The 288358-nt window shown below is 38.8% G+C and overlaps 1 long non-coding RNA gene across 1 annotated transcript; it reads left to right on the forward strand.

Annotated features, from left to right (window-relative positions):
• The first annotated feature begins 16835 nt into the window (after positions 1–16835).
• Positions 16836–227460, forward strand: LOC308055436. Its single transcript, XR_013924527.1, has 5 exons — positions 16836–58680; positions 62021–64572; positions 76766–76857; positions 160293–200406; positions 217143–227460. It is a non-coding gene; the product is annotated as an uncharacterized lncRNA (long non-coding RNA).
• The last annotated feature ends 60898 nt before the right edge of the window (positions 227461–288358 follow it).

Consider the following 288358-nt stretch of genomic DNA (forward strand, 5'->3'; position numbering starts at 1 on the left):
GGAGATAAGGAATTAGGCACTTTGATTCTAGTGATCTTACTGCCTCAGTACAAACTTACGCAGATGGGAACAAACGTTCTTGGTAATTTTACATTTGACGAAGAAGTTCAGACATGAAGAACTTGTTAGAAGTCGGAGTCTTAAAGCCTTCTTAAACTGATGGTCACCATTGTGGCTTTGTTAAAAGGAAGTTTTGTGATATTGGAATTTGTCTAACAACAGCTGTCACACATGGCATAATTAAAGTTTGTGAATACTGGATATCTGATTATATGTCATGTCTTGAATATTTATCATGATTTTCTTATCTGGACCAAATATTCTGTGCTGATGTTTTTTCTTTTTTTCTTCTTTTTTTTTTTTTTTTTTAAGAGCCTTCTGGAAATTTCCAATGGCTAACACACAGTCTTAGGAAAGACTAGAACAAGGATGAGGCAAATAATAATGCACATTGCTTTCCATTTTAAATAATTTGCTAGAGTTAAGAAAGCTGATAAATTAGTTAGCACTTCTGATTATTGTTGACTATATTATCTGTCATCAGGGTTATTGCTGGAGTTGCAGCTGAAAATTGCTGATTATAGCTTCTCTTTGCTTTCGTAAAATAGGTTTTGCTACAGACATTTTTTCCTTTCTTTTTTTCCTGTCTGTTCTTTGGTTTTAATCAGTGGTTATGATATAAAGATTTAATTTGGGGTATAAAGTAATCACATTCCTTGAGTTTTCCAAAACCTGCTTTTACCAGTGCTAAGGTCATCAATTAGGTAGGAGAGGTGTACTTTTGTTTTATGGGAAAAAAAAAATGATGCCTGCAGTCTTCTCCAATGTTTTTTGGTGTCTGGAGGCAATTCCAAAAGTGAACTAACTACAAAGAAGATTCTTGAGGAAGTAATTATTAACTTTTTCAGTCTTCACATCTGATCAATATTAAATCTGGTTGGCTAAAGGTTTTACCAATTAAGGGGTCTTTTGCATATTTTTTTTCCCCCATATTCACCAAAATCCGAGATACCTGAAATCTCACGAGGAAATTTGTTCTCAAGACAGCAGCCTCTGGGAACCAAGAGATTTAGGAAGTTTGAAGTGTTTGGATGTTTGTGTGGATAACAACAATAATGAGAATTACACCCGGCTAAATGCTGGATGTGAAGTTAAACATCATGTCTGATGCTTAAGATTATTTACAGGTAAAGATATATAGGATACATTGGCTCATGCAAGTCATCTACTAAGATATCTGACCTTGGGTGGCATGCCTTTGCTTTGACTGCTGTCTGTGCCAAAGCCAGATGGACTGGGCTGTACGGCTTTGTCTACAGCACTGCGCCTTAGCCGCTGCCCATGTGCTGGGAGAAATCTGTGTTTCATGTTTTGGATCAGCTTGACTGCAGCGTGAAAGATGCCTCCAGAAGAGGAGTGCTAATAAAAAATGTGAATAATAGTGTCAAGAATACAAGCAAACCTAGAAAAATGGCATCCTAGAAGACACAGAGAAACGTGCAGAAAACCCTTTCCATCAGCACTGAGTCAAATGTTCTTTTGAAGCCTTTTGAATTGGGCAATGGTTAAGTTATGTATTTTCAGTTACTGATTAGTGAACAAAAGCAATGTAACTATAACTTACGGTCTTCTTGGTAGTAATGGTGTCACAGGTGTCATGATAGGGGGTTGGAGGGGTCAGAGTGTGTTGGAAAAGATCAGAGCTTGTCAATAAAAGCTTATTAACATAGCAGAAGTCTAGCTTAGGTTATATTTTTACGCAACAGAATCGTTGCTTCAGAGTGTGTGTCCTAGGAGCCTCCTGCAAATAATTCAGCCCTAATTCTTCCACACAGCACTCCCTCAGATTGCTATCCTTGGCCTGATTATAGAGAGGAAGAAATCACATTTGCATCTAAAGTGTGTCATAATCTCATTTTTTTCACCTCTCATATTCTTTTCATAAACATCCTTTTGTGCCATTGGTCATCAATAAGAAACCCCGTCTTTCTATTTTTTAATTTCTGTGCATATCCCAGCTTGTGTTCTCATTTTTTTTCTTATTCAGAAGCAGTCTCTGCTTACTGTACATCTGTTGCAAAACAAAAGATGACGAAGTAGTTTATACATCAGTTTGATTTATAGATAAAGACTTAAGCGATAACATGGTAAGGCAGACAATACCTGAAAAAAACTGTGACAGATGAGATGCATTAAATGAGAGTGGCTATAAGCAGCTCAGATGACATGTCTGTGTACCAACGTTGCATGAATTTCAGCAAAGAGGCTGCTATAATAAGATGTGTGAAAGCTGGTGATTTGAACAATTATTTTTTTTTTTTCCCCTCCAGCTGAGGAGACATTTGCCAGGAGTCTATGAAGTAAATTCTCTGTAGCAAATCATAAGAATTTGATTCTTTTCATGTCTGTATGATACAAACAGAAATATGACAAGATGCCACCCCCTGCACATCCTTAAGAAGAGAGTCTTTATGTGGTGCTCCGTGTTAGTTTGGTGAGAGGCCCCGTTTGTTTGTTCTCTGCTTCCACTTCTCTCTGCTGTTGTGAAGCTGCTGATCAAGGGAGGCACCCCTACCTCTTCCCATCACAGCTGAAGATGTGATGCCTTTTCTTAATAAGGATTGGGGGAGACTCACGTGGGTCAGCATCTTCCTACACCTCTGTGAAATGTTGCCCCTGGACATCAGATGAGCAGCGAGTCTTAACTGACGGGGTTAGAAAGGAGGTTAGTGAGAGCTGTTGTACAAGTCAGGTATTGGAAGGCTGCTGTCACATTCTGCCAAAGCCTTCTCTTGTCCAGTCTGTTTTCCTCAGCCTTTCCTGACAGGGCAAGTGCTTCAACCCCTGGAGCCATCTTGCTGGTCTTCTACTGAACACGTTCCAGTTGTGTGTAAGTTCATCATCTTCTGGAAACCTGGTGAAGGTCTCCACAACATGGAGTGTTCTCCTGTGTGCAATTAGGTGGGCTGACTGCACAAATCTGAGCTCAGTTACCATCTGAGTAAACCCATACCAGTTCTTCACAGTTAATTTTCGCAATTGTATCGTTGGCATGACTGCAGATTGGACCCCACATTGGTGTGTATTTTGGGAAGAAGCAAGTGGTCCATATTCAGCAAAAGCTTTGCAGGGACTGGCTGGGTACTGATTTTCCTGCACTTCTGTTAAACAAATACTACTTTCCCTTTGCGGATGAAGAAACTGGAGGCAGGTAATTAACAGGTTAGTAGTCAGCTGCAGAGGCAGTGTGAATCAGAGCTGGAGCAAGAGCTTGGCTGTTCAGTAACCCTGCTCCTATGATCATACTTACAAACTCCTCTCTCTTAAAAGTTAGTTTGTTACACAATCACAGGGATCTTAATTGCTGAAGCCTAACTACACAGCAGATTTTCATGTCTAAAGAAAGCAGTGAGGTGCCTTGTATCTTAATTCAGTTACTTTGATGTTTTGGCCTCACTTTATTGCGAGCAAATCATGAAGGCATGTAATTTCCTAGCCATTTGCTCAGTGTATTGAGGACAACCCCGGTTCTCATGGTGGCAGGCAGCTCCGTGCTTGCATTTGAAGTGTCCCAAAAACCGGCTTTTCTTTTTACTGCATCATCCATGGATAGTGTGGTAGATACTCCCTGGCTGTGCCTATCAGGAGGCATACTTGCATGTTGAGGAGCACAGACTGTAACCACTGGGATACCTGCTGTCTCCTGCTGGAGCATGGCTGGAGCACTCATTCAGGAGGATGTGAGAGGGTGGCTAAAAGCCTCGATCACCCAGTCTTGGAGCACGGATTTGAACCCAGGTCTCCCAACCATAAGAAAACCCTAGCTCCAAAAAGACAAGGCATTTTCAGAAGGGCTTTTCTTAACTTCTTAGCTCTTTCACTGTGTACGGTATCTAAGAAGGCAGATCTCCAACATCTGGAAAAATGGATGGAAAAAATAGCCTAGGGAATCATGGGTAATTCAGGCACTGATGAGCGTGTTGGTGCCTTATTCTGCCAAGCTGACTCTGCAATATATAGCACAGGTCCAGCAAGAATTTTTAGCTTCATCTGAAGGGAAGACAGCCTCAGCAAAAACTGAGATATTGTTTTCCCTCATCTCTGAAATAATCATGAAGTGCTAGAAATGCAGTGGTACTGATGGCAAGTCTTGTACTGGAGTTTGAAGGGGGAATATTTGAAGTGACTAGAATATTTGATTTTTTAAGGGAAGAGTAAACATGAAAATTCTTTTTGTATTCTACAAGTTTTGGCAGAGGGAGGGAACTTAATTGCATCTCCTGTACTCTATTCTGCGGTAGTTTTCCCTTAATGACATTTCGTCATCTTTGGTGTTTCTGAGAATTACCACAAAAAGAAACTTCTATTTTTTGAAAATATCTTTTTATTATCTGTTATTGCATACAGAATGCTATTTAAAAGTAGTTAGAAAATATGACTATGGAATATATTAAGAAAAGAGACAGGAAAAGTAAAAAAGTGTCATTCAGCATTTTAAAGGAGATGATATACTATTCTTTTTTCCTTCTCTCTCACTCTGTGAATCACACTAATAATCTTAAAAAGAATGAAGAACTGTCTTCTAATTTTGCTATGGATCCTTTTGAATAGGTTTTCAGGTTTTGGTTGGTTGGGTTTTTTAGTTAGTTGTCACTGCTTCTGCAGCACACTTGCAAGTATTGTTTCTCATATTTAAGTGTTCAGGACTGCTGGCTCTCAAATTAACAGTAATTCACACACAAACATGTGCGGAAGCCACCCCCAACAACAACCACCAGCAAAACCAGAAGATTTGGGCAGATCACAACAGTTATGTCCAGTGTCACAAAACGTAAAATAACTGGCTTAAAGATATTTTTTTTAAGCTTTGTCTCCCCTCTGCAGACTTCCATGGCTGTCCTCTGACGACAGGGATCAGAGGATAACTCAGGCTGGAAAGGATCTTCGGAGATGTCCAGTCTCGCTTCTTGCTCAAAGCAGGGTCAGCTGTGGGGTCAGGCCAGATTGCTCAGATTTATCCTCTTGGGTTTTGAAAACCTGCAATGTTGAGGATGGTGCAACCTGCCTGACCAACATGTGCCAATGCTTGAATGTCAGCATGAAGAAAATGTTTTCCTTTCTAACCAGTCCAAACCTCCCTATGCTCAGTTTAAATTCTGTTACCCAATGTGACACACCTTTGTGTGAAAGGAATCATAGTGTTGATGGCAGAGGGGCTGGGAATTAATTAACTTACTGTTAATTAAGTTCTTTATTTTCCTTCCTGTCCTTTCCTGTGCAACACTTTCTTCATATATAAAATAGGAGTAATGAACCCACCTGTATTAATAAATAAATAAAATACAGATCAACAGCAGCAAAAGCACCAGCTTTAGCCTGAGGTTGATTCTCTGCTTATAGCTGCAGTGAATGAATTGTGATTATTTAGTGAGATGATTCTGCAACCCTAGGGAAAGGAAGAAAGAGGAGGACAGGAAAGTGTGAAACGTGTAGTGCTCTCTTGCTTTATTTGCAAAACAAAGTCAATGGAGTACTAATTAGTGTTGAGGGTTATTGCATATTGCATGTCAGAGATACCTTCACTGTACTTTGCATATACTTTCAGTAATTAAAACCTGCAAAGGAAGATATTGCTTAAATTTCCCTTCTCTTGCAGAACGATGATGATGAACCTTAGCAGCCATCATGCAAAGTAGTATAAAGCAATGACAGCCTCATCTTAAGGGAACACTGTGGATTGTCAATGTGTTTCTTGTTAAGCAAGCCATTAGAGTTATATGTTTCAAGAATGAGGAATTTAAGAGTACGATAATTTGCTGGCAGCCCAGTGTAATTGTAAAGCATAGGCAGGGCTAGAATGAAACAGTAAAGTAAGGAAATGAAGAAAAAAAAAATAAATGTTCCTTTCAGTTGGTTTTGGAGAAAATTATGTGAATTATTTTTATATTTCTTTGTTTCAGGTCTGCATGGATTTAAAATCTCAGTATCAGAAGGTATTTTTACAGCCCAGTGCTGCTTCTCTTTCTCTAATGATTTGAAAATGACCTAATGTAAGGGAAGAAGATGGGACTAATATCGGCATAACTGACCTGTCATACTACAGCAGATCTACTTATTTGCATTTGTATATTACAAATGTGTGTTTAATAGAATACTGTGAGGTAATTATTATGAACTTCCCTGTGTTACTGACAGCTATGAAACATGCTTATGACTCTTTAATTTCCTATGTTGTGACTTGTCCTAGTGAAATCAGCACACCTAATCCTAGCAGGCAGAAGTGGGCACATGCACTGACCTTTAAAAATCGGGTTTTGCCAGGGAAAAGTGCAGCATGGCTGGTTCCAGAGTTGAGAACTCTGGAGTCTCCTACTGGGTCTTTGTGCTGAACCTCACCCTCCTAATATAGACAATATAGATAGTTGAACATTTTTATTTTTTTCTTCTTTGTGTTCCCTTCCCTGCCCCCTCCCTGCCCAGCTGTCCCTATTTCTGTCAGCACAAGCTGCTGGAGCTGTCTCCACCTGCTCCCAGAGCTGGTTGGCTGTGGAGTCAGGCAACCTTGAAAGGCAACTCCTAGGGAAGGAGAAGAGAATGGATGCTTGAGGATAAGCCAGGAAATATCACTTGAAAAAAAGGGATAAATGTATATGCACAGTTAGTTTTTGGTTCAGCTGAAGAAACGTTTTTGGGGTTTTTTTGTTTGTTTGTTTCCAAAATGTGAAACCTTTTGTGGGAAGGAAATGGACTTTTCTGGATTAGCTGTTGCTTACCCCAAATTAAAAATTGATAAGTGTGACTCATATCCACTTCTGCAAAGTCTTTGGTGCATCTTGGAGACATTAAAACGTTGACCAGCAAGTTTTGCTGTAGAAAAAGCATAGCCATAGATTGTGTAGGATATGGAATGATTAATTTGAGAGACAATGAGGTCCATAGAGAGGGGAGAGATGTACACCACAGCACTGAGCTCTGTCTGAAGTGCACTGTGCCTATCCTGTCTCATCTTAGTAAGTTACTCAAGTTCTCTGTGCCTCACTTAAGCTTGACTATAAAATGGAAATAGTAGTCACTTGATGTCCCTGTTCACACAGGACATGTGTGCAATAATGCTTATTATACTACACAAAGTTTCACCAGTAGTTAGAATTTGGCATTTAACCAAAGCAGGGATAAAATCAAAACCCCAAAGTCTCTTCCTATGTGTGCTCACCTCATAGAAGGCGTTTCAGTGAAGAGCAAAAGACTCGAAGGATGCCTAGGGCTTGTGATCTGTCAACCAATATGAAAAGTCTGTTAGTTCAGAAGGATTTGGAGGGACCTGGTGGCTCTTTGTGAAGTTGCCTTTCCTTATGGAAGTCACCTTTACTGTTTTCTTTAGTTATGTACTTAGCATGTGCACAGGAAAACAAATATTCTTGACCAGCTAGAGTTAATTTTGTGTAACTTTTACGTGGACTTAAATCCCTGCTAGTCTCCAAGACCTTTGGTTAGAAAAATGTAGTGCTCCCTGTCTCAATCCTTTCAATTGTAAACAAATGGGATACAATTTACTTAGCTCAATTTTCACACCAAAAGGGATGAAAAAAGGGGATAGGGACTTCAGCTGTCATAATCTTTTCTGCAATATGATAAAGAATTCAGAAAGAGTTATAGTATCAGAAGAACATCTCAAGTCATGGTAATTAATATATGATTAAGAGAAATCAGATTAATTTTCCACCGGAATCTGTGTATTTCTTCAAATGATAAAAAAAGTGTAAAGAAATGTAACCACACTTATATCTGACAGTCTCCAATCACTAAAACTCTGTCAAACTTCCAGTTTGAGTTAACATATGTAAATTGTAGTCCAAGGTGGTATTTGTGAGTTGAATGCTTGGGAATTTACTGGGCAAGAGAAGCACATTGGACCTTATAACAAGAGGATCCTATTGCACTTCAGATCAAAAAGATTTAGAGACATAGGCATTGTTATTAGATGAAAATAAAAATAAATGGACAATTGAGCTTGTGGACAAATTGTTTCTACAACACTCATCACTGAACAGATGAGGTCCACTATAGACAGATAGGAGCAGCCTCACATTCACAAGCCCTGATCCTCATGGGGTAGTTCAGCCCCCCCAATATCTTTTGGAGGAACAACACAGCAGGGCATAAGCAATCCAGGGGGTTCCTGGAATGTGTTGACAGTAACTTCCTTCTCCATGTGCTAGAGGAGCCAATGAGGAGAGGTGCTACGCTGGACCATGTTCTCACCACCAAGGAGGGGCTGATGGGGAATGTGAAGCTCAAGGTCAGCCTTGGCTGCAGTGACCATGAAATGGTGAAGTTCAAGATCGTTAGCGCAGTGAGGAGGGCGCACAGCAAGCTTGCTATGCTGGAGTGCAGGAGAGCGGACTTCAGCCTCTTCAGGGATCTGCTTGGTAGAGTAGTGTGGGATAAAGCCCTGGAGGGAAGAGGGGCCTGAGAAAGCTGGTTGATATTCAAGGATCACCTCCTCCAAGCTCAGAGGCAATGTGTACCCACACAGAGAAAGTCAAGAAAAAATGCCGGCAGGCTTGTATGGATGAACATGGAACTCCTGGAGAAACTCCAACACATAAAGGAAGCCTACAGAGGGTGGAATCAAAGACAGGTAGCCTGGAGGGAATACAAAGAAATTGTCTGAGCAGCCAGGGATCAGGTGAGGAAAGATGAAGTCCTGCTAGAATTAAAGCTGGCCAGGGGTGTCAAGGGCAAGAAGGAAAGCTTTTCTAGGTACATTAGTGATAAACGGAAGACTAGGGAAAATGAGGGCCCTCTCTGGAAGGAAACAGGAGACCTGGTTACCTGGGACATGGAGAAGGCTGAGGTACTCGACAACTTTTTTGCCTTGGTTTTAACTGGCAAGTGCTCCAGCCACACCACCCCAGTCGCAGAAGGCAAAGGGAGGGACTAGGAAAAGGAAAGACCACCCACTGTAGGAGAAGTTCAGGCCTGAGACCATCTAAAGAAGCTGAGGGTGCACAAGTCCATGGGACCCAATGAGATGCATCAGTGGGTCCTGAGGGAACTGGTGGATGAAGTTGCTAAGCCCCAATCCATCGTATTTGGCAAGTCGTGGCAGTCAGGTGAAGTTCCCACTGACTGGAAAAGGGGAAACATTCCCTCCCATTTTTTACAAAGGGAAAATGGAAGACCTAGGGAACTACAGGGCAGTCAGTCTCACCTCAGTGCCCGGCAAGATCATGGAGTAGATCCTCCTGGAGACTATGTTGAGGCACATGGAAAATACAGAGGTGACGGGTGACAGCTAACGTGGCTTCACTAAGGGCAAATTATGCCTGACAAGTTGGTGGTGGATAACAGAAGAGTAACTGACATCATCTACCTGGACTTGTGTAAACCATTTGACACTGTCTCACATGACATCCTTATTTCTAACCCCGAGAGACATGGATTTGATGGATGGACTGTTTGGTGGATAAGGAATTGGCTGGGTGTTTGCACTCAGAGAGTTGCAGTTGACAGATCAATGTCCACGTGGAGATCAATGATGAGTGGCATTCCTCAGGGGTTGGTATTGGCACCTGGTGCTGTTTAACATTTTGGTCGGCAACATGGACACTGTGATTGAGTGTACCCTCAGCAATTCTGCCAATGACAACAAAGTGCGTGGTGTGGATGACACGCTGGAGAGAAAGGATGCCATCCAGAGGGACCTTGACAGGCTTGAGAGGTGAGAACCTTGTGAAATTACACAAAGGCAAGTGCAAGGTGTTGCACGAGGGTCAGGGAAATCTCAAGCACCAATAAAGGCTGGCTAGAAAATGGTCTGAGAGCAGCCCTGAGAAGAACTTGGGGGTGCTGGTTGATGAGAAGCTCAACATGACCTGGCAATGTGCACCTGCAGCCCAGAAAACCAATATAATCCTGTGCCACATCAAAAAAAGCGTGGTCAGCAGGTCAAAGGAGGTGATTCTTTCCCTCTACTCTGCTCTTGTGAGACCCCGCCTGGCGCACTGCCTTCAGCTCTAGGGCCCCCAACATGAGAAGGGCATGGACCTGTTGGAACAAGTCCAGAGGAGGGCCACAAAGGTGGTGGGAGGGCTGGAGCACCTCTCCTATGAAGACAGGCTGAGAGAGCTGGGGTTGTTCAGCCTGGAGAAAAGAAGGCTCTGGGGAGGCACTATTGCAGCCTTCCGGTACCTAAAGGGGGCTTACAAGAAAGCTGGAGAGGGACTCTTTACAAGGTCCTGTAGTGCCAGGGCAAGGAGAGATGGCTTTCACCTGAAAGAGGGTAGATTTAGATTAGATATTAGGAAGAAATTCTTCACTGTGGGAGTGATGAGACACTGGAACAGGTGGCTCAGAGAAGTTGTGGATACCCCATCCCTGGAAATGTTCAAGGTCAGGTTGGATGGGGCTTTGAGCAACTGTTGGCAGGTGGTTGGAACTTGATCTTTAAGGTCCCTTCCAACCCAAACCATTCTATGATTCTCTAAAGAAGAACATGTCTTTTGCTCCCAACAAGTTACTGCACTTTATGTTGTATTTCATTGCATCACAACTGTTATAATGACCAGCTGTGCCAAAAAATTAAAGGTATATGACTTGTAGCTATGGTACCTATCGCAGATGGGACAGGAGGATGGAGGAGTTTGTCTCGAGCTTGAATGGCAGTGTTTTCATACAAGCCAAATATTTGACATTTCAGAATTTGTTTGCCAATTACTTCCTTTTTTTTCCAACTGACTCATGGTTAAGAAACAGAGTCAGTAAACAGGTAGCCTTGTTTACAATAGAGACAAGTTTTTGCACATTGCTAGTATTTCTGCATTTAAAGTAATGTATTTATTGCTAATGCTAAAATGCTTCCATAGAAAAAAACAGTGCTGCTTTATAGCTGCCTGTTCATTTAAAGCATGGTCTAATGCGATAGGTAGGATAAAGCTATGTCCTTGGTTGTTGAGCTTTAGGATGCTTCTTTTTCTCTTAGTTTTTCCCTGTGGAACATTGAGTCTACTGTCATAGTGGTTTTGGGGGGCTCTACAGACAATAGTAATGTACACATGTGAAAAATGTAAATTATAATTTCCTAGCTCTAATTTTTCATTGATATCTTTGTTTCAGGCTGCAGTGTGCAAGATGCAATTGCATCTTTTTGCCTATTTAAGTTAACTCAACCTTGTGGCACTTTGCTGGCTTTGACTGGATCTGACAGAAGCATCCAGCAGGGCAGCTTACTTCTGATGCCAAAATCTCATCAGTGAAGAGATAAGACAGAGTACAGAAGGATGAGTTAGAATGCTTCAGTCTGTTTCTCTGTCTGCATGACACTGGATAAAGTTTCTTAAAGGATAAAATCTCTTCAGATATTAGATCTACAGTAAAGAGGAAAAAATAAGAGTCAGATATCTTTAAGAGAGTAGAAATACTGACCCAGACTTATTTCAGATTCCTGTGCTGGGAGCAGAAGACCTATATGATGAGGAGACAAAAGTGTAGTTATGAAGGTGATGACAAAGTTTGGTCAATTCATGGCAATTTTTGCATAGAGAAGATGTTAGAAAATCAACCTGGCAAACAGATATAGGGCAGAAGAAAAAAAAATTTGCAAATGAGGTAATGGGAAAAGGCAAACGTGGAGAACACAGGGAGAGACATCCATGGAATAAATACTTTTCTAGATCAGCTTTTCTTCACTTCTCTGAGAGTGGAGATTGGTTATCATCCTTGTTCTTTTGCTTCCTTGTGTAGCTGAGGACATGCTGAGCATGGGTCTTTAGGTACCTTCAAAATCAATAACTGTTCATGGTAAACAATTTCCTTATTTGTTCTCTAGTTAATATGTAGTGCCAAGACATTTTCCTTTGTGAAAGCATATTCTGGATGCATCATTGTGTGGTTATTTTTTAAAAGAGTTTAGTTTTTAGTGGGATTCATACCTGTAAGTTTATCTCACTTGGAAGTCTCTTAAGAGGAAGATGCTTGACTGCTTTATAGGCGCATTTTTTGGCACTGTTTAGCCTTTATTGCCCGTTCTTCTAAGATGTACTTTTCTGTTTCCTTCTTTACATAATTTGAAACCTTTTAAAGCTTTTGACCACTTCTCAAATGCAGGGTTGGGACTGTCCAGTTTCATCTCAGTAATATAATATTTAATACTTGGAAGTGAAAATTATATGAATATAATATCTGTGACATAGAAACTGCAAATCTGATTCTAAAGCTGTAACAGTGTTATTAATGGGCTATATTATGATGTATTTGCTCTTAAATCCAGGGCATGAAGTAGGTAAGATATTCTTCTCCCATTCCTTATTACTCTTCAACAAACTAGTCATTCACTCTGTTTCAGCTTAGCCCAGAGATTAAAAAGGCGTGATGCAGTCCCTGTTTGGCTTGTTCATTAGCTATGAACAAATTAGTTGTTCATAACAAACATAAATATTAATTGTTTCCTCTTTTATGTAACGATATAGATATGGATTACGGTAACAGGGTTTATGTTTAATAAAATTTAAGGAGAGAATAGCATTAACCAAAAATATACTGAAAATGTAGTGTTAGGTCTATTTTATCATAAAAGCTTGATAACAGTGGGCTGATGGAGCATCTCTGCCATTTATTCAAGGTTGTCTGTGGAAATAGATCAGTTCTGAAGAACAAGAAGTAAATTGTACTGGAAAGTAATGACATAGTTTATTTTTCTGTGATACTTATTACAAAGAAAACATTTATTTTGAAATGATAAATGGTAAAATTAACTTTTCATCAGAAAAGGGAAAGCTGAGTTCTATTTACATTTTTGGTAATGGAAAGCCAATTGCTTTTTGTTGAAAGCAAAAAAGTCTAAAAAATGTTTAAATGTTGCCTCTCTCTTTTTTTCTAATGAGCAACATGAGAAAGCAAACCAGAGCTTTACTAAGTACATTTGGTTTATCAATCTCATGAAAAAAGAAGTGTTCCAGAAGAAAATTAGCAAGCAGTTCAAATAAGAACTTTGGGTAACAACGTGTGAAGAGATTGAAAGAAATGGGAAGCCCTAAGAACAGGCTGTTCCTGAATCTCCACTGGAAACTTACGCAAACTTTTTGTAGTTGATATTATACTTGTGGTTTCTACTGGGATTTGATTAGGAATTGTTAATAATGCAATAACATGTTGCTTTTCCTTAAAATTCCCATCCAGTTTTGCAGATCTAAGGAGTGGTAATTTGTTTGCAGGAAACTAGTTCTTGGTGAGACCACTGATGGGGGTATGGGAGGAAAAGATGAGAACCCAAATATTTTGGAGCACTTTGTCCAATAAATAGTACCTTTGCTTCCACCAATTATCGACTTGCCTGAGGAATCTGGCATGTCTGTAAGGCAAGGCACAGGGCCAAGTTCCCGTGCCACTAATGAGGGGTTTAACTTAAAGTATACCCTGAATTATTGAAGGTAATATGAATTTCTACTAGCAAAGGTAGGAACTTGTTTCAAAAATTATCTGATTCTTACAGGACTTTCAGTTCTTGCTTCCTTCTGTATATTCTTCTTGGTTAATATGGTTTCACTGAGAAAGAAAATGAGTTTGTTTATAATTTTAGTGTTTTCCATGGAGGATTTCTGCAGTATTGTATACAGCACATAATACAGTCTATGAAAAAAGAATCAAATTACAGTAGTTCTTGCTTCCTAGGCACTGTTAGATGTAACAGATAAATGAATAATATGGCAGAGCAGACTCTTGCTAGTCTGTACTCAGGGGAGAAACTGCAGATTTGATTAGTGATACTTGAAGACTGCCCACCTATGGATAGTGTTGTGGCGGGTGGGATCAGGGAATTTTTCAACTCAGAAGCTTTTTCTGATGCAAAATGACCTTTCTCATTACTGGGCAGAAATCTTTCTCTGTCTGCTCCCGGATTGCTCACCTGGAAGCCTGTTAGTGCTTTCAGACTAATTATGAAAGTCCCTGCCTGCTACCCAACACAGGCAAAAATTTGCCCTGTTGATGGTTATCACCATTACACCACCCCGCCCCACCACCCCACCACCCCCTTCCCCCAAAGGAGAAAACACCCTCCTTCCCAAAGCCATACCAGTGGCTGGATGAGGGTGAAGGAGGGTTGTGAACTATTACATTTCCTACGGAGGAGGAAGGCAATCACCCTGGAAATGTGGTAGCACAGCTGGGAAGCTGCTGCATGACCAATACCAATGTTTGGAGCAGGTCTGCAGAAACTTAGTTTGTCTCTGTTTGTCTCTGTAGGTTGCATCTCTTGTTCTTCTGTATCAGTGTGTGGTAACCACCTGAGTAATGCAACATCACTGAGACAAAAACAGTAATCTTACCTGATGATAGTGCCTGCAGCCATCAAACCTTGTATTTGTGCCTCAAGAACTAAGCACAGTTGTGCTTAATCACTGTTAATTAGAATTACAGTGAGGGTTCCTCATCTGTGATAGTAGTATTTGACTACATTATGTTCAACTGGGAGGTGAAATATTGAGCATTGTTATGAAGTTTGATTTTAACGTGCTTTCCAAACTGTCAGCCTTTGGAAAGGTGATAGGTGGAAAAAAAATGATAGGTGTTGGTAAGGGATTACTGAAGTTATCTATAAAAAGAATGAAACTATGATTTCATATCAAACCACTGCCAAAAACATCACTATCCTATTCACCCATCCAGTGAAATTGAAATTTGTCATTTTAGAAACAGGAAACATGTATCTTCCATCCTGTGGAAAAAAAAAAAAAAAAGATCCTGCCAGCAGCTAGACCAGCTGTATAATGCTAATTTTGGGTTTTGTTAACGATTATGAAGTGTAACAAAGGCAACAAAGAGGAAATAGCTTTTTCAGTTATAAAAAGATGCTTTTTTTTGTACTGTTTACTTATATACCAATATACCTACAGCTATGATATGTTTTGCAAAATTTCCATGGTTTGCAAGAAACAAAGAAGAATGAATAGCATGCTTGGATAAAAGATGTACCCAGGAAAGGATTTAGTTTTTACCAGCAGTAGCATTTGAAGAGCTTTCTCCATTGAACAAAAATCACGGTTTAGTTAAACTAAGGTTAGGTAGTTGGGATGCTGTGGTCTCTGTCTGTTGCTATGAGTTGTTTCCCCATACTGTCTTACCCATTACACTCTGTGTGGGTCTCTTGTCTTGCAGTTGCATTGTAAGCTGCTTGGGGCAAGTGCTGTGATTTCTGTGTGTCTGTAGTGTGTCTGTAGTATAGCTTGCAGGGGGTGCTGGTCCCGTGTTCTCACAGTCTTTTGGTTATATTCTATAATATAAATAGTGTTATCGCTGTTGATTTATGACAGTTGTAAAGCAACAGTTTTTGTGTAACATGGTTCCCTCCTACCTGTAGTTAAAAACTAGGCTAAAATGACTTTTAATTAAACTTAAAAGATGTTTCCATGTTAGGCTGCTAGTCAGTAATAGTTTTACAGTATACTGTATATATCTACAAAAGATTATATGATCCTAAATTGTATACATCACAAACCAGCACATTTCAAATTATTAATGCGAGTTGCACCCGATAACATTGCAGCAGTAAGTACAGGGAAAATTTGGTGAACTTTGGGGAAAGAGTGGTAAGAGATCTTATGATTTATCTCAGGCAAGGCCAACAAGGTCCTTTTGATTTTAAGAGAAATATTCATTAGGATAAAATAGCAGAAACAAGTTCTAGATTATATTAATCTTTCAAGAACTCTTTTTTATTTCTTTGTTAATAAAAGTAGGGAATTTCCATTTATTTTTTTTTTTTAGTAGCAGAATGTCTTGAAAGAGACACACCTGTGAAATGGCACAGAACACAGAAGCTGTGGGGAGACTGGATCACATAGTCTGTATTGTTTTGGTTTTTTGGGGGTTGTGGTGTGTAGTGTAGTTGTTTTTTTGGGTTTTTTTCTTTCTTTTTTTTTTTTTTTGTAAGTTGTAGGGGGTTCTGATTCTGCTATTAGTCCAGCCAAAATGAATCCCCATACTGAAAGTCATATTTTTCTTAGAAATTGTCATGTCCCAGAGTATTACTTAGTACAGTAAAACCACCCCATATGGAAGATGAGACTATTAAGAGTCTGATCTTTTTGTTTCTTGGCATCTGTTTACATTTTTCTGTATTTCTCAGGTATAAACGCATCTGTGTAATCAGCCATGCACAGTGTAATTTCTTAATGTATACAAAAAGTAAAACGTTCCCAGTCCTAATGTTTTTGAGAGAGAGATGATAACATGAGTTGGGCGTACATTGAATTTACAGCTGCAAAATAAGGAAGAAAATGTACTTTATTCCAGAGTTTTGTGGGCAAGGGTAAAAGTTGAGTAGAAATCTTATATAATTGAACCATAATATTTTATTGCTCTAAGAATTTCTACTCTTTAATCCAGCCTTGGGTGCCATTTTTTGAAATAAAGGCTTTTACAGTCAAATTTGTGGTTCATGCACATCAATCTGGCTTATTCATTTGAAAAGCAATCCTTTAAAATAACCATGTAATTAGACTTTCACAACTCTGGGTGCTAGTGTTTATCAGCAAATGGCATTGACTTCAATAGGCCATCAGTTCAAATAATTATTTTTAAAGGAAATTAAGTGTTTAAGCTCTCTAAAAGGATTTTTGTTTTCTTTAGAAGTTATGCTCCAGCTTGTTAGAGTTATCCTAAGTGAAAAGCAAACCAATCTGATCACAAGAATTAGATTAACTCAAATTTGTGCAGCTGGTCTGGAGTACCCCTCTATTGCTACAATGGTCCAGTGACCTGGCTACATCTTAACCTTCCTTGGGGCACCGGGACCCCCACCCCAGACACCCGGACCCCCCCACCGGGAATTTTGCAAGATGTGTATTTTTAAGAAGTTGTCTGTCCTGGATATTCAGTAGAAATATGGGAAGCCCACCGCAACTATGAATACTTTGGAAAGTGAGTAGGTTATTGCCTAAGTGAATGTGTACCCCAAGCCCTGTCTTATGCACCCAGCTGAACCAGACAGCCTGGGTTTGGGTTACCATTAAGCTCAGCAGATGTTTCTACATAATTAGGAGGTGGTTGAAGGGAGTGGTATGTTTATAGCTGTGTGAGAGTTGGGTTGACTCTCTAGTGGAGAGAAAACTTGCAGGGGTCTGTTTGTAAACTAGTGGTTTTACATTGGCCAAAAGACTGATACATTGCCCAGCTGCCAGGCACCATCACTGTATTTGACAAGGATGATCACATACAGAAAATGCAAAGGCACAGCTGTGCTGGGGGTGGCAATGAGAGCTGAGCTGAGCAATGACAGTGTTTTCTAACCTAGGTGGTGTTTGTTCAGAGCAGCAGCCTGACAAGGAAAGGCTGAGCTCAATTATGAGCATTTCAGTAGACAACTTGCTCTGCCCTTCCTGCTTTGTCTTCTCTCCTGAGAGGTTAAACATGTAGGCACTTTGTACTTGAATTCATTCCTCCTCTTGGCACTTTGGTGTTTTCTGCCACAGCCTCTGGGGGCTCCTTGAGATTTCCTGGTTGCTCTTACCAGAGCTCTGCATGTGGACTGACACTTGGCTGCCCTAAATGCTGTTCTGAAGCCTGTCCCACAACGGATGGCAAAGCTAGCAAGCACTGAACTTTTTGGAGTAGCAGACTACATAGATTATTCTGCACAGATACATCTAAAAGTATTATTTTGAAATTGAAGTGAAATATTTTTGAAGTTATCAACCATTTATTGACTGTAGATAGCTTAAATAGCCAAGTAGAATTTTTTTTAATATAAAAAATTAATACAAATGAACCCTTTAAGCCAAGAATATAATGCATGTCAACCCATGCTTATGAACTCATTTAGTTTTCACGAATAGCAATTTTAGAGTGAAAAAAACTCATTCATGAAAGATCTCCTACTAGTTGTAGAACCAGGAGCTAGAAGGGAGGCAAACACTTCTTTAATGTTTTAAGAAAGAGCTAAGAATTACAGAAACTTGGAGCATAAGCCTCAGACCTCAGTTGTATAGGTAGTGTAGAAATTAATTTTTAAACTGGCCATCAGTCATTTAGATGACTATGAAGACCGAGCCAGCATATTTGCATGAAGGCCAAATTTTTTTTGGAAAAATTTGAATAGGAAAAGACTTACAAAAATTGTAGACATAGTGTAGAGGACATACAGATAGTTCTCATCTGTGTGAGATGCAGGGCCATGTTCTGCACTGGATTACTCTAAAAGCATGTATGAAAGTTGTATTCCTGAAGGATCAAAATCTCACTGGGTGATTGAAATCACAGCTCAGTGCTGAAAGATTAGGATTGTGTCTGGAAAAGGTAGTATCAAAGGCTTGGAATCTAATGCTGCTCACATTCATGCTATGCACAAATATCTTGGAGAAAGACTGGTATGCTGAATTTTGACACAGAATGTGCTTTCAATCCTACTCTGTTATAACAAGGAAGTATGCCTTCAGGAAAGTTATCTGTGAATTCTACTGGGTTTTTTAGATGAAACTGCAGAAGGAATCCATTGGGTTTTGATGTACAGCTCTGAGGTCAGCTAGCAAGCCGACATTAAGAATGAGAAAGTCCTAAAAGGACAGTGTAAAAGCTGTTGGGGTGCCGGGAGAAGATGGGTTGCCTGCTGCAGACTGAATTCTGTCACCTGGGGAAGTACTGCAGACCAAAAAGTGGTCCAAGGAGAAAGTGGCCAAGTAACGTCATGGAATGAAACAATGGGTACCTGATGAGCCCGTATGCGCTGAAGAATGGTCTGATGGATAAAACCCGGCATGTGATTGTCCCTGTGGATCAAGGGAAGGAGATCCTGATTGTTGTGCTACTTAAGAGACTTGCTGGAAGTCATGTCCTGGTTTGAGCTAAAGCTCAAAGCCAACAGAAATACGTATCCTCTTTCACAAAGGCCAGCATTTCTCCATCTTTCCATTTTGATTTCTGTTTGCTACTCCTCAGATTTGAGGCAACAGAAGTAATATGCCAAACAGCTAATTTCTCTCTTTGAATTCTGTGCCTTTTAGGTTTCTGAGACTCAGACTTTACTTCCCCTAATTTGGGTAATTTAAGCTGAACTTCCAGGCTGCAATATCTTTGCTTGTGTAAGAGTGGGGATCCCCTCTTTCTTCAATGGGAAAAACAAATACTTTGATTGCGTTGCAAATACAACAATGAATAAGGCAGGCGTAACTTACCATCATCTGAGCTCTTCCAAATTTCATATAGCCATTTCATTAGAAACAGCCAGATGATACTATTGATTGTTTGTGTTGCTCTTCCTTATCAGCTGGTAAACCCCAAACTGTCTTGTAGTAGACAAGAAAGTACTCTTGCTTTCTGATGTTAGCTGTCATTGGTTATCCACTTACCTTATCTTTCTGGAGTTTCCCTATTTGCAACTTTTATTTTCTTCTGATATGTTTTCCACAAAACTGTTTCTCTAACATGCTCCACATTTCTCTTGCTGTGTCTAGTGCCTGTCATAAATGTGAACATGAATACTCAGGCTCTTAATGATGGCTTTGAGCTGTAACTACTTAATAATAAAAAAAAAAACCTTTATGTGCTATTAGTGCTTTTATAGTGTGGTGCTGGGAATGGCATAGATTAGATGAGAACATTTTCCACTGAAGTTATATTCCCAGAACAGGTGTCTTGTAACAGCCAGTCATGTCCTGTGACTCTTCATGACTTTGTTCCAGCCTAAGGGCTTGATATTCACATAACAAAAGCAAGATGGGCTTTTTTTTAAGTTTTAGCTACAGTATTAGTAGAAATAGGTAAGACTTCCATTATATTTTTGTTTTGTTTGGGTTTTTTTTTGTTTTTGTTTGTTTTGTTTTTTAATGGACATATGATGTAGAAAATTTTAGGATGAGTTATTTATTCAAAGGCTGGCATGTTAAACATAGGTTTCTATTCTATATCTTAGCCGGCAGGAAGCTACTGTCTTTTTTCTGCAAATTTGCAGTGTGAGATGTAGTTAACGTTGCCTTGTAAAGATCCGCTTCTGCAGTGGTTTATGAAACTATGATTCAAGCTTTTATATCTCTGGATTAATTTCTTATTGTCTTCCACAGAGGAGGAAAAATCCCTTCTTTTTATAGCTCATTCATTTTTACATTTCCTTCTGTGTCATACCCCTCTCTATTAACACAAAGAATCCTTTTATTTTATATGCCTGTAAAAAGCAGCAGGCTTCTCTTTTAATCAGTGTTGTCTAGGTTCATTGCTGGAAGGCCTAGGTCATTAGTAATAAAGGTCATTACTTGGTGTTTCTAACACACAGAGACTTTCTGATGATTCCTCCCTCCCTCATTTAATCTCCCAGTGACTAGAAACAGGCCTGACTTCGTGTTATTAAAGTTATTTTATTTTCTTAAAGGATAAACTGGTGAACTCCTGGAAACAAAAGCTCTATAATTGTGGTGGTGTGTGCACAATAGATGCAAGGGTATGACAGAGCACACAAGACCTGAAAGCTGAGGCATGGGGGAAGAGAAGCAAACGCCTGCTATCAGATTCACCGCAGGTTCCTCCAAGGGGCTGAATCAAATGCTGAAGGAAAATCCCACGGAGCCCCAAGGCTGCCGTGTCATGCCTGCCCTCATTACCTTACATCTTAGCCTCCTCTGATTCCTAGCAAACTAATTGAAAAGACACTTTGTAGTAAAAAGCTGTGTTTGAATCACTTTGAAAACCAAGCTTCTCTGGTATTTTTCCCAGCAAATGTTTTTCTCGGATCTTTGAGCTTATTAAACAAAGCGATCTTCTGAAGCTTCTTGGAGCACAGGCATAACTCTGCTGTCCCTGAATAAGGGCAAAAATAGCAAATTCTAAATGCAGTGTTTTGTCCAGGTTTTTAATCAGCCTGGCTTTTGAATGTTAACTCATCTCTCGTGCTTTCCTTCCCCTTCTTATTTCAGCTTTTATCATCATTCCTTCTGTCTCCACAATTAAACAAATGACATGTATTTAGTGGGGGATTTGGTTTGGTTTTTAGTTGCTTGCTTATAAAAGAAAAAAAACAACTTAGGTGCTTTGTTTGTACAGAGATAGGAATTTTAGAAAACAAAATTCTGTCATTAAGGAGCTTTCAGATGCCCTCTCCAGAGGGAAAAAAGGTATTTATAGTAGATCTGGATGAAACTCTGTTTTTCCAATTTTCATTCAGTAAGAGCAAGATGAGAGAAGAGAATGCAAATCTAAATCTGCTTTTATCCTCATTCCCCTCTTCTTCTATTTTGCAGTGCATGGAGAAGTGTGTGTCCATAGTTCATTGGTGCATTACAGATTCTCTTCTGAAGTGTATGCCATCTGAGGTTTTCCTGAGAGTTATTAAAATACTTTTAAGGAGGGATTTTTGGGAAGTGGCAAGTTAAATGTGTTAAATCCTTGAGCCAAGGATCAGATTTGAAGGGCACAGGGTGACCCACGGCAAGCACTAATAACTCCTAAAGTCTACATTCATTAAACTTTTGGACAAATTTTAAATTTATTTGGCCACCTGTGTCACTGCTGGGTGTTCTTCAGCTCTTCAAATGACTTCCTTGCCTGAAAGGAACACAGTTAAAGAGGAGCTTTACATAAGCTGATCCCATTCCTTTCTATTTCAGCCACCACCTTCCCCCATGATGGACCGTGCCTGCCAGCCTGTAGAACTTCTCTACTTTTGGGCCATCAAGGCAGACCCCACCCTGCAACTCAACATCTGCTTTTATAATCTAGTTGTTTCAGAAAAATTGTAACTGAAAAATGCTCATTGGAAAAAATAACAAAAGGAATTGTCAGATAGACACATGAAAGGAAGATAAACATCAACTCTAATGACTACCAAGAAAATAAATGTTTTGTCAATTTAAAGCCCACTTGCTGCTCCCATAGCTAGCTTTTAAAGTATTGCTTCATAAATTGAATTCTTTTTCTAAAGATCAATGATAAATCATAAACAGTTACACTTTGAAGAAAGCTTTCTTTCTTTATTAAGAAACATAGTGGCATTCACAACTGCTCCGTTATTGCTTAGTGTGTTCAGAGGCTCGCCTTTAATAAGACCTGGTAGTGATGTTTTCCACGTGTATACTTAGGGACCTTGAAAGAGCTTATAAATGGACAGCCTTGCAGTGCTGCGCTGAGGTAGTTTGGTGTCCTCATTGTGCAGATGGGTCAGCTGTGGCGGAGAGATAATAAATGACATTCTTTGTTTTGTATGATAGTTCTGTTTGCCAATTTACAGGTCTCTGCTCATCCCAGATTTCATTATTTCTTTTAATGTTTAACATGGACCTATTGGAACTAGTCCAGAGGAGGGTCACAAAGGTGGTGGGAGGGCTGGAGCACCTCTTCTATGAGGGCAGGCTGAGAGAGTTGGGGTGGTTCAGCCTGGGGAAGGGAAGGCTCCAGGGAGACCTTATTGCAGCCTTCCCTAAAGGGGGCTTCAAGGAAGCTGGAGGGGGACTTTTTACAAGGGCCTGTAGTGACAGGGCAATGGTGTATGGTTTTAAACTGAAAGGCAGTAGATTTAGTTTACATATTAGGAAGAAATTGTTTACTGTGGGAGTGATGAGACACTGGAACAGGTGGCCCAGAGCAGCTGTGGATGCTCCATCCCTGGAAGTGTTCAGGGCCAGGCTGGATGGGGCTTTAAGCAACCTGGTCTAGTGGAAGGTGTCCCTGCCCGTGGCAAGGGGGCTGGAGCTAGATGATCCTAAAAGATTTTGTGATTCTATGCCAGTTTATAGAAAGAGAAGTTAAGTGCTCAGTGGAATGTAAGTCTTGGAAAACTCTGTTGGTCCAGCAGAAAACACAATGTTATTTGGAAATGATCTGATCCACATAATGTGTGACTATTCTGCACTGACTTGAGGCTAGATGAACAAAGCAAAGCAAATTAAGTTAAGTGCTTCTTATGAGGATCATTTTTTTTGCATGCCTGAACTTGATATGGGAGATTAGCCATTCTCACTGGGAATTGCAGAGGATATGAATTTTAAGAGGCAGTTTTCAGAAGACTCTTCAAAACAAAGCAAGTAGTCAGTTTCTTTCTCCCAAAATGCAGAGGTGTTCATTCACCACAATGTTACTCTGTCCTGTGGTATGCAATTTCATTGAATAGAAGCACATAATGTAGAATAGCCCTGTGGTATTAATTTTTTAAAATATAATCATTTGTAGAATTTCTATAATTTGAATGATTTCTTATTGGCTTATGTTACCACTTCCTTTTCTGTGCAATTAGATTTTGTCTTGTTTTATGGAATGCTTTATTTGCTTTATATACTTGGGTTTGTTAATATGTAATAAATCTAAAATAAAGTGTAAAATTATGTGGATATTAAAGCCAGAATACTTTATTATAATCATCTGCATACATCCAACTTCCACCAAGCCAGGAAAGTGAATAGAATATCAATACTGAAGACAAGAACCCAACACTTATTTGTAAAGATATTTTAGCAGACTAATCCCAATTTTATTTTAAAATTATTAATTAATGCATATTTACTCCAGGAATAACAGAATAATAAAAAATCCTATGTATATTGAAAACAGAGGTATTTGTAATTATACATGGGTTTAATAATTCAGTAGGTGCATTTTTTCAAAAAAATAATACTTGAAACTGGCTTTAACAATCCCATGAAAATCTGTATCTGTTAGAAAAAATAAATCACTTAAGCAAGTGTGAGCTGCTGCCTTAAGTGAATCTGTAGGTTTAATAAAGTGAAGCTCAGAGGAGGAAGCTGAAAAGGATAGAATTATGTGGATTATGAGAGAAAGTTTCCTTTGACAGGAGCAGTACACAGGGGCCAACAAGAAGCCCACAAGCCTGGGTGCTGGGTTCTGTAAAGCTGGAGTAAACTGTATGATGGGGAAAAATCCTGCACCAGCAGGATGATCTAACTCTAATGTATTTTTTTCTACACTGCATGACGCTCACAGAAAGGTAATTAACTCAAAACCAACAGGGAACTTGTAGTAAGCAGTACCTAGAAAGATCAGTATTTAGAGTAATGCAGGAAGTGTTTGCTGTGGGTGTAAAATTGGCTGCTCAGGCAAAGCTTTTTAACAAGCATTAATGCCTGTTAAATCATATAATCGTTTACCTCTGGTGGCTTAGGTCAAACTATCCTTCCACAAAAACCTAAAAGCTGATTGATGCACCTTAGACTGCAGCACTGGTGAGAAGGGGGTGAGGGCGTGTTGCTTTTCAGAAAGCCATGGGATTTTTTGCCTTTGAAATGCACTGGCTGATGTTGCAGCGTCTCATTAAAGCTGGCTGCTGCAGGAGAGTTCTCTGCATTTACTTACAGGCTTGCAGGGTTTCTTCTGATAGGGCTTCTGATTTTTCTGGCTGAAAAGGACAACAAATGTAACAAATGTGTCCAAATCACTCTTAACACGGGCTAACCCGGTGAGTTGAAAGAGCTCACTAAGGCGCCACTGTTGCATTCGTTTTCATGAGGCTGGTTAGATGCAATCAAAGTTTTCTGTGTTGCAGGCAAGACAGAGATTCTTGACCTACAACATATTTGAAGATCTAACCCTGCACCTTTTTCCTGGCTGATAACTGCTTGTTGGATGCCTATCAGATCAGAAAAATGTGCTACTGTACACTGGTGTGGACGATTATCCATAACCTTAGTATTACCTTGCAGCTTAGCAGATGCTCTGATGCAGGCTCTCAGATCATTTGAGGCGTCTAATTCCCACTGAAATAAAAAAGACCTTTTATCCAAGTTCCTCAGCAGAGCTGATTCCTTGTGAAAACCATTGGTAGTAAGCGACAGTCTTGTAGTATACAACCCTTCAGGACCGATCATGTCCTTAAAACATGTTTTTCACTGGAGCTTGCATTTATCCAAACTTAGAAACTACCAGTACTACTGCCAGCTGCTGAGCAGGGTTAAAATGAACATCAGGACTTATAATTGAAATAACTGTGTAATCCAATTGGATTTTGGGGCAGGCTTTACGTCCTGATCCAGACCTCCCAGTTCTCATGGGTAGGCTTTGATTCACGTCTGTTACCAGGGGAGGAACAAATGCAAATTGTGAAATGTTTTTCTCCTGCTTGCTCTGCTTTCCACCTGCACTTCAAGTCTTGGCCTTATTATGTCATTGATCTACCATATGAGTGCTCTACCATTAACAAGCACTGGGTCTCTTCAGAGCTAATGAGCAGGGAGGACTTAGAAAGAGAAGTGAAGCAATGAAGATCATGTTAATGAAATCCATCTCCAGAGCTGTTAGAGGGTTCAACCAGAATGTGAATAAATTTGGGCTCAAGAGTCTGGAGTGCTATAAAGCTATAAAAATGTAATACTTCTATTTTCTTTGGGAGGTACTATTACACTCTTAATTGCTCTGTCTGAATACACAGTTTGGGAAACATTGCTCTGTTCTGATGGCAATAGGGAATAGCCTATATAATTTCTTGCAAACCATTATTGTGAGTGGCTTGTTTTGCTTTTTACCTTCTAAACCATGTGTTCTTTTGCTAGATTTTCAGCAAATGTTGGGAAATACTAGATTTCACTCCCTCTCTAACATGTAGGTGAATATTTTTTTCGTTTTCTTTCAAAATTTATCCAAATTGAAACAGGGAAGAATATGGGGTCATGAAATCAACCTAAGATGTGGCTTGAATTCTAATTCAGGTTAATAAAAAGAGGAAAAGAAGCAACACATTTTACAGATAAGGATTTATTTATATTAATAAGTTTTAGTTATTAAAATAAATAGCATTTATATTTAGAAATATAAAATGTTTTATTCAAATATATTAAATTAAATTCATATTAAAATAATTAATATCTGCAAGTTGTGCCATTTGAATATGTAGATAACTATGATATCCAGCAGAATACATCATCTGTTGAAATACCTTGATAAAACACTAGTGTCTGCCAACTGAGGTTGGATGGCGTGATTAAAGCTAGCATTTAAATGGGAAAACTCTGAATGTTTGCAAATGAAACAAACTTAATATAAGCCCCAGATTATGCAAATTTAATTCCCTTATCCCTGGACTATTTCTGTTTTGTTATTATAAAAGCCAGATAACAGATACCATTTGTAAAAGGTCTGTGAAGAAAAGACCACAACTTTTAAGTCCACTTTTGATCCCCTCTGAGTCTGTTGGAACTGTGGGGAGAATAGAGGGGAGCAAGATTGTTGGCATATTGGTGGGGACATCTCATGGGCTCGTGTCACTCACAGCAGGTGTCAGCTGAGCAGGATCTGGTGGGTCACACCAGACTTGAGCGCTCACAGGAATATCTGAGCTGAATGGATCAAATTGTCACTGTTGTACCTATTAATATTGCCCGCCTCAGTACTCTGGTAAATAATTGGATGTAGATCTGAGTTGAGAATACATCAGCTAACAAGCAGGATCTTCACACAGGTAAGTCACCCTCAACAGACTTTTTGAAAACATTTGACTTAAGCAACGTAGGATTATCTAATTTATTGAAGCTTGTTGTTTGTATCTTGATGTATGAAGCCATGATGAACTCAGTAGTACTCTAGAATTCTATACAGAAGCTGGTAGTATTCTAACAGCTTTCTCTTAGGATCAGGGCTATCTGGCCAGTTAGGACTGAAAATACTAGTGATCTAAATTTACTGAGAGCTTCAGAATGTTGGTGCTCCAGTAAAATGAAACTCTCTCTCCCACATGCTGCCTGTCAATTGAAAACAAACAAACAAATAAATAAATAAAACATTTGCTGGCAGGAGGTGGAAGCCAGCTTTGTGTTAGATATATAATGTGAAAAATAGAAACACATGTTTCTTGAAAATTCAACAAGTAGCAGATGCATTCATTCCCAGTAGGTTTTGTAGCTGTTTTTCATCTCTCTCCTGGTTTTTTCTGCTTACAGGACTTAGGACTCTGCATAGCAAAATTTTCCTGGGAAATCTGAGACTATACTGTGCTTGCTATCTCAGTAGCCACCAACCCAAGGTTTGTACTCCGATCAGGTGAAATATATACTTTCTTTTGGTCCATTTGTTATTTTCAAGTTCTCCCTCCTACACTATTTAAGGTTTGCTTTCAATACACCTAACTAAAAGGGCAGTAGTATAGGGTTTAACAACAGAATTTTCCTAAAGGATTTTGGAGCAGGTGCAGAAAAGCAACTTACACAGTTATCAGGTTCAGGGATTTTATTTTAAATTAATGAAAAATGTAACTTAAAGTAAGAATTTATCCACTTTGAATTTCTGCAGGAATCATAAATTACATTACTTGTATCAAGACTACGATAAGAATCTGGTATTAATGTTCATCCCTGGTTCCAGTAGTGGAAGAGTTTGTTATGGTACAAACCATACCATAATAAATGGTACGTTCAGATTTTCTGAAATGGGCCCTGGACTTGGTAAAATTCAAATACCTATGTCAGAATGACATCAATTAGAAATGCAGGCATGAGCCATACTGTTTGTCTGGTTTTTGTTTTTGGCAGAGAGGGGGAAGCAGAGACAAGAAAGGAGCTGTTTGTTAGTTTATTCAATCAAGCAGTTTGAGTGGTTTCAGGAAAGTTTTGAATGGCAGCCAGCACTTTGCAAATTATTATTATTCCAACATGAGTTACTTCTGAAGTGAATGCTATCATGCTTCTATTGTACAATATGTACAGTGTTTTATTTCACATCACAACAGCACACTACTTGAGAATGTAATCTTTTGGGAGCTGTTATTGCTTTGAGAGTAAAGCTGCATATGGTTACAACTTTAACTTTATACCATAAGTGTTTGTGTGCCTGTGTGCAGGCAAAATGGCTTTCTACATTAAGATGACAGATTTGACCCTCTGTGTTTATGCCATAAACAAGTCTGATACAGAAAACAGCTTTTGTCTAGTCGAACCCAAGACAGCTTCTGCGTAGTTTAACTTATGGTAAGAGTATTTTTGCATATTCTATAAGAAGGATTACTTTTTATTTTGATGATATAGAAAAAAAGGACAGTGGAACACAAAGCCATTGTAGGATGTTGAGACAGTCCAAGACAGGTTTCTTGAATGCAACCAGCTTGGCTTTGGGTACCTGTAGAAGTAGATGGCACCTCCCAGGGTTCACATGTCAGTCCTCTTAAGCCCATGTTGTCATGAAGACTGTGAGTGCCATGAAGGAGAGAGCTGGAAATGGTAAGAGGCTTGAAAGCAGTAGAGGGAAAGAAAGGAAACTAAAATTTAAAAATAATAAAAACCTCCAAACCCTGTAAAGTGTTATTTTGAGTATATACTGGTTTTACATGATGTCTAGTAGGGACTTGTGGAAAATTTCCACTGCATGGAAAATGTGTAGCAAAACTGTGGTATTCAGTGAATCCAATGGTAGGCAAAGCAAAGTAGTAGATATACAAGAGCCCTGCTCCTAAACAATATAGTAACTTGCATTAGTCATATACCTAGATGAATAGGGAAGAAATAGAGATGATATGAGGAGCTGAAGGAAAAAAGTAGAGTTTCAGTGCCAGTATGAAATCTACCTTGTGTTAAATGCTTGTAAAGGATATAAAACGCAGGACAGTTGGCAGCTGAATAATGTAACAGAGCAGGAAGCACTGAGGTAGCACACATTTCAGAGTCATTAATATGACTGAGATATGCTTAAAGTACCTTTTATAACACTTGTCTGCTTTTTTTTTCTTGACAAAACATTTTTCCTTTTGAAGAGCTGGAATTGTTCATGAAAAAGTTTCATTCTCTCAAGAATACAACCTTACAAGTACACAAAATCTTGTTTCTAGGAGTTCTTTCCCTCTCCTATTTGAATATCAAACTGAAAGGGAGTAGGAAAAAAAATTAAAGAAAAATACAAAAGCCACAGAAATGTTTTGTTTATTCAAAATCCTCCAGGGGAAAAGATGAGTGAAATAGTTTGGTTTAGTTAAAAAGTTTTGGTTTAGTTTCAAATTTGTACTGTTTTTTTTCAGTTCTTTGAGTAATTCTTTTCATCTTGTCTAGGGAAAAAAACCCACACCTTATCTCATGGCAAATTTTTCTTTTCTCTTACTGGATGTAGAATGTCTGTCACAAAACATATAGTAGTGTTCTTGGAGGAAAAAACAGAAGTAAGGAACAATTATATCATTGATTACACATGTAGGCAGTAACAAAATCTCTGAAGTTAGGAAAGCCAAGAGGTATGCAGATGCATATATGTGTGTGTGTATATATATATTTGCATTTATGTTAATAAGGAATATATTTCAGATGTTAAGCATTAGGCTGTATTTCTGCTTTGAATTATGTTTTCCAGCTGCTTAAAGGAATCATAACTAACTTACACAGTGGTAGTGCACAGGAGCACGAGTCATGGACCGCCATCAGACTATGCTGGGTGAAGTATAGGTAGGAAAAAAAAAGATGAATCAAGCACTCTGAGACATTCTTTTAAAATTATTTTTAGATTTTTTAAATTATTATTTAGGTTTTCTTACAGAGTAGGAAATGTAATGTGGTAATTTCTGGGACCAGTTCACAGGAAGCAAAGCCACATGGGCAGATTGCTGTGTCTTTGTAGCTTTTGACTGAACTGACACCTCTACACAGGTGTAAGCAATTGCAGGATCTAGCTTTTGCAGTTTGAACTAAAAATACCTAGCCTGAGTGATACAGAGGTTATTGTTGATCTACTTATGAATGAGTATTTAGAGGTGCTTACATTAGAAAGGGAGGATTGTTTTGTAGGACAGTAAAACTGAAAGGTTTCTCAATGGAGATAGACTAGCACTCTGAATTTAGATTAGGATGCAAATCTATTTTTAAATATTCTGAGCTGTAAGACTGCAGTTAGAGGCTGTAACCCTAAGAATATGGCAATGCTGAAATGACAGGAGGGGTTGAAGTGACCACACAGTCTCTAAATAGAAAATGTGTGCTCTTATTTTTCAGTACCCTTAGCGCTCCACTTTCTCTAAACATCACCAGCTTTCTCCCAATGCAAATACTAATTCGAGTTGAAAAGCAAGAGGGTCAACAGACAACCTCACTGTTTTTCTCAATAAGAAAACAGAAAGGTGCAGTAGCAGCAGTCACTGAAAAAGTGGCAGGAAAGCTTTGGCAGTGCTGGCTGATCTGTAAACTCTTCAGAGAGACTAGTAAAACTGGAATAAGAAGATGTGAAAAAAGTTTAAATATTTTTAATGACAACAGCTTTTCCCAAGTGAGAATGTAGCACAAAGACAGCCTCTGCTTCCAGATCGTAAGGAAATGAGGGATGAGGGTTTACAGCTGCACAGAGGCAGCCAACTGGCTATTACAGGGCTTGCCCTTATGGAGACAGTGACTCAATATGACCTGTGGGAGAACAAGTTTCTCCATCTGGCTTGTCCACCTGGAACTATGTGGCAGCTCAGAGGGAATAGCAGTTGCTGTTGCTGCAACTGTGCTGGCACCCAAAGTCTTTGGCTTGTCACTGCTACCAATGCTCACGTTGCTCCTGTGTAGGGCTGACAAAGTTCTAATTTGTCATTCAAGTTAATATTTTTACTAGTAGTGCTGAATAAATACAGTCACCTTTAAATGACTTATATGCCACTAGATATCTGTAAAAGTCGGTTTTCCATTATCTGCCTGGGCTCTTTAGGGTCCCTGATATACTCAAACCTGACATTACTTTGTTTGAACATCTGGCTTGAAATGGGGTCTCCTCCAGAAGCTATTTGACAGGGGTGGGCTCAGTTTGCAGAGGTGTCCTCATTTCACCTGTGGAGGGTACTTCTCTGTACCCACAAGTTTATAGCAGACCTATCACCCCCATTTCATCATCTGTTTCCTCTAATCTTCAGAAGATTTCCAGTCCTCCTCCCCTACTATTTCTTGAAAGGCTAAAGAAAGAGAAGTGTTGTGATGTTTGGTAATAAAGCATGTTAGATGCTTCTCTTTATTCCTTTCAGAAGGAGTTCAAGGACTGACAGTTGCAAAGACTGATAGGTACAGTATAAACACAGATGACAGGCAAGGAGAAGCATCAGTTACAAAGGGCTGTGGGGTTTTCATAACATTTGTCACTAGAAGTAAGAAACTTCATGTTATTTATTAGCTTCCCTCCTCCATTTTTTTCTCCTCCTTCTAAGGGAAAAAACCCCTGTGATCTGATCATTTTAAGAAGCTGTTGCTTTTGGAAAGGATGTTAAGAACTCGCGTGGGCTGCATTCCTCGTAGCAAGGGAGCTGTGTGTGTGAGGTGAAATTTGACCCTAAAATAAGGAGTTATTTCCTTCGGTTTAAAAAATATTTTTTCCAGTAGAAGTCAACAGATTCAAACTGAAATAAATTAGTTACCTCTGGCAGTCTTGCAGTTCACCTTGGATGCATATGTGCACTCAGTTTTGCTTAGTCTTCTCTCCTTCCCTCCCTCCCTCCACTCCAACATTCCTTTGTTGCTGACTTCAGGCCTTACGGTTCACCAGGCTTGTTCCCTTTCAAGGACACTGCAACACAATAAAGACATCAGGCAAAGTTTCTATAGGGTATACATTTTTATCTGGCTTCACAGGAAGAGCACAACTCATAAGAAGTGCATGGAAGTAATTGTTAAGTTCAGAGAAAGCTGATGTGACTAATTTACGGGGCCTGAAATGTTTGAATGTCGGAGGGGAAATGATCAAACAAACAGGATTTTCTGCCAGCAGCACATTGCTTTGCCAGCTCTGGTACCCAGGTGCAGGTGCCTGTTTCCAAGCTCGTGACTATTAGAGGCTGAATTACCAGAGTGGTGAGAGATATAATCTGCAGACAGCAGAGTTAAAGCTGCAACACTGACAAAACTATCCTGCTAGCCAATGCAGGAAACTGCCCGGGCATTTTCATAAGAAGGTAGCTGGAAAAGGTTTCCGTTTAATAGGAGGATTGAAAGAACTAATCAATACTTAGAAAGGATGAAACAGTAAGGGAACGTTACTAAAATCAAGAAAAAAATCATGTTCCCCCAGGTATGTTCTAGTTCTGCAGAAGAGATATTGTCCATAACATTTTTTTCTCAGGAATAGAGGCAGTATACAAAGTACACTAAAGAGCCTGTGTATGTGTGTGTGATGGGTTGACCTTGGCTGGATGCCAGGTGGCTACCAAAGCTGCTCTATCACTCCCCTTCTCAACTGCATAGTTGAGAGAAATTATAACAAAAAACCTGTGGTTCAAGCTAGGGACCCAAGGGAGATCATTCAGCAATTACCATCATGGCCAAAACAGACTTGACTTGGGGAAATTAATTTATTTTATTAATTTATTAATAAGATAATGAAAACTAAAACCAAAACTTAAAAACACCTTCCCCCCAACCTTCCATTTTTTCCCAGGCTTAAATTCATTCCCGATCTCTCTACCATGCCCCACCCCCCTCCCCATCCACCTCTCCCCACCCCATCAGCACAGGGGAATGGGGAACAGGAGATGTGGTCAGTTCATCACATGTTGTCTCTGCTGCCCCTTCCTCCTCAGGGGGAGAGTCCTCACACCCTGCCCCTGCTCCACCATGGGGTCCCTCCCATGAAAGACAGCTCTCTGTGAATTTCTCCAATGTGAATCCTTCCCACAGGCTACAGTTCTTTATGAACTGCTCCAGCATGGGTCCCTCTCACAGGGTCACAAGTCCTGCCAGGAGCCTGCTCCAGCATGGGTTTCCCATGGGGTCACAGCCACCTTCGTGCATCCACCTGCTCCAGCATGGAGTCCTCCATGGGCTGCAGGTGGATATCTGCTCCACCGTTAACCTCCATGGGCTGCAGGGGCACAGCCTGCCTCACCGTGGTCTTCACCATGGGCTGCAGGTGAGTCTACTCCAGCACCTGGAGCACTGCCTGCCCCTCCTTGCTCACTGACCTGGGTGTCTGCAGGGCTGTTGCTCTTACATGCCTTCACTCCTCTCTTGTGCTGCAATCTGTTGCAGAGGGCTTTTTCCCCCCTTCTTAAATATGTTATCCCAGAGGTGCTGCCGCTGATGGGCTCAGCCTTGGCCAGTGGTGGGTCCATCTTGGAGCTGTCTGGTGTTGGCTCCATTGGACATGGGGGAAACTTCTAGCAGCTTCTCACAGAAGCCACAGCTGTAGGCCCTTGCCCCGCTACCAAAGCTTTGCCACAGAAACCTGCTACGGTGGGAGAAACCTCACAAAGAGGCTTTTGTTTTAATTAATTTTCATTCCTCTATTTAATCATTTTTATTTGATTTAAGACTCCCAAATGACGATCCTTGAGGGAAAAAAGGGCATTACCATGCTCGTGTTTTCTGGCTTGCCTATAACTTTCAGCTTTCAAATTTTGTGTCTTCTTGCTAAGAAAATATAAATCAAATTGCCTTTAGCAATTAAGTTTCTCATTATTGACATCATTGACTTCATATTTTGATGGTGAAGCTCCTGATGGAGGAAGATGTGGATGGCACTGGATTCTGTGGCAGAAGGGAAGAGTGCAGGAGATTACTCCCCAGCTCACTTGATTTTTACCTGATGATTTACAAGGTATGTAAATGAGGAGACAACCACAGAAGGTACATTTAATGACATCTTAATGCATCATGGAATTTACGACAGGGCATGAATAGCTTGTGCACTCAACTGTTGGAAGCAGATGCTGCTATAATTCTACTTAATACTTAGAAGTAAGGTAAAGCATATTGTTTTTTGAACAAATGTTTATGAAACATTAATAAGAATAATAACATGCACTATTCAATGCTGAACATATAATGTGAAATCCTTTCTTATAAATATTTATGACAGCGACATTTTGATTCACTTGTATAAATTGATTTCAAGTAGCAGTTCTGAGATTCTCCATTGTTTTTTCCCATCTTAGTCATACTGGTATCCTAAAAAGAAAGGTAGAGTGGAAAGGAGTCAGTCATATAAATATCTAATATAAAAGCTGATATCAGTTAGGGAAAGACTTAAACTGCTTGTGTAGTAGAATAGGTTATTTAACAGTTTGAAACCAAGACCTTTTACTTGTAATACAAGTTTGTTATTGTTATGAGAGGAATTGGAGAGCTTCATTAAATCTGATGGCATTTACATATAAATTCTAGATTGTTTTGTGATGGTCCAGTTTTCTACAGGTAATTGAAATGTTTGAATTAGTCATTGGCTGTTATCAGTTCTGGGTTTTTCAGGAGGTGCAGTATATTTGCAACGAAATCCATCATGCCCTTTTCTGTAAAAATTTGATCTACTGATTTCAAAAATTATAGTCTTTATCTTTTCTCTAGAATGACAAGGTTTTCAATCATGTTATTTTAATTAGCTTAACAGCCTTTCAATCCACACCTCTGACATTTTTGACAACAATGCTTAGCAGCCAACAAAATGTTATGGACGCTTTTCCAGTGTAAATAGGAGATTAAAGCTGTGCAAACCTTTTTTTATTATTATTGTTTTTTACACCATCACCCCCACCCCCAGCTTGAAGTTTTTTTAATTGCTAAATATTTCTTATTATCTAGGGTCTAGTGTTTCATAATACTTTGAAAGGGACAGAAAATATTAAGGTTTTGATAGAAATTGTAGCCACATCTTTATTTTATACAAAGAATTTGCTTTTGGAAAATTTTTACACTGAATCTTAAACTCCTTCAGGAACATCAGAAGTGGTTCAGTGAAGTTGGATGTAGCAGAAAGTATGCTATTTATGAGCTTCAAATAAACGACAACAAAAAAATGAGGTTTGAACGAGCATGTTAGTACAGAGCCTTTGTCACACATCTCCAGAGATCCTTTAAATACTTGGGCAAGGTGAAACGCCTAGTGGAGCTTGTCGCACAGAGATCTGCCAGGATCCATTCTAAACATTGTAAATCTCGATGATTTTAACTGTTTGAAAATTGGTCTTTTCTCTCCTTGGAGAAGTCTGAGCTTCTGGTGAAAAATCAGAACCCTCATTTTTTTATATTAATCTTTAGTAGTTTCATTTGAGATCGCTGTCATGATACCTTAGAAGGTTTTTATTTTAGTGTCTCATGCCTCCATCTACCAATATTGTTGATGCCGCCCCCAGCCAATGTACTTGTTCCAGAAGGCATCACGGTCTTTCCTTAAAGCACCTAACACCTACTGAAGGCTGAATGTATGGGATAATTTATCTCTAACTGCTTGCTGTGAAAAGCTCCAGTGACATGTCTGAATCAAAATATTTGTATTTCCCAGATATCATTTTGATGGAAAAATGTGGAAGCCAGACAAATTTAGTTGAACTGACAATTTCCTATCAAGCCATTTGTTTTTGTGGTAAAGCACATGTGTGCTGCTGCTGGTAATGTCCCTGCTAAGCTCCTGGTTGGAAAGGGGGAGGCTCAGATTAAATTTCTGGTGGTAGTAAGTAATAATTTTGTGTGCAGAATTAGCTCAGGAAGGAAAGGAAGCCTGGGTTGTCTTCCTGTTGGGGTAGAGGTGGAGCTACTAACATACAGAATTTTCCTTGTCTACTTAGTTTAGTGGAAATACCACTAAAATTGAGAGTCCTAAATCAGCGCTGTGATATGTAAGTTGTCTGCCTGTAAATGTAGGTTTACTAGGGAACCTATACGGTGTTGGCAAAACTGAATACTGGCTTAATGATACTATATAAAGAAATTGTAGTTCAGAAAGGACTGCCTTTTGCACTTCTAATTCAATAGTGTTTCTGAAAGAGAATGAAATTTCTAACTCTAGTGTGTTGCAGAATTTCCAAGAAAATAAAATCAGGCACATTTCAAATGCACAGGAGGGAAAATCTATTAAAAAAAGCAGTGGAGTCATGTTCTATACACTTGTTCAACAAGTGTTTAAATGGCAGTTTCTTTACTGTTTCCTGTGGTTTAATATTATGTGTTTGCCACTAACAGTGTGAAAGTGCCCTAGACACAAATAAATCTGTTAGTAACCAAAAAACCCAACAAAACCCCAAACAAACAAAAATAATATTTAACACTCACAGGGGATTTGAGAGGTTAGGGAAATTGATCTAATATATTTTCCTGCATTGATTGTAAAGGTCTCATTCTCTAATTTCATTAAGCTCAGCTCTGATATGAGGTGCTTTTGAATCAGTCTCTCTCTGACAAAATCTGACTGAATTTTTCCTTTATTCTTTTTACTACACACACACCCTTTTCTTTATTCTTCTCTTCTTCCTGTTTCTCTTATTTTCTTCTGGTGGGGGTTAGGGAGAGGGACATGACGATGTGGTTAGTTAGTGTACTGTAGCCATAATAATGTGAGAGCTCGATTAAATTTAATTAAACAGGTTTAATGACCAAAATGTTAATGCTGTACCAGTTTATTATTAAGTTCAAACCTTAATGTGATTATTTTTACTAATTAATTCAAGGCTGCTACAAGCCTTCAGTATGCTTGAACGTGCAGTCGATGGGGCAAATTATCTTGATTATAGAACTGCCCTGAAAATGAAAAGTATCCACCAATATTTGTAGACCTTGTACTGGGTTTCAAGAGTGTACTTGTAACCAGGATCTGACTTATTCCATTAAGAGTTTGAATGATTCAGTGAGAAGGAGAAAAGCATTATATAAGTCCTTGCTGCATGACACGCACTTTATGGTGTGTGTGTGTGTGTGTGTGTGTGTGGGCGTAGCAAGAGAAATTCAATTACTTGGTGATGTAGTCAGTTTACCATTCTACAGAGTCCAAAACAAAGAACTCAAATTTATAAGAAAGGAATAATAAAGCCCAAAGCAACATTCACTCTCAAATAATTATTGTTCTCATTAACTGTTATTGACTTCTGCAAATGGTATTAACCTGCTGATATGGTAATGCTGTGAAAATATTCCATTAGGCGGATATACCTGCTAAGGAAATTAACATATTCTTGCTTCTATATAGACTGTTATAATTTCTGTTTCTTTTCTATTAAATTCTTAAAAAAAAAAAAAAAAAAAAAGGAGTAGGTGCAATGAAATATTTATTAATTATTTAAAATAAAACCAATTTGTAATGAATTATTTTAAAAGGTCCACACTTTTTTTCTAGCATTGTGGGTGCTTTATTTCTATTTTACTTGCCTGGTTAAAGTAAAAGATAGGCTGTCTTTTTTCTTGTTTTCGGAGATATTTGGAAATTAGAGCTCTGTATTTGCTGAGAGACTCCCTGGAGGCACAGAGGTAACAAGTGAGAGAGGTGTTCAGGGTGCCCTGTCACACTCCTCGATACATTTTCACGTGGGGTGTCCAAGGACCAAAGAAGGGTAGCACTGTGTCAGAAGCTAAGGCCAGGGGAGGTACTGCAGCATTTGCAGTCCTGGAGGATAGAGCACCCTATAAACAGAAACACAGACAGAGAGCTCCCGCATCTCTGATAGCTCACAGTGGGGTCTGGTTCTGCTTGCCCAGCTTCTGTATGGTTCTGTTTCATTAGTGCCAGGATTTAAGCGGAGCATGTTTCACCCCGCACTTCTGACAGTGTTCTTTCTGTGCTAGTACCATGACTTTTCTTTTACCATTATACATGTTAACTTTTTTTTTTATTATAAGTGCAACACATATAAGCAACAGAGCCTAGTAGTGTGGAGTTAAACATGTTCTGTTTTAAAATCAGATCACCAAATATGCCTTTGAAATACTCCTAGAAGCCAGAAAATATATACTTTAGTGTTACCAAGACATCCATCTCCACCCCCAGCCATTCAAGGTCTTGAATGAACTACAGATTTCCTCTTGTCTGCCACGTGGAGTTGAGTATAATCTGATGTGTTAGCTCAAAATTGGGTTAGAAATCTTTCTAGAACAGGCTGGAAGCTTTTTATATATCTGAAGCTTTTCTGTTTCTGATTAGATAAAGAAAGCTAACGCAGCAACAGCCCCTGAGGTAAAATAATACAGCTTTGACTTCCAAAGCTATGCTTTAAACTGCAGCATTTAGATTCAAAAGATTCTGGGTTTATGGTGTTTCTGTAGTCCTAACCCAAACCAGAAAGTTGTGCATTTACTCATATCCCTACAATGACAGAATACTTGAGAAAGGAAAATTTTTCAGCCCATATCATACCTGCACTAAAAAATTCTGATCCAAGTAGATCTTGTTTTGGGCAAGATTTCAGTCGGTTATTTCTCAGATTACATTTTACTATTTTACATCATAAATGGGCTGAAGAAGATGTGTGTCCCCATTCCTGACATATTTTCTTGGGCTTGCAGGATCTGTCAGAAAGTACTTTTTGCTACTAATTTTTCTGGCAGGTAGACTTAAACTGTTATCAGCCTTGGGTAACAGAACTTTGGATCATCTTGGTCTCTTGGTTGAAATGACGTCTCTTCCTGCCCCCCCCCCCCCCCCCCCCGCCCCCCCGCCCCAATATCGGTATGTCAGAATACTTTTATTGAGAGCACTACCTTATTTGTAAATAACCCAGCAAATGTGATTTGGCATTCTGCTGGTTTCCTCTCTCTTCACTGCTTTCTGTAACCAACAGACAAAATGAATCAACTAGTAACTTCTATGCATTTTTTTTTCTAAATTCTCTGAAGATTTATGCATACCTTGAGTAGAATTTGCCAACATTCTTTAAAGTTTCTGTTAACTAGTATAATATTAAAGCAAGGTACATCTTGTACTGTGAGGTTAGAGAATACTTTCAGAAAGAAAGAAAGAGAGGAATAGGTGCTTTTTCTGTTGTATTTTTATTTGCAGCACCAAAGTGAGTGCCAACACATCCTCTTTCAGTTATTCCAAGTCAGATCCAAATGCTCGGGACAATGCTCTTCCAAGGGCTATGAATTTTAGTGCAAATGTGAATTATAGGTAATGGACTTGGCTCCAAAGGAGCTTTAAAAATCTCTCTTATGAAACAAAGCTGGTGCTGATCTGTCTTTGACTGTAACTTCAATAGCAGACCACAGACTACTGGCTTCAGTCAAACAGTGATTTTATATCTGGGAAAGCAAAAGCATATTGTCAGCTTGAGGCAAGAGGTTTTAGCTGTTCACTTGCCATTAGGAGGAGATATATAGCTAGACCAAAAGCACCTCCAGTTTGAATGTACTTTTGAAAATAATCTCAGAATATTGAAAATGTGTCACTTTTTTTCAGATGCCTTTCTCTGATCAGTTGATATTTCCATTTGTAATGTCACACATGGAAGCAGGATGTTGGCTGTGCCATTTGTAAAGAAACAGCTAGATTACAAATGTTCAGCTTTTATCTTTCTTTAGATAAATGCTCAGAATATAAAAAAGTATTTGGCAGATAAAAGTAAGAGCCAGTGCATGAAATTTTAAACCAAATGGGACCTACGAGATCATCTGGTGTGATTATCTGCATGATACAGTACAGAAAAACTCATGGAGTAATTTGGATTTTTGAAACAGTTTTGCAATAAAGACAGTAAGTGGTCTTAGAATCAACGTGGATTTGACTGCATCTAGTTAAATGGACATACTATATGGTAAAGTTCATAAAGCTTAAGAGCAAAAGGGACCCCTGATGCAGTGTGGGTCAGTTTGAGTTCTTTTAGGTAGCCAGTTACTTTTTCATGCAGCTACCTCGAGTGTTTCTAAAATATATTGGGGTTTTTAGTAAAGATTGTCTTCCATAAAGGTTTCAGATCTTGATCTGAATTTTTCATTTTGTCATCACTTTCTCTGGTAAGTTGTTTCAGTGGTTGATCGTCACTCATTAAAAGGCTGTGCATAATTTCCAGTACTGGGATGCAGGTAGGAATAGGAATGACTCAGATGGTTGGTTTGAAGCTGCTCCCTTCTATTCAATGCAATCCAGGGTTTGTTAGGCCAAAGAAGAACAATCTATTGGAAAACCATGGTCTGTAACAATTGAAGCTTGGGACAAAAGGACTTTTATTCCTGTTCTGAGTGATTATTTTGTCCCATACTGTGTGATCATATATAGCAGCTGTAGACGAGGGACGGGAATCAAGCAGTCTCCAGATTAAGGTTTAGTTTAGGCTGTATAGTCCTATTCAGTCTTGCTCTCGTTGTCTTAAAACTTGATTTTATTCTCTCTCTATATATGTATAAATATATATATATAAATATAATAGATACACACACACACATGTATATGTTTTTAATAACAAATTGAGAAATTTCAGGAAAAGGAGGTAACTGCATCCTGTCCAGCCTCATGGGGAATGAGAAATATTCATTGGGGAAGCCACAATTCCTCTGGCATCTGAGAAGTTTTAATGTCAAAACCAATGATGCCTAGGGATTGTACAGGCTTAGATGATCAGCGACAGGGGAATTTGAGAAGTAGTTTTGGAATTAGGGTGCCACAGTGAGAATTAGGTTGGATTTAGGCAACCACCTCCATAATGTAACTGTAGGCTCTTTCTGCTAAAAGTTATATAGTTATGGGTAGGGAATTTAAGTGCAAAAATCGTGTGATTCTTAGCAATAAGAGAGAGGAAAGGATAAGGCATGTGCTTCAAGGCACACCTATGAGCTGAGAGGCTTTGAAAGAGCTCTGAGGCCTATTTAAAATTATCTACTATCACAGTTTATATCTGCAGACTGGATTATCACATGCATATATGTAGTGAGATGTTATGTGCCTTTGTGTGTAGTTGCACAAATGGTGCTGGATGCATGAGCAGGTTCAGATGCAATTCCAAGCCAGTACCAGGAAATTGTTTTTCCTGAAACTTGACCCCCCCATATTTCAATTTTAATGCAGTGAGGACCTAATTCAGACTTATATCTGTCAATGGGATGATTCTCATTGGCTTAAATGGGCTTTTAATGAGACACCCAAATGCCTGGGGAAAAAGTGCTTTAATTTGGTAAAGAAATTCAGCATCAAGGACTCACTTAACCACAGGAATTTTATCTGCACTCAGACTCATTACGTTGTTCTGTCATTAATAATCACAGTGCAAAGTAATTGAATTTGTGATGTTATTACACGGGTCTTTGTCTAATCCGAAATGTGAGTGCAAGACTTTTTCTTTTGGTTTGATTTGGCTCCCATTGCAAGGCAGAATGAGCAGTTTTATTGTGCTATTTGTCAGTGATGCATTGGTATTACTTAACAGGTGAACTGCACCATACTGAAAATGAATGTGGGGAGGAGCAAGGGCACATCTCCAATTACATGCCTTATTATGTAAATTACAGGTGGTAGGTGGTGAGAGCCCTGCAAAATGGATGGGCTGGTTAAAATCCTGCCAGTACTTCTTTGTAATGTGTACCAAGAATAATCATGAGTAAAACTGGAAGCTCTGTTTCCAGGTGTGCTTATGATACTTGCTTTCTCTTAAATGAAAGAAACAAATCTGATTGAAAATATCTGAATGTAAAGAATTACCTCCTATCTTCAGTCTGGTGGAGAGGGGAAGGAAATATATTGTTTTCTTGGTGCTCCCCCTCCTTCTCATTAGCAAACTGGAAAGTTTTAGTTCATGTTGTATAAACAATCTGAATCAATTTCACACTAAGCAGGCTTTACAGATCCAAGCAATATTCTAAAACGGTGTATATTAAATACCTATCTATATGTGTGTGTGCATGCATGTATTCATTATTGGATCACTGAGCTTTTAAAAAGAATAATCCTTCAAAACATTCTGAAGATGTTCTGAAGAGATTATGCAAGATTTTATATAAGTAGAAAAACAGTCTTTTTAAGAGTCATCTATGTTGTCTTTTTTACTACTATTTCTTCTACAACTACAATATTTGCTTTTATTTACTTAAAAGCTGACTTACTGGATAGCTTCATGTGATGTGCATCTCACTGTTTTGTTGGCCTTGAGAGGGCTTGGCATCCCAGAGGTCTTATTTCAACGTGTTTCAGTTAAGCACTTGTAATATGAGACACACAGACCACAAAATAATAGATAGCAGCAGTGAGTAGCTGCCCTCTCATTTCAAAAACTAATGAAAGCTCTGGGAAAGAAGAGACCAAAAATTTCTAAAAATGAAACAATGTTAACACAGGGTTTGTGAAACTAGCAGCTTATTCTAGCAGCTTGCATGCATAAACCCCTTGAGTTTTATGATTTGTATTTATATTTTTCCAGATGAGTAATTAAATTTTTGAGGTTTTATGTGTAAAGTTAACAAAATCATCAGAGAATCTTTGAAGGCCTTTCAAGCTACCATTACTATGCTGAGTAAGCTTGTGCCACAGTAAACGGCCACTGCTGATGACCTGTGGATGTCCAGCAGGTACAAAGAGCAGACTGAATTCATACTGGAAGCAGACCCGAGGAAGCGTCAGCATCTACACGTGAAAGACACTTCCTTCACACTCCTCAAAGTGTAACTCAAAATTTTCATTAGAAAGACACTTCACCATCAAGCCTGGAGTAACATTCTAACGAAGCAGTAAACCCATGCAGCCATTAGTTAGAGAGCTAAATTCTGCTGCTGTTTTAGTTTTACCAGTGTAAATTGAAATAACTTCTGGAGAAAACACATGAATATTCTTGATTTACAATGAATGAAGTATATAATGGAGGCAAATGGTCATACATAATGGTAAAAGCAATTTAGATATTTCATTGCTGATTAATCCACACATGTAGGAAGATGAGCATTATAGCTTGCAGATTGTTCTCTGGCTTCATTCAGATAGCCGAGCAGTCAATAGAGTTATCTAATTTGGATTTTGCACAAATTAAGAGACAACACCAAACAATTTGTTCAGTTGGAGCAGAGAACACTGGAAGCAAATGTTGGTCTTTTTCTAGTTTTCTGGGTTTCCATTATATTGCTATGTGACTCACTGTAAATTAAAAGAAACATTGCTGAAAATATTTGGTGACTTCTTACTTCAGAATCTTCTACAAAAGTGAAATTGGGTGCCAGAGAAATATGTGGGCAATGGTATTTTCATCATGAAATTATTTTTATTTGAGGAACGTCTGTGAAGAAACTTTTATGCGTTTCTGTACAGAATTGAATCATTTTGACTGAAAAAATTGTAACTGTAAATATGAAGTGGTAGAATATGTCATGAGTTTTCTTTCAAGCAATCATGACTCAGTCCACAAACTAATAACAATATTGTGAACTTTTGTAAAACTTTGTTTCTCAGGTTCTTAGTCAGGGAAATGTATACAGTGAAAATGGATTTCTATAGGTCTCAGTGCCAGAACAGGAGGGAGCTGTCTGGATCATGCCTTGAGAATGATGGAAGCTGACTCAGTTCAGCTGAATTTTATAATAGAAGTGTAGTGGGTTTGCATAGCAATGTTTTGGTAGGGGGGGGACTACAGGGGTGACTTTTGTGAAAAGATGCCAGAAGCTTCCCCCATGTCCAACAGAGCCAATGCCAACAAGCTCCAAGGTGGATCCACCACTGGCTAAGGCTGAGCCCATCAGCGACGGTGGTAGTGCCCCTGCAATAGCATATTTAAGAATGAAAAAAAAAAAAAAAACCCAAACCAAAAAAACAACCCCACAAAAACCCTGTGCCAGAAGGAGAGAGGAGTGAGGATTTGTGAGAGCAACATCTCTGCAGACACCCAGGTCAGGGAGCAAGGAGGGGCAGGCAGTGCTCCAGGCACCAGAGCAGAGATCTCCTGGCGGCCTGTGGTGAAGACCACGGTGAGGCAGGCTGTGCCCCTGCAGCCCATGGAGGTTAACGGTGGAGCAGATATCCACCTCTAGCCCATGAAGGACCCTTGCCAGGCAGGTGGATGCCTGAAGGAGGCTGTGACCTGTGGGCAGCTCGCACTGGAGCAGGTTTGCTGTCAGGACTTGTGACCCCATGGGGGACCCACCCTGGAGCAGTCTGTTCCTGAAGGATTGCACCCCGTGGGAGGGACCCACGCTGGAGCAGTGTGTGAAGAACTGTAGCCTGTGGGAAGGACTCACATTGGAGAAGTTTGTGGAGAACTGCCTCGTGTAAGAGGGACCCCACACTGGAGCAGGGAAACGTGTGAGGAGAAAGGAGTGGCAGAAACAACGTGTGATGAACTGACTGTAAGCCCCATTCCCTGTCCCCCTGTGCCACTCAGCGGGAGGACATAGAGAAATACGGAGTTTTAAGTCACTGGAAGAAAGGGTGGTCTTCCCTGGGTGGAAGGTGTTTTTTTTCTGATTTGAATGACAATAAATTAAACCAACTTCCCCAAGTTAAGTCTGTTTTGCCCATGATGGTAATTGCTGAGTGTTCTCTCCCTGTCCTTACCTTGACCCGTGAGCCTTTCATTATATTTCATCTCCCCTGTCTGGCTGAGGAGGGGAGTGATAGAGCGGCTTTGGTGGGCACCTGGCATCCAGCCAGGGTCAAACCACTACAAGAAAAACCTAACCAGAGTAGAAAAGCTGGCATCTAGCTGGGAAGCCAGAGTTGAAATTTTATATGGGGAAAGGATAGTTCAAATCAATGCTCTTTGTGCTTGCAGGTCATGTTGCAAGTTCTTAATCACTGGCTGACTTGCTGCCTTTTGACAGTCTGTCATGAGGGATTCTTAAAGGCCAGGTTGAAATAACTCTATAGTATGTCAATGACTTCTGTTTTATGACAAAGTAAGCTAATATTTATTTAAAAAAAAAAAAACAAAAAAACAAAAAAAACAGAAAACAAAAACACACACACAAAAAAAAACCAAAAAACCAAAACCAAACAAACAAAACCCTCCAAAACAAAACAACAACCAAAACCCAAAGAGAAAGAATTCTGTAATAGCTGAGATACTCTTGTATGTAATAACTCGGAGGGAGTGAAATTCAGCTCTTACTGAAAGCAACGGTGGCATTAATCTAAAATCTTATTGATCAATTTAATTCTCCAGAAAACTTGATAAGTTTTCATATTCTAACTTGAAAATACACAGCGTAGCCATACCAGTTACAAATGGTGAAGAAAGAAAATTCAGGAGTCCTTCCCCCCAAGAGGCACATCCTAATTCGAGATCTTGGTGTGCAGCTATTAGTAAACTTCATCCTCATATTTGGATGAAAAAATGTATGTGTTAACCTTGGTTCAGAATTTCAAGAAATGAATGCTGAGAAGAAAAGAGGAAAGAAACTGTTGGTCTGCAAATAGCGGGTAGTGATGGCATATTGTGGAGGTGATAATATTCTTAGCAGACAGTACTTACCTTCGGTTTTCTCAATAAGCTCTGATACATTTGTATTACCAGGTAAATCCTGCCTAGGCTTGCAGCTGCTTAAAAAAAAAATTCCCTTTTTCAGTAATCGCCTACCAGCTGGGATGGAATTTGATCCTTTTCTTATATCTGTAGACCTCACTTTCTCCTTGCTTTTTAAGAACCCGGTTGCAGTGCTTGTGAGTTTGTGTAGATAAAGTGAGTTATTTTGTCAAATGAGTATGAATAAAGGAAGCTTCATGAACTCCACTGTCCTGTCTCCTGATATGTATCTGCTTAATGGGCATCTGCGCCTCGAACAGAGACTCACCTCCTTTGCCCTCTTTGCAGGAACGTTCCCTGTTGGTACTACCTCTGCAAGGTGAGGGAGCTAAGAGCACCTGGGATGCTTGAGCAGAGCTGTAGCTGTTTTGAATTGCACCTTTTTGATTAAGATAACTTCCCAAGCATCTTTAAAGGATGTGACAAAGTAACCTGAGGAAACGGTGGTACTTACAGCAGCAAATTTCTGCTTTTGATAATAGAGAATGCAAATACTACTTTCTATTTGGTTTTACAGATATTTCCTCTTTTTTTGAGAGAGATATCCTACTTTAATGTATGATAAAGGACAGAAACAGTTTTTTGGGCTTAAAGCACAGCCCATGGTGTTCCTCCTCCTGCTTCTCAGGCCATGCACAAACACAGAGGAGGGTGGCAGAAACGGCTTTCCCCTGCGGTCAGCCGTGCGCAGGGTGTCCTGTAGGCAGGGGAGCGCCTGTGCCTCCCTGTGAAAGCAATGGCAACAGCATTTGCACTGTGGCTCTGTAAAATTAGGAAGGGTAAGAGTTAGAGCTGCAGCACCAATATAAGGAATTGTAGGGTAGGTAAGTTAACCTTCTACAGAGAGAAAGAAATCATTAACATTAAAAAAGGAGGTATATACTTCAGCTGTATTGGAGGTAAATTTTGAAGATGTCCTACAAATAACTGAGTGAAGGTTAAGTTTGAACAGTAGAGACATCTGAAACAAGCAGGAGAATTTTAGATGCTTAAAAACAATGAGAAGGAAAAAAGCTGGTCCAGCCATTGTGAGACTGTGTTGCTTTATTAATGCCGAGACTTTATATTGCCTACTCCAAGTATGATGTGCCAAATTGAAACGATTGTGTAAGTACAGCCAGCTGCTGTGCTGGCCTGCAGTTTGTTGGATGACTCTGCTTGAGTTTCATTAGCTTATACTAAGGAGGAAAAAGGGAGGGATTTGTATGATATGTATGCTAGTGTGTCTTAGTGTGCAAAGATTAACCCACTCGGCATGGACATGATGATACAGTGGAACAGTTGTTTTCTGCTATAGTAAGTGGTTTTAGAAGTGCACAGATGGATTTATCTAAGGAAAATGAATCTCATTATGTTTTCTTTGATTTGGTTCAGACGGGTATGAGATTGAGACTTTGATGATAAACTCTTAATTTTAGTTTTTGGTCTCTGTTCAAATATAAGGTCTTTTTTTTAATTATTATTATTATTCCCTAAGTTTTCCAGAAAAAATATCTGTATCTGTTAGAAAAGCCCTTTGAAAAGGGTAACCGCTTTGCTAAGAATTGTCCAACCTTTTCCACAGTGCTGCAGCAAACACACAATGAGAGATTGTGTGTTTTGTTTCAAAAGTGCATCATTCACTGTGAAGGAAGATAAACAACCAAAACTTGCAGAGAAAATACGTCATTATTGCTCATTCACAGCACCCAGGGCAGCAGTGAGAGCCAAGGGATTTCTGCTAAAGCCAGTAAAGAAACCATTTGCCAAGTGATGTTGGCTCATTTTGTGTTCAGGCCGCTGAGCACAGGTGCCTCTGGAAAGGTGCACAGTGTCCTTTATTTGACCCTCTTTGATGTCAGAGAAAGCTGCTTGGTTTTCCTCTATCTTTGAACTGCTGCTTGGAGTGAAAAATCTAAAAATAAAAAATTAAAAATAAAAAAAAAAAGAAAGAAAAAAAGAACAAAAAAGGAAGTTAATTAAAAAATTAAAAAAAAAACAAACACACCACAAAGAAAATCTGAATGGAACCTGATTTCATTTCTTCAGGCTTTTGGTTTATTTTGAGATCCTAAAAAGCCTCCTTCCTTTCAGGATGAATCCACACAGTATTATTATCTTCCTGTTGGTAGTGTAGGAGGAAGTGTCCTTTTTACTAGGACAATCTGTTCTTGCTGGAAAGGAAGATTATAAACAGAACTTTATATGAATGACTATGAATGACTGAAGAGGGAAAAAGAGAAAGTAAAATGGCAGTTTTCTTATGATTTTGTTTGGGGGTTTTTTTTGGTGGGGTTTTTTTTGTGTTTGTTTTTTTTTTTTTTTTCCCTTGAAACAGTTTACTTACCTCAGCTTTAAAGGAGTGCAGCATTTTGATGGCCAGAAGCCTATCCACAATTTTTCCTCTGAATTCTAGCTTCAAATGAATTTTCCCTGCCCTATGTCCCTGCTTCCAATGAAACAAAATAAATCTCAAGCTGAAAATTTTTACTATGTGCAGCTACTAGAGCTCCTGTCTGATTTCATGGATTTTGGACAAAATGACAAAAAAAAAAAAAAAAAAAAAAAGACATAAAGTAGAAATACTGGTATATACCAGAATGCTCCGTCAGGCACTTTCAGTAAAGCTTTGCTGCTTTGTGCCCCAGGATCTGTAATTCCTAATTGGAGTCATAGATTTGTTGTATAGTCAGAACTTGTAAATGCTGAATATTTTATAAATAACATTTTCAATAAAGTATAAACAGACTGGAAAAAATAGGCTGCAGCCTAAATAAATGCTCATTTACTTTAGACAGAAGTTGAAGTTAAGGATACATGGTCAAAAAAAGCTAGGCTTGGATTACACAATTTTTCTTCCAAAATAAAAAACTAAGTACAAAAGACCATTGTTCTTCCTATCTATTGGGTGAGATTACATGAAAGTTTTATTGTAATTTGTTCCCTTTAGTACCCTTTAGTATGTTATATTAGTTAAAACTGCACTGTTACTAGCATTACTTTGTTCATTTCTTTTGCTTTAAGTTATTTATGAAAGTAACCCATTTATGAAGTCTCATTTTTTGCTTAGAAACAGATGTTAGGTAATGATAAATCAAATTCTACACATCCCTGCATGAAAACCGTTGCGGTTATTTTAGCTTTGCACTGTACAGGTGCTTTGTCATTGAAATATGGACGATATCTCAGCTAGATTTTATTGTCACATTTTTTTGCTTTGTGTGGGTCTTGGGACAAATGTCACTGGTTTAAATTTAAATGTAAATTATTAAAGCAACGTAGCACTAATTAAGAAGTCTGTTCTTTCTCCTGACTGTACAATTGACTTTCCCAGTGATACCTGGAGAATCGTTTAGTCTCTGTATGCTTTAGTTTCTTCTTTGCTGGTTTCTGACTGCTGCTTATGTGTGTGACAAAAAGTGTGAGAGGGAAGCTCTGAACCAAAGGACTCTGCTGACATTCAATAGAAACAGAGAAGAGAGATTGTAGTTCTGATTTCTGAATATTGTAAAGATTTAGTTTTCATTCCAATATGGAACCAAAACAACATCAGAAATTCAGAAACTGTTTTAAAAAGAAGTGTGTGTGGGAAGCTATTGTTGCCCAGACAATTCTGAAATGGTATTACACATAGTCAGTAAAAGATTTTATGCAAGGGTATCTAAAAGCAAAATACTACAATACTTGAATGGAAAGCCCCATACAGATGCTTGTCAGAAAACAGGAAGCATTTCCATTACCTCTGTTGCTGCTGTATCTTGCCTTACCCAGTCAGCCTTTGGAAGCAGCCACACCTTTGAGAAGTGTACTGAAAATGTAAGATTGGCATTCCAGGTGAATATTTTCTCAGATTTTTCAGAGGGCAGCCTTCCATAATAGGGATCATTAGCAGAGATCCTCTTCCTGTCACACTTTGATTTCTAATCCCATGTAATTCAGGGTTGGTTTATAAGCTGAAACATGAAGGCATACAAGATAGCTTGCATAATTGTGAATGGTCTTCATGCTAGTCAAACAAGAAATGAATTCTCTCTTGAATAAATATGCACTTCTCTTACCAACTGGTTTCAATTTTGTAAGTATTTTTAAAAGAAAATTAAGCCACTTCTTGCAGGAAATTGAATGCTAAATTTGAAATCTCGTTTTCAATTTTATTTGAATGTAATTTCAATTCAGACTACTGTGATCTGACTAATAACATTTCCTGAGTTTTTTTGTTTTGTATTTCTTCATGGAGTCTTGCTCAGGAAATACACACATGTGCCATTTACCATATTTTGTATGTGCAAATAAATTTCTGGATGACTGTATACAGAAATGGACATTTTCTCACATTATAAATATCTGGTAAATAATAAAATTACGTGGTGTCCATGTGAGTGGACTGTAGATATCAGCACTCAGCTTAAACTGTTCCTGCCTACATCAGCCTAGCACAAGGGCTAGGGCAGTAGGACACGCTGGTGTTGCATCTGTCTTGACCTGTCCCTCTGCACAAGAACAAGTTTCAGTTTGTTTGTTCTTATGCTTGGATCTGATCTGTTGGAACACTTGACCACTGATGAATGAGTTGGGGGTGGTGTCTGGAGGGGTTGTAGTTCTCTGCAGTAACATTCTTCCTTAGTCTTGCTCACCAGAAACACAAATTGCCCCAGGATGTTCGTTAGATTTTATATAAAGTGGTAGATCATAAGGTTGTTTGATTTTGGGGTGTTTTATACATGTTTTTTTTTATGTCATTAAAAGGCGAGGAGTAAGGTTATTCAGAACCAGAGAAGTAGTGGTTCTGCCGGGTGGACTACTGGTTCAGTAGCACAAAGTGCAGGTGCCCCAGTGTTTCCTGGGAGTGAATTCAGTACAGTTAGATTTTACTATCAATTTGCGGACTTAAACAGCTATACTGTTTTTACTGCTTTGAGCAAAAATTTTCTTTTGGCCTCACACTAACAGTTTTCATCATGGTGGTGGGATATGTAGGATATTGCTGTCAGCAGGGAGCATGTATTCAGTTAGCTTTCAGCTGGAATTCTCCACATCTAAAGATTCATTAATGCTTATCCCCCTTGGATATCGTTCTCCAGCAGTTTAACACTACCCAGAATGGCTTTCATCCCCTGTGCCATGCTTCCTGGGATTGCCGCTCGCTGCTTCAGTTCTTTTATTGGCTCTTTGCAGCATGCCCCAGTTCTGGTTGCATGGGTTTCCATCTCACTGACCGTCCTTAATAGCTGCTCATATTTGTCACCCAGTCCAGCTGCAGTGAACATCAGATGGGTTTTCACACCTTTTTCCAACAAGGTGGTGGTTGTTGAGACTGTGGGCTAAGGGATCTGCTGGAGCACACTGCTTCTGGTTACTGGAGTTGGCCACTCCACAGGCCAGCTACTGAGGGTGCACCCCTTGGTGTGTAGGGAAAAAGCTCCTGCTACCATTTTATTTTGACATTTTTTGAGCCTCTAGTGTTCTTTTCACTCATCAGCAAGTTTGCTTTGTGTTGCCTTTCTGCTATTAACACAGCAGCAATAGCCACTTGGGGACCCACTGGAGTGCAACCACTTCTGCTGGAAATCCCCCGCATTTCCCTCTAAATTACCATCATCCTGCTGAGATGTACTTGCTGCCATTAGACTTTTATACAAAGACTGGTACAAAATCAGATTTTTTAATATCACCCTATGGAATTATTCTGGAGGAAACCCAGTGTTTGTGAGACTAATTACTGACTGGTGAGACACCTTTTAAGCAGGTATGCTGCAGTGGTCCTAGTTCTCAGCTTTTTGGTGTTAATGTGAAATTGCAACAACTTTATTCAAATTAATAGAGTGCTTCTGGATTTCCAAAATGTCATTGGGACCAAGTTATTCTTCACTTGATTCAGCACTATTATTCATAAGTATTTATTTTATATAGGAGATCAAGGTCAGTCCTTCATATCCTTATAAAAATTCTGAGGAATTTATTGACAGGTCTAAACTGCCCTTCAGTTAGGCTCTGATGAAAGGCAAAAGAGTCCACCTCAGACTGGTTCTTCAGTATGTGTTCAAAATTTTGGATTTTTTTTTCCTTTAGGCTATGATCTTGCAGTTGGTGGGATTCTGCCCCTGCATGTTAGTAACTCTGTCATTTCTCTTGGTATAAAAAGAGGTAAACACCAAACCAATGCCATCTAGTTTATTTTAACAAAAAATGTAATTATAAAAATGAAAATATTAACATGTAACCAAGACAACACTTCTCATGCTGTACAGCTCAAGGGTTGTTTATTACATTATTCTTAAATGATTATTTTGCTTTACAGTGCCTGACAGAAATGAATTTTGTTCTTGGAAATTACCAAAGTTGCTCAAGAGTATGCTTCTGTTTTGAAAAAAGAGATTATGGAATATCATTCTTTTTGGTCTTGATTATCAGTAACTCAGTAGAAGAGGGTGAGGAAAAATATAAAATAATTCATCTTAACTTTCACCAGGCTGTATTTGGATCTTGCCAAATGTCATGGTTTAACCCCAGCTGGCAGCTAAGCACCAGGCAGCCTCTTGCTCACTGCCCCCCCCCCCCCCCCCCCCCCCACACACACACACAGTGAGATGGGTGAAAGGTGAAAGTTAGAAAACTTGTAGATTGAGATAAAGACAGTCTAATGGTCAAAGCAAAAACTGTGCACAGGAGCAAAGCAAAACCACTCCCCATGGGCAGGCAGGTGTTCAGCCATCTCCCGGAAGGCAGGGCTCCATCACGCATAATGGTGACTTGGAAAGACAAATGCCATCACTCAGAACATCCCCCCCTTCCTCCTTCCCTCAGTTTTATATGCTGAAGCATGATGACATGTGGTATGGAATATCCCTTTGGTCACTTGGGGTCAGCTGTCCTGGTTGTGTCCCATCTCAACTTCTGCACCTCCAGCCTTCTCACTGGTGGGGTGGGGTGAGAAACAGAAAAGGCCTTGACCCTGTGTAAGCCCAGCTGAGCAATAAGTAAACCAATCCTGTGTTATCAACACTGTTTTCAGCACAAATCCAAAACATGGGCCTGTAGTAGCTACTGTGAAGAATATTAAGTCTATCGCAGCCAAAACCAATATACCAAGTTAGACGTGAATATTTGTCAATATCTTTTGGTATTTGCTCTGGATCCAACAAAAGGAGACTTTTTTTGACCTCTTTTTATGACACTTAATTCTGGCATACTCTCTCTTCTCTTTTGGGACCTCACATTCCCAATATGCGGAGTTTTGCTCCCTGACAGCTGCCTTCCTTCACCCATGAGTGCTCCCTTGAATGCTCCTGTGTCACTACCATGCCCCAGTTTGGTTAAGAGGGGGCACCTCCCTGCCACCTCCTCTGTGGTGAGGTCTGTCAGGAGGGCAAATGGGAGAGAGATCCACCAAACCCCCAAATACAAGTTACCTATTTGAAATAGACATAAACATGGAAATGGCAGCGTTGGTATGTTCATATACAGTGCGCAGCCATTAATAATAAGAAAACATGCAAATTATTATCTGCCTCAATTTCAATATCTGGATTTAAAATGCTGTGCTTTAAGAGAATTTGTTTGATCAAGAGATGGTACTACAAAATAAGAGCACATTTCAGCATTGTCAATGCAGCTAATGTACCTTTTGTATACTTCAGGAATGAAACCGTCAAGTATGATGCTAGAAGTGTGTTACACCACTTCTCTCTTGTGTGTGTTATAGCTTGGTGCTTTAAAATCAACATGAATAATTATCTGTACAAAAAGGCTTCTTAAAACACTTGGAATGGTGTGGATATGCTTTTTATCTGCAAAGGTTTGGTGTCTTCTTTTAAAAGACTGTGTGTATTTTAATGACCAGAAGATATGCTATTTGTGAATGTGAATATGTGAATTCTAGATTGAGAGGAAAGGTATGGAAATTATTTACGAGAGGAAAGAAAAGATTGTTTACTTTCACCTGGTAGCATTGCTATTTTACAGCCAGTTTCTAATAGCATATTCAGGTAAAATTTTCCCAGAATTTTGACTGTTGAAGTTGGAGAAAACAGATATCCCAGGTTTGTTCAAATATTACATTTTTGTTGCTTTTGGGAGCTATGCTATTTAGGTTATGGAGCTAGATGTATTTGTTTCTAAATCCAGGTTTTCATCCCAGTTTTTCAGAAGTATTTGAAATACCTTATTATTAGAAGTATATAAAAGCTGAAAAAAATATTTGCAACCAATCATCAGGGACAGTTTTATATGTTAACTGTTAGGATTCCAGGGTACTAGAATTTGAGGGGGTGGGGGAGTGTGGGGGATGGAATTTCACCTAGTTTTGCAAATAAATTTTGCAGAAAGCCAAAATTTAGGAAAGGCAAAGTGCATAATTTTGGCCATTTTAGAATGAAATGGCTAAGATGTTTCAAAATCACTTTTTGACTACCAAACTGTAACTTCAATAGTGTTAAGAACCCAAATATGAAGCTTAATACTTGGGTTTAGACTGAACAAACTATTTAATTAAAATCCATATCAAACATGTGTTTCATCTTAAAAAAGCCAAATTCTATCCTTTGTAATTATGGCCATTTGTTCAACAGTTCTTTTTAGAACTTTTTATTCCTATTTGCCAATATTCACAGCTATTTGTTTGCATTCTTATTCTTTTAAAGAATAACATTTTGAGCAAATGATAGAAGCAGGCAGGTGACATCCACCAGATGAATAGACCACTGTTTAATTCTCAGTCCTAGGAAGTCTTTAAAACTTAAATAAATAAATAAATAAATAAATGCGTATGTCACCGTTATGATTAAAATGACAACCAAGACCCTTTGTTAAATCAATCGTATCGTCTGGAGAACTTAAGGAATCACTAAGAACACACCCTAGGACATAATCTGGTCAGTGATGGGGAAAGGGATAAGTCATGTATGCTGTGAAGCCTGCACAATTCAGTTTGCAGCCTGGCATTGCTGTTATTTGTCTCCTAATAAATCTAGAAGGAGGTAATAACGTCCAGTGCTATAGCTGCACATAAGTAAATTGCAATTGTTTTAGTTTTTATGATTTATCTATCAGAAATTACTGCAGGAAAGTTTGCATGGTCTCTAATTCATAAGTGAACTATTAAGTAAAGAGTTGGGCACGCAACAGATGATCACAGTAGTGGAGAAGCAGTAGCTTACCACCTCTAATGCTGAACAAGCTGTTAGCAATGCTAGTCTGAGTGTGTGTCTCTGTGGGGTTTGGAAGTTGTGGAACATGCACATTTATGGTGGTAGCACCCTCTGTCACAGCTTCCTTGCAGGTGATAGATGCCAAATACTTCCAGCTGCTAAAATGGGGACAGGTCATCTGGCTTTTTGTGACTTTCACTTTTTCAATAATAATTATGTAAACTATTCCCAGACTGAAATATAAAATAAACAATCCTACCGTTTGTTTACTTGGTGTAAAAGATGTTTGCTGGTGCACTGCATTTAAGAATGGTAAGATCTTGCTAGCACTGCTCCTGGTAAAACTGTCATTTGTTTCAGTAAGTGGAATTAAGGCTGCTGAAATATATTCTTTGGTAAAGTATTTGGTTTTAGTATTAGCATCCCTTCACTTAAACGGCAGAAGTCTTATATAAATATCACAACATATTAAAAAAAAAAAAAAAGAAAAAAAAGAAAAAAAAAGGATGATGTAGCTTCAATTTCTAGATTATTGCAATAAAACTGAGTGATAGAAGCAACTCCTTTTCCTCCAGGAGTATAAAAAAGGAGTGAACAGAGTAGGTTTGTTCAAGGAGTAAGGTTAAAACTCTTAGGAATGGATTCTCAGATCGGTATCCTAAAGGGAATGAAGGCATTTCTCTTCCTTAAGGCAGGTACCAACACTCTGGAGAGGTGAGATTTCTTGAGCACCTGCAGGGTTAGTATTTCCTAGTAACTAGATCAAGGTAACTGCCTGCCTTCTGTGCACATAGTTTAGATGATCTTGCATGCACTGTAATAAATTATTAACTCTTGAAATCAGAGTGGTTTTTTTCAGTCTTGAGCTTCTTTACTGTGCCACCTCCCTGGAAACTTCCCAAATCCCTCACTGGAACCAGTCCATATGCAAAGAAAATATACTTCTCTCCCCATGGTCTGTACAATGCATGCATATTTTTTCTCTCTCTTGCAAGCTCTCACACAAATTAAACTGTAATTATGAATCTGTATCAGGTATCAAATCAAAATGCTAGCTACTAAACCACAGATTACAGCAGTAATCCCCCCTGCCTGACAATCCCTAGTCCTTTGCGAACAATTGGGCCATTTATTACTCTACTAGTCTAAACAATTGTATCATAATAGCTGAAGTGAAACATTGCCACATAAATCAAGGTGCTTGCTTTTTCTAGTGTCTTCAAGGCATTCAGCTCAAGGTGATGTAAAAAAATTCTAGCTGGACTACAGAAATATGAAAAATGTAAGAGAACTTGCTGTGTGCTCTGTGAGGTGCTGGTCATAAATTAGACCCTACGGTGTTATGTCGTACAAACTAGTCGGTAACATTGCAAGCAGTTATTTCCCAGGAAGCTGGGACAAATAGGTTTATTATTATTTTTTCATGCACACCTGTTTTGTTTTGTTTTTTGGTATGTAATTTCATCCTTTTTCTTAAAAATTGTTTTTTCCTTCCCACCCCTCCCACCACTATGTTTTCCTTCTGAAATTCTCGGGATAAATCCAGAGGAGTTGTGGTAAGGAGAGACTGTGTGAAAATTACTGATGCTTAGATGCGGTTGAACTGAAGAAACAGAGGGTTGCTGGACCAGGATCTGATCTTCATTAGGATGACAGGAAAAAAAAAAAAAAAACCGGCTGATTTTAGTGGAGCTATTCCGTGTTTCTACGGATATATAGAGGAAGCAGAATAAAGCCCAGTCACGGACCTAGGATTTTCATTCCTATCATACTACTTGCTGTATTTCCAAATTTTCCTCTAGATAAATATACAACAACTGGTGGAGTTAAAGGGTGCTAGAGATATTAAATAGCTTCATTTGGAAGAAGTTGGATTTAGGATCTACTTAAGGACTGATGAGCTGAATATATTTCACTGATGGAGAAAAAAAAACCTCAAAAAAAGCTTAGAGCAGCAGGAGCCAGTAACAACTGAGTGGGGGAAGGAATGTGTAAAACCCTTTTACCCTTCATTTTTTCACTTTGTTACTGTTTTGCCAAGCCAGGGAAATTCCTAGTCCTTTGTTTCTGGGAAACATTTATACCAGTGCAAACATTGCTGCTGAGTCTGTGAAGGCAGGTTTAAAGCTTTGTACAACAATGCTGCCCTGAACTTGAGCTCTGTGCAAATGAATGGAGGAGAGAAAAACACTGCAAAAGGCAGACTTGCACATAAATGCAACAGCCTTTTCTAGACGCTTACTCAGTTAGTACTTCTCTGGCAATAGCCAGCCCCTCCAACAGCCCCAGCAAAGACTCATCCACTGCTCCAAATCTGCCTGTAAGTACATATTGTGCATTCCCTCTTTTTCCCATCCTAGCCTTAGCTATTTTGTGTATCAAAGACTAGGCAAGTCAGGAGCCACAGTGCTTCGAATTAGGTTTTAATCTGCTGCTGCTGACTCTCAGCTCTGTCATATTGCTTTTATTCACAGTGTCTTTCCCAAACAATAACATAAAGTACTCCTTGGAGAGTAGGTTCAAGAAGTAACTAACACTCAGGTTCATTAGGAAGTGTGTTTGTGAGCAAGCTTCAGGTTTTTCCATAACCCTTGACTAATTGTTTTTGTTTTATTTTTTGCAAATGCATCCTGTGGATAAAATTTGTGACTTAATTTGAAATTGCATTGCATTCTGTCATTACCTGTCTTGTTCCCCCACTTTACTAGTTTCCATGTTTCTGATAGATTTATGGGAAAAAAAGGCTTTTGCAATGAGGATTTCACTCATCTCTGTTTATTCTTTGCTAATACAAAAAATACAAACATAATAACCACTCTCTTCTCCTATGTCTGGTTTATTTAATGGATTTTATCATGGATATAAGTTCATAATTTAATTCCCTACATGTATTTCCAGCATGTAATTAATGTCAGCCTGGGAAATATTCCTTTAGTAGTTTCCATGATGGAAAAGTTGATATATTTATCACAGCATTCCAGTTCTACAGAAATTAACAATTCTTTCTTTTTTACTTTTTGCTACTGAAATCACAGAAACATACTTAATTTAAAACAAAACAAACAAACAAAAAAAAAGGTGAGAAAAATACAGAGAGCTAGACAGGACTCTGTGAGGAAGAGCAGGGCTCCATAATGAACTAGGCCACTTAGAATAGGCTTTTTCGAGAGGTTTGTGAATAAGTGTTCAAATAAGAGCCTTGAATTGACCTTATTTTCCTGTTGGTTACTGTGCTTTCCAGATTAAAAGCTGTTTTCTTTTATTGAAATCGAAAAGTGCCAAACATTGAACTTGCTTTGTAAGGCATTCATCAAGAGAGAAAATATTTCAGTGCAATGACATGACCTGACATTTTAAAGCAGATAACAAATGACACCTTGTCAATGCCACCAATTTATTATTCCCTCTCTTGTACCTCTGTGTCGCAGTGGGATACTACATTCTTTTTAATCATGGGCCTGTGTTAAACAAATTTTTACTAGAAAAGAATATAAAACACCCCTAGTTGTTTCCCACTCACTGACCTCCCAGCCATCCCACTGTAACATATAAAGACAAAGGCTGCATTAAATTTTTCATTATTTTATCCAATTTCTGATCCAATTATGTGAGGCTCTTCCATCACTAACATGAATGTATATGCTATAACGTCAACTGCTGCACATTAATCAGGCCTTTTTTTTTGTTCAGTGGACACTGGTGCTAAATCATCTCACTGAAAAAAAGTGGGACAAGAAAGAGATGTAAATGAGTAAGGAGGAAACTCTTTTTTGTGCAGTTACAGCAGGAAATCACTGGAGTGGGTGGCTTTCCAATCAAGCCCACAGAGACCTGGAAATGAACCAAGTTGTTCTGCACCTTTCATTTTCACCTAATTAACAAAAAAGAGACGCTTCTTCCCATGGCTTCACTGTTCACTACTTCTCATAAGCCTGCATCAGCCACTTGAACTGTGGTTAGGATGCTGGTCTTGTTTAATTCTTGTAATGAATACACCAGTAAAGCTGAAAATGTTTGGTGTTATTAAGGTTGATTTCTGGAAATGTGATAGAAGAAAGGCTTCTACTGGGAGGCATGGCTCTCTCATTGGAGTCTGGAGTGTTATCTTGGATACTGTGCAATTTTAGGAGCGAGTGAGAGTTAGGCTTTCAGGTGAGAAATACACAATAGCTTCTAAGTTTAATATTTAATTTATTTCATTGAACAGGGAGAACAAGATCCTCCATGTGATTTCTGCCTCTTAAGGGTCTTGGTCTCCAATTCAGGTCAGAGTTTAAGGTTATACTTATAATTAGCACTGGTAGGCATAAGCAGCTTAGAAGCTAGAGCACTGGGGGATTTTCCTGGGTCTTCAGAGTCAAGACTAGGGGTGACTTATATGGAGGAAACCAAAAAGTTCAAGAGAACAAAGCCATATTGGGTTGTGCAGACCCTTGAATTTGCAGCAAAGCCTGGTATTAGAAGAGGTGAACCTATTTTCTCAGGTTTTGGTATGGTTGCCTGGATATCTGGAAGGTCAGTTTTAGCTTGAACAACCCCATAGTTTCAGGAATATAAATGTTTCCTGGATTTCACATGACTTGAAAAGAGTGGCTGTTTACAGGGACATTGGCTTGTCTTTCTTCTTTGATACTCCATAGATTGAAATTAACCTTAATTTTAGAGTTACATTTGTGGTGATTAGGAATTCTTCTGAGTGCAGCATCTTCTCAAAAATCTTTTAACACAAACTGTTATACCCAACTTCAGGACTAGTTAGTTTTCTTGTGGTTGCACTTTTGTTTGTTTAGTTTTATTTTTGATTTTGTTTTCTTTTTTTTTTCCCCTGATATTAATTTAGCATTAAGTCTGTGATAGGAAGGAATAGTTTGCATCGCGTAATGTATGTATCTCATAATTGTTGGATGCATATTTGAAACCTTTTCCACAATAATTGGAAAAAAATATGTGGGTATGACATTCAGCACAAAATAAGTGGGGGGACTTGACTTGTTTTTCAGGCTTTGAAGTACTTGTGTTTATATTCTTTACTTTTTGAAATACCCAAGGAAATCTCTAGTCAAAGAGTTGTTAGAGCAAATAGACACTGAAACCAATACTAGATTTTTAAGAAAAAAGAGCATTTGGACTTTCAAGTTTAAATAGCAGAGTTTTATTCTTTTATGGATCAAACACCTTCCATGGTTAAAAGTATCATGGCTTTTAATACACAGTTTATGATTTCTGTTATTTCTTCTGCATAATGCAAACATCTTAACTATCACAGTAAATACAGGCATCTTAAATTTATGGTGTATTTGATTTCATTCAGCTGTGTCAGACAACAGCTCTGTATTATACTGCAGCATAAATAAGTATATATACAATATGGTAGTTAATACTTAGACTACAAATTATAGATGTACATTTAAACTAAAATAAAATCCAAAATCCAGCACTGGGAATGAAAGGCAGTGTTATGATTTTTTTTTTCTTTCCATTTCCTTAAGGTGAAATCGAGGGTTATTACTTCCAGGGTGGCTTTTACCTCAGGGATAACATGGCCCATTTTCACCAGAATTTCAGAGGCTTTCGTACAGCTTTTCTTTGTTATCTTCTCTTGATGGTGACATGCAGTGGCAGCGTATCACAACAGAGGTAACCTGCAAACCTCCTGCAAACTGTTGCAACACCTAAGTTACAATATGTAAAAGCCTCTTACAGCATGTAAGAGGCTGCCAGGACATAGCTTTTAAGAAGTGGTCAGAGTTATTGCAGTGTTCTCATGCTGTCAGGTACTCGTGCCAAAGCCCTCAGTGGGCTATCCACAGGCTCGCGGAGACAGAATGGGACAGACTGGGCTGAGTGCAAGATGAAACTTGAAGCCCAGTTTCCTGCTTTCTTAACGCTGGTGCTGTGAAATAGGACAAATACAGCCTGATCACCTTCAAGTTAACATGTTGGTGTAGCAACAACCAGGAGAGAGGTTTCAAGGATGGAGTGCAGCATCAGTTAAATGTCACCATGGGTGACTGGCTGGTTTAGGCTGCTTAAAGAGAATTAATATTTAACAATTGAATTACCTGTGTCACTCATCTCTTCAACTTTGTTGGTTTAGAAGAAATACTAGTGGATGATGGCAGTGTGGTGTATGTAGTGGGAGGCATACTGAGTGAAAGGGTTAAAAGACTCTATGTTGCAAAAATAACATAAAGATAGATATAAAAAAAAAAAAAAAGAGTTGTCTTATAAAGAAAATCTCGTTTCTCTAACTTTGCCGTCCTTAGTGTATTAGGGAGTAATATCTATGATACAGATGTAATATGGTATATGAGTTTCCATATTTGGCTAAACCTTCTACTCAAGTAAAGCTCCCTAGCGCAGCTAAGTCTGGTCAGCTGAGGATAAGAATGAGCGACTGAAATAAATAACTTTTTCTTCTTTCCAAGTAACAGCTTTTTGGCAGTCTTGGTAAGAGCACAGCCAGAAATGTGTGCAGTTTGGGACTTCTCATCACAAAACTGAAGTTAACAGGTTAGATGAGATTCAGGAGAGGACAGCTAAAATGCAGATAAACCAACATGCAGTTATGTCTGGAATAACAGACAGATGTGGCTACAGACCACTATGGTGGGGGTAAAAGAAGAGTGCTGGGTCGTATATAATTTTTTATATACTTTGTCAAAGAGAGAGCTTTGTTGTCTTCAGGAGGCTTTGACTCAAGCATTATTTAATCAACAGTAGGTAAAGAGTAGGTAAAGGTATACCTCTGTAATATAAATACTTTACTAAAAAGCACAAGGAGGACTTGCTTAATAATGATGGCAGAATAAGGAGTAGAAGCTTCAAGAACAATAAAGGGAAGGAGAAAGATTTTTTTTTTTATTATTTTTTTTTTAGTAATTGGTAAAACTGAACAGCAATTCAAAATAGAAATTGCTACAAACAGAAGAACATTTCCTAAAGACAGTGACCTTCAGGCATGATACCATGACCTGACTGGCACTGGTGTCAATCCAGGAACATTCTGCTGAAGCCTGGAGTTACTCTGACTGGTAATGGGAAGCAAAATCTGCCCTCAGGAGATTTATTCTGCAGAGTAGGCAGGATAGTAAAATCAACTGCAGAGTGAGAACTCAGCATTTTTTGTTATGGGAAACTTCTAAAACAGCCAAGGTAAAATCCCGTTGATCTTAGCGCTAAGTAGAAATCATGGTGGAATACAAAAGTGTGAACTCACTTCAAGGCCGTGGTTTTCATGTCCTTTCAAACCTCACCTTTTTTTTGTGAACTGTGCATATATTCAGTTTAACAATTCTACTTTGTGCTCTTTGTCTTCACATTTAGTCCTTATCAGCTTCCAACAACACTACTTCACATGTAGCTCTATCAAGTTTCCCAAAGCATTGTCTCTGGAAATCTTTGCAGACCTACAGCTTCCAATTTGTCTGCATTCATGTTTTGGTATCCTATTAAAACAAAATCTAGTTTCTGCCACAGCAGCATAACCCTCAATAAAAGCAGTCAAAACTTCCAGATGATAGGCTGAAATCAGCGATTACAACAGAAAAAAGTGAAGTTATTTATATGATTAATAGCACCATATTAAATGTGATAACCTAGAAAGAGAAATGAGAAGACTGGATAATCTGAGTACTGCAAGTGGCCCATCACAACCTTGAAGTTCAGACAGGGTACATTCAGGACCCTGTTTTCTCCTGTAGATACTGGATTTGGTTGTTGGTTGGGGTTTTTTTGTCAACTTTGGTGGCATTTATACCGGTATAAAATTGTGTAAGGGAAAACTTCAGTGTCTGGTTTCTGGGGATTAAAGGGAAAATATTACAGTGGTCTCCTGTGCCATTTCTGAATGCAGGTCTACCATGTACGCTGCTCCAGATATCTGCAACTGAGCTCACACGCATGCAACTTGGGAGGGTAGGAGGTCACCCTTGCCGCAAAGCCTCTTATTGAGGGGATCTTGTTAATCCATACAGCCTGGTTCAAACTAATTAGGATGGATATGGACACTGTAACGAGAAAAATAGGCCACCTGTCCTTGAGAAATCCCCAGGGACACGGGAGTGGAGAGATAGCTGCACAATTGCTGACTCCAAGGAAGGATCTGCAACAAACTGCAGAGTGTCACTTCCAGCACCTTCTGGCATACCTGATGAAAAGCAATGGCTTTCAACTTTTAAAGGTGAACTACAAGAGCAAAGCAAAAGTTAAACCTAATTAAGCACCAGTTTCTTTGCTGAGGTCTTCCTCTGAGAAGACAGTGTGGGACAGTGTGAGAAGGACATGATAAGCCACTTTTTTGTGGTTTGGTTTGGTTTGGTTTGGTTTGGGGTTTTTTTTGTATGCCCATGGACCCTTCTCAGGCTGTGTTTACTCTGCAAACACGTCATCATTCAACTATGTAAATACCATTTTGTTTTTCCTGTGAACTGCTATCTTGATTATTATTTTTTTAAATACATATACTTTTTATTTTCTTCACTTAGGAAGAGGAAAGGTGTCACAGCAGTTTATCTAACCAGTTCTTGCTCTGAATTCTTCTAAGCAAGGCAGAGTTTGACCCAAGATTTTAAAAAAGAAAGGGTAATTTAATGAAACATGCATAATTCTCTGAGGGGAGGGTTGTTTTCTATAGTTCTTATTAGCCAGTTCTTGATGATGTGATCCCAGAAAGAAAACTAAAAAATTCCTAATACCCCAAAGCCACACCCTTTCTCCCTAATATAAAAAAAATATAATGAAGAAAATGCTTGCACTCTGTAGATTGCTCTAAGCACAGGTATGCAGAGCAAAAGACACATTTTTTTTGTTTGTATAGGGTTTTTTTCAGGAATCACAGAATGGTTGAGGCTAGAAGGGACCTCTGGGAGTCATCTGGTCCCACAATTCTGCTCAAGCAGGGCCACCTAGACCTGGTTGCCCGGGACCATGTCCAGGCAGCTTTTGAATATCTCCAAAGATTGAGACTCCACAGCCTCCAAACATCCTGTGTTTCAGTTTGTGCCTATTGCCCCGGTCCTGTCAGTTCACGAGGATGCAGTAGTCTACAGTGAACCAAGTAGATGGAAGCTCATTTATGTGTTTTGTTCTAGTGACAAACCGAAGTGTGTAGCATGAGACCATCCCTGGCAATGTCTTTTGGTCCATTTCAGGGAAAGACAGATGTGAGTCTGGCAATCCACGCTGAAACATCCTCAGCACTGTCAGCCACTTAAGGATGCAGAGTTTGCCTATCATTCCAAAGATGTGAAATATTACCTTCATTTTTCTTCCAGAATTTAGCCTTCAAACCCACAAATCTCAGCAGGAAGTACCACACCAACCTTCAAAATTGGGCAGTGGGTAGGACTTGTTACTTTCAGTTCCCTTTTAAATTACTGAGCTGCTTTTCCTTAATTTTTTCTCCAGCTACTTGACTTCACAGCTCAGCATTAGCAGTTTCCCTTTTTCTATTTCTAAAAATTTTTTCTTCCCCCGCCCCCTCCCCCCCCCCTTTTTTTTTTCTCTTTTATTTGTTTCTTCTCACTTGAGTGGCAGAAGACAGTAGACATGTCACACTGATACAGCACTGACAGCCCTGGCGGTGTCTTGGCCTTGTTACAGAGAGCTGCCACCAGTTTCTGGCACTAGCCATGGTGATGTTTAGGACAGATGTCCTCTGGCTGTCAGGAAGACATGACATGGACAGCCTTGGCCTGAGGCTGGGAGAGTCTTGTGCAGGGAGGCAAGGGCTGCTCATGGTGATGGAGGGTGTCTGCTGGTCCTTGTTTCTCCTAGTTTTGACAGCCACAGCTCTAGACAGGGATGTGACCAGATCACGGCATGCTCCTGTCCTCACCCTCCTCCAACACTCAGCCAGAGAGTGTTGCAGCTTTGTACAAGGACATTGACCTAAGGATAAGAGAACACACATAACCCCAGTCTGTACCATGTCATAGTCCTACGGGCAGCTGGAATGTCCCCACAGCTGTGAACAAAGGAAGCTCCACATCACCCACCTTCTCTTTAGCCTGTCATCACCTCCTAAAACAAACAAACAAAACATCTCAACTGGAAATAGAAGCGTGTATAACAAATTAAATCAACATTTTTAAGTTTTTCACCTTTATGCAAAGAGCAGTCTAGCTTGCCAAGACTGTACAGTAATATATTGAATATTCTAGGTGGTTCAGCACTTTACTGAAGGGCCTTTTGCTGTGTTGCCAATGAGTCACATAAATTCACTGGTCACCTTTGGAAATCTTGGTTGAAGCCTGAAGAACTTTTAAAAATGGTTATAATTCAGAATTTATTTTCTTCTTTTATAGTTTTGTCCTTCCTTACTTCAGCATTTCCCTTCAGAAGGACTCCAAAGATCATGATCAAAGCTGCGTGGGGGATCATGCTGATCACCACTGCAGGTTACAGGTATAAATTTCTTCTGAACCTACATCACCTCCATGCTTTGGGGATCTCCACTGCTCTAATCTCAGTATCCTTGGTGAAAAAAAAAAAGTTGCTCTCCTGACCCATGGCTGATACAGTTTTCACAGCTCCTTTGAACTCACTGCCACTATATCAGTCTGTGATGTTCGGGACATAAAGATTTGTGAGGGAGTTATTCAGTGATACTCTCAAAAGTTGTCTTTTAGTCAGCAAGCAGAATCTGTAGAATCTAATTATCAGGGGAACACAGATGATTTTATCAATGCTGTAGTGCCCTGTAGTAGCAGTCAATGAAACCAGTGTACTACAGATCACCACAAACCAAAAGAACTGAAGAAGGCCAGTTTTGCAGAAATAATGCTTTTCATGTGCAAAGCAGCACATGTTGCCTAACAAAAGTTCAGAAAGAGACAAGGAGAGGAAGAATATTGGATGTACAAATTCTGAATCTAGATGAGAATGTAGAAAATGTGACTTGATATGAGAATTTTCTTCAAAATCTTACAAGTAATTCTTCTGTGTTTTACATAAGCAAATTCTTAAATATTATGCAAAATGCCACTGCTCTTCACAAATAAAGTGTTGATGAAAAGCAAACGCAGCAGTGTGATTTGAAGTCTAAAGTGCCAACAGATGTTGCTTTTGAATGAACTTCCATTGCTTAACCACTGGGTCTAGTTATTGCCATCTAAAGAGGAAGATGAAGCAACTTTGCATGCTGTGGATGCTGGCTGTCAATTTGCAGCATGCAAATTAAATTGTAGCTAATCCTTAAAAGGCAGTGCCTCTAAACACAATGGGTGGGTGGCTCAATTGTCAAATGCAATGTGGCTGCAAGTTGCCTTTGGAAGCACCTTCCCCCCTCGCCCCCCAACCCGCCGCCCCCCCCCCCCCCCCCCCCCCCAACTGGGAGACTATGCCAGTTCCCCATGTTAAAACCAGAAAACATAAGTGGGATAGATACCTTAACCCAGCTCGCTGTTGTACTGTGATTTCCTGATTGAAATGCCCCAGAACCACATTTCTTGCACCATACTTGTTTCCTTGTTATCAAGCAGGGCCCTGCACTTGCAAAGCTCTCATACATGCCTGCAGCTGTGCAGGGCAGTTTGGCAGTGGGACAAGCTGTAATTCAGAGAGTGGAGAAGTGCATGGTGAGAAGATGTAGTGGCTTGGGTGCTGCTGAAATGCCAAAAATCTTTGCTTAGAATAATTGCTTCCTGAAGATTATTGCAGGACTATCTAAAACTCTAAATTATGGTAAAATGTGGGAGCTCTCCAAGGTGGCTTTAAGCTGACTTTGCCCTTATTTTACTGCCCTTCTGCTGTGTCAGCAGATCTTGGATGCAACCAGTCATTTGACCTAAAGTACTTATTTGTAATTAGGTGTCAAAAATAAGGTGACAACAGCAGTCTAATTCCAGTGGCTCTGTCTACCTGAAATGCAAATCTCTCTTCATTGAGTAATTAAGCTATGAAATTTAGAGTGCTCAAAGCCTTTGATGTTTTGAAGTAATTAGCAATATGGAGAAAGATACTGCTTTCTGCAAGTGCCAACAGCTGATTTGTAATAAACCTAATGCATTTGGTTTTCTGTTATTAAATAAGTTGTATTATTCATTATTTACCAGTATTTTGCCAGCTGCCAGCATTTGTAAAAATGTTTGTATAGCCCAAATGCACTGCAAAGATGAGCGCAAACTGTTCAAGTCATTAATTACCATTTACGTGACTGTAGCACGTAGGAATTGATCCTCATCATATAACAGAGCCCTATCATGCAAGAAGCTGCACAAACCAAAACAAAATTGTTCAAAACTTGATAGCAGGCAATACTGAATAATGAACAAAACAAATATTCAGCAAATAATTTTAAACATCAAATCCTCTGTTGTTTGTATTTTTATGGCATCATGGTAAAATGTGATGAAGACATGCATACCCTCAGCAACTGTTAGGTAGTTTGCAAGCTGGTGCTTTCCTGGGCTGGTGCACAATACACTTGGAGGAAAAAGGCTGGTTTCTCTCCCCGGACACCAAAGTGGCAGACAGGGTCTGCTGGGTACTGGGCACAGAGAAAGGTAGCAAAGGTGTTGGGACAGGACAGGGAGCATGTCCAAGTTTTGCGGGGAGTCACGGTGGGTAGCAAACAAGGTACAGGACAGGATTAACCCAGCTGCAGGACTGAATTCCTTGTTGGGAGTTTTACATTTAAATGCTTCACCTTAGAAAATGGCAATTCACCTCTGGCAAGGTAAACATCTGTGAGCAGTCACAAGCATTGGGAAATATTTAGCACTCTTTCTTTCTCTGACTTACTAAAATGCAAACTTCTACCCCTACAAATCTGATGTATATTCCATCATTGGTCTTTGAAAGATATTTCTTCCTACCAGCTGGCCTGGTATGCTTAATACTCATACTTTTCATGTGGGGGTATGGGAACTGCTGGTTTAACCTCAGACTTGCCACGCTTTCTTCTGGAGAGCTTCTACAGGCTTATCTGGAAAGCTAACTGGCCTGAGAGCATACAGCTCTTACTTTCATTTTCCTCCATTTAAAGTCTTTATTGCTTGTGGAAGTGGGTATCATTTATCTGATTGGTTATGCCTTTTTATTATTATTATTATTATTTTATAAACAGTTTCTAATGATCACAGGCCATCAGCAGTCTGCAGGCTAACAAGGGAGCAATACCGAGTTCAGCTGTTCAGCTCCTGCAAGGGTAGCCTGTTAGTCATCCCAGCCAGGTCTTTATCTCACTGGTTCTCAAATCCTTCAAAAATGGACCTTCCACATCTTCCTTTGCGGGGTGTATCTGGTATTTAGCTACCATTTTACGACATGAACTGGGGCTAGTAGGCTTGTGTAACACACGGACAATAAACTTTTGACTGAAGAATAAACAAGCTATTGTAAAATATTTAGCAAGTTTACTGAGGACTAAAAAGACTTATTATTTTATTGGTACTAAAATTATAAACCAATTTTCAAAGAGGTTTAAAAGTATTCTGAGCCGTTTACCGGGTGTTTTGTAAATGAGTTAATTTGGATGCTGATCCTGCTATATAACAATGAAATGAGCATGCTTAGATAGGGGCTGGGGCCAGGGAAAAATGTTTCTGATCAATCACAGCAAAGCTTAAACTTGTTTATGAAAAATATGAATTAAGGCTATTCATAAATGCTGGGTATGGATCAGCTTTGAGTCACTTTTAAAACAACTTATGTGCTTTATTATTTTTTCACTTTTTTGCATTATTATCAAAACAAAATCAGATAATGCAAGTTTTGCAATGTTTCACTAATGGGAATGGTATTTTAATTAGCAGTCTCGTGAACTGATTCTGGGAATAGCATCTGCCCACTTAGTGTAGATAGGCAGGGGTGAGGGATAAGGGAATATTTTTTTATACCACAGGTCTTTTGAGGATTTACATATGGTCCTGCCTATGAGTGTAAAGGACTACTGCTGGTGGTGTCTGTGTGCTTAAGTGAAGCAGGTGCACAAATCCTTCAGCATCTATAGATCTAATGGATCAAAATATTCTTTCACTATTAGAGTATTGCAGTCCTGAAATATCTGTAGAATACCCTGATATATTTTTTACTTCATCTATCATTTGCATACAACACCACTTAGAGATACAAATGGTGTCCATACTGCACTGTTACAGTAACAGTTACCTTACGTGATTGCTAGCAACATGAATGGGAACAGAATAACAGGCTTGGAGGTGCTTCACAGGATGACAGGCAATGAGAAAAGTTGGGAGGAAGGTTTCTAAATGATAACTAAATCACAATTTCTTAACTCCCTCCCTTTCACTGCAGTACCCCAGCATCAAGCTCTTCACAGGTTTTAGAGGTTTTTTAAATATTATAATAACACATTCATAGAAAGGCAAAGGTATCGCACACCTGAAACAGTGCTTCTGATTATACCTGCAGGTGCAATATTAGTGCATAAAGATGGCTATTTGCATATCTAGCTCCAGAGATACAGATGCAAATCAACTCAGTGTATTTGCACACATTTCCTAATCTTCCTTATTTAGCTCATGGACCAGCCTTGGTAAACATTGTGACATCTACAGTACTTAGTTCTCTGATGCTTTTCTTCCAAGCTGAATGTCTGGCTCCCTGGTAAATGAGCTGGGAGCACACTGTGAGTCTTAGAGAATCAAACCAGTTTGAGAATGATAGATTCTGGAGGTAAATAATGACCTTTCATATTATATTTTGCTGCCACTCAGGTGAGATTTAGTTACTTTTGCAACAAACAAACTGAGATTTTTCTGTCAAAACCCAGTGCTTTTATCTATGCTGTGGGCAATGCTCTCATATGTAGTCTAAGTTTATTTTCAGAGATGTAAATCTATCAGTTAGATGGGTGATGTGTTAAAAGATACAGGTGGCCTGTGAATCCTCTAAGTAAGGAGGAGGCACTTGAGAGGTTTTAAACTCCTGAATGATAAAGAAGAGGTATAAATAGTGGCTTGTAACAGTATTAAAAAGCTTTACCAACATAGAAAGAGGGGCAATATTTACTGCAAGTAATAAATATTTGTAATTGTTAAGTGGTGCTTTTCAAATGATATTTCATGTCTAGTTTTATTTTGAGTTATTTTTTAAAACTTCAGTTCCTCATGAAAACAAGTTGTATAGCTTATGGTATTACCCCAGCAAGATGATTTCCATAAATAAAGCAAGAGGCAATAGAAGGGAACGTATATAAAGATTAATGCATCAGACTTTTAAGCTTACAGTGACTAACAATAATTTCAGAGACTTAAGTTATTGGGAAGGAAATCTCTCATATGGAAACAGGCAACAAATCCAAAACTACCTGAGCAGCATGGGCAATTTACTTTCCTTCCACTTAAAGAATTGTATTTTTATAGCCATTTTCCCTGAGCTTATTGATTTTGTATGCAATTTTCTCCAAAGACAGAAAGCAACTAGATTTAGCACACAAATGGATGTAGATGGTCATTAATGTTTGTGCTGTTTGTCAGCCTAACGCAGCCGATGAGAACTTCTGTGGGCTTCCCTGCACAGGATGGGAAGGGGAGTATTTCCTTCCTGCAAAACTGCATGGGGAGGGGACCATGCAGCTGTGGAGTGGAGTAAAGATACCAGAAAGATGATGGCAGATCTGGTCCTTCTGATTTGGTCAAGATTAGAGATTCATGTATAGAGTCAGGCAGTTAATATTTCCTTCTTTAAAAAGAGAAAAGTCACAATCAGATGCAACTGGAAAACTATACCTTACCTTCTATTATTTCAAATTAATTTCCATTGAACTAAGTATGGAAAAAAAATAGGTGTAGAAAATGTCAGAGAATGTAAGGTCACTTTACCAATTAAAGGTAGTTAACTTTGCACTAAGTCCTAGATGCTGGAAAAAAAACCCTCAAAACTAAAAAACCCCACAACATAGGCTGGATCTCAGTTAACATCTGTAGCATGTAGGAACCACATAACATCAGTTTCTTTTAGAAGTTGCAGTTTCATTTCCTAATACAGTGAAAATAACAACACTGTTCATTAGGGATCAGTTTAGATTCACTTTAGATAAAAATACATGGAGAATAGGGGCCTAGATTATTAATATATTATTATATCATTCTTAAATAAATAATGTAGAGATCACAGAATAATGAATAATAGTATCAGAAAAACAAAATCAGAAAATTCATAAAGAACATTGTTAAAAAAGCAAGAAAAGCATTAATTCAGATCTGGGGCAAAAATTTAGCTCAATTTTTATTTAATTCTAGCTTATAACTCTGTTACAGAGGACCAAAACAACCTGTATAACAAGATTCAAATGTCTGGAAGGTACTGTCAGTTAGTGAACTGATGCTGTTTTGCAATGTAGCATGATGCAGTTGTATCATCTAAGGTGCATGTTATCAGTAGAGCGGATCTAGAAAAGGGTTTGCTACAAACTCATTAGGTATTATGCAAATCATACATTACCGAGAATCTCTTACTGTACCTAGAATAACAGAGATGTCAATGTTGTAGCTCTACAGATTGGAAAATGCTAATTTTATTTAATGACATCCAGCGCCAGTGAATGAGCCACTAATGATCACTCTCTTTTGTTTTCCATTTAAGAAACATATTCGGTACAGTTGGTAATCATCAAAACAAGCCAGAATCAAAACTGACATCTCAAGCTTCCAATTATGAACAAGCTGCACACATTTTAGAACAACAGTCTGAAAATACTGGAGACCAGGTGCAACCTTTCACCCTTCAGATCTACCTACTTTAAATTCTTGATATCTGCTGCCTTGTCATTTCCTCTGTCACTGCATGGTGATCCCTTTCAATGGGTAATAATCCATTGTATTGTATCTCACGGGCTGAAGAAGCATAGTAGATTGGATAGGTACGGTTCCCACATGACATACCTTATTAACTTCAAACAAAACCAACAGGGTAAACCGATGATCAGAAACCCTTACAAGCATGCATGGTTAGAAATAAATCATGAAAAAAAAAAAAAAAAAAAGGAAATTCAGCTATTCACAATGAATTTCAACACTGTAAAATACACAAATTCAGAACTGATGGGAAAGGTGCCTTGACATTCTCAGGAACCTGGCTTCTCAGTTTTTACTCTCCTTGTTTCAGCCAGAGCTGCTTTGCATACTGTGTTATTTTTGGAACAAGGGTTTGTTTTTTTCTAAGGACTTCAGGAAGCCTTTATCCATGGCTCACAATTTGTACAGCCTCTGTTTACAGTTTATAGGTGAAAGAATTGCCAATTTGAAGCACAGAACTTTTGCTCATATTCAGTTACAACAAATGCACTTTGTACAGAGCTTAATGACTAACATCATTGACTACCACATAGCATCACAGAGCGTTGTCCTGCAGGCAGCTGGGTACCCACTCTGAGGCATCGAGTCCTTGAGCAAGCTGCGTAATTGAGCCTCTAATGAGGCATGCCTTTTGCATGCTTTTTCAAAGTAAACCCCTGTTTGTCTGCAAAGCGTAAGGAAGGCAGGCAGGAGCCAGACATGGTGTAATTAGAGAACAATTCTGAAACATGTGTCTCATGTTGTGGGGAGTGACGCTGCAAGACTTTTCATTTCAGAAAGTACAGCATCCTGTGCTCTGACTTTTAGAGGGCACCAGTGCAAAGAGGAGAGTGTGGGCAGCTCCTGCTGCTTGAACACCCTCTAGGAGCCCTAAGGCCTTTCTGGTTTATTCAAGGGTCTGTGCAGCCAGCTTTGCCTTCTTGTGCCCCTTCCACATGCTCAGGAACCCACAGATCCTGAAATGATGAAAAGCTTTGTACGTGGAAGGTGACTTTTTGGCCTTGTACATGCACATAATTGCCAAAGCAGGACAGGTGAGCAGCACTATGGGACAGTGTGTGCCAGCAGAAGTCACAGCAATGAGGGAATGCAACACCTCTGAGGTCAGACACAGGAAAGTTTTACTTTGCAGAGGAGTCTGGTAGAGAAAAGCATCCTTCTGGCATAAATGACAGAGGTGATTCCTGTTATGGCCTGGTACGCTTGACAGAAAATGCATTATCTAGCAAGACAACCCTATATAGTGCATCCTGCAGACACTAAGGGTCCCATGGAAATTCATTCCTAGATTTGAAACTTTGTAGTATAGGAACATAAAAGTGAGTTTGAAAGAAGGACTTTTGTCCTCACCTGAATGTGGCACATGAAAAGGGAGAGTGTATTTAATTTGTGCTCACATCCAGTACTACTGTTCCAATATTTTGTATTTATGTATATTCAGCTTTCTTCTAATAAAGGAAACTAAATGCATATTGACTCTTTGAAATGCATACTGTCCTGATATGAAGGCTCTTGTCACTATGCTAAAAGATGTTTGAAATACCTCCCCTATGATATCTATCAGAATAATAAATTCTGAGCTTTCGATACCCATAATCCTTTTCTAAAAGATATCAGAGCGCTTTTGCAATTTTTCTGTGATAAAGCTCATCAATCATACCAGTCTCAACTGTATAATCTCTCATTATTACATTGTGAATTTATTTCCTGTAGCTCCATTGCTTCTTAGTGTTTTGCACGTGCACTTTCTGTTCCTGGAAGATTTATGCACCGTGGTCTTGGCCTTCTCAGTAGTTTAACAGGTATTTAAGTGAAATTATTCTAAGTAAACATCCAAAGTCATTGTGTACCATTTATCGACTGGGAGTCAGATAAGGCAGCACTTCAGAGGGTTGTAAATTGTGTTTAAGCTTGCAATAAACTAACAAATCACATCATACATATGAGTGGTTCACCTATGTGAATATCAGACAAGTGTCCTCACCAGACAGGAGAAGAACATGCCTGTCCTATGTGTTACAGTTCAAGGGATGTGTTTAATGAAAACAAAAAATAGGATTCCCCAGAAGCCATTTTTCTTTTGGGAAATAAGACAAATTTCAATTCAGTTTACAGTTTTATTTCTTGGGAGGTGAAAGGGAGGTACAACCTAGTTTTGCTGTAATCTCTAACCAAAAACCCAGCCAGAACTGCTCTCCCAACTGTTTAACTACCTTAAGTTTTATTGAGAAACTTAGCAAACTTAGTGCATTCGGAGCTGCTGGTAGCATCAGCTAGATTCCTAGGCTCTGACTTAAGCCTTGTTCTTTCCTGGATACAGTACACATGTGCGGTGGGTTAACTTTGGCCAGCAGCCGGCCACTCAGCCAGCTGCCCTGTGACTCCCCCTTCTCAGTACAGCAGTGTAAGTTCATGATAACTCCTACTTGCTGCTCCTTCCCCCTCACACTGTTCCCCTGCTCTGGTGTGGATCCTCCATGGACAGCAGTCCTTCAACATAAACCTGCTCCAGCATGGGATTTTTTTTCAGGGAATACCCCCTTGCTCCGGTGCTGGTTCTCCTTGGGCAGCAGTGTGGGTATATGCTCCAGCCTGGACTCTACAAGGGCTACAGGGGAATCTCTGAAGCAGAGACTTTTTTGGTTTTGGCAGCTGCACTTCTAAACAGCTTTCACAGGAGCTGTGTGGGTGGGGTCACTGTACCTATGCAGGGGTCAGCGTGGCAGAGCAGCAAGAGCTCGGATGCAGAAAGAACAAATGTATTTCAAGGTTATCAGAGCCAGGTGTATCATTAAAGCACTGTCTTCCCTTAGGCAGGAATAGGATATTTTCAGCATTTTATACCTGCCACAGAAGAGGCTGATGTTTCTCTGCCTCCAGCCATTCTTTGCAGTTACTTATTGCGGTTAATTTTGTTAACATTGCTGAGCTCTGTGTTCAGATCAGCTTGTGGGGTGATGTTGAACACCGTACCATTAAGTCCTGCCCTAAAGCCCACTGCAAACATAACCAGCCTGTCTAAAAACACGTTCAGTTAGGATGCGCAAACCCAGTGCACTGGTCAGGAGGCTGCTTTTGGCATTAATGTCTGCTTTTTTTCCTCTTCCTTTTTTGTGTCCTCTTAAATCACTTTACCCCAAAGCACTGCTCTGTCCTCAGTGATGCCACCTTTAATTACAAACTACCATTGATGTATTTTTTCAGCTCTGTAATTCAGATGATTAAGCAGCATACTCTTAAACTCATGTTTCCCTGCCTTACAAGGCAGTGTATTTTACACTTGGTTGTAGAGGAATGCAGGCAGTGGGTTGATTGATGTGGATGATGTGCAGCTGTAGCTCCTTCCTGCTAAGTGGTTAAATAGCCCTGAGGAGCGTGGGAGAGGTGGTTGGAGGAAGGAGGAGTGGTGTGGTCTGGCCTTGCCTCTGGAGGAAGGAGAAAAAGCACAGACATTAGCATCTGACCAACAAGGTAAAGCCTTGATGTAGCTTGCTAGTTTTGTTTGTGCTGTGACAACTGGGGCCCTGTGTGAAGCAAACTGGTTTGGACTCCAACTACAACACTTGGTCACAGACCAAGGGCCAAATACAGAAACCCTCTGTCTGAAGCCATATGTATTCATTTGTGGACAGTTTGTAAGGTTAAATTGCACATCAATATTTGCTTATTCTGCCATGTAATTAATGTACTGCAAGAAGATTTAGAATCATAATTTGTATAGGTTTTTCAAGAGCTGGTTAATATGTTTACTTTTGAAAGTACTTGTCTATTAGGTGGACTGTACATGGGATAAATCACCCAAACAGTGATCAAAAAGAAAGCATATTTGACCATCGTATCCTTTAATTAAGAACAAATGTTTCTATAGAATTGCTGGACTACGGCAGATGAAAAGAGCAATTCCTACTTTAACAGCTCACAAAAGTGCAATCACTGCAGCGAAAGATCGGGGTATCGTGTAGGTAATGTGCCTTGTCAGTAGCTGTGGTACGCTGTGCAATGGAAGTGGTTTCAAGAGGTTCTCCATCTTGTTATGCTACTGCTAATGCGTTGAAGTGATCCTTTCTCCAAAGTGATGAAAAGGCACCTAAAGCTAGCATGCTGCTGGGAAACACTTTATGATTGTCGAAGACACTACATACGGTGGGACATGTACCAAGACTTTACTAGATTTACATGCAAGAGTCAGTGAGGATAAACACTCCCTGATGAAAATAACTTGAATGTGTCTGCCTTGTAGATCAGAATATCAGTAATTTTTGAGAAATGATAATTTGTTCCCTGGTGCTGTAGTGACAGTCCCAAAGGAAGAGCTGGTCAATGCCCATTGTGCCTTGTACTTGCTTGCTTTTGTGCTTTTTTTTTTTTCTTTTTCCCCCAAAAGCTGTAAACCTGTAATGTCCTATTCCACAGAATCCAACTTGAGATAGTGCCCCTTATAGTAGGTCACTATCTCATTAATCAGTGAAAGCAGAAACAACATGTCAAGCTCATAAAAAATTATGGATCTGACTTGCTAACTATTGAGCTCTCTTGACAAATAAGATACAGTTGTTTCTCAAGGCCTTTGAGGAAAAAGCCACTGAATGTAATTAAGGATCTGGTATGGCTGCCTTTATACTGTATGTAAAACAGTGCTGGCTGCACAAAGAAGACTTTATCTGTATTATCAACGCAACTTATGTTAACAATTGTTACTGTACGCAGAGTGGCTCTTGAAAGGCTTCTCCTTTCAAAGTGTTGAGGTTGTTCAGGACTTCAGAGGGAAATAGGAAACAGAAGACTAATTTGATTTAAAAATTCCTTTATTTAGAAATAAGGACATAGAATAAACCTTAATACAGTCAAGAAACAAGTATGCAAAGATGGAATAACTGAGCTGAAGCATATAGTGTATGCATTGTTTTAGGTCCCCGGCCTCCTTTCTCATTTGTTTTTGACCACTACATACTGTATGTATCTTCATGGCTTTCTAAGACCCTTTCTGTCACACCCATTTTTATGCTAGTTTATTTTTATGCTTCAACATAACACATTGACTTTACCCTAATTGTACTGATTCATAAGTGGGTAAGTCCCCAAAACTATTCCAAAGGCTGTGAGGTTAAAAATATTGAAGTAAAATGAGTGAAGCTTTTTTACCAACTTTAGGCCAGCTATAAAAATAACCAAAGTTCTTCAGCCAGCATTAGAGGTGGTAGAGGGAGATGGGAGTTTTCATACAAAATTTGGCTGCTATAGATCTCCTAATTGTATGGGTCGGTCTTCTTTTTTTCCCAACACATTATGTCATTCAAGTCTGCACAGCTATCAGCTAATGTCATAGTTGTAGATAATATTGGCTGCCATGATAATTCAATTTATATTGTGTGTTCGATTTCACAATTTTTGTCCCATTTTCTTTGTTTCCTTACAGCAGGTAAGGGAAAATTCAGTGTTTGAATCTGAATTTTCCTATCATATTCTCAATTGTTCATAATCTTTTGAAGGTGTTTTGTAACTGTAAGTCAACTAGGAAATGGTCAAGCTATATAACTTTTGAACCTATTTCTGTGAGGACAGCATTTCACCTACTTTCTTATGTGATCTGGAGTAGGTTGTGAAACTTACTTGGTATTTCTGTTTATGTCTAGGTCTACATAATATCTCAGCCACTGTAGAGGGCTTTTCCTTCCCTAAGTCATACTGAGTTGGCAAAGAAAAAGGACTATACATTTAGATGTTATTTGATTTAAAGGATAAATCTCAATTATTTTAATTCTTCCTGCCCTAATAAATGATAATAAACCTTCCAGTACTAAATCATGGCAACCTGACATTCCTGTTCTCTCACCTAGGTCCTATGTGATATCTCCAATAGTTAGAAATACGGTGCCCCACTTTGGACAACTGAAGAATTGGCATTATCTTTTACCCAAGTAAATCACAGGTAATAAGTAATAATATTTTTCTGCATCCTTTTTACTTTATCCTCTATTTCTGCAGCATGCCCTGAAGGCTTTTCTGTGAGAATGAGGAACTATGCATGGCTCTTGCTTCTTCTGTTCAAATGAGTCCTTGGTAATTACCAGATCAGTTTTGCTGGCATAGAGAGAGATGTCAGCAATGGATCAGGTACAGTACAAGGACATTGGGCAAGTAAGACTTCAGTTTAGATGGGACAAATAGGACCATTTATTGATGTAATGAATGGGCAGTGGTCTGCAAAATAGAGCCTTAAGGTGGCATTCACAAATAGTTTGCTTCATTTTTTACCCATTCGTTGTACTTCACCTTTTCACTTCTCTCTCAAAAATGAATGCATTCAGTGCCCAGATTTACACCTTTGAAAAGTATGGATAGTTCTGCATAGTATTTGGCACTTTCTTATGTACAGACCTGAAACAGTAGGGCTCTATAAATAATAACGTATGCTGCTACCTCAGCATGTCAGTTCATTTAATGAGACACATGTGACAGTTTCACATGCTTTACAGAGTGTGTCTAGAAGGAATGTCTTGTCAGCACAGCAAAAATATCTGCATCTTCCAGCAATGTGAGTCTGCTCCAGCCTGGCACTATTTCAAAGCCTGGAACCCAGGAAACGACTGTGTTTCTAAACAAGACACACCTGAAACAATCACCTCCTTTGAGGTTCTGTCGAGCCATGTTGTGCTGTCACACCAAGCTGCTGACAAAACTTGTTACATCAGATAATGTCTGATGTGACTGAAAATAACCCCTTAAATGACATATGCTAACAGGACTCAATTACATGTCTGTCTTTCCCTCCCCCCCCCCCCCCCCCCCCCCCCAAGAGAATGTGCTGTCTTTAAAAATGCTGTGTGCTCACTTGTTTATCCTTCATTTTTCTGTAAAACACTGACTCAGAGTAGTCACACATTCTCAGGGATGCTGGACTTCTATTTTTATTTATCCTTTCATTCTGAGCATCTAGTTTTGGTGTGGGTTTTTTTATTATTATTTTTATTTGTTTTGGTTTTTGGTTGTGGATTTTTTGATGGTTTTTTTTTTTCCCTCCTATTTAAACCTTTTAAGAGCAGTATCAAAGATCCATGGCTGAAAGATGACAAACCTTCTGAGAATGTGCTGGAAGGGTATTGCAGGGTATTGGCAGTGTGAGGCTGACAGAGTACCTCTCCAGGATGCCTTGTGAGTGGCCCATGGGGCTGGTGCTCATATTCTGTGGGGTTTTTTTAAATTTGAGGAAGAACCATGACAGGCATCTAATTTCACTCTTCACACAACATGGGCCAAAGCACCTTCAATATTTACATATCCAAACGTTTGAACTACCTTTTTTTTTCATTACAGATATTTGTACAAATTAAAGAGCTACAAGTAATGGGGTAACCCATCTATACAATCTCTTCCTATGTACCTCCCATGTTCATGTAAAACTGTTGTGCATTTCATACCCAGCTTAATTTCCCCATTGCCAATATCATGCATAAAAAAGGTGTGGGCATCTTTTCATTCCTCTTCTGATACTTAAGACTTCAGTGTTCATAGTTTAAATGTGTTTTGTGTGTAGTCACTGAGGGACAAAAATTTTTGGGTTTGGGGCTTTTATTTTGGTTTTATTAGTGGAAACAGAGATGCTAGGAATGAAATAATTACAGCAGTTGGAGGCTTTATCCATAGATTGTGAGACTTGCATTAAGGGTGAAAGAAATCACATCAATTAAAAATCACTGAAACTTATGTAGCTTCTGTTCCCATCCATTGGCAACATCTTGCAGTGTCTTCTTTTATTAGCTTGAAGAAACATCTGGTGTCCTATTTAGTTGTGTTATCTTTTTTAACCTATAAGTATTTGTGAACCCAGATGGATCATTTTGTAATCTTCTCATGGATAAACTAAACCAAGGATCTCTGTTTTCTAAACTTGTCACTTGACTGATGTTAAGCAATAGCTGCATTCAGAATCACCACAAAGCTCTTACATGTGTGCAATTGCCCCAGTGGTCCCAGAAAGCATGAGAACTAATGCATTACCCTCAGACTGCACAGGCACAGCAAGTCTAACGCATCCTGGTGGCCCTCACCTGGCTCAGGTCACTTAGGTCTAGTAACTTGGAAACACCTTGTACAGGTAGATTTTAGAGAAACTTCACATGATCTGGCAGGATAAAGTACAGTCCAACAAGTATCCCACTTTGCAATTAGTCTGTTACAGTGTTAACCACAAGCAGACTTGCTCCTGTCTTTCTGAGCAAGCCATCGCTGCAAAGCAAGTATACTACTAATGAAATTCAGCACAGTACATTCAGTTGTTTCATTAGTCTTTCATGTAATTCATCACTTTCATGTAGTCTATTAGGTTCAGTTGAGCTAATCGTACCAGGTGTCTCTCCTAACGTGCTATTTTAAAGTTTTCTTCTTATTGCGTAGGATTCTAGTATAAGTGTAAAAGCAGTCTTTCAGTGTGGGTTATAATTTCACTGCACTTCAAAATTCTGTTGTGACAGTGGGTAAATCATGTAATCATTTTGTGCCTCAGGTCTCCCTCTGTAGGATGGTAATACTTTTGCTGCTATGGGATGGGAGAAACTATTGTGAGAATAAACCTAAGCACTTGGAATGTAATGGGGTTTTGCAATTACAGATGCTAGGAAAGATCTTACTAATAAGTGGAGAATCCTTGCTGGAGATACAGAAGTTCTGAGGCCTGAATCCACATTTTAACAGGACAACACAAACCAGCTTTTAAAAGTAGCTTGGTTTTTTTTTTTTCTTTGTGTTGTGCAGAACTCCATACACAGTAAGGAATAAAATGGATCGATCATAGCGATACTGTGCACTTTGTAACTCCTTAGTCACTGACCTTGTATGAAGTTGTTTAAGAGGGCAAGCTCAGCCCTAGTTTCCTCAGCCTGTGTTAAAACTTTGAATAATGCACAGCTTTGTTGAAAGTTTCAGTGAATTTAAGGTTTCCTTACAATTTCTTTTCACGAGTTTAATCAGTGGGTCAAACCACAAGATGGAGTTTTTGCGTTTGTCAGTGAGGCTTGTGCTTTGGTTGGATGCCAGCATTGTCAGATTCATTTAATGCTGTGTTATAAGAAGGATATTAACGTTCACACTCCTATTTCCAGGTTAGCAATGGCAGACTTTAAGAGAAATTGCAGTAAAATATACTGTGGTAGGAAAAATTAAATAAAAAAAATCTGGTTCAGGATTTAGCCAGGATGGAATGCACCACATTTGCTGGGAAATGATATATGAGGTGGAGCTGAAATGTCCCAAATTTATTTTATTACTCCTTGGAACTGCCTTTGCTTAAAGTTCCTAATTTGTGCATAAATGTGTTGTTTCAGAGAGAAAGTGAGAAGGAGGGAAATGATGTGACAGGTTAATTATATTTAAGAGAATACAGAGGAGATCAAAGCCAAAAGAGATAAAAGCTGCAACTACTGTATAGGCTGGAAATTTCTTCTTAATCATAAACACCCTTAAGTACAGTGCTTCAGAGAAAGCCGCCCTGAATTCAGGACAGAGTCACAGCTGAGATGGAAATCCTCTATTACAGTGTTTTATGACCTGCATTGGCTGCTGCTGGCGAGCCCCATACTTATGCAGGCACCAAAATGTCTGGGAGCATTCACAAGAAAACAGTAAACCAAACAGTGCTGCCTAGGTCAGCGGCTCTAAAATACCCCCCCATGGGCTGTATTGCTGTGAACTGTTTGCAGAGATGGCAGTTGACTGTGGGCCAAGAAAAATCAATCTTGTATCAACAGATGTAATCAGAACCCCTATGGTGGTAATGACTGTCACAGTTTCCATTAGCTGGGAATGCTTTAGCTTTGGGAGGAATGGCTTCCCCCCCACACCCACTACTGTTTTTTTATTGGTGCTGTATTACCAAACCAAAGTTATGAAACTGCTGCATCTCCTTTCTGAAAGCCAATAGTTAATAAAGGGAGTGTAAGCCAAAGCAAGATGCTGCCAATATTTTAAGCAAAGGTCCATCTCCACAGTTTTTGCTTCTGTTGGTTTGCTCTAAATCCACTAAACCTACTCTCTGCTTTCCTCAAAGTATTGCTTCTGTTTTTCCCTCTACAAGAAAAGCCAAAACCAGGAGCTCCACACTGCTCCCTGGGAAGCTACTCACCCCTCTGTACTCCCAGTCTCTGCACCTTGATCCTCTACATCCAGCGCTCCTCCATCTCAAGTTTCTTGTCTTCTTGAAGTGCATGGTAGAATGTCTGTTGCCTCTGCTACCAAGACCTATGGTAAAAAGAAAAAAGGCATTAGGTTGCCTTGGGCTTGGGGACATTTGGCTGAATGGAAAGCGTAAGATTTTTTTTCTTGGACAGGTAGAAGTCAGGTACTCAGTGTGATCCTTTTGCTTTTTTAGGGGGTGGTATCTGTTGGTGCATATTAGTAAGTAAAGCTACTGTGAGAACAAGGCGGTACTCAATGTTGCTGAAGGACTGTTGGAAGTAACTCATCTCTGAGCTTCTCTCCAGACTCTTTCTTTTCTCCTTTGCCATTTTTCAGACACAGGGTAGTTCAGCTGGTTTAGCCACTTCTCTGCACATTTGAAATGCCCAGTCAAAAGGATGAAATGGAAATGCTTATAAATCTTAGTTCAGTCCCAAACCTGTAGAAAACTTCACGTGAGCAAGCAAGGATGCATGTATTTTTGTTTTTCCTGCTGATGTTTTTACACACGTTAATTATCAATATGCATACCTGGTAAGTGCTATCATATCCATACCATTCATGCATTCACTTGAAATCTCTGCACCAAAACTGATTTTTCACGCAGCAGGTCATGCTCAACAGGAGTAATGGTTTTGCTGCAGAAGCTATTCTTCATATTCTTTATGGGCACTGGGGGTTTGTAACTGGCCATTCAAAAAGTCCTGGATGCTTCTATGAGTTATTTGCATGTGTGGATGTGAGAAGAGGGTTTCAGGGCCACACAGAGCGCACTGGTGTGCGCAGGTACAGCAGCTCACATAAACTGCCACCTCAAGGCTACTGCATGTAGGTTTATTGATCTGTTATTACAGATTAGACCAGCTCATCTGAGGCATAATGAAACTGTGTCACATTGAAGGATAAGCTTGCAAACACGTTTGTTTTGTGCCAGTGGAGTCTGCATCAGAATCCACCACCTGCCTGCTCAGGTAGAAGTAAACTGAGTTCATCACAAACTGGCCAGGCAAAACCCTGGGCAGACTAGATGACCATAGTTGTTCTGATCTTGCACTCTTTACATAGGAGAGGGTGATTTAACGTGTATACATTTGGGTCAAGGTTTGCCCAACTGTCCCCAAAATTCAGTGCTTGTCCAGAACATTCTATGCTGCTTCTCAAAGGCATTTTTTTGCTATTCATGTTTATACCCAGGGGAACTATCTAATAATTTAAGCATTAGATAACTGGGCAGGAAAAAAAGAGATCAATCTTTGTGATATTTTTAGTAGTACTTATTTACTGCAGTCATCCTTGAGATAGGCTGTTAAATGGCATATCAATACCACTGGTTGTGAAGAATGTGAAGGTGCATGAAAATGAAAGCTCTAGGAGTTTTATGAAGTAGAACTGATAGGGATCACTTCCAGTATCAGACAAGAATATTTTTTACATGATATTGGCAAACATTGAACAGAACTTCAGAAGCCTGTGGTACTTTTAATGTAGCTTTTCTAGATGCTATTAGATATAAAGCTGTGTGTGTACGGTATATATTGCAAAATATATACTGCAACAGTATCATGGATAAAAACTGTGTGTGTGAATGAACATATTATATCAAACCCCTTTGTTTCCACAAGGAGACTGCCCACATTTTTATAGGAGGATTTTTTTTTATTACTGCATCTAATCAACTGATAAAACCATAGCCTTTTGAATACTGTAAGGCATACTTCATACATACTGAGTGTATATATATATATATATATATACACCTAGTTCATATTGGGTAACATCTGCCGGTCCAACTTTACATAGCAATGTTACTAAAGTCATTAAACACAGCTTACAACTTCAAACCAACAATTTAGCATCTCTGAAGCCCACACAATTTTTCTTAAAGCTGTGTAAAAAACCCCACATTTTCACAATCCCTTTGGGGTTAACCTCCTGTAATCAATACAAGCTTTTCCCCTGCCTCTCCATTCGCTGACAGCATCAAGAAGGCTAAGACTTTGGCTTTGTGTCAAATTTAGGAAATGCTTATCCTTTTTTTCAGAAGGTGTCAGAGGAGGTAAAATGATATTTCCAAGTTCTTTCCAATGCCAAAAATTCCCTTTCTCAAGTACCTTACTAGCCATAGGGTGGAAGATAAGAGAAAGCCTGGAGTGTGGGTCTTCAGAGCAAGTGCCAGTAGAAGTCTCCATAGGACTGCCTGGGCTCGGCATTTGTCATTCCCAAGTGCACCAAGGCATACAGTCCAGTATTAAATCTAAAGCTCTTAAACCTCCTTAAGACTGCCCAGCTGTTTTGCAGGCACAGTCTCAAAGACTTAAAAGTCATGGTATACAATGGGGATTTTATAGCAAAAACAAGATCCAAGCCAAGCCTTCAGTGGCTTGAATGCATGGATATGCTACAGGAGATTTCCAAGAAGCAACACACACTGCAGAAATTTCTCTGGAATACAAGTAGATAGGAATTAAATCCTTGCAACATTGTACACTTTCACACTTCTATTATAAGGATCCATTCATCATATTCTCTAAAAATAAAGGCATCACACAGATTAATTATTTCCTCATAAAGGCAAGGACTTCTGAAATAAGGTATTACTGCCACAATCCATCTACTGACAGTTGAAAATTTCTAGTAAATCTTTTTCCTCTGCTGTATCATTGCAATCTACACAATGTGGCCCTACTCCTAAATGTTTTCAGTCCATACTCTGAAAGAGCTGAACAATGAATCTCTGGAAGTTTTGCAAATCCTTCTCCCCAAAAACCAATGGTGTAAAAAATGGTATTACATATTTAAGAAAATGGCTTTAGTTCAGTGGCATTTCTCACACAGAAATTGTTTCAACAGGAAGTTTCCAGCTGCTGCAAAGGAATAGGTGAATGCTTAAAGAAAGGGCAAGTCTTCCAATTAACCAGTGGAATTACAGTTAAAACAAAAAAAACTTTGTTTAAATAGATGCTGTCACAGCAAAAGATCATTAACTATAAACCACAGTACCTTTTTGTTTGCAAAGTTTTCTGTTAAGTTATACTCGTCATCACACATGTGGTTGTGCATACAACTGCATCCTCTGATTTCACGCCAGAGACAATAATGTATGTTCATGGCTGGCCAGAACTGGTGCTAGTGAAGGGGACTGGGTGGGGGTGGGGAAGGGAAGGCAATGGTAGTTCTAGGACTAAGTCAAACCCCCCACAATTTTCATGTATGAAAAAAACATGACAGATGCATGATTTTTCACATGAGAATTAAATGCTCATATAACATCAAATCATCATCTTTACTCAGATTGGGAGGTGCAGGTGGCTTTTTACCCATCTTTACAGCATTCTGGTGCAGTTTTATGAATATTTTGCATTCTTGGCTAGAGTGTGTAACAATGTCATGCGGGAATACCACAGATTTTTATTATTAATAATAGTTAAATAATCTATATTATGAATTAACTAATTTATACACATCAATCAGTATATGAGGACTTACATCAATGGGGCAGCTTCACCATGTCTCTTTGTTTTTAAATGTCTGTCCTTCACTGTGCTGTACAGGGATACCCATCATATAGACAAAAGTACAATTCCCTAATAATGAGGGTGTAAGGGTTGATGTAGTCCTCTTCTTAAGCAAATGCTCCAGTGCAACATCATGGATCGTGTATCTTAAATTTTCTTATTGGAGTAATCATTTCTGGTTCTGGTAGTGTGCAAGCAGTGAGGCATGGATGCTGGTTTATGTTGGTAGCTGTGCTACCTGCTCTATTTCATCACGGACTATGAAGTTTTGGGGTAGTAACTATTAGAGCCACACACAGAAACTTCGCAAAGTACTCCTAGTAAATCCTGACAAACTTATATAGGCTTTCAGAAGGTCTCTTTCTTTTTAAAGGAAGCCAATAGTTAACACAATGATCACAACACATAAGAAAAAGTGTCTTTGCTCTATCTAAAGTTCTTCAGATACAAAGTCCTGCCAGAGTTCTCTGAAAAATGAAGCCTGGCAGCAAGCACATTATTTGTGGCTTTTTCAGAGTCATTGAGTCCTTTTGAGTAGATGTTTGGAGCATCCAGGCAGCTTTAGGAATATGTATTACTTAAGACAGAGGGTAGCCATCACAGGCTGCTGAATAATATTGATTCTGTTTTAAAATACAGGTGTTTTCGTCATGTAAGCCACTTCTCTGGCCATACATTTTGAGTTGCTATTGGACTAGAAATGCCACATTAGTGACTACAAAGGGATTCATGTTTACTGTGGGACAAGACTTTACTGGTGTAGTTATTTCCAATGATCTTCAGCCTCAGAGTGGTGTGAGGTGGGTCATGACCATGAGGACAATGTGTGTTCAGGGAATAGCAACACTGTGCTGCATCCTGAGTGCACTGAAGGTAAGTTGAACATCTGTTTTAAGGCACTAACAAATTATCTGAGTCTCCATGATCAGGGTATCATGGTTTTAATGAAATCCCTAAATCTTCTCTGTACAACTGTGGGAAAGCATTACCATTACAAACACACAGAAGAGATTCACAGATTTATTTGTGAGTGTCAGAATTTTCTTTTTTCTTCAGAAAGCCAGTCTTTGGCAGTCCTAACATTCTCCATGGTTTAATTTTTAAGGCAAATCTTTCTATAGTTCTCCTGCTGTAGCTGTAACAATTCAAAGTAGTGATTAAACAGACAGACATCTCCTGCTGGCTAAGACTCCTCTGTGATACATTCTGGGACTGAAACCCGTTCTATTTTTAAATGTTGGGCAATTATATGGCAATAAGTTAAATCTGAGAAATGCAGTAATGTGGAAATGAAAAAAAATATATATTTTTCTAATTGAAATAGAATAGGTAAAGCAAAAGGATATTTTTGCACTCTCAGTAGTGAACAATTAACCATATTTAATATGAATGAAAAAAACACTTGGATTTTGAAGTGGATCCTGAGAATCTACAATTGGGTGTTTGTGGTGGACACAGAAAGACAAATTTATATAAATCATAGTTCTAGATGTTTCCTTGAAAAATATTTTATTTCTTTAGATATATTTAATGCAATAATAATGAAAAAATGAATCACTACTTGCACAAAATAATCCTTAAAAGTGCTGAAAATTCAGGAAACTTCTAGACATACGTGACCTAGAAGTATCAGCCAAATTAGAGATGTACATAAGTTTTTGATAATAGGAAGGGAGATGAGTATCGAGTCAGCAGTGACAGAGGTAGAACACTATCACGGACCCCCTCATTTCTAGTACTGCTTATGTGGCATCTTGGCAAGTCAGCACTGTCAAGAAGCACTTAGGCTTCTTATTTCATGTCCCAGCATTGTTAGAATGACAAAAATTGTCTGTGTGCATGTGTTTGTACATAAGCATGTATAAATATATATAAAAGAATTAACCCTCTGGGAAAAAAATATAAAAATGATTGCATTAGAGTGTTTTACTCCCACAGTGTTACCCAAGTAATCAGATGGTTCAGTAGCAATGATGAAATTTCTTTGAGCTCATCATTAGCCCTTCTCATCTGACATTCCTAGCAATTAACCCCCATGCCCTGAGACAGAGTCTCACAGTGGGTGACACAGAGACATCACCACCAGCCCTAAAGCTACTTCTGCCAAGGGCTTTGGAAGTGGCATGCCTGAGTTGGAACGTCACGGTGGTCAGGGCTCAGGATTCTGGCTCTTGTTGTTTACCTGCAGCACGGCCTTTCAGCCGGGTGGTCCAGCTCCCCATACTGCCCACAGCTTTCTTGCCTGCATCTGCCTTGCCCATTTAGACGGTGGGTTTGCTCCCGGGCGCACTCATGTTGCTGTACTGGCAGGGTATGCACGCTGCACTGTACTGTACTGGCCTCCTTCCTTGCAGGGCCTGCAGCTGGTAATGCAACATGAAGGGAGAACTCCTGGCACCTTTTTCTGAGCTATACTTTCATCTCCTGAATTATTTAGATTTAGCTTATATCCGTAAATGTGGGAACATCTACAATACAATGCAATAGAGAAGAGAGAAGTGTGTTCACTGACACCTGAAGTTAATCTTTGCTGGGCAGCTAATACCTTCCAGCTAGTGCTGGTTAAATTGTGCACTTACCTGTGCAGTGAGATAGGGAGAGGTATATTGTTTATTCATACACGAAAAGACTTTGCTTGTTAGTTTTACAACTTGGGAAGCAGGCATTTAAGGGAACCGCAACTAAACATTTATGAAGGACAGCATGTACTCTCCTCAAGTTCAGTTTGAGTGTGGTGGCAAGGTCTGGGGACAATAAGGAGAGGCTTGTCTCTTGTCACAACAGCAACGTGAGTGCCATCAGCGACAGCAGCAGCTGTTCAGTCTCCTCTGTTTACTAATGTGCATGGCAGAGCCTCATCCAGTCCTTTAAAATGACTGCTGCAATGCTTCCAAAGAAAGTACTGTCTAGGAGAGCTGTTCCTAATGTTTTACAAAAAATGCACTTGCTTAAAGGCTGGTAAATAAGAGGATTATGGATAGTGAGAAAATAATTGCTTTACCAGATTGCCATGAAGGTAAATGAACTGAATGCACAGACTATGAAGCACCTGAAATACAGATTCTGATTTTTTTCAGCTTGTGACCATTAATGTCAATAGCAAGTGAAGGCTCAAAATTAGCTCTGGGGCAGCAATGCTGATATAAATTACCTCATTTTAGTAAAGAACACAATTAATGAAAGTCATTCGCAGTTACTGTGTTGTTTTGTTAGTGAGCTTTCTATCCAACTAACAATTCTTCATTTATTTTCTGCTTTCAATTATCTTGTTAACTTGTGGTTTCCTTTTTTTAATAGATATCCCTGTCTTCCTTAGCTAGGCTATTTGTAGTTTTTTAATGTCTCCCACTGCTCAATGCTTATATTGTTCCCCATAAAACTCTTAGAACAGGGTGCCTTTTTCTGTTTGGCTTTAACAGGGTTGAATGTCAATTGCAGTTTTTCCTCTGTTTCATAAATACATCCCATTTTATTAAAGGTTCCCGGCAACAGAGAGAAACCCAAGCCAAAGTTCTTGGTGGATGTTGCAGATTTTGCTTGCTTGGTTAACTGTGATGAATTTACCATTCTAGACCATCATTGTCTATCTTAATGCACAAATAGATAAGATTAAAACAATGTACAATAACGTAATATGAAGCAAAAAATATTTCCTGACCATACAAAACCTAGCAACATTTCCAGATTTTAGTACTGCTGACCAGAAACATTTTGGTTTTGTGCAGATTTACTGCACTGTAGGGAAAGTTGTGTACTTGAACCTTGTACATTAAATGAACCATGATTGAGTTTAAACGTTCACATGAGATTAACGTATTAAAGGCATAAACAGCCACAAAGACATGGCTGCTTTTATGGTTTTTATGTTTTTACTGACTTTGAATTTGACTGTCTTTTAGGGCACCCAAAATCATTAATGGGCATGTTTTTGCTACGAGGTATGTTCTCAGCAAAATACGTGAATGTGTAAGTAGGCCCAGATGGGGATGTAATCACTGATGACATCCAGAACATCCTTCTGATACCTGAGCCCATTGTCATTGAGCTACATAATAGAAGGCAGAGCAGTGGTTCATAACAGTAGCAAATTGCATCCTGGTACCGAAGTAGTACAGGGGGCTTTGGTTAGAATAGAAATGGAAACTTACACTTTTGTCCAGTACTTCCTGTGAACTTATCATGTGCAATTTCTCCCTGGAGCTGAAGGAACAAAGTGCTTGTTCTTTGAGGGGATTTGTTTGCCTTTTACTGAATGTTTCGAGGATAGCTAATAGTTTGCAAATGTCTGGGATCTAGGTTTTATGAGCGACAACTAATTTTCTGGGGCAACCTTCTAGAAAAGGAAGAAGGCTAAGACATCTAACTGATGTTAAAATGATACATTTATACGTGTTATGTATATTTAATTGTGGCAGTAGGGACCTGGATTCAACCAGCAAATCACCGAGTTCTGTATTGGAAGGGTTTTCCTGAACCTTAAATTTTGTATATTTTTGTTGTTATTTCTGTGCCTTGCTTTTTGATAAGAAGTAGAAGGAGAAACATAAGGAGATAGAGCCTAAGTAATTATCAATTACATCTTCAAATTAAACCTGGGATACCTGAAATTTTGTGGACATTTACTGATACAGGAATATAACTAAATCTCACCACCTAAAACTCACAGGAAAAAGCTATTCTCAGAACCTTACCATAAGCCGTATCCTTGAGATTTGCATCTCTTTTCAAAAAAGATTCATATGACATTTGGAACATCTTTAAAGCTTTTGGAGTATTATCTGACGTGAGAGTTGGAATGAGCTGAGAAGTAGGTGTCACGAATTTTTTCCTAGCCCTTGCACTGACTTGCTATATAACCTTGAACAAGTGGATCAGGCAAACACTTTAGGAGCTCTCTCTGATCTTGTGTTCTTTGATTGTTGTTTGTTCACTTGTTCATCCAGACAATCTTTTGAGGGATAAGTTATTGAAGGAAAGGAAAAGGAAACCACTGGTGTTTAACACCATTAGCAGCCCAACTGCATGAGACTTCAACCAGCATTATTTAAGAAATGCTGCATTTACAATGTGCCTCATTTATGCCATCTCTAAAAGGGGGAAAATAACGTAGATAATAAACTGCTCATGGTTTGAAAATGAAAAAAAAATCACTACACAAAAGCAAAATATTATTTTATTTTAGGGTTTCTGACTGCTGTACATAACTCAGGGAATCTTCACATTTTCATGAATGACAAATCTATCTTCTATTTTGCCTCCTACAAAAGGGAAAACTTTGGCATGCTCAAGTATGCCTTTAAGGCAATGCTGCCTTTGGGATCTTACATTAACATAATGATAAATGTGCTGTGTATTGCTTGAAAATGCTATGCACCAATGTATCAGAATATGTTTTCCCTGCACACCTCTTGATTAGCATTTTATTTACATATTGGCAGGAACAGGATTCTGAGAAAGACCAAAGAATAAAGTATGCTTTAATATGGTCTTCTCTAAGGCCAAAGTATTAGTTCCAGGAGCAGTTATCTGCTGGCATGTCTTTCAGAGGTAGTGGGGGTAAGTTACACATTCTGAATTACTGAACCCATGTGTGCTTCAGCAAATAGTAGTAGTGGTGATACATTTTTCCATCTTATGCTACTGTTGAATTTATTGTATAATTCAGATTCAATGCACACCTTGGACAAAACAACTCCACCCCCGCCCCCGTTACCTGATCTGTCACAGGACAAAATATCTAACTTTGGTAGAATCTATCATTCGTTTCATCCTTTTTGGCTGCCAAGTAGTACGAAAATGTGGAAGAAAATAGTGGAAGTTTCTAACGTTACTAGTAATTTGTTGGTTTTTTGATTAAGTCATAATATATTGATTATTCTTTTTGTTTTTAAATAATTTCCACAGCCTATCTTATCATCCTGCATTTCCAGTATCTCACACTATTCAGAAACTCCACATTCTAGATAACTATTTTAGCAGTGGCAAGCGTGACAAGATGTATACAGTAAAAAAACGACTGAAATGAGAGTTGTTATACCTTCTATATAAATTAAAAATACTGTTGACATTGTAATTTATACTTATGCAGTGCTTATAAATCCTTGTTATTAGAAACCCTTCAGGCTAGGGACTGTATGAGTGCATCACAAAACCAATCTATCCTATTGAATTGAGGAAAAATAAATTTCAAGATGGAATGTACAGATATAAACAGATAAGAACCTGCAAAGAATGCATGGCCAAAATGATGATGAGAATCATACCACATTAATAGAATAAAAAATTTTGTAGTATGATAGAAAAAAAAGTGTTTATTTTCACATCTGAGGATAGATGTGAAAGAAACTAACAAAGTAGCCTTAGCTAAGGGAGATGGTATTTTCAGGAAGATGCTGTCCATGTAAAACATCCTTAACCAAACCTGGTAAAAAGAGCATTGTAGTACATGAAATGTGAAGTGATTAGAGAAAATGAGCCCATCAGACATTTACAGAAGCAAAAAAAGACTGTATCTGAGAACTGCTATTGCGGTTTAGGGACAAAGGGATCCTAAATTCTTCTCCGAAGCAAAGACAGCATGGATGCTGTGCCCAGAGATCCCAAAATGGAAAAGAGCACAGGAGGAAGAAGGGACATATTGATTATCATCTTGTGGAACAGGCACAGCAGAGCTTGAAGAAAAATATTAGATATTCCAGTTTGTTCTTTCTGAGTTTGAAAACAAGTAAAAAGGGGGTCAGGGGAACAAACTAAACTTGCAGTTTAGAGGAAAGACAGCTCAAGGATGGAGATAAAGTTTTCTGAACCATTTGGAGCAGAGCTGGTAATTAATTACTGTTTTCATTGACTTTTATAAATGGCTCTGAGCAAAGAGTTGGTTCAGGCTATGATAAATATTATTTTGAATGTTACAATATAATAAACAGTAAACTAATATCCCCTTAAGCAATGAATGTAAATACAGTTGTTGATCTTATATTTCTGGAGGTTATGTTATTTTAATCAGCTCTAGAGAGGACTATCTCTGGGAAGTGCCGCTCTGATGTTGAATGTTACTGGTTCCTACTGGCGACTGTGATGTCTGAAACGAGAGTAGTTTAGTTCAGAAAATCTGGAAACCTGCCAGATCCAGCTGAACTCAGTGGATCAGATTCTGCTGTTTTTACACATGAGCAGCTGTGTTGACTTCATTAGGGTCTCCTGTGTATAACCGAATACTTTCTTGTAATATGATTATATTGGGAAACTGGGATTCAGCTGTATCTAATTTATTATTGCATTAGGTATCAGTTTGCCTGCATCATACCTGTCAATAACATCTCAAAATAAAAAAAGTAGTAACGTCTGGAAAGAAATAACTTTAGTAGACAACTGATGGCTTTGGAAAATGAAATGGATTAAACAGACAAAAGAAGTGGAAAAACTGATAAAAATGTCAAAGAACCAGGGCCAGATAGCAAGGCTTAACATCTCTGCTGCCCTCTCACTGATGGTCTGACTTAGCAGCACACTGAAGAATTTAAAATGCAGTAACAGCTGAAACAGGGTCATTACAGACTGCAGGTTGGATTTTTCAAGCACAAGTTGAGCACTGTCCCCAGTCCTTGATGTCTTAACTTTGACCTTTAGTAGGTGCGCAGTTGGGCCAGCCCTGGTATTTCTGAAATGACTCTCAGAAGCTGAAGCTGGGGTATAGGTTTCCAGCCTGAAGATGTTTTCTACCTTGTATTGAACTTCTGTAGTTTACATGCAAGCTTACTCTAGACAACCAGTCTATGTAGATGGACTAATCTAGCATCATTAGCATGACTGAGAACTCAACTTCAAGGAGTTCTTGTGAGACCTTTTTAAAATTGATTATTGTGCTGTTCAGAGGCTCTAGTTACACAGCAGTCATTAGTGACAACTGAGGCACTGAATAAAACAGACCTGTCAGATATCCTGCCTTTGAAAAGACAGATAAATTAGTCTGGGCAGAGTGCCACGCTAGTCTGGTTATATTACTTGCAGTACTTTAGCTCAAAGAGAGCTATCTCGGGTATCCCTTCACAAGAGGCTAGTGTGCTGTCTGGATGACCACCATGCAGACAAACAGATAATAACATTTTGAATTAGCTTTGCTCGCTCTCCTTCAGTTAAAGCATTCTGGTAACTCCAAATAATAGGCTAAAAGTGGCATCTTTTGCTTTATTTTGTTGGCTGTGCTCTGGGGGAGGCCATTGATGTTAACCTACTGCAGTGCAAATGGTGGGTGCCCTTTAACCTTTCCAGCTGGCACCACTATTACTCAGTCAGGGTCCTCCTGAGGTGCTCTCATTTGTCTTCTGGCCCTGGGGGCTAGTGCAAGTGCAGTCCTGTCTTTGGAATGTGGGCTGGGGGTTTGTGGCCCCAGCCTGTGTCAGCTAATGCAGAGCATGACATTGAGGGAAGACAAGAAAGGGCAGAGTAGTCTTCCTGCTCTGTTTTTCTATGCCAGACTCCAGCTGGACCCAGAATGGGGCCCTCACAGTTGACTTGATGTAAAACCTGTAGGGCGCATTTAGTCATCTTTCCAACGATGCTGTATCTCCAGGAATGCTATAAAAATGTTATCAACAGATTAGTCGTAGGTTTCTAATTTGACCAGAAAGTGTATGTATTCATTCACCCAGACTAAGATAACCAAGTGAAATACCTACTGCAAATGCAGTTTCTCAGAAATTGTTTTCCCTTCATTATATATTTTTCTCTCCCTCTACATCAAGATACAATCAAAATATTTCACAGTAATATCTTTATCTCCCTCCCCCCCCCCCCAAAAAAAAAAAAAAAAAAAAAAGGTGAGTGAAAGAAGAATTAGAAAGAAGGACAGATTGTCTAGTAACCAGTATGGGCCGGTGGTTTGGATCAGCACAAGTTTGTATCAAGGCTGATAAATAACAGCTACTTTGTACAGGGCAGAACAACCCCAGAAGGAGAGACCTGCCTTCCTCACAGAAAAGCATTCAGTCAGGAGGATGGCCTTGAAAGCTGAGGCTCAATCAAGTAGTAAGAGGACTTGAAAATTAATTTCCTATTTCCTAAAGAAATGCTTTTCCTGTGCACCTGTTTGAGCTGGGTGAGGTCAAATTTGGAGCATTCTGATCAGTTGGCATTTTCTGACAATAATTAGCATGTTCGGAAATACCTCATTGAAGCTATAGGAAGCATGACAGAACATCATCTAGCAACCTTTTGCTCTTGATAAACATGTATAATGTTCATGGTACTGGAGAAGTAAATGAAGAAGTATAGGTAAAATTGATATGAGCCCTCTAGCTTACTGGATCTCTGGTCAACCTCAGACTTAGCAAACTACATTTAAGGCATAAATTTGATTTTGCTGATAATCACTGAAGTCTAGGGGCTTCTGGTAAACACTGATGTAACAGAATAAAACCAAGTTCAACTATATTTAAGCATCCTGTTTTTTTAGTTTAGAGCTACAGATGGGGAATTTTAAAAACCTGGGCAATTTTCACTTGGAGCCCTTGACCAAGTGCTCGTGTGGCTCCTTGGTGTGGATGGGAAGGAAGAGTGTTACAGAATACATTCAGGGCTACTGCAACCCCTCACAACCATGTTCACCCAGGAAGGAGCCAGAATTTAACTCAGCTAAAGTGAACTTTTTGTACCGCTCCTAATGACTCAGTGGAGACTTGTGAGACTCTTACCAAATGCTGCTAAATAAAATTTTCCACTTCAGCAGCTTATTCAACCAGAGGGAATTCTGTCTGCAGTACAATTGAAAGTATTCTTGCTCAGAAAATAGAAATAATTGATTACCCTGCACTTGTGAAGGCATTGTTCTTCAACCTACCCAATGGTCTGTGCTTTGAATAATCATATTTTACTCTGCTTATCTTCCATGCTGTGTGATTATCTGCAACAGCTCTTTCTGGGAAATACTGTGTCACCATCACCTCACACAGTGAAGTTCAGCATAGTATTCCTGTTATTTCTATTGCCATTGTTCTTTTCAGCCTCAGGAAGGGTCTGACACCACCTTGCATTTGGTACTGCACAAACATCCTTTGAGCATTTCCATCACTACAGAAAGAACACCCTTTCCCTATCTGTCATTTGTAAAGTGACAGAGAGGTGTTTAAGTTCCCATATGTTAAAATGGCTCCTAAAACATCATTGAGAAATGACGAGTGGAAAGCTTTGGTCAACAAAATCCCCATGGCCACCCAAAACTGAGTGGTTCCTTCATCTCTATTTATCTGATACTGTGCATAAATAGTTCATACAGCTAAAACAGCTGTGACCGCCTCTTGTTCTCTTCACATTAAGAAGTGACAGACAACTTCTTACCTTCTCAGAGGCCTACATTATGGTTAATATTTACATTACAGTAATACCTAGACTTTCAGGTCAATAAGGCAGTGCTGTCCAAAGCATGCAAACACTGGCAAAAATACAATACCCTACCCTGAAAATCCAGTATCCCGGGATGTGTGACATGCAGAAAAATGAAGTCAAATTCATTATACATCATATTTACAACTTTTCTAATCATTATAAATCCACAGAAAGTGTTGAAACTCCCCATCTGTGCTTTAAGATATTAGGCAGGGCCCAAGGATGCATCTGGAAGATGAGACTGCAGTGGCAACTGCAGGGAGATTGCAGGCTGGAGGGTAGGTGTGAACAGCCAGGAGCTGTGTGCTGGGATGCTTGGAGAGAGCTTTGGTCAGGTGGAAGCCAGAGGGCAACAGCTGCCCTCCTGAAGCACAGGGCTCAAGGGGGAGCCAGCACGGCCTGCAGCCTTGGGCACTGCAGTGTGGTGGGGGCCAAGCCACAGCCCACATCCCCACTCCCTGCAGGCCTGTTAGCTCTTGGCATCACATCCAAAACAGCATCACCTTAAAGGCTGTGCTGGTGGGTTTTAGCTGAGACCAATGTCTTCAGCAGCTGCAGAGAGTGGCTGGTGATTGTGGTTGTTCTCTGCATTCAGCATATTCCTGGCAGACTTTACAGACAATACAGAGGTGGATGTGGCCTGGAAAGGCTCAGCCTTGCTCAGTGTACTCGGATAAGAATTCAGATCTGAAGAGCTTATCCAAAAGGAAGCCTCAGCGCTCCAGTGGCTAGCCTCTGTCCAATAATAGACGTGTATTTTTTTTTTTTTTCAGTTTGTCTTCAAATAATGTGTTGTTCTTACAGAAAGGATTTCAGCACTAAGACAAAAGTGATTCAGATATCACAGCCTGATACTCTCCCTTCTGAAAGGAAGCTTTCTTTGCTAGGGAGGCAGTTGTCTAAGGCAGGTACACAGCAAAAATGCTGCTAGCTCTGCAATTCAGTCAGAGGCACAGTCACACACTCAACAATAGGTGGTTTAGCAAGTGCATGAAATTACAGATGTATGTGCTAGGGTTGTACAGAAATTGGCAGAAGCTGCACTGAACAAGATAGAACAAAATGCAAGGTAAGAGATTAAAAAGCCTTAATGTACAAGGGTCCTATTTCATGCCATTTTTATGCTGGTGTTACATATTGTGCTGGATGGTGTTACATGTTATGCTGGATGCCACACAGTGTGTCTAGATGTTATCTACCCTGTAACTTTAAATAATGGTTCAGTGCAAATCTCAAAAATGTTAGGGCTAGTCAAGGGCCTTTTAGTAGTTCTTGATTTGTGCTCTCCCAGCAATTCTCTTTTTGCCTTTTAGTAGCAAAAACTTACTGCCTAAGAGGAATGGCAGTGATCTCTAACTGGCAAAAATTGTAAGCTTTGTTGTAAATGAAGCATGGGATACACTGTCAACAGAAGATGTCCAGAACATAATGAGAGCATTTAAATATTTCATGATTTTTTCCAATGTTCTATCAGAGATTGAACACTGGAATGAGTCTTAAGTGAGAGTAACTTACCAGATGAAGAGCATAATGAATGTCTTTCATAAAAATGAATATTTAAACAGTGTAGTTAGTTGTATTATAATTGTTCAACCTCCATGCAATCATGATGTTTCACTATACTTTCCTCCAGTATAATTCTAATCTGAATATTATATACATAAACTGTACTGAATAGGAATAAGAACCCATCAGGCATGGAATCATCTCTTAGAAATGCACCCTTTGGTCAGCTGGGATGGTTAATCCAGCCTCATTCTGTGGATACTGAATGTGTGCGTGTGAATACAATTTGATCTAATACAATAACATATATGTATTTTAATCCCAAATCCAGAGAAATCGGCAGTAAAACTCCTATTGCCTTCAGTGGAGATTGCCTCTTATGCCCCCCCAAGACATTTTAAAAGAATGCTGACTCTTTTGAGAGTTTAATATTGCTATTAGCTTACCTTGGGTTGAATATTTTAACATAGACGTTATTTTGCATGCTAAATCAACATAGCAGCTTAATCTGCTCTTAAAACTGTTAAACCAAATTTACCAAGAGGGAAATGATCAGTAGGCTGCTCCAGCATGGACCTGCACGTGCATGTTCCTTCATTCCCCTGCATCATTTCACTAAAGGAAAAAAAATAATTTAGTAGACATTAGCTGACTGCGGCTCTGCAGGTCCATACACACACACATACTTACAGGAAGCCTATTGCAGGCAACAGAAATACAGCTCCAAATTTCAGTGAGGCTTGACTGGAGAACTAAATCAGTATGTAAGGTCATCTGGGAACCTTTAGCAGCAAATTTAGTTACCAAATTTTTCTTTATAAGTACCAGCTACTTTCCCATCCAGCAGAACTTTTGCAGTCTTTTGTTAAACTAGCAGCATATTTAGCCTTCTGAAGTATCTTATTAACTGGGTTTTGAGCACCATCTTTTTTAACAGTTTTTGCAGTTACAGGTCAAACGTGGTATAAAGTTGTAAGACAGCTCTGAAATCTGTCCGTGCACATTAGGTGTGAATCATCTCTGTGTGTATGAAGGATACCAATGTGGGAAATATTCCTATTCAGTGCGGATGGCCAAATAAGTGGGAATAGAAGAACTGTGCTAAGAAACTGTTTTTCTGACCACCAGAAAAAATACAATGGCACAGTAGCTTTGGGCTCCTCCCTCCCCAGAAGGGAACAATCATCACCATTATTGAGTGTATCATTTTGAGTGCAGAAATGCACTGGATACTATATTTGTCTGCTGTTAGTCAGCAAGGCATATTGAGGGAGAATGGGATGAAGAAAGCAGAATGAGGTTATTTTTTTATGAAGATAGTGTTTCAGCTTCAATTCATTCACATGGAATAACCTAAGCAAGTTTTTGGAAGGAAGTTAGAGCAGGATTTTGCTGGTTTGGAGCTAGTTTTGAACTGAATCTATTGCACTTGATCCACGTTCACTAGAAGCATGCTGCATATAATTGAAAACTTTTATATTTGCCTCTCTACATTTTCAAGATTTCAATGTAATTTAAAGGATTACAGTTTTGTTCTGGATTAGCACATGGATTTCTTTTTTTGGTGAACACAGTAGTAGATGGGGATATGAACACACAAGTGGAACATTTAAATTAACTGAAACACATCTGATAATATGTAAGCCAGTTAGTTAAGACAAAAAAAAACCCCAAACCCTCAAGTCTATCAGTTTAGGCTTTTCTTATTAGAAAATTTTTATTGCAGTGAAATCTCTGCAAGCACTAATCCCTAGTACATGGCATTTTATTTCATTTAATTGATTTTCTTTATTGCAGCCAAGTTGATAAAAGATTGAAAATCATCCATTGTACATGTGTAAATACCTTACAAATCCTCTTTAGTATGCACACCAATTAGCTTATTAACCAATTCAGTCTACAAAAATCACACTTTGAGATGCAATTCCCCCTATTTGCATAACAAATAATCACCTCAACCCGTGCACTAAAAGAAGGGGCAAGATTATTAAGTACATCTGTCTACATCTAATAGTGCTCCCACTGCCACGGTTATGTGTTGGTTGGTTTGGTTATTCATGACTGAAGGGTACAGCAGTGCCATTGCTGTAACACGGCATGAAAGAAATCAGCAAAATCTAGGTCTCAATAAAGCTTTTTCCATTTTTGTCTCTTAACTAATGATTTGTTGAGGCTCTTCCCATGTTGACAATGGTATTGCATTGAACAAGGCAGCACCATAAAACCTGCAGGCCCCTACAAGGCAAGAGTAACTTTCCATAAAGTCATCCTTATGAAATATTCTTTGGCTTCTCCATAAATTTCATGATGTGCTCCTGCAAAGCATTCAGAGCCTTTCAGCTCCCTGTGGCTCCAGCAAAAGATGAGAATTTCTCAGCTCTTGGAAGGTTTATGCTTATGTGGACCCTGCAGTCAGGGAACTCCTCTGCTTCACTAGTGCAGTTAATTGCCCCCAGACATAGCATTTACTCTCTGCTATGAATACAGTCCCTTAAATGCACTTGACAGCAGGTGGCGTGGAAAGCCTTTCTTCCTCCCATGCATTAAAAGTGACTGAGTGAGTAACACATGAGTGGAAGAATGAGGCATTACCATGTGTGAACAGCGAGTAGATATATAGCAAAAAGCAAGAGTGAATTTTGGGGCAGATTAAGAGAGATGTGTCATGAAGATAAGTAATGCTAAGAGAGAGATGGAAAGTACGTAACAGAACTTCCTTAAAAGGGAAAAATCAAGGGAATCTGAAGTACATGACCAAAAGAGCTAACATGATAAAAAAATTACCATCTACAATGAGCCAGGGGACATTAAACAGGCAGCTAGAGAACTCTCTATAGGTAGAACACCTAGCATGAATGGAGAATAGTAGTAGCAATTATAACATGAATTTATGATTGATTTATGAAGTTGTAGATATTCTTCTGCTAGTAAGGCATTTGATTGGACCCTTGTCTTGTAAAGGCAAATATTCACAATCTTAGCCAAGGACTTTCTTGCACTGCTTTCTCCTATTTGTGGTAGATGTTGTTTCACATCTAGCTGTAGCACTTCTGACAGCCTTAAAGCACGCTAAATAAATAAAATACTTATTTTAAGATATGGCACTTACTTATCTGCTTGAGCAGATCAAGTTATAAGTCACTGGATAGTAGAAACAGATTCTTGTTGGATTCAGATTTAACACTGCAAATCCGATTCTTCCATCTGAATTCTTACAGGATGTAATTTTAGATGTGAAATAAATACTTTTACCTCCCCAAGTCCTTCAGCTCATGTTTCACTGAACAGTTCTTACTGTCTGGTCATATTAACAATAAGTTTCATAGCCACCTTTTCCAGTAAGATTTTATTTTCATGTCAAACTATCTTTTTCCATGGAATAATGAAGATTTAAAACTCATTATGTAACACAGGTCTTAATTTTTATTTACTCTTTCTACATGTTTTATTTTTATAGATGTTTGGACTTAATATTACATTGAGTCAAAACCTCAGCAAATATAAACTGCTTTAGGTATGAGAAAGCTAAGGTGGTGAATCTATTTACACCAGTTAAGGATCGGGCTTTTATTTCTGTCTTTTAACATCACTGACTTCACAAGTGTACATCAGCTGACACACACACATGCAAACAAATGGTTCCTATGCTTTCACAGTGCAAGGCTAATGTGCTTTTACAGAATCATTCTCAAGAATTACACACATATAGCTGTTGCTGATTACTTTTTCCTTTTAATTTTGGATTTACTCAGCCCTGTCCCTGCTCCTGTTTGAAGTCTTTTCTATCTACAGGACTAGCAACATCATAGCACGAGGCAGAGCTTTACAAACAAATAAATAATAATTAAAAAACACACCGAGAGCCTGCATGTACACAAATTCCAAAACAATAATTCATTGATAGGGACTCTGTTTATTTTGACAGCCATATATATTAGCATTTGGGGAGAAGGAGTTTAAGTTTCAACAGATGCCTTGAAAAGTGGGGAGACGGGGGGATTATTTGAATTTGAAGAAAAGCAACAGGCCACTGTTGTTATGAATGGCCATCAGAGTTATTACAAACTAAGCTGCAAGGTACAAATAAACTTAGTGTTACAAGAGACAGAGATACCAGAGAAACACTTACCTTGGCGTCAGAGATACCTCCCTAGACCACCCTCAACAGCTTGTCCAAGCACACCCCCAGACTTACAACAGGGCAATGTCAGGCAGCAAAATCCCTGTTCATCTGGGTACAAAGCAGTGTACAGTCTGTATTCATGCTGTGCTTAATACCCTTTCACACACATACTCACGCAGTTACGTGGTAACCTGAGTTACATGGTACACCTGACCTAGCTGACATCAGAAAAGGTTTTCACGTGCAACCCTACAGTACAGGTAGTATCACTCCTTTAATTCCAAAAGCAGTTCAAAGGATTAAAGACAAAGGGTTGCCTTCCTGTGGCCTGAGAGACAGGATTCATTAATTTTCTGTTTGATGCTTGAAACCCAAAGTGATGCAAGGGGTCTGATGCAAAGCGTATATTGTATTATGACTATGTTATCTTAGCCTGAGTGACAAGGTAATATCCACACACAGGTGAGGTTTCTGGACAAATACACCTACAGTATGCTCTGACCATTAAACTGAGTTTTTTCAGGTTTGGTCATATGATGAATCTCACTGTGATTTTTCTTATGGCCCCATCAGACAGAGAAAACAGGAACATGTCTGTATTGCATCTGTATAAATCATTTTATACCAGCTTTATTAAGACTGCAGTACTATAACTTCTCAATTTTTTGCCTGCTGTCACCCAATAATACCAGTTTCCATAGCTCATAAATTCAAAACAACAAACTACTTCTAAACTTTTAGAAGATAAAAGTAGAGAAACAAGCATAAAGCCTGGCACTTATTTCCCCCTAATATTTGTTGACTGGGTTTAAAAAAAAAAAAAAAAAAAAAAGATAAAAGGATTTCCTTAAGAATGAACTTCAGTTTACAATTCAGGACGATAGAGTCAGTCATGTAAGTTTAAAAACACAACCTGCTATACTGCTGTGTGTACGAATCAGTGTAGCCTGCAGTCGCTTGGCAGGTTTTCAGCACAGCCCTTGATGCCACCTTTTGGAAGCCCACTGTGTGCATATTTCAGAGCCCAGGACCCCGCTGCTGACACAGATCCACTCCCATCTACAGAGTCAGCTGCTGGATTTTGTCTTTTTTTTACTCCCCAAAATAAAACAAATGTCCGGCACAATCCTACCAAGGAGCATCATTGCTAATGTGTAGACAGCGCTTGCCTAATTACCTGTCACCACTTCTACATGTTTGGGTTTTTTTCCTGCTTATATGGGAGAATAACTCACTGCAGTTTTGGTGGTACAGGACCACGCGCTGGAATGAAACCCTCTCTCTTGAGTCATTCAGGCTGGTTGCTGAATAGACATCAGAAGGCAACATCATTTGGAGATTTCTTACCTGCAAGAGATTGCTACTTGCAACCCTTTTTATGCCATTATCCATCTCCTGTGCCATCTGGCCCCTGTTGCAGAATACCTGCAGATGTATTAATAAACCAGTCTAATAGAGCTGTACGTATTAAATATACAGCAGAAGCAGCTGGTTGGTGTTTGTTGTGAATTTTCTATTTTTCCCTAATTTTTCAGCCACCATAATTTAAAGTCCTAAGCTAGCTCCTTCAAGGAAAAGAACATGGAGGGGTTCTTTTCCTCATCTAACCACAAAAGAAAATAATTAATCTTTCACAAAAGAAAGCTGAAATTGAAAAGGAAGTTGTAATCAGCATAAATGTCATTTTCCTCTTTGGAGTGGAATCTTCAGGTTTAGCCCTTGAACAGCATTGTCAGTTCATCTTATTATAATATACCCCCCTGACAGCTCTCATATTAATTGCTCCAGATTGCCTGCAGTGTGTTCATTTGTTTGTTTGTTTTCTCTTAACTGAGAACAATTTTAATGACTTTCAGAAAACTTTACTTCCTTTCAGATACAAGTGGAGTCAGAGGGAAAAAAAACCCATACCTTAAAAGACTTTAAATTTCACACTAATTTAATGTAATAACATAATACTACATTAATTTTAATGGTCAAACTAGTGCTCTTTGGGATAATGCTTATGAATTTCTCAAAGTGGGCCTACAGACTGAAAGCCATGTAAATCAACATATATGAAAATCTGGCTGTACACAAATAAATAGAATGAACATCATTTTTCCTATAGATTTGTTAAAATCTATTGCAGTTTTGAATTTTCCTACTGTTTAGATGGGTGGCTTCAAGCTCAGACCATTTCTATATAAAAATTAAGGAAAACTAACAGTTTCAGGTAGATTATGACATTTTAAACTGAGATTAACAAAAGATGTTTAAGGGATTCTTTAAAATCAATTTAATACATTCTTTTTTAAGCCCCTGACTTCATCAACCTCTGAAATGTGAGCCTTTATATGCTTAGGGGAATTAGTTGTCACAAAATTCTGTTCTAAGTGAAGTTACTATCTTCTGTTAAAAAAATAAATTAAAGCTCATGCGTAGATTTTTTTTCCTGTTTATTTTACTTCATAATTACTGCCTTGAAGGTTAATGTCTAATAAATTGTTCTTTTTACACGTATTTTATAACTCAAACAACAAATTGTGGACTACCGGGTGTCATAGCACTTCAAAAAGAAAGCTTCCTGTTTTTTCTTTTCTATCAGTGATATCCCTAATCCTTGTTCCAAATCTGTTTCCAAAGTGCTTTCTCACCACCAACTGCAACCTGCTAGTAAGGGCATATAACTGAGCCTATAGATCAGCACCATCCTGTACAGCTGTCTGGGTTGGCCAGTCCAAGAATTCAACCACATCCTCACATGGGAGACCTTTGCCAGACTGCCAGCTCCGCAGCTGCATGAGAAGGCTCAGGAACTATCATTAAGAACCAAAATGCTATCTTTAGGGTACAACTGAAAAATATCTGGGAGGACAAATAAAAGCACCCAACCAACACACACACACACAACCCCCTCAAGCTATTTTTTTTTCACCTTGACTGAATAGCTGTTTCAACTTATCTCACCTGGTATCTACTGAAGTAATTATGCCAGCATTCAAACCACAATTTAAAGATTAATAAAGAAGTGCATATATGGGATTAAAAAAAAAAAAAGTGAATTGCTAACATCAGCAATTAAAGTCTGAAAAGCTGAAACCTGAGTAAGTCAGCTGGGGTAGTGTGGGGCTGGGGTAGGAGATAAAAAAGCTATCTGTGGCAAATAAAAATATAAAAGAATAATAAAAAAAAAAAGCAAAAAGCCTCTAAATGAAAGCTAAAATGCTACCTGGGGCAGGTAGCAAATATTTGAAGGTATTTAAAGCAAACAAAATTAAACCTTCCTCAGCTTCCTTTATAATCTCAGCTGCACTTCTTAAAGGTCACAGAACACGATGTTGCAGTTTTAAAGAATACTTGCAGAAGTTTCTTTACCAGCAAAGATATTAGGAAAAAAGAAAATTCACTACACAGATTCAACCACTTAACTTTTGACTAATACCCATGAAAGATCACAAGGAACTGGTAGATGAGTTGTGGAGTAAATAGTAATAATTCTACATATTCAAGGATAACCATGTTTATCAAAGCCATTGGTGTTCAGGCTTTGAACATTACTCTGAAATTCTCAGAGATAAGAACAGCAGCTGCCCCGAGAACCCCAAGTACCTCAAAGATGTCCTGTTTTGCTCCCTACACTCAGTAGCTCATTTCTGAACTCCTTTGTGTCTTTTTCAAGTACCTTTATGTGGTGTACAAGGCATGGACTTTGCAAGGATTGTGAAGCAAAGACCTTTACTATTCAGTAGCCACAGCTTCCGTAAGTTTACACTCTGTACACGCGCTGCCAAAAGCTTACCATTAGTCAAACTCTAGCGTCCACACTATTTTCCCATCCTCCAGAGGCCAGACCACACTCTTTGTCTCTGCTTCTTCCAGGTTTTCTCCCACACTCCCTTCAAAGTTATTTAACCACTTTGCTGCAGGATCACAGCTGTACATCATCAAAGCAAGGCCACAGCTGTGACATACGGAATTAGACTCTATAACTCGAAAGTTATAAAGTAGGTATGTTTATTGCGCGCAGATGCACGGGGGAGCGCTCCTCCACAAGCGTGCATGCCCGAAGTGATGAACCATCTCACATTTATACAATAAAACAAATGAATATTCAATTAACGCCTATACATATTTGTTACCTAAACCCCGCTTCATATGTTAATTAGCTTATCAGTCCTTTGCCTGGAATGTGGTGGTTTTGCAGGTTTGTAGGTGATCCATGTTCTTGTGACCATCCGATCATCTCTTTGCGTCTCCAGCAAGGAGCGGTCTTCTCCAGCAAGGAGACTTAGCACTCCCTCCCTCTAGATAGCATTGGAATATCTCTCATCCTTTTCTCATTCTTTTTTAAATACCCCCTTTGTTGGAGGAGGAAGGGCAGGCGTCTCCTCAAAGCTGTGTGCCTATGTGACCAGACATCGCACCCATGACTAGTCACCATACCCACGTTCCTGGGCAGACATATACAATCACAATCGATGTCCATTGTCCCCATTTCACACTATTTCTCCATATCAGCTGCACATTATCAATGTCAAACAAACCACTGTCTTGGTCCCCCTACACCTTTAAGTTTTATTAATCTGAACACTACACTGTAATCGTCAGAAGCAACACACAGCAAAGCATATGTGTGGTCTCTTTTGATTTTAGATGTAATGCAGGACAGGAAACCCTGTTACCTACCCATCACTCCATGCTCCTCTGAAAACATGTGCTAGTCCAATCTGTCAGTTTTCTGAAAACCTTTCTAGCCCTTCCTCTTTCCTGTGTGCATACCGGTTTCCCCAGAAAAATGTGCTCAGCATGGGTCCCATTACTCATGTATATTTTGTCTACTTTGTCTATTGAGTTCAAATTGCTAAAAGCCATCCTTGTAATTTTTCAGATTTATGCTCACCCAAGCCTCATCTCCATCTGTTTCAGTGATAGCACTTGAGAGGGTCAAGTTGGATGTGAACTGTAGTCCTAGAGGTGGAAAACCAACTCTACACATTAAATGTATTGTCATCTTCTCCCCAATGCAGTGGACAAAAGAATATAAACCAGAATAACTTCTGAGCAAGACAACTGTAAAAAGTCTTCACTAGAGAGACACAGAAGCCTGTTTGGTGGGTGAATTGCACTTCTGATATTTTTCAATAATGTACATGGCCAGCTAGCTTACTTGCTTCTCAAAGGAAAAAAGCACTTCAAACACACTTCTGAAGTACAAGGATGTGGTGAAAAAGAAAAACCTATAGTATAATTCATATGCATATTAAAAAGACATGAATGACATAAAGGACTACTTCTCTGAGAGAGATACAGAACATACATTTATCCAAACTATACAGTTACTACAAACTTTATTTTTCTCAGTGTAAACCATTATAGAATAGTCTGCACAGTGCTGGGAAAAAATGCGGCACCCTCCTTTCTTCTAACAATTCTCTATAAATGCATTAGGCTTAGCTTGTATTTCATCCAGACTTTTCATATGTATTTCCTTCTGTACTGTGAGAAGCAGCCATGGATGGATATTGATGGGAGGATACCCTCCACTGTATGCAAATGCTACTCCCATACTGCATGAATCAATGTGCCCTTAAGCACTCCTTGCTAATGAAATACAAACTTTTTGTCTACCAGTCAGTGTAGGAAAGCATTATTGCCTCTAATTTGTAGGGAGAAATGGTGGTGCTCTGAGAGGACATGTGATTTATCCAGGGTCATCAACTAACCAAGGGCTGAGCCTCAGAGAGAAAGACAGTGCCCTTCTGCCCCTGGGCTGTCAGACACTGGCCTCTCCTTCACAGCTGCCCCAGTCAAGAAGTGTTACTGAGAAAGGGAAAAGTAAAAGGTCAGAAGGTCACTGGGTAGGACAAAAAAAATCAATGCCTTCTCAGCTCTCACAACTAGAGAACTATTGGATTCCCACCATCCCACACCCCCCTGCAAGTATGACTTATATGCATTTGAACTCATTAAAGGTAATAGAGTTAAGCCAATTTGTTGTCCAAATAATACTTCAGTAACAGTGTCCTAAAAATGAAAATGCATTCTGTGACTCCAGTGCAACTTTGGAAACCAGCCCAAAGTGATTTATTCCTCCCTAGCTGTGCTGCTAGAGGTTGCAAACACTTTGCAGAGCAACCTTTGTGTTCTTAACAATGAAGAACATGAACTGACAGACCATTTGTGGTTCTTGCAAGGTCATCCTGGTTAATCATGACCAATCCGTGGTGGGATGGGGCACATTGAGCAAGTGGCTTCTTAATGTGACACGTTCCAGTAGTATTTAATAGCTAGTTGAAGTGGGTATCATCATTAGTATTTCCTGGATCAATCTTCCTTCCTAGTGGACATTGCATTTTAAATGTACATTACTGTGAAATGTTTCAAGGAAGATAAGCAGTGTAATTAAGCATCGCATTGTAAGTGAAATACAATTTACATTTCTTTTAAGAAATGTACTGCTATCAGTTCAGTCACTGATTCAAATCTTCTAAAAACTGTAAATGTTTCTCAAAATAATAAGTTCGTTGTGATATACTATTTTTGCTCAACTGCCTCAAAGGACTTTAACATGGAAGGCAAAGATCCCCCTCTCCAGTTATGAAATCTGAGAAACTTAAAGATAGTGACTTCCCCATGATCACACCCTTCCAAGCTGAAAGAAATCTTGGAGTCTAAAGAAGTGGCTTAGTTTCTTAGTCTGAAGATTATGAACTTCCCCCCCCCCCCCCCCTTCTGGAGATCCTGACACAGCTTAAAAGTCCTTCAAAGCCCTTGAAAGTCATGGCCAAAACCAGTGTTACTTATAACTTAGAGACACTAGAGTGCAGTTTTTGAACTTCTTGCCAGAAGCAAATATAAATTTTGAAATGTGGATTGTTATTAAGGGACCGTCTCTCACATAACCATATGTTACACAGTCCTTGCTTTTCTGCTGATAAGGAACACTTAAGGTTTTTTTTCTCCCTTTTTCTCCATACCACTATGAAAAGTTGAGCTCTGCAGAACAGAAGCACAGATGCAAGCCCCTTTTACATGATCACAAATTCAGCCCGGGCTTTCTAAATCAGGTCTGTGGCAAGAGGAGTCTGGCTTTGAATCATGGTCTGAACATAACACAGCTCTTTGGAGAAATATTATTGCCTCTGACCCTGAAACCTAACCTTCACTTGATTCACATCACGTGAAATTCAAGACCAACAAAATATAACGTAGCATATCCTGAATAATCTTTAATTAACTGCTTGCCTGTCTTAATTTTCATTGTTCTCCTTCATAGGAAGAGTGTAAACAGTCAGTGCAATCTCACCCTGACATTAGATAGACTGAATTTCTGTCCTACACATACTTTTTTTAAAAATGCATTTCACTGTTTTTTCTTTTGAAACAGACATAAATAGCACCACTGTAGCGCAGTCCATTCCAATTGACATATGATGATAGGAATATCAGAAGTTACTCCTGTGTTTAGCCATAACCCTGATAATATTGATCAGAAAAAAATCTAGTAACATTTAAAATTGATTTTAAGACACTTACAGGTTCAAATGCTTCTGAAATTTTGAGAAAACACAGAGCAGCACTGGATTTAGGCATCCCACCTTGTGCACTGCACTAAGGTTAATATTCCCCACCAGCAGTGCCATACAGCATAAAATCCTAAACAGAGATGCTATTAGGCCATTTACACAATGGTTTTCTTTGGTAACACTTTCAGATACATGGCTGAAAAGTACATTGATGCCAGAAGTAGATTTTCTTTATCATTGAGTAAATACAGACCAATATATGTGCCTTAGCTCACTTAGACTTGTGTTCAAATGTTGCATAGCTGTGTTATGCCATAATCCATCAGAGTTACCTGTCTCTGAAGCAGCAGTTACCAATTCAAGTTTCAAAATGTTCTTGCACTGAAAGCCACTCACAGTTAGCATTGCAGCTAAAGAGGTACCTGCATATTTCTTTGTTACTGTGCTTCAGGACATGAAAGACCGCCAAAGTATTGTAGAAAAAAAAAATCCTGAAATATATACAGTTATCTTATTTTTGTTTTGTTTCTGTATGAACATCTGATATGTTAGCAGTGAACATCTTAAAAAAGGCTTCTTTTCCTCATCAGTCTCATTGGAAATGAAACACAGTGAGAAGGATGAATGATCATGTGTGTATGTCTGCATGTATGTTAGAGGAAAGGCAGGGGGTGGGTAATGGGTAGGAAAGGGGTTGAAAACAGAAAGGACATGGCTTGTCTCCTATTCTTTGATTTGAGCCTTGTTCATCCAATGGATCAGTGGTCCACAGCAAGCAGCCACAGCCGGCACTGTTTGGCAGCATGCGTTCTGCAGGCGCTGGCTCAGCAGGGCTTCTGAACCACTAGCCTTTGTCTAGTCACTCACTCTGTGGTCTTAACACCTACTGTCACTCATTCCCCTTTCTCTTATTTAAATAAGTGTTTTTATTACAGATACAAGCATAATTATAAATATATATTCTGTCATACAGGGAAAGAAACCAGCAGGACTGAACTCATCCTTGATGGAAATCTGCTTACTTCAAAGCACCGAGTCCCCTAGACACACACAAATAAAAGAGATCAGGCCTATCTGTCCTTCATAAGTTCATCCAGTTGACTGGAAAAATCCCATAGTCTAAAACAGAGGTCTTCCTTAACTCTCCTACAAGTTATTGTCTGATCCACAACAGTGGCAAACAGAGAGAAAAACCCCAGACTTTGGGCAAGTCTGGAAAATACCACTTTACAATCTGTTTTCACTTTGAAAGGGAATTACTAACCTAACCAGAAGCAGCTGATTTTCAGTGCCACTTACATTTTGGATTCAGTAAAGTGACAGAAATTATAAATGCAAAGCACAACTCATCCCTGAGATGCTGTGAGTGCTTTGTAGAGCCAGAGAGCAAAGGAAATGTAGGCTTGCAACAAAAATCACCCCTATGCCTCTTCTTACGCTTGGTCACAGAAGGTAAAGTGCAAGAGGACAAGAGGAACTATACTTCAGCAAAGAGAAAAGAAATGATGCTTACTTATTTAAGTCTCTTACACTCACATAATAAACAAGGTTAGCATTCAGAGTTACTGCATGGCAGTAAGTGACTGCAAAAGATACATAGCAATGGAGAATTAGTCAGACCCAGCAGCAGTGGATGATTTAAGTGATGCAAGAACCAGTAAAACAGACTCAGGGGAGGAAGCCACATCCCTGGGCTTCCAGCTATTCAGTGTTGTCCCCAGCACAAGGCTGGCAGCCACAGCAGGTACTCAAAGATGCAGATCTGCTTCAGTATCTACGCTAGACTGCTGTAAAGACATGTAACTACAGGGATGCTGGTGTGAATTACTTACAGTGCTTGGGTTTGGGGTGGTTTTTTTCCTTATCAGCATTTAGGCAACAAGATTAAAACCACAGAATGAGCTAAAGACAGCCCTGGCCTGTGAATAGGCTTGTCCTGATATGTTTCTGCAAAGTATCGAATGATCTCACCAGCCTAACCTTGTTTAGTCTACATAGATAAGTATGCCTGTTAGAAGAGACAAATCCTAAAATATGCCTGTTCTATTCTCTTTTTTTGTTCCTAGATATTTTGAATTGTGCTCACACCAGTTCCTTCAACCTTTGACCCTTCTACTCCAAGAGCTCCTATAAACACAATTTTACCCTTGGAACACAACAGCCCTGCAGCAAGTAGCACATCCCTCTCCCTAAGTCCCCAGATAGAAGAAAATATGAAAGGATCTATTAAACCTGAAAGTAGAATATCATTTTGTTAAGAAATACTAATATGTAGTATTGTGGCAGTAGCTTGATTCCTTAGCCATTGGTGAGACACAGGACTTGGTCACACGAATAACCATAGCCCTTCTGTCCTTCTCACTATTGACACCCCCTGATCGGAGTGAAGCAGAGAGGGAGACACAGAGACCTTTGTGGCAATTTGCCTTACCTAAGCTCTCAGATACTTTGTGGAGGTGACTTCCTTACCCCTCTTCTCCCAGCTATGAAGGAATCACAGACCAACAAGGCCTTAGAGCACTGGGTTGGTGCCTAATGGCCAGAAGGATAAAAGTCAGCCATGTAAAACTTTTTGAAGTTCAAATTAGTTTTTCATTTGACTGCTTTAATCCTAGCTTTTGCTATAGACCTCAAGTATCTATTATTTTTCACTAGAAAGTCTCAACTTCATAATGATCACAACTGAGCTGAAAGGTGGACAATAGCAGATAAAATGGAGGATAAGAAGAAGATCTTATTGCTGGGCATAAGAAAATATTTCAAAGAATTTGGATTCAAAGTGTCTCGTCATAGACAGTGAATACCAACCACTTATTATTTCAGTTTGTGCCTATTTAGATTCCTGAAGCTAAATTCTCACATGGCAGCCTTTATGAATTATGATTTCTATCTCCAGTTGGCAAGGGACTCCTATCTGATGAATAATAACATGGCTTCAGTTATTCATTCCTTGATCATCGCTCAGTTGGACTACAACCATACAATATATCCTTAGCAACACAAGCTACTTCAAGCACATCAAGCTTGTCTTCTGCTTATGGCAGGCTATAAAATTGTGAATCGTTATATCTTGATCCTTAGCTACAATCAATATATAATAACATTACATATATATATATATCCTGCACAAAGTATTAAAAAAAAAACCCTTAAACCTTCCTGTAAGACACTCAATTACCCATGCTTTTCCTCTGAGACAAAGCATCCTGTAACAAGGTGTTTAGCCGTGTTTCTTTATACTGTGCTTTTCTACTCAAGTATCAAGGACATAAGAAGAAATCCAAATTTCCTCTCTGCATTCTACAGTACAAGACCGATGAAGACTCAAGGGATTAAAAAATGTACAGGACTAATAAAGGCTTGCACCTACGGCCTGTAGGCTGAGGTAGAAACCAGAGAGTCTTTTTTTTTTTTTTTTTTTTTTTAATATTAAACATACAAGACTTGGGTCCTTCGTTCCCTCAGATAATGTATGTGGATGGACTTACTCATGCAAACATCTCTGCTTTGCAGAGGTAAGAACGCAAGGAGAAGCAGGGTCCCAATGGAGGCTTTTCTTTTGTTCAGAAACAGGCAGTATTACTGTCACTGTGCAGCTACTGCAAATACATCACTTGTGATGAGCCAAGGGAACAATTTCCATAGTTTTGCACCAAGAAGGTCTCAGCATGGCATTGAATTTGGAATATATACATGACTTATCAAAAAAGTCCATCGGCAATCACTGATGATAGTTTCTGAATAAGACATTTTCAATATACCTGCAGGACAATTCACTCTGGCTACGCAGAGCCGTACAGCCAGCCATCAGCCCTCCTTTTCCACTTCCAAAACCCAAGGATTTGTTTATTTTCTTCCTTTGCAAAGGATGAGAGGAAACAGCAGATATGTTAACCATGTAAATTCATACAAAATAGTATTAAAAATACATCGATGTATTGCAGATTTTGGACTCCTTGGAAAAGTTGCATGACTGTACAGAATTCATGGCCGTGCTGCTGTGCCAGAGCCACAGATCTGAATTGCGCGCTGGGAGTCCATGTATTACATGTCAGCAATAGTGACTGCAAGGGGGTTGCCTGCATGTTGCATTGTAAGCTTTCCTTCTTGGTGTTGAGACAGCAAGCAGGAAGGCCAACGCAACAACAAAAGGTGACAGCCGGTAGCAGGAGATAAAGCCAGTCAACCTTCTGCTTTGCAGATTCTTACTGAAAAAATCGCTACTGCCAATGGACTGAATGGCTCAGGTGAGAGGGGATAGGATACAATTACTATCTTCTCCCCTGCTGAAAATCTGTTTGAAGGTCTGTAACCACATTTTTAAAGAGCCAAAACACTTTGTCTTGAAGAGGACCACTTGCCATATTTGAGAACACGTTAATTTAAAGGAAAACAGATCAAAGGAAAGTGAAAAAGATGAAATGAATAGGTTAAAATAGCTTCCTACTCAAATGGTACTCCATTATGCCTCCCAGCCAGGTTGTTTTTTCCCCCTTTTTTTAGAAAAACTTATATCTTTTGAAAACAATGGACAGTTTGACTGGAACATGTATCAACACTGAAAATCATGAGTTTCCTTTGATTATTTCGTGAGGAATGAGTTGAAATTCATTGGAGGAAATAGCATGGTATGCTGTAGAATAGGTTTACGGATTAAATCTATTTGGGTCCTTACAGACTTTAAAGTTATGAAATATATTGAATGAACCACAGCCTGTGATCTGAGGAGAGTTCTTACCAGTGGTAAAGTATTGCAGAAGTAAATCAATTGTGGACTCACTTATTTTTTTTCTCATATAACTTTTGTAACTATTAGGAAAGCGTACAAACTGACCTCTGAAGCAATTCATTTTTTCCTCAAAACTTCAAAAGTAATTTTAGTTTTAAAACCAAGAAAACAAAAGGAAAACAAATTTTAAAATCTCAAAGGCTGTTGTGAAAAGGGACTGCTGTCTTCCAGCCAACTCTATTATACAGTAGACAAAGGAATACAGCTTGCTCTGCCATACCTATATTGATTTTGCAGACAGAAAAATATAAAAACATGCTTCTAGCAAAACATCTAGTATTCTGACTGTAGGTGTACTTTAAATTCAGTCACCAGTAAGAATTTTTTATTTATAAATTAAAAATCAAGAAATGCTAAGAAATTAATTAAGAAGTTACAAACTGAAATCTCTGCTATACTGGATACTGAGGGATTGCTAGAGAACCCACCGCTTAGTGATATTACTTTACTACTAATTAGTTCAATATTCAATATACAGGACCCTCGAGGCCCTTGTTCCCCTTCCCCTTCTTCCTTCCCCCCCCCCCCCCCCCCCCCTTACTGCAAAGATACAATACACAAACCGGCAAACATCCAAATGGCATTGGTTATAAAATGGAAATACATATATATAATTGTTAATTAGTTCTATAACTAAAACCCATCTGTATGCTTGCATAGCTACCTGGGGCATGATGATTCCCATACAGCTATGCAGAAGGGAGGAGGTATTTGAGGCAGATTTCACTGTTGGGGAATTCTCCAACTGGTTTATGGTGTCACATATTGTGTGTAGTTGTGTATAGCTGGGGATCTGCTTCTGAGGTGGCAGATCCATCTCACTGGGGAGGCAGAGGAGCAGACTGAAAGTAGAGTGGGGATATCCAGCACATCAAAGTTCTGAGGAAACCTGGGTAAAAATGATCCAGCCTCTGATTTATTTGCCTTTTTAAAATGCTTTTTCCTTACAAAATGAGTACTCCATAAAACCCCCCTGCTGGCTATGAAGTCAGATGCCAAAGAAGAAAGCAGCAGTCTCTACAGAGAAGAGCATCGCTCCTCCTGAGAGTCTGACACAGCCTGAGGACAGGATGTGGATGCTCTCCAGGAGCACCAGCACGTGTCCAGGGCAGGCTAATCCTAAATGTAGTCCTTACAAAGGAGCTGCAGAAGAATCTCTTCTATATGTTAGAAACCTTACCAGTCAGAAAAAAGACGTGTCCAATAGGCAGTTAGTTCTTTGACATTTTGAGAAATGTTTACAAGATCACAAAACATATTATAGATTATAAGCAATATACAGATTACATTTTACAACAGATATTAGGCAACTATTATTAATGTTACTACAGTCTTATTTACCTAAACTTCAGAAACCCTGGCTTACATTTTAGAAGAGCATCTACTTTTAAACTAGCCATTGCAGTGTTTCCACAGAACAAGCAGTGCTCGCTGTAGGTATCTCAGCATATTTTTTTCAAATTGTTTTTTCAAATGCATCTCTCTGCCTGAGAATTAATTATTCCTAAACTATCAAGCCAAGGCAATGCCTTTTTATATCTACATATACATATAGAAACTTGTATATAAAGCGATGCAAGTAAGATTGTCAGATAGGAATAGTGAAAATCCATAAAAACGATACAAGTATAATAGCTGCACATATAATAGTCCGTAGTGCATAATCCAAAGGCTGATAGCTTCTGTAATGCATAGAGTGCTGGTGAAACAGCTCCCCTGAGTAGTCTAACCTCTGTCAAGTACATTCCACACAAACCACTGCTGGGAAAGGCTTTTTCATTTCATATTTAAAGTGAAATAATAACAATATTATTTTTGTATTGGAAAAGGCATTAATATCTTAAATTAGATGCTGGATGTAATCAAACCCTCCTCCTTCCCCATTACAGGTGCTGTTTAACATCTCAGCCACCCTGCAAGCTATACTCTCCATAGGAAACGGGGGACTCTGTGCCATCAAAGGCTGTGCTCATATTGACTTCATGGTGACTGTACCACCATGCTGCAGATGAAAACCTGGCATAGACCCTTCCCTCTCAAGCTCCTACCAACAAAAGCTCTCTCCTGCTTTATTTCTTCCTTGTGCCTTCTGCCAAACACACCTCTAGTTCCCATAGAAGAGGCACGTGTTTTCATAAATGCTGGTTTTAAGTGTCACAGCTGTTAAAAATCAACTTCTGCCTTGCATGCCCACTGCATGTCAGGGGTAGAGGGTGGATATAACCTCTCAGTCATGAAAAAAATTTTCTCTGTCTGAACCAGCTAAAAGGTCATGTCTTCTGGTATCACAGGTTTTTGAGCCAGTCTAGTATATATCTGACTAACCTCAGTGAAGTACCAGTTTAAAGACCATGGATAAGATTTCAATTTTATCACAAAGTGTTTCACTGCCCATCATTTTAGTTTAGCCTTCAAAGGATAGTGAGAAGACTTCTGGAAAATGGCAACTGTGCATTAGTAAGAAAAAGGACAAAGGGGAGTCAAAGAAATAATGTATGGGAAAAAATGAAAAAAGAAAATAATCCAGTTTTCTTAGAAAAATACAGAACATTACATCAGGAGACTAAAGGTATGATAAATATTGAACCAGTGCATAAAGTGTGAATGCTCCCTGTGCATGCTCTGCAGACTTACTGATAAGCATAACAGGGAAGTCTAATGTAAATTATAGGACACCACTCCAAATTTTGGATTTTAAACTCCTCAGGAAAATGAAACTTACACTATCTCTATAGCAATAGTGCCAATAGCAGCTGTTGAATTTTCACAGAATACATAAGCCACAGAATGTGTGGAGTTCATGTAGTGTATCTGCAGTTTTTATGAGGCCATTATTTTTTTTTTCCTTGCAGATCATTCTAGCTCTCTGCAAACAGGGACAGGCACTGAATTACCTGATTATTTTATTTTAAAAACAGAGTCCACGCTGAATAAGCAAAAAGTAATCAGGTACGCTATAGGTACAGCACAGTTAACCTTGGGGAAAAAAATTAATCTACAACTGCCTAGAGCTGCTATACTCCTCATATTACAGTTTTGCTAAAATAATTCTACTGTAAATATTCAAATAATGCATGCAAATGCCAAGAGTGGGACAGCTGATGTGTTACAGTAACAGACTTCTGTCACTGTCAGCCAGTCAATCTGGATTCCTATCCATTACAAAGTTTCCATGGAAATAAAAGGTAATGGTGCCACTACTGCCTTAGAGATTTTTAATTTCCAGTACTAAGCCACGTATAGCAATGCTCAGATTATGTTTGAATATGTGAATCTACTACATTTGTGAATGTAAAGCAAATCTTTTGGGACCCAGACTTGCAGAAGGCTAGAGAGGATGAAGAACTTTTCACCTTCAAGTCTATGAGAAGTTTATCTGGAAAAATAAGACCGTGTGCTGATGATGCTTTCAATTGAGGTTTATCAACCTGTTATAGCCCAGACAGGTGGGATCAAAGGTTACAGAAGACTGATGGCAGAATTATCAATAACACCAAGGTGACACTAATGAGAATATCTTCTGCAAGTATGCAGTAGTTTTTATATTCCCATGAGTACCCAAATATAAAGGAAAGGTAATTAATCTCTATATTAACTAGCAATTGTTTACAACATGGAGAGAAGCAAAGGGGCATCTTGTCAGCAGGAAAACATTTGCTGAGAATAATGGACTGTAATGCTGGAGATCTGGTCAGGATTTCTTAGCTACTCTGCCTAGACCACACATGGGAGGCTTTTTAAAGTTTTGATTTCATAGGAGCATGATTTTTTTTCTCCAGTGTTATGATGAAAATCCTCCTTTGGCTTTACCGGCTGTGGAGCTTGATTTGAAGTCTGACATGGATCTGAAGTCACACAAAGGAAGCAGGACCAAGCCTTAAGCTCTTATGGTCAGTGGGAGGGAATCACATCCCCTGACCTTGCAGCAAAATAGAGCTGCTAGGTTGCAGGTTGAAAGCTATAGATTGAAGGTTTGAAACTCTTGTTCTGACTAATATGCTCCAATCTTGCCAAAAAAGATATTGCTGAATTTAAAGCATCTATGTATGCTCTAGGAATAAAAAGGATATCAGTTTGTTTTAGAAATGCAAAATACATTTCAGAAGACTAGGAGGAAAAGGTGTTCCTCTTTTCATGCAAGACAGACACACTAAAAACTGTCCCGTGAACAACAACAACTCTATATCATGCATTAACAAATCTAAATTATTAGAAGACAACACAGAACCCATATTAAATTCCTAAGTATGTGACCAGACCTTAAAAATATTTAGCAATTTTATTCATGTATCTGACTTCAAAAAAATTGTGCAGAAGTTCTGGATGGCAGTAGCTTGTGCAGCAAAAAAGTAGTATTCAAACTTAAATAATGCACATGTGGTTTTCTGATTTTAAATATTGCTTTATCTAATAAATATCCAATAATGCAATTTATCACTAAAATTTTACTGAAGTGAATTCACAGCTGACTACTTGTCAGACACTAAAAGTATGTACTGCATTCATTTCATATTTTTTAAACAGAAGCCCCTGGAAAAAAGAAAAAGGATTTATATTTTTTTACCCTTCAAAGTCTATTTTCCAACAGATTTTAACAATTTAGAATAATATACATGCACACATGCTCAACCAAGAATCCAGTCAAGGTATACGAAAGATGAAGGATAGACAGCCTTGTACAAAATTTGCCTTCCATCTCAGTGTTTCATACACATGCAAGACAGAGTAGGAAAGAGTGTATCACTGGCCCTAAAGATAGAATAGCTGTACTGTAAAAGGACTTATCTGACTTCCATGAAACTAGAGAGACCTAAAATTAGCTCCTTCTCTGTAACTCACAAATTCTGAAAAGCTCTTAAGAAGAACATTAGATCCCAGCAGCCTACTGGCTTATTAACAGTTTTATCATCTTTTACTTCCTATCACAGCGTTTTCCCTTTCCACATACTCTGTCAGTCCTGGCTTTATGCTAGGCAGGAATCAGACACTCAAGGACAGTTGACTTCTATATATATTTAGGTGTATGCAATAAGATTCTATTTGCAGAGCACATGCCCCAGGGTTGTTTGAAGGAAGGTGCCCAAATACCAGAGTCCCTTACCCAGACCAGGTGTTCAGCCACTCACTTCCCATGATATGTAGATTCTCATTTACAAATAATCTCCATCCCATTTACTTATCTGACTATCACTTCATTTACATCTTGAGAATTTTCTCAGTGGAATTGCGTTAGCAGGTCTCAAATTATAGCCCAGCCTTCTACTAGGAAGCTGGTTTTGGCTCTCTTCAACCGTAACTAAAGCCACTTTACCTAAGCTGTACATCTGTCCTGAGCCTGGAAGACTCCTCAATCTGCAGCAGTCCAGCAGCACTGAGTAGTGACTTGGTTTGTCTGGAATTGCAATAGTTTCTAAAGAATTGCATGATCTTGACACACACAACCATGTCAATGCTGCAACAGTCAACAATATCAAAGCTATATGGAAAATGCTGTGGGCAGCCTTTCTTAAGTTGGGGTCTCTCCCTTATCTCCATAAAAAGTAGCAAATTTAAATTACAATTCTTAAAATGAGATTCCTTTGAAATGTTTGCAAGTATTCAGGATACTGAGATTACCTACCATACCAAATTTGAAGCATATATATTTCTATGCTGCCTTTGGCAAGGAGCAATTCAAGATGACAGTAACAGTAAATATATCAAGAGGGTGTGTGTGTGTGTGCACACATGCGACCAAGACAACACAAATGGAAGAATAAAATGAATGTGAAATTTTCAAATTGATTGACGGGTTAGAAATGTCTGCATTTTTACCTCAAATTCCTCCTGACAGCTCCTATATTATACAGCAGCCACAACCCAGAGTGCCTGTTAAAAAGCAAATGTTTGGGTCTGTGAAGTGCTTACAGGACAAAGAGGGCAATTTTACCTGCCATTGCCACCCATCACAAACACACTCGTTTTATCAGAAGCTCCTGGGCATGAGAAGAGCCCACTGTCTCATTTTAAAGATTGCAATGCAAATGCTGAATACTACCAGTTAACCACCAGTCACTGAAAGGGAGGCAAACTCACTGCCTGTTGGGGTGAGAAGGATGGAGGACAGCACATCAAGTCACCTTTTTACCATCAGTAGCAGTACCATTAGGAATACGCAGCTGTCTGTAAACACCATGGTCAAATGGATGCCAAGAAATAAAACAGAGAAAAACCAGCTTGAAACACACATATAGGCAAAATTTGGTATCAGATCCTAACACATGGCATAGGGTAGCAGGAAAATGACAATTTACATGTTTCAGTTTTGTGGAGAGATGAGAAGGAAATTTTTGGGTAGTTTGCAGAGCAGAAAGGACAGATGGGGCAGTGAAGTATTTGGACACCTATCCTTGCCCTTCACACATCAGGTGTCTGAAGCAGTGCATGATAATGAAAGCAGCCTGTGTCAATAGTGTCCACTAACTGTTCTTGAAGACTAAGATTATGGACCATATGAGCAGCCTCCTTGATTGAGAAATCACTTCTGGAAGTCTGAGCCCATATGCACATTTTGTGAGTTGAGTAGCATGTATGCAGTTTACTGCTCCTAGCAAAATAATCTTGTTCACCCTTAAATGATGGATGGCGTGCTGTTTAAGAAGCTGGTGTTCTTCCATTTGGAAAAGAAAGAGATCACATTACAAACAACTATTGCTTTCCTCCACATCCTTCTCCCTAGATTCAGAGTCCACTGGCAATAATTATTAATTATTCCTACTTTGTCTTCTTCTTCATCACACTAATAATATGCCAGCTCATCACCAGAAAGCATTAATCTAGAGATGTCTAAAGGAGCATTAAAATCACAGCTTTAAAATGTATACAACATTGATTCATATTAAGAGGGCTTCGGGCATACTGAAGAGCTACTTATAGACTTTGGGCACTTTAAATCATAAAAGAGCAGGAAAGTTATATAAAAACAGTTAATATTAGATTAAGTGGCAGCAAGATTGGAAACTTTCTCTGGCAAAGCTTTGAAACTCATTTTAATCAAAGTTATTACTTATTACAAAGGAAAGGCAGATTTGGGAAATCATGGTTCTTGCCAAAAAAGGCATAAGGAAGGACGAAGTGATCAGCTGCATGCAGCTGTATTTCAAAATGGGTTATTATGCACTTTCTGAATTTTTAAAAAAGTAACATTGTGGCAGAATGTTACATACCATATAGCTGGAGCTCCTGTAGCTTCTTTGAATTACATATACAGTTTCATACTTCTTATTTTGTCAAAAGAAACAGAAAGAAACTAAAGTTTCCAAAAGTGAAAAAACATTAACGTTTTCATTTACAGCTTGTTATGATGTGAGAAGAAGCAACAGAATTTAGGCTTTGACAATTCTGAAAGCTGGTAGTGTGGAAAAAAAAAAAAAAAATGGTCAGAGTCTTTAGCTTTTCCCTTGGAGAGCTGCAAAGAGCCTGTAGCTGATCAGAGATGGGATATTAAATTACCACCTCACATGTTAAATAAGAATAGCAACTCCAGGTTACCTATGGGGTGTCAGATTAAGTAGTGAATGCCTGCACTCTGTGTTGGAGATATAAGACACTGTAGAAGTGCTAAGTATCACTACAAAGAGGAATTTTCAAATCTTGGTAAGTTCAGTTTACACAGTTGAATTGACTTTATATTTCTGCTAAATAATTCTCCAGTACTTTCACTAGTGTTGCCCACCATATAACTGCAACAAATGAAATCTTATCTTAAAGGTAAGAAGATAGCGATATTTGCAAACTATCAATAATAACAGTATAATCCAGAACAGCCCTAGAAAATATTAATATCTATTAATCAGGATGAAGGCTCCTATTGTGTTACATTCTCTTAAACAGAATTCATGCTTGTTCAATACTTTTTGGTGATGGGAAAAATAAAAAAGAAAGAGGAGAAAGAATTAAAATTTGTATTTATTTCTATCTTTTAAAAAATCCAATAAAGGAAGTGCTGGAATAACCAAATCCTGATATGTTCAGCCCTAATCCCGTTTAAGTCAGTAACAAAATTCTACTGACAGCAGAGCAAAAAGGTTTCACCCAGCACATCAAATTATTTTTTAGCATAACTACTGAAGAAAAGAGTTAGGCTAGATGATTTGGAAAACGGCACAAACACTGAGGTCACAAAGGCAACTGATGATACTCATTTGTCCAAGGTAGTAAAAAAGGAAAGCAACTGTGTAAAGGTGCAGAAAGACCTCTGGCACTGAGTGGAGGTGAAAGGACTGGAGATGTTAAATGTGGATATAGTACTGTACATGAGAAAACCCCAAATTTAACTGTACATAAAAGTGGCCTCGGAGTGAGCAGATAGCTGTCTGGGAAATAGATCTTGCCATTAGGTAGTTCCAAGAAATATGACTTGGGGGGTGGGGGGAGGAAAAATTTTTGAGCTGTTAAAATAGGAAAAAGAACTAGAGAACAGTTCGTGCTCCAGTACCAGCTCATAGCTCACCTGACCGGTGATCATTTTGCTACTGTTGCAGTCTACCTCCTCTACAACATACAGAAGAAATAAACCAAAGGAGCAATAAGGATGGTAAGAGACATGGATTTGTATAAGGATCTAACAAACCCCCTCATCCTAGAAAAATTCAACTCTGAAGCTCATGATAAAGGTCTAAAAAATTCCAAGAATCATGAGGCGTATATGTGGGAATCAGAGATTCATGAATAAATTTAATACAACGATTGGTTGTATTATGAATTTAGCAGGTAAGCAGACAGTGGCAGATGCTGCTTCATGTGCCACGTAACCAGGCAGCGGCATGTTTTTCCATGGGGTGTCACAGGAATGAAAACAACATAACCACATTGGTTTAAAGAGTAATAATAATAATAATAAAAAAAATCCATCAAGTGATATTATGGAAATATATTAACTTCTTGCTTAGGGAATCCCCAAGTTACACATTTATCCTCTTTTCTCCTCCTCCCTGACCTGTGCTGCTGGCCACTACCTGCATGGCTCTCGCTCTGCAGATCCCTTTCAGAGCTCCTATGCTGAGCCACTGCTTATGTGTCTTGCTGAGTTGCTTATGCATGTTTAAGGAGGGGTCAGAGATTCATGGTGCAGCAGCACCCATGTGCCCTGATCCACCCCAACCCATGTGCCAGGGTGTCCTGCTAGTACTCGCTGCCCCTCACAGGGACAGGTGACTCCCGCAGGCCCCAAGGCGACCTGCAGCACACACTCCTGCTCTGCCCAGCCCTGCTGGGTGACCCCCAGGCAGAAATCCCTTAAGGGATGAGCGGGGTTCCCAGCACCATGCCAGGCACAGGCAGCGTGCTTGGACAAGGAGCAGAAACATGACCAGACACACAGGTTCAGGCCCAGAAGTCTGTTGAAAGTGGTTCATTAACCGCAAAGGCCTTTTCACAAGCTAACACATACAAAAATTAAAAGCACCTATATTTGATATGATATAAAATATATTTTGTTCTAATATCTTTTTTTTTTTCTTTTTACTGAGTACTTAAGAAACTTCAGTCAAAAGCTGAATAAAGATGTGCCTAAACCACCAGGCTTTTGGGGGCTTCCTCCATTATTCCAAAGGACAGAGGGAAAGGGCTGCTTTTGAGAGATTCTCCTGCAGTCCTACAGGGCAGGGCCCTGTGACCTCAGATATTATGCCAAAATAAAATCTCTTTCCTTTTTGCACATGAAGACTTTCTATTCTCCTTTATGTTTTTTTTTTTTTCTTTTTTCCTTTGTTTTTCTGTTCTTTTCCAGGACCTCACAGCACACTCTTAAGATTCAAGTACTGTTTTAACTTACTTCTTTACAAATACAGCTTTAGTGTTCCTGCTGTGAACATGTCAATCACAGCACCTGCAAGAAAAGCCTTGGTTTAGGAATGAACAGAAATCCATAAATATCCACAAATATCCTGCTAGCTTACTTATTGCTTTTTATTTGGATGAGTTATCTAAAACAAAATTGATGAAAAATTGGTCTGAATATAGGTTGTTCTGGAGTACAACTGCATTATTTTCAAACAGACCTTTTGCTCCTTTTGGTTTTTCCTGCTGACAGGATGCCCCATTTTCAGGAAAACAATCTGCTTGTCGGCTGCTGCTCTCCTTGGAGAAGGTATGGCAAGGCAGCTAGGAGGTAATGTCCTTGTGTGTGTGCAGCTGTCCACAGGAATCGCCAGTGTATGGTGAAGCACTAAGTGGAGAGGGAGAATTGGTGGTGAATTTCTGGCTTCCTTCTGTCTAATTGTGTTTTAATTATTTGACTACTGGTTATCTTGCCCATCAGCTGCCCTCTGTGGCAAAACAGGCCCCATGAATCAGGCCTGTCAACTCAGCAGGACCTGGTTGTTTATAGAACTGCAATATATAATTTAATAATACTTCAGGCCAGATCCTCAGCTGATGCAAACACGTATAGTCTCGCTGAAGTCAGTCAATCTGTTCAGATGTGCTTTAGATGAGGAGCTAGTTATCTGTCCATAAACATCATAGAAAAGAGCCTTCACTTATGCATTATTGCAAAGGCAGGAAAATCCCACTCTCCCACTGGGCTGTCTTGCTGCACGCCAGACTTTTTTAGAGCTCTGAGCTAATTTGAGAAAACACGGTTACAGATTGTCGTAGCTGCAAATGATCTGCAATTCATCACCTGCAAAACAAGGGTTGTCAACACTAAAAAACGCATGAGCTCGTCTGATTTTTTTTGAGCCACAGGAGCAGTGGATCACAGCAGTGCATACCCTGGATCTTCTCCCTTCCTCCCAGGTTACCAGCAGTGCGCTATGAGCACAGCTCTTTCTCTGCAGAGATTCTGCATCCTTTGCACAACAGTATAGTTTTTGCAGCAGTTACTGACACCCATTTAGAGCATTTTAACATCAAGGTCAGGTATCCTGGAAAGTGGCACATGTGGGTGTCTAAAATCCTTCTGCAGGGAATACTGGACCAGGATCTCCATCTTCCTGATTTGGTAATCCCTAGCTCCAGTCTTCCTTCAGAGGCTTTTGAGGGCTACTAACCCAGCTAAACCAAAGCCTGGTGTCTTGGTGCTGGAGTTTAGAGTTGGCTCAGGACTGCTGAGATGATGCTGAGGAACAAAACCAGGCACCTGAGGAACAGTAAAGTGCAAAAACGAATCCCTTCTCAGATCCCAAATGTTCCAGATACCAAATGAGCAAAGAGACCTCAGGATAGTAACTGAGACACAGGTCTGAACATCCAGTTTTGTATTTTTCTGAGTTATTTTTGCAATGGAAATTATTAATAGTTTACACCTGAATCACTACATATGTTTAGATGCCCCCCTCAGGATTTTTTTTATATGAATCTAGATTTGAACCATATACTGTGTTATATTCCACAAAAAATTTCTAAGAATTTTTATCCTGGTCTTTATTGCTAAGCTAATAGCATGGCAGAAAGACTGCATGAGAATGGTTTCTGAGCAGCTACTTCAAAATGAGATAATGCCACATCAGCTGCAATTGCTATAGGAAAGAGACCTTGAAGAGAAGTTATTTAATAAGAAGCACACCTGTGACATCAGGTTTTTGTGTTTTTTTTTTTTTTTTGGTTTGGTTTTGTTTGTTTTTTTTTTAAACAATACTGGTATTTCATCCTTGAAAACAAAAAGGTTATGCTGCCATCATTTCAGGTATGTATTCAAAGTGGGGTTTACATTTTTAAGCATAAGAATGAGTGGAAACCAAGGAGAAAGTGCGATGCAGAAAATATGGTGTACGCTAATGCCATCTAGTTGGACTTACCAAAGTGCAGCAGGCTGTACTGTCAATCAATGGCATAAATGTGATGGTATGCCCCAGGCCATGCCACGACTAGCAGATGTTCTGAGGAGAATCTGGTTCTCTCTCAGCATTGCGTACTGCTCAACAGATCTGTTTGTGAAAGCTCAAGGCTCAGTCTAGTACATTATTAAACCCCAAAATATCTTCTTACAAGTGGCATGCACAAAAGCACTGCAAGACAAAGCTTAGGAAATAAACACAAAAAAGACCTCAAGACAAAAATACCCACAACGTAACAGTCTGTCCACCCCACCCAAGATCCCCCAAGCTCTGGTAATGTAAAGACAAGAATAAGAAAGGAAAATAAGAAGGTTACATATTCCCTGGTGACTGTAAAAGCAATGACTTTCTCAGATCAGATATATGTGATGGATTATGTGGTGATGAAAAAAATTAATCCTGTTTTAAGAAATGTAATTGGTATAGCTTGTGAGCATAAGGTGACAATTGTAAGCACAGAGCTTGTTAGTGGGTATGGGATCTAATCTTTTTTCTTCTGGGGTAAGTTTTAAAGACCTTTTCAGAGAAAGCTCTCACTGACATATTAATATTTTCACCATTAGACTCAATTGACCTGACTTTACTCTAGGTAGTAGCTGTAAGAGTCAAAAGAAATCCCTCCTGGATCAATGTCATAGGAAAGTTGAACCTGGTAGCTAATGTGAGTGGTTAAATGAAATCACATGCACTCAGAAATACTGTTTATGCTTCTGATAGTACCTCTTTTGAACCACAGCTCAGCTGATGCTTGAAGTAAAGCTAATGAAACCTTTCTGATAGGAGGCATCTGTGTCAATGATGTTGCATTGATTTTTGTCAAAATTAGTAGTGAAACACAAGTTTCACAGCTTGGAAAGATGGTTTTGATTTAACACAGATTTTTCTCTTTATTGTCCAGAAAGTTGTTAAAACAGACCTAAGTGCTCTCATTTTTAAAGTAGCTATTTTGTGGTAAGCGGTCCCCTTTAAATGAAAGTCATAAATTGTGCATGTGCTCCTGCTGGCTATTAGCTTCTAGTTAGTACATTCTGAATTACCTTCTCAGACTGAAATGCTTATGTGAGTCACAGTCCATAATATTGCTTATTCAGCTACATCTCTGTAATTTGAACTAATTGAGTTAAGTAATAGTGTCACAAGACTTTAGAGCAGACAGTTTCTGTCATCAATTATCAAGTCATACTAATCACTATTACTGTCAAAACTGACATCAGTGTATGGGAGTATTTATCTTATTCCTGGTTCTTATTTCAAGAGTCATTTACATATGGTATCTATTTTTTGCATACGTACCTTATTCACATTATGCAAAGTGTTCCCACCCTCCCACCCCCCATTCTATCCTTTTTTCTGCATTAGCTGTAGTCCTGCTTCATTATTATTATAATTTATAGTATCAATCCCATTATTTTCAGCACTAAACCACAAACGTGTGTTCCCTAGTTGTCTGTTTTTCTCTCCTCCTCCTAATCAGTCATTACCGTAACAAGCTCCTTGTCACTCTGGTTGCCTGTTCTGCACATTTATCCAAATAAGGTGCTGGAGAGACTTAAAAGATTCTCTGCAGAGGAGCATTGAACTGCCAAAATCCAAAGGATCAGCATCATTGGAAATGAGAAAAAGCTCATGGCTGATTGTGGCTTTACCTGTTTCAGCAGAGCAGTGCAACATGTAGTTGCTGCTGATGATACAGTATTGGAGTAGATTTTACAGCAGCATTATTTTGATGCTATAAATAAGATAGAACACTATTCCTGTTAATGATAAGGCTTAATAAGGAGGAAGACATAAATCTTTCAACCTCCCCTAGAGTTTCTGCATTTTGTTTATCCTCTTACTTCCCACTGCTCTCTTCAATATTTCATTTCTCTTATGATTCTTTGTTATCACTTTGATACACTAAGATATATGGCATTCTGCTAGAGCTTATTTCATATTAGACTTGTTTTTCTCCTTCCCATGCCATATTAGCATTATTAGTTTTTCTCATACCTTTCTTGCTCTTTATTCTTTCAACATCTCTGTTTTTCTGCTTCCGCTTTGCTGTGCATCTCTCTACACTTGTATGCTAGCTACCTTCTGGTGCCACCTTCATCTCTTTTGTCTTCCTTTTTATTTCAGTTCCCAGTCTTTGGCCTCCTTCTTGTTCTCTTTGCCCCAAAGGCCTTTTCCTTATTGATTTGTTCAACATCTGATAATTTACTAATTCATTACCTATTGTAAGTCATTATTAGTATTAGTATAATTATTATTAGTAGTAGTATTTAGACTTTCCTACTAAGTAGAATAATTTATATTGACATTTTAATAGACTACAGATTGAGATCCAGGTGTAAAATTAAGTATGTGTTCTGCAAGATTAACAGGTTACACTGCATTTGGCATTGCTAGGACTGCTTCACAGAAGAGCCAGTACAAACATGTAATACCACTGTGTTGCTGAAGGCTGGCTGAGGTTTCATACTGAATCAATGCAAATTTCTTATGCTTACTTGATCACAAAGTGGTCTTCCTTGTGAAAGTTTCAGGAGAACTTTATTGAGTTAAACCTTCCTACCAAATGCTACTGTGGATATTATGTGGAGACAGACAAATTTATTTGGAAAATATGCCATCACTTCAAGAAGTGTTGTAAAGCGAACATTCATCAGTGGCTAATTATTTTCATAATGCAAAAAAGAGGAAGCAGCAAGTCCCAGAATTTTCACTTTAGAGGTAAAACTTCATAGTTCTGTCAGACAGAAGGGGACAGCAACAGAAAGATGGCATACTGGGGGAAAAATCTCCCCAGATAGGAACAAGCAAACATAACATGTTAATTCAGTGATGATGACTTTCACAGATGTGTGTCCTTCCTATACAAAGATTTCCCATATTTCATGTAGATTACTTATTTCAGAATACAGTTCCTAAACACATGTGTAATAACTGTAACTTAAACTCCCCTAGCATCAGGATTTAATATTGGGCAAGAACTTGTTTGGCTGAAATTAGAGAATACAATAAGTTGCCCCTATTATGCAAAAATAAGATCTGAAGAGTACCTGAAAAAAATTTAGAATGACATAAAGATGAAGATTGTCAGATACATCACCTGGACTACCATTTTCTTCCCTCAGAGACGCAATGCGTGATGTCACACCTCTCACTAAAAAAAGACAGGTGCTTTACATCTCTTGAACATCTCACTTGCATTTTGAAGATGCCCTAAACCACTGCACTTTGTATTTTAAAAACTGGCTTGCAGCCTATGCTCTGGTACACCTTTGCAGAAGACAGCATATTTCACTCCAGTCTTCCCCATGGGCTTGGGAGGCACTCCTTCCAGCTGAACCATTTCCAATGCACAGGGAGGGGCTGCTGCTGCTAGGATTATATTAGTATGTGCAGAAATTTTGAGGCCTGACCTTTGCACTGCTACCTGGCTGAAGTTGTCCATCTTCGGAACTTCTACATGTAGGGCAAGGCAGAACCAGAGAGCTGCTTCTCCTCCATGCAACAGTTGGGAAGCAACAGAAGACACTATGACAGTCACAAAGCACTGCAATCCTTTCTACCTGGACTTTTCAGAAGCAATGGTAACTGAGGCGTACACAAAGAAGTATTTCACAGTGCGCTGTGAACTTGCAAAAATAAGCCTGCAGTCAATAATGCCCTGTCTGCACTGAAATAAACTGCCTGGGACTCCCACTGCCCTCCCAGAAGCATTACTAATTTCCTTCTGTACCTCAATAACTGACCAGCACCTCCAAACCCATGCTGCTTCTACAGATCCGCCTTGTCTGTACACAGTTTCTGAGAGGCAGCATGACAGCATAAGTCTGAACTTTTCTCTGCAACAGAGAAAATGCTGTCAGTTCTAATATGAATTGTGTCATATTCAAGCACTGTATCAAACACCTGGCCACGTGAGTTCCTCCCCAACGATAGTCCCTCCACCCCCTTACAGGGAATTGCTACTAATAACATTTTTCTAGTTTCTTACCTACTTTTTTGTCTTTGAATTTCTATTGTGGTTCTTTTGCAGTCAGTTTGAAAGAAGCACCATTGACAGGCCCTGCCTCAGCTTTGAGTATCATGATTTAGAAAGCCTGGAGAGAGCTGAAGGAGACCAGGCAGGGTCAGCTGGGAGCTTTCCTACTAAGCGGTGCTGGAAGAGGCAAATTAATTACTTTTAAAATACTGAAATCCAAGAATTTTGTGCCAGTCTTCCCCATATAGAGCAGTTACTTCATACATGACAATTTTTGCTTCCAAAAAGAACCCTTATGTATCCAGTATAGCTGAGGGAAAAGAAGATAACATAACTCACAACACAGACTGAACAGTCTCTGGAGATTTAGTGCATAGCTTCCAGTGTAAAGTATCCTTTAGCAGCAGAGCTTAAAATATTCTTGGTTTTATCACCTTTGCAGCTTGGTCCTACATCTATATCTGACCTAGATTGCATCCTCCTCACTGACTTAATGCAGCTTTTAGGGGCATGGACTGAAACCATCCAGGCTACAAAAACCCTCAGGAGAATGGTGGGGAAGGCAACAAGGAAACTTCTACAAGATTTTCACCTAGTAACTTTGTTCATCTAACACCCTCCATTTTGGTGAGTTATGACATACAATTCTTTTGGAAAATTCTTTGTGATGATGTAAAGTAATCTTTAACTAACAAAGTATTTAAGACCTGCATTCTGTGCAAATAGGCTTTTGAAAATGGCTTGAGAGTAGCACTACTCCCGTAACTAAGTATTATTTTCCTCATCTGTACATAGGATAAAAGATGAAATTAGGCAAATCATAGAACCATTTAGGTTGGAAAAGACCTTTAAGATCAAGTCCAACCATTAAGCCAGGATCCATCACTAATCATGTGCTTAAGCACCACATCTACATGTATTTTAAACACCTCCAGGGGTGGTGATGCCACCACCTCCCTGGGCAGCTTATTCCAGTGCTTGACCACCTCTTAGATGAAGAAATTTTTTTCTAATACTCAATCTAAACCTTCCCTGGAACAACTCAAGACCATTTCTTCTTGTCCTGTTGCTTGTGATCTGGGAGAAGAGACCAACAGCCACCTGCCTACAACCTCCTTTCAGGTAGTTGTGGAGAGCAATAATGTCTCCCCTGAGTCTCCTCTTCTCCAGGCTAAACAACTCCAGTTCCCTCAGCTGCTCCTCATAAGACTTCTGCTCCAGACACTTCACCAGCTCCGCTGCCCTTCTCTGGACATGCTCCAGCACCTCTATGTCTTTCATGTAGCAAGGGGCCCAAAACCAAACATGGGATTCAAGGTGCAGCTTCACTGATGTCAAGTACGGGGGGGCAATCCCTTCCCTTGTCCTGCTGGCCACACTCTTTTCTATACAAGCCAGGACACTGTTGGCTTTCTTGGCCACCTGGGCACACTGCTGGCTCATGTTCAGCTGGTTGTTGACCAAGACCCCCATGTCCTTTCCCATATCAGGCAGCTTTCCAGCTGCTCTTCCCCAAGCCTGTAGCGCTGCGTGGGGCGGTTGTGACCCAAGTGCAGGACAAGGCACTTCTTGTTGAACCTCATACAACTGGCCTCAGCCCATTGATCCAGCCTGTCCAGATCCCTCTGCAGAGCCTTTCTACCCTCAAGCAGATCAACACCCACACCCCCACAACTTGAAGTAATCTGTAAACTTGCTGATGTTGCATCCAATCCCTCGTCCAGATTGTCGATAAAGATCTCTCTTGATTGCCCTTAGACTTCTTGTCATTTTGACTTCAACATTGCCCACTTGGAAGACCAGTAATGGATAGTAATCAGAGGGCTGTACCAGACAAGAGTGTTTTCTAATAACATCCCTCACCAGGCCCCCAGGGAGACAGCAGATTTCCCTGGGGATTGGGTCTGGTCAGCATATTGGGCCTTCCATTCCTCACAGTGTAGAGCTGCCGATAACAACCACCTTTCTTTTCTTCCTAGCAGAGCTGGTCTTGAGTATTTGGTTGACCAACTCTCTCTTGGAAACTCTTTCAACCTGGATGGGCTTTCATCCACATCATTTTCGTGGCCTTCAGGTACCAGACCTGTTGAAGGCCACAGCCAGAAGCAATGTCAGGTTTAAGTTTTTGTCAGAAAACTCTGAATAACACATTTATCTTCAGACCGCAAGCTTACATTTCTGTCAATTTATTTGAAAGTCCTGGAATTTCTATCAGTCACTCTGCTCACTTCCCCATTCACCTTCTCTTTAAATAGCTTTAGATTATACACCCTGTGCCTGCCTGCCTGTTTTCCTTCCCTGTAATGAGATGTCGAGGCACTACCGAAATCTTGCAAACTCCTTCTCAGAAGAAAAACAGCTTGCAGAAGTTGGAAACATGAGTGAAATGTTTAGCAATCCCCAAATCATTATCTCTGCAACCAGAGGTCTAAAGGGCAAGGTTATTATCTGTATATTGCAAAACATTTTCATATATATTTAATAGATTTTGTCCATTTGACCAAGTATCAGATAATTAGGTCCAGTCATACAAAAATGTTGCAGCTATAGTATAATTTCAGTGATTTTTTAGCAAGTTGAATGTTGAAGATCAGGCAACACAGAACATTTTTGTTCCCTGTAATTACCCTGTCCTTCACTACACCTTTACCACAACTTCATATGGTGTGGAAGGATGCTTTATTATTTCATCTATTTCCTGTCACATACTGAACCTTGGCTTACTTAATGTCTCCCTTCTGGAAGTGGGGAGGAGAAAAGGACCTGTTCAAGGTTTTATAAGATCCAGGCTGACAAGCTAGACACAGGAAAAATAGCACCTGACTGCTGAGATTTAAACTGCAGAAGTCTAGAGGGAGGCCATCTCAGGAAGAAAAAAAAAGTGTGAGATGCAGCATAAACACGAAACCTGTGTAATGCATTGAGTGACAGATAGCAGTGTCAGCCTCATCTCACATAACAGGAACAAATGCTACCATAAGGACTTTCCATGGACTTGTAGCAGCCAGATCTGTGCCTGTGTCTGATGGAAGGGAAGTCAAGACTGCTATCCATTTTGTTTTTCCAGGGTGACCTCCTTAGCACTGATGGTTCAACCTGGGCTTGAAACAGTAGTTTTGATATAAAGACCTGTATAGTTAAATGACATACCATCAGAGAAGGTATTTTATAAGTGTATAATACAAGAGAGGATTGAGGATCACTATGCTTCAACAGGAAATTCATGGATATACTTTCCTGACATATCACTTTGGAGCCCATGCCTTCAGATGACTTTTCTCTTCCTTGATTTTCCTCCAAGCCTGGATGTCCTTTAAAGGAAACCATAATGAAATTAATTTCTATCATCACCAAGGGCACTGCAGATGAAAAATGTGAATACAAGTTGAAATGAACATAAATATTAGATGCTAAAATATATCACTGTCCAGAATGCAGTAGGGACTGAGCATCATGCAGTCCGTGGTATATTCTGCAGCTTGTGACAAAGCAATTTCTGTTTATTTCAGGAAGATAAATAGGTTGTAGAGTTCAACTATATAACGAGTTAACGTGTATGGGTAAAAACCTCAATGAGAAAGTACCAATTTCTTTTGCTAGATCAATCTTTATGGAAACAAATAATCCATAAAAACTTCCAAACTATGACATGAAAATCATAGAATCACAGAAAAGACCTTTAAGATCATTGAGTCCAATGGTTAACCCAGGACTGCCAAGTCCATCACTAAACCATGTCCTTAAGCAACACACCTATGCGTTTTTTAACATCTCCAGGGGTGGTGGCTCAACCACTTCCCTGGGCAGCCTCTTCCAATGCTTAACCACCCTTTAGGTGAAGAAATCTTCCATAACATCCAATCTAAATGTTCCCTGGTGCAACTTGAGGCCATTTCCTCTTGTCCCATTGCTTGTTACCAGGGACAAGAGACCTACCCCTACCTGCCTACAACCTCCCTTTCAGGTAGTTGTGGAGAGCAATAAGGTGTTCCTTGAGCCTCCTTTTCTCCAGAAAAAATGAGCTGCATCTAACCTCAGAATTAGAATTTAGAAACAAAAACCACAAAATCCTGTTACCAAAAAAAAGAAATGAAATATAAGAGCTTGATTTGCATAATGATTTAGTATCTATAAGATGAAGTGGCACCATATCAGTTGTTATTTAGTACCTCTGAGACTGAAGAGTCTTAAAGTTTCATTCAACGTGAAATGATGACTATCAGGATTTTGTTGCTTTGGATTTAAAAATAAGGCCTTCTTTCATATTAATTTCAATTAACATTTAAGTCTGGCTATGGAAGGTGTATGGGATTGGGTTAAAAAAAGAAAAATATTTGATTAAATTATGATATACATGTTTTGCCAAGAAAGATGTAAGTAAATTATCTAGGAGGAAAAGATGTGCTTTTAGTCTACCTTACTCAAGTCTCTGCTACAAGTATTTTTCTATGTATTTTTATAACATGGTTTGGAAAAACACCACTGAAGAACTCAAAAAGAACATCTGAAAACACTATTTGACCCATTAATGGACCATATTAGCTTTTTATGATTTAAATTTACTTAAATGTTTTCTGTATTACAGAAACATACACAACAGATTAGAAGAAAGTTGAAATGAAGATATGAATAGTAAAAGTTCCCCATTTCCAAAATCACTATAGTATGAAGAATATTTGCATACTTTTGTTTTAATTTAAGTATAGTTACTCTGGGAGATCTTACCACATAGGAGAAAACACAATGACAAATATGTTTAGGAAGCAGTAGATTTTTTCTTGTGATTTATTTCACCAATTTCACTGTTAGTGGAAAGTTTTAGAAAAGGAAGTGTAGATTAAGATCTGTGACAGCATCCTCAGATTATCATAAGAAAAATGTGGAGGGCGGGTAACACACTTAGATGAGTGGTCATGAATTTCACCATGACTAACGATGGGTCTAGGAAGGGCCTTATTGCAGTTTTTTGGGGTGTATCTGGACTTAGAAACGTGGTGGGTTCCCAAGTACTTAGGTCTCAGTTTCTGAATCATTTGGCACATAAATGCATTTAAATCTGGCCGTTTGCATGAGACAAGTAAGTTCTGCCACTGTTTTCTGTGCTGGGTAGTACTTCATGTATTTTGGAGGTAGAAAGTATTACCAGAATAAAAAGAATAACTTGGGAAGAACAGTCATAGTACTGTGAAAAAAGGTGCAAATCCTGGGTCATATTTATATTTTTTTTAATAGGACTGCATGACACATTCAGATGAAATAGGAGCTGACAAACCTTCACCCAAAATTTGCTCTGCTGCTGTGTGCAGTCTTGCTTGTGTAGATGACACCAGCCTCAGACCTTGTCAGTATAGCATGTTCTGCCACCTCTGAAATTCTTTAAAAATTAGAAGCCTACTTGAGTAGAAATTGAGTGAAATGTTTTTAAACTTTCTAGTCTGTAACAAATTTTCTGAACCAAATTATCTAACCCTGCTCCCCAAGTGGCATGAGACCTAGAAGGAAAAGGTGTTAGGTAAGGATCTGGGTGAGATTATTTTTATACAAAGTAACACATAGTGTTAAGAATAGGAATAGTAAATTAGGCTAAAAGCAAAATGTGGTAATGGAGAACAATAAATTATGTGACGAAATATGACTATTAATGTGCATAAATTTAGGCATATAAAATAAACCAACCCTAAACCACTGACAATAGCTCAAAACTTCATTGAATTAATTCCCAGATATTGTGTGAACCTGATCTTTTAGTTTTTAAACCTGTTCCTAGTTGTAACAAGAATGGAAGGGTTTTTTCCCCCCTTTAGATAACATACAAGATTTAAATGGAAAAATGACTCAAACTGGTAGCTCATAAGGGAATTTAAAGGGGGTGTGGTACAGAAGGTAAATTGTATGCTGCTGTTTGACTCTTCTTAGCAAGAATTCCATGTAGTTAAAAAGTACCCTCAAATTGCATTTGAATGGAGGAAATGGATTTTGCCATAACAAGTTGTATTCACAACATGTATAGCAAGAAGTTCTTGAAAACATATGCTGCAGCAATGGCAGATGCCAAAAAGCTTCATTGTTGCTATTTATCTATAAACAAAAATCAGCCAGCCACCTTGAACAGAAGTATTTAGAAATCATTATTCATCACTAACCCTCATCAACCCAGGCGACTACTAACTGAGATTATCTCTAATCGTGTCCAAGGTATAATTAATTTTAAGGTCTTGATCTGTAATAGTGTCCTGCTCTTCAAATCTAATAACATTTAAACTGGGCTTGGGTGTGGAAAGAGCTCTAGGCACAGTAATGGTGACCTCCGTGGGCACAGGTAGGGAACAACTGAGTGTGATTCTACTGAATCCAGTTTCAGCAGCAGTCTCCAAGAACCAACCAGATGGACCTGCAGTAGTGTGTAGGGAAGCTCTTGAGGGGTTCTGGTGCCTGTTTTTGGGGGTCCTCACTAAGCCACCCTAGCCTCACCAGGCCTCACAGTGGTGGCATTTCTCAAGAGGCTGAATAGACAGACTCAGGCTGTCACCGGGGTACCCCAGCAGCTGGTTCCTGACAGGAACAAAACAGCACAGAAAACTGCTACTTTTACACCTGGATTCAATAATAAAAATGCCAGCCATGCTTCTTTCACCATCCCTGTTACTGCAGTAACACAAAGAATTCCATGTTCCTGCTCTACATCTGTAGATGTTTTTCAGCTCACAATGCTGAAGCAGGGACTCAACAGCAAGGAAGGATATTTGCACAAGTAATAATGATTTAAAAATCTATAATAAGCTGTACTGCAGCTTTTATATAGACATTGCAGGTCACTCACTGTCTGTCAGGGGTCTGGAGATGTGACTAAGATGATAGAGAGGATGCAAGAGGAAGCTCGCTGCTGCCATAGCTCCCTAAAAAAAACCCACCAGAGAACCTGAAAGTGATGTTTGTGAGAGTAGACATCATTAGGGTTGTAACTGAATTCTAGTTGTGGGTAAGAGAAGGGAGAAACATTCTCAGGACAGAGGTAGTTTGCATACAACATGAATACTGAAACACAATGTTTTCCTGTTGATGTTACTCATACTCTCCACAGTGTTTTCCCTCCAAGCACCTGAATCTTACCAAGTAAGTTTATCAGTATTGACTGACAATTGGCTCTAGGTAATAAGCACCAGACCTTGGACTACATTTTCAGATACTTAAAGCTCCGTGTAACATCACTGAAATGCATAGATTACACTGGGTACATGTGCAATCCAAGGTATGAAAAACACACAGCAAGCAGGCATCTGGGAAAAATTATCTTTTGATAATGCAAGCAGGAGGACACACAGGAAATACACAGATTTTCACAGGAGTACAGATTTTCAGAGTTCTCATTCATAACTGGCTATCAAGAGCTCTCAGTTTGGAAGAGTTGAGACTTTTACCAAAATGTTAACAAGGACTGGGAAGTAATGAATGTTCTGCTGTGTGTACAGACATATCACTATTACCTACATAAATGCCTGCAGCTTCTTATGCAGATAATATGTAAATTAATTTAGCATTATTGGAGTTCACAGTAATTTGTGTGTGCTCCTAAACAGAGTGAGGAATAGAAGAATCATAACACATTCCTCGTGTCTGCAACATGTCAGTGTGACAGTGTCACTCATTCACAGACACATTAATTGGTCTGTATATTAAGTTAAGCAGTGACTTTCTAGAAATGAAAATTCATATGTATATAAAATTTTAATTTGTATACATGTTCTTATTTCTATTGTTTTATATTGAGGACACCCACCCACCATATGTTACAGAGTTTTATTATGCCCATATAAATATACTTTTATCTATGTATTTTCAATCTGCCACTAGAAGAATCACAGTTCTACTTATGGGACTCACAGGGCTGCAATGGAACATACAACAGAATGGAAATTAGCTGATATTATATTTAGGACATCACACAAAGAGAAATTCTTCAGAAAAAAATAATTTTGTCAACTTTTTAAAGCTCCACTTAACCCTTTTTTACAGTAGCATCCTGAAAAATGTATAGGTTCACTGCATTTCAGAAACCAACTAGTTTTCTAACCCCCCACCTCAAAGAAGGTAAACACATACATACATTATTATTTATAATCCAGTATTCTTGAAAACATTAATCTTGATGAGTCATTCACTCTGACCTTTGTATGTGGGCAGTAATAGTTCATCAATAGAAAAGTGACTGGTATAAACAAACAAGACAGAAAAAATGTGCCTAGAAAGAGCTTCTGTCCTCTTTATCTTGAATCCATGAGTCTTAGTGATAAAGAGCTGGACACAATAAGAGATTTAGCATCACAAGGAGGGATTATAGAGAGCATTTGCCTGTCAGTCCCTAACCACAATTCAAAACCAGACACCAGCTACCACAGCAGCCTGAAGAGACCTATGCTCTCCTTAACCTTGAATCCCCTAAGCACTGTGGCTCACACCTGCGTACATCTGCTGCTGCTGCTCTCCTTAATAGGAGTAGTGAACCCTGCTCAGTCTCCCATTACCAAAAAAAGAAAAAAAAATTGGTGATTTCCTTCAAGCTGTGGACCTCAGCTGGACAAAGGTGCCTTTCTGCAATCCCAGGTGAAGCTCCAAGCTGACAGAAGGAGTAATTACCCACCACTGAAGTAGTTTTTCTTAATCCCCCCCCTAACAGCTCTACTTGCTTGCAGTTCAGCTGGTTTGGATCCAACTCTGAGTTGCCCCACTCCTCCCAAACTTTCTGCAGGGACTCAAGGCACTGAGCATATGATTCCTCTCCCAGGGGACTGAAAATTTAAGTGTTGAAGATTTAGCAGTCAAATATTTTTTTTTTTCCTCCTTAAAACAAAACCCTGCAATGGATGTAACGTCTTAACTCCTAACATGATCTTTATGAATATCTTCTTCTTAATATGACCTTCTTTTGTCATGTCATTTCAAGACTACTTTTTCCCTAAAAACTTTTGCAGTGATTAGTTTTTAGGAAGAGATAGACACTTAAAGTATTTTTTAATAGCAACATTATTTTTCAAGTTTTTTTTTCCCCACTCACCTTCCTCCAGCTCCATGTGCCATTCAGAGCAAAAAAAAAATAGGACAGAGGTAGAAACCATTCTTAATTTAGGTAATAAATCATTTTATCACAGTTAAACAGTGAGAATATGCAGAGGGAAGAAAGGCAGTACAGTCCTATTTTAATCAATAGCTGCCTGCCAGGGCTCCAAAACAAGGTGCATAGAATTTTGTTCCTGGTTCTTCTACATTACTGGTAGCCTCATATTTCTGTGTTTGTGCATGGTTACAGTGCACAGAGAAATAACTTGCTCTGGTAGCATCTGCTCTGGGCATGGCAGCCATAGAAGTAAAGAGTGTCACCGACAGGATAGGAGAAACACAAGGCCAAGGACCAGACTGAAGCTGAAAAAAAAGACTCATGCCCTTGGCAGCACAAGGACTGATTTCCCAGAGGAAAGGTACTGCAGCATGATAAATATAACAGTTTCATAAGGGATCCTTAAACTCAGGAAAAAATATTGGCAAGATCAAAAAAACCTTCAGGTTTGTGTGTTGAACTTTCCTGAGTAGAAAACAAGATTGAAATTACACCTGCAGTAGGAGGACCACCTCTGAAATCGGTACGTACCAACACAGGGCTCCCAGTTGCCTGGTCAGTTTTAAGGCAGACACACTGTTGTATTCCAAATCAGCTTGCCTCACACAGGGCACCAACTGTCACAGCACACAGAAGCTAGCAAGCTGCAACAAGGCTTTTACCATCAGTCATATTCTAATACCCATCCTACTTCTCCTTACTGCAGGAACCAAACCACACCTCCCCAACCCTCCTCAGGGCTATTTAACCACTTAGTGGGAACAAGCTACAGCTGCACATCATCCATGTCAATCAACCCACTGCCTTCGTTCATCTGCAATACACCACGACTTTACCTGCTGATCTAAGCTTGCTCTGAGGGCTTCTACCCACGTGCAGGTTTCATGGTTCTGTTTGCCCTTCAGGCATAGATGGTATTCTTACTATTCAGAGATCAGACACGGCTGAAATCTGATGGATTACTAGTTTAGTTGTGCCAAACTACCCTTGAAGATGCTTCTATTTCAAGGAGGACTTTAAAGCAGCTTTTCTGCTTTTGAAATATTTTGTTTGGTTATGATAAAAGCACTTGATTTTAAAAATCCTTTGCTGTACCAGGACACAGAACAGCTTCACCAGTGGGTCCTTACCCTCTGCCTAGAAATCGTGTGGGTATCAAACTTTAATGCCTTTGTTTTGTTTATATTGAATTTTTGGCTTTCTCTAGGCACTGCTGTATGCTGAAACAACAGTCATTTTGAACTAAATATTACTGCAGTTCATTACCAATATGTACACTGTGTTCTCTCATTTTCCTTAAACCAAACTAAAATATTTAAAATTAATTTAAATTGAAATATGTTTTTTGCTTTTCACTCTAAGAAAAAAAAAAAAAAAACCAACAAAAAACAAGACCCTCTAAGATAGCCTTCCATTTAAAACAAATTGATTTGTTTTGGGGTACAATACGTGTCTGAACCATGGTTGATTTTCTGTGTGAAGACTCATTAAAATACCCAGGCAGATCTAACTTAAAAAGTAGTACTCCAAAGCTTTCTGAAAAAGTACTTAATTCATGTCATTACTCTTCTACTTCCCAGAGAATTAGATGAGCACATAAAGAGAGAAATTGTTAAAAGAAACCAAACCAAAACATGGTCTAGTGCATGGGATTCTGAATACAGGCAGCCTGCAAAATTACTTTTCAGAGGTTCTTGTGCTCCTGAAAATCAGCGTTGGAATAGGTATAAACTACAGCTCAATGTCTACCTCAGAAGCAGCACTTCCTCAACAAATTTTGAGAATAGCAGCTGAAGAGGAACTGAGAGCTGTTTTTGAAAAACAGACATTACTTTTTATGATGTTCAGTGCACCATGGGGAAAGAGAGCAGGGCTGCAATCCCAAAGCACTGGCTCGGTTCTGAGCAAAGGAGTTTTGCCTAATTGACTTACCAGATCTGTGAGGCATGTAACAGCTATATTAGACAAATATGGGACATTTATGCAATTTGCATATATGTGCTGGAATCTTACTTCTCACCTGTCAAGATTAATTCAAACTAAACAAGTCCTAACAAATTCAGACACATGGCAGTGATGGCTCATAACAGAACATCAAAATGGAAATCGGGGAACTGATTTTCCTAGCTTTTGGACAGCTATTAATGCCCTTTTATATGTATATAATATTTAATATAAGCTCATTATAATCCTAGTGTCAAGCATGACTGATCATTATGAATTATGTATTAATAATGATTAATTGCAATGATTAAGTGCTGCTGCTCAAGTCAATGACAACTGTAGTTGTCATTGTTATGTTAATTTGCAACACTGTAAAAATTATGATGGACTAAATTGACTTCATTTACTTTAACATAACCTATACCCTGTTTTAATTATTATAAAGTCTGTTCAAACAGTTCTGTAAATACCTTGGTGGAAATGATGTCAACCCCCATTCTCCCCTTTCCTATATTATTAATAGAGTTTGTTTAAATCAAGGTCAAAACATATTTTTTCTAAGACAATTTATACATAACAGTATATTACCCTTCTTTTCTATTAGTTAGGCAGTGAAAAGGGAGAACAGTTCAATCCAAAATCCCAGAACAGACCCAGCACCATGAATTATATTACCTGTCTGGGTGGGAACTACCCGTGCATTCAACCCAGAGGGAATGCAATGACTCCTTTAAAAGTCAGATGCTGCAGTAAATGAGCCAGTTACCAAAATGCTGAAGTTCTCACTCTGGTAGAAGGTAACCATATGGACAAACAAAAATTGTGCATCTGCCCTGTGTCTGCTGAAGGGTTCAGAAGGCTGTGGGGCATTAAGGAAAGGGGATATGCACACAGAATTAAGAGTGCTCAGGGACAAGAAGGACCGGTGGCAGGAGGTTAAAGAATGCTGATCCTTAGTAATGCCACCAAACATGGGGCAAATGACACAGAACGATGACTTCGGGCACCAGACCACTCTCATCAGTATAAAGTAGTTCATGCACTGTAGTACGAATCAGTAACACCTGAGCAGTGGGTATCACATCAAGCATTTGGTGTCTTCTGCAAAGATGAGCAGCTGTCTTGAAACTACTTTGACATACACCGAGAAATTCTAGTGACGAGGATAACAGGATGAAGAAGATCCCAAGTGAAGAGCTCATCAGGACTGGTGTGACCAAAACAAAACCACAAAATTTTGCCATGACATCCTACATAAGTGGTTTTGTCATATGAATTAGGGCTTGTACAGATTGTACAGCTCAGAACAAAACAGGGATATTTGAAATAGACAAAAGGTTCAGAGTGTTCAGCCTGCTGCAACACTCCTGTGCATTGGCTTTCTGCCAAGTCCTGTGTTACCTTCCTCCCTTTCTTGCTGGTTTTCATTTGGAGAGTACCAACAATGAATGAAAGGGAACAAAAAAACCCAACCCCTTTTTTTCCTATTTTCTCCCTCAATATGATTTCCATAGAACCTGCAAGGAACAGAACAAACAACACACAAGAAAGGCCAGGAATCCCTCACAGTGGTAGAAAACTGTCAGGGGAAGTCCAACCAGTGGCCAAGGCATGAGGAAACCTGATATTCTGAAATGGAGTTAGCTGCAAAGTTGCTTGAGTTCCATGTTTTCCTTGTACCCTTTAAAACATACATAGCAAAAAACTGTTACAGTATCTAAACAGGTGTCTGGTTTATTCTCTGAATGCAGCTGTTTTCTACAGGCATACTCAGATTTCTGGTTACAACAGATACTTTGCATCCATGAAGGATGCAGCATGGTCCTGCTTGACAAACCCGATCTCCTTCCCTGACAGTGTGACCTGCCTAGCGGATGAGGGAAAGGCTGTGGATGTTGTTTATCTGGATCTTAGGAAAGCCTTTGACACCATCTCCCACAGCATTCTCCTGGAGAAACTGGCTGATCATGGCTTGGACTTTATGCTGGACTAAAAACTGGTTGGACAGCCAAGTCCAAACAACGGTAAATGGAATTAGATCCAGCTGGTGACCGGTCACAAGTGGTTTCCTCAGGGCTCACTATAGGGGCCAGTCCTGTTTAATATCTTTATTGACAGTCTCAATGAGAGGATTGATTGCAACATCTGTAAGTATGGAGATGACACCAGGTTGAAGGTGTGGGTGTTGATCTGCTTGAGGGCAGGAAGGCTCTGCAGAGGGTTCTGGACAGGCTGGATCAATGGGCTGAGGCCAGTTGTGTGAGGTTCAACAAGAAGTGCCTTGTCCTGCACTTGGGTCACAACCGCCCCACGCAGCGCTACAGGCTTGGGGAAGAGCGGCTGGAAAGCTGCCTGATGGGAAAGGACATGGGGGTCTTGGTCAACATCCAGCTGAACATGAGCCAGCAGTGTGCCCAGGTGGCCAAGAAAGCCAACAGTGTCCTGGCTTGTATAGAAAAGAGTGTGGCCAGCAGGACAAGGGAAGGGATTGTCCCCCCATACTTGACATCAGTGAAGCTGCACCTCGAATCCTGTGTTCAGCTTTGGGCCCCTCACTACATGAAAGACATTGAGGTGCTGGAGCATGTCCAGAGAAGGTCGACAAACCTGGTGAAGTGTCTGGAGCAGAAGTCTTATGAGGAGCAGCTGAGGGAACTGGAGTTGTTTAGCCTGGAGAAGAGGAGACTCAGGGGAGACATTATTGCTCTCCACAACTACCTGAAAGGAGGTTGTAGGCAGGTGGCTGTTGGTCTCTTCTCCCAGATCACAAGCAACAGGACAAGAAGAAATGGTCTTGAGTTGTTCCAGGGAAGGTTTAGATTGAGTATTAGAAAAAAATTTCTTCATCTAAGAGGTGGTCAAGCACTGGAATAAGCTGCCCAGGGAAGTGGTGGCATCACCACCCCTGGAGGTGTTTAAAATACATGTAGATGTGGTGCTTAAGCACATGGTTTAGTGATGGACCTGGCAGTCCTGGGTTAATAGTTGGATTCAATGATCTTAAAGGTCTTTTCAACCAAAATGGTTCTATGATTCTGTAAGTTGTTAAGCAGAACTGGAAAACATGGTACATAAGATCCCATCTTCATTACATGAATTGGAAAATGAAAGTTATTTCAAGTACAGCATTGTGAGTACAGAATATGGATGGTTTAATGGCCAGGATACCAGCCTTTAGCATGGGTCAGCCTTCACCTGCAGCATGGAGAAGACAATTAGGTTGTCTGCCGGGTAGGCATTTTCTGGGAACAGGAAGAGAGGAGCACTGATAAAGGCATCATCCCTGCTTCCCTCCAAATCATCTATTACTTGCCTTATTCCCCAGTCACAGTGGCAGAATGAGAGATGTCCCTGGCTGCAGTGGTGCACTGCAACTTCCACATGGCATCTGCCATGCCAGTACTCAGTCAGAACTCCATCCTGCCTTGTCCTTCTGCTCTAGCACATGGCCTGCCTCCTCTCATGGGAAAAGGGCCTGCTCCCACTGTGTAACTCAGGATGAGTGTTCAACCTGAAACACAGCCTCGCCCTGATCCCTTCCTGTCCTCAGCTCCTAACCTGAAAAATAAGATGGACCTGTTCCCTTGCTTTGCAGAAGAATGAGGGGGAATACCGTACAGATGCTGAGCAGCTGGTCAGAGGGGCTGGGCAAGTTCTCAACTCATGGTGGCTCTGACAGCTGGCTGCTTCTGGTCAGCTTTTTCATAGCACACAGATGTATTTTGTGCTTTTTTGCCCTCCAGATCATACCAATCACCGATGGAAATAAGAGCTGAGGGCTCTCAAAAACCCAGCACAGAGTACATAGTGCAGCAGTGAATTTTGGAGATGCAGATCAATAATTAAAAGAAATCTGCTCAGTAGTTAGGAAATTTCATTTTCTTTTTCTAAATAACATTCAGCAAGAAAACAAGAATGGGTATATTTCCTTCTTTTAGCTTTTGTTTATTATGAGCCTAGAGTTTGGACTGCAGCAACATACCTCATTAGCTGAATTCAAAATAATTAAGACCATCTGAAGATTCATTTCCCAATATCTACAAACTGAAAAATAAAATATAATCATAGTGCTATAAATTAAAAATATAGGCCTATTAACCATATGTTTCAAAACTATTAAGTGTCTGCACTTCTCATTTGTACTTAGAAGAGAGATCTATGTTCTGATTTAAATACCCCTAGCTAAACTGGCTGCAAAATGCCAGCTTTAATATTCCATGTACAACTAATCAGAGGTTAAATAAAATAAAAATATTAACCTAATCATATGCCTTGAAAATTATTACCACCATTCAACATTTGGCTGGTTGCAAAATGTTGCCTGTATAGATTTCACAGTATTCCCAAATTACAATCAGTTCAGTGAAGGTCACCATCAAAGTCTGAGAATGTTGCAATTCCAATTCCAAGTTTCCAAAGCTATTTTCAAAATTTTGGTTGTATACGTCACAAACATTTATCAATAACTCTTAATGGAGGTTTTGTTACATGCATGTAACAAAACTGGTTATTGGTTTTTAGTGGTAATGTGTAGATTTATAGCCTTTTCCACATTGAGAAAGGTCATGTATGGTCATATGAAAAAGTGTCAGATGCTTTATGTAGCCAGGGCTATTAGACCACACAGTGACCCTTTCAAAATTGGAATATAGGAAATGGAGACACTTCAGTTTTCTTCGGAACAGCCCAAAGCAATGAGTCGGGTGGTTGGCACAGTGTCAAGCTTACAGCTTCCTTCTCCTGTTTCTTGATGCCCCAGATTCGGAACTTGTTTTGCAAAGGAATAAATTCTTCCCTATTATGCCTTCAGGAAGAAATTACATAGTTCTCAGCTGCAAAACCTAGCACTTCTGTTTTCTTTAGCCTCTTGCTTTTTTGCAGGATGAATTTTTTTCTTTCTCTCTTTTCAATTGTGACACTCTGACAGTGTTATTTTTATACAATTTTCTGAACCAAGATAGCTTAGCTCTACAGATTATTAATGTTCAGAGCATCTTTTCTAAAGTGCAGTAAGAGCTGTTGGCATACTAAAGGACTGACTACACACACACACACATATGCACATATGCTGAAACGTAATTTGAAATCATTGCAGATCCCAGGACTCTCATTTACAAAGGACTCTCATTTATTCTCATTTTCTGCAGTTATAACTTTTCCTCTCAGCCCTTATTAATCAACACTCCCACGGGGATCAAATATCACAGACTGACTGCCCTGTCTAAGGCAAACTATCATGTAAATCAGTGACGTCTAAGAATAAAACAGGAGAGGTTTAAGCCAGCCAGATGCCTCAAGATTAGGTTTACTAAATTCAGCAGTGCCAGAAGAACAGAGGTTGATAAGGGGCTTTACATTTCCCTAAGTTTTACAAAACTGACGTGTTTTATTGTGCTTGAAATGTGAAATGTATTGCTGTTGAAATGTGTTGTTTTTATTGTAGCTTCCAAAATCAGCAAGCATCAATATTTTGGGAGATGTGAGCACTGCTTGATTTATTATTTCTACTTCTGTCACTGTAGCTTGTGAGAGCTCATGTGCTGAACCATGATTGTGCTGCACTAAGAACTATTTGAGTGTAAGAAAAAAACAGAGCTCCAGGACACAAGAAAGCACCACAAAAAAACCAACATGCTTTTCTGATTTGCCACTATTAGGAAGAAATTTCATAGACAGGTTGGTTCCTACCTTCCACAGACACTGTAATGCATAACATTGCTTTCCAGTCAACCCTAATGATAACAACCATTTTCTTTATCTAGCAAGGCTTTTGTGAAACTTCAAGGTGTGACACTGTATGAACAAACAAGAAGGGTCTGGTACAGAGGTATAACATGACTGCAGTCACTGCTCTCACCCAGCGCAACAAATAAACCTGGCTAGCATTGATGGCACCTGCAGCTATCAAGCTTCCTCTCCTGTAGTGTAAAATGGTGGGCACACTAAGGCTACAAGCCTGTGACTTTGGTTCATCCCCACCTACAACTGCTGGGGCTGGTGTGCTATGAAGCAGGCAGTGTCACATATCTGGGTACGGCTTGTCACGACTGTGACACTAGCCCTGAGCTACATCCCTCAATGCTTGCACTGGGGTGTCCCAGCTTGCTGCCCCCAGCGCAGCACCCACATTACACAGGGGGATACTGCAGAAGCCAGGTCCCAAAATGCTCCTTCAGCTGCTTGGAGAATTTATCCTGAGATGAGTTTGTACTAATGACATGACTGAGAATCCTGAGGATACAAAATATCATTAGCATTGCCATGGTTGCTAAAACACAGACTGCAGGAAGCATTTCTAGCAGTTTTGAGATTATTAGCAGCTAAAGAATGCTATTGTTTTGCCACTTTGATATTTTTGCCCTTTTTAATAATCCCCCTCTTCTAAGAGTTCACTGAATTTATATTTTCAAAACAGAAGATAACTGACAAGTAATAAAATACATTGTCCAGGGCATTTTTAATGGCCAGAGACCCTATTATCCTAATTTCCTAAAGAATGTTCAGACATATACGATAAATTGCACTGAATTATATATGTTAGAGCAATTAATAATGAGCATTAGAGGGTCAAGGCATTTCAGAAAGTAGACGCCTTATCCAGTAAGCTTGTTAATGCTTGCACTGAGTTGAAATGAATAACAAACTACTTGAGGTCTCCTGTGAGCTCTAAAATACAGGATTTAAAAGTAATCTCTTTCCTTGGTAGTTATTTAAAATACCATATGACTTTTCAGAATCTAGTTTGCAATAGTTCATTAAAACACTTTTTAAATTACCGAAAATGAAAGGAGAGCCACTAACATTTTTATAGTCCTTTGCCATCTGAAACAGTCATCTGTTCCTTGTCTGTAACACATACAAACGTGCGCTGTGTCTGAAGGAGAACAGATTCTTCTCTCTATGTGTGCATACACCTACCAAGGAAGTGCTATACAGGTAACCTTCCTTCTGTTGTGTAACGTAAATCACATACTTATCCCTAAGCTTCAAGCTTTAGTTGTTATTCTCTTGTTCCAAGCTTTTTCAAGGTGAAAGTGACTCTTGACATTTGATGACCATTAACACAGCCGTGGCAGTGCTGACCAGAAGGAAACTACAGGCCTGAAGTGAGGTTTGCAGTGGCCTTGGTTCATTCTAGGCAGCTAGAAGTAAAAAGGTTTATTTACTCTTGAGTTAGATTGGAGGAAACCCAAATTAAAAGAAAAAAAAAATTCCTTTCAAAATCATTTGGGCTATCATGGCACTGGCCAAACTGCTCAGACTGTGTTTTGGCAGAACAGAAATTAGAGGAGGCTTGGACCTCAGTTTTTGTGGGGTCCTTCTCCATTTAGCCTAGCCAGAGGACACAATCAGGGCTTGCTCCTGGACACAAAAGAATGCACTTTTGCAGAAGCCTGAGCGTGGTTTGGTGCCAAACCACAGCCTTCCAAGGGAAGAAACCTCTCTTTGGACAGCTGTGTGTGGGTGGAGAGTGTATTCTTCTGGGAGGGTTACACCTTTAATGCCTCCTCCTCTCCAGCACTAACCTGGCCTCACTTTGTTGATCAGAGCAGAGATGGAGCAAGGACATGGCAATTTCAGACTAGATCATTTTCTCAAAGGAACGAAAAATGAATCATCCCATGAATCTATCCCATCCATACAGGAAAGTAGATGGCTTGCTTTAATATCCCGTTGTGAAAAGCTAGCTGCAGTCCAGACAAACACTTGTATAGCAAACAATCGCTCTTTGGTTTCACGCACTTCTAAACTTTCTCCTTCAGATCAGTTTCCTTAGTCTCTGTGATCCCTTTCATGCTTCTTTTCAGGCAGATATCAATACTGCTGATGAAATGCATTACAATTAACTGTTGGTTAAAAAATGGAAAGAAACAGAGCTGGTGCTGTCCAGTAATTATTTTAGTGGCAGTTAGTCACTTATTTTGCCCATATTAGTTTTTGAGAGTGGGTGAATTAACTGTTTCGCTCAAAGTTACTTTCCATAATAAAAGACCAAGACATAGGACTGTCATATCTAAATGGAAATCAGAGAGTGTTCAATTTCATAAGTTCACTTTTAAAAAATTAAGGTTATTGTTTATTTTAGCATGTCTACATTGAGTTTCTCCTGTGTATCATTACTGGGCTTCAGAATTTCACAGTAAAGCAAGGTGTAAAGGATGTCCTTATTACCCTTAGTGAGATATCCGTAGTCAGCCATAAAGAATATTATGTCTATGTAAGGTGCTGCATTTCTGAGGGGGCATCAACCTTCTTTCAGTTTTTATGCCCTTCACCTCAACATCATAGACTGGTGCAGGAGATTTTCAGTGCTCAGAAAGCCAGCAGTTAGGCACTATGTATTCTCAAGTCCTGCTAATATTTCATTAGCTTCTAAAGCATAGTAGTCAAATGCAAGAAAGAAAAACTGAAGAAAATGAACTGATTTACACTCGGTTTAGCATATTCAAGTGCAAAGAAACTTCCTGGGTTGGGGGGGGTGGGGAGTGGGGGTGGAGAAAAAAAACACATACCTTGTGATATTCAAAGGAAAGAACAGCTGCTTATCATTGGGCCTAATATTCTGATGGTTGGTAAGGAATATTATGTTTATATTGGTTTAACTTCTGAGCTAAACAGAAGCAAACCTATATTATCTAGCCATTGGTACCCAGTTTTAACATCTGAAGACAGCTGAATCAATTAAACCAATGGTAAAGATTACCTCTGTAAAGCACTGTAATTCAAGAGTGTAACTAATGGGAAAGGAAATCATTGGCTTTGAATGAAGAGATACATACGATTCCTCTTAATTACACTTCATTACCCAAGAGCAGTCCTTGTGAGTGATACTGAGAAAAACAGTATGCAATCAGTTTAATGTTTTATAAGTAAAAAAATCACCGTGGGATATGATGCATGCTAAGAGAACACAGTCTTACTGTTATCTCCTCATTTATATTTAATGACTACTGGCCCTTTAAATGATGAGATTTCCTTTCCTCTGTGAATGGATGTCTTTTGATAAGGGGCTACTTAATTAGTGATCAGCAACAGAAAGCATTTTTAGCATTTTGGATACTGCAGTCTTAATCCTTGTCCTTCACAGCTAAAGATGAAAGGCATACTTGAATCTTGGTATTTTTTTCTTTATTGGTCAAACCAAAAGTCTGGTATAAAGGAAAATTTGGACCAACCAAAAATACTATCTAGAGGCAAAAGAAAAAAAAGTGTTAAAGATTTATTCACTAGTAAGCATACCTCAGTTAACTAAGAATAAAGAAGTTTATTGATGATTTTTAACAGTGTAAAAAAAAGTAGATTAAGATGTAGTGAGACAATTTTGAAAAAGAAAATCAAACCCATACATTTTTTGATTTTCCATGCTTTTGTAGGTTTACTCCATTTTTACCTGATACAGTTTTAGAAATTAAACAAAGTCTTCAGAAATCCTTTCCATTGATTCTGTGACATTTTTGGTGAATTAAGTCTCAACAGAAAAAAAAATCTTCCAATAGTAGGACAAATAACGGGAATTTTGCCATCAGACTAATGAAAGAAAGGCTGAGCCCTGTATCTGCTTTGTATCTGCTTTTTGGGAAAAAGGCATAATTTGACATCAGGTACTTTATTCATTTCTAGACAGTAAGATCTTTCACAGTTATACAGAAAAGCTACAAAACCTGGGAGGAAATAAGCAAAGAGCTCTTGGTGTCTTACAGAAGGGCAGGAAGAAAATTACTCTGTAGTTGCAGTCTTCTGATATGTGATTTCCTATAATGTCTTGTCATGCATGTGGCAGTATTCCCAGTCTGAATGGCTCTCATCTGATTTGGCAACTTTTATATTCTTGTGCCCCTAAATGCTTGTTTTCAGTCCTAAATCCCCATGGATTTATTGCAATGTGAAAGTGACTCATTATTGCTTAATAGTTCTTTTGCATCATGGAAACAACTTGAAAAAAGTTTATAGCATTGTCACTTATGAACGCAGGTTGCAAAACCAAAAGTAAGTGCAAGGATCTGATTCAAACATTCCACTGATTTCAGTGAATATTGAACCAAGTTTCTAAAGAAGTCAGCGCATCTAATTTCATTACTTGACTTCTACCACTTTTGATAGATGCATTTGTGGAAGAAGTCCTCTAATGAGACTACAGATATGGTGACTCTCACCTTGGGGCACTACAAATCTAAATTTAGTAAAACCTGTCTACCAATTTTCAAGAACCAGGACAGCAAAGAAGTGATGACACTTTTCTTGAGCAAATGGTTGGTTATGAGATCTCTGACAGTGTGGGTTCCATTAAAATCTTGACATTTACCAGACCTTAGTATTTACCTTTATTGTTTTCTTTTTGTGGTATTCCTATAGAGAGAACAGGAAATACTATGATAAATTTAACAAATGTTCGGTGAATGTCAACATTTTAATGATACCCTCTGTTTTCTGATGTGGAAGGGATGGAGCTGTCACTTGTGAGGGTAGACAGGTCTGTTATCTGAGAAAGAAACAGCCATTCTGAAGGTATTTTTCACATGAAAGTGCTAAACTAACAGCAAGGGACTGTCTTGGAAGTGTCAGTCCATTCTTAACTCACTCTGTAGTGCCTAGATATTGTCAGAACACAGTGCAGGATATATGACGCAAAAGTCTTCAAATAACATGCTGATGGGCTCAGCATAAGAAATGGGTGAGACAGACACATATGTTATAATGCAACACCTCAGTGCAACAGAGCTTAGGCTGGTGTATTTATCAGAGTTAGTTATAAGGAACCTTGCTACTGTCCTCAACAGTTTTCTTTCTCTTTGCTTAACTCAAACTACTAATTTGTGCTCTGCTTAAGCATTCACAGAAATAAACACGCAAATATATATGTGTGTGTACTTATACACACGATGCACATTTTCTTCAACAGCATCTCCCTAAGACAACAAGAAACCTAAGCTCTTGTACCAAGAGACCTCATTACAATAGCCTATATCATGTCATTAGCTGTTGCCTAAGAACTGTAGCCTGGTGTGCATGGTGCACTGAGTACAAGCAAGGCACTTCCTCATGCAGGTGTCAGGGATGTTAACTGGAAATCAAGTCTCCTCACTCAGAGGAGTAAGGTCCCACTACTACGTACCTATCCATGTTGCACATGTGTGCACACACCCCAGAAAGAGAGGAGAGAGTCCAGGGACACTGAGGTGTGTGTTAAGGGACATAAGACACAAAATATTGTATTCATGGTTGGTACCTGCAGCATTTTGCTTCTTTTGGATTCTTCTCCCAGGCAGTGCAGCTCAGTGGCAGATTTCATTTTTCTGAGCACCAAAACCTAACAGCTCCATGACTAGACTCTTAGGAGTTGCAGTGGACTGGAAGATCAGAGACATTCCATGCCCTCTGAACATCCTTTTCTTGCTTCTTTACAGGGGCTATAAAACTTCCTTCTCAACTTGTGTTTCAGTAACTGCTCTGACTGGAAAGATGGCAAAAAGCAGTAGGGCAAGCAGGTTAGGATAAATCTCCCAATGCTCTTGAGCTGTGGAATCTTACATTTCTTAGGTGCTACAGTGGAATTACACTCTTCATCCTAATGGTCACTGTCCACTTTTTTGGCTGACAGAGCAGGTCCAGAATCCCTGAAGAAGTAATCAGGTTCTGGGTAATCATGCTGTCTTATCTTTCATTGCCAGTGCCTTTCCTAAGCACTCTGGGAGCAGAGTTAGAGACAGCAGCATTGGTTTAGCAGATGTGGAGCCATTCTCTTTCTGTTTTCTTTCAGGGACATATGTATAATTCAGGGAGGACTCCACTGAAAAAGCGGTGCATTTACTTGGGCATAAAAGAGATGAGAATCTGGCTTCACATGTTCTATTTACTCAGAAAAGTAGTAAACTCTCCCCAGGCATGGAGCTGGGCCAAGCTATGTGGTCCTGGCAAGGCACTACTGTAGAATAAGGAGGGCTAAAATTTGGCTCTAAAAATTTAATCCCAAGGAGTAATTTGATTACTTTTAAATGCAGCTTCATTTTCAATTATTTTTCTCAGCATGTTCTCCCGTCGCCTCCATCCGGAGCATGAGCTGTGCCATTATGTGCCTGCGCCTGGCCGAAGAAACACACAGACCGCTGCTAGGCAGGGGGTAGCAAAATCCTGTCTCCCTGCTCATATGGCACCTGATAAAGGTACCCCCATACTGCCCGGAGCCTCAAGAGGCCATGGCTTAGCGGAGATACAGAATAATGCACAAGCAGATGAGGAATAATCTGCAAACACTGTCTGTGGCTTTGACTGCACAGCGCAGTGCTGTGATGGTTAGAGACCCCCAGGCTGGCTTCTCACAGCACAGCACAAGCAGAGCCATGGAGAGCTGCTGGCTCAGGTCCTAGAAACAGTATAACTGCTTCAGTCACATAGCAGCCAGGGTATCGCCTCCTGCTCTGGAGCTTGCTCACTTAGTGCAGTTGTTAACTTACTATGCTGTATTTTGTGTGACAAGCGTGTTATATATGATAGAATAAAGAAAGGGATGCTGCTGATGCTCTCCTTATTGTCCTTATCAGCATCTTAAGATGACAGCATGCACTTCTACAGGCACTTGCAGGCACTCAGAAGAAACTGAAAATGCTCAGCCTTTTTCCAAAACTCAGGACTTAACGTAAAAGTCAAATATAAATTAATTGTTTACATTTTGACACTCAAAGTAGTAAATACATGTTAACTTTATGGCCCTTACCTCTTCAAACATCAGTGAAAAATGGATCAGTCTGCAAAGCAGGAATATTAGAAATTCTTCCTTTTTTAGAGTTCTGTTATAACTGTGTGTATGGTGGTATTTTATACATATAATAAAAAATCAGTACATGTAAACAAATACAGTATAATTAAATATTTGAATTTTCAAGTTCTAAAGAGATCAAGGAAAACAATACAATGTCTCTTCAGAAAACTACATAAATATTAGTGGGATATTGATGACCATTTCAAAATACATTTTCTACATGAGGGTAATGCCTGAAGTTCTAGCAGATAAAAAGGCGCAAGAAATACATAAGGCAAATTCATACTCTGACTCAGAACTGGTTTGCCAATGTAAGCAAACTGATTTTAAATAAAATAAAACACAGCCACGAAAAAAAACCCCAAACAACACCTCTGTGGGAAGTTCGAGAAAGGTACCACTGCACTGCAACACTAAAATGTAATTATTGAACCCTCCCCCAACAGACAGTAATTCTCACTTACAGTACAATTTTTGCTTCTGATTACAAAGTCCTTAGCGCCACTTCACTTACTTCACAGCAGTGTAATCTGAAGACTGGCATCCACCCTGTCAGTAAACCCCAAACAAGATACAGGGTCTAGTCAAGATGACTAGATGGCAGATGTAGGAACTTGATCAAGAATTTAGAGCATTAGAAAATCATATATTTAATGGATTCAAACCAGAGACTTGTCAATTGTAGACTGAGGTTTTATTAGATCCCCGCGGTGATCAGGTTTCAGCCCTTATGTATTTAGCAGTTTTATAAATGATCAGGAAGACCAGAGAAAAATCATAATCTTTGTTAACGATGACACCTAAGAATGGAGAAGTGCTTAACCAGAAAAATGTCTGATACAGAAAAACTCACCTGCTAGGTTAGACAAATGAGCAAACACTAAGTGCTATAGCACAGCTACATGTAAAGGAATACATCCAGGAATATAATGTGTAAGACACACTTACAGGACAGGGAGAGTTTACTTCAGGGACTCCAAAAAGCGTTTAGGAATCATAATGGATAATCAATGGTTCATGAGTGCCTGGCACGATTCTGCATCCAAAAGAGATGGTACAGTCCCTGAAAGAATAAACAGGAGAATTTCTGTAGGCAACCATTCTGCAAGCAAGCAGAAGGGAATTATATTAAGTCTGGATTTGGCACCAGTGCTTTGTGTTTGGAAGTTTATGCTGAAATATGGTATCCATGATTCATCAGGGATATTGGTAAATTGGAGAGGGTTCAGAGAAAATCACAGAGCATCATTACAGGATTGGAAACCAAGCCTTTAAACTCCAGGACAGCCATGCAGTTAGTTCATCAAACAGGTTAAGGGACAACTTGATCAGAGCTTTTAAGTAACAGAAAGAAAACTTTGATAATGAAGTAATGTAACAATTTTCAGAAGTTAAAGTCAGAGCAGAAATTGAGTTAACACTTCTGCTAATCACTGGAAAAATTCTAAAAGATCTGTGTTAGACTCTCACATCTAGAAATATTAAAAATAGGTTTGAGGGTTACTCTAAAGGAGTTTCTTTAGTTAATTAAGACAAAAACTAACTCAGGAAAGGTCTTTATTACATACAACGTCAGGCTATTTGATTAAAAATGATCTGGTCAAACTTCATGGTCTGAAAATAAGTTACGAGTAAAAAGTTGAAGCCAAGGGAGACCATGTATTCAAAAAGTCAGCATAGTCTTTGGACAAGAATTTCCTAACATTTAGGAGTCTTGATCTGCTTGAGTGTAGGAAGGCTCTACAAAAGGACCGAGACAGGCTGGACCAATGGGCTGAGGCCAGCCATATGAGGTTCAAAAAGGAGAAGTACCGGGTTCTGCATTTGGGTCACACCAGCCCCACGCAGCGCTACAGGCTTGGGGAAGAGCGGCTGGAAAGCTGCCTGATGGGAAAGGACATGGGGGTCTTGGTCAACATCCAGCTGAACATGAGCCAGCAGTGTGCCCAGGTGGCCAAGAAAGCCAACAGTGTCCTGGCTTGTATAGAAAAGAGTGTGGCCAGCGGGACAAGGGAAGGGATTGTCCCCCCATACTTGACATCAGTGAAGCTGCACCTCGAATCCTGTGTTCAGCTTTGGGCCCCTCGCTACATGAAAGACATTGAGGTGCTGGAGCATGTCCAGAGAAGGTCGACAAACCTGGTGAAGTGTCTGGAGCAGAAGTCTTATGAGGAGCAGCTGAGGGAACTGGAGTTGTTTAGCCTGGAGAAGAGGAGACTCAGGGGAGACATTATTGCTCTCCACAACTACCTGAAAGGAGGTTGTAGGCAGGTGGCTGTTGGTCTCTTCTCCCAGATAACAAGCAACAGGACAAGAGGCAATGGCCTCAGGTTGTGCCAGAACTGGCAGCATCAGATTAACAGTCAGACCTGATGATTTTAAAGGTCCTTTCCAACCTAAATGATTTGACGATTCTATGCTTCTCTGCACAACTGACTCACAACTCCTACTGACTTGCGTGTTTCTTTAACACTGAGAGATAAGACTTTAGAAACAGCTAGCCTCACAGAAAGCACATACTGTCTGTGAGGCAAGCAGTATTGCTTTGGTGACTCACATTTGGTGCATAATCCCCAGAATACAGGATTACAATCCCCAGGTCATACTACTGCCATGTAACTGAGCAGCAAGTTAGTCCCTAGTTCCCATTTGTGTATGGGATTCTCAGTGCTAAATCCAGCCCTTTGCATTCATCTTTTTTGAACGTTATGATATGGATTTCAGCTGTGTGTTACGCTGATTGCAGTTTCACCCGGACCATAGTATATTAGATTGCTTAGAAGAATGACATGTGGGAATGGGCCAGAAGCCTCACTGAAAGAGATACATCACATCCTTTTCCTCCTTGCCCTACCCGCTGGAGCTGTAACACTGTTCAACAAAACATCGTTTCAATGTGATTCGTTCCTGATTAGTCCATGCTTGCTGTGTCTTATCACCATAACCTCTCGGTGCTGGAAAGATCTTTCCTCCCTCCTAAGGTAGAGAAATTCAGGGTGTTACTCTCTAATTCCCTTTCTCCTCTATTCTGCATTCTCTTTTTAAAAGTAAGCATTGTGTCGGTCCTCTTGCAAAGGTCTGGAACTCACCCATCCTTTCCGAGTATTAATCACTACCCAGCAACTGCTTGTCCTAATCCCTTAAATACTCCAAGGGTATATTTCAGCAAACTTAATGACTGCAGCACACTAAACTTATCTAAGTATTATTTGACTTGATATTTCACTATTTGGTCAGAGTTCTTGTCCTCTTATTAACTGCTGTTAATCATATCAGAGCTGCATTTTTAAATCTAAAAATTCAATTTAAAAATTCATTATTTTTTAAAAATTAAAAAAAGATAAATATGGCTGAATTTTTTCTGCTCCTGTCTCCATTAGGCAAGAGATTGTATTTTTCTCCATCTCCCATAAAGGAACTATATTTATAGAAATTTTATGTTGCTCCTTATATCCATCACTAGTTGTAATTCAATTTCTTCATTAGTCTTTCTGGTCTTGTCTATGCATGCCCACGTGTTTTTTATACTCAGCCTCCAGCACTTTGTTTCTGCTTACGGTTTCTCTTTGATTTTCATGTCCTTCAAGAGCTCCTGGTGTTGGATTCTGGTGTTTTACTACAACCATTCTGTTTTCTTCACATTAGGGTAGACAGTTTCCTGGTTGGCTTTTTTTGTGTTCTCTCTCCTAGCAACTTCCAGCTCTGCTTTGTGTTTGAATTCCTCCTTATGAGAACTTGCCAAACAATTTTCTGGGTTTACTGAAGTTCACTGCTATTATCTGCTATCATGATGAATGTAAATCCTTAGACTACCACTGCATCCAGTTTTCTGTAGGATGTGAGCCACTGATCTGTCACATCAAGCCACCGCTGACACATCACATCCTATGTCTCTCCCAGAAGTTCCCTTCCTGGATGCAGTTCTCTGCTAACACACAAATTCCTCTCTCCTGCCTCTTCCCTTTCTGTGCCTTACTGTGATTCCCCACAGGTATCATCTGCATGGTCTGAACATCTACCATTTCAGTTAAATGAATGACTGTATTTGCATTAGCTCCTGGCAATAGTAATTTATTAAATTCTGGAAGATCAGCCACTAGAGGGAATCTAACACATCCTGCAAGCATGTTAAGCTCTCTCTCTTTGATCCCTTTCTTCTTACATGGTGGCATTTAGAATAGCTTTATGCATAATGAAAATCTTTTACAACCTTTGATAGACAACAACTATTTGAAATGTCTGTTCTCTGCAGTGAAAATATCTTTGCTGAACGGCAGCTGCTGTGGGTTATCTCTGAGAGTCTGTTTCAGTCCTGAAATGAGCACATATTAACTCCCTTTTGCTGTCTTTAGATGCAGCGCTGCACTTCCTAGGGCTCAGTTGTCCAGGCATCCCTGATGAAGTGACTTTTGCAGAAGCAAAAAACCAAAGTATGTCACAGACTAGCAATTTTGGTTGGTGTGTTTGCATCCTGATGACATTATCTCCTGCTGTATAAGGGAGAACACGGTAACAATAGTTGAAGGAAGGGGTGAGAGCAGCTGGAAAGAGGGGAAAAAACCTCAATGGTTTCTTTAAAAATGTCCTCCTCTTGCTGAAGACATTGGTGGTGGGTACGGGGAGGGGCACAATATACAATAGGGATGGGACACAGACGGACAACTTCAGAAGAAACTTTGAGTGTTTTAAATATTTTTTTGCCTTTGAAAAAGGCAAAAGTGAAAAAAAATGAGTGCCCCTTTAAGTCCTACTGACATGCTGGGGTTGGTAACTAACTGCACTCTGTGGTTTGCAGTGCTTTTTTATATGTTCCTGTTTTTATGGAGTGCTAAATGGCTTAATTCCATTTTACTAGTTTATTCTGCTCACTTGCTCATAACCTCATTAATCTGGCACACACCATTTTCTTCCCAAAACGGAGAATACACAATCATTTTCATGTAATAGTGTCTCTAGGTATGTGCAACCATCTGACAGGTATAATGTGGTTTAATTCACTGTTTATTAGGAAATTATCAACTCTGCATAAAGGTGCAAGTTATGAATAAAAAGCATAAACTGGGTAGACTAAGCTCTTTAGCAGCACATCAGGATCCCAACTGATTTAAGTACTCAGTGGTGCCGGTGGAGTGGAAAGGATGCACTGTTCAGCCTATTTAATTACCTTTATCTGACTTTTATATGAGGAGATTGCTAGTGGTTACCCAGATACTTTTATAGGCCCTAACTGCATACGTTGCAAGATTGATCTTCTTACTATTTGGCCCAAAGCAGACACTGTGGGGGCTCTGGCTCTTTGCTAAATAAAAAGCAGAGGTTCACGAACTGCAGAGCCACCTCATCACACTCTTCACTGCAAGGCAGGTTTTATAAAACAGAAGAATATTTTCTGACATGCCCACGCTGATACATCTTCAGGTTTTAGTACTGTAGATAAGGGAAAGCTGACTTGTTTTGGTTTATTTTGGTTTATTTTGAGTGAGATATGGCACAGCGAAGCAGACTGAAATGTCCAACCTCACAGAGATCAAATACAAGACCAGGAGATCTGAGCATGAAATTGGATAGCTTCCTGCCTTTGCCTCCATTGCTTTCCCTGTCCCTAAAGAGCATTCACTCATTATTTTGGTTATTTAAACCAAGTGGAAATAGGATATCAGTGTCTGTGAGCCAGGTGAAACAAACGGCTTCTGAAAATCTGTACTTCAAAAAAATGGTCTTGAGTAGAGACAACAGAACTTGTTTAAATTTAAATGCTGAAGAGAAGGGATGTTCTGTCATGTCTCCAATTCTACCTTTGTGAAATCTTTCTACAGGAAAGATGTGAAAACCTGCTGGCCACTTCTGCCAATAGAGAAATTCAGTGAGAATTCTCTGGAATTAAAATGGTACCCAGCAGGGGATTTGGACTTCAGTGGAGGTACTCTGTCAGAGTTGTAAGTGATTGCCCTCCTACCTATATCCTACTTTGCAGGAAGATGGTCTGCAATTTATAGGCGTACAATACGTGAACATGGTTTCCACATTGAGTTGTGTGGTCAAATGCAGTAATCTAAAAGACACTGCTGATGACTTAACATGTCCTGAAAATGTTCTATATACTACTGTTACAAATAACTCTCAAGGCAACTACAGTAAAAATAATGGGAAAATTCCTTCCAAACAGTCTTGCCCTTTTCCCTTTTTTTTTTTTTTTTTTTTTGTCTTTCTTGGGTTTTGTGGGGTTTTTTTGTCTGCAGTGAGCCGGCAGTACACTGGAAGGCAGTGCTTACCTGAAATAGCTGTCAAGGAGATTTGAAATTGAAACTGGAGATCATCCAAGAAAAGGCAGGGGTGAGGGCAGAGAGGAGCAGGATGGGCAGCAGCTTTTCAGAAACAAATGAGGGCAAAAGGACTATCCATTACACTAAAGAAACAGGCTTTCTGTTCCAGGATATGTCAAAACCTCAATTTTTTTCTATGAGTCACTGCAAAGAGCCCACAAAGCTGAGAGTGTCCTTTTAAACAGATCATGGAATCTCGAGTAACAGGTTTACATTCCATGATTCAAGAGGTGGAGACTACAATTATGAAAAAAATGACCCACTACAGATTTGAAAGACGTGCATAATTCTTTTTAAGATAACTTTAAAATAAAAACCAACTCCTTGCTACATTGTATGGGTTTCTAATCAGATTTCTTCTGCTTGTTTTTTTTTTTTTTCTTCTGCTATATTCTTCCCTCATCTTTTCTTTTTTTTCCTTTTTCTTTTAAAACTTTTGATGCCATAAAAACTCAATTTCATATTTTCTTTAACCTTATTATAGCAGAATGAAGCACGATTTTTCTTTTTTTAACTCCTGCATTGCTTGTTAGTTAAAATCTCAATTCTGCAAACTCATTTGCGCAATACGGTTTCACGTTCCTGACCTATCAGTGAGCTAACCATCCCATTTAAAAAAAACCTGAAAGACTTGATTCTGCTCAGTTCACCCATCCATCTTGTAGATCCTTCTATATCCTTTTTACTAAGATGGTTCTAAAATAGTAGCCACGCATATAAGTTTGATTATTTTCTATGGCAGTTTATCTAAAGCAGTAACGGTCGTATATGGTTGTCCTCATTGACTTGAGAAGAGGTGCCTTTATCTTTCACTGAGTAACTTCAACTGATAAATTATTTAGAAACAAAAGGGAAGGAAAATAGGGAAAACAATGTAATTAAATGCCTTTATGGCCTTAGCTCTTCTTTTTTAAAAACTAGAACTCCTCCAGTCTGATTTCATTACATATGGTCAAATAAAAAAGTTAGTTTTTCCTCTTATTTTTTTATTATTAAAATATTTAATATAAATCAAAGGAATTGCAGTAATTCGTAATTCATAATTTAAAACTAAAGCCCACCACATTTGTATTGCTGCAGGAGCTAGTCTTCCTGCAAGGGCACTCTCACACGACCAGAACTTCCCAGCTCCAGTCACAGAGTGTTCTAAAACAAAACATGAGAAAGGGATAAAAATAAAAAGGCTCAAAACAAGAACAAGTATGTTGGGTCAGATAACAAGTTCATCTAGTGCAGCATCCCATCTCAGATAGCAGCCAGCTGTAAGTGCCTGAAGTATAGTATAAGAACAGAGAAGTTTGCAGGCTTGATAGGCTACTCTCTCTGTGGTTCGGAGCCATTGTATTTAATAGCCCTTGACAAATCTCTTTCCAATGAACTTGTACAGTTGTTCATCAGACCAATGCAAAAATTTGTTTTGAATCTGCCATCTGACTACACAGGTTGGTGCCTTGAGCTGGAAGACTCAGTAAACAGTTGATCCCCGTTTACCCTCTGTAAGTCACATATGATTTAATAGACCTCAGAGATACGTCTCCTCCATCATCCTTCTTCCAAGACAGTGAAGACAGCACAGAAGAGAAAAGGAAGAAGAAATGGAATGTTATTTCCATGCAAGGTGGCTGCAAATTACTGCCATTCCAGTATGAAAAGCCTTTCCCACCACTTCCACATGGTGATCCCACTACTGTCAGTGTTGAGAACCTTGGGCTAGGCTTTATTTAACCCTGGGAATGAAACTGAGACTATAGAGGTATCAAAGCATTACTAAAAACTAAAAAGCAGCAACTTTACAACCTTGCTGGTTATACAAAAGTTTGAGAATGTAAGTTAGGTGTGTCCTAGCACATTTTATACTTGCTTTGACTACTCAAGGAGTGTTAAGAACCTCATTTTATTTGATCTGGTCTGACCATATGAAAGGCCTAAACACAAAGATCAGCCTCCTCCATGCAGACACCACCACAGCAACACATGTTTGTGTGAAGGAGGTCAGTTCCGTACTCCTTTGATCATAGACAGGTTGGGAAAAAGTCCATGGTGGGGCACATCTTCCTGGTTTACCTCTTGAAAGTGTCTCTGGAGCAGCCACACCAGGAGATTGTCACATGCCTCCAGAGATGCTAGGCTGTTACAGCTGTCCCACTCATCTCTGAATCTCTTCTGTGACCAGGAGTTCTGGCCCTTCCAACATTTAACATCAACAAGGAACTTATAATTATTGACATCACAGCTGTGTAGTCCAGCCCTCATATTCTGGTAGTATATGCCTTCCCTGAAAAAAGAAACTTTTTTTTTTTTTTTTTTTTTTTTTTTTCCTGTGGGCCACACTCATCTTGTCTATAACTCCAGTTTTGCCAGCAGCATTACATCCCAGGATGAAAAGAGAAACTTTCGATCAGCAGTTTTACAGCCTTTGGAGAGGCAGATGTATTATCTTTAGGCACAAACAAAACAAAACAAACAATTTGCTCAGTTTGTGCTTTGTGAGTAATAATTATTACTTCACATGTGTCCTGATACTTTAGGATTATCACTTAATTAGCTAAATATAAATAAAGTAAACAATTGATGCAAGTCCCACAGGCGACCGCCTTTGGCTCTATGATGGATCCCCAAAAGAAAACCTGGCAACAGGAAGAACACAGCTCTAACAGCCACCTGCTTTGGATCTGGCATGAGTAGATGGACAGAGGCTTTTAGTCTCTTTCAGGATGCTACACTGCACAGTAGGGTATTAAAAATAGCAGCTGTGGTGTCAACATGGTTCTTTGGAGTGCTTTCAAGCCTTGTTTCTTCTCCTCAGAAGGTACATTTCAAGAGCTATAGATTCATTTTGAGAATATGCCCCGCACAAAAGGTTTCCTTTATGCTATATACACTTACCTTAGGATATTACTTTCACATATGTTATGACAGAGTGCAAACTACAGATAGGCTGTGCTCTTTTCAAAACAAAACCAGCTCCCACGTGTGCAGCATTGTCAGCATGGGTGCATTCAAAGCCCTCAGTGCAGCAGCACCACGGGCCCCTTTATGGGGTCTAGGAATGTTTCCTAGCAAACTGTCTGCACAGTTACAGAGAAGTAGATTTTAAACAATATGCAACTAAAGACATTTTTCATACTGGCCTGTTGTAAATGTCTCTGTAATACTAGAGGCTGGCGTATTTAAGGGCACTTCTCTGTGCTTTCCCTGTCTGTGGCAGCCTTAGGGAGTCAGGTCCTCTGACTGCCATTACTCTCCGAGCAAACTTGAGTGACTGAGACCTCCTCAGCCCTTCGCTTGGGCAGATACCTGTTTTTGCTATTCATCAACCACCGAACTGTGGCTGAAGGCAGGTAGGAAAAAAGATACCCTGTCATTTCTAGATCTGTAGGCAAGCCATTCCCTGAGAAATAAGGCTAAGCCAGGATGCAAAATGGAGCACAGTTGAATCGGGTGAATATGGACCCTTCTGTTTCACACTGTAGTGAAAAGGTGAAATTCAGTAGTGCCAAATGAGATTTGGCATTCTTTCTACAGTCACACCATCCAAGGCTGAAGGAATATGAGACCTGTGGGTCGAAACACATGAGAATGCTTGAATGAAACCCTGTGAAATCAGCCAGATGTGTTTACCACCATTTTACAGGACAGAAAGATGGAGGTGTATGGGCACACAGTGACAGTAATCCCAGAAATTTTCTTAAGTCCATCTTTTGACGCTAAAAGGTATTTTCTGTTTGAAAGCTTCTTAACACCGAACAAGAAATAAGGACTACTGAAATGCAGAATTCAGGGCCTTGTGGTGTGACCCTGAATATTCAAGCACTTGCAGACCTTCCATGTGGATGTCTGTGTATGTGCCTGCAAAAGAGGTATGTGCACATTAGTGGCAGAACAGACATCTGCCCAGCTGCGAACTATGTGAATCTTTGGTCTTTTGAACCCACATAGTGCCATCACATAATTTCCCTCACACAAATGTTTGCGAAGTCTGGCCCATGGTATTTTGGGAGTGAGGGATATGACACTCACAGATGTACCAATAATATTGGCAGGGAAAAATGGAGACAGGAATAACACACAGCAACATTTAAATTTTTGGCTTTAGGAGACCTTCTGTAATAACTTTCTACTCCTGCATGAAGAAGGTGGCAACTATAATATAAATAGATTTTAATTGCCTTGTTCACTGCTTTTTATTAGGATAGCAATTTACCTGTGTGCTGACTAAAGGCAGTCTGAATTGATAGGTGTCCTGACAGAAACTGCCAAGATACTAGACCGTTCTGAACAAAAATAGGTACTCAAAATTAGATCAGGACATTTCTGCCACTTGCTTTATCTCAAGTTGATAAGACAGTGCTAATAAAGAGTTCTGAAATCCTCTCTGCAGCACAGCATTTAAATCGCAGAACAGTATTTTATTTTCCTTAAATGAGCAATTAATATTAGTCAGCCAGGAAAGTAACAGGCCGTAGCTCTTATAAACCCTGCTTCCTCTCCCGTACTTCTCTGCTTTACACACAGAATGCATGCTAACGTACAGACTCAGCTACAGAGGAGACCCCCAGGCACTGCTGCAAACACACCGTGTGCTGTGTCCCTTCCATTGGTGCATCCTTCACTGGGCAAATGTGAGAAGCAGGTACAGCATCGAGGTCTTCGCTGCCTGTTTCCCTACTCCACCAGCTGGGAAAAGTGAGGGCAGGGGCAGAGGTGACTGAGGGGCTGGGCCTCATCTCCCCAGCCACAAACCTGCCACTTGGCTGATGTTCCACTTGAGTGGCCTGCCAGGACTGAGAGGAGCCTGTTCACTCTCTGTGGGGGCCCGCTGGTCACCCCTGTTCCACTGAGCTGGCAACCTGCTTCGCTGGTGCAAAACTGAAAATTAAAACAGTGGCAAAGTGTCTTCTAAGTAAGCTAATTAAGCAGCGGACAGGAGCGCCTTGGAGCAGCTTCCTGTGATCAGAGCACTTAGCCAGCACTGCTGCAGATAAGGAAGCGCAGGCGGCACTGTTTTTTATTCTCCCTTTGTGGGCTTGATCTTATTGCAGAAAACAAATTTACCAAGCATGAATTATTGCTAAAATTCTTAATGTTTTGGCAGAGAAGAAAGTCAGATGCAGATACTAGTAAATACGCATGACTGTGGGTGAGGATGCCTCTCCTCAGCACACTGCACTCTCCCAACTTTCGGCAATGAGCTGCTGTGAGAATTATTTCAAAAGACCGGCTGCAGAAAAAGGATCAATTAATCTGCCAAGCGAGTTTTCGAATCCATTCTCAATGCCACTGATAGCTGGAGACCCCCTCCCTGTGCTTGGTAATTACCCCAATATTTCCTGCACGCTTGTTTAAACGGCTTACTCTTGGGCTGCCTATGAAGAAGAGCTCTCCCTCTGCCGATCTGAGGCAGGGGAGAAAGGCAGCTCGCCTTATCGCTCTGCTTCACTCCATCTGCAGGCAGCGGGGGGGCTGCCTAATCGTCATCCCTGGGACAGGGGACGAGCAGGCTGGGGGACGCAGATAGATGTGACACCAAAGGAGACCGGACTTTCCTACCGCGCTGGTGCTGCAGAAAACTCATCATGCTCTCGCCATTTCAAAGGCGAACAAGGAGCCCCTTTAAACCGGAGGCCTGTCCCTTAATTATACAAATGCAGCGATCAAAGTTATTATCTGTCCTTACAAAGGCCAGAGCTTTAATTGAATGGTGTGTCGCTACCTTTGAGAGAAAGTATTCACTACTCCTGGAGAGCAAAGTGGCAGGGGGGAGGGGAATGGAAAAAAAGAGAGCAAGCAAGAGGAAAAGAGCAAGAGGAAGAGAGATGGTATTTAACAACCAGTCTGCTTTATATGGAAATGTAATGAATATGGTTGATAAAAAAAGGGAGAGACAAAAGTTGTGAAGTTTCAAGCTGTGAAAGAACTTCAAAGTGTATTCAAATGTCACATTGATTTTTCTTCAAATCTCTAAGTAGTAAGTTTTTCAAAAGAGGAATATGATCCCCTATTTTATCCACTAATGTTTTATCTACAAAAAGGGGAGAAAAAGCACAGTGTTTTCCTTTCACATGATATAATCCTTATATTGGAAGTCTTTATCTTTTTTTTTCTAACAAAAGATTTCTTCCACATCTTTGAAAACGGTGACGTCTTCACCATATTTGTGTATTGTATGTTAAACTCTGAAGAATTTTGGGTCTGAGACCCTGCTCTACATTGAGATAAGTGGGGGTTAGCTGTACCACACTGGGACCTCATTACCACAGTACTCCAAGCCAACAATAATAAGTTTCATGGCAAGAAACAATAGGACAACTCTAGGAGCAACCTTCAAAGAGACACCAATCAACAAGATTTTGTATCGTGGTGGTGATATGTTGGCAAAGTAGCACATTAAAATTATGCTAATTATTAAGGCAATGACATAGTCCAATATGAACAATTTAGTTCTAAATCAAAATTGACAGCAGGACTATATATCATCTTCAACAGCCTACCATGGATTTAGTCACCAGGAAGAATCCATTTTATGCCCCAAAAACCTGATTGCCAGTTGTCTTACACGTCCACCACTTTCCATGATAGCTTGGTAGAAATTCCAGATAGCACCTCTGAGAAGCAGGGCATAATTAATGCAAAAAATCATTAGAGGGAACAAAAGCCACTTTATGGTAAACTATGAGTATCTACAGCTCTTCTTACAGCCTGAGCTCCTACAGCAATGCAAAGGAGATGCTTATGCAGCACTCACTGTATAGGGATTACTCTGTAAATATGCAAACCTCAAAAGGAGAGAAATGGAAAGAGAAACAAATGTAATATATTTCAAGAAATTGTGATTTCTAAGCTGATCTCAAAGTTTTTGAGTGAGTGGTTTCATAGTCTTCCAGAAATAGCTTTCAATCAGAGAGGCTATTTCGGACTTTGATGCTGCTCTGGGAGCCCACTGCATATCAAACATATTCTGCTGAAGGCCTTATAATTATAATACTGCAAGGAAAAGACGAGATAAAAATAAGGATCAAACTGAATCGCAATGGTTGTATCTTTGTTCTGTGGTGCACTTTGCAGTCCTGGCAATAGGTGTAAACCCTGGCTGCCTCCTGGTCTTGTAGAGGCTGCATTCCCTTGCAGACTGGAGAGAAATCTGGTGTGAATAGCATAAGGAGCACCCACTGCATCTCTCACTCAGGATAATCAAGGTATTAGGACTGCATGAAGACCACAGAACACACCTGCCTTAGGTCACTCACATGATTTGTTACACTTGGCAAAATAAATTGAAATCTTTGGTGGAGTTTTTTTTTTCTTTTTTCTTTTTCTTTTTTTTTTTCTTCCTTTATATATATATGTGTATATATATATATTTATATATTTAGCTTAAGATTTAGCCCTGTTAGTGAGAAATCACAGGAATGGAATTCTTTTCTTTACCCTGTCCAGTTCCCTCACAAGTGAATTTCAGTGCTAATACTATTAAATCCAGACAGAATACGCTCAGATTTGTATGGACAGTGGCCCAGAATTTGGATTTCTTACTTAAAGAGATTTGCATTTGGGCATCAGCTGGTAGTGGGAAGGGTGCCTCAGTCAGCTGCCTAAGATTGCTCCTTTGTGGAGGAGTCCTAAAGCGAGGTGATATAGGGACAGGGTCTCAGCTACACCTCTGCCTGAGACGCTGTAGCTGTTGCACTTTGTGGAAGGGCAGGCAGGTGTAAAATATAACAGTGCTATCCCAAAATACTTGTAAAATAAGGGTTTCTTCAGCCAGAGGAAAGCTGTAAGAGTCTGTCTTTCAATAAGTGTTTTGAACAGTAAAAAATACTGCTGTAGAATACAGAGGTTGTAGTGAGAAAAAACTGGATATATTTATAGTTAAGCAGATACATTTTTTTTTTTTTTTTCAAAGACTTCAGCAGCAATCCTTACATTCCCAGGTGGAGTTCTCCACTCCATCTGCTGACAGCTTTGAAGTCAAAATAACCACAGTTAAAATTCCTGCTGTAGGGACAGTGATGGTGCTGGCACTGGGGCAGCTTCCCAGGGCTGCTCGAGGAAGACTTTTGGTGTAGCCAGTATTTGCAAGAATCCCTTCTTCCCAAGCCCTTGCAGTAGGAACAAGGCAGGCCTTCAGCTATATCCTCCTGGGTCATATGTAGAAAATAGATCCAGTCCTTCCACTCAGGGATTCCAGAGTACTTTCTGTGGGGGCTTAGACTCTAATGCAAATGCAAATGGGATATGTGATATGTAAGTAGCCTGAGCCAGGGCTAAAAGTGTGATGCCTACAAAAGACAAAGGGAATGTCAGGAGTGAGGTTTTGCAGATACCCTTGATGGCTGGTCCTTCTGACACAGATCTAGCAGGACAGGATGGATGGAGCCACCATGAGTGAAACTGAAAGAGAGGAAAACCAAATGGATGAAGTAGGCACCACAGTGACACAGCAGAAAAGAAACAAATGATATATTTTTCCCTGCCCAAAGCATTCAGATGAATGAGTAATTCTTTTAAAGCTGTGAGTCCTTTCTGGCTTTCTATACAGCTCCCGGCAGCTTTTTGCCGTGTGTGCTCCTCTTTCTGTGACCACTTTCACTATCTATGCTCACAACTGTGTTCCTGTAACCTGCTCATGCAACACTAATTAGTGAGGTTTTCTGAGCAGGTGGTTCTAGCCCCAGGAATACCTGCTAAATTTTGAACACAATTAGATATAAGATCTGAATAAGGATAAATGTAATTCTTCACCTCTATATGGAAATACCAATTTGTCTTGCTCCTGCTTTGTAATACAAATACCTGCTTCCTAAGAAAACTGAAATATACCCTTCTTGTGCTACATTTTCAGTTACCTATGAGATAATTCTCACAAACTTCACAGGGAAAGGTTTGTTTGCTATTTAAATTCCACTGATGGAAAATTTATCCAAAGTAAGCAGGATGCACCAAATTTCTATGGTTACTGGCTGAGATAAAAGATTCTTTTGGATGCCATGGAGAAGAAAGGGTTGCCATCAGACCTAAGGAGCATTACAAACCTTAACTTGCTCATGCTCCATTTCAAGGTGTATTTCCTTCACCTTGCCTATTGTAATGTAAGCACATTGCATTTTAAAGCAAAATAAAAACCTTATCATTACAGACATTACTACTGCAGTTTTGGACACCTGGTGTGATAAACTCCTTCCCTGCTGCCTCCCCAGACATTATTAGCTCCTGTTAGCATTGGAAGCCTTCATTTACATTATCCAGCTTTGTAATAACAAACGACCCCTCCAATGGACACCTCTTCTGAAAACTCATTTTCAGAAGCTTTTTTAAAAAATCCAGGAAAGTTAGAGCCATTCAGTTATAAATTCTTCTAAAGAGGAATTTTCTACGCAATTGTGGCTGTTTTTCTTCCAAAGATTTCTCTCACACTAGAGAGCCATTATTTGCCCCTGTGGGAGATGCCATGGCTTGGTCTAAAATTATAATCATCTAATACTTGGACTATACTCAGATTGTTAGTATATTTCCTTGAAGCTGAGATTAAGCTCATCAGGCTGCAATTCTTGAAATTGATCTTTTATTCAGTTAAAAAAGAATAATTTCTTTTATTCTAAGTACAGGCATCAGGCTGGATTTTGCCTTTTAAAGGGAACAGCTGCTATTTTTAATGATTTATTGCCAGTATCCTCCCTGTTTCGCACTTTATTTCTTTCAGAACCCCCCCGATGAATACCATCTGGTTCAAGTGATTTACTATGCTTGCATTTCATGAGCTGCTCTGCGACATCCCAAATTAAGACAAGGAAAATACAGTCTGGGTTTCAGGAAAATCTTTCTGACAGATCTATTAGACTACGGAGTAATCTTTCAGTGAGAGCCTCATTGTCTGAGACATTTATAGCAAGACTGGACAAAGCATTGGTAAAATATACTGCAGGGGACAATTCTGCATTAGCAGAAGGATAGTCTAGATATATGGCTCTGAAATTGAGTTGGTCAGAAAAAATTTTAAAAGAACCCTTTTCTGTCAGAAAATATGGTTCTGACAAAACTAAAAATACTTTGCTAAACTGTGTTGATTTTCCTGAATATTATTTCAAAAAGAAAGAAAAAGGGAGGGTTTTAATGTCCAAGTGTCATGCTGCAGTCTTTTCAGAATTAAGAATTTAATTTTTTCTGTGAAATATTTATTTATCCCACTTCTGTACTACTTTCTGTAACAGAAAAATAAATGCAAAATATTTGCAATAACTTAAATTTACTATTCCTTCCACCAGAATTGTACTTCCTAGAGAAATACTAAAAAGTGTAGTTCTGTCCCATTAAAAAATGAAAGCAAATAAGAAATATCGTATAGCTTCATCACTGAAATTTGCCTTCCAACACACTCCTGAAAGTTTTCCATGGCAAATGTCATGTCTTTATGTTCCATGTTTACAACACTTTTCTCTGCATTTTCCCTTTCCCTATGTCATTTCAATGCTTAGTACCTCAGTTCCTTCCAGATTAAAAGAATAGGAATGTGCATTTTGCTCCGAGAAGTAGAACTGAAAGGCACTTCATAACAGCGTATATTTTTACTAGTGAATATCTTTCTCATTCCCTGTGGCTTGGCTTCTTTATTGTCCTCAGGTTGCTTTGCAGTTTGGTTCCGCTTTCATTGATGTGCTTTATCCTTCCAGCTATAATATAATTGGAAATCTTAATCATGGTTGAAATCACTCTAAAGACAGGCATGGAGAAGCAGTCCAACTCTGAGGTGGATTGGGTATTTTTTTCTGAAGCTTGGCTGGTCACAAAAGTTTCTGAAAACCTTTCTACTTTCTTCAAGAGTAGGAGACAAAGTACGGGTTCCTTTATAAACAAATCAAATTTCTAAACTGTCAAAGCCCCATATTTATTTTTGAAATCCTGGAATCTAGCCAGTGCTTAATAGCTTTGAATATTACTTTCCTTAGAAGCAGAAATATTTGAAAACTGCTAGTTGCTTCATCTTTCTAAAGGAAGCAGCTTTCTGAAAGCATTCTGTTACTCCTTGATCTATGGACTCTATTGGGTCTTCCCCTCCTTTAATCACTGTTTGAAGCCTAATATCTTCCACAAACTAAACCAAGAATCTGCAAAAAGCAGACATGCCTGGACTCCCACTTACATTCCTCCCACGGTGAATTTCTTCCCTTTTCTTTCAAAAATTCTGTCTCCTGCCACCAAGAAAATTATCTCCTGCTATCAGTGGCAAACTACCTTTCTGTCTCTAATGAGCCCTAGATGCTTCCCACACACATCTTGTCTCCTTGGAGAGGATCTGGAAGACAGGAGGATTTCCTTCCTGCTTCGTGGGATCCATCTGTGTTCCATGAAGGACCGGAGGAGGGAAACATTCCCAGCCCCATCTGCAGAATCAAGGCTATAAGCAACTATCACATTTCAGTGATACCTTAGCAAGGTATGATCATACCTTGTAAAGGTAAGGTTGCTAAGGTCCCCATATGTGGTTTTAAGGATCTTTGCTCATTCCTAAGCTTTAACATAATAGAAGGTGGACACAAACTAGACATCTTCTGGCAGTGCCTCTTATGTGTATAATAAGCCTCTCCTGCTTCACACCAAAAGATAAAGCTTTTAACAGGGTATGGAGAAAGAAGGCTCTCTGTAGCCCTGTTTGCTTTTTAACAAAGAGAAAACTGAGAAATAGCTACCGGGTAGCTCTCACAGTCTTGAGAGAGAAACTTTCCTGAACCCAAGCTGAAACACAGAAGGTGGATAGACATCTCTGGGTTCTTGTACAAGCAGTAACTTATAGTAATAATGCCCCATGGTTCATTTGGTAGGAAGAGAGAGGAAAAAGGAAGTCCCAGATAGGCAGAAAGAGGAAGAAACGTGACTGGATTTTTTTGAAAGATTTCTTGTCATAATGCAAATAGCCACACTAACCTGCAAGGAAACCTTTGTTTCAACTCCTGTAACATCTGCTGTAGGACTCAAGTCGTAAGGACTTAACCGTGCTTAACATAAGATAAATGCACCACTCTCACACACTCTCAACACACCCTTGAACTGCTTTAGGAAATATTTGAATTCACCACATAGATTTTTTTCTGTGTATTTTGCACATAGGGAAGAGGTGAATCATGTCATTGATATGTGAATACAAGTACATTGGGCTTGTATATACTCATGTAAACTTCTCGCATAAATACAGCCGATATGATTTTGGCCCTTGTTGGGAAAGGAGTGATCCTTTCTGATGGTTCTCTGTGCCTTCCCAGCTGCAGGTATCAAAAATGTTTACTTTTTGCGGCAGTGTTCATTTTGGTTGTTAGGCATTTTCCTTGCAGTTTTAAAACCTGATCTTCAGTGACCACACCGAAAGGGACTTTGTCAGTAAGGGATACAGGAAGGCCTAAGTCTCCCTCTCAGAGGCTGGGGTGAGGTGGTCCAAAGGACCAGTGCCATTCTGAGAGGATGCTGTGTGCAGAGAAGACTGTAATTAACATTCCCACATCACGGTCAGGCCTGTGATGGTGAGACAGTGAACTTGATGCAGGCAGGTATGCTGAATGTACTTACGCTTTCAGTTTCAACATCAGAATTAAGCAAATAATAACAAAAAGTTTCTAGTCAAGAATAAATCTATAAATGAATTCTAGCACAAACAGTGCATTCTGCCCCATCATGAAACATTTGTGCATATCTGTGATAAAAATAGTCATTAATCTTCTCATTTCAATCCCTTCATTCAGATTCAATATTTGATAATTACCTTTAACTGCTTCTAAGATGTTACTCTTGCTCACATCCATTCACACACGAAGGTGCCTGACATTTAGTGGCAAACATGAAAGAGATTGATCTTCCCAGGACAGGACTGAGCTCATCTGCTGGACAAGCATTTCCACTGCTCTACAGGAAGTAAAGTATTTCAGATTCCAGAAGCCTTGCACAGTATTTCAATCCTCGGTTAATATCAATGATTACTTTTTAACAGACATTAAACACACGTACATACACATGTTCAAATTTGTTGTCCAGAACATGCTAGAAAAAGGACCCAAATACCTCCAGATTAAATATCATTCTATACTGAAATAGTAATAATTAGCAAAGCAAGCAGGCATACAAGTAATGCTTGAATAAGAGGATAGTTGAAACTATGTCTTAGAAGTTTAGTCGGTGGATCAGGAAGCATGTTCTTCACCTTTGATTTCAGAAGTATAAATGAAAACATTTGCCACCTACATATGCAAAAGCAAAATTAAGGCAAACATTATCAATTTCATTGAGTCTGCATTAGGAAGGCCAAGTCTGTGAAAAGACTGATGAAGCATAATTGACCGTGTCACCTTCTAGCTTAAGGAGCTATGTTATTGCCAGATCAAAGAGGTCAAGTTTTAAATAACAGGGTTGGTTTTTTTTTTTCAGATCCAGGGAAAACTATTAAAGTTAAAAGGAGTTATAATGCAACTTAATGTCTTTGCCTGTTTTATTTACATTTTATTCCTAGTATGGAACAAAAAGGGTACAGAAAAATAGCAACCTGAAGGCAAAAAGGAATTTCATGATAATGTCAGTTTTAATTATTTAGTGTTAGATGGTTAGATTCTGACACTTTTATTCACATTGTTGCTTAAGTCCATAAATACTTTAACTAATTTCAACTGTAGTATGTCTTTGCCTCCATAAAAATAAGAGGATGGGAATCTGACTTCTAAATCCTGCAGGAAAAAAATCACTGCATTTTATTCTGGATCAGATCTGCTGATTGATGTTTTGCTGTCCCTCAGGGAACAAGGCAAAATATTTCTTATTCTTCCTTTGGTTAGCGGATCGCTCTTTAGAAACATAGCTGACTCGGAGTGGACACGCTGTCAGTAAAGCACTATCTTCGGGCATATACCACTTATCATAAAAGGAATATTTTATTACTAAGCCTAAAAATTCAAGTTTCATTTCTTCTATACAGGAGAGGTGAAACTCAAAGAAGAACATTGCAACCTATCTGCAACTAGCTACTCCATTCTCTGACTGTCTATAACAGGAACAGAAAGCACGGTGCTCAACAAGTAGCATGCATAACTCTGCCCACTGCACGCTCCCGGAATTCCAACAGATTCTGTGAAGTTGCTGCCAGACTACATAAGCGAAACCTGAAGCTGAAACAACTCCATTATGTATCTTCATCTGCTGAAGTAAATTAATTTGGAGTGGCAGTATACAGGTAACCTTATTTGTTTTATTTATGAGTTACTTGTCTCAGGTCTCACCTCCTAATAGGAACTTAGGTGAATGCCTCTAAGTGAATTTTAGTACTCCTGAGAGAAACTGCAATTTGATTTCTGACTCCAGGTCACAAGACTATCAAATGAGTTTCTATTTTCTCAGTTTTCTGGGCAAGCAGGTCAGGGGGTGTCCTGTGAGACTGATTAAACTAGACAAAAGTGGATCATGCTTTGGTCTGGATAAAAGTATGCACTTGAGAATCATGGTGTTAAAAGCCAACAGTAGTCTAAATATTCTCATGTGGGGTGGGAGAGCTGGAAAGTTACTGGCCTACAAGAACACTTCCATTACTATAAACATGTATTTTAATCTACACAGAAATACTATAAAATGCCTATTGGAATATTTTCGTGCCACATCCACATTCATTATCCTGTTTTAAAATGCAGCATTAAAACTGATGTAGTTAGCTGAGGTCATTACCATACCACTATCAGATAATTTCAGTGCTTACACTAATTAAAATGATGGCATTATAAAATAAACCCATCTCATGAGACTCAATGCTCAAAATGCCCAAAATGAGCATTCCAGGTTGCTTGTGGAGAGCTTTTTGGGAGCTGGAGTTACATGTCCACGGCTGCACACCCCTATCATCTCCCCTGAACTGGACTGCCCTTGCTTCTTGTTGCCCAGGCAATAGCAACTAAACAGTCACTGGTTTACCTTTTCAGGGGAAGGACAATCTTTAGAGAAGACACCTGTTTCTTGGTTTCTGTAGTCTCTATCATGGTAGGCACTGGTAAAACCCTGTAGATCACTTCAGATCAGTTGGCTTTCCTGTGACCAGTCTGGATCTTGAATATGTTCTTTAAACACTTTTATGCAGTGTGTGAAAAGATTTACTACCAGATACAATCTTTTCTCCTTGTTTTTTAGAAAAACTCAGCTATTTTTCACTAACATTGAGGTTAAATGGGGAAAAATGTTAACAAATGTTAAAAGCCCATTAGAAAAGTCTCCCAGGTGCCAGTGTCCTCTATTGCTACCAGAAGGCAAAAAACCAGTTCACACAAACCAGAATGTTAAATTTTATTTTTTGAAAAAATTACAAACTGAGCCTTTTTAGGATGCAAACTTACTTTTGCTTCTCAAAGCACAGTTGACAATAAAAACACAAGTCTGATACAGCTTTAACGTTTGTAAAAATAGTTATGTCCCAAATACTTTTGACATACTGGTATTTCAAAATCTACTAAAGTTTATTATGAAATTACATTTATAAATTAACTGATCTGTTGGCCATTATGACTTAATAGCTAGATATTTATGGTAATATCATAATGTGAGTAAGATATAATTAGCCTCAACTTTTTAGCTTTACAGAGAAAACAATTTAATTATGGAATCATTTTTAAAGCTTCACAGACAGATAAAACCAATTTAAAAAGGAAAAAGACTCATCAGTTTTTAAAGGTATTTTCTTCATAAGAAGTTACTGAAGCAGAACATGAACCAGCCTGTTGCTGTTTTCAGGAAAGAAATAATGAAAATGTAGTTCAGACCTCACCTTTCAAAGAGATCACGTTCTATCTTCTGCTCCTTCTTTGAAAAATTGTATCAAGAACGTAAAAACTGTATTAGTCACAATTATATGAGATTATATTATTTTATAGCTTCATACACAGAAAAGTGCTATGGTGGTTCAGAGCAGATTAGAGAGTATGCACAAAAATGATGTGAATTCAAATAATGAACAGTAGAATTGATTTTCATTGAGTTCAATAAAATTTTAATGGCTAAGATCAGAATTGTAATTTAGCATGTATCAGAACTTCATAATTTGGGTTATAAGTGAAGACACTTCTTCCTTAGGGGACAGGTCAAAATGACTTTCTGATAACTGCTTAAATAAACTTGAGTTAAGCAAGCAGATTTACTTGAATTAAGGGAGAACCACAGGATCCAACTTGATGTCTAACTGATGCCACTGTGTATTAAGCTATTGCAGAGTGTGGGGGAACTTTTCTGGGTGATTTGCTTTCCCTGTTTTTCAGCATTATTTTTTTTTTCCGTGTTTTTCAGCACATCAAATCTGATCTAAATATTGCTGCGGATGCCTTAGTGCTTGTATACATGGAAACATCTTCCCACCAGCTACAGAGCGAACACAGTTTATTTGCTTAAACCTAGGTCAGTTTGATTCCTCCAGATGGACTCCAACCATTTATAACATGGAGTGGGTCTGAAGTAACAACTTTCATAAAAAAGCTTGGTTTGTAACTAGCTTTTAAATTACCCACACTCCAGAATTAGGTGTTTTCATTACAGGTGTTAGCAGTCATGGGTGAGAGAAAAGGATGGGATCCAGAAAGTCAGGAGTCAATTGGACATAAAGATGCTGGTTTAGATGGTGGACTTACCTAAGTCTTCTATGCAATAACAGATATCAAGGAAAAGCATGGGAAAATGCCATTCTGGTGGATAAGGGAAAAGTTAAGACTAAAAATTAGCCAGCTATCATTTTGATAGGCAGAAAGGAGTAACTCAAGAACAGTGGGTGGCTTGATGTGCCCCATTGATTTGAGAAGATTGTGGCACTGAATTGAAGTTTTAATCCTTCAGCTTTGCAATGGATGAAAGATGACTAGAAGAGAAGAGGAGGATGGAAGGACTCCATGGAAACAGAGAACCAGAGCCCATCACTTTTATCAGTTTCTTCTGACTGGTTATTGGGATACCTCTAAGCTCTCAGATGACAAAAGCTCCAGGTTTGTGGCTTGGGGACACACTTCAGCCGTTTCTGGACTCTGCACTGGATCAAGACCCAGTCACAGATACAGCTGCTCTGCCACTGAGGCAAGGTGGCAAAGCCATTGGAAGGGCACCTAGGTACGCATCCCCAAAACCAGACACAAGGTATTTTATTAAGCATCTCATTTTGAACAAGGTGGGGACCAGGACCCTGTAGCAGGCTGTGCTCCTTGCAAGCCACTATGTGTGTTCCCAGCTAAAGACAGTAGGATGTTAAAAAAGAAACTGCTTTAGAAAGCAGCTCAACTTCTGATCTTTTGTTTACCTTGGCTTGCATCCAAAATTCTCAAAGGAAAAAGGGTATCTTAAAACTTCAATTAAAAGGCTGCACAGTATTCTCAAATATATTCAGTAAAGGGGATAACGTCAATATCAACAACATTTAGAAGCAGTCTGAGTAGAAATTTGTATGTTCTTTTGAAATAAATGCATTACCTTGAAAAAAAAATTTCGCTTGCCAATTTCTAACTGAAACATGCCCTAAGAGTGTGAATATTAGGCCCTTCTGAAATGGGGTGACAAAATTAATTTTTATACAATTTTCTGTTTAGTGATACCATTCCCTTTATGGAAATGACAGTGGAGTCTACTTTGTTTGTTTGCAAACTGTTTCTGGTATTATCTGTCAAACCTCAATTAAACATACTTTGGTATCGTATAAAAAGTGTGCAGATGCACCAACTAAGCAGAAGAATTAATTAGCTGAAATATGCCAACCCTGTACCAAGAGAACTATGAATATTCATTGGCTTAGTTACACAACAGGTAATCAACTATTCTGTTTATGAATTTTGTCAATAGTGCCATCAGTTACTGTATATTTTCTCAGAAAGCCATTTTTAAAAGACATTCTAAGCTCATAAATCATGTCTTTTGAGAAGCATACACACATATCCATACCATAATATGTATTGAGAATTATATACATCTACATATCTGAAATTATTCTGGAGCTTCTGAATACCAGTACACATTTAAAAATGTGAGGGTACGTGTGCTTCTAGAACTATCAATGTCATACCCTACGTGGGGTTCCACACGTAGAAACTGGACTTGACAGCTCACACTGAGTGTTGTTCATACATTCAGGACTCAAAGCTGTGAGTATGCAGCACCACACAGCACCATGTCTTGTGCAAGCCCATGGGACACTTATGCAACAAGACTCAAGGCATGCAGAGTCAGTATTTGTAAGAAAAGATGCTCCTGCAGGCTAAAAGGGAAGTAGGAAAGTAGAGCACAGCAGAGGGAAAACCAGTTCTAAGGCAGAAGCAAGGAACTATCTGAATTTAAAAACCAGACCAATCTAAAATTCTGCTTTCCTTATGGTCAATCTATATGGATAGAAGTCATGGGGTTTTTTTACCTTTCATTTCATGGAGTTATGACCTACAAGCACCTGTGTTATCCTGCAGCTCTGCTGAAACTTGTCATCATTTTCTGCTGTATGCCACCACTTATAGTTGTATTGTGTGTGAAAATGACCACAGAAGATGACAGAGAATGAGTCCCTCCACCTCCCTACAGCTCAACTGTATTTTTTTGGCAATTTTGCATGATAACCTTTAGTTTCTTCCTACTCAAAGTCCTGGCAATTAAGAAGTCAATTTTGTGTAAGAAGATGCCTTACATCACTGAACTGTTCCTACAGACCATTACTGAAAGGCTTCTTAAAAATTCCCAGTGGTGGCCAGTGTGTTGCTCCTCCTGTGGTCATCTACGACACAGCTTCAGGACCACGGGAAAAGGGAACATAGAGGAAAGCAGCAACTGTGCCAGTACCAGAACAAGTTACACCCAAAGGGCTGGTAGCTGTGGGCAGAAATGACAAGGAAAAAACAAACCCCAGTCTATATGTCAATATAACCCCTGTTGTATTGACATTACATAGATCTGTAAATATTTATTGCTGTTTCTTCTGTGGATTAAGGTCACTTGTCTCCCTAAATTCTGAACAGGTACATAATCAAATTGTACATGTTCATTTTCATACTTACCATTATTCTAAAAACAGAGTGTTATTAACATCTGTTTTATACCGTCTTTATTGAGGACTGCAGAGAGAAATGTTAGTGGATCTTTAAGCTGCAAATTAACAGTTCGCAGGAAAGATGTAAGTCAGGGTAACTAGTATGTTCCCTAAATGTATAATATAAATATTGTATGATTTTTAGGACTCTTTCCAGTTTGTCTGAGGATTAGCGAAACTCAAAGTATGCAGAGTCTTTCCTTTAGTGGCAGGAATCATTGTGTTTAGAAATAATTTTCTTGCATTACGGCAATCAGACTCTGTTAAACCTGTTATGATTTCCCAAGTCTTAAGGAACAGCAAACAAATAGTATGTATAAAGCAACTGAAAATATTCTAGTATAGATGGGAACAGAAATACAGGCCCAGAAGGAAGTTTTAATTCTAGCACTTCTTTAATTTTGAGAGATTTCTGTGTATGGGCAGGTCAGAGAAAGAGAGGGGTGTGTGATATTTCACAGGACTCAGAAAAACCAAGCCATTCCCCTGACCCTGCTTCTCCTTCATGCTGCTTGATATGGAGCTGTGACTTCACGGGATCACAGACTGGCTGAGGTTGAAGGGACCTCTGGAGGTCATCTAGTCCTCTACTCAGGCAGGGACACCCAGAGATGACTTCCCAGGACCATGTCCAGAACACATTTGAATATCCTTAAGGATGGAGACTTGCCACATAGGTGCTTGCTGTTTGGGCTGATGGCACAACTGGCAGCTGTGTAACATGATTGTAACTTTATATGTAGATCAAACTGGTAGGAAATGAGAACCATAAATATTTCATGATAGCGAACAAATGGAGAGAAATGGGAATTTGTTCTATTGCTGCTGCTCAGTACAGGGGGGTCTAGTGAGTACAGGCACTTCTGCTCATTTCCCCAGACTTTGATATGTCTCCCTTAGGCTTACATAATTTATCCCTATAAATCCACAGTCTATACCGAGCCTTTCACAGTCACTCAGATCCTTGCATCCAGCTTCATTTTCTCTTTCAGTTTGCTGTTTCCTTGCACTTAGTATACTCTGACTTCCTTTACATCCAGACACAAATTGGTCAAACAGACGTTGTCATGCCCATTTACCACTGGCTTCTGGCTTTCTTTTTTCTCATTGTCCAGTCTTCTTTCTGGATGCTTTTTCATCTTTCTGTTTCCCCAGTCCCAGAATTTCCTTGAAACCCTATATGATTCCTGTTTATTTTCTCATACCATTATTGTCATGTGTGTTTTCTCCATTCATCTATTTCCTGCCTTGAGTAAATTTTGTGTCCTACATAAACACCCACGCTCATCAAAAACTTGGTCCCTGTCTGTCATGGTTTCTCTTCCTACCTCCTACCTTGAACCCAACAGTTGATCCCATTTTTTCTAATATTTTCTGTGATACCTTGTTCTTAATGGGATCTCCACCCTGAAGTTAGAACAGATGCAGCATTTTCAAGAACAAATTTCTGACGTGCTAGCTTTCAAAAGCTTCTAACCTTGGGCAGCTTGTCCTGTACCACAGTTCTTCATGCCCTCAGTTGACACAACTCTTTATTAAGCTACATGTTAAATCAGACCACTTAAGCTCCAAAAAAGAAGCGTTTGGCTGATTTGACATTTTCCCTAAGATATTAAAAGTGAAATATGATCAACATAGAAAATATCAGTCTCCACGTTGAAGAAATTAAAGCATAAAAGCAGTTGAAAAATGTTTTTTTACAATGCAGGATGTTGGACAGCCTTAAAAAAAATCCCCACATGATACCTAGTAAGACAAGGAACAATTTATAAAGTCTTCTCTTTTCTGTTCATTCAGCAGCCCTGACTTTGCTGTAAAGCAAGACTATAGTTTAATGGTACAACCTGTAACGTTAGTCATCTCCTGAAATAACAGCTGAAAAAAGACACTAAGGTGCTGAAGCGTGTCCAGAGAAGTGCAACAAAGCTGGTGAAGGCTCTAGAGCACAAGTCTTATGAGGAGCAGCTGAAGGAACTGGGGTTGTTTAGCCTGGAGAAAAAGAGGTTCAGGGGGGATCTTACTGCTCCCTACAACTACCTGAAAGGAGGTTGTAGAAGGGGGTGGTAGGTCTCTTCTCCCAGATAATAAACTATAGGACAAGAAATGGCCTCAAGTTGCACCAGGGAAGGTTTAGATTGGATATTAGGAAAACTTTCTTCACTGAAAGGTGGTCAAGCATTGGAAGAGGCTGCCCAGGGAGGTGGTGGCATCACCATCCCTGGAGGTGTTTAAAAAATCACGTAGATGTGGTGCTGAGGGACATGGTTTAGTGATGGACTTGGCAGTCCTGGGTTAACATTTGGACTTGATGATCTCAAAGGTCTTTTCCTACCCAAATGATTCTAGGAGTCTATGATTCTATGAGACTTGTTCCTTTTTCACATATGTATTTTATGGAGTACATGCTTGATCTCAAATGATGAGGACGACATCGTACACATTTTCTGCTTTCCTGATTGCACAGAGTAAAACATCACCAAAGTAGAATACAAGCTCTAGGAATTTGCACTGGGAGATATTCTATTTGTCTGCCTAACAAAAATGGATTGCACACAATGATCCTGATGGTGTTTGGCCTAGATAAAATCCCCTAATATTAAGAGATCACTAAGAAAAACAGAACGGAGTTGCAAGACAGGAACATACAACTGCTGTTTGATGTTACCAAACAGCCCATGTAAGCGATCATTAAAATGCAAATTTTCAAAAAGAAAAGATGCAACAGTAATTGCTTTTTTTGCCAAGTCAGGTAAAGCCCTTAAAGACATCAGATAATCCACTGACATGGATGAGAATGCAACATATTTGTTTCTTACAGGCATCTGTCAATCATGGCAGATGAGAAGACTAACCAGTGTATACATCTACCTGTTCTCAAATGAAGATGAATGGTAACTTTATTCTCAGTTTCAGAAGATCTAAACACTTGGCTGAATTGATCATTGGATGTAATAATTTTCTTTGTATTTTCATCAAAACTTGCAAAAGAATTCTCTAACAGATAAGCAAAAACAAAAGAGGAAAACATACTGCCAATTTAACAGAAGATACTGACCAGCAGAGGAATATAAAGAAATACAAATTTTCTAATATTATTTTTTATGGGACAGATACAATTCAGTGGAAATTTATTAACTATAAAAAAGAACAAACATAAGGAAAACCACCCACCAAAAACCCCCAGTAAATAAATAACTCTCCCTCCACCCCTAAATTTCCATGTACATGCTAGTATTTTTCCAATTAATTGTAATCAGGTGTTCTAATTTAAACAGGAACAGTAGTTTTTACTTAGTGTTTTTGTATTTTAAAGATTGATTTAATACTGTATGTACATTTCCAATTAATCACAGAATCAGAGAATCAGAGAATGGTTTGGGTTGGAAGGGACCTTAAAAATAATCAAGTTCCAACCCCCCTGCCACGGGCAGGGACACCTTCCACTAGACCAGGTTGCTCAAAGCCCCATCCAGCCTGGCCTTGAACACTTCCAGGGATGGGAAATCCAGAACTTCTCTGGGCCACCTGTTCCAGTATCTCACCACCCTCACGTTAAAAAAAGAAATCTTCTGAACATCTAATCTAAATCTACCCTCTTTCAGTTGAAAGCCATTCCCTCTTGCCCTGTCACTACAGGCCTCTGCCAAGAGTCCTTCTCCAGATTTCTTGTAAGCCCCCTTTAGGTACTGCAAGGCTGCAACAAGGTCTCCCCAGAGCCTTCTCCAGGATGAACAACCCCAAGTCTCTCAGCCCATCTTCATAGGAGAGGTGCTCCAGCCCCCTCGCCATCTTCACAGCCCTGGTCTGGACCCGCTCCAGCAGCTCCATGTCCTCCTCATGTTGGAGTCCCCAGAGCTGAAGTCAGTGTGCCAGGTGGGGTCTCACAAAAGCAGGAGGGGAGAATCACTTCTCTCAACTCGCTGATCATGATTTTTTTGATATAACCCAGGATTCAGTTAGCTTTCTGGGCTGCAAGTGCACATTGCCAGGTCATATTGAGCTTTTTATCCGCTGGCACCCCTCAGTTCTTCTCCTCAGGGCTGCTTTCAATTTATTCTCCACTCAGTCTTCATTGTTACTGGGGGTTGCCCTGACCCATGTACAGGACCTTCCACTTGGGCCTTGTTCAACTTCACGAGGTTCACATGGGCCTACCTCTCAAGTCTATCAGAGTCATCTCTGGATGGAACCCCTTCCCTTCAGTGTGTCAACTGCAACACTCAGCTTGGTGTCATCAGCAAATTTTCTGAGGATGCACTCAATCCCAGTGTCTGTGTTGCTGACAAAAGTGTTGAATAGCACAGGTACCAGTGAAGACCCCTGAGGAATGCCACTCATCACCAGTCTCCACTTGGATATGGAGCTGTTTACCACAACTCTTTAAGTGCAACTATCCTGTCAATTCCATACCCACCAAGAGGTCCACCCATGAAATCCATGTCTCTCCAGTTTAGAGACAAGGATGTCATGTGGGACAGTGCCAAATGGTTTGTACAAGCCCAGGTAGATGACATCAGTCACTCTTCTTTCATCCATCAATGCTGTAACCTCATCATAGAAGGCCACCAAATTGGCCAGGAACGATTTGCCCTTAGTGAAGCCATGTTGGCTGTCACCTATAACCTCCTTATTTACAACATGCCTTAACATAGTTTCCAAGAGGATCTGCTCCATGATCTTGCCAGGCACCGAGGTAAGACCGACTGGCCTGTAGTTTCCCAGGTCTTCCTTATTTCCCTTTTTAAAAATAGGGGCTGTTTCCCCTTTTCCAGTCAGTGGGAACTTCACATCCTACTCATCTTCTGTGTTAACAGAACATAAATCATTCACTGTGTGGTAAAGTTCTGTTTGCTAAGCTTTGTCCCAGTTTCTCTGTAGACGAGTATGGTGCTTCATACTTGTATTTAAACCAAAGATGGATTATGACGAAGTTTGATACCTAACAGTACAGATGCTTCACATACTTCCTCTTTCATGCAGTTTCTAGCATTGGAGTCTCCATAATCGCGTACAATTTCAGCCTGTTTCAACTGTTTCTCCTCACTTTTCTTTTATCAAGTCTTCTTCCATAGCTATTCATCTCAATTTCCCATTCAGCTCTTGTCTTCTTACTCAAATTAATGTCTGTTATTTACCTCTCTTGTTGACATTTATGTATCTTCCTCATTAGAAAAAAGGCCTGCCTTTGTTTTGGGTTGGGTGTGTGCAGCAGCTGTGTGGGGGTGTAAGCACACATGCGTGCACACTTGTCTGACTCACCTACCCCTTTCAGAAATACATACAAGATCTTGAGAAAAAGCTAGTGGCATATAATAAAAACATTTTCTTTAAAATATTTCAATCTTTCTCAATATTTCAATGTTCTCAATCTTATCCAGATGATCTTGATTTGTCAAACAGCATATAGACAGCCCTGTGTTGAAAATACATGCACATGGAAAGATATACTATAATCTGAAAATCAGTTGTAAGAAAGACAACTGCATCAAAGAAGGATTAAAATATCTAACAGACAGATAAGGCTAGCACAGTGAGATCACCAAATAGTTTCCCACCCTTTTTCTGCAGTGTAGCATGTAATTCTTTCCTTTTGTTTTTCTTGCAAAGACACTTTTGCTATTATGCAGTATTTAACAAATACTTCTTTAGTGCTTTCTTGGAATTCAGTGAAAAAAGGAGATTAATAAATAAAGGTCTGAGAATAGGCATAAACGATCTGTTCCATACTTCGGGAACTGTAGTTCAGTTGATGTATTTAGACAAACCTTTTTAAATAAAAAGCCATAGTACAAGTGTAGTGCTGGCATCACTGCATGAATGTAAAGTAAAAGAATTTAAATTCAAGAGGAACTATTGTTAATGAGGAAGAACATGCTTTCTCACTGTGTTAAAAGTTGACTCTCATATTACAGAGTACCACAAATGTGCTGAAAAGAATCCCAAGAAACGAATATTTGTGCTTATTACAGTCATTTAAATCACCCTTTCTGCCAGGTCTTTTCCTCCTATTAGCAATTATTAATAACTCATATATAATTTCACACTGCTTACCTTTTCTACAAGGTTGGCTGATCTGCATATCAGCTTCTAACTAAAACCCTTACACTATTGAAGGAAAATAAAATTTCCCTTAACTGCACAGTGACTTGTTTGCAGACTAAATATGTATTCTAATTAGATCCCTACAACAAAAGATATATTTTCATATCAAAAGTTATAAAGTCAGCTTGAACTTGAACTATGTACGTACACCTGGAATATAATATAGCGTCTGGAATGGAATATATGGAACATAATGTAGTCCTGTAGCAGGCTGAGTCAAAAAAAAAGCCTCAAGCATCTGTGCACTTATTGCTAAATCTAGGTGTATGGTTAAAAAGGGACAAAGCTGGATACAAGTCCAATTTTGTTTTGTTTTTATTTTAATACGCTTCCTAGTTAAAGGCTTTAAGGATCATTGTGGAAAAGCTTACCTCTAAATTATACTACCTCAAGATTATAAATGGTATCAGAGGAGGAGCTGGACAATAACTGACTGCCAAATTTTTGTTCTCAGTCAGAACTGCCAGTGAATTACACTCAGTTTTGGGATATACCTTTAACACTGTGCAGAAATAACCCAGCTGTAAAAAGGTTTTCAGAATATCTGTCCTGCCCAAAACCTTTTTCATATTGGACTAATTCCAACAGATGCGTGACTTAAAACACCTGAATGTTGAAAAAAACCTAGGTTGGGTCCAAGTGCTGACCCTTAAAATTTTAAAATGTTGGAATAGCAGATTTTGTATCTCTTGTAGGGACACTAAGATGAGATGCAGGGCTGAGGGGCTGTCACTGCTGGTCTACGGGTGGCCTGTTGTATAGCTTTTCCCTGCTGTGGGACAGGGGGACTAGTACTCTGACCTATTGCTTCATGCTGACTGTACATTAGTGTTCAGTTACAAAGTAGATGGACACAAAGAGACAGGAAAAGTATAGTAGGTAACATTTATACTAATCAGTGCATATCTTTACTAAGCCAGAAATGTAGATGAGCTGTAACATTAACAGGTGACCCTGCAGCTCTTTTGCTGTGTCATTACTGGTAATATTCACAGGAAAGTGTTACCAAAGGTAAGGTTTATAAAGATGAATAAAAGGAGTTTAATACAGGAAAAAGTACTCAAACTAGCAGAAAATAGAGAATATCTAAACAGCTACTTCATAAAATGTGAATAAGAGTTCTGTTTTCACTTACTAGAACACAATTCATATATATGTTCTGGCAAAAAGTCAAATTTCCTGGAAAGAAAAATGAATACCAACTCCATATATGGGTGAATCTACTTCCAGTACCAGTAGCACTTTAATTTATTCTGATCCACTTGGAAAATTCATCTTTATATTAAATTATTTTTATTGATTGTGAAAGCCACTCCCAAGCTGCTTTTTTTCTCTCATTTATGTCAATGCAATGCCATTCAATTTAGCAGAGTTGAACAGAGAGCAGAATTGGGCCCCCAATGCCCAATCCAGGAAGAGGGAGACTTACAACTCATCCATCAATATGACATTTCCTATCCTCAGGCATACAAATATGGTTCTGACTGTAATGCTAGGCAAAAAAGAACTTGAAGAGAATATTTTTAAGTTTATGTTTGTCTGATGCCTGAGAAATCTTTGCAAAAAAGTGATTTATTTACCTCTAGACATAAATTCAGGCTCAGTCATGAATCAGTTTTACAAGGCTCTAGATACAGGATTTTGGTAGACAATCTTCCTGCAGCTTTCTTCTATGAAGTTCATTGGAAGGAAAAAAAATAATTCTGGATTAGTTTTTTTGGTCTGGTGTGAAATCCCTGCTTCTGGGTGTTTCTTTTTAGAGAGCTAACATTTTCCCAGGTAAGTGTGCAGATAAAACATGGTGATATTTTTTATTTTAGTTATAAAGCATACTGTAGTATCTATGGAGTCATCCTTACATGACTAGTGGCAGACAGCAATTTTTAACATCATATTTTCATATTAGTAATGTTAAGGATGTAGCTTGCTTCGGGCATGTGTACAGGCTGTTTGGCATTAGCACACGAAGGCAGCATGAGCTGGCAATGACGTTGAAAGGCAGCAGCCTGCTCTCACCTTGCCCTGGGCCGATTACTCCTCTGCCTCCTCCTCCCTGTTTCTTGTGCCATGCAAAGAACCAGAGTGAGTAACTGGCCTGGGTTAAAACTAACTCAGAAAAAGACGGAAAATAGTCTTAAACCAGAGCAGCTCCTCAGCTTAATTCACAATGAAGCCTCAGGAGTATTTCTCTGACACAAGAAGCATGGAGCAACACTAGCCACAGGTCGAGTGGCAGTGCTGGCGTCCAATGGCCCAAAGTCATGTGCGTCTTTCTCCCCAGTGCCAGCAGAAGGCATGTTCCCCATTCTATTGTCATCCCTTGTGTCTGCATCAAAACCTTCCAAATGGGAACTAAGCATGTAAGGGTCTTCCTGAGCTCACAAACCAGACAACAAGAAATGTGAACTGTTTCTAGTCACCGTAGTGATGCACTGCTTGAAACCCAACAGAACAGTAACAATATTATTAATATTATTAATAATAATAGCTTATACGACCTGTTTCAGAAATAACTTGCAGACATATCAATCCTTTCTGTCAGTTGGGCAACTGAGCACACATATGTACAATCCATGCAATGCAATCACAGCCTTGATTTTCGTGCTAATTCACAACATAGCAATAGCATTATTAACCCAAATTAATTCTGCTAGAAAATTTGTGGGTGCAGAGAAGGCAGAGTACAGGGAAATAGGAATATATAGATGCCCATTGTTCTGTAAATATCTCTGTAGTAAAAGACCTTATGATTCTTCTTGATAAATACATTATTCCTCTGTGTTTAAATTCTCTCTCACCCTCTAAACATTTGTTATTACCACACCTGTTCTATGTCAATGTCTGCTGGTTTTGACTGGGATAAAGTTAATTTTCTTCAAAGCTACTACGGGGCTACATTTTGCATTTGTGCTGAAAACAGTGTTGATAAAACAGGGATGTTTTCATTATAGCTGAGCAGCGCTTGCACTGCACCCAAGGCCTTTCCTGCTTCTCACCCCACCCCATCAGTGAGCAGGCTGGGGGGGGCGCAACAAACTGGGAGGGGACACAGCCAGGACAGCTCACCCCAACTGACCAAAGAGATATTCCATACCATATAATGTCATGCTCAGTATATAAAGCTGGGGGAAGAAGAAGAAAGGGTGGGATGTTTGGAGTTATGGCATTTTGACTTCCCAAGTAACCGTTAGGCATGATGGAGCCCTGCCTTCTTGGGGATGGCTGAACACCTGCCTGCCCATGGGGAATGGTGAATTAATTCCTTGTTTGGCTTTGCTTGATGGCTTTTTCTTTATCTGTTAAACTGTCTTTATCTCAGCCCATGAGTTTTCTCTTTTATTCTTCTGATTCTCTCCCCCATCCAACCACGGTGGAGTCAGCTAGTGACCACATAGTGCTGAGCAGCTGGCCAGGGTTAAACCACGACACAATGCCTCTTCAAAACTAACCTCCTCCTCCTGCTCTGCAGACACCTCCATGCCTCCTGCAGCTTGTGTACCACACAAAGATCTCCTTTTGGTGTTCTCCCAGGCCCTCTGTGAGCTCCTATCCCCACAATGTCCCACTTGCCTGTAGTTCATCTCCTTTTTATCATTCTCTTTTTAGTACCTACAGTTAGTCAGGGTCTTCCCTACAGTTTTCTCAATTCCTTGTGTCTCTCAATCTCCTGAGCTCCTCTCCCACCCCATCCCAGCGAGCCTCTTAGTGCCTCCACGGTGGTGATGGAGAGTGCCCAGGGCTGCCTGGATGACCTCGCAGCTCCCCTTTCTGCTCACTCCGTTGCCTGTCCCCCTTCTGCAGTTAAGACTACAAAGCAGAAAAGTGCAGAGAGAAGGTCAGGGAAGGACATAACTACCCTACAGAGCTTAGTCTGGGACTTACCCTCACATCCTGTAATATAATCATGCCAACAGAGAATAGCTATGCTCTACATAAAATATTTTTATAAACCTATTTTTTATCAGCGGAAGAGTGGCAGGGAAGATCAAAAAGAGCCAAACCACTAACTCTGTTGTGAAGACTCAGTGCACAGACCACAATAAAATGTCCTGCAGTTTGTCCCTTTGCAGAATGCTCTGACAAACCCTGCTTTTTACAAACATTGTCTAACGTATTTTCTTATAATTCTTTTGAAAATTACTCATTTGGCCTTCATATTAAAAGAAAAAAAAAGCAACAAACAACAAATAACTGCAAAGACTGTATTTTAGCAGTGCCTATTGCAATCTGGTTTTGATTCCTGTAGTATGAACTGTAGGGCTAAATCCGTATGCATTCCGCAATATCCCAGAAAACCCTTGATATTTTTTTTCTATCTACTGAAATCATTACTTCTTCTTGCATAATTTCTTTAAGAAAAAAGGTTTTCCTGTTATATGGAAAACATAATAGTTTCAACATTAGTTGCAAAACAAAGCATTTGATCTCTTCTAATTCATATAACTCATTCCTCTGCACCAGGTAAACACAAATTTAATTATCTATAAGATTTTCTGATAGTTGCCTCTAACTTGCTTATTTCCATTGAAATAATTTCTGAAATTCCTGTTACATTTTGCCTCACCCCTCTACTTGGTTATTTTTCTTGTTTTGTTTTGTTTTGGTTTTTTTTTTTTTTTTCTTCTTCAGATGACTTTTTCCTCTCTGTAAGTCCTTTACTTAACTATAGGGTTTTTTTACATGCCAGCATTTCAGTTTTCTTTCCTTCCTTTCTTCTCTTATCAGTTGTTACTTTTCTCTAACCTGCATCCTCAACAAAAAGAGATGCTGAAAGAAAGATAGTAAAGGATACTGAAAAAAAACCCCAACCCAAAACAATAACTGAAATTAATTACTGTTATCCATGCTTTGGATTAGGCATGACTGTAGAAAAAAAAGTATAGTTTCATCTGATTCTTTTCTTTCAGCCAGATTCTGTCATGCTTATTTGAGTTGAGGATTACTTTCCTATTCACATGATTACATTGAAATTAGCAAGGCTATTACTGCAGCAAATGTTTCTCATACTGAAAAAGGTGGCAGAATCTGGTCTTGAATGATTTTCGTACATCATAAACCATAGTGGCTCAGTAGATTATGTACTCCTAAACTGAAATATTTGTATTAGACAGGTATGTGCTTCCCAAATTGTGGATCACCTTCAGGCAATTGCCTACCTTTTATTAACACTGTACACCAAAAAATACCACTTTTGCTCTCTAGACTGACTCTGATATGCAGAGACACTTTAATTGCTCTGCATTCCTGAGTAATCATTTTATGATGGGTTTATTGCCACCTCTCCCTTATCAGGGCACGGCACTGTTACAAACCCTAGTGATAAATTACCCTTTAGAGAGGGAGAAGACAGTGCCACTTCAACAAGTGCAATAAAGCACTTTTTATACCGAGAGAGTTCAGTGCATTTCCCATTCATCATACACCCTCAGTGATTTTACACAGATTTTACACTGTTGATTAGCTCATTAGTGGGGTTAATTGGATACATTAACTGGCAGAATTACAGCTTGACTATGAACCAGAGGCTGCAGCATTATAAAGGACAGACAAACTACAGATATGCATGGCCAGCCTGAAGGAAGTTCTCCTCTTTGATTAACTTTCATTAGGTTTTAATTCTTCCCCTTTTACTTGTATAATTGACTCTGCCCGAATATTTACTATAGCACGAAACGAATAAGGGGGATAGATTACATGAAGCTGCATTTTCCACAGCCGTCAGTTTTGATGTCGCAAATATTCATAAGCTGTCGCCTAGAAAATGAGCAGTAAGACGACTGTGAATAGTCAGGCCTTACATTTAAAGTGTATAAGCAGTCAAACCCTAGCTGCCATCACACATTCTGCTAGAAAATATTGCCCACAGTTGCAGATTTGGGGCCCAGACCTGTTCTCTGCACACAGCCAGAGTTTTACAGATGGATTATTGTGACATAAAAAGATAGGAAACATTTTGTCTGTGGGAAGCAGAATGGAGCCACTGAGCAGCTATCTGTGTAGCCTAAATGTTGCACTGGCTTCTGCAGCTACTGGGGTGGTGTTGAGGGAGTCTGAGTTGTTACATCTGACAGATGTCCAAAGAATTTCTCAATAATTTTGTATGCTGATTATTTCTCTGTCAGGGTAATGTGGTTTTGGATGATGTTGGCTAATAATTATAGAATTTTAAAATTTAGTGATTTATTGTAAATAAATTATTTGGTAGCTCTATCAGTGTTTTTACACTGGTTTTCTCATAGCTCGTTCTGGCCATGTGAGCCAAGGTTTTTCCACTTCAGGTATTTCATCTTGTCTGCTAAGCACCCTAACTTATTTCAGTTTGAATACCTCAGAAGGCTGAAAGGGAAGAAACTGTTTGCTTCATCCCCTGTCCCTCTTCCATCCTGACCAAAAAACATTGCTTCCTCCTTCTACAGCACTGTGTGTCAGCAGGCAGCAGCTTGGGGCAGATGCAGCATACAGAGCCACCTTTTACCACCCTGTTTCTCTGCCACTAGAAGTTCTCCCTGCATTTGCACACTCTTCCCAGTTTTACAGGTAATGTCTCCAAATGCTGTTGTTAATGAAAACATTTATTTCACAAGTTCTGGACACCTTGTGCATTTACTGTAGGCATCATTTTGTTTCATACACCTTATTTCTTCGGAAGAACAGAAACAGATACAGATATGAACAAGTATATTTCCATATGCCTGACAGTATTTCCACATGCAAATATAAGAGAAAGCAATGCCTAAATCTGTTGAGCACGCAGCTGAAAATGTGGGGCAGGACCTCAGGCAAGCTCATGTGACTACACAAGCACAGTTTACTTTTTAATAGCTCTCTATGCCTTTTTAGGCCAAAGCTCTTAGTGGGGTTTTGTTGCAAGGTTTCTGATTTTTCATATATGCCTGCAATTGTCAGCCTAAGATTATGGGTTGTTCTACTAGGATGGGAGAAAGAATATTGTAGTTACCCAGTTTGAGGTAATTAGTATGCACAGGATAGTTTGTGACCTTCATTTTCACTTTGGCTTGCCCATCTGGAAGGGAATATGTTCCTTGGTCTTTTTTATTGAATGGGTCTGATTTCCATCACTGTACATTATCTTAACTTTTCTCATTTCAGTAAGATAGGCTTTGGGAAGATAGCCATTTATTTTGCTTAGCTTCTGTTTAGGGCCTCTTTCATTTGCCTGCTCATTTCTTTGTTAAATAATGCTATCTTTGGATTGCTACCAGTCTCAGTTTTTTGTGTCTATTCTGAATAGACAGCACTTAGTTGTGAGTGGTAACATCAAAGCACTCCAGTATACTCCTTCTTAACTACCTATAAACCATTACTTTCCAAATTATGTTATTATCTACAACAAAGTAACTACAAGCAATTTGAAAACTGAGGACGAAATCCATGGGTTGTAAAAGTCATGCCTGCATCAGTGTGAAGAAACATAGTTTTGTTGTTGATTTTGTTCCAGTGGCTCCAGTTTCTGAAGCTGAATCACCATTTTATACTCAGAGACAACTATACATTTTTTCTAGAATAAGGTCCTTAATAAAGAGGATTCTAGACTTCCCAGGTAAGGAATTTATTAATTCATCCCTGAAAGCATGGCAGTATAAAAGCAAATCAGCAGCAAGATGGACATTTGTCTTCCTAATAGGTGGTTTGTTATCTTAAAACCAAAGGAGCAGTTCTCAGAAACATCTGAGATGAGTATTTCTTCCTATAGCTCTAAGAACAATATCCTCCCTGTTTTTCTTGTCAGTAATTTTGTTCCTTTTGGTCTTGTGGTTTATTCCTTTGAGAATAAGATTATTGTCCCATAAACCAGCAAGTGGTTACTATTATCCCTTAATTACTAGTAATGGTGTGAAGATGAAAAGTAATATTGCGTGGCTTGTAATGTGTTACTATGCACTGCATTTACTGATAGGGACATTGATTTTAGGACTGTTTTAGCACTGCCAGAACCAAACGGCTTGGACTGAGATTTGTACTGTCACACAGACGTCACTACCCAGCCAGACTCGTATTTTTACTCATGTCAAGTAGTGCTGCTTTGCAAATGGCCCCATCGAAGTGAAAGGAAACGCCAGCAGAGTGAGGTAATGATACTGAGCATAAATCAACATATTTGGTCCTGGCCCAATGTTTGCGAACTCTTCCTCTGGAAATCACGGTAGGCATCAAAGACAAAAGTAACATGGTGTGACTGCAGAAGTAGGCTTCTGGCTTTCTTTAGCCACAGGCACAAGATGTGCCTTATTGTAAATGCAGGAGAAGGGATCTTCGACTCAACAAGATTGTTCATGTTCATGCACGCTAGACACTTGTGCAAGCACCTGGGTTGTATGCATAGGCATTATGCATGCTTCTGTAGTTTCAGAGAGTTCCCAGGTACTTCTAACCCCAAAAAGTCATCATATTGTTGAGGCTACCGTGAGTGAGCTGATGAACTTTGCTCCCAGTCACTGCACAGAGCACATCAGGGCACTAGCATGGTGCAGCAGGTCGAAGCTCTGCCCTGCTCCTACAGCATTTTCACACTCACAGCTGCCGTGTTTACTTAGCAACCTGGAACTCCCTAAACAAACCAAAGGGAAAGCACAAACGGAAGAGCTGTTTGCCCTGGTTTCTGGTCAATTAAGTGCTCCTTTTCCTAAGACAGTTTTTCTTCCCTATTAATTAAGGTTCTTACGCTAGCAAGTTCAACATCACCATACAGGCAAGAGGCTGGGCACCAGACCTGAAACCTCTGTGGTTACAGCTGCTCGGTCAGGTAATTTGATTTCCAGATTGCTCCTCAGTTCCTGGACTGGCCATACCAGTAAAGTAAGTAAATCTACATCAGTTTTCTTCACAGCTTTTGAAATGGACTGACTAGTTAGCTACCTCTGAGGCAAGTAGAGATGCAATTCTGCACCTGGTCCAATAACAGAAAGGCATCACTGGGGGAATACAGCACCATACTTGCATCACTTTAGGTTAAGTTTATAAGGGGCCTGTGGGAGACCTGAGAAAGATGCTCAGTGTGGGCAACAATTATATTTATATTCCTAAAATTAGTATTAGTATTCATTGTAGTTTTTGTTTTACTTATATTACACACATTACAGTGTGGCTTCATGCAAACTGCCTATTGCGGATAGTCCAAACTCATGTTGCAGATGGCTCTAACAACATAATAGTCCAGATAATCCAGGTCCAGTGTGTGAGAATGTTACCTGGCCCTGCTTAATGCACTCCTATTGATAGACAGCTCTGGGTGGATAGCTCTGAACCTCTGCTCTGGGCACAGGGACACTCATCAGGGCAGATAACTTTAGTAACCACCTGGCTTAATGTGATTCCTTTCAAAGAACCTTGCCTGAGTCTTTGTTGTAACCACTGGCAGATGGTCTTTGAGATTCATTTTCAGGTTTAAATGTTTATCAGTTAGCTATATGGACAACAATTAGTATTCAGGTTAAGAACCTTGTGAATAAAAAGCCCGAAGAAAAAGCCTGGAAGAAAATGGTAAGTCCCAGGGCTTGGATAAAAAAAATAATAAAAACCTGTATTTGTTAGCTTCAGTCTGCTTTAGACTTTGAAAGTTCCAGCAAAAAACTTTCAATTCCTTTTGCCAATGAACTTGGAAAAAGGAACTAATTTGATAATATAAAACTTTAATTCTTCTACAGCTGTTGGTTTGGGAGAACTAATTTGTGATTTTACCATGACAATGAACAGCGTGAAAATTATAAAACTGGTTAGAATCTGTTGCTAAGAGGAAAAGAACTTGCAGGGAAAGGCTCCACACAACTGGATGAGTAATTACATCAAAAAAGAAACTGTGAGTTAGCAGAGAATCTACAAATGAGAATGGGAAAAAAGAACTGATTGATAAAACCAAGCTGTGTCTTTAGGGAGAACATGCTGAAGGTTTTAGTGAGAATTATGAAAAGGCAAACTGAACTACAGCAAACAAGTAGATAAAAGTACCCCCAAAATGTCCTTCAGACACATGCTAAAAATTAGGGAGGAAAAGTGGGTTCTTATGTAATAAGAATTAGGATAGAAATTAAAGGTAGTGCAAATATGAAGAAAAAAAAAAAAAACACCAAAAAAACCAAACCAAACCAGATAAACATAACACTTCAGTTTTCTAAAACAACAGTGATATGGGCTACCGGAGACAATTCAGAGTGACTCTGAATTGGGAAGCCCTGCCAACACAGGGATAATACTACTGTTACCTGGCCTAATTAAGAGAAGAGCCATTATTTAAGAAAAGAAAGAAAATAACCAGGTATCTGTTGGCCAGAGTTAGCTTCTCAAAATTTTGCAGATCTGGAGAACTTATAAGGAAAAAGGTAAAAAAAGAGAGGTAAATAGAATATATATTTACCAAAGGTACTCTCATACTAATCTGACACTTTTCTTTGAAATGATAAATGATCTTCTAGGAAGGGAAGCACAGTACAAGTTAGCATCAGTGTATGCAGTCAAGGCTGATGATAAAGTCAAAGTCATATTTAAAAATCATTTGCTTCTTAAATGTCATAGTTTCTATATAGTTATTTATTCTGTTCTGCAAGACATTAATTATATTTTGTTGGTAGAAAAACTGTAGGAATAGGTAATTTGTCTGACAGTAGAACCCTTATGAGGTGTCCAGTCTGTTTTTTTGTTGTTGCTGCTGCTTCCATACATATTTTGCTCTCTAGCTACTCTATGATTCATATTCCTTAATGCAATTTTGGCCACTTTCCTTCCCTCTGAATTGATGTTTCTTTCTATTGCTGTTAGCATACATGTTATTCAAATGCAAAACATTATTATATTTGTCCTCTCTCTTGCTCGCTTTTTCTGTTGGTTTTTTTTTTTTTTTTTGTTTGTTTTTTTTGGGTTTTTTTTGTGGGTTTTTGTTTTTGGTTTTGTTTTGTTTTGTTTTTTTTAAACAAACCTTATTAATATCCTGGCTCAAATTCCTCCTATTTTTCTGTATGCTTACAGAAGGACTTCAGGCTTTACAACAGACGATCACCACCCCACTCCACACTACAATTTAATTTTTCAGGGAAATTTAGCTTTCAAACTTCCTGTGTTCCCTTGCCCAGTATCTTAGTTCTTACACCTCATTAATATAATGCAAACACACACACACACACACACACACACACTCTATTACTTTGTTTCTAGACCAAGACACAGATATTTTGTAGCTACTCTTCCTCCACTTCACAACTGCCCTATCTGTTTTACTACTGTAGAAGTCTCTTGATATTTTGACCATTATAAGGTATTTTCAAGTTGGTCCATAGCCAGCTTTTAAAAGCTGTTTTAATAAATTAATATAGAACAAGTTGCTGGAAATGTGAGCCAGGATTATAAATCAGATGATGAAGTATGTTTTTGTGTTAAAAAGGATGGCTTTTATAAGCTTTGGTCTTCACAAAAATATAGGTTCCTCTTTAGGTCGCTTTGAGAAAATATCCACAGCCCAATGATTTAAAAATACTGACCTTCCTACTATGTGCAGGTTTTTCTTTGTTTTGTTTTGGTTTTTTGTTTTTTTTTTTTTTTGTTTGTTTGTTTTGTTTTTTTTGTTTGTTTGTTTTTTTGTCAAGAACTGGAGCTGTTGTACTTTATTATAAGGTCATGGAATTTATAACCCAGCTTCAATTAGCCATCAAAGATTCTTTTAAATGAAGGAGTAGCAAGGTATACTCTCCATTAGCTTCACATGTCAAGGTTAAGTAGTTTGGATGGATGGTGAAGAGAATACACATAAATCTGTAAAGAGCCACGTAGCTATTATTTGTGATCTGTGGGAGAGTGCTCTCAGCAGCAAACATGTATCTGGAGTCAGGCGCAGCAAGCGCAGTTATACAAAGCAATCCGGTCCCGCTGAGCCCAGCTGGGCAATACCATAACACACCACCTCTCAGCTTGCTGCTTTCTCTGATGCTTGGAGAGATGGACAGCATGGACTGCTCAGCAAGCCTAGTTTGTTCTCCCTGTGCTGGCCTATGACCTCAGTCGGAATGGTTGGAGGTCACTTAGTTTTTCAAATAGTGTGCCCTTAGCCATAGCTTAGTTTTTTTTTCTGTTGTGAGATCTATCATGCCTATCTCCTTGTTGTTTGACTTATTCAGATTTCAAATAAGCCTTCCTTAAACTAAGGCTACAGAGAATAGGAAAAAAGGTAAGTACAAAGTGAACCAACACGATTGCCACAACTAAATTTAAATCCTTTGTACGGATTTCGTAGAAATCTTAGCTGCCACCATGATATCTGTCATGCCTTCTCAGGCAAATCCCAATGCTCTCAGTCTCAGGTGAAAACTGGGAGAATACCTGAATTGTGCTATGACTCCTGAAGTCATCAGCTCTGAGACACAGGGCAGCAAGGTGATGAGCCCCTCTTTTGGAAATGGGGCAGCTGTCGCTGACAAGCCTTGATGTCAGCATCCTCCCTCCCTTGCCAAGCCATGGAGGTGACTCCACCTGGGACAGTATCCCAAGGGACAGAGGCGGTGTCTCAAAGGAACAGAAATGTCACTGACAAAACCATGCTTCCCTGCTTCTGAGACCTTAGCACGAGATGGGAGGTGTGACCAGCCTGGTGTGAAAGCTCAGACAAGAGAGCACTGAAAGGCCACTGAAAGAGGGCAGAGCTGCATGGTTGGTTTTCCTCATTACAAGCTGGAGCTTGTTTTGCTGGAACATTTCCTGCTTGAGCCTAATCAACAGAGCAAAGCTGGTCAGAGGTGAATGACAAAACCATTTAATAGGGATCGGTGTCTCCTGGAGGAGCACAATGTGCAGGGGAAACCAAGGAACAGGGCAACCTGTTCTCTCTGCTTCATGACTTGCAGGTTTGGTTTTCTGCATGTTACCAGCAATATGCCGAAGGAAGAACCTCTGCAAGACCTGAATACCAAGAGTTTTGAATGACAGGCGCTTGTATGCCCACCCCAAAGCACTGCCACACCTAAATACTAAGCAGTTCCTTCTCTCTTTCTCTCTCTCTCGTCATTATTATCATACCACACCTCTTCACCAGAGCTTAAGAAAGACCCTGAAGTGTGTCCCTAGCAGTCACTGTTCCCCCACCTCTACAAAATGCCTTCTGGATAGCTTTTACCAGTGGTTTTCTCCTGGAAGTGTAAATGGAATAATATGTTCCCCAATGGTCTCCTAGAAAAACCAACAGCAGTTACTCCATGTGCCTTCTCCGTAAGGACTGTTGTTCTCAATTATCTTCATTCTGTCACATTTAAGCAAGTGCACATGAGTAAGAATATACACACAGAGGATGCCTGCCTGAGCCCATAAATCTGACTCCCCATGTTAATAATGAGAACAGCAAGTTCTTAACAGGATTATGTCAGATAGCATTTTTCTTTCCCAAAATCAAGTTCAGTTTCACAAAGGTATCCAATCAACTACACTTAAAAATCAAGAATTTTACTGCAGCTAATACAGTTATATTACTGAAACTGAATGCTTGTAAAATACAGGTGCACAGCTGACCCTCCTTCAGAACTGTGGAGAACAAGAAAGAAACTGCCCTTCACAGGAGCAAGATACCAGGTGGGGGAAGGGAGTTGTCTTCCTTTCTACTAAGCTGCCATTTACCATTCAAAATACTTGCAACTTCACACAAAGTGCTCAGTGATAAGTGCTTACTCATCACTATCCAGATTTTGCTAGATCCTTACTTACAGTGATAATTATCCTGGCTCCACCTACTTGCATCCCTGATGGGGGACCTTGGTCCTGTGCCTTCTATTATTAATACTTACACTATGACATTCACACTGCTGGTAGACAAAGCTATTTCAATTACTCTGGGGCATGTTCTCTATATTTTTGTATATTGCACACAGAGCTTTACACTGACAATCAAGGCGAAGTGTGTCTTTTTGTACTTTTTAAAAAAGCAATTACCTTGAAGATCTTATGGTGTTTGCATGTGACAAAGGAGATTGACAGACATTATATTTTAATACATTCTCACTAGAACTGTAGCTGTTAAGAAATTCAGAAACACTAGGAATATATATCCAGAAATTTCAAGCAATATGAGGAATGTTGCCAGATTTGGAAACCATCCAATAATGTCATATTTTGGAGGTAAGGTATCTTCAGTCTAGCAGCATCTTAAAGCTCATAGTTCACATTACTTAGTTCATATTTCATGGCAGTTACACATACATAGATTTCATTTTTGCTACAAAGGTGATGAATTGCAAAAGGGGATATCACACCAAAACATAAACACAAGCAGAGAAAATGTGTTGCAAAGTTTTACTGTTTCTATAGAATTCCAAGCATTAGCTGCAAAGCAAAATTATAGTGCATTAAGCACTGTGCTTTATAGGGGACACCTGCTCATACTGCTTCACGTGTAAAAATCTGGGATATTCACTCTTTCAGCAACCCAAATACAGTCCACTTGCCTTCTGAATCTGTGTATAAGCCTATAATTTAGTTTGTATTCAAAATACATCCACTAAATTAAGTAAAAACTTCATGGGAAGTTATATGCAATGATAACAATGCAAGATTTGTTAGACATTCACTAGGGCATGATGAGACACAAGGCCACGGAGGTGTACAACCTTAGAAATTACATAGTTGTTTGCCTTAGGTAGAAATATAATGTCAAAAGAAACCTACCTAGCTCCTTTTCTATTTTAATGAGATTTTTACTCTTTTCAGGCAGTACAAATCATCCAGAGAAATACCCTGATGTAGGACATCCTCTGATGTTGGCTAGTTTTATGCCATTTATTCTCTCCACTCTCCAGTCAGCTCTAAAGATGTTTTACAAGAAAAATAAAGATGAAGGAAACCCTAATTGGATCCTGTTATCTGACTAAAAGCTGCAGCAGTAAAACAATGCCTTGAATATGTGGCTTGCTGAAATAGGTGACCCAGGCACTCTGAATTTATAGCTACATGTATAGACTGACTTGTGGATAAAGAAAATATACATATGATTACTTCTTGGCTGTCAGAAAAGGGTCTTGGGGATGCAAGGTGAGAAAGAAGAGGAAAAATGCAGGAGAAAGGGAGGAAAAGTACCTATTTTTTAGTTGGCTTTTGACAACAAAGAGTAAAATATTGATTATTAATGGTCTTTGGCATGGGAAAGTGCATTACAAGCTCCATGCTAAAACTTGTGTTTAAGCTGTAGAACTATAAATACGTATTTAAAGTTAGAACAAGTCATGGGAGGTATGATACCTTTTTTTACCAGCTAGCATAATTTACTGCAACTGTGGATACACTAAGCACTTTAATTATCCATTATATTTTTTTGCTAGAAAATCAAATGCAGAAGTGCAGAACATCACAACTTCTCTGCAACACTTCATATCTGTATAATGCTTCCCTGGAGGACCTGACTTCTTTCATAAAAGAAGTCTAGTGTCAGATGTAAGCTGGTGCTGCTTCACTGAAGGCAGAGCAGTGGTGCTGATTTACACCAGCTAAGTACATATATTCAAACAGCATCAATTAAAAGTTATAACTTTTGTGACCAGGGAAGGGGAACATTTTTGCTGAGGAGGCAAGTTTATGCTTATGTTCCCTTAGGCAGAGCAGAAAGGTTCTTGGGTTTGAAAGTCTGAAATATTTAAAAACAAAGCAAACTGCAGCACCACTAATTTGCTGACACTATTAATAAAAGAACTGAGTCTGTCTGTGAGACTGTTGCAAACACTCAAGTATCTAGGTACAAACATGATTTGCCACTCATTATCTTAAAGAGGTTTTCTCAGCTGAAGCCTGTGAATGTGATATTCCACAACACAATGCTCACAATGAACCCAGACATATTTCTTTGACAAAAAGATGATCCAAAAAGGCAGCAGCGAATGAGAAAGAATGGAGATTTAATATTGCTGGAGAGATTGAATTAACTTATTATTATAGAGGGGATTGAATCTTTCCATTACACAAAAGTACAAATTACTCCACCTTGATGAGCCTACTTTATTATGAGATTCTCATAAGGTAGAAGGAAGTAACAGTGTTATCAGCCTGCTTCAGGATTTTGGTAGAGGAACATGTAGCCTTTCCAGAGCCTCCTCAGTATAAGATGCAACAACAGTCACTTCCCCTGTGGCCCCTGCACCCACCACCCGCCTTTTTCTGGTTTGCATCCAACAGATTGTGTTACAATGCAGCTGAGATGGACACCTCTGCATCTGAAGCCCTCCATTAAAATGAATTTGGCTTACAGTTTTAAAACTTACTCTTTAAAAATGCCCTTTATTACTCTAGTAAGCCTTTTGCAATTCAAGTCTATGGCTTCCTGAAGATGTATTTTTCAATTCTAAAAATAAGAAAGTGCATGCTATATTTCATCCTGGCAGCCACACACTTGAAGGTGAGCTGGATTCTCTTCTACCTTGGATATCAGGGAGGTAAGTGTTGACTGCACGACTGGCTGCTGAATTGTTGCAGTGGTGAGGAGTCCTGTCTGCTTAGCTTTCAAAGTAACGGTACAATTAAAATTCAAGTGAATAATCGCTGTAGCTAGTGATGCCATTCTTAAATTCTGTCTTTACCCACACTCCTTTTAGGTGATTTCTTCCATGCTTATGCATTCACAGACAAGCACATAGTGAGCCACAGCAGATCTGACTACACTAGTACATGGCATGGGGACAGGATTTGAGGAACTGATGCTGAGTGCCTGCCAGCAAAAGTGGAAAGAGGTGGAAGGGCACGTTTTCTGAATTGAGGCCCGTGGCTACACCAACCACTCTCCCTTCATGGGATTTGGGTTCTCAAGTGCCTCAGCACTTATTGTTACCCCACAGCTACAGTAGCAGTCAGTCTGCCACTGAATCAGGGTATTTAAAGCAACAGGAGTTATTTCTGCCCCCAGGCAGTAGTGGAGGTCACAGGCTTGACCTACCAGTGCTGTGCTAAGTGTTGCAGAGAAGGCCTACTCCCTTCCCTTATTGTACCTTCGGGGCTCAGAATGCCTAGCTGGAGAGTGCATAGAGTTGACAACCTGGCCCTTCAGGTGAGACTATTGAGTTGATCATTCCTTCACAGAGTAAGCATCAGTTTCTCGTATGTCAAATATGTGTCTATGCTATGCTCACTGCTTTGAAAGACTGACTTAATAAAGAGAACAGGATGGTACGTGTTGTTCTAGTACAGAAAAGGGAAACCAGGACTCAACCGAAATACTAAGGCACAATTTCTATCACACCTCCAGCTCTCAATGAGTTCAATGGCACCACCTTTGATTTACAAAGACCTAATTTTTATTGCCTCTATTATACTCTCATATTACTTTAGGGGGGACAGAATATAGATGAGGAAAACCACAGCTCTTACAATTCCATCAAATTTACAGATTCTGTTGAAGCATCCATCATTTCACTATGCAATTTTCTTCTGTAAATGAAATGTCAGCTATTCTCTTTCTATCACTGAAAAAGATAATAATTACAAAATGTCTGCAAACCAACTGCCCACCAAGTCAGCTGGAATTTTGTCCAAGATGTGAGTAAAGGATCAGGCTCATTGTCTGGAAAATTCCTGTTTCAGTGATATTTAATCATATACCTGTTACGCAACAGACACTGAGTTACGCAGTGCTCAGCTACAGAACTCAAGCCATACAAAATATAGATAACTTTCATTTGGAAATATTATCTTGATATAGATATCCAATTAAGTAGAATTCATATTAATTTATTATGATGACATGTCAGTGGACATTATCCTCCCATTTGGTTGTAATGGATATTACCAGTATCATTAGTATATTACTGCTATGAAACACAGGATTTAGCAGCAGGTTTGAATCTTCTGACCTCTTTTTTTAAAGATAAGAGTCCATAAGATGTACCAGATGGTGACTCTCTGACTCCAAAAATATATGTCAGAATGTTAATAATAACAATAGCATGAAAAAATAGATAAAATAAATTAATCCTAAACCTCCAGGAAATAAGCTTTTTCTGTCTATGGAGATGATGACACTGTAGAGTTTTTAACACCTTGTACTGAAAAAATAAAGCACAGAAAAGCATTAGTCCCATTCAGAATTGCCTTAATTGCTTTAACCCCAAGGGTAAGACATTAAGAACACCTTAAGAGCTATATATTCAGTTCAAACAATGGTGCCCTCAAGCAGAAAACAGCCCTTTCACTCCGTTGCTTTGATTTTGACCAATGCTTTCACTGCAGTCAGCTATGGCAATGTTAATCTTACATTTTCACATCTAGAAAATACATCATTATAAACAGAGGAGGACTTGCAATTAATAACTTATTTCTTATACCAGCTATAGGCAGGAACAACTTCGTACCTCATGTCATAGTTAGAAAAACATACTATAAAAATGTAGCATCTGTTTAGATTATAAGAATTAAAAACAAAGTAGTAAATATGCTTCATGAATGTGAAGAGTAGTTCTGAACTTGATTGCAAAAATATTTAACACTTAGTTCTTGTTACCTGCAGAAGGTGAAGATGTGACAGAAGTTCCTAATAATGTAATGTTAGTGCACTGGATGTGTGTTCATCCAATAGGCTGGTTAATTTATTTTATACTTGCATACATATTACAAGTCAGAGTATAACACATGTCTTTAACAAATTCATTCAATTTCCTCTACCAAATCAGCCTGTTCCAACTTTCTTTTTCTACCAGATTTTGTATCTGTTTTGAGGACAGGCTCATTCCTGTCTCTCAGAAGTCATCTTAAAAGCCTCATGTATGTTATTTGGTTTTTCAAATTTGATATGTGCTTTTTTTTGTTTTATAAAGCTTTTGATACACGTTGTTTGTCCTTTGCATATCATTTCAGTCTACACATATTAAGGATCAGAAGTCTCAGACTTGAGCATTTCTGTATGTTCATAGCTAGAACACTTCTGATGTTGCTTTGTTAGAGAAAATAGCAAGCCCCTGAGTATTTTGGGTCATCAGGAGAAAAAAACACTGGCATGAATCTTCATAATGTGAACACAGACTTGCAGTCCTGCTCTCCAAATTCCTTAGGCTTTTCAGTATGTCATTATAAATTAATAATAACAAAACTGGTGGTGTGAGATCACCATAGAAATTACAAGTTTTAAACTGTTTTCCTGTTTTTGTATAAGCTGGCTGAGATTACTTGGACAAACTGGGGAGATTTACAACCAAGCTGTGACAAAGTGCTCAGTTTCCCAGAATGGAGGCTTTTTCTGTGTGAGTGACTGCAGTAAATACACATGGGACTGCTCTGTGTGGGTGGGATTTAAATGAATACTGAACACACACTCGGCCCTGCTTCTCTTTCTTGTCTGTGTAATGGATGAGGAGGAGAGAGAAAGAAAATATCACTCCAGATAAAATCTCCTTAATCATCTTTGCAGAAAGTGGTGTATTCCCATTCCCAATCTAGAAAGATTGCTGTTGGCTGATGGGTTCCCACTCTTTTTTGGTTAACAGACTAGCCACCTGATACGCACATTATTTAAAGAGAAGACCACCCCCCATTTTTGGCTTTGAGTGTGGGTGACTTGACATCAGTCATGGGATTATTCTCCATCTGGCATAATGTAGATCCCACATTTCTGTTTTATACATCATATGGGCAGTTGTGGTTACATAGTATATCTATTTGGCAATGGCTGGCACCTAGGATCACAGCATCTCTAATTCAGAAAGAATTTTGATTTGCATAGAATCAGTTCAGGTATGCTATCATGTGCCGTGAAGGTAAATAACTGGCTCTGGTGGCCTACAAAACTTCTTTGCTCATGTTAGTATATGGAGAACATGTGGCACGTCAGACCTCATCACAGTAGCATATCACAGCTTTCAGAAAGGCTCTCTGCCTAAAAGTCTTCCTATGCCTTACAATGGAGGTTATTCCCATTTACAGATAAGGAAACAGAATCATGGGGAAGCGAATTAACTTTCTGAAGTCACTCATGATGAGCCAGGAGCAGACTTGGGAAAGAAGTTTCTATCTCCTTGACACACTGATTTAAACAAAATAGAACTGAAATTATTTGGACAAAAGAAATTATTCCAGAATGGTGAAGAAGGGCTAGTCTGAATTTATTAAATGCTCTCCTCCAGTGTGAGGTGGCCTATTCCCACCTCTACTTGAAAAGACAGGGCTGCTCTGATCAGCTGAGTTCTTAGCTGCTTGTATTTGCTTTTTGGCAAGGATCTTCTCTGATGCAGGAAAGCAAAGCTCGCTAGTGTTGGCAAGAGACCAAAGTCAGGACATGCTGTTCAGCCTTCTAGATTAAAAAAAATGGGATCAAAGTGAAATGAGTCACCAGGATAACAGTCTGTACAAATTTTAGTGGTACTCACAGAATAGGAAAGCAATACCCTGGGTATTCATCATGGTTGTGTCAAATCTAATGTGCAACAAAATTATGATGAATTCTGGGTGACAGAGGACAAATCTTTGTGAGTGAATGTTTCCCTAAGGGCAATAGCAGTGAACAGAGTGAATAGACCACAGAAACGAAAATACATAAATGCTTCCTCCTGAATGCTAGGAGTTAAGACTGCTGCTGGTAAGCCATGCACAGATGTAGCTAGAGCTACCCTTGTGGTATGGGTTATGCTGACCTGAGAATAAGCAGGCTATTGCTGTCCACAAAAGCCAGGTGAGAAGGGAAGGAAAGAAAGCAGGCAGAGACTTAGCTACCTCTCACTAGCCAAAATCACCAAGTGCTCAGTTTAGGCTCCCACACGTAGATATCAAAGTGCCACTTCGACATAGTGCCACTTGGGTTGCTCTAAGTTACTTCACGTGGATTCTGTCTGCCACTTCAGAAGACACAGGTCTCTTGCAGGTCCTGTTTTTTTTATCTGTCAGCTCCACATGGATATTATCAATATACTAGGGAATCTCAAAAAACATTAGATACCTTATGTGGAGAAATGAATTCAGCCCTAAAAATGTCAAATATGAAGTAGATCAGCAGCAGACTACTACCAGAATGAACAGTAAAAAGGGGAGGAATGGATTTCTGATCCTTAATGTCAACACTATCATGACCTTCAGGCAGAGAAGATGTGGCCACCACGTTAGCTTCATGCAGACACAGAATTCAGCACTACTAGTCTTTAAAATCCCAAAGAGCAAGTGGCTACAACAACTTCTGAGAGCTGCTAAATCCATGAATGTATTTTTTTTAAAAATTACAGTTATTATAGAATATTTTTTATCTTAAATGGAAAGAAAAGCTGAGGTAATCTCATTCCCACTGTGTGATAAACATTAACAATTGCTAGCTTTTTAATGGTCAGTGCTTTAGATGGATGAAGTAGTTTTCCTGTATATATTTGAATATATTTGTTCTCACTGAATGAATGTACACACACTCTCACTTTCTATGAAAATATTTCTAATGCTTTTCTACATTTACTACAGTACATGACATAACATTCAGTTTGACCTTTTAAGCTAATCTTTACTTGTCAAAATAAATATATTTTAGACACGGACAACATCTAAACCTCAGCTGTCTTTTGGCCTCACTGTAGTACTCTGATGCTGTCAAATATATTTTAGAAATGAATAGCACATCATTCCAAAAGGAAGGCTCCTGTTACCCTGAATAGATACATCTGTGGCCAACATTTTCTATTTGTGTGTTATAAACTGATCATTGTATTATGTAGCTGAATTCAGCTTAAACTGAATCTTGGCAAGGAAAAAGTAAAATATTATTTAGAAAGACCACTTTTAAAGTGGTTTATATTACTGAAAATTAGAAGCTTCACACAGTATTTAATAACAGGGAAAGGACGGGTAATGCATACGAGGCCATAGGTAAAGGAGGACATGTTAACCCCATAGTCTTGGGCCAGTACGACCTGGGCTTCTCCATTTGTCATGCATAAAGCTCCACATGTTTCTTTAATTGTAACTTCCTCCTTCAGTGCTACAGGCTACCCTTCCTCCCCTGTACTCCAAATAAACAGAAGCAGCAGCAGAGAAAGCTTGACGGCAGTAATGCAGTCAAAGGCTGGACTCCCTGCCAGCAGCCAGCCCATGCCTGCCCTAGGTAGGTGTGGACAAACCCCCCTCTGCTTCACTAGCTCTGCTTCAGGACGTGTGGGACAACCCGCATTCATCGTGGCTTTTGCTTCCATCGACCTGAAAACTCAGGTGTGTTATCTAGTCAGTTCAGAGTTATTAATTCAACCCATTAGTAATATTGCATGACCCTCCTCCAGGGCTCTAATTCCTCTGCTTTAACCATGCTCCAGAAATAAAAAAAAAGGAATTAGAGGGTAGGGGAGCAGCATACCTGGCCCTCTGCTGGGAAGAACCCAAAATCTTTACCTGCATTTGCAGTCTAGGAACACTGAACACTGTGCATGGTTTGCAGGAGTCAATCAGCTCTCAGAAATGGGCTGTAAAAAAGGAAGACTGATATTCTTCACCTTCATTTAGTTCTTCAGCCCAACGGAGCTGAATCCAAAAGAAAGGCCATGGATGCAGATGCCCCTGTACTACTTGTGCTTTAAGGACTTCTCTCCCACATGCAAGGTTTCAAAAAAGGATAACTTTCATTTCAGATGGCTGTTCTCTGACACTAGAGTTTTTAGTATCTCAAATAAGAAAATTTGGAGAATATCTGAAGTATTCTCTCTCTCAAAGTATCTATTTCTAGAAAATATAAGAAGGAAAAAAGTCTAAAGATGCAGAATTTTGCAACCTGTATGGCAAATGTTCAGATTCTTTTATATAACATTTTAGTTTTGTTGTTCATGGGTATCACACACAAAAAAGTGACAACTGATATCAGATTCTTGTATTTAATTTCCTCCACTTTTCTCACTCTTATAAGAATTGTTTTGATCTTTGACATCTTTAGAATTATTCTCTGAAAAATATTTTAAATTATATTAGCTCATGACCACTAACATCAAGGGAACCATTCATTTTAGTTCTGGTGAATTTTAGTCGCATATATTGGGGGATTTAATGGGCAACATCTCTAATAATTAAAACCTGCATTTTGCAAATGCATATGCATGCACCTAGTTTTAAGCATGTAAATAAACCCATTAAAATATATAGGACAAGTCACAATGTATAATGTTATAATTAACCTGCACCTACAAAGGTGAAAAGTCAAGCTCATTTCCAGTGAAACATGTTGTGGCCTGGAAAGAGTTATTAATATCTAAAACATTATCCTAATGAATAAATGTTTGAGTTTTCTGTGTGAGTTTTCTGTTTCCTGTAGTATATTTTTAAGTAGCACCCTTTTTTTTAATTGTCATGCAGTTCTGAAACTGCTATTTTGGTATCTAAGAAAATCCTCACACACTACATTGTTACAGCCATAATCATCAGCACAACACATCTGTCTGATGTCTGTAATGGACTTTGAATGCTGAATTTCTTTACTGGCAAAATATTCCCATTGAATTACATTTTTTTGTCATGTCCTCAGACAATATACATTCCATAAAATGAACAGAATACAACTCAATAAGTAGTGTGGTACCTTTAAAACCTTGGAGGGCTAAGAGTTCATGTTGTAGCATAATGGGGAAAAGAGGAAAGCCACACCACTTCTACATTTTCTTGTTTACAATTACATAGAAACTGAAGGTTAGGCAGGGTATCCTTCATAAAGTGGAAAACATTCTGTGTCACTACAGAGTTTTAATAGGCAACTCATGTCTATTAATAGGGGCACATCTGTTCCAAAGGCTTGCATTATTCAGGTGTCTGTTCCTCTTGTGTTTTTTTATTATACAGTAGATAATTAGTTAGACATGATTATTTGCAACCCCCATTTGGACCATTTATCACATTATCAAAGGCTTTAGTTTCTAGTTTTGAAATATGAAACAAAAACCTTAACTTTGCATGTGTATCTCTCAAATATATACCTTTTAGAAGTATTCTGAGAGATTGAATGTTCTTTTACTTAAAAAAAATAACACCAAAGTAATGCCATTGATGAAAGAGAAACTATTTTTACTTTACAACTCTGTGATACAAAACCACAGCCTTTCCTATTCTTCCTCCTAATAACTACAGGGACCTTAAATAATATTTGGTCACTTAATTCACGTTTAAAATACAGCTTTTCCAAAATCTATTCGGTGAATGTGACAGATCTTAAAAACCAGAATTTCTTCTCATGAAGCACATACTTATGTACCTTCTCTATTCTGACAATTCATGTATCCAGTTTACTATTCTAAAATTTTCTCCATCCAAACCAAAATCATAGTCAGTCTCTTTCACATCTTTTGCAGTGGTGCAGCTGTTAGTTTATGTTCAGTATAGCTAAACCAGAAATACTATTCTGCCTTTCAAGATTTCCATTTATCCCCTCCATCAGAGTGAACGACAGACAGTGTGATGCCTGTTACTGTCACACTTGTCTGGATGTCATTTTTGGTTTGGACCTTTTCCTAAATCTGAAAATACAAAGTTTTCATGCTCTTTCTGAGTAATATTGCTAAGACTGTGTCTTCCTTACACATTCATGCACAGAAAATTATGTCCTGGGAACTTTGATTTTTGTGTTTTGGATACTTCAGTATTGCTCTCTTCAGCAGAAATGCAGTCCTTCCTGTCTGATGTCTATCCTGGGTGTTATCTTAATCTAAATCATCCCACTGCCTCTCATTCTTCATACTCTACTAATCTCCAGGACCTTCCCCTGCCCATTAACTCATGGCAATCTCAGTAGCCCAGTTATTCAAACTGGCATGCTTGTACGTTATTGGTGATATCTCTAAAAGGTCATTTGTGAAGTCATTTACTCACTGAAATCTCTAATTAATACTCTTAAACTTGGCAAAATTTGTGTCACTAATCAAGAATATTACTTAGTAGCCAAAAAATTAGAATATTCACCATGGTGAGGGACAACCTATTAGTCTGGTCTGTGCTGAGACTAAGTATATTGCTTCTTTTTGTCTAATGGGAAACGCATAAACCATTGAGGCAGAATCCACTATCATCATTTCATCCTTTGGCCATACTGAAAAATGCAATGACAGGAGATGCTGGGTTTTGCTCAGGGACTGTGTCTGTGGAGTAGATTTGCACTGGGCACACTTAGCAGATAAAGCAGGCTTCTTAAGCATCTTTGCTTCTTGGTGCTGTTTCACCTCATATCTGGCATGCAGCAAAGGGACATCCAAGAGCTTACGATGCATGTACGTATGTGTTGAAAGCTTCATTTAGGCTTCTATAGGTTCTAACAGTTGCTGTTGCAGTGACATCCACATACTTTTTTATTTTTGATGTAGCAGTCTAAATTCTGCCTTGACTAGGTATTTTTGGAATATTTTTGATACTCCATTTTCAAAAGAGGTGTATATACTTTTGAAAAAAGTAGTTACTCTGTCTTATTTTGACAATTTGGGTCCAAGACAGGGTCCTCAGTACTTAAGATATAAAAGTAGACAAGATGGCCAAGTTGTTAAAGAGAAAGAATGTAATCCTTCCATATAATCTGACTCTTTCTTCTGCACCACATCAGGCATAATCTGCTCTTTTTCATGCCCTTTTGCATAATTCTGTCATAACTCTTGAACTCTTGGTACAAATTTTAGTTACACACGTGCTTAAATGAGCACCCTACTTTTCTTCCAGTGGCTGCACCTCAAACTTGGGAGGCCTCTGTGAACAGGCTTCTCATGAATACATGTGCTACAGCAGGACTTGATTTAGAATACTTATGAATCTGGGCATTTCCCATGATGCTTTTTATTCAGGCCACATGGTCACAACTCCCAAAGTCAATTAATCTTTTAGGGATAATCATATTCAAAGGTAAAATTAATTTCCTCCCTAATATCCTTCATGGATTCAAGAAGATAAATCTTATTTCTATAATTCATTTCAAAGTGCAAGCAAAACGGTGGGAAAATCAGAGGAGCTGTAAAAGTAACTAAGAACATGATCCTGTCTGAAAGGCAGACTGGAAAAGATTGAACCGCTTGATTAATAGCTATAACACAGAATATGATGGGCATAGTGTCTAGAATAATTAAGCAACAACAGGCAGAAAAATTATAAGAATGAATGGATAAACCAGAGAAGTTGACTCACAGGCAAAGCTGTATTTCATGAGAAGTCTTGCTTCCTACCCTCAATTCCTTGCTATTCTTCTCTGCAATGTCCCAGGTTTCTTTATCAAACCTTCTGCAATAATTTATTATTGTTATACTGACAGAGTAAATTCCACCATGTGCCAGTCATGCCTATATGTTCAATTAAAATTACAAGACTGACATGCATGGGTAACTTCCGTGCAAAAGGGAAAAGAGAGGCAGCTCTTCAATGAAATTAAATTCCGATACCACTATTTTGGCAAAGTGTTTCTGCAAGCACAGAAGAAAAATTGTGTTCCTGAGTTTCCATCCCTGGAGACAGTTAACCAATAAAAGCTATAGCTGGGTTTGATTAACTCTGCATGTTTTTCCTGACCTCATTAACAGAGTCAGCTGATGGATTTCTAGATCAATTTGCATGCAAATGTAAAACAAAAGGAGCTTTGCTGTAATGTTAAGCTATCCACCCTTCTAGACTTTTCATTACCTCATTTCATCTTTCTGTAGGCAAAACTGACCAGTGAACAGGCAGGGAAAGTAATGCACTCTCTTTTATCTGTCCTTTTGTTGAGATCCCAGAACAGAATACTTCACGTGCTAGTCCCGTGGCAGCTTTTCATGCCAGACATCCAAGGCTTTTCACAAACAGTCTCACCTTGGCACTGTGTACACTGTTCCTCTTTTCAGAAGCTTGAGGTACATACAAGGGGAAACTAAAATAATACAGTTAGTGGAATGAGTAAGAAAGTTTTTCGGATCACATTTTTTTAATTATGTAAACCAAAAAGGTTTTATAGATATCAACACTTATGTGCTTCTTTACCCCATATAGCCTTGGTATCAGTAAAATTCAAGGTCAGCTGTCCCGCTTTGCTAATTCACTCTCCAGTTTCAACCAACTCTCATAATGAGGAAGAAGCCAATATTTGCACAACTGATAAATAAAGATTTAAAAATTCAGCACCCATCCAACACATTTTATCGTGACAATAGAAAAATGTCCCTTTTCTGTGAATATATTCTTTTCAGTGGTACTTTCTCAGTATGAAAATAAACGAAAGGAAAGTACACAAAACCCAGAAAGATTGTCATAGTTTAACCCTGGCTGACAATGGAGCCCCACACAGCCACTTACTCATTCCCCCCCCCACAGTGGGATGCAGGAGAGAATCAGAAGGGTAAAAGTGAGAAAAATTGTGGGCTGAGATAAAGGAAGTTTAATAGGTAAAGCAAAAGCTGAATGTACAAGCAAAGTGAAACAGAGAATTCATTCCCCACTCCCCACGGGCAGGCAGGTGTTCAGCCATCCCCAGGAAGGCAGGGCTCCATCATGTGTAATGGCTACTTGGGAATACAAACACCATAACACCAAATGTCCTTCCTTCCTTCTTCTCCCCCCACCTTTATATGCGGAGCAGATTGGTCACTTGGGGTCAGCTGTCCTGGCTGTGTCCCCTCACAACTTCTTGTGTACCCCTAGCTGCTTGTTGGTGGGATGGGGTGAGAGGCAGAAAAGGCCTTGGGTGCTGTGCAAGCGCTGCTCAGCGATAACAAAACCATCCCTGAATTATCAACACTGTTTTCAGTGCAAATGCAAAATGTAGCCGCGTAGTAGCTGCTATGGAGAAAATTAACTCTATCCTAGCCAAAATCAGCACAATCATTCAGCTTTTAATTTTTGACCAAAAGCTCACATAATTCTGTGATTTACGTGATTTTTCTAAACACAGGACACTAGGCCTCATTTATAACTCTGTTTCACTCCTGTGACCCCATAGTAACAGAGACACAATAGAGGCAGACAGGGTAAGTGGATGAGGGCAGGTAAAGCTGACGGTGGGGAAAATAAGTCGGTAATACCATATTGATTAGTTTCTAGAAAGTAGGAGCTAACAGATTAGCTACATTAACAAAGCTTTTACCCACTGGACCAGTGACAAATATCCACTGACTTAAGTGGACAGTAATACAGTATCTTCATGATGCTGTGTTCACAAAGACATGACAACAGGAGAGCACAACATGATACCATCCACTTGACATGTTAAAAGACATAAATTGTCATACATGTTATTTATATAGAGAGAAAGCTCCAAAAATCGAGGCAGTTTAGAAAAGGACTATAGAAAACATTGCTGTTATTAGTTTATTGATCAGCAGATTAGTGTACTTTATAAATTACAGTATATATACAAAGTTGTTTTGAGTAGGTAAAACAGATGTCAGGAAGGTACTGCTGAAAGAGCTATCAAAGATAGGCAGCTGTGCAGAACAAGGAAAATGGCATTCACTGATAAGAAAACGAAGGGTAGCAGAGAATAGGTAAGAAAATGCAGACAATCTAGGCCCATTAATACAATGAAAGACCTGTAAATGTGTTAGTACATGCATAGCAGTGTTCCTCTGCCTTAAAATACTATGGTCAGTAATACACTCACTTTAAACAGATGCAGTATGCATGGATAAGTAAGAGAAGGACACTGAATGATCAGAGAAATGGATTTTATACATTAGAAGACTGAAAATTCCTTCTTAAACATTTGACACTAACCTGTTAGATCAAATTTCTTTAATAATATGGCAAAAAAAAAGCACAAGTAAAACACCTCTCAGCAGTTTCTATTTGAACCCCTACCGACATACAAAGTGAACAGTTAGATGAGTCAACAAAAATATTAACCACCTTTCTGAAATTTCTGTAAAATTTTGGGAGCAGGGTTTATTTCGATTTCTTACTGTATTTTAACTAGTCCTAATTAAGTACAAAATGTTTGCCTTACAAGAGAGTGGAATGACTGTCCATTGACTAGTACAATATGCTAGAAACAATAGCAAATGTTTGGATTAAAATTTCTCTGTGGAAAAAAAAAAAAAATCAGAATTAGTTTTGGAAGATGTACCAAGGCCTGAAAACCCATCTGGTAACTTACAAGAAGATAAATAAAAACATTCAAACAAGATGCCATCAAACAGTGGCCTGGAAAAAGCTTAATGGAGTAAGATCATTAGCCTGGCATCTTCAAGCCAACATCACAAGAGAAAGAGGAGGTTTGTCATCCCCAGAGCTGAGTCTTGTCAGCATTGATCTAGATTTATGAGCCAGTAAAATAATCCTTCATGATTATCTGTCCTGTTGTTCACCATTACTGAACCTTCAAGGAGGCTGTTCTTTTGTGTGTTCTTCATGTCATGCTTAGCTGAAGTATAACTGACTTGAAGACCACCTATATTTACAGCTTATTCATACACAAATTAATGGATGCTGGTAAAGTTTTATATCCATTAAGCAGAGCATTAGCTTTCACGGCTATCAAAGATACTTTATTTATCATAGTTTTTCTGAAAGCTTGTTTACTAAGAGACCATGTTGGCAGGATACTGCTGCCATCAATGAATTTTATGCCTCATAGATAAAATTTGAAAAATGAAAACTCCTATCATTTGCCTCTTAGTTGATATGCAATGGTCATAAGCTAATGAGTTCTCTAAGCACTTTTCATGAAAAGAACATAGTTCAAAAATTCTGTGTTCCCTCCTTCCATTTAAAACAAAAACCAAAACACAAAGCTTTGTTTAGCTAATTAATAACAGTGATCTTGAAACTTAGAATAACTTTGATCACATCAAAATGCCATGTATTCATTGATCCAGAAAGAGGAAAAAGAACGTGAACAATTTTATAACTTGATTATCAGGCAAAGTAATGGATGAATCAATTTTGCAGCGTTGCTCCAGGTGCTTATTTCATATTCAGATTCACACCTAGAGCCAGCTCTCAAATTTGGGTAGAGATAGAAAGTTTTGAGTTGGCAGCCATCAGGCTCTGTTATTATTCTAAGCAATACATTACTTGGTGGCTCGTTATCATTACCTTCACCGGGATTTCATTCACTCAGAAAATCCTTCTCCATCCAGTTTCACAGGAAGAATTTATAAAGCAATCTCAGTGTTGAGAATCCTGCTAGGGTTAAGGCATTGGGTCCAGCACTTAAAAGTCTGCTTATCCAGGATGTTTGTTACCTCAGGGACAAGTAACACTGTAATCTTACAGACAGCTATATGACTTTAGAAATTTAAGTTGTCATCTAGGTTAAAGTCCCTAGGCTAGATCCTTTAAGACAGTTAAAGATGACAAAATCAGTGAGATTCTCCCATTACAGTACTTCATTTGCACCCAGAATTTGCTAAATTTCAATGCACTGGCCTGAAATTGTCTATATTATTTGTCCACTGCAGGGTGCTTTCTTAGCTTTTACTGTATCAGCAGTTCTCAGAAATAGGAGCAAATGTTTTGTCCGTGTTTAAAAAAATCCTTGTGCCTTTTTGCACTGAGAAATCCTGGCTAGTAAACAATTTGATGTAGTGACTTTGAAGTATATGTTCATAAGCTTAATTGTCGCATTCTCTGATTGAGGACAGCTTGGCTTTCTGATTCAAAGACTCTTTTGTTCCATCTTTTTGCAAATATTTTTTTTTGCCAAAAGAGTATTATGGCTTCTACATAGAACAAAGTATGATTCCTACTTAGCCATACCACTCCCAATTCCTAGTTCCTCTAGCTGGCCAGGAAAAGACAGAAGATTTGATAAATTTTCCTTTTAATACTCTTCTATTGATGTAAAGCATCTGAGAGGGATCTCATTAAAAATTTGCATTTGAGAAATGTCAACCAGTGCTTCCACTGTGTTTGATTGCTGTTACCTTCACATCTTCTTCTGCACTAGGTAAAGATATGTAGGACTGAAGGGTTGCATTGTAAAGCATTTAATCCTAATTATTTGAATATGAAGAAATTGTACATACACTCTCAATCACTAACTACTTTTAGCTGGTTCACTTATCTTGGCAATTGTTCATAAACCAAACAAATACTTCTTCTCTGTAAATTGTCTTTTATTTACAAATCAGTGCCCAGATTTCACTTGTAAACCCCATGTTTGCACTATACAGAGAGACAAAATTGCTAGGAAGATCAATCTTTAGAAACATCTCCATCAGCACTGTCAAATTCTAACCTCTCATACTAACTTGAAATATGTTACAAGCAGCAGTTATTTTACTAAATGCTCATCATCTTTATTGATAACTACAAGCCCAATGAATTTAGTCAGGAAAAGTGTATTTTGCACAGGCTTATATGGCACTAAGAGCTTATAGCAGATGTTCTCAATGAATCTGATATATTTTATGCTTTATAATGCTATCTCATATATTCAGTAATATCTTGCTGCCAGTATTCTCTAGCTAGAGACCAGAGAGAGACAGATAGGCCTGGTGCTGAGGCATATTTATTTAACAAAACAAATCTATTATGTTTGCCTTATTTTAGATTTGTGGAATTAACCATAAGTCTCAAGGATTTAAGTTTCATAGATCGCTTGTGACGACACAGCAAAATGAAATTAATTAGTTATTCAGTGATATTGTTTCTTTCATGCCTGTGCTTGTAAAGTTCATAGGAATGTAAAAAATGACCATCACATTTAGCAATGATTTTGTGCCCTGCAAAGGTGGCATTGACATATTCAGGCGATACTAAAAAAAAACAAAAACAAAACAAAAAAACACCATTTGAAAACTAGCTGTGTTGTCTAAATTTCTAACATTATTTACCCATATCAACCAGAAACTTGCAGTACTAAGTCCCTGAAGGGGACACAAATCAGGCTGCGAGTGAAGCAGCAGTGCTACCGTGCAGACACCAATGCTACAACAAACTTCACCTCAGCCTGCTGCTAAACTGTTTGTTGTGCTAACCCATCACCATGGCCTGTACTGTAACCAGGGTCTGCAGCAGAGGTAACATGATACATCGGAGGAAGAACAAGGATGTGAAACACCCTCTGAAATTTCTGATATCTATGATCACCTGCTGAGTCAGGCAGCTGGGACCTAGCGCTCTTTGCCATTACTGTGCTATGTAACTTAGGCTCTTTGTTCTGCAAGTGTGCATATATATATGTACAGACATACACATAAAACAGAGCAAACTTTTACTTGTATACACATACATACAAAATATGCAACATTAACAAGTGTATATGATGCTTAGATTCATATTTGTAAACTGGAGCCATTATAGATTTTGTAGAGACAACCATTATGTTTATTTCACAAGTATGGTGGCAAAATGTAATTGTTAACTATATTTTATGCTGGTTACCAGCAGAGGAAATACCAAACAGATAGGGAGTTTGGATGTTACCTTGAGAACAAAGACAGAGACTCAGTATGCTTTAACTTCTGCATGTTTTACGAACAGCAAGCGCCTTGTTGTATTTTCTTGAGTGGTACCTATTTACATCTGCTCTTACTGAGGTCAACGGGAGTTCTACCACTTACTGCAGCATTAGCCCACTGCTGCTTTCTTCTGAAAATGTGTGAAATAAATATGCAAATGATTGCAGTAATTTTTAAGGTCCGTATTAAAAGGTCCTAAATCCTGAAGGGTATCTGCTCATTCTGTTTATTTTTTCCTTTTAGCTCCTAGAGTTGTGACATGTTTAAATGCATGCAATGGCTGTTTTTCCAGGTAGCTCCTCATAAACATTGCAAAATATTAATGAAGTTGTTAAGAAAGCAAAAGGCACACAACACCAACAGTCATCACATGTTTAATTCACTGCTTTGTTCATTCTTTCCCATTACAAATGTACTAAATGACAATATAATTATAACCTAAAGCTGTTAGTAATTATATGCAAAGTGCTATAATAGCAATGAAACCCTAATGCTGAGACAGAGAGGGGGAGAGAGAGAGAGACTGAGGGAAGCCAGAGTCAAAATAACCATTACTCATTGTACTCCTGGGTACCCCCTAAATTTGTTTGATTCTGATGGGTTACCCAACGTGCAAATTACCTGAACAAAATTCAGGTCAGGTATTGAGAAAACAAATTAATTACCAGGAAATTACTTGCTGGTGTTGAGCCAAGTATTAGCTCATCAGCATTCAGCACCATTGGAAGAGGGTAGAGCGAGGGAGAACAATACTGACTTGCATCAAGAGCTGGAAGCAGAGAACAACAAAAGGAAAAGTCTTACTCAAAACTTTCATCCTAACATTATCCCCTTTCTTGCAGCTAACCTTGAACTCAGTGTCCCACGCCAGAGTGTGTGCTGTCAGCAGATCACCATTCTCCTCACCTTCCTCCTGCCCTGGACATGGGCTGCACTACAGCAGGAAGCCACTCTCTGGCTCTCCATAGGCCCTGGGACAAGCTGTCCTGGCGGGGACCATCCCTGCGCCGTCTGGTCTCTCGTTGGCCCTAGAGGGTCCCACCTGCCAGAAGAGCTTCATTCCTTGGGCATTTGGAATAATTCTACCAGCAAATCAACGAAGACCAACAAATTCTCAAAGCTGAGATGTATAGTAACCTAGACGTCTCTCATGTTAGCTAACTTGTTTCTTTTCTGACTAGAACTGAGAGCCTGGCTCATACAGTTTGTCAAAGGAATGTTTGACTTGCGTTTATTCTGTGATTGCTGGAATCAGAAAGATATGTCATACAGATATTGCTTCATTAGCAGATCAGTAATACGCAGCAGTGTGCTTTAGAGATGGAACTTAATTGAGATAAAGCACATAAAACCTGTGAATTACATGACAGGTGGAATTGACAGGTTGTGATAGTGAAGTAAAATTCCTATTTATCTATAATATGTACAGTATGCTACAGCTAGATTAGTTAAAATTATACAAATACAGTCAGAAAAGTTACAGCTCCTGCTTGATCTTGCAGACTTGCTTCCACATTTAAATTTCTACTACTAAAATATATTTAAAAGAGGACAAAAAATAACATCCACAACACAACAGAGTGAAAAACAGCACATGACTCAGACATTTCACTAAACTGTCTTTACTGTCTCTGAACTAACTCCTACTATGCTAAGTTATATGACTTAAGGAATTCATACCATCATAAAAATTAAAAGTGTTTTCCAGTGCACAGCGCTCATCCTGTTTTGTGTTCACACAGCACTAAGCACAACACAGCTCTTACTATTGATGCTCCAAATTCAAGCTCAGGTTCAGGTTATTCAGAGGACAATGCTCAGATACATGCAGATGCTCCTTTATTTCTCAGTGCCCTTTCCCCAGCTGGCAGCCACCAGGCTGAAATGATCGACTAAAAACTGTTTTTCAGTTTTTCAGACAGACGGCTGAACCCTGTGGCCTTCCTCCCTCCGGGCACAGGAGCGCTGCCTCGCAGCAAGCTGCCTCTCCCTGTGCTGAGAGCTCACAAAACCCTTCCAGTCTCACCTGTAGAAGGAATGAAAGACAAAATGCTTAAAAGCACCTCCTGACTGCGCCCTGCATCTTATGGGGCACCTCACACGTGCATAGATAGCACAGAGTGCTGATCAGATGCAACAGCTTTGCAGGCAGCTTTTAACTTTCAGCAGATGGGGACTGATGTTGTGCAGCAGCAGGCAGCGAGGAAGAAAAGCTCACTTCTCCTTTAGACTGTACAAGTTCTCCACAACATGAGGAACCTGAACAGGGTTATGTTTTAAAAAACATGGACATGACATTCATGAACAACTTTCAACTAAAATAACTTTCTGCATTTTAAAGGCCAAATATTGATTTGTTTGCCTATGTGCTCATTTGGTATTGTCTATGGGGTAGACAAGCTCTGAAATATGTGACGATGAGTGTAAAGCAGCTGTAAAAATTATCAAATCTAAAAGGTTATGAGAGATACCTGCTCTGCACTGATTATGTCCTGGATAAATTATTATGTATGCTTAAATCAGAAAATACAATTACAGTCACCAACTATGACTTCCTTCAATTTAGGTGTAGATTTTTGTCCACTGTTTTTAGTTAAATAAGAAAATATTTTTATAGAAATAAATTACACAAAAATGCAAATAAAGTACAAAAGTATTTAAAGCTATCTGGGCACCTACCCAAAAGTAAACACACACAAATAAAAGGTCTGCTTTCAAATATGTGTTTGAAAAAGCATGATTCTTCTAATAGAACATAAGATTTTATACTGTTTATAGCTTTTCAAGGTTTCTGGGATGAAGGGACGTTCATTCCTTCAGTTTGTCTGGTAACTGCTTGCATGTTAACATGACAGAACAAGAATCTGAGCCCTTTCTCCACCTCTCCTCGACGCAGGTGTAACGCAGAAGCACTGCCCTTGGGGTGACACTGGTAGTGCAGGCATGAGACCTCCTGCTGTCCTTGATCCCTCACCGAGTTTGCCCACAAAGACAGTCACGGTTTGTTCTAATTGTTGCAATGGTGGTTTTGAAACGTGTCCATCCCACATTCAGTACAAGGTAACAATCTTTGGCACAGGCTGCTGAGCTGCTATCAGTGACTTGTGCATTTAGTCATTGTCAACCCAGGCTGCCTTTGAGCTAAATTTTCATCTTCCCCTTGATGCAGGTGGATGAGTGCAACTGAATGGGCTGAGTTTTACACAGCAGGCTTTCATACAGCCGGAGCATGTTTGACAGCAAACAGCATCCCCAAAGGTGCAGCACTCTTCTTGCAGCCACTTTCTCCCCCAGCCTCCTGCCCACTTTCTGACACCTGCCATCACTCCTTGCGATGGCTAGAGGGGAAGTGGCAGAAAGTAATGTATTTTGAGAGGTTATTTTTAGTTGTTACCACCACGAAATCCCCAAGGGATCTAACCTTCCCGTCCCACCGCTGAGCTGCTCTAAGCCAGGTTTCTGCCTTATGTGAACTCTCTTCTGCTCAGGGATATCAAGTGTTACATGGCAAAAAGCCTAACTCAGAAAACTGCTGTCCATCAGGTGGCTTAATTACACTGTCAGGGAAAAATACAGAAGAAATTTGAAACTACAAGTATACCACCCCTCAGCACTTCATAGTTCAGGATAGCCAGAGGTTTTTCTTCAGGTCGGATTCTAATGCAACAAGAATGATAAACAAGAATCACTACAGCCTTGTATCTGTGGATATTCTTTGTCACATGATGCCCTCAGCTAATTTCTCTGTAGATAACCATCCCTCTTTTGAAAGCTTCCAGCAGGGAATGCTTACTGGTAGGATTTGTCACTCTGGTGAGTGACTAGCAACTTCACATGGCAAGATGTCATGACTTGCCTGCTCCTCAGGAAACTTCTGCCAGCCTTGAAACACACAAGTGAACTAACAAGAAACCTGTATTATCACCGGCTGTGCAGGTCAGGAACTCAATACCATCAACCATTTATCTGCAGAAAAGTCAGGTCAGGTCTAGAAGTGATTGACGATATCTTGAAAAAATCATCATCAGGAATCAAAGATATGATAAAAGATTCAGGAGATGGGTTTTCATGATGAAAGGGCAACAACAGATATCTGAAAACCAAACTGGGACAGGAAAGAGGGCAGCATAGCCATTGCAGGATTAAAGTAGGTTTAACACAGTAGTCTTGTTCTGTGAGGCTCTATGCAGAAATTTCATTGGACATTCAGATTTGGCAATTCTATCAGTTTTCACATGGGCAAATAAAGCCATATCTCAGATAACAAGGCATGAAAGTTCTACAATTGAGTTAGGCAAATGCAGGGATTTTCCTTCTCTATTGTTTGGGGTTTTTTCTTTTCCTTTTTTTTTTTTTTTTGTTTGTTTTTGTTTTTGTTTGTTGATGTTTGGTTTGGTTTGGTTTGGTTTGGTTTTTATGGCAGTACAAGTTGTAAAGTTGTACAACTGAAAGAATTTGATGGACATTGTTCAACAGCTGTTTTTGCAGAATTCTGTAACTTTTTTATGTGCAAAGAAAGTACAGATACATTCTGAATGATTGAAAGATTTTTGGCTTAAGGTGTTGAAGTACTGATGACTAAAAAAAAAAATATACATGAGATAACAAAGCATTGGTGAGACGTGTCTCACAGTCTACGTTGATCTAACTGGAATACAAAGTCACTGCCAGTGTTTGCAGACTGCTCTGCCAAAGGAACATGCATTACCTACAACTAGACAGCAAGGTCAATGTACCTTTGTTCTTAAAATATATCACCAAATACTCCAAGTACACCACCTGGAGTGCTACATCCAGCTCTAGGGCACAAAAGCACAAGAAGGACATGGACCTCTTTGAGTGGGTTCAGGGGAGGACCATGAAAATAATCAGAGTGGAACACCTCTCCTATGAAAAAAGGCTGAGAAAGCTGGGGTTGTTGAGCCTCAAGAAGGGAAGGCTCTGGTGAGACCTTATTGTGGCTTGTCAATATATAAAGGGGACTTACAAGAAAGACAGAGAAAGGATTTTTACCAGGCCCTGTAGTGACAGGACAAGGGGTAACAGTTTTAAACTACAAAAGGGTAGGTTCATATAAAATATAAGGAAGAATTTTTTTATGAGGAAGGGGGTGAGTCATTGGAACAGTTTGCCGAGAGAAGCTGATGTCCCATCATCAGAAGTATTCACTGTCAGATTGGATGGGGCTTTGAACAAGCTGGTATAGTGAAAGATGTCCCTGCCCATGGCAGTGGCATTGGACTGGATGATCTTTAAAGGTCCCTTCCAACCCAAAACATTCTGTGATTTCATGATACTAAATTTCACAGTAAATGTAATTCCAGATCATCAAAATATAGTTGTAGACTCCACTTTGAAAAGTATGCTAAGATATTGGGGTAAGGCTGTTTTAAAAAAAGAAAGAAAGAAAAGAAAAAAAGGTTAACCTATGGTCAAGCTAAAACACTTTGTTCAACCCAAAATAAAACATCGTGTAATAAGTTTCAGGTCATTTAATTTTGTGATTGACTTTGAATCTCCTTCAAATGAAAATAAAAGCATTTGAACTCCCCGGAGTTTAAACATAGCCCAGTAAGTGCCCCTGAGCAGCGACCATCAGGGTCACTCTTGATGCAGAAAACCTTCCAGCCTATTTTATGAGCTGGGAGCACAGTCAAATTCTGATCCTCTGTAAAACACACACATTTATCTGAACACAACTCACCTGGATATTTGGGGGGTTATGGTTTGCCTTTTTGGGTTCACAATGTACATGCTAACACAATGGCACATTAGTTACACGCTCACTTTTCCCTGCCAATAATCCCTCCAACTGCAAATCCTGCCCTTCCCCACCCCAATAAAAATCACTTTGGACCTACCCCTTCTGCTTAATCTTGCTCTCTTTCTTGTGCATCTGTGTTTCTGTGTGGGGAGACCACCATAAATTGCTTAAGCAGCAGCGCAGTTTATACATAAGTTACAATGGGGGTTTAACTATAGCTTGAAACAAAACTCACACCAAATCTCTACACTTATATAAATGAGAAAGAAAAATAAGGGAAAACTGTTTTAGGCATAGTAACCCACCACCTCCATTGCCTTGGGGCAGCTTCAGGGAGTCCTTATAGGAGTTTCTATATGTAGATAAGAGTGGCTTCCACACCACTCAACAGGTTTCTCTCCCTCTGAGGTAATGAAAACACCCCCTATGAAGCTCCCTGTCCAAAGCTGAAAAAAAAACCTTGACTTTTTACAGTCTTCCAGATGTGAGCTGCCTGTCAGTCAGCCTTGCCTTGGATGATTTTATCACTAGGCAACCATCCATGAAGGCCACTTCTCCTTCAGGATGTTCACTTACTGTTTAAAGGTATTTCATTTCTGTGGAAGAGCGTTTTACCTAACAATTCTTTTGTTAACCTTGTGCTGGTGCCCTTTAGAATTATTTTCTGATGCGGAAATAAGAGAAAGACAGAAACCTGGCTGCACAGTCAAAATGAAATTTTCCGTTTGAATAAAAGTCCTGTAATTGGAACAGTGTACATAGATGAATATTCCTATTGATAAGTTACTATGGGACATCAAATAGGCCATAATGTGGCCACATTTTCACTGTAAGTGTAGACAAATAACAGAGAAAATATTTTTCTGCTATTCTAAAGCATTGTAAAAGGTATCTGCAGACTTGACCCAGTTTCCACCATGGAGAATAATTGTACCCGCTGGGTGGAAGGTTCCATTTGCCATGTCAATGGAATCAAACACCCCGATGGCCATGGTGAAGACTGTGGGGAAACTGCCCTTCTGCAGGAAGGTCCCCACTTAGTACCAGTCAGGCCAGCACTGCTATGCTTCACTCTTCACTTCTGTGAAAACCGAAATAATGCAAGATCCCTGACTTACAGTGGCCAGACCACCTGAACATCCCCTCAGGCACTCGGCCCTGTGTGGCCTGCCTTGGGGCAGAAGGAGCAGGGTCCCATGGGAGCTGGGGACAAGAAGGTCACACAAGTCCTCACTGGACAGAGAAGAGGAAGAGCCTTGAGGGCCAGGAAAAAACAGTAAATTGATTAACAGTAGTATGGGTAGCCCACTTCTGCTTGCTGAATGAGTTTGTGATTGACAAGGTTCAATTCTGGTTATTTGTTTCTATTGCACGTTGTTATTTCTCCTGAAATGACTTGCCTAACAGTATTGCTATATCTTCTGTTTGCTTCTGGGATGGTAAATACACATCAAGAAAAAACACCCCAAAACATCAAGGCAATAGCTCTGAACCTCTAGCTGTTTTGTTTCTAGTGTTGATACTGCTGAAGCTTCAAAATAGAGTACTGTTTTACAAACCCCACCTGAAAGAACAAATAAAACAAAAAGTGATAATTTCAACAAACAGAAATTGAGTATGTGTATATATATGGCTGATTCTTTCCCTTTGCAGAGTAATTTCTTATTACCATAATAAAATTATAAACAGTGGCCTTTATTCTAAGACAGGATAATTAAGAATCAATTACATTTTACACTGAAACATAGACTAGCCTGTAAGCATTATGTAATTGGGAAGCAGCTATATTCTCATTTTTCTGTAGTTACACTGAATTACACAATCATTTCAGTGTAGTTATATTTGGAAATTGTGTGTAATTTTTTTTGTATTAAGTTCTGCAACTTAAGGACTCAATGTCAAATAATGCACACTTGGAACAGGCTCTAAATCTATGTACAGCCCTGTGACTGTAATGGAAAGAAAAGGTTCCTTTAATAGGTCAGAAGTGTTATCATTAGTATCTTTTACTGTAAAGCAGTGACATGCTAGTGAGTTAGTTCAATTGCTCTATTATATTGCTGAGCTAAAGAAAAGGAACAATTGACAAAAATGTGGTGAAAACTTTGTAATATGCAGAAATTAAGAACAGGGCTCAAAAAGCTATCACTGAGTGCATTCAGCTGGTACCTTCAATATTCAAAAGATACTTAACATTAAATGGGAGAACTTCAAATTACTAATTTAGTTCACAGTGCGCTTCAGGGATTTGAGTAATTTCATATTTGTATAATGTCTCTATAATGCTGTGAAGTTAAAGTTGAGCAAGATTTTTAATTTTTACTTGTGGCACCGTGGGATACAAAACACACCTACAGTGAAGCTATAATAGAAAGTTTTCATTTTTGACAGATCCAAACCATGAACCTTAAGGCCTGAAAGAATAAAAGGTTCTTACTCAAATGTGCTGCAAAAATAAACACTTCAAAGGAGGACCCCACCTGAAAAGTGCAGAAGGAGGTATGTGAGCCAGGAGAAGGGGCTGGCTGAATTTATGAAAGAAGCTGACAGGGACAATTTCTTGCACTTCAGGGGACTGATAACTCTGGTAAAGTTTGAAAATCTGAGATTGATAAATAGGAACCTAACATGGGCAAGGCTTGCAGATTAATCGTAAGGGATTTCTGAAATATGCTTTGATCCTCCAGCAACCTAGCTATGGAGTTAAGCCTGTCTAACAGAGGGGTATTAAAAGAAGGCATTACTATTTTGAGTAACAGTAACTGTTTTTTCCTCAGTAGAAAACTATCCTGTTTAAGCATAAAGTTTAAAAAAATAAACACAGACCCTTAATAATAATTCAGTTTTGTGTTGAGAGTACAGAGGTGTTTAGAAATCTCATCTTTCAGCAGTGGCTTTGAAAACTTGTCAAATGCAGATAGAAATAATGAACAACCTCGTTCATTAGGTACCACGTTTTGGTCACTGTCATCTTCACAAGACAACAAGATCTTAAGTAACGAGAACATAAATTTCACTGAAGTTAATTTAAAATCCTCAATCTCATTTGACTGCATCTGTTCTCAAGTTGCTCCCTTCCAGGGTATTTTTTTTTTGTATCTGAGAGTAACCACAACCATTTGCTCTATTGAGATTATTACTTTGTGCCTGAATCAGATAATGCTGAGGCAAGAGATCAGCTTCCTTCTCATCTAGGAACAATGTCTCCTACCCTGCAGGCTTCAACAAACCTGCCATTCCCATTGTTGAAAATAAAAGCAGACTTTACTGGGAAATTACTTAATTAGCAAGAAAAGTTGGAAAATAGACATAATTACAAAGAAACTCATTTAGTTGGACATTATGAAAAAGACTGATAGGAGGGAACAAAGGTTTAATTAAAATTTGGGAATACTACCTACAATGCTCAGAACTGATTTTCTTTTTTTTTTTTCTTTTTAAGGTTCTCCCTAAGAACACATCTCAAGCCCTGCATAATTTGAGGAAACTGCCCTGCAATATGCCTCATAAACAGGATTTGTTCTCTACTTTCTCTACTGCCTGTCCATCTCATGAACAAGGTGACAGCTGATTCATAACATTACCTTATCAAAGCATTTTGTTTTGATTCATGTGACTGGCTCATTTCAACCTCGCATAAACTAGATGAATGCAAAGATATTTCCTGCATACAGAACTGTTATTTTCTTCAACTAATTCAGCTCCACCTATCAGCTTGTGAGAGGTCTGTCCCAATATACTAATCAAAAGAAAACCTTGAAAGCTGAATGTCCAAAGACAGTGATACAATACCTTAATACAAAATGACATCACACGTTTCATAGTGAAGTATGCATTAGTTATATTTGTTGAGATACACATGATAAGTATCAAGGATTCTGAGAGATTATTTAATGGGCTCCATCACTTGCTCCCTATTATTGGAAATGCTTTTGAGATTTGTTAATGACAAGATGGGACCAGTAAATGAATAGGTAAACTCAGGACCAAATATCCTGCTCTGAGATGGTTTATGCCTGACTTTAGAAAAGGCATCTTTTCTACAGAGAAGCCCTCCTGTGGGAACACAATACTGTTAACTGCTGATAAAGTTCTTAGCAAGCACCACCACAGGCAGTATTTCTGCATTAATGGAAATCCTTGCCATTCACAATGCAACAAACTTTAAACATGGTTATTTAAATACTGTTTAAATCTTTAAAACCTATTATTTTTGCCATTCTCCATTATGTCTGTTTCACAGGTGGGTAAATTGAAGGACAGAGAAGCTATGACTCATCTAAAACTGAGTCATATTGACTTTCATCCCCTGGCTTCAACTGACAAAGCGTGCTCTGTCCCTTATGTCCCAGAGTAAATCAAAGCAGCTTTTTCATTAAATTTCAGACATGTCTCATCCACACTGTTGTCTGCTGGTCATGGAAAATGTAATGAAGTAAACTAAGTTTGCACATGCACCAAAGTGATCTCAAAATTTCTTTCTTTTTGTACTCATGAAAGGTATATTGTCAAAAAAATTATATCAAATTTTAAAAATTACCCAAGAGAGTTTATTTTACATAACAGGGGCTCTGGAATGGAAATTTGCAATAAAAATTTCTGACAGGTTCTTAACTAAAGGCACTAGCGAAATTCTTTGGTCTGTGCATTCTAACTGATTCGTTGGTATATTTTATGTTCACTTATGCCATGTAGCCTCAGTTGATCTCATTGACATTTGAAATTCTGGTTAAGAGACAGCTCAAAGAACAGTTTAGGCATTTTATCCCTGTCCAAAATATGAGTGTCAGCCTCCACATTTGTCATTAGTTTTCTATTAGATGTATAATGCAGTGTCCAGCTTAATGTTCTGGCTAAAATAGAGTAATTAAGATTGATATATGAGCTGTAAAATCTTTTATCTTCTTCTGGGTATTAATTAAATAAAAAGTGGTTATACATTTGATCTCGTTCATTCAATCACCACAATACCTCTGTAAACAGTATTTTGACTAAATATGCCTGTGCCTAGTAAAATGTGCTTTATACCTGCACTGTGCTTTGACTAACTGTAAAGAATTTATTACACTAGCAATATGCTCCTAAGTCCATTGAAAATCTATCCACACTTTCTGCAACAGGAAAATATGTTTAGAATTATTCCAGTGATGCTTCCTTTTTGTGATACTAGTCGGCCAAAGCCTTTATATTAGCTTCCATAAGTGGTGAAAAATGAGGTCTAAGCCCTTAGAAACCCACAAATCACTTTATATCATTTGTTGTTAAATGGGTACATTTGCTAGTGAAGTTGTCCCTAGCAGGCTCAATGCAGATGTTACAAAACAGCATGATCTTCAAAGATAATTTTAGCAGCCTTACATGTCTGCGTGGCATTGCTGCTCAAGGTCACTAGTAGTATTAGCCATCATCATGAGCAACTTTTGCAGGATTGCAGCTAATTTAAATGGGGCTCATGTATATTTTAACTGAGCTGCAGTGATGACAGCCGTTGCAGTGTAGACTGACTCATCATCATTAATCCTAGAGCACTAGCATGCAGAATAGCTTTGACTGCAGTTTTGTGCTGTGTAGAGCTAATACAGATGTATGAAATAGGGTGGCACCTTGGACCTACTCTCCATCTCCTTACTCTTCCTATTTAGTGTCAAGTACAATAAATCTCTAAAATATGAGTTCCTTTATGGTAGGGGGTGCGAGAAAACTCATCTGCAGATGTGCAAGGATTAGAGGCACAATAGGAGGTGGGGAATCTGAATGAATACCACCCTGTAACAGCACCACTGAAGCCCATCACAGGAAAGCATCAGCCTGTACAGTAAAAGCATATTGGCAGATACAGAAACCTCAGTAACACAGGCAGAGGACTGAGCCCCTGCCCCAGCACCATTAGGGTTGTCCCAGGACAACCATCACTCCCAGCGGTCCAGCAGGAAAACTGAGCATCAGTCAATGGCAGAGGCTCTCTGGAGCACAGAAGTGTCTACCTAAGTCTGTGGGGTACGGAGCAAACTGTGGGATGCAGGTAAGAACATTTTGGGATTGGACAAGACTTATTATGGAACAAGTGTGGGAAATGAGGGATAAGGGGATAAAAGGGGCCAGTTACTTGTAAGCAAGGTGCTGGTCAGCATGTTTGTCTGGCTATGCCCTGCACCTGATCAACATAGTCAGTCCTGTCTTCTTATTAGACTCTGTTTTCCTGTTCTATTCTGTGTGCATGTATGTACATGGAAGTCTAAGTGCAGGCAGCTGGACTGAGGACCACAAGCCACTGGGGACGATGTGTCTGGAGTGCCAGCAGCTAAAGGTAGTGAGGGTATGTAAGCCAGTGTGTGACTGCTAGGGAAGACCAAGCCAGACTATCCAGAAAGTAGGATACGTGTGTGTATAAACCCAGCTGCTGGAGAGGTCCGTGTGGTAAATATGTATGAATTTTCTACTAACAATCCTGATCAGACAGAGAGGGGAACAGGAGGAGGCTGTTGAGGCAGTTTGCTTCTGCATACATACCGTATATTTCTGCCTGTGTTCATCTGTGTGGCACACTGTGTATAAGTGTATTTTACTCCTGCTTTTGCACGTGTACCTATCAGGAATACATGCTCAGCCTCACTACTGGTTGGACCTGGAGCACTGACCTGCAGCTGCCTTGCCTCTATCACAGAATTTCTGCATTTGGCAGCTCCCTAAAACTTTATCCTCTCATGAAATTACATATCATCTATTACAGCTCTGGACTGTAATATCTACAGGTGGTGTGTAGTAAGTGACAACCTAGGCTTCCTTTCCACACCAAACACGCAGCTGGCAGTGCACAGCCATGGAACTCCCATTAAACTCCTTTTCCTACAAGCCTCAAAACACTGCCAGGCAGATTACCACTAGAAGGGTGAGTTTTGCCCATTTATGATACTTACCCTCCTGTGAAGTACAAGAAACAATACAAACACAAACCAAAAAAGAAAGGGACAGACATAGCCCTAAACAAAATTCTTTTTAAGATGATGGGACCCCACCTCATCAGATTTTAAACAAAAGCCTTAAGCCTCTCTTACAGATAAGCTATTGTCTTTTCGTCTCCTTTTTGATGTTACAGTGAAATGCCTTGAGGATACTTGATAATAAGGCACTCTGAGTTGTATTACCCTGTTCTGTATTGCAATGCATTATTAACACCAAACACCAAATGACTAATGAAAACACAAGCTGGGAAATTAGATTTTCTTCTTCTATTGCCTGTTTTAGTCTGATCTAAGCAGCTTATTAATTGCCTTCTTTTTGATGGTATGGATTTATATTTGCTTAATGTAAAAGAATGCATAGAGCATCTATCAATACCAATTACCAATAACAATACCAGTGTCTTTTTTTAAAGGAGGGATCTGAGGCAGGTGATGTTGCCTGCCAGACTTCATGGAAGCTTAAGTATAATTTTTCATTCTAGTTTTGAATAGGAAAAACAGCACAGTTCACCTACAGATGCAATTTTCTAAAGATGCAAGGCTAGGAAAGCCATCCATAACAGTATTTTATGCTACAAGTATTGTGCCAAGCAGTTAAGAGAAAAACATACCATGAAAACAGAATTTTGGATGCTGTTCCCAAAGAACATTAAAGTTCATCTCCAATTCTAAGCTCAGTTTCTTTCCTATTTTGCCTTCTCCATCACACTGTTATTTAAGACTAATTTATAGCTTCAGGCTCTCAGGTCTTAGAAATTGGCTGAGTTATTTTGTTATCAAGAACACAAATACTTTTATTGGAACCAAGATTTCATCTAGGATGTTTCAACTGTAATGTAATTAAGGAGGTAGTTTGGAAAAGCAACATTTATACAGGGAATATATGCAAAAATATTCTCACAAATGCTACTTGTAGAGTTCAAAAGGGTGTTGTCACAAATTTACCTGACATCTTCCGTTTATGGTACTTCTCTTACTGTCCAGCTGCATAACAAGGATATTGTAAGTAACACTGATTCCTGAAAAATGGCACTCCTAACTCAGCATTCTTACTTTCAAATACTACACAAGGCACTTTAAGAACAAAAAAAAGTCTTCAGTCTGTATCTGAGTAAGGGAAGACAAGATCAGGTATTTCTACATATCTCTGACTTGAAGAGGGCATGCCTGCGATGGATCAGCTGCTAGGCAATTATACTTCACACTAGGCAAATGTAAATAACTACTTTACTTACATTAAAATAGGAAGACTTTTACTTTTGTGCTTAGAAAGAGATGTACAGAGATGAAAATAAAAATGCCACTTAGAGGTAAATATATATTAATTCACCTTCATGGGGTTTTTCTGCGCCTTTCAAGATCAAAGTTACCGTAGATTATAAATGGGATTCAATCTTCAGGTAAGACAGTCTGGGTGATGCTTTTGCTATCAGGAATACTGGCCTGGGTATACGTATGTGCCAATTTCTGTCTGAGACTACAGTCAGAACCTTATTTAACCCTTTCCCCCAGGATTTCCTCTGACTTGCAAACTTGAAACTTAATCAAAGTATCAAATTGTAACACTTCTCCAAAGACATTAATTTTTCTTTCAATTTTTCATTCTGATTTTCCCCATTATTAGATGCACTGATATCCCTTGAATTTGGATAGCTAAGACTATGTCCCATTCAGACATAAAGAAAATTCATTACTAAATTTAGTTGATTCCAAGGGTATAACCATAAATGACAATTCATTAGTGTCCTCGTTAAGAAGGAAATGGGTAGACAGCCCAGCTAACTGGCTGAAATGTCAGTGTGCAGCTTTCTCCTGTGAACAACATATTACCTTCAACCATACAAAGTGTAGTTCATACAAACATATAAAGGGAAATGATGCCTTCAGACCATTGCAAATTCTCAACTGACTAGACATAATAAAAAAACATTTGAGCAGCAATACTGGATAGTGGTGACTGATTCAGCTTTTGGGGAAATTGATAGACATGAAATTGTGACTAATGTTTGTACAAACCTTTGTTCTTCCACTATCTCCTGCACATGTCATGCATAAACTTCAGTTTGATCCTTGGAGCTCTCAAGTCAACTAGGAAAAGGAAAACTCAGTGGGTTCCTAACTCCTAACGAGCCTTTCCTTTTCTTGCATAAATCCAAAATACAATTGCTGAAAAGAGAAAACATAGCTTTAAGCTTGAAAGATAGATCAGGCAACTAAATAGATCTTCAGATGCCTTCCTAGCTGGAAAAACTGACTACAGTCACATTTGTATGCCATTTGTCATGGCAGGTCTATTTAGCCAGTGCACAACCATCATAAGACATTTCCTAACTAACTGTTTGACCTTATTTAAATAAGATCACACTTGTGATAACAAACTAGAGGAATTACTGCCTGCTCTGACTAGAAAACTTCAGGACTGTAGCACTTTATTTCTCAACAAAGGGTAAGTCATCAACTCATTTTCACTACATACCAGTAATAACTCATGAGACTACATTCTGAAAATAGCTGCTCTGCTGTAACCTGTAATTAGTTTAGTTATGAATTTACAAATGCATTAGTGAAATGAGAATGTTTTTTTTTTAAATTGTAACTCAATACTGTGGCTAAAAACACTGCCAAAGAAGAGATCATATAAACTTTATACAGTAAATACTACTTTTATTGATTTGCTTAGGCAAGTAATGATGTTTGGAAAGCTCTCAATTCAGGTGCTTTTTGTGGTAGCAGATGTCATTTCCTATTGACCAGACATTTAAAAAGTATTTTACAGTAGCTTAAAACTACTATACAGATATCAATAAAAATTAATAGAGCAAGAGACAGACGGCTCAAGAATATATTTGAGAAATTCTCCATAGTATTTTGTACTTGCAAGAATTTCTCGAAGTCAGAAAGTGGAGTTACTTGTCCAGTTCCTATTGAAAGTTAACAGATAGCAGGCATCTTTGTCCCTTCAAAAGATTATCTTTTAAATAGTCTTTACATTGTTATCTCAGTAATGACAGTTTTAAGTGTAGACTGTGTATGAAATCTAGATCTACCTTCTTTCTTTGTGTGCTTGGCTAGCAACATATTTTTCTCATGGTGTTTGGTTGAATCCCTCTTGAATCATGATTAACAACACATTTTCTCATTAGTTAACTCGTTAGTGTTCCTGAAGCAAATGAGTGGAAGATGAGAAAAACTGGTTTCTATTATCATGCGTTACACTAATTGTTCTAAAATTTCTGGATGGTGGGACTGGGAAAGCATAAGAATGAGCTTCCTTTTCTCTTAAGTTCCTGGTCCAGACTGAGACACCAAGGCATGAAATACAGACAAGCATGGAGCACGTGATTGGGTTTTGGTTTATTTTTGGTTCAAACAGAAGGCAACAACCTGCAGCTGTCTTTCATATATTCATGAATATATATTCATATATTCAATGGCATTATTCATATATACAAAGTTGATTATTTGCTTAAGCACTACATTAACTTAGAATCCATGTTTGCACATTCTTCCCATACTACTAAAGGGCTACTCTGCAACTACAAGGCACAATATGTAGTTTAATTGCCCAGCATCAAATTTTGGAAAAGCACTGGTACAGTCTTCTGATTTTCTGTCTTTAACAAATAGAAGTTTTATTCCCTCACATTCCATGATATGATCCTTATTCTATGATCTATTGAAAAATGTACCTAAAATATGAACCTGTTACTGCTATTACTGAAAAAGAAAGCATACTTAGCAAATCTATTAATTTGTGTAGCTTCACTTAAATATCAAGATAAATTTGCATTAAATTCTGGTTCAAGGTGGTCGGCATATTTACCTAGAGTCAATAGTATTTCTTTTAGCATTATTTCACCTTTTACCAAAATTCAAGGGAATTCAATGTCATTTTGAGAATTAGTAAAGTCTACTATAAGAGATAAAGCCAGTGACTTTCATTATATGATGAGGTTTTAATTTTCAGTGACTTCTCAAAACAGACTTTTCTGACTTTAAAACTAGAAATTGACAAAAATATCTTTCTAGTTTCAAATTTTATGATGTTAAAAGGACTTTCTGTAAGAAAAGAAATCAATATCTCAGTATAACAATGACTGACAGAAAGAGATGTGAAAAGTTCTTCAGAATTCATCCCCGTTTTATTTATTAACAATCGAAATGTTAAAAAGAAGAAAAAAAAAAAAAAAGCATAGTCTTTACTTTAGAAGTCCCATTATACAATGCAATTTCATCAGTATTAAAATAGTCATTCCAATGGGAACTTTGGCTGCTGGATATGACAAAAGTTATTTTCATTTCTTCTTTGTTATGGGTAGGATATCACCACCCTTCTCACAGGCTCAGTGAAATTAGCAGTGCTTTGATTATACACTAAAAGGAATAGCTACTGAACCTATGTGTGGATTCCTGTACTCTAACTCCTCTAAAATGTCCAGAAATTCAGTCCAAGATACAATCCATGACACAATGCCTGGTTTTGAAAACCCTTAAGTACGTATAGATATTCACTTATGTGAGCAAAAACTATGCACATCCTTCATTGTTTGCCACATGAGGGATTACAGTGCATAATTCACACTATGCAACACGGTACTTTTACTGATTAAAGATATTAGGTGATTACCTCAGAAGGATGATAATTTTAATGATGCAGTGTTGTACTGCTTAACTTTTTAAAAAATGAATTAATCACTGGGACATGGCCTAAGAGTTCATAGAAAATGTGCAATTTACAACCAAAAGGAAAGAGTATTTTGGTAGAGAAAAACAGGAGAATGAGGGGTACTAAGCAAGCAGGATTAATTTCAACATCTAATGAGCAATGCTTTTGTAAAAGATTATTACCTACATTATTTTAATTCTCACAAGATCAAACTGATCCATGGAATCAGTTCTTGTTGGACATTCACAAAAGTACCTAAGGGTAGTTTTAAATCGTGCAACCGTTTTCTTCCAAATTGTAAAAGTTTCTCAGAATGGTAATTTATCAATATTCACAAGTTATTTTTAGTCCTATTTCAACATACACTTATCAAGATATATACCAAACCCTAGGAAATTTAAAGCTAATTTTAAATCACTTGAGAAAGAAATGCTTATTTTTTTTCTGTCCTTTTCACTTAGAAAAAGGTTCATCTGTGAATTCATCTGCTTTAATTCACGGTGCTGGTACTGAGATGAGTTTTGGGTTCAGAAGGCGGCAACTAAACAGAGGGGGGTGAAAATTAGGACAACATCTGTTGAAATTTACAAGAAAATAAATATTTTCAATATCTTTCAAAGTTAGAGCTGTCAGTTTCAGCCAATATTTTTTCCTTTTTCAGGAGGAACATATATCTTTCCAGACAGTTGTTCCCTATTTCTTATTCTCTATCTCTTTTAAAAACAGTTTTTCTTTGCTTTCTTTCTCTGACTTGTTTGCTGGTTTTTTATTAGGCAGAATGTCAGAAAAGATTGATATTTATTTATGTTTGTAAGAGAGGATGCCACAGTTTGCTTTGGTTTTGGCTACTTGTTTATATAAACAGATGAAAGAATACCAAGCAGTAAAAGAGAAACCTATTATTACATTAAGAACCTTAACAGAGATGGACCAAAATATTTTTATTGACACAATTAGTTGCTTCGTTGATCAGATGAAAAAATCCTGTAAACTATCCTGTGCAGTTAGAAGACTCATTGGTGCCTGAAGATTGTAAGTGGTTCTGGATACCTGCTGCCTCAGCAGTACTTCAAGTTCAGTTTCAGCTCCTCCAAGCTCTAGGCCATTTTACGTAAAACTATATCCCTGAAAGGAAGTAAATAACTAAATAGCAGAGCTCAGTGTCTTTCCCTGTTTCCAGGCTTTGCCTTCCTTGCTTCTCCTTTCAGTGCCAGACACCCTCTCTGTTAAATAGCTCCTTTCACCTGGAGATGTACTCTATCTGTACGCACAAGCTGAGGTTAACATGCCTCTCCATAACCAGCTCAGTAATGCACCTGAAATTCCCCATTTATACTTGAAGCTTATCATGTTAGGGATGCTCTCTTGCATGTTTGCACAGGGACTAGGCTTGGAGGGGTGCTATCAAGGAACAAAGAATATATAATGATTCTAGCCTGTCTCCCACAGACATTGTATTGACATAGCTTTATTTTATGTTGTATGGAGACTTTTCAAGAGTGTGTTAGGAATAGAGATATGAGAAGATTTATTTCTTTTTATTTCAGTAATTCTGAGCAGTTACCAAAGGTTCTTGAGGAGCATTTGAAACACCTGTGTTTGGTTTTAATTATTCTCAGAAAGTGTCCACATAATCATAACAACTTAGTATGCACCACTTTTTAGGTGCAGTTTTAGATGATCAAAAATAAGTGCATTTTAATTGATTTAGCAGACTCTGTCAAAGAAGAATAAAGTGATGTGGAGCTCCTAAAGCCTATGAAGACTGGTTTTGGAAGTGGTTTACTGGCTTAAACTGTTCTTGAACCAGACAAGGAGAAAACTTATGCTCAGGTCTCCGATGACACAAGATGTCTGTACTGCGGGGAGCTGAGGAAGAGCAATGTTCCTTCCACTACTGATTTACAGCTGATGTCTACTTCTTTGTTTAATAAAAATATATGTAAAAGAGGCTTAATCTGGTATTCAGGATGGAAACATAGGATAACCTATGACCTTCAGCACTTCTTTCTACACCCACCTACATAATTCAACAACTATGAACAGCTTCAGTATAGGCAAGGTAAGCATTAGATCCCAGAGTTAACTATCACCAAGTAGAATCCTGGCAGTATACATCTGTCATACTATTGCTAGGTGGGGGATGAATTTGGCCTGTCTGTTTGCATTCATAATAGTCTTCAATCACAAGTAGGAACTTTTCTCATTTTGTTGCAATGAGTGTTTACCACACTGAAAATTCTGAGGACTAAACACATAGTTCTTATTAAAACAAAACCCCAAGCACTTATGAGCCTTCAAAATGCTTTTTCAGCACCAAAATATAGTGTGTGAGTGCAGAATACTGATTTGACAGAAGTAAATGGTTCTTTAAATACTAGAAGCATTTATTAAAGACTCAAATTTCTGAGCCTTGCTGTGACTGAATCACAGAGGACACATGAATGAACAGCTATATTTAGTCAGTGACTTGCTAAAATGCTCTTCAGAGATTAAAATTACTCATTTAGCCCCTTTCACTATTCCTGTGAAGGTAACCTGGCTCTGAAGTGAAGTTCTAGAAGGAAGTCAGTGTTGGCCATTGTCATGTGGTGGTATCAGGCCACCTTCTCTAAATGCTCCCCTACACAACAGAAAGTCTCCTTACGACAGTGCTGTCTCACCCCCATATAACACAGAGAAAAGCAAATTGTCATCCTACAACTTGCCTGAAAGTGGGAAAAGAAAGGAAAGGCTATTGACTTTATGAGTCTGTTAATGACCTTCCTACAGCAACCTTTATTACTAACATAGTGAGTGCCTTGGTATTGTAGCGCAAGCCACAGCTCCCAAGCCCAAGCCTGTCAGATTTTGATGTAAACACTCCGGGAACTCTGACAGCTGAATACCTTTCATTATAATTAATACTGGAAATATTTGGGTGACTGAATGCAGCTTAACATTGCAATACTCAGCAATCCTTAGCAAATGATTTGCCCATCACAGGACATCCAGCTGAGATGCAGTCACATGTTGAGGGAAGGTTTCACTACTTTTGCAGGTCTCTGAAAGCCTCCCAGACTTTTCTCTCTGACAAAGTCTCAGATGTAACTGCACAGAGACTGCTAATGGGTTGGGGGATATCTGCTGTTGACCAATGCAGGGCTGCCCTGGCAACTTTACATGAAAGAAAAGGCTTATTCTGTGTGGTCTAAGGTTGCACACAGTCCTGCATGCAGCAACTTCAAAAATGAGTTGACAGTGATGGCTCCTTTTTCAGTTACTATAAATGACGGTGCCTTGTTGATGAACATACCGAAGCATCAGATACACAGAGGAGTGATACGTTTTAAATGTTGTTTTAATTTCTCCTTCTTAAGCTCAGTGGGACCTTTACTTTTCTTTCATTTCCAAAGTTGCCTACTTGCAAAATGTAAAATAGCCTGAATAGAAACAGAAGACTCAATTAGAAACAGCACAACACATCACTATCCATATTCCAGAAAACCCAGAACATATTTAACATGAGAGAGTTGAAAGTGAGCAAATGAAATGCTATGGGCTCTTGACTCTTCAGAAAAAAATGCACAGCATAACTGAACAGTACTTGAATGAGCCAGCAAACTTTTACTAAAAATAGTCTTCTGTGGTTGCCTGTGTTACTGACCTCTTCCCAGCAGAAGGGCGGAGTCTGATCATTTCTCTTCAAGACAGAAATAATGCTTAAAATCAATTGTTGACAGAAACAGAAAGCTCTTCTTAGAGGGAATTATAGACATTTCAGGGGATAAATTGTCTACCTGCCTAAGCACTTCGATTTACTTGTCCACCCATATTGAATAAAACCTCATCAGATACATTTTGGGCCACCAAGAGCAATTGTGTATTCAGCTACATTATCCTACAAGGCCTCAGTCTGCAAGAAGCTGTTTGTTCAATGGCAACAAAGATCAGCTGCTGATCTCCCGTTTTGGGGAGTCAGTCAGCCCGAGGAATTTGCAGAAAGCAAGCTCAGCAGGGCAGCTGGAGGAGCAGCAGCTCTTCAGTGTCTTGGCCAAAAGCAGAACCCCACAGCTGGTCTCCCCATGTTCTGGGCACCCCTGTTTCAAGCCTGGCATAGCAGCCTACTCCTAATGTCACTAACCTACGAGAGGGGAACGCTTGCAGAGTGCTTCTCATGTTTGAGTAGCACTCAATATGCTACTCAATAAACATACGTGGCGGTTAAGTTTTGGCAGAGTGAAGTTTTATTGGGCATATATACCTACCTCTCACAGACCACTCATATTTTGCAGCTGCCCAGCATTCTCGTATGTATGGATCAGCAGTAAAATACTTACTGAACATTTGCAACCTTACAGCATACGTACCTGGTGCACAGATCAGACTCTCAGATACAGATCATATGTTTTTTAAAAAGGTGCTGAGAGTAGGCCTCTTTATTCACACATAGGTAGCTAAATGCCACCTGTTTTTACAGTTACTGAGTGTACCTTTGAAAATTAAGACAGTGAGATGTTTAAGTGCAGATCATGTGATCAGGCACTCTCTAGACACTGATCATACACATTGTACATATGTGTAAGGTGATTTTCTTAATCTCTGTGGACCACTGGGTCCCTGGCTAGACACGGGCTGCCAAATTTTGCTCCTATTATCTTACAACATCCGGCAAATTATTTTATTCTGGAAGTCAATAAGGTATTTGGGGACTGAGACTTAATTGTGATCTCCTAATGGAGCAAATCAGAGCTAAGTCCTCACAATTAATATAGTACACTGTCAGGGAATAAAAACATTTTAAGCAAAATAAAAAGCTATAAATAAGAGTCTATTAATGATCCATTTTTTCATTGTATTTGTAATGTGATATAAGACTCTGCTCTGCAAGATACTGTGCAGATAGTTATATATATATGTATGTGCAGTGTGTGTGCAGGTGTATAAATACATACATATATATACATATAAAAAGATGGCTTTTCCTAGAAAGCATTAAAAAATTCAGTCCTTTTCCTACTTTTCAAATACCAGTAAACCACTAACATTATATAAATAAAAATAAAATGCCCTCCTGTGGCATTAAGATGGATTTCATTTTAGTCTTCCAGGCTATGAGCAAGAAATCTAACAGGAACTGAACCGCAGATTCATCATTGTTCCTTTTCAGTCTGGTTACAGGAACAGTAGTAGACAGAGACAGTGAAACAGTCATGCTAAGAGCCTGACAGCTACAGCACTAAAAGCGCAAGCTTTGACACTGTCTCCTGTAACATCCCCACAGTTAAGCCAAGGGCATGTGGGTTAGAGGAGCGGACAGTGAGGTGGATCGAGAACTGGCTGAATGGCAGAGCTCAGAGGTTGTGATCAGCGGTGCAGATTCTGGCTGGAGACCTGTAGCTACCGGTGTGCCCCTGGGGTCAGTGCTGGGTCCAGTCCTGTTCAACTTGGTCATCAATGACCTGGATGAGGGGACTGAGTGCACCCTCAGCAGTTTGCTGATGATACAAAACTGGGAGCAGTGGTGACACACCAGAGGGCTGCCCTGCCACTCAGTGTGACCTGGACAGGCCAGAGAGCTGGGTGGAGGGGAGCCTCATGAAGTCCAATAAGGGGAAATGTAGGGTCCTGCACCTGGGGAGGAGCAACCCCATGCACCAGTACAGGCTGGGGTTGACCTGCCGGAGGGCAGCTCTGCAGAGAAGGTCCTGGGAGCCCTGGTGGACAGCAAGCTGACCACAAGCCAGCAGTGTGCCTGGTGGCCAAGAAGGCCAGGGGGATCCCCCTGAGATGCATTAGGAGGAGCATGGCCAGCAGGCTGAGGGAGGTTGTCCTCCCCCTCTACTCTGCCCTGGTGAGGCTGCACCTGGAGTGCTGGGTCCAGTTCTGGGCTCCCAGTTCAAGAGAGACAGGGAACTACTGGAAAGGGTCCAGCAGAGGGCTATGAAGATGATGGGGGGACTGGAGCATCTCCCTTATGAGGAAAGGCTGAGGGAGCTGGGCCTGTGTAGCCTGGAGAAAACTGAGGGGGGATCTTATCAATGTATACACGTATCTTAAGGGCGAGTGCCAAGAGGATGGGGCCAGGCTCTTTTCAGTGGTGCCCAGCGACAGGACAAGGGGCGACGGGCGCCAACTGAAACACAGGAGTTTCCATCTAAGTGTGAGGAAAAGTGTCTTCACTTTGAGAGTGACAGAGCACTGGGACAGGCTGCCCAGAGAGGTTGTGGAGTCTTCTCCTCTGGACATACTAAAACCCAACCTGGATGCAATCCTGTGCGACCTACTCCAGGTGAACCTGCTTTAGCAGAGGGTTGGACTAGATGATCTCCAGAGGTCCCTTGTAACCCTGAACATTGTGTGTTTCTGTTATTCTGTGATATGCACTTCACAGGGTTTTACTTCCTAGCAGCTCTAGCCTGACCCTGTCAGCTGGGAAGCAGTCAGCAGCTGCAGCACCAAGTGTGCTTCTGGACAGCATCATACAGTTTAGCTTAACCTGAAAAGAACCTGCAGTGTGAGACTGCTCCACTGCAAAACAAAGTACAGCCACATGGATGCCAGAAAGCCTACTTCAAAAGTAAACTGATTCCTACTAAAATATTACAATAGATGTACCTTTAATTTCCATCCAGAGCAAGCACCCTGCTGCCAGCTCTAACCCCTTCATAAAGTAATAAATCTTCACCTTAAAAATACTAATTGTGCTGCTCCTTCATCTTTTGCAATACAGAACCCCACTATTATGAATTTTAAACTTCATATTTATAATGGTATTAATTTATACACATTTTTCTTTCAATATGTTTTTTCTGTCTTTAAAGGTTCTTTGGTACTTGTGTCTCAGTTCATTAACACCAACAAATTACTCTTTTTCAGTGTTTATTTTGCTAGAACAACAAAGCCACCCCACCATAGTTTCTTTTTCTTCATTATTCTAGTCTCCTTCTTTATGCTTATTTAAGCCTAAATTATTCTTCTTTTAATATGCAGGTGCATAGAACAGCACACATAGTATTCCAGATGAGCCAATGATGTATCTACTGGCATTACTAGCTCTTCTTGAAACAGCTTGTCAAAAGTATTTTAGAATTGTGTTTGCCTTTTTAATGGCAATATGGCATTATTCACTGTATGAGCAACTAGTACAGGCAGATCCTTCTCATCTTTAATAATTTCTGACTAATAAGCTCCCATGATATAGGAGAAGTTCCGCTTATACATTACTGACTATTAACCTTACACTTTCACGATTACATTTTATCAAATTTTTATCACTGTGATCACCCAGACCACCTGGTTCCTTCTGAAAAATACCCAGTTTCTCCTCTGTACTGACAGGACCTTTAAGACAGTGTCACTAGCAAACTAGTTAGTGTCAGAGACACTAACGTTACTTCTAACTAACATACCAACTAATACAACAGTATTAAACCAGAACAACTACATGATACATCCTTAAGGAATGAGGCTAGATAAGGCCGCCTGGCAAAATTCCTCTGGCCCCTTTCAGCATGACTTCCTAAAATTTTAATAATTTTCCTTGCAGATGTATTCAATTTTGATTATTAGCACTAATTTGTATCTCCTCTGTTTTAAGTAATTTTTTCCAAGTCTTAATTGTTAAATTGAATTGTAAACAGGTGAGATTTCCCACACGTTCTGTGTTTTGGAAATCAAAATTACTTCAGTTCTGAAAATAATGGCTCAGTTCCCAGATTTGTAGAAAATGTCCTTCTCAACCTCTTATTTCTCCTTTTTCCAGTAAAATATTAACTATACTATGCCATTAATTGATTTTTTTTTGAAACTAAAGACATTGATTTTACTTTATTTTAGTGACAAAGCTTAATTTAATCTTCTTCATATTCTTATGCAGCAATGATGCAATTTCTACCTTTCAAACTATTGCAACTTACTCTTCAATGAAAGAATCCTGAATTACTGCTATTAGAAGAATAACTGAAATTATTGTAAGATAGAGAGAATTAGTTATGCTTTTACTGAAGCAAATGAAATTTGCATTGCATTATGTCAGTGTGAGTTCCTTATGTTATTCCTTATTACTGCCCAGTATACATTCCTACAGCACAGCAAGAAACGCCTTTGTTTTTCCTGCCACAGCTGACTAAAGCTATCAAAAGACATAACCGTTTTCAGCAGAGTTTTATCTTGTAGTCTCATGTTCCCATGTTGTGACACTTCTGGGAACAACCGTGACATTTTGCTCAGATTGGAATCATTTTGCTTCTTTTAAGTATTGCTGAACTCTATGGTGATTTTTTTCCTACTTCTTAGTACAGCCACACCAGAGAGTGTCTTGTTTATTACAGAGCAGCATTTCCCTTCTAGGCTACTTTCCGCAGTGATAATAGAACAGTTTTTCAAGTTAGCCATGGAAATACTGCATGATATTGAGAACAATTCAAATAATTGCTCAAAGACTTAGAATTCAGAATTGTATTTCAACTTCTCCGGAGGCTATGTAAAGAATAGAAGTCCCTTTCACTCCAGGGATGTGAAGCTGCTTGTATAGATTTACTTCATCAGACATCGCTGTTTCCATCAACAGCAATAACAAAGGACTGAGAGAGAGACACACAGCCAAATATTAGGAAATCCCTTAAGGATGACTTGCAGATGCTCTATGTTCATCAGCTTTGTCTCTGTTTTGTTTTGAAATCCCCATTTCACTTTGCAGAATTGTATCTCAAACAACCAAGGACAAAACTCCTATAGACATGGATGCAACACTCCAGAAGAATCCCTTACTTTTGAGCTTTTCAGTGATCCCCACATATTTCTTCTCCAGCAAAACAAGTTCCTGGCAGAGGAGCACTGATGCTCTTCTTTTGCTTTACAAACTTTGAGGGAAATTAAGTTAAACATTTTTTCTAACAGATACAAGCCATGATCCAGAGCTCTATTTTTGTACTCAGTCTTCCACAGTGGCTTAAAATAGAATTTGACATTAGTAACAGGGTTTTAGAATGCTCTACAGTCCTACTGCTGTAGTCATCATGATCTAGGGACATGAACAATAAAAGGCTATAGGTATAAGTAGCATATATTTCTTTTAACAGTTGCTACAGTTTAGAAAACACTGGAGATGATTTTAGCCCCTTCTTAATGTCTGAAAAATACACACAGAGTGACTAAAAAAACCGCACCAAAACTCTCTAGCATGTGCTGAAGGATAACAGTGTGAAACACAAATGCCAGCATGACACTAAAGAAGAGCTAATAAAAGTTACTGAAGATATAAACAAAGTCAGAGTGGATATTTTAAAGGCCAGGAACAAACAACAAGAAGAAAATAGAAGAACCTTTGGTGGGTCAAAACGTGACTTAGCATAACACTGATTTGACACTGTAGAACATAATTTCATGATGTGATGAATCATTTGAAATAACATTGCCTGCAGGATTGTATTTTTTCGTTATTCTTGATGGAAAGCAGCATGTGGACATAATTGGAGGATGTAGAGCTGTGCAGTTTAGAAAGATCAGTGGTTAGAGCAACTCTGTTTTGGTTAAGGCTGTTAATTCTATTCTATTCTTTTCACACTTCAGGTTTCGTGTTTTGTTTTGGGGCTTTTTTTCTCTAAGCCTTTTTCATGTTAATTTGTTTTCATACTTCTTAACTTTCCAGCTATCCAAACTTTTTGTCTTGAGTTTCCAGAGGAATAAGTGCAACTTATCTGCAATATTTGCAAGTACTCAGATATCCGGAAGGTAATTTGGCACACTGCAAGCAGCACCTTCTTGTGAATTAAGTCTTTCTCCATTCTCCCTCCATGCCCTCTCCCACAACTAAAGGTGGCATATAGGATACACGTTAATATTTCCAAGTGAATCCAAATTATATTACTCAGATCAGTGTAATAATTTCCTCACAGGCTGCACAATCTGCTTTCTTCTATAAGCATATAGCACAGGGATAGCAGCGGTTCATACAAGTGTAAGGAATTATTTCCTTCTCAATGACACCCTATTTACTTCCATCTGTCCCAGATTTGAAGCTGGATAATACCAAAGCTGATAAGAGATACCCAAGCTGGGCTCAGATCTTCTTCTGAAGTTATATGCACACAGCGTTATCCGAAATCGCACTGGCTTCTCAGATGAGTTAATGTGAAATGATGTAACACATCAGAGAGAGAAAGGAAAACCCTGAGATCGACTGTCTGCTGACAACCCCAAAGACAACAATCCCATCACAAAATAGCATTACAGATAGAAGCAGAAAGGGCTGCCATGCACTGCATGTTGTGTACCTGGGGATCACAGCAGTCTTGTCTGCTCAAATGTTCTTCTGCAAACATTCTATGAAAGACTGGGAAATTAGTCTTCATTTTCTACTTTTATAAGCATTTGCTTTATCATTATTGACACAAAATGTAAAAAAGCTATATGCACAGGTAAGGAGAGAAATATCTAATGAGGCTAACTGCCAGGGTGAGAGATTCCTGGTACAGGAAAGAAATATTGAATAGTAACTTAAAGAACTCTCTCCTCTTCAAGTGCTGTTTAATAGCCATTTTTAATGGCATCTCCATTCTCCAATTAATTTATTTTAAAAAATATATCTTTATTACTAGGTTCTACGTAGGTGATAAATAAGAAAGCTTAACAGAATCAATAATGAATTACAAAAGAGCTGTCTTGCTTTACTTAAACTGGACTGTGTTATGGCTATGCTCTTTCTCACTTCGGCTTCAATTCATCAAGGTACTTAGCCTAAATTTAAGCACATGATTTGTGCCATTGGCTTAAGGTTGTCTGATGGTCAGACATAAGTCCTCCTGCCCGGTGCTCAGAATTAGACACCACCTTGCATACCCTAGTGAATGGGAACCTGCATGCAGATGCAGATGTCATGGTGTATCACTTCTGGAGGACACAGAGCATTCTGGATCCAACTTAATTATTTTGATGGCATTTTAAATGGGTTTATACAGTGCTTAGCTAACAAGCATTTAATCCAGAGGTTAAAGAAGGCAGTAACCCTAGAGACTGGGCTTGTAAAGGGCTATAAAGATTTCTGAGGTAGAAAGTCATCTTTAGCCCTAGGGAGTGGACTGTGAAGGGCTGAGGGGGATTTTATTAGCATCTTTAATTAAGCATTTGAGTCCTTTATTTGGCATTGAATCAATTTGTCATTAGTTGTTTTGGTATTTAATTAGTGTGCATAATTACTGTAAATACTATTAGTGCTAAATCCTGGAAGTTGCTAAGAAATCTCACAACTCCTAGGGATGTAATTTAAAACACAAAACATTTCTCAGGTCTAGAAGAGTGCAGAGAGCTGCTTCTGAGGTACCACTATGACAACCGTAATGTTAGTGTAAGAAGAATTTTTGTTTCTGGAGTGATTCAGGTGCTAAGTAACACAGAAGTGGTTAGATGTACAAGGAACCATTCTGACTACATAATGTAGATGGACATGTTCATTTGACTTCATTGGGGCAGTATTTTTTTCTTTAGAAACTGAACACTCAGAAAAAGAATAAAGCCTTTGACTTTCTTGTTACAGGAGAAAATTGTATAAACGTTAGTCAAAGCCATTACTGAAGTGGGACACCATACAGGAGGTCACAAGACGGCATTCTCAAGCTTGATGGGGCTGCAAGCAGCATTATTTGGAGAATGCAGTAACAGTTATTCCAGTCTTGTACTATATTGGAAAATCAGGGAATCACCACCCAGCCTAAACGATAAAACAAAAGTTGATGGTAGAACCACAGCAACCTTGACTTTTTTTTTTTCCCCCCTCTTCTTCTTTATTCCCTGTCTTCCATTTCTAGGCCTACAAAAAAAATAGGTCATGGGGAAAGATCTCAGCAAGAAAGGGGGTATGCTTTGGAGAAAAATAATGGCAGGAAATAACATCAAATAACTGAGTAATTGGCTCACCACAACAGAAAAATGTGTTTTGGGGTCAATACATTTTGGGGCAAAAAGGATTTATGGAAACCTGTCCACATTATTTCATGAAAGGCAAAATATTTCACTATGACATTTTCAAACAGAGGGTTTTAATTTCTGTTCTGACATGATTTTTCATTTTAATTAAAAATGAAAACCAAGTAAAACAAAACATTTCAATTTCATACCCATAATATTTAACTCAAGATTATGTGCCTGTTTTCTTTTCAGTTCAGTGAGGAAAAAGCTAGAGAAAACGTTTTTTCAGCGTAATCCAAACTGAAATTTTTTCACAGGTTTTCTTTGCAGCTACTGACCCGAGCAGTATCTATTCGGTGCAGCTTTCCCCATCACTGCTTTGCTGAGGCTCTTGGCAAAGTGCAGGAAGTGAGAAGAGAGACGATGCACAGAGAAGATCCAAACTGTTGAGAGGTCAGAGCAGGGATTTGGGTTCAGGCATAACTGAAGGGAGGAGAGATCACAGGAAGCATGATGCAAAGCCAAATAAAGTCAGTGGGAGATTCTCTATCAACTTCAATGGGTGTTGAATCCGAACCAAACCGGCAGAGGTGTGAAAAATGAACAATGGGGCATGAGGAAGGAAAGGACAGAGAGTGATGTGGAGTGGGGGAAAATACCATCTGCTCCACTTGCTGCAGCTCTAGGAAAGTAAGTATCTTCTTTTGGCTGTCAATGCAACCTCAGCATCCCCCTCTAACTTTGTGAAGTGTAACACTGAGCACATTGGGGAGACAGGATTTTTCAGCCAATGCTAACAGCACGCTTGTTCAAGCTGGGGAAATTGTTCATATATAATATGGTACTGTTCTCCCATGCATCTACTATAAAATATGTAATCTAAAAGCTTTCACAGAATTAAATAGACCAAGCAGATGGACAGGGAAATTAAAAGAAATTGGCAAGGTAGAAAAGATAAATGGTCAACTGAGATTTGAAATGAAGAAGAGAGTCAATGAGGCAGAGAGCCATAGTGAAGCTATTCCAGATGGTAGGGGCTGCAAAGAAGGCGGCTCTGAAAACACTGGTGAAACTCAGAGCAAGAGAGAGGTCCAGCAGCAGAGAGGGCAGAAGACTTTGAATCCACCTAATCCTGTGATGAAGTTTGGGTCAGAAAAGAGGTCACAGCCCAAGAGGAGGACTTCAGTAACTCAGCAGAGGCCAAGCTGCTTCTATCAGACTATAAAACCTCAGCATACACATTACACTGGCCACTCTCTGTCTACCGTTAAGCTGCTTGCTGCATTGCATTTTCCTCATAAATCAATGGAAAATATCTTTCTATGTGGGAGAATCAGAAAAGGTCAGAACCAGCTGTCCAAATACAAACAGAGTAATACTGGGAATGTTTAAAACCGAGACTTGCATCCAGATCCAGCTGTGCAAGCTCTCCCTGTCTGGATCTGAATCCCTTTTCTTCTGAATGGTTTTTTCCTCTGGCCAAACAGCAAAACTGGCCAGACTTTTGCTCTTTCTTGTTCTGTGCTGGCAGAACTACTCTACAGTGGAGCTGTAAACATTACATATGGGTTAATGTGGTCCAGTGTGTTATCTGGGCTGCTACAAAGAGAAAACTATGGCTAGGGATAACAAATGCTAAGTTACAAAGGATTTATCAAATGTGTATTGGCTTTAACAACTTCAGATTAGTTGTCCCAGAACTAGTTCACAGAAGCCATTGGTATGAATGTTTTAAGATGTTATCCTTTCCCTGTCCTGAGCAAAGGTACCTTCTCACAGCCTTTGAGCATCACAAAGCAGAAACTGCCACCTTAAACCTTCTTCAGTGGCCTGCTATATTCTGCAATAAAATGCATCACTCTGCTCCAAACCCTCTTCTTTTCATTAGCTATACTGAAGTAATATTACAGGAATGAGAGACTGGGGTCTACTTCTAATTTTTAATACTATTTTTGGAGGTAATCCTAATAAGGTGAAGTTATATTGCCAAAGTCCATTGCAGCCACTGCACAATTTTACAGCTCCATTTTGTGGTAAGATCCATGTAACTGAACTTTCAACATCAATTTTCTTGATTATAAGTCTGTGCCACTGAGCAAATGGCCATCAAAAGCCTCTCCTCCTAGTTCTGATTTCCTGAACTTCAAAATGGAATATTAAGTGCCATTTAGTCACTGACAGTAGCAATACCCCATTTGTCAGCCTATTAGGTGCAGCAAGTAACATTAATGGGGGTGAACTTAAAATAACAAAAGCCTAGCACCCATTTTGCTTTCCCCCTGCTGAAAGGGATAATTCAGTAATTACCGAGCATGCCTCATTTAGTAGCCTGGCCAGAGGATAGGAAATGGGTTGTTCACAGGATTTCAGAGGGCTAAATTAAGCACCTGCTTATATTTTTATAGCCTGCTGTTATATTTTTATCTTGATTGTATCTTTTTGCATACCCTAATGGCCAAATTTCAACACAGGAAGATCTCTTTCAGGAATTTCACACAGGAATGTCAAGTTTTTCTCATACACATTAAAGTCAGAACAACATATCTAAGATACAACCTGTTATTCCCCACACCTTGAGGTTGCTGTGAAACCTGTTGTTTCCAGCCAGTTTGATGAATCACTATTTCAGTGAAGTGAGCAGTAACACTAAACCTATGCAATCCATACCACAACACACACTGGATAAGGGATCTTTTTGTGATGGTTTCCACAGCAGGAAACCACACGTGTGGCTAGAAGACACACTGTGCTATGCACAGCAGAATATTTTGAAATTATCAACCAGATTGTCAGCTACTGTAGATCATTCTGTTTATTTAAAATAGAAGGCCGTTGTTAATTTCTATCATAAATGTACCAAACTATGTATATATCGATATTAAATCTGGCTTTACAGGAAACTAAGTATACTGAGGAAATGGTGCTGCCACATCTTTACATTTGCCGACCTACCATCTTGTGCTAAATCTGACACCTCATCCCAATGAACTGAACCTCTTCTATTTCATTAGGAAGTGTCAGCAGAAGACTGGGTACACCGAAGTCTGTAGTTTGTCAAACCACAAAGATCTTAGCTGAAGTAAAAATGATAATGTACCATGTGAAAATTGACAAGATCTTTGTGCATCTGCTTTACAGCAAGCTCTTCCCATTTCAGTCATCTCTGGGCATACCTACATTGCTGCTCAGCATTCAGCAGGGCATTTTGAAACATCTCTATCAACTGTCCCTACTTTAGTTCATATCACAACATGGTCTGAGCACAAATAGGATTTGTTCTGAATTAAACTAAACCAGAATAATTGCACCAGGGCTTCAATTGATATGCTCCAGTTACTAAAGGGCAGTTGTAGGACTGGGGCTAGAACCAGTGCAAAGTAAACCCCTTGAAATACTTACACCATGGATTTGGGGTTCTCAGTTGCAACCATTTTGCTATACCAATCTGTTCCTACAGGCTGCAGTATTTGTTAAAATAGACATAGCTTATGTGTACTATGTCCAAATATTAAATAACAAACATAAGTGACAGCAATATGGCAACAGAGAGCCAGGACAGCAAGGAGATGTACCATTTTCTGGTAAACTTGACTGCAGCGAGTATGAAGATTATGTGACTACATGAGAGTTCAGGCTACTTTTGTGTTTGGCTTGGGTTAAAGAAAATAAATAAAAGCATTTAACGAATAAAGGAATTTACCCTTGTAATCAGCATTATCACAGGACAGGAGATGTTAATCACCAGCTTTTATGGCATCAGAGTCTGGGCGTTTTGAGCTACAGCATAGCTGAAACATCCAGTTCCCCAGTTTAATCATACAGATTTCTAAAATATCAGTTCCCTGCAGACACAGTTTACAGACTCAAATCAATAACATAATATTTATTTACAAAAAAAATTAAGTTCCTTTTTTGGCTGAAAAAGATAGAAATCAATTACTATAAAAAATGTTTGATTGAGCCTGATCCAGCCAGTACTATGGCCAACAGGAAAACTCACTGAGCTGTGGATCAGGCCTGAATTTTAAACTTTTGACCTCAAGAGTATTGGATTCTTTGAGCAAAAACAATTTATGTCAGACTAATTCAATTCCCTTCTGTACAAATACCAGATGACATATCAATGTTTTTGTGATATTTAACCATATTCTCATACAAAGTTAGACTTACTCTTTCACTTTTCTTGTTTGTAGTTCCACTGTAACAAGTCAAAATAAAAAGATACATAATAACTTTTTTCTTTTTTCTCTTTTCTCTTTGAAATCTTCTTTCACAGCAAGTACACAAAGAGTTTCTTCTATGTCCCATTTTAAAAAGATAAGTGAAAGAGTATCTATGCAACAAAATGGAAGTGTGGCTGTAATATATAAGAATATTCTGCTAATAAACTTTAAACAAGTATGGATATTAATTTCAGAGAAGGTCTAGCAGACACAAGCAACAAGAATAAAGATTCTCAAGAAGTGCGAGAGCAAGGGAGTCCAGCACTGTGATTCCGATTGTCTATCACTAAAGCATGCCTTTAAAAACAGTAAAGTTACAGGAACGGTATTTATAGTAAAGTACACCTTCAATAAATAATTGCTGTGGGAAAACAATAGAAAAACAAACCTCAATACCACACCAAAGTGGTCAGAAGACAATGAATGTTAGACAGACAGACAGACATTAGTAAACCATGGATAGCAGCTCACCTAAAGCGATTATTACCGCTTTGCTTTGTAGCCACACAGCCCTCCGTAAGAAACATGATTTTTTTTTAATCTTTGTTCTTTTTCATCCTAAGTAATTTCCTAATTTTTCAACACCTTCCTGGTTTTGAAGATTTTATAATTTCACTGAAGTCAGCCGCATAGGAAATTCCTTACATGTGGTCATTAAGGTCGTAATGCAATGTGATATGTCATCTGAAGGTCTTTACAAAATACAAGAATCCTGGTTGCCCTAATTCCTGCCTTTACTCCCTCTACCCTTAGCTCTTCCCTATTAAAAATACTGAGAACTCCCACAAATTTTAATTTGCCCTAAAGGCAATGATGACCCAACAGAAAAACTGAATGAAACACTGACAGGAGTATTGTTCATAGTGTACATCATTCCCAGGAACCATGTTCTGCAGGAGCTGGTGTGGCTGTGAGGGCCTGATGACAAGGCTGCTGCACAAGGACTCACGTCTGGGGTGCTGGCGTTGTTGGAGGATGGTAGGAAAAGAAGGGAGCTCATTGAAATGGACATTCTTCTTTCCCCAGCTCTTCAAATTCATCGCCTGAACATTATGATTCCTCTCTCCCTTTTTGCAAGTCCAGAAGGAGAGATAAAATAATTCCTTACAGAAAGATCACACAAGTAAAGAGCGTGCACAAGTAGGTTATAACCTAACAAACTAAGCTTCTACATGTACAATTTGGGAGTTCAGAGAGCGACTCTGTACTTTCCCTCCCAGCTTGGAGGGAAGTCCACATCTCGGTAAGAGACAATTTTGCCCTGAATAACACAGGGTTTCTGAAGATTTAGTTAATGGCAGAATTGTGGCATTTGTCTATCTGACCTTAAGGATTCAATCACAGTTTAGCAAGAAAGACAGCCCAGTATCCCTTTCCCCTAGTAGAGTCATCATGTTCATGAACATGCAAACATGTTCAGAGCCTGTTTCATTTCTCCTTCAGGTTTTTAAGGAGGAGTTGTGTACAGCTGTACATAATATATAAATATATATACACACACAGTGTAACTACTGTGCATTTACCACATAAATATGCTTTTCATTTTCATGTATCACTTCTTCCCAGAAGAAATTAGGCAAGAGTAGAGTCTCTCACTTACAGCTTGCAGGCACATATTTTAGCTACTGGCACATACTTGGCTCTGAGGCATATAATCTAGCTAAACACAAGACTGCTTCTTGTAAGGAAACATAAAGGAAGTGGTACATTAAATAGAGGTTTGTATATGGCAGTTTAACTTTAAGAAAGAAAACTTACAAGATTTATTAAGTACTTTGTCTTCAATTAGAAAAGAGGTTGATAATTTCCTCCAGATTCAATACTGACCTGTTTAAATTTTCTGATTAGCATCTACAGAAATTCAAAGACCAAGGGAGTCAATCAGTTCTTATTTTTCCAGGAAAAGCTATTCTAGCTGATGCTACAGTTCAGCTTAATGTAAAGCACAAATACTATTATTACACTTTTCCCTTTTGGTTTCTTGTTTCTTTATAGTATCATAATCAAGCTTTAATGTTGATTTATTTCTTAAGTCTCTGTGGAACACAGATTTCAGCCCAAATATCAAAAAGGTAAACTGAATATAGAGCTAATTTCCCCCTCATTTTCTACAGAAATTAGATTTTTTAATTATTTGCTTTCTCCACTGCAAATTCCAAAATAGATATTCAAGAAATATGGCAGTCCACACTTAAAGAGCAGTATGTCGAGCAACTATTGATGTAAACAGAATACTATTAAGGGAAGAAGTCGCAAGAACAAAGTGAAATAAAAAAGAACTATCTACTTTTAATTAAGAACAAACAAACAAACAAAGACATATTTCTAATTTGAGGACTGTCATTTGTTTATTTGGGGGCTTTATCTCCAGTTCTGCAGAAAGGCCGATATAGTTTAATAAATTTGATACTGTCATAAAGGTAAAAAAAAATGTTTTCGTAAGACTTAATGAAAATGACTATACTAACAATAATTTATTTGCTCTCCCAGAACATTTCCCAAGTCCCAGTTTCAAAACATTTAGCACATATTACACTACAAACCTCACACCAATACTGTTATCACACTGCATATCTCTAGCTCTTGCAACTGCTAGGGAAAGTGCTGGAGGCAGTGAGATGCAAAAACTTAGGGGATGGCGCTCATCAGTACTTCTAAAGACTGAACAGTGTTGAATCTTCATTTGAAAAAGCGCACAAAAGCTTTTGGTAAGTGCACAAAATGTATTTGGTCTCAGATGTCATAAGTAGTATTCACAGTAAACAATCCTTCAAGATCTTAGCTGTGAGCACAGGAAAAGGGAGTCTTGCATACTGATGCACTAATACAGCTCATTCCAGTTTATTCACAACTTGACGCTTTACTCTAGAAATTCAAACCCTGTTCTTCCAGCTGCAGGTAGGACCACTGAAATGAGTGGGGTCATTCATCGTTCATCAACATCAGAAAGGGAGCAGAACTTGCCTTGGAATAATGAACAGAATTCTTTCCTTCCAGCTTATCACCACATGCTTCACTTCCAGAAAAAGGACAATTTAATGGTACCAGCTTTTCCCAGGTTCAGCCAGCAGAAAGCCACTCATCTCAGGGGGACTACAACTTGAAGGACTGACCTCTATTATCTGAAATGTCAAACTGCTATAAATTTGCCTGCTTGATTCCCTCCTTCCATAGCTGTGGCAGCTCCTGACTCAGCCTATTTCTCAGGGACTTCCAGATCATTTCTCCAAAACACAATCCTGAAAACAGATCAGTGAGAGATGGGGATGAACGTGTGGAAATATGCACAATCTGTAGGGTCCAGAATGAGAGTTAATTTTGGATTAAGAAATTGAAATTTACATTTCATATTTTGCCTTTTAGCTGGTGAGAGGAACTTTTTTTCTAGTATATATTATTTGGTGATAAGACAATATATTTCAGTCAAAATACAAAGTATCTCTGTCTTTCTTCCTCTCATACACACACATGTGTGCACATGCTTGCATGCTGTGGTTGGAGAAGAAGTAGGGGCTGCAGAACAGCCTGACAGCTCTGTTTCACGGCATCAGCCAAGCATATCAGGGTATTTTTTACAAGTACCACGTGCCCAGTTATCTCCTGTTAAGTTACTTAAACAACTAATGAATTTTTACCTAACTTACTATGAAATATGCATGGAAATGACAATTTGTGAAAAACATTATGGCACTTCAAATTCTTCAACCAGAAAATTAAAGCATTTTGACAAATGTTTACAAGGATGCACCTGAACATGATGAAGCTGATACACTGCAAGTAAATGTACACTAAAGTAAATCCAGGAACAGATCTGCACTACCATGAGAAACACCAACCTAGCTTACTCCAGAAAATGGCCTATGTCACGACCTTATCAGCATGAGCAAAGTTGATACCTTCATTTTTTAGACTAACATCTTCAGTTTCAGAAGTCTTTATTTGCCAAATACCTGTTCTTACATCAAAAACATCAAATGCCAGCCCCTTCCCTAAGACTGAGAAGATTCACTAGGCAAAAAAAAGCTGCAATATTGTGATAATTATATTCCAGTATCAGCAACCAACCCCAGGAAACGTGTATGCAGCATGCAGTACATATGCAGAAAAAAATACATAGTCACTGCTTGAAAGATAAAGAGGAAAATATTCCAGAGGGCTGGCCCAAAACTAACACATTGCACATAGGCTACACAAGCACAGATGCTTGAACTTGCCTTTTACAAAGGAGTACATTTCAGCCTGAATTAGTGACTCTCATAAAATCCTACTTCTGCCACTTCTGGTCTTGTTAACTCTGAGTAAGCGGATACTTTTGGTAAGGAAATGTTTTGCTACAGATATGACCACAGTCATCTGAGAGCAGCAAACCACAGTGTATCATTACAGAGCTCGCAGAAATGAAAATGCAGAAATTTAAGTCAGGCTTGCTTTGATTGATCAGGATATTGCTGAGAGTGAGAGGGAACAGATAAAAAAGGTGCAGAACTCTGAATCTATGTTGAAATGGTATGTCTAAGGACAAAATTATAGAGGACAATATTATATTGTGTTTATAAACTTTCTGTTAAACTCTACAACTGTAGTCTTAGATGAGGAATCAAAATTAGGTATGTTTTCCAGGAAAATGTCAGGAAGGTTACTTTTAATGTAGATTCTCTCAAGGTGTGATCCATGAGATATTAAGAAGAAAAGCATTTTATGTAACACACAGGCTTTGCTCCTTTCTAATTAAAGGAAAAGAGATCAGCTGGTGAAAGAAAATTCCACGGAAAGCCCCAGTGGCACAGTGTTACATAGAATCAGATCCAAAGAGGAAGGCTGGGAAGAAAGAGGATGGTATTTGTGTTTTCATGTATCATATCTCTCACAGTCCTAGAATGAAGATTATATAGGTTTCCCATGAACTGTATGGTGTCATCTCTTGCAGTTTTGCTTTTGACTTGGTAGTGTTAATTTCCTAATCCATCCCTGCATTCATGTACTACAACATTCGCATTAATCATACGAGATATCCTAGGCAACCAGTTTGCTTGGTTTTGGAGTCAAACCAAACTTTTACCTCTAGTAATTATACATTCTTTTCCACATAGATGTCTTTCATTGCCTGTTTTGATTTCCTCCACGATTTAGACCCAGAGCAGGTCTTACTAGATCTGTGCACTTCAAAAGCCATAGCTTTCTTTTCTATTTATATGCTTTTTGTCAGCTTTCTGCTCTTATGTAATATCTCTATAGGTTCTCATGAAGACTAGTCTCTTTGCAACAGACTTTCCAGACTTTAGTAAACATCAACGTTCCTCAAAGTCACATTAAGTTCAGTTGATTTGTTTTTGTCACCTACATCATTTATGTCTCTGTAATTGTTAGAGCTGAACTTCACTAATGTCTTCATCTCCTTCCCACTGCAAGTGATTCTGCACCAGGCAGGTGGTATCACCAGTGATCTATTCCTGTATTAATATACACAGGGATGTCTACCTTTATTTTTCTCCTTCCTTAATAAATTGTATCCACAGTATCTGTACTGTAAACCCATGTTTTTGTTATCTCATGATGCACAATTTCACATGTTCTCACAGCGGTTGTGTTTCTTCCCCTTTCTTCCTGTTCTCACATTACTACAAAAATATTTCACTCGTTTCTGAAACCCACTAAGGAAGCTTCTTAATTTTCCTTCACTGTGTCTGTCTCATCATGACTCACAAGAACTGTTTTTTCCCTGACGCTCAACCTTCTACTCTCTAGTATGCTTTCACCACTTGCTATATCCTTATTTTGCCTTCTTTGCACATTCAAGAAGCTTTTTTATCAGCCAAGCTTCACTCAACCCCAGAAGGCTACTAGCCCAGCTACTCCAGTGGAGTCTATCAATCCAGAGGAACTCTGGTTCCATAAATGGTTCCCGATTGGTCAGACATCCTCAGACTTTCCTCACAGCATTTATCCTTGAGCCATCTGTTCATCTTTGTTGTCTTGCCATGCCTTTGCCCTCCTTTTCTGGGGATTGGAAGACTTCCATTGAATGTTACACACATGGAAATATCATTTCCACCTGGCAGGAATGAAATGTCTTCCATGTTGTGGATGTTACACCATTTTAAAATAAAATCGTGTTTACAGTGAAGAATATAGGCTTCCTACAGCCAAATATTTATTCCTCCAGTGGCTACTGGGCCGGTTAAATGGGGCCACTTCTTTCTCCCATATGTTTTTGTCAATCCTATTAGAGAGCAAGGCAGAGAAACAAAAATGAAGATAGATGCTGGTAGCAACACTACTGGAGGAGGAAAAGGCAGATACAGATTAACATGCAAACTTTCAGCAATTATTTACAGGTAATGTATTTGGTGTTGGAAAAAACATACATCTTAGAGATACTGTGACCTTGTTGGGCAGCATAGCGATGTTCTTCTATAGCAGATCTTATAAATGAGAATATGGAATAATTTAATAAATATCCTCAGGTAAATCCCAACCAAAGTCAATTCAGTGGAATTCTTTTCCTTTGATTTAAACACAGCTGAGATTTCACATCCATTATTTAAGTGTATTGCCTTTTCAGTAGTAAAGAAAGAAACTGAGAGAGACAAAGAGAAGGTGCTTGGAATGCTTTTCTATCAGACTGAACAGTCCTGCTTCAGGGGCCTAAAAGTTTTCTGAGTTTAAGGACTGTAATTTCACTGAGTTTAAACCACTTTCACATAGGAAAGTGACCCAGAATTCTGTTCTTATAATTTATCTGACGGAAGATAATGTCAATCTACAGCAACAAAGGGTACTGCAGGCAGCTAGGAAGGTGAGAAGAGTTCTGCCCACACCCCACTCAGCTGTGACAGCCCACCCCAGATCCAAAGGCTGTGTGATGATGTTAGCAAGACACTAAGGCTCAGCAGCCTCGCTAGCCCCAGCTCAGTACCCTGGCTGCACGGCTTTTGCTCACCTTCAAAACCAGGCAGAGTGCAGACAAGCATGCTGTGCAGGTACCCCTGCCTTCCTTAATTTGTGTATTTAAACTTCTTTAGTCAGAAAAGGCACAATAAGACCATGCAGTATTCACTCACCTCCGTCTGAGAGAAGTCAAAACGGACTACAACTTTTCATCCAGGACCAGGACAACTAAGACGACAGAAGTCTACAGATTCATGAATGACAGATGGAGAAGGTCTTTTGCTTATTCACAATGTGACAAGCAGAGGGCATTCAAGTGAAGTCAAAGCAACATTTTCTCATACAGCCCATAATTAAATTGTGGACTCCACTGCCAAAGAATATTTTGGTGGCCAAAAAGCCATGATAAAAATTCAGATAGAAAATAGATTAGTAGTTATTAAACATAGATTAGTCATTTTTAAACACAACCTTCCAAATGTAACCTCTGCCTCAGGAGCTCAGTAAATCTTGTCTCGTTGAAAGACCCAACAAGGCAAGCTCCATTACCTTCTTGTGCCATTAAATTATTTCTCTGAATATCTACTTCTGACACTTTCAGAGACAAGATGCTGGTCTAAACCAATGTGGCAGGTCTTAAACTATACGTTTTCACGTACTCTTTTTATGCTTTAATATGCAAATTATACCAGTTTAGACTTCTTTACACCTCTCTATTCCACATATAAGTATGACAAAAAAGCCTGACACAATAAAGCCCTGCACTTGTAAGAGGTCACACTTACATCGCTTTGCACACTAGCTGTGAAGCTAACTTATTATTTACAGAGAATTCAATTTTATACCTTTTATTTCTTAAAAAAGCAGATACCTATACAAGAATTGCTGGTGGAAAATACAGTAACAAAAAAATATTATTTCTTTGTACAGGCCAACATCTTGCCCTGAACTCCATTTGTGGCAATGTGTGATGCCACTGACACACAGTATCTTCTCTCCCCCTTCCTGGGAAGATGAGGGTTTCTTTTATTCCAACATTTCTGTAACAGCTTGAAAGGGTGAGGCAGGACCTATTCATCCATGAGTGCTTACAGCATCCAAATTCCTTCCCTTTGACTCAAGGCAGAAAAAAGGCTGTTGGTCAAACAGCAATGTCCTGAGTCACTTGCTCAAGTCTGAAGCTGCATATGGTTTTGCATCACTAGTGTGATGTTAAGCACTACTAAAAGCCTACTGTAGGTTTATCTCTAATGACTTTGGTACAGTCTGACATTGGCTATGCTTGATCCTATAGAACTGGGAAGTAATCAATGAGATTACTGAATCTAAACCTGATATCTCAAAATAGTAATCTGAGCATCTAATCATTAAAAGGTTGTTTGGGTTTTTTTTCATTCCTTTATTTTCTTCACATGCTAGAACCAGTCAGTTGTTCAGGTTGGGATCTTGGAGTGATTTTTTTTCTGATTTTTACAGTGAGAATAGATAAAGTACTATGTAAATAGATAAAGTACATAAAGTACAATATGAAAATCCCCACCAAATAAATAGATAAATAAATAAATAAATAAGTAAATAAATAAATATTTATAGCTATATAAATAAACTAACCAACATCTCAGGCATGCAAGGAATGCAAAAAACCCCACCTTACCTCAAAACCAATTCTTTTCTACTGTTTTTACAAGGACATAAATTAACACTTTTTTTCTTAGTAGATGGCTTTTCTCACCTATTTAAAGTGGCAGCACCATACAGATGATTGGTTTCTATTAACTGAGCCATTTGGGTCTAAAAATAGGGTGCACATAAACACAGTCTGATAATTCTTTTATTTGAACTCCCCCTATATTTCACTATTCAATAAACACTAACCATTTAGCATTAAGTCTACATGGTGCTTAAAAACCATCTACTGAGTACTGCATAATTCAGGTGCAAGGGCCACATTTGTGATGCAGCTGAAGTGCAGTTCTGTCACAGTGCTAAAGCAAGCTGAGTAACCTTACAACGAGCCATCATTAAGAAGCCGGATGGGGGTTTAATAACACAGAGCTGTTCTCTGACTTAATAAATGAACTGCAGTTTTATATGCTGCATGGCTACATTTGTTTCAGTGCTAGGAGATGCAGACTGTGTTCAGATCTATGGGACTATGTCAGCTTCAACACATAAATAATTGGGACCCTAAAGAGTTGTGCACTTTTTTAAGTTCTGGAAGAGTACGTAGCAAGAAAATATGAGCTACACCAGCCTGAAAAAAATAAAAGACTTTGCTCTAGCTACTATCTCGAAAGGCAAGCATTCTTCTTTGTATTTACTTCTATCCTCACAGCTATAATGAATTATTTAAGGAATATCTATATAGCACAGGATTTGTGATTTTATTTTATTTATTTGTCTATTTTATCACAGGGTACTTACAAGGGCAAGAGTGCTGAGTCAACACAGGTGTAAATCACTTTTTTTACTTTAATCAGTGGAACTAGGCAAACTGACACCCATCACAAAGCTGACCCAACATATTTAGTGCAGAAGAGTTTTTTATTGGGTTATTAATAATGCAAATGTTTATTGCTATTTCTCAAGCAACAGGGTTGGCAAGGTGTGCCTCCCATTTTTTACCCTCTCTTTTCTTTTTAATAGCAAAAGAAAACCAAGAAACATTCAGCGCATCCAGCCGGTCCCTAGTTTAGCACACCGTGCACGACTTCAGGAAGGAGTCTCCGGGTAGGCCTGGCTCTGTGAAATGTGTTGCAGCATAAAAATCTTTAAGCCAGTTCTAAATGACCTGATATAGCCACTTGGCAGAGCACTTCACTACACAGAAGCTTCAGCTTGGTTTCTAAAAGTGGCGAAGTTACATCAGTGCTGCCTTCTGCCAGGATTAACTGGGTCAGCAAAGCACCCCACGAAGGCGGCCGTGTGGTTTCTAGTTCTAGAGGTCGTTGTTTCAGAGCTAGGGTGTACCTCTGCATAGTGCTCGCTCTCCCACTTTAAGGTCTAAACCCTCAGCTGATGACTCCCTGCCTAGTCCAGAGATACACATTTGTTAAGTCTCACTTACAAGTTAACCGTATTTGTGGGCAAAGATCTCTGCGGTCTGTATTTGACTTCAGAGCAGTTCTAACCTTTCGTTTTCTTTGCATAATAAGAAGATACAATAGACTCAAAGCTGTCAAATTCCATGATAGAAACGTGATAACTTTTGAAAGAATCTCCACCAGAGAACAGGAAAATGTAAGGCCACGCTCTGCATTGGCAACCCTGTGCTGCACTGGAAACAAAGCAAAAGCAAGGCTAACAAGATCGTAAAAGTGGCTTGTTTCCAAGATCTAAGGCAATCTGTGAATGACAGTGCTGGCTCCTATCAATACTTTCTTGGCACTAGGAGGCAAAATATGTGGAAAGGAGGCAGGGCATAAGTCCAAAGAGTTACTGTGTTCCAGGTAATGCTAGCTGGCACAAAACCGCCTTGAAACCGGCTATTATTGTTTATAGCAGCACTAAGAATAGATGCCACATACATACAAATCACAGCTGGCAGTGTGGGCCTTACATTGTTTCGTATTGTTTATAGAAAAATAATTATCGTGTTATTAAACACCATTTGTATAATTTATACAAACATATTACAATGAAAAATGCAATAACACACTTTTTTGTTTAATTCTTTACTTGAATTAGTGATTGAAAGATCTGAGCTTAGATCAGTGTAACGTAAAATATGCAGACTCCCAGGTATTGCTACTGAATGAGATCAAGTTGTGTGACATCAGCTGAATGTATTGCCATAGCTACTCTTCACTTCCTTGCTGTAACACATGCAGGGAGGGTGTCAATAGCCTGGCTTTGGTCATTGCACATGAAATGAATTGTAACTATCTTGTTGATATTTCCAGGTCTGCTGAGACATCTTTCCTTATGTTATGAGTTTTTGCAGGTGGGAACCATGCTGTCATTATTATTGTCTGAGGTCAAAGACGACCAAGATTGTTGCTTAGGTCCTGCAGTGTTCATCCTAAAACAAATCATGAACAAGAATTCCAGTGTCCTCTGAGATATGAATTTGTAAGGTATCTGCCTGCCTATGCATACTTTTCTAATAACAATGTGACACTCAAAATTATTAATGCAGGACTGCTGACAGATCCAAGTTTGTTTGCTGACAGATCAAGGTCAGTAATATCAGCAATTTATTGTAACTTTGCAAGAGGTTTTAGCTTTGAGGTGAGGGAGCAGGAGTTCAGAGGCAGTCTGAAAGGGAATCCTGCCTTCATTCAGGCTAATAATTCCGATCTGAACTAGCCTGGCTGAAGTTTTTCACTAATGTGAAGGTGGGATCCATGACATTGCTGCGTATTTGAAAAAAAAAAAAAAAAAAAAGTCCTGTAGATTTCAATTTAACATAGTCCATGTATTAAAGAAAGTTCAAGACAGCTGCCTACTCATTGTATTAGTGAAATGCCTTTAACTGTAAAAAGCAAGAGCAAGTATAAGTGAATGGGCAGAAAAGCCAGGGTGCCTATTAATTCCATGCTCTCCATTTGATGACATTTTGTAAAATGTGGAACAAAGCTTAAATTCTAGTTATTTGGGACTTGTGGCACCTCAAGAGCAGGTTCAGGTCATGTTCATTGTAAGATGCAAAAGTAGAAACACAGAAATGCCAAATCCTTGTTTCAGCCAAAATCTTTCCAAATGTTAGGAAACCAAATGTAGTAGCAGGGATTTAGGTTACTGATATGCAGACTCTGAGTTTACATGTAGATGTACAGGTAGCTACATATTTCATGATAGTGTTTTGACTGAGTACTGTAGTTTTCTGTCGCTCATACAGCATTAGATTAAAATTAGAATTAGAGCAAGATTCCAGAGGCTACAAGAAAAACGCTTGTATGCTGCTGCTAAGACTAATACAGTCATAGTTTATTAATGTAGACACTAATGCATAATGAAACATCATTAATTCTCACGTTATATTGATTTCTAATTTGAAGAATTGTGTCCAATTATTTGTAGTTTAGTTATTTAGATTTATAACCTGACAACTCAGAACAGGAAAATGCTGAATGCTTCTAGATTACCTGAGAATTAAAAAAAAAAAAAAAAAAAAAAAAAAAATCTTCCTTATAAGGGCAGCCTGTGCATTTCTCAAGTCTTTTTGTTGTTCTGGATTTATGATCCAGTTATCCAAGGGAGTCACTGAAAAGCCATTTGGTAACTTTCACTGCACATCTTATTCCAGATCTTTTTTCTTTGATTTAAATTTTTTATACCTAAAAGGGCATTTTATGTCAGTGCCACTCTTAGGGGCTATTGTTTTGTTGTTCAGAAACATTTGTTCCGGAATAATTTGTCAGTGTTTCTACCAGTTATGGAGGTCGCCAAGTTTACCTTTAGTATCTCGGACTGTGCCTTTCTATCAAGCAATTAAGGATGTATCAGCATAATGTCAGCTAAGCTAATACTTGTTATTGCCAGGGGCCTTTTTTTAAAAAATGCCCACTGACATTTCATGTATTCTGCTCCCTACCTGAGTTCAGGGATACTCTGAAGGTCCTTGCTGGGTTAAGAATTGGACCCTTTTAAAAAAGAAAATATAAGTTGTTCACCATAGAAAGCACTGCTGATCTCAGCTGCAAGGCTTCCTCAGCCTGCTCAGCAGGGAAGCATGAAGATGTCAGGTAAACATAATCATGCTATTTGTGGAAAGTGTGAGATGAGAAAGAAGGAGGGTAATGAAGCATAGACAGAGCAATTCAGTTTCCCAGTCTATTTAGGTAGATTGTCTTTCTCTAATTGTTTTTATCCCTGGAGGTACAAACACAGCGAATTTCGATACCATAAAGTTAAGCTTTATTATTGCAGCTTTCAGTTCTTTCACAAAGAAATATGTACTGTATTATAGCAGTGCCTAGTAGCAATACTATAGTTAAGGATGTGTCAGCAGTTGTGCTACAGACCTCTATTTTTCCATGAAATGTAAAAACTAGTTTTAGGCTAAAAATAAGCATATAAGATAGGTGTCTAGATTCATATCAGTTTATGGAAAAAAAATTCCTAGACATGTTTGGTAATTGTGGATGATAACATTCCTTCCAAAGAAAAAAAATCCCAACCAAAAAAAAAAATACCCTGACACAATATCGTCAATATTACAAAAGTTTGGGTAGTTACAAGTTAAATGTATCATCTTGCAAGTGTTTCAATATTGCCCCCAGTGACTTCAGTCATTACCTTCAGTATGAAATGAATTTCCTCTCAGTGTAGCAAAAGATCTACATTTTAGTGGACTTTGTCCGGCAGAAGCCAATCTGACAAAGCATATATTTATCTCATTAACACCTAAATACGTGAACATTTTATTTGAAACCATCAGGACAAGATTGCTCATCACCTTGCAGGAGAGAGTTCAGAAGAAAACAAAATGCAGCCATATTTTAAAATTCAAGCAGACACTCAAGGACACAATATTTCTGTGTTCTGTTGCTCTATTTCATAGCAAAAATTAGCAATTGTAATAACTAAAGACTTTAATAAAAGTCCTTAGGCAGGCAACAAGTACTTGAGGAAAGTTTATTCTAAAAAGTAAGGTCAGTAAGCATGCATTTACATTTAGATACTGGGTACACAATGACATCCAAAGTTATAGCCCCCCAAATGCAAGACACTAGTAAAGCAATTAACTTCAACGTAACAGAGAAGAAACTGAGCCCCAAATTTAGATGTAAGGACTGTCAGGGAAGCAAATTAACGCTGAAGTAGCAAGACCAAACTCTTATGTTGTCTACTTATGACTGGATCTTAGAGTGCTTTCCAAGAAATTTGATAGTGTTATTCAGATTTCACAGAGAGGGAAAGCAAAGTATATTAAGAGATTTAGCAAAGATTATCCACCAGGCCAACGGCAAGAGTTAGGAGCAGTAGCCCAGCAGACTGGCATCACTTCAGTCATGGTTCATGTGCTGCTTTTTCCTGCAGTGGGTGAGCAGTATGGTTCAGCATGCTTCCTGCCCCCACCAGACTCAGCTGTTTGAGCTACTGATTCTGCAAGGCAGCCTGGATAGGCTACTGCCTGGTAATGACCTACCACTCCTCAAGCTGTGACTTGTTAACCATCTGATCTTACCTATATTAAAAACAAATTTTAAAAAACTCAAACTAACACTTGCTAGCTACTTAGCACTCACCCCAAAGTATGGAAGCCTGCACTGGGGTGGTTATCATGGCAGAAGTGATGCACAGCAACTTGCTGTCCAATGATATGTTGGCCCAAGCTGTGCACTCCCCTCAATAAAGCAACTGCCTCCAGTCTGGCATGGTCCCAGCCACACCATTGCTTGCCAGTCACCTGGATTAAAGCCAGGGCTTGCACACCTGCCTGCAGACATGGGGCAGAAGAGGGCGGTTGTGGGCATCTGATGGTCAGGTTGCCAGGGCAACATGTGAAAAATACATAAAAGATGAAAGCATGTGTCTAGGTGAAACAAAATGAAAGCTGAAGGACAAAAGATACCGTGAATTGCTGGAGACATGAGTATGGGCTCAGACCGTGTGCAGAAGGCAATACAGTTGAAGGATGCGTGGTGGCACAGAATATCACAGTATCTGGAAGTAGATACGAGGATATGCTGAAGGGAGCCTGTAGGGTCTGATCAAAATGCTAACAAATGTCATTATTTAGATGACTATGCTACAGGATGTAAAGTACTACAAAACCTGGGCTGTTGAGTGCAGCAGAGGGAGTGCCCTGAGTGAGCTGACCCTAGATCTCATGAAGAGAGAGTAACAAGATCACCTCATTAGCGGCAAGTCTTTAATGGTCTAATTACGTATTTGAATTCCATAATGCTAGATCAGAGAATAATTTTGACTATTCTCTCAAAAAAATGTTAGCTTAGGAGGGAGAAGTACTATTTATTTTCTGATAAAAAAATCCAGCAAAAAGGTTTGAGAAACACAGGAAAAAAAAAACAAACCCTACAGCAGATGTACAAAGAAAACAGAGCAGATCAGAAGAAATTATTTCACCATCTGAGGAACCCTGTGACAAGGAATACACTGTTCCCCAGTTCTGAGGTCCCCACTACAGCAAAGTTTAAAAGAGTGAATAGGTTAATGAAGGGTGCCTACCATTCTACCCCACTGGAAGATAACATAATGCATTGCCCTAGATATGCTTCCCACCAACATTTTGCCATTGCTATATTGCTCTGGAAAATGCACAATGTGATGCTTTAACGTGATCTTTCAGCTCTTTGAACAGTAAAGCACCTGAAAACATAAGTATAACCCACAATCAGATAAGAAAAGTAGGGAAAAAAATCAACTTTTTTTTTGGTTGTTCACTGTTTTCTCAGCAATTACCTCATGACCTTACAAACTATACTGAAAAAAAGATTTTCAGTAGCATAATTATGTTCAACAAGTGTGTTTGCAGACTGCTTATAACAGAGTCAAGATTTCTGCTGTTACTGATTTTTTATATTAATTAATAATATTTTTATATTATAATTGTCTTTCACATTCTTTTTCTTTTCCAGCATCTCATTCAGAACCATGAACAAACAAGTCATTCAGAACTGCATTCACATTGGCAAAAATACCAGGGAGAAAAGAAACCTTCTTTGTCAAATGCTTCTGTGGGTTGGTGGGCTAAAAATACACAGAATGTTATGCTGCAAATAGTATCATTGAAAAAGATAAAACTCTTTGATTTATGGTTTGCTTTCAACAAGAAGCACTGGACTCTTGCAGCAGTGATGGGTATTACAGCTGATTACGTCTTAGGTATATGCTCGTATATGTAAGTATATGTACACTCATCCTACCAGACATCTGAGAGAAAAAGATTGAGTTAAAGAGCTCCAGAGCCCCCCTACTCCTCCCAGTTATCAAGGAAAAGCACTAAGCGGTTCAGAAGGTGGCATTATGCATATGGGGCGAAACACAAATTTCTGTCAGGAAAAATCACAGAGTGTGGTAAGTTTTTACTTAAGAGTGTACAGAGGGAACACTCAGTTTGCTCAGCCAGTTGTCAATACTTGTCTGAATATTTTGATGGCTTTACTTCGTTGCCTGCAAGGTGGTGCGCACCGAGCTGTTGTGGGGTTCACATAGCATCTTTGCTACTGCTGTATGAAATATGACTTTTTTCCTTTTATTTGTACTACTTCCTGCACTTCTACAGAGCGTGGCAGTTCAGCGCAAAGTATTCTGTATGACAAAAGAGCACATATGTAGTTACTGTAAACTAACACCATTCTTTGAAGTTAACAAAAGAACACGTGTATACTAGCTGAAAACCACGCATCTTCTATGCTTTTCTTAACAACATGGGAAGAATTACTTCACAGAAAACAATTTTTTAGAGAATTTAACAGAAAATAACTTTACTGGAATACAACTTTTTGAAATATAAACATTTGGAGAACTTAATCGGAACATTTAAAAGTTACATCTTTTTTTTTATTAATTCAATAAATTTTGGGGAAAAAATACAATGCCCAAAGCAATTTTAAAAGGTTAGATAAGAGACACCATAATCAAAGAAACATATTCCCCAGTGATGTCATAGGATGCATACACCAAAAAAATAATGAGAATGTCAGGAGTTAAAAGGGATTAAATTGAGACTATTACACTGTGTGTACACGGTCATGCATTTCAAAAAAAGAGTATACACTTGTTTTCTAACACAGCTGACAGGACATAGACAAAAAAATCAGAATGAAGTGCCACAGTGCTCTGACTCCACTGAATCCTGAATCCATCCTGAACCCATTTTAATATAATGGTAAGCAATGAATAGTTTATGGAAATAAAAGGCCAGCATATAGAAGCAAGATTCTGTTCTCTACCTGGCAGACTGTGCTGTTGTTATCAGGAGGAATAATTGCATGATACCTTTTCTTTTAAGTGCACAGTCACTTCCAAATCTTTAAATGCAACTCCTGTCAAGCTGCACAGTGCCCATCATGTGCATACTTCAGGCAGCGAGGCATTTAGAGTCATGACTGAGTACATATAGTTCACTACAATAAATTAGTCATTTGAATCCAGCAGTGGTAAGTATTGATTTTGAACCAGTATTTTGAAGAAAAAGAAAAAAAAAAAAAAAAAAAAAAAAGAAATTAAAAAAGGAAAAATAAACACCAAACTCTGCTAAGCTTTTTTCTACATTACATCCATGGGAACTGAAAGAAGAATTATGCAAAGGAGGTGATAGTTTAGAAAGTTCAGTTCTTAGCTTCTTCCATTTTCCTTGGGATTTTTTCTACTGTTTGCAGTTTTTTTGGAAAAGCTTATTTTGGCCAGTGCTAATCCATTGATATGGTATTTCTCATATGCAGGAAAAAAACATGGGACAATAGTACAGTAACAAACACTGTATCTCTCCTTTATAAAGAACATTAGTAGAAATTTAAAAGTGCAAATAGATTTTTAGTTCTTCAACATTTACTTATAAATGGCAGCAATTACATACAGTAGTATAGACAAGAAAGGAGTGTGACACCCCAAATTAATTACCTGGCTTTTGTAGCATATTTTTCTTGCTATGTTTACTAGTTATCATCCATTTTCAGTTCCTATTGACATATACTGCCCCTCATACTGGACAGAAGCTTTAAATATGTATATAATGTCTTCTATATTTTAGTGATTGTTACACTTAAGATTACAATACTGGTTGTGCTGAAAAGTCACTTCTTTATAATGCTGGAAATAAGTTTCCTAAACAAAATTACAAGCATGAGCAGGTAGAAACTCTGCAGGGAAACTATTTTTGTGTGGAGCTCTTTTCAAACTATTCCTAGTATTTACTTATTGAAGATGAGGGTTTGCATTTGCAGAGATTTTATCTGCCACCAGCTTTGTTTCTTTGATAAGACAACAAAAAGTTCTCTCCTTCTAACTTCTATACTTGCTGTTATCAGAAGACATATTTATTATAACTCCACAAAAGCCAAGGGTAAGATGGCTCCATTTATAAATCTAGGGATGTCAGGAATGGTCACAAAAGCCTGAGTGGTACTCGCCTTCAATAATTCAGGACTTCTGATCCTAAATCCATATATTAGAAAAATGCTGATTCAGTTTATTTTCAGGATTTAAATGGAGGGAAAAAAAAAACCAAAACAACAAAAACCAAAAACCCAGACAACCCAGCACAAACTTTTCTCTGTACCTTAATTTAACAGATGAAAATATTTCCTACCTACTTAAAATTCACTGAACTTCCTGTAAGAAAACTACAGTTTCACAAAGAATGCAATATAGAATATTGGAGACAGATTAATTCAAACATTGTCAAGTTCAAACTCATAAAATATTTAGAAAACTCAGAAATGAGAAGGAATAATACCAGCTAATCTGACCTCTTATGCAGTATTAATTACTGTTTAGTGTTACTGTTATTGCTCAGGTACTTACACAATTACAACTCCAGGAAATTACTATATGAGGACTTGATGAAAGATAAAGAATTAATGCACTAAATGTTTTTAAAAACACATCATTGATTAACAGATACAATGGTAATGCTATAAAAGCTATATGCCAGGATCTGAATACCAGTACAGAAGGCTGAGATGTAATCTAAGACTTTTACTTCATTTCAAAACCAAACAATAAGCATTTGAAAAATTAATGTAGTGAAACTTGTTTTATAGTAATTTATCCTGCAGAGCAGTTCATATTACCATGAACACCGTAGGTAGTGTAAGAAAAAAAAAAAAAAAAAAAGCTTTTTTTTCCTCAAGAGTGGTTCAGAAATGGCACATCCTGTCAGCACTATCGTTCAGTATATCACTGGCATGACCACATTTTACCTCATATTTTATTCCTACAACTTGAAATTGTTTTCTTGCTTCTCCTACCGCGCAATGCTGTCTAGTTGATGCCCATTAGGAAAACTCAACCTACGGACACTGACACTTTATTAGAAAACTATAAATATTGACAGCAAATGGCATCCAAAGAAATAATATAGGCTTCATCACTAAAATGGGTAAATCAATTCCTGTTTTGCCTTAAACAACAGTTTGCATTCATATATGATGTAGCATGAAATAGAAACAAGTGTTGTGACCTCAGCTTAGGCCATTGAAGGCATTTGCAGAAATCATAAAAATCATAAATCAGGTCGGCACAGCTTAGAAATTATATACAGGGGAGAAACATTTCCAGATGAGAGAAAGTTGTTACAAATATATATAGCACTGGACAGTGGTGTATAATTTTTTATTGACTCAGTAGGATTTAAGATGTCAAAATGAGTAGTGTTTTACTGAAGAATAGGTATTGTGAAAGACACAAGACACTTCAGCATCCATCTTTGGGTACTTTAGCTGGACATCTAAAATCAGAAGTTCTCATTCTGGTATTTAAAAGGCAAGCTATATAAATTTACAAGACCTGTCCTAAGAGCAGGGTTCTTTTTCTGGTGCCAGCATAGATCAAAACCTGTTTTATAATTAACTACTTCATTTTCATATGCTCATCCTGTATGTGAACAGCAGTAGCTTTCAAAGTATTTTAAATAGTGACAAGCAGAGTAAGTGATTCTACTTGACAGTGGTAGGAGTATGACACCACATATTTCTCAGTTGTCAGTCAGGTGAGATAATATGGTTCCTTGCAAAGGCTCCAACTTTTTGCTATTTGTTTTTAAAAGTACATACAGTTTGCTCATTACATGAAGAGATCCTTCACATAGTGCTAGGTAGGTAGAAACTCCTTAATAAAATTACTTTATTAATAATTTTCCATTAGTTTTGATCTTTAATCCCTGGGGTCAATATATAGTTATTAATTTCCAGCAAACCTTTGTAAAAATGGTCACTATGACTTCTAGACAAACAAAGCACATCACCAAAGATTAAGACAGCCTCAGAAAAGTGACACCATTTGAAATTTTATATGAAGCTTAGATCTTTTTTCCATCACAGCTTTAGGACTGCTATGCAATTGCTCATCAGATTCTGAACAGCAATGAAAACACTACAGTGCAGATGACTACAGCTCTACTATATGGGGTGTTACACTAAGGTCAGTGCCAAAATAAAGCAATATAATGTTAGCAATGCTTCTTACTTCACATGTGTGCTGTATTTCAAAAGGAGAGTGATAATCTATATTTGAAATACAGATACAAATCAGCAATATACTCCCTTTGAGGGTTTTAGTGTGGGTTGTTTTGTTCTTTTTCTGTGGTGTACTGCACAAGCTTGGCCAACAGAGGAGCTAGTTTGAAGTTTCATAACATAACAAAATAAAAAAAAATGTTCCAGTTTTGGTGGTTGCAAAGAAAAACATGATATTCAATAACTTTAATGTAAGGTTTAGCTTAGGTCCCTGATTAATCAAGGTATAAAAATAAATAAATCCATTCCATCAATTGCATAGGTGTAAAGTTCAGTAATAATCAAGCTCTGTATTTTGGGTGCAACCTGAACCTGAAAGTTACTGTGAAATACGCGCTCAACTGATGAGAGTCTCTTCAGACCAGAGTGTTGCAAAAAATACTGGTGAAAAGTATTGGTATGGTAAGCATTCCAAGTTTAGTCGTTCTGTTGATTTACTAAACAGTATAATTTTTCCCCGAGGATGGCACATTGAGAGTAACATTTTTTTAACCAAGGATTTTCATGCCAGCTCATTTGCGAAGTCTTGGTTTTGAAGATAGGCTTGTGTATTTTGCTGTTTCATAGCAGCATCTGCACCACAGCAATAACACAACCCACGGGCTGCTCTGTGCTGTGCATCTGCAAGCGATCAACCTGCAGAGCTGCACTTGTAAGCCTGCAGTTCTCAGCGTCCAACAAAATAAACTGCTAGAGGCAGGTTTGTTTCTTCTGGTGCAGTACATTGTACATTCTTCATACAAAGATAACAACCAGTTCTTCTAAGGTTACATTCATGTCTAGTAAATCTGCGTGGGTTTATGATTTTCCCTCCAACTGACGACACCTACATCTGCATGAAAAGATCTGAGGTTGGTCTCACCTTCCTTCCAGTGCTTTTCATTGCTACCAGTCTCTTCTGTAAGCATGAAGATTCATGACCATGCCTCTATCTCAGTCAAGAGCACTCTGACTTGTACTGCCTCACATACTGTGCTTCCCTTTTCCCTTCTTGTTGCAGCCAGTTCCATGGAAGGTGAACATCCTGTTACTCTTTACTTACACAGGAAACCCTGAACAGTGTGCCTCATTAATGCAGTCCATTTTTTCTATTGGTGAATGTGGTAAAGGTTTTTATGATTTAATTTATTCAATATTTTAAAGTGTTAACTTAATAGTTGCTGTGACTAATTCTAGCACTGTATTGCAATACAGCCAGTTATCAAGCTATTAGGCTTTTAATTTCTGTTCCTTGTATCTTTAAAGTTTCAAATTCTGTGTGAAAAATTAAAAACATTCTATACTGTAGTAACAAGGAATAGCTTGAAGTCAACCCAACAGACGTGCAATCTCTGAGCTTTGTTTTCAATGAAACAGTAAGCAAGAATTTAATCCACTTTTTGGTGTGAAAAAGTCATTTAGCTTTGCTGACCATGATACAAATGTCGTTTATCCATATATGCACTTTGCTATTTATTTGATTGTTTTGTAAATCATTTTGGTACTCCATGGGTAGGAAAACATATCGTACAAGACTGAAATTAAATTGTCTGTTCTGCTGAAGATGAAACATTCTCTTAAGTGTTTATCCTGGTACAGACTTAAAGCTGTGTAGAGATAAGCATGCATTTCATAATTACTGAGCTTCAATACTACTGTCAGTTTTATTTTTTTAATAATATATCAAATATTTAGATCCATGGGGTGCCATAGAACGACAGAGAAATGAAACACAGACCTCATTAACTAGTGTTTCGTTCTTTGCAGGGTCTTGCTACTACCAAGTACTGAAACTTGCCTGAAAAGTTCAAATGGCACTTTGTTGGAGAAATCAGCATCTGCAAATGTGTCCACTCTGCTTTAAGCTTTGTTTTTGAAAATTCTTATCTGCCTCTCCAACATTATTGGAGATTCAGAAGCTGAGAAACAGTAATGAAATTGCAGCTGTCTACGGAAGCTGAGGAAAGTTATTAAAAATAGGCTCAAGTCTCAGCCTCTTTGTTCTTTCCATTAGCGATGACACTACTTCTTGAGTCAGTGGCTCTTGCAAATGACCTTTACATGTCAGCAGCCGGAAAATAATGTGCTTTGTCTACCTCAATGGGTGGTCACAGAAATACCAATTAGAACTTCAGCACCTCCTTTGCAGTTATCGTCATCTACTGAAGTAGAAATGTGGAGGGCATACAAAACTTTCTTCAGACTTCCACAGCCACAATTTAATTTCTGGTATTCTTTGTTTCTTACCTGTACCACCAAAAAGGTGCAGAATGCACCTGTAGAGAGAAGGTTTGTGGTCCTGCATTCCCTGTGCTCTGATGGCAGACCAACAGGCAAGTGAGTTAACTATAGGAATTTAACTATAGGAATTATGAATTCAGGAGCAGAAGGACCTTACCTCTCTGAATTTAGGTTTACAGGATAACCCATAAGATTCACTCTGCTTAACATGCCTGCAGTATACAGACTAATTAAGAGGCAGGAAGAAAAGACACATATGACTCAAGCATTATAAGAAAATGGCGATTTGGTTCCTTCTATAGCAAAAAAACAGCTAACAGCTAATTAGCTAACTCTCATGAAAAGTGGTGTATTCCAGCTGATGTTGGCCAATATGGTTCATATGCTTTTCATGGGGTTTACTTATTCCCAAGAGCTCCTACAATGTCAGCGAAGAGATTTGACTCCTGCAGAACTGCCACCTTATGTTCATTACCAGCTTCAGTTTTCCCCCCATACTTTCAGGATACAAAACTTCCTACTCCAAATCTTTAACTTTATCAAGGATTCAACCACAGTTTAAAGTCCATACCAATAGTTATTCTTTTGTCAGAGACTTGAACCATCCTTACTAGGAAGGGAAAAAAAAAAAAAAAAAAAAAAAAAAGAACACTTTGCTGGAGTCAGAATGCTGAAGATAAAGATGAATAGCTGCAGGTCAGTCATTAATTCAAGCAATGAGAAAAGGAGAGGTGCAGTATTTGTCTCCCCCTTACCTTCAACCAAAAATAGTATTCTGTGAAATGATTCTTAAACTCAGCGAACATTCAAAATGAATAATGTAGCACAGAAATGCTCAACCATGGGGGGACGGTTTAGAGGAGGTAAAAAAGAATACATCTTGGATAAGATATATCAATAAAAATATCATGTTTTGGTTTTGCTGTCTGGAAGGAGGAACACAATGTGGACCAAATAAGATTTACAGAAGTTAAAAAGTGACATACAACTCTGATTCTGACTAAATGCTAATTCAGAAATCACGGTTAATGACAGAGTTAAGAAAAAGGGAGGGTATAACTGACACAGGAAATCAGTATAAGACTCCTGGCGAAAAAATCATGTAAGCAGCAAAGACAATATTCTACAAAGGCAAGCATAAAGTGCCATAGTGGTAGAAACATGCAAGTCACAAGAGAGGTCTAGCATAAACATATTTTTCTCAACTCAGAGGTGTTAGAAAAAGCATGCTGGGATCACATGGCCAAATGAAAAAGGGTAGTATCTCCAAGCAAAGATGGAACGACAACTTCCTAAGCCCTTTCTTCAGAAATACTTTCTTAAGTAGCCTTGGGTAATTAAGATGCATAATACTTCTGTCAAATTCCGAGTAAATTTCAAGCAGGTGGAAACCGAATGTCTTAAGAGCCCTTGATGGCAGCACCAGCTTTATGTGAGGCAGACCTAAGCTGGTATTCATTGACCCAGGGGAACATGAACATTATCTACTTTGCTTCCATAACATCTACTGCAGCAAGAACCAGATTTTCAGTTGATGAAGTCAGTTCAAGTCACCTAGGGTGAATCACAGGCACTAGGGAAGTGACCATAAAATAGCTTATTGAAAAACTATTAAAGTGTTTTCTTTTTCTTCTAAGACCTGTGCACAGCACACCAAGGAAACCTGGATAGTGTTTTGTGAACACTACTTCAAACTACACACTGTCAGACAGAACAGACGCTCAGATATTCTGTAGTACAGATTTGGTTAGTTGTCTACTTTACAACCAGATCAGAAGCATTTGTACTCAATGGCCAGAAAGTGTTATTCCTATTCATCATTCTCAGAGGAAAAGAGAGCAATGTGTTTCTTTCCCTAAGAAATCGTGCTTAAAATTGTCATGCTTTCTGGACAATTTGAGATAAAACTTCCACCTCATCCTGCAATTCTAAGTGTGCGTATGTGTGTATATATATATATATATATGCATATATATAAATAAATATATGCATATATAAAATACATATAACACAAGAAGAAACGTGTTGCATATGATCCTTTAATATCTGTTTTACAATTCTACCAAAATAATAGTCTGTTTGGCAAATACTTTTCCTTGAGTAAACTCAACACATAGAACAATACACCTAGCGATCAAATGTCCTTAGAAAGCTCAGATTAATCCATTTCCTTTTTTGTAGCAGAGCAGAGAACAAGTTTAATTGACAATTGCTTTAGCTGCAGCAAAGTTGCATGGGAAACAATTTCATTATATGGGAATACACTCTTAAATTGTCTCTTCTCTCACTCATAAATGCTCACTTTTAGTAGCGCGTATTTAGCAAGGGATATGGTAGCTGAAGACAAAATGCAGTCTGCAGAGAATTGTGAGATGCATCACATCATAAATGTAGTATTTCTCCACCACCTATCTCAATTTCTAATATGCCTGTCCAGCTTTACTCCAGTAGACCTTGGGTACCACAGAACTATGACACTAGTACTCAGAGAACTGGGTGTACATAATAGCTCCACATGAGCAATGGCTGTTTTAAATTGCTGCTTTAGAGCTGTTAGTTTTGTCACAGTGAACAAAGTGAGATTGGCAGGTAATAAGGGTGGAATTTGCATAGGGTCTACAGCATTACTTGTAGCTGTTCTTACTTGGCAACAGCTTAACAGCTAATCAGGAATCTGTTATCAAGTCTTCCAGTAACACTGGAAGCACAAATGTTGCTCTGAAGTATCATGCATATACAAGTTTTGAATTACCTTCTTTCCACAAGAAAATTCCAGTGACCTAGAAAATCATGCCGTGTGCAGATGACAGGGTGACGTTAAAAAAAAACACAAACCAACAAAACTTGCCAGTATACCAGCAATGTTCTAAACTGAGCGTGACTGAGATTAGTGAAAAATAATTTGCCTTAACTAAGAAGAGAGGAAAATCACTACCATCAAGACTGGAGAGTACTATGTAATGGCTTACATCTATAATACAGGTTACAGTCTCACACCAGAACAGAGTAAAGCTTTCCAATTAGTTAATGGAGTACCTCACATAGCCAAGCCCTGACTTCCTTCACCACAGTGAAAAAAACCTTCCATTTCCAGAAGACGTAATTTTTTCATACACACACTAGCACAGTAGAGTTTTTTTTAGCAACATGACTTCAAATTCAAGTGAACTATATTCAGCTGATGGGGTAATACAAGTAAACCAACTGAAAATCAAGGCAGTCTGAACCTATCCCTCATTAAACTGACCTGCTGTCAGCTAGCTGGCAAAGCCCTCAAACTCCATGTGCCCCAGTTTACCTACCTATAAACTGGGTTTTAATATCACTGTCTACTGCACTCAATGAGACCTTGTGAATTAGCATGTGCAATGTGGAGGGAAATAAATGATAAATCATTACCTAAAGACTAAGTGCTATTATTCTGAATGTGTACAGCGATAACAACTTGCTTTTATAGACTAGTAAAATCATGAGATCATAGGAATAAATTCAGATTAGCACATGTCAGAGGGTCACAAAAAGCTAGATAAGGTGACATTCTGGCTTCAACCTCTAAAAAGCATTTTTTGCATAGCAAAATCTATTTTAGAAATGTTGTATAAAAACCAGAAAGTATTTCTTTCCACATTATGGAAAGTTCTGTTAAAAACAACTTTACCTGAAAAACAGTAATATTTTCAAATATCATTTATTTATATTTCTCAATAGAGCTCCGAAAACTCAATAAACTTTAAAGGCTAGAATTAAACACTTGCAACAAGGCTATGAAAAGGGGAATGTTTTTGTTCTTTAAATTATGAAAAGAATCATTTAAGCTATCTGTCTCTAATTTACTACCAATTATTCAGAAGAATACAAATTCAAAGATCATTCCTCATTAGTGTACAAAATGCTTCCCTTCAAAAACTGCACTGACATGGTGCAACACAGCCACATGATCACAAGTAGAACTTTGGTGTAGATTCTTCCAGGTATAAAAAGGTGATGCTGTTTGGAGAGAAAGAAAATAACCTCATAAGTAGAGAAAGTACCATTCAGCAAGGCAGCATTTTGGCCAGACATTCTTGTGTAAAAGAGCTGCAGATCTGATGCTAAATCAGATTTCAGCAAAGAACCACAGCCCTGTGAAGAAGGCTGCAATAATGGCCTAATACTCAAAGAAGGTGATGTTGAAGATGCCCTGCCTCTCAGTCAGAGGGGAAGATTAAGAAGATGCTCTTCTACTCATTTGGGAGGTGGATGTGGATCAGTAACTAGACCACTGCAGCAATACCACAGTGTTTATTGCTAATTAAGGGGACTAAAAAGTCCTGTTTGATTCTGAGTTGCCATCTGTAATAGCAATGGAGCACTGCTACAGTGTGTGTGTGTGTGTGTGTGTGTATATACATCTGCATATTTATATCTTCACTTACAAACCTGTAAGCCTGTCCACACTTATAATTACATTCAGGGTAGGAGCTTAACACTTCCTCAGCTCTCTGGAGTTAAATGATAAACTGGGTAGTCAGAATGAGATTCTGCTCTGTTCAAAGACAGAAAAGTAACTGTCACTACCCTCTGTTCTTTCCATTTCCAGACATTTAGGACTCTTACATGTACACGCACACAAATATTTTATTTATAACCAAGTCCATTATGGGAGGTATTGCAGTAGCAAACCAGGATCTTTGGTCATGATCCAGTTGAGCTAAGAACAGTTCCAAACATGAAAAAAATGTCTTTTTCCCGAAGACTTGCAAATTAATTAGATGTTTCTCATTAGGGTTCTGGTTTATATTCTTTATTTCCATTTCTAGTTAAGGAACAAAAATCTTTGGCCATGTTTAATTACCGAGAAATGAAGTCATTCTCTTACAACACTACTACTTTTATTGAATAAGGCACTGTATTTCTTTTCTGATATTGACATTTTTCCTCATCTATTGGATCTATAAAAACAAACAAGGTAGAAGATGGAAACTAAAAATGTATTGATGATAGCATTTCTTCTCCCGCCCTCCCTCCAAAAAATAATAAATAATAATAAAAAATCAGCAAACAACTAGTAACATTTTCCACAGTTGAAGAAGCAGAACCATTTCAGGTCTATGAAATATAGAGGAACCCTTACTTTAAACCATGCAATGCACAACTGATATTGTGAAATTAATTTCAATTTAACAAGAAGTATCACTTTTACTTGAACCTAGAAGTCCTGTTGCCATTGTTCTTTTGCGTATATTAAAGAGGGATTTATTAGGGTATGGAGAAGAGATTTAATTATAGTCCTTTCCATGGCGTAACTTTGACCGTATAATAAAAAAGTTACACCATAGTATCCTAATGTAATACAGGGCTTGATTTTGGTTGTTTGTTTTGGGTTTGTTTTTTTGGTTTGGTTTTTTTGTTTTTGTTTTTGTTTTTTTTTTTATTGTATTTTTGTTGTTGTTGGGGTGGGTTTTTTTAACAGGATAAGATGTATCTAGGAGGAACATAGAATATGTGAACTGAAAAACCAAAACCAATATGTAGTACAGAACAAATGGAGGCAATAGTATAAGAGAACAAAAGAGACACATAATTCCAAGGCAAATACAAATGCCCCGCATAAAAAGGTTGTAAAAGCAAGAACAAGCAACAAAATAAGACCGTGAAAACAGCCACACTATTCAGAGACTGGAAAAATCAACAACCAAAAGTATGCTGGCAGAGATTTACAATACAGTCAAACAATTTTTTACTGCTTTAAAATAAGTATTTTTGTATCTACAGGAATCAAAAGTCAGAAGAAATAGTTAAGAATCAATAATATGCTAACTGTATATTTGATATTAAAAAAAAAGTGTTATCAGCAAATGGCTGTGTTTAAACATAAAACAATGCTTGCCAGATTGTCTGGGAGGGTTTGGGGAAGTTAATCTGAACAACTTTTGGTATTCATTTTGATAATTTGCCAGCAAGATGTGAAATATATCAAACTACAACTGAAGTACACTGATCTGAAAATACTAAAAGAATGGATCATTACCCTGCATACAAACCAACAGGGAGAAAACTGTCAAATTCTCTTATTTCCTTTCATCCTCTTCCCCCATTCTATTCTAGAGAAATGATAAAATAAAGAAGAATTAAATCAATTGCATGGATATATGTTCACTGACATAAGGAATCGCTTTGCTTTTCCAAGCAACTCAAGGTGCTCTGGAAAAACATTAGAAAAAATAAAACAACAAAAATATCCCTAAGTTTGCCAAAAATCTATTTCTCCAGGAGGAGATCACATGCAGCTAACATTTATAGTTAATAACACTGTGTTCTGTTGGAATTGTATCGGACTTCATAATAAACACACAACAGTAGTTGTAAAAGAGATTTACAGAGCCAAATTAAGTCACATGAAATAGTTTGCCAAAGAACATTCTGGACATGGTACCGATACAGTCAGTAATGTCTGTGGTGGATCTCTCCTGCCGTACACTTAGGAAAGATTTGTCTCTGTTTAAGGAACAAAATAATCTATATTTTGCAATGACTAACGCTTCAAAACAAAACAGGTATTTTTTGTTCAGAGAATATCCTTCCTCAATTAGAAAAATAGGAAAAGTGAAGTAAAAATGTATCTGCTATTATTCAGTGCTTGCCAAATAAGCCAATTATCAAATACTTCAAGACCCTTAGCAGGACTTGCTTGAATGACAGATACATTCAGTTTAAGGGAAGACAGTCAGTTCATTAACTATCACTTCCAAAAAAGTAAACTTATATTTCTGCTCCTCAGAGAAGTTCCATAAGAAATTACAAAGATAAATGTGGGATGCTAATATACACACTCATGGAAAACCAGAAATCAGAGGAGGAAACCTGATCCAAACACGAATGCCTACTGAAAATATTGACCATGAGAGGGAGAGTGCCATGAACTCCACAGATGGAGAAGCACTGTACTGAAATATTTTGCATGCCTGGAAGAGATGTGTGCCAATTAACAGGAAAAACTCCTCTGTATAGCATAACAATTTAAAAAAATAAAGAGGGGAAGGGATCAATAACTTCAGCAAAGAGAAATTACGATAATTTAATGATTCAGAGAGTAAGATTTTTTTGATTATAAAATATCAATGCATTAGATGGAATTCTTCTCAACAATTATCTTGTTAAAAGAAGGCTGAAAACTGTCACCTACAACCAAATGCTTCCAGAATTTGACTGGGGAGGACAGCGGGGAGGAGAGAGAAAGCAAGAGCACACATTCAATCCCCGTCTCCTGCTACACAGGGATAGAGATATAAATTTAGTCTATTACAGAGATGCAGCGGGAAACACTGGAGTTTTATTAAAGATGCTAAAGGTCAATCCACTCAAGAAATTTATGGAAAATTTGATAATACTGAACTACCCCAACCAATCCCTCACGTTTGGGCCAAATTTCAATTATTGAGAGACCTTTATGTCAGGGGAAAATCATTCCCAGCATTGGTAGCATATGCCCTGTCAACATAAATCAGAAAAATTGGGTATAGATACATTCATCTGCACTTCTCAGGTCTGCAGTTAGAAATCTACATGTACCTTACTCTACTCACACAAATTAAACAATGTCCGTGATCCTCCTGCCTGACCATGTCAGCTTTTTTTTACTCTCTGGACACCTGACCAAAGATTGTACAATTCTGTTCTTTTGCAGAATCTCTTACTTCTCTCTAACAGATTTATGAAAGATTTCTTCAGGTCTGTAAGTGGACTACTTTTCAGACAGAGATATTTAGCCTCCCTTATAATATAATGTGCATAAATCTTAATGACAAACTTCCTTGCTTTCCCTTCCCATTTGCCACCAGGTCCTGCAGAGTTTTTCTTCTTGAAGGAACAGGAAAAAAAAATGGATACAGAAATTTATGCAGAAGTTTGGTATGTATAATGTTTAAATAACATGTAATAAAGGCAAATGTATAGAAGAATTACTACAGATAGACAGTTTTTTCTGATTTATGCTTAGTGTTCAATGTGCTTTAACTCAAAGTATTAGAAACACACCCCAGTAAATACACAGTATCAGCATTTTACAACACCTTGAGTATCACACCTGGGTAAAGAGCACATGCTGCACATTGGAAGGACTGTAAAGAGAGGCAGGTTATTTTTCTGCGCAAAGGAAAGCAGCCTAGAGGTTGTATCATATGGCAAGAAAGCCTGCCTGGCAAACAGTAGTCACAGGGCTACTATGCCACTTTTTGTTGAGTCACACCTTACACCACAGACAAAAGAAGTCCCACCCCCACTCTCTTACGGGTATCTTTTAACGGTGAAGCAGAGGTCTGGCTGTGATACTTGCTCACACTCTAATGTCAGCTGGTGATAGAACGTGAAGCAGCAGGGGAGAACGAGATCTATAGCCAACGTGACTGACCTTTCTGGTAAGTGTTTGACAAGAGTCATCATGTTACTTAAGGGAAATACTAGTGGCGTTCTGGTATGAAAACGTACAAAGAGCTTCCATCACAAATGTCAATTACAAAGTCACATCTGTCACATTTGTGTCCATTTTTGCTCCCACTTACAGATAAATTTAATGACCAGCATCAGAGAGAGGAAATATACTCATCACAAATTTTACAGCAGAGACAGGCTGCATTAGAGAAAAAAGCACATTCCCACTAGAATCATAACTACAATAAAGGAAATACTCAGGATATCAGCTATTAAAATCTGAACATCCTTGATGTATAGCAAACAGCAACTGATAACCACAACATGCTGCTTCTCAGCATTGTTTGGATTTTCTGCCTGATATTCATAAGAACTTCAACAATGATGCCCTTGCAACACGTGATACTGTAAGGTTTCCCTTTAAAAGTATTAGTTGAAATAATAGATGCAAAAGATCCAGAGAAAATTTGCAGAGTTGCACAGTACTGTGCAGTCCAAACTTTAACACAAAATAACAGAGACAGCAGAAGCTTAGAGGAAATATACACAATTATTGCAGACATTAACTATCATCCCTTGCAGGCCAAGGTGCAAAATTACCTCTTAACATTAACTGATTTGGACAGTTCAAATCTAAAATCCAGGGCAACTGCATGCCACAGCCTAACTTTGGCTTCATAAAACAAAAAGATACTAAGCCAGGCTTGCACACCACAGTGCAGGAGCAGGTTCTTAAATGTGTTAAAATGAAGATGCTGCTAACCTTCTTATCTGCTAAGAACTGCAGGCATCAGTTAGTTGGCAAAAGCTTATCTTTGATGAGCTTTTCTTACTTCATTAAGTAGTCTTTGTTACATATGGTTTATCAGAACAAACAAATTCCTACAAAAAAGTCTGGCCCTGAGGAACAATGCTGGAGGTGTCAGTCCTGTTCAGCAGTGAGTGTTATGACGTGCAGGAGAGCAGAGCTCCGGGCTGGTTCAAGTCTCCCTGCATTTTCTCAAGCTGAAGCCTGAAGGCTTCAGTAGTTTCTTCCCTACATGACAATTGATAGGCAAAGGCAGATGCCAATAGCGGGGCTATCTGAAGCATTCTGTTCTTTATTATAATAAGAAATAACAGTCTTGATTTTTGTTTGTCCAGGATATGTTCTAATTGGGAAATACAAATATTCTATAATCAAGGTGGCATTGATCAAATGTTCTAGACTGGCCTTTCAAGACATGAACTCTGTACTTTATATGCAGATACTGGTTAGTCTTTTATTACTACTGTTTGACAAAACATGGAATATTCATAAGGAGTTCTTTATTTAGGTGAAGAAAAATAAAATTCTATTTCAGCTTGACACACTTAGAGAATTGCACAGAAACTATTTTTTCCGCTGGAGTGATCTGCTGTAGGAGTTAGCCATATGCTTTAAATGTGACTGACATGCCTCTGAATTTAATGTGTCACCTGCTGAGTTCAGGATCTGCTGTCTATCTCTCAATGTGTAAAAAATGAATTGCTTCAAAATGATTTATTGCCAGCAAAATAGAATGTGAAAACAACAATAGAAACAGTTCTGTAAAGGCATCCTACATTTAACAGCGCTGTTTGATGAGTAAATTATTTCCCAAATATAATTAAACATTCTTATTGTGAAACTCCCAGCCTTCATAAAGCTATTGCACGATCTAGTATCTGGCTTTCTTATTCCTTAAGAGTTAATGCCATTAAGAACATGGAGAAATGTAGCATTAGCTCCCTGGGTTCCATTACAGCTCGTAACTCTGTGCAGAAAATACAGGGTTATAATTTCACTACCAATCTGTGGAATTCATCTGTTTGCTTTTATCTTTTGTGCTTTTTTCTTCCTTTCCTGTGAAGTATCTACAGAAGCATCTTTAATAAAGCATTTTCATTTTCTATCTTTTTCTACAAATGGGTGGCTAGCTTTATAAATCTCATCTGTGTACATGCTAGCAAAGGTTTGGTATTTTCAAAATACTGTGGGTTGCCCTTAAAAAAAGTTTAAAATGTAATAGACTGATATTAGCATTTAATATTTTTAATATTTTAGCATTAGAAAGATTAATATGTTAAAAATTAGTGATAAATGCTGGAGGTAAAAGCTCCAACTCATCAAGAAGGGCAAGCATAAATATAATTGAGCATGTAAATAATTTTAATACATAAATGAAACTACTATGCTTAAAAGCAGGCTTAAAATAAAATACATCACATTGCATAATGAATCACACTCAGTTTCTAAAAGCAGCAATCCAATAAACTTCCATAAAGGATATCTCACGTTCTTTAAAAACAAAGCGTTAAGTACCTACCTCCCTTTCCAGATGCACTCATGTCATCCACACCAACGTTACTTGCCAGAGCCATACCTAGAGTGCAAACATAAGATAATCAAATAAAACTACTGGCTTTGCTTCATGTCAAGCATCTCACCAAAAACACTATCAGTAATGAAAACAAGCGCTACATATTATTAAGTGCTCCTTGGCTGACAACATAAATCAGTTTGTTTATCTTTTTTTTTTTCCTTAGGTCAAGCAGCTTTCTGATTACTAGGTAGTTAAATGGCTCTAGATTTTAACCAGCATTGCCACTGGACACCCCACCTTTCCCTTCAGGTGCTTGTTGTCTCATATTTGGGATTATAATCTCCAAGATTAGCAAAATGTGATTGGGCCTATAAGAAATTTTGTGACACACATGCAAGCAGAGTATTGACTCTTATAAAAATAAGACTAAAGCGTTGAGCTGTCGGGGGCTTATTTATTCTAATAATTACCAATGCTTACTTTTTATTTTCTTCTAGTAATTACTAATGTTGGGGGCGGGACAAGCACTCCCTCTGTGTAAGGCTGATTTTGCCTGAAACGGTTTGTTGCTGTTAGATTTTACAAGAATCTGAAGTAGTGAATATGAATGACAGTGGTAGCTTGCCAAGTCTTGATAGTTTATTTTAAACATTGACAAGATCCAGCTTCTTGCCAGCACTTAAATTTATCCACTGCTTTTCAACATATATTTTCCCCAGTATTTGTGAACATTACCTCACTATTCTACCTGCGGAAGAACTCTGACATTTTAACGGTTATCAGTCACAGAAATGAGATGGAAGTGGGGAGGGAGAGGTAAGGATTGAGTTTCTGGAGTATTTCTCTCTTTTTAAAATATGTGCAGAAGTTAGGAGGGAGCCAGCTGCTGGGGTTTTTTGTTTGTTTGTGTATTCATGAAACTAATAACTCCCGTGGATAAATAAATATTGCTTATGCCCCCAGTATAAGTTAAGGCTTTGAAGTGCAATTGGAATCACTTTGCAATGCACAGCATACAGTGATTGTCGAAGTTTACTCTAGAAAACTTCCAATAGAGACAAATCTTGGAAAGAAAAATGCAAACAAACCCATGAAAACAGACCAGTGAAGTGATTTGCCTATAGTTATGCATAAGATTAATCACAGACTTGACCGTTCAGTATTGAACTGCAAGTTAACTGGTTTTGCTGGACCTTAAGTACTACCCAGAATAGTCTGCCAGTCACAACCTATTTGAAACCATGACAAATAGGTTTGTTCCTCAGCAGAAGTATGTACCTAAAGGTACAGTTGATTTGCAACCATGTTTCTACATGACACAGAAAGGAAGTACTCAGCATAAAGAAGAACAGGTATTGGACAAGACACGTGTGATTCTCATGAAAGTCCAAGGTTAACTTCAGGAACAAGCTGTTCATAGCTATGTTGGTGAGGATTTTCCTTTCATTTTTATACCCTGAAGGAGAAAGACTTTTCCCAGTCTCTCTCTATTTGAGATTGCAAAGGAATTCCTTAGTAGAATGACAATATGACACCTGCAATGCTGAATGTATTCTCCTAAAGTTACGAAGAATCCTGTCATCATGTTCGATGAAACATAAACCAAACTCACTGGATTTATGAATATTACTCTTTTCATTTCATTATGTATGGGTCACCATGTTGCTCTGAGAATAAAGAACAGAAGTCACTGCAATCTGGTTTGGAAACATGACGTCTTATTGCTCAATCCTTTTTACCTTCCTACTTGAAGATTACAAAGAAGAAAGGTTACAGTTTGGGAACAGAGCTTTCTGGCTCTTGCACCCAGCTTCAGCTGCTGGCAGTGTAGATACAATACTCAATGTACCAACCTAGGCTTAATGTTCCAAGGTAAATCTTACACATAAACCCTGGAAATGGTGAAATTTGGGAGTGGATTTCACCTTCTCTCATTAAAAAGGAAAGGGACTAGAAAAAGTAGAGGGTTTTTCTCCAAAGACTGAGTATAATACACGCAGTATTATAACCCTATCAAAATGGGAGGCAGGGGGCGGTTAGCGGGGAGAGAAAAGCAGCTTCACATCAGTTAATGACAATGTCTATACAAGTCATTGCTAAGTGACATGAAGTATGCATAGGCAGCTGTTGACAGTACTATTGTACTAGAACAATACTTTTATGGCTGAGCTGCTTCCTCAAATACAGGAATTACAGATTAAATACCAGATTTGAAACCAGGCTTTTAGCGTGAAAAGTGTATAGTTGCTCCTTTTCCAGCTTCTGCTATGGATGAGTCCTAAGCCCATGATTATAGTTAAGTTCTTCACAGTAATTTTAATTTTGCCACTTCCCTTCTTTGCTGCATTTTATCCAGCTCTGAAGTCAAAACTCTTCGTTTTGCTCTATTGTTTTTAAACTACTTCAACAAAAACGAAATTAAAAAATTAAAGTTAGATCTATATTGACCTCAGAGGAGACTTTGGTGATCTGGATAGATAAATCTTTTGATTACCACTGAGAGGGGACAACTTGCTATATCATGGATATCAAAGCACTGATGTTTTAAAGGTCTGAATTAACTTCTGTGTTGTTTTTAACTTCCATCACTAACCAAGTTGTGTTAATGCAGTGCTTGCAGCTCATCAAAATCATGATAATATGTTGAATGTCACAGTAAATTATCAGTAAGAGATTTTATGGTTTTTAATAATTATCAATCAAGTTCCAAATAATTGTATTATAATATGTATGTTTATCATCATTAATCTTAGAAACAACTGTAAAGTCCAAGTCAGATGCAACTTCTTCACAAGGTCTCTAACATAAAATGATTTTAAACGACAATAAAGACATTTATTTTCTGCAGTTACTTAAGAGGGAGCTTTGTTAGATGTAAAAATGCAAAAACATATAGAAATAGGTGGACGGGTAGAGATCCATCCACCTACCCATCTGTCGATGGGTAAACAGGCAGGTAGGTATACTCCACAGGAAAATAACATTCTTCAAGTGATGAGGGGAAGAAAATTAGTACCAGAGCCAGAACAATTATGTTATATTTTCGAGACATACAAATCAAGAAAGTGGTTTCCTACTTTGCTTTGTGAAAAGGCTGCCAGCTTAGCTATTAATGTATTTCTGACAAAAGAAAAAGCATGAAAAATTGCCTCTTGCATGTCCCTGACAGCATGCTCAACCCCAGTACCCATCCCACCTTCCTTACTGGGAGAACTTACCTCAGTTCAAGCATGTCAGGGAAGCAGACAGAGCAGAACTGTTTCCTCAGGGCAGGGGAGCCTGGGGCAGAGGGCATCCCATGCCTGGCAGGGCAGCAGCTGCTTTGGCCCAGGTGCATCCCACAGTACCCAAACAAGGCCGGCAGTGTAGCCCTGGAGGCGGTGGCCAGGTCCAGCCAAGAGTCCAGATCACAAGGCAACATCATGGTGATGAGTCAGGTCTGCAGTCACAATAGAAAGTCAATCCACAAGATGAGCTCTAGCTCAAAGGGTGGGCTAGCACAAACTGAGCACAGCTGAGGAAGGGACCAGCAGCCCCAGGCTGAGCTTACAGAAAGCTCTGGGAGCCATGGGTGCACTGAGACCCAGGTGAAGTTGATCACTCAGTCTCATTAGTGCCCTCAAGGCTTCACCAGGTAGAAAAGCTGTATGCATTTAAAGCATTGGCCTTGCCAGTGTTACATTGATATGAAGTATGAGATGAGATGATTTGATGTGCTATGTTGTTGTGGTGAAGGCCCTACATAAACTGTAGAATATGTTTTCAAAAAAGAACTTATTTTTTCTGCAGAAGGGTAATGAGAAGAACTGTATAGACTCGATCTATGTCATCGTGGCTGCAAGTAATTTGTAGGTGGTCTTTTGGCAAAGGGAAAGGTGTTTTGCTAGACACACAAAATGTGGGACTCTATTACACCTACTCATCCAATGATGGAGGCTAGAGATGGAAAAACGTATTCTTTTATTTCATTTTGGGGTATAAGATCATGGAGATAGTACACCATAAGGTACTGCGTTAATATGTTTCATGTAATCTCATAGGGTGATTTTGTATATTTTCCAGCAAAAAGATGTAGCAGGATACCTATCTTTGACCAGTGATTAAAGAAATATCAAAGCAGAAATTACTAGAGAAGTCCTAAAATTTGAATAAAAAAGCAATTTTTCTTTTAGCTTTAACAATATTAACCATCTACAGTAAGCCAGTCATTTTCAACTATTTTTTTCAAGAAGGAACAAGAAGTTTCCTGTGTTTTGTTACAGAAGTAAACCTCATTAATGCTGTATCACTTAAATACTCTAACAATTTAATATGAGATTAAACACATGAAACAAATTACAAAAATTGGTGAGATACTTATCAAAAAATGGAAAAAACCAGTAATATTTAAGATTACATGCTTTTATATGTAGTTTAATAGGCATAAAATTTCTTGTTATGAAATCTAATCATTATAACCATGCCAAATGCTGGATTGTACAGGCAAAGGCTGGTTTGAATGCACTGTCATGTTAGACATACTTGCCAATATTAAACAGGCTGTGACTACTATCTGTACATTTGTCTCTCTCTAGGGCATTTTTAAGAAATTTTTAATTAGCTTTTGTTTCCAAGTAGTGCTTTCATTTTTCTTGATAAAGCTTTTGTTTTTTTCAGGGTTTGTTGAATTCAGATTAGATCCCACATTTCCTATAGTCATTGCAATAAGAATATGAAGCTTTTAATAATATATGAAAACTAGTGATGACAAGTATCTTACAGTGTTTTCAAATCCAGTTAAGAATGAGATAGTTTAATGGTTACTTTCTTTTATTGTTTTAATTTTGGCACTATCTTGTAGAAACAGTGTTTCTCATTAAAAAAAATCAAATAATAGAAGTCTATGAAAAATTAATGAGAGGTTGAGCCATCATGATAGAAAGTGTACCCTGCAACATATGTGTTAATCTTGTTAACTCTGCTTTTCATGGTCAAGGTAGAAGGCACTGATCTGAGACTTACTTATCCATTGCTGTATTTATCTCTATTTGGTGGTAAATATAGATACGCTAGGTTAAGATACGAGTACACATATTCCATGCGCTGCCAAAAGGATGTAAATCAAGGTATTGCCGGATTATAGCTTAGCATGATTTCTATATTTTCTGCATCCCAAGAGCCTATTGTGATTCTCTGGGCCTACTGTGTAAACTTAGCAAGTCTAGACACCCTTGAGACTCAATCTGCCTGTCAGTACCTATTTATTTATTTCTTATAGTCAATTTTTCCAATTGACTCCAATTAGGGCAACAAATTCAGTGACACAGGTTTTAACCTATTGTTTCATAGTAGCAGTCAGATTTAAGTCAGCAGTTACGAACCAACGTGATTTTCTACAAATTAAAGTAACCAAGCAATAGTCATTTACCTTTATAGATATTAATAGTGGGTTTACCAAGGAACAATATTCACTATTACCTTATAAAAAATGATGTTTATTAATGACGTCTCATTGCCTTTCACAGCAGGGTTCCTCATCCTATTTTGCTGTAATGACTGAGCCAGCATCAGATTTTAAGAACGAACATT

This window comes from Falco punctatus (assembly GCF_963210335.1).
Source record: "Falco punctatus genome assembly, chromosome: 1".
Classification (NCBI taxonomy): Eukaryota; Metazoa; Chordata; class Aves; order Falconiformes; family Falconidae; genus Falco; species Falco punctatus.